We start from the raw sequence: 270,602 nt of genomic DNA, 5'->3' as shown, positions 1-270,602 counted from the left end.
GTCGCACCTTGAACAATGGATCATATCCAGGCTCACCCTTTTGCTTCACATTGGTATTTTTGTTCATATGGATGTACTGTATGTTCGCAGATTATCAAATCGCTTACGTCCCATGACAGTTGCAACTGGGTTGTAGCGTGTTGTTGTCTAGCAGTACATGCGGTATGATGGCATACGTACTACTGTCATCAATATGTGTAAACCAATGAATTGCTCCATTTCAGAAAGGGTCGTTTTTAGTTCTGGGCCATTCTTCATAACTGCATACAGGTTTGATTGGTCAGAAATAAGTTCAAACACGGATTCATCCATAAACTGATCAAAATACCACTTTGGACTTGATATTTCATCTGGTGGAGATGAGAGTGCAGGTCCTTGGAATGAAGGGTCTATGTCAGCTGCTGGGGGTTTCCTCTGCCTCCAAGAAAAAACTTTACTGGAGCTGAGCCGGGCTGAGGTTCATCATTATCTGGGACCCCAGTGTCATTGTCTGCACGTAGGTTATGAATTTCAACATCAAGTGTGTTTGGATTAGTTATTGCTATTGCTCCTAGTGTCTCATCATCATCAAGGCTGAAGTCAGACTCGTATGCTTCAGCAGGTTCGACAAAATCTGGATCGCCAATTTCATCGTCTGAAATTCTGTCTCAGATAAAGCACCATCAGGAAGGCAAACCATTTCAATGGCTTCCTTGAGTGAATAAGATCTTTGTCGGCCTGCCATAACGCACCACAAACCTGCAACCAGAGTATGTTGTAAGCTAGTTTTCTAAAAAAGCTTCAAGTCCAACAAAGATATATACTGATATAATATGTGCAATGGAATTTAGGCTACATCAGTTTTGCTCACTGAACAGTCAAATGAACATCACATTATGCCATTGCGTTTGATCAAATCTGCCTCTGATAGTGTGTAACTTCACTCCAAATTATTTCATTTTCCATAGGATGCACCTTCAATGACAACTCAAATAAATAAGTAAACACTGGTGATAGGAAAATAACCCTAGTATAGACTGTTGCTCAAAATATAGGTAAACTAGAAGACATAGCATTTGGCATCCATTGGTACTAGTCCGGCCAAACGTTGCAAAGTTGTAACAATGAAATAGAGCTGCCCCTAGGGGAAAACCCAGAGGAGATAAAATCTACCAATTGGCAGATACTGTATCTCTATACTGTCATGATTCATCTTATACAGTATTGGTTTCAAAATAAAGGTGATTGGTAGTAATACTTTCATGAAATGGATGCCTAGAAAATCCTTTCATGTAAACCCAAGATGAAAGACATGTTCAAAGTGAGAAAACCCGCCATCTAGTGAGCTATTGGGGAAACTGTTTGTTGCTCATGTACAACGAAGGTCTGCAGTGGTACTTTAAGTAAAAAAGGGCTCATAAAATATGAATGTGGATTAATTAGGGGATTAGAATTTAGTTGTTGCAAATTTGCAACACCTGCCCCGAGAGGGTTAGACAGTGGTGGCTTTCTCCGTGGAGTCCTCCCATGAACACCATTCTTGGCCATAGTTTTACATATACTGGTAGTTGATATGTGAACAGAGATATTGGACTGTGCCAGTGTTTTCTGTAAGTCTTTAGCAGACACTCTAGGGTTCTTTTTTACCTCTCTGAGTATTCTGCGCTGAACTCATGGTGGTCATCTTTGGTGGACGGCCACTTCTTGAGAGAGAATCAACAGTGGCAAACTCTCTCCATTTGTAGACGACTTCTTTGGCTGTCGATTGATGAACATCCAGACTTTTAGGGTTGGTTTATATCCTTTCCCAGCTTTATGCAAATCAACAATCCTTGATCGCAGGTCTTTAGACAGCTCTGTTGACCGAGCCATGATACACGTGCGTGTTTTACAGTGGGCAGGGCAGCTTTAAACTACTCATCAGTGATTGGGCACACACCTGACTTACCGTAATTTCCCGAATATAACGCGCACTTTTTTCCCCCAAAATCAACTTGTAAAATCATGGTGCGCATTATAAACGGGTACATGGATGGAGACAGAAATATATATATATATATATATATATATATATATATATATATATATATATACCGATTTAAAAAAAAAAAAATTTATTGACACGGCCACGTTGTGTTGAAGAAACATATGCGCCGATCTGTTGCCGACCATTACAGTACTTGACGTCACCATTTTGTTTCGGTTATACTTCACTCTGATCGGCCGGATGATTTTGTCTATGTTAAATTCTGCTTTTTTCACTCTTCATAAAGCACAGAATTTAGTTTCTTGAACTAATTTGAGTCAACGTTTATTGCAACCCCGCAACTCAGACCATAACAAACCTAACAACACAGACTTCCTGTGTCCGTCAACTATATCTGTCTCTTGGGAAACTCAAACCCAAATAACAACAGTTCTTATTGTTACTGTCGTGTCGACAGCGACGAGCTCTCTCGGATTTCCGACTTACGTTCTCACTTTCATTTTACCTTATCAATCCTTGGAGGAAACATTTATTCATCATGATGAAATGAGCAAGTTATACAGAAGCCTTTAAAAGAACAGTCACATCTGTTTTGTTTTCTCCTAGATTCTGGTAAGTTGGAGAAGTTGTCAAATCATATTATTACCGTAAATATTGTCAGTTTATGGTAATGTTTTGAGCTACCAATATGCTATGCTTGTGCTGTGTTTCACCAGTCAGTAAAATGACATTTCTGTATCTGTACACGAGCTGTTTTCTTGTATTCTTCTATTTATGGGTTCTAAAATTAGGGTGCGCGCTATAAATGGGTACAATAATTTTCCCTAGATCTTACAAGTAAATTTGGGGTGCGCATTATACACGGGTGCGCCTTATATTCGGGAAATTACGGTAAATTGTTTGGTAAAAATTGGTTTCAATTGCTCTTTAAATCTCATTAGGCAGACTGTTCCCTTACTTATTTCCCCCCTTTCTGTCAGTGTTTGCATGCTATCCTCATTAAAATAAAAAATAAAAAAACTATAAATGTTTCGGTGGTTTTAGTTAAAGCAGACACTGTATTTTCATCTGTGTGATTTTGACAAAAATCAGATCACAATTAATGGTGATTATATGCAGAAATGTGAGAAATTCCAAAAGATTCCGATACTTTTTATACCACTGTGTTAGCTATATTAGCCTATTATCAAAATGACTAAGTTGGCTACTATACAAAATGAGCCTTTGTGATTAAATGTTTATTTTCCCTGAAGTGCATCATATACACTGCAAATCTATAACGTCTTAATCAGATTATTTTTCGTAAATTTAGTCAAATAATTTTCTCCATTTTGTTTTGAGTGTTAGAAGAGTTATCAGATGAATGTGTCAAATAACTCCACCTACTTTAAGTAAATATTACTATTCTTTTTAAGCCCATACGTCTAAAAGTTTCTCCGAAATCAAGAAAAATTTGCTTTCAAATAATTTTTTAAACAATTTTTGATTCTTGAATTAAGACCTTTTCTGACATTTCAAAGGTTTTTTTTAACATTAAATATACTAATTCATTGTTTAAAATAAGTCTATTAACATTATTTCCAGTTAGCTAAGAAATCTACCGTATTTTTCGGACTATAAGTCCGTAAAAAACATATATGTCGCACTGGAGTATAAGTCGCATTTTTGGGGGAAATTTACTTGATAAAATCCAACGCAAAGAACAGATATCTCATCTTGATAGGCAATTTAAAATAAAAATACAATAGGGAACAAAATGCTGAATAAGTGTATAGTATGATAATGTTACATGATGCATGAACAACGAAAAGGGAACGTGGCCGGTATGTTAATGTAACATAGCTATTAAGAGTTATTCAGATAACTTGTCAGGGATTGTTGGAACACGAGGGCTAGGATAGACATCGACTCTGGCACTGACATAGACAATGACGCAACAAGGAGTGACAAGAAACTGGGTCATTATATACGCAGACAAGGGGTAACGAGACGAGGAACAGCTGGGTAACACAGGTGGATGCAGATTGCAGGATACACTGGGAAAACACACACAGGTGAGAGCAATGGGTAATCACAGGGACAAGTCACACAAGGAGAAACCAAACACAAAACCTAACAGTACCCCCCCCTCAAGGGACGGATCCCAGACGTCCCGAGGAAACAAAAAGTCAGAAGGTTGCTCGGAGGAGGGAGCAACACCAGCCCGTCACGGCCAGTCAGGCGGGCGTCCAGGACGCCAGACGTGGGCCGATCGCACGGGTCGATCGGGAGGGCGCCCGGGGCGCCAGACATTGGGTGACCGCATGTGCAGATCAGGCGGGCGTCCCAGACGAGGTAGTGCTCGGTCGTCCATACCGCCACGTTGTGGCAGGAAACGGGGAGCAGCATCGTCGGGGCGAGGGTCAGGAACAGAGTCTGAGTCGTCGTGCGAACCAGGAACAGAGTCGGAATCGTCGTGCGGACCAGGAACAGAGTCGGGGTCGTCGTGCGGACCAGGAACAGAGTCGGGGTCGTCGTGCGGACCAGGAACAGAGTCGGGGTCGTCGTGCGGACCAGGAACAGAGTCGGGGTCGTCGTGCGGACCAGGAACAGAGTCGGGGTCGTCGTGCGGACCAGGAACAGAGTCTGGGTCGTCGTGCGGACCAGGAACAGAGTCGGGGTCGTCGTGCGGACCAGGAACAGAGTCGGGGTCGTCGTGCGGACCAGGAACAGAGTCGGGGTCGTCGTGCGGACCAGGAACAGAGTCGGGGTCGTCGTGCGGACCAGGAACAGAGTCTGGGTCGTCGTGCGGACCAGGAACAGAGTCGGGGTCGTCGTGCGGACCAGGAACAGAGTCTGGGTCGTCGTGCGGACCAGGAACAGAGTCTGGGTCGTCGTGCGGACCAGGAACAGAGTCAAAGTCGTCGTGCGGACCAGGAACAGAGTCGGGGTCGTCGTGCGGACCAGGAACAGAGTCGGGGTCGTCTGCTGGCGGAACAGCTTTTGGGTCGTCTGCTGGCGGAGCAGCTTTTGGGTCGTCTGCTGGCGTGACAGCGTCTGGGTCGTCGACGTCTGCTGGCGTGACAGCAGCGGAGTCGTCGTCGTCTGCTGGCGTGACAGCAGCGGAGTCGTCGTCGTCTGCTGGCGGGACAGCAGCGGAGTCTTCGTCGTCTGCTGGCGTGACAGCAGCGGAGTCGTCGTCGTCTGCTGGCGTGACAGCAGCGGAGTCGTCGTCGTCTGCTGGCGTGACAGCAGCGGAGTCGTCGTCGTCTGCTGGCGTGACAGCAGCGGAGTCGTCGTCGTCTGCTGGCGTGACAGCATCGGAGTCGTCGTCGTCTGCTGGCGTGACAGCAGCGGAGTCGTCGTCGTCTGCTGGCGTGACAGCATCGGAGTCGCAGGGGTCTGCTGGCGTGACAGCAGCGGAGTCGCAGGGGTCTGCTGGCGTGACAGCAGCGGAGTCGCCGGAGTCTGCTGGCGTGACAGCAGCGGAGTCGCAGGAGTCTGCTGGCGTGACAGCAGCGGAGTCGCAGGAGACTGCTGGCGGGACAGCAGCGGAGTCGCAGGAGACTGCTGGCGGGACAGCAGCGGAGTCGCAGGAGACTGCTGGCGGGACAGCAGCGGAGTCGCAGGAGACTGCGCTGGAGGAACTTGACTGCGGGGAGCCGGCGCTGGAGGAACTTGACTGCGGGGAGCCGGCGCTGGAGGAACTTGGCTGCGGGGAGCCGGCGCGGGAGGAACATGACTGCGGGGAGCCGGCGCGGGAGCCACTTGACTGCGGGGAGCCGGCGCGGGAGCCACTTGACTGCGGGGAGCCGGCGCGGGAGCCACTTGACTGCGAGGAGCCGGCGCGGGAGCCACTTGACTGCGGGGAGCCGGCGCGGGAGCCACTTGACTGCGGGGAGTCGGCGCGGGAGCCACTTGACTGCGGGGAGCCGGCGCGGGAAGAACTTGACTGCGGGGAGCCGGCGCGGGAGGCACTTGACTGCGGGGAGTCGGCGCGGGAGGCACTTGACTGCGGGGAGTCGGCGCGGGAGGCACTTGACTGCGGGGAGTCGGCGCGGGAGGCACTTGACTGCGGGGAGTCAGCGCTGGAGGCACTTGACTGCGGGGAGCCTTCGCGGGCACTTGGATGCGGGGAGCCGTCGCGGGCCCATGCCGTCGGCGTGGACGATCACGCCGAGGCCGGATCTTTTCCACTGGGTCCACTTTTGGTTGCGTCATTCTGTCAGGGATTGTTGGAACACAAGGGCTAGGATAGACATCGACTCTGGCACTGACATAGACAATGACGCAACAAGGAGTGACAAGAAACTGGGTCATTATATACGCAGACAACGGGTAACGAGACGAGGAACAGCTGGGTAACACAGGTGGATGCAGATTGCAGGATACACTGGGAAAACACACACAGGTGAGAGCAATGGGTAATCACAGGGACAAGTCACACAAGGAGAAACCAAACACAAAACCTAACATAACTATAGCATATAGAACATGCTATCAAGTTTACCAAACCATCAGTGTCACTCCAAAACACCAAAATAACATGTGAAATGATATAATAAAGTATTAGTAATTTCACACATAAGTCACTCCAGAGTATAAGTCGCACCCCCAGCCAAACTATGAAAAAAAACTGTGACTTACAGTCGGAAAAAAACGGTAAGTGAGTTAACATTTACTTGAAGCACTGGCAAATAATTTCACTTATTTCTAGCAGATTTACACTGAAAACAAGGGAATTTAACAAGTTTTGAGGAGGTGTGTTTTTGCAGTGTAGAGAATGACGCACCATGTGACGACTCTGATGTACGATGGCGCCTCAAGTTTATCTTCAAGACAATATTAATGAGTTAGAATAATGTTTGTGTCATGTTTGTCCTCCCACAGAAACCATATTAACAGCAAAATATAGATTTCCCTCCCCCATCTTTTCTATTTTCAAACATTTTTGAAAAAGCTCCAGGGACAGCCGAGGGCAGCATTAAAGAACTGCAAAAGAACTAATCATATGGCTCTCAGTACATTGAGCTGAAATTACCATTACTCATAAAAGCGTACAAATATAACGTACAATTTTATTAATTGTATGGTAATTTGGTGGGAGTGTAGCTGGCCGCTAGTCCATCATTACCTTCGGTTGCCATGAGAACAAAGAAACTGGTAGTCTTTGTTTAAATTTATTATCTTCTGAAATGCATGTGTAAATATTTCTACTTTTATTCCTGTGTTTTTATTTATTTATTTGTATTTTTTATTATTATTTTTGGAATTCGTTATTGAAATCAACTTTGTAAACAGTTACTCCCGTTAACATGACATAGGGAGATAGCGCCCGGGAGATCTAGTCAGTTAAGGTACTTTGTCAGAGAAAGCAAGACAGGATCTCATGACACCGATGTTTTGAGCCAACGGGTTTATCTACTTCTGGTGTAACATGGCGCACACGGTATGCTATTTTTGTTTAATAACATTTTCATTTGACGATTGTAAATATTGTAACTTTGTATGTATATTTGTTTATAGTTTTCACAGTGCTTCACATCTGCCATTAAACGAGTGTGATCATCAGTACGAAGCGTGTTTCCTCACTGGGGTAGATACAGTGCGGCTCTAGAGCTGCGGGTTGCTGAACCCCGGCTTAAAGGGCAACTGAAGAGCTTTTCAGATTTCGCTCTTAAGTGTTTTACTCAGTTGAATTGTATTAAATGCGTCATTCGCTCTCTCAAAAAGTCACATAAAAAAAAAATAAATAAAATAATCGACGGCGTAGTTTTTGAGTTATGGCCATAGCAACACCATAGCAACGAGGGACGCGCCGTCCTGCCGACCCCTACCTGAACACGGAAATATAGCACCACGCTATCCTCGCCATATATTGCAAACATTTTCTGGGTTTTACTCGCGGGATTCGTCATGCCATCTTGATGTGTAGTGATGAATTACTCACAGGAAGACTTGAGACTCGAGAAGTGGCCAAAAAAAAACTTCTCCTGCAAAGGTTTGGACCGTTTTTGTTAGCATGCATACAGGTCCCCAATCGGCTCATTGTTTTCATCATTTCAGCCACGACAGCTTTGAAAACCTACAACAATGCAACCTTGGTTTTACAAAGACGTAAGTAGAACATTAATGGCTTTTTTTGATAAACGAGGGGGACTCCTACTGCCTGTTTGTTGAAGTGCGACATTTTTTTTTTTTTTGCTGTTGGCCTATGACTGGGGCATTATTATTTGATCACCAAGAAATTATTATTAAATTAAAATTAGGATTCATCCAATATTTTCATGCTGCTGTGATTTTTTTTCTCTCCAGGAAGCCAAACATAAAAAAATAAGTGGCGGAAACCCTCAACACGATGAAAAAAGTGTTGCAAGTCAGTTGCCACCCAGTTTCCCAAAATCAAGAGAGAGTGGGTCGAGTCATATGATGACCCAAGTGATGCGGTGTCCAGCGATGACGACGGAAGAGATCCTATGAGGCCTGCCAGATGCTGAATTTCTTCCGTCTGCGACATCAGATGACGATGACTTAGGAGAAATAAATGTAGCAAATTTTGATGACATGAAATCATAAACTAGTCATATATACAGTACACATTTTTTAAAGGAAAAATCTAGTTACCTTCATATTTTAATGATAATGCATTATCTTTGCATAGAGAACACTTCATGCTACAGAAAAGAGTAAATACATATATCCCACTGCCATTATCGTTTTTCAATGTTGCGCTAGTCCATTGCTATCCTAACTTTGTGTTGCTTACTAAAATTATGCTCTTTGATGTGTGCCATTGTGTGCTTATGTTGTGTCACAATCTGACAACGAAAGCTAATGCTGATTCAACATAAATCTGGTATCATTATTGTGGCCTATTGAATATTTTTTTCAGAATGTAATATAATTACAGTATATTATATACCAATAGAATACATTAAACAGTCAACAAAATGTGTCAATGTTGTTAACAATTTATGGTTTTATTTTTTTAATGTAATTCATGCCCCTGTCAGTGCTTCAGCCTCCTCAAGTTTGGCTCTCACGTCTGGGATCTCCTGATGACACAGGCATACTCTTGGAAGGGTAATTACTTGACAGTTTACAGCAACACCTGGAAAAGAAAATGGTTTTGTCATTTATTTTGAAATATCAATAACATCATTCATTTAGCCACATTTGGGCTAGCTTTATCATATTTAGATTGGTAGGAGCTGTCCCATTACCTAATATCCAGTTTTAGCTATGTGTAGAGCATGGAAAAATATACAACCATGTAATCGCATTCTCTCTAATAAAAAAATCACGATTCTGGACTTACCACTCACTCTCCCGTTCGTGAAGTGTCGAGCTGTCATTTGGCGTCATGACGCCATCTGCTGTGTCAAGTAAATCGCCGTCATCTGACGCCTCAGGTTCAAACATGTAGGGATTAATTGTAGTTCATCTTTCCTGGGAGCCTTTGCCATCGGTAGCGTCACGAAAGAGCGATCCTGAATGGTTACCTTTGGTGGAAATATCACTGACATCGTTGTTGCTGCTATGCTAGCTGTGGGTAGTCTTCTGTTGCCTACGTCACACTTCCGGGTTTGCGAAGGGACCATTAACGGAGTGCAAAAAAACTAAAACAAACGCAAATTATCCTTACAATTACGTGTTGATAATGTCATGGTTGTTTTGACGAACTCGTCCAAAGTTTATATTCATAAAATTACACCAAAATCCGGAAAGGTCTTCAGTTGCCCTTTAAGTGTATCACCAAATAACATGTTGCATCATAGCTCGACAGAAACTCAGATTAGCCAGGTATTGTTATTGAAAGTATTCTATTTTCATACATAGACTTCATAACATATTGACGGGTCGCTGACACTGCGCCACACCTTCGGGTAAGGGGCCTGCCCACACCTCATCAAGAGGAGTTATTCTCAAACACATGCATGCAGCGATGTAATGCCAACTTTAGGTTGAATAAGTACAAAAGATGTACCACATACAAACAGATAGCATTGTCTCAGGAGTGATTAGTTCGAGGATTCAAGGTAATTATTATATTTTTCGTACCATGCATGCATTGGCGTCCTACTTCGCAATATTTACGTGAAATAAATGCCAACTGGCTGTTTATTTTGCTTTTAAACAAAAATCGAGACAGTTTTATGTCCATATCTATACATAGTACATAATACATACATAATACAGGGACTTCGCCCTGATGAACTCGTGTAAGTATCCTTGAGCAAGATACTGAACCCCACTTTGCTCCTGGTGCTGCGTCACCAGTAGGTGAATGGCAGGATAGTGTACAGCGCTTTGAGCGCCTTGAAAGGTGGAAAAGCGCTATATTAGTATAACACCATCTACCATTTAAGCATTTACTCACAAGAATTTTCAACGTAAAAAGCTTTGTTGTGATAGGGCTGCACCACATAGGCTAAAAGACTAGCATTACATTTAACACAAAGTGGGGCAAATAAGTATTTAGTCAACCACCAATTGTGCAAGTTCTCCTACTTGAAAAGATTAGAGAGGCCTGTAATTGTCAACATGGGTAAACCTCAACCATGAGAGACAGAATGTGGAAAAAAAAAAAAAAAAAAACACAAAACACAAAAAAAAGCACAACCACAACCTCAGTCAGTCACACTCCAAACTCCACTATGGCCAAGACCAAAGACTGTCGAAGGACACCAGAGACAAAATTGTAGACCTGCACCAGGCTGGGAAGGCTGAATCTGCAATAGGTAAAACGCTTGGTGTAAAGAAATCAACTGTGGGAGCAATTATTAGAAAATGGAAGACATACAAGACCACTGATAATCTCCCTCGATCTGGGGCTCCATGCAAGATCTCACCCCGTGGCGTCAAAATGATAACAAGAACGGTGAGCAAAAATCCCAGAACCACACGGGGGGACATAGTGAATGACCTACAGAGAGCTGGGACCACAGTAACAAAGGCTACTATCAGTAACACAATGCGCCGCCAGGGACTCAAATCCTGCACTGCCAGACGTGTCCCCCTGCTGAAGAAAGTACACGTCCAGGCTCGTCTGCGGTCGCTAGAGAGCATTTGGATGATCTAGAAGAGGACTGGGAGAATGTGTTATGGTCAGATGAAACCAAAATAGAACTTTTTGGTAGAAACACAGGTTCTCGTGTTTGGAGGAGAAAGAATACTGAATTGCATCCGAAGAACACCATACCCACTGTGAAGCATGGGGGTGGAAACATCATGCTTTGGGGCTGTTTTTCTGCAAAGGGACCAGGACAACTGATCTGTGTAAAGGAAAGAATGAAAGGGGCCATGTATCGAGAGATTTTGAGTGAAAATCTCCTTCCATCAGCAAGGGCATTGAAGATGAGACGTGGCTGGGTCTTTCAGCATGACAATGATCCCACACACACAGCCAGGGCAACAAAGGAGTTGCTTCGTAAGGAGCATTTCAAGGTCCTGGAGTGGCCTAGCCAGTCTCCAGCTCTCATCCCCATAGAAAATCTGTGGAGGGAGTTGAAAGTCCGTGTTGCCAAACGACAGCCCCAAAACATCACTGCTCTAGAGGAGATCTGCATGGATGAATGGGCTAAAATACCAGCAACAGTGTGAAAAGCTTGTGAAGAGTTACAGAAAACGTTTGGCCTCCATTATTGCCAACAAAGGGTACATAACAAAATATTGAGATGAACTTTTGGTATTGACTAAATGCTTATTTTCCACCATGATTTGCAAATAAATTCTTTTAAAATCAAACAATGTGATTTTCTGTTTTTGTTTTTTTCCACATTCTGTCTCTCATGGTTGAGGTTTACCCATGTTGACAATTACAGGCCTCTCTAATATTTTCAAGTAGGAGAACTTGCACAATTAGTGGTTGACTAAATACTTATTTGCCCCACTGTATTTACGTAAAATAACTGCCCGTTTTTTTGCTTTTAACCAAGAATCGAGACTGTTCTACGTTCATATCTATAAAGAAGTCAGGGATTTAAGCATTTATTCACAGGAATTTTCATCGTAAAAAGCTCTTTGTGGTGATAAGGCGGCGCCACATTGGCAAAAAAGACGAGCATCATATCGGTCATATTTACGTAAAATAAATGCTAACTGCCCGTTTTTTGCTTTTAACCAAAAATCAAGACTGTTGATGTCTATAAAAAAATCAGGGATTCAAGCTATTATTCACAAGAATTTTCAACGTAAAAAGCTGTCTGTGTTTCCACTCGGTCAGCTTTGACAGAAATAGGCGGCCTATGGATCGACCCGTGTCCCGTCAATATATTGTGAAGTCTGTTTCATATAAATAAAAGAGGTTAATTTCACTGTCCATATTCAACTTTATCTTGTGTGAGAAGCTCATCATAGGCAAGAGATTTCAGTTTCATAATGCATTAAGGCAGCTTGTACCTGTATTAATAGCTATTTTGAGTAATAATTTAACACATCCACTTAGTTACTTTTCAATTGAAGAAGCCTCCTTTGTGTGTTTTAGCAAGGTCATTAGTGTGACGTGAGGACTGCCTGAGCTGGAAAACACACTGGCTGCACAATACAACATTTGTCTTTGCTTGCTCAAAAGCACATCCTGTTCTTAGAGGGAGGACCGAGGGAATGAATAGGGCTGATATAAGTATACAGAATAATATCTATATAAATTAAATATACGACTGGTTTTCCATTTCCAGTGGCGTCTGTCAGGGCTGTGTGGCTGCTCCTGATATTTTCAACTGCAGCATCGACCATTTGATGTCCAGGGTGCAGGGCAATGACTTTGTTGAACTGCTCAAGATCTTCATGTATCTACGGTTCACAGTAACCAACAACGGCAACCTAAAACCAAAGATTACCCACAGAAGAGCCCTGGATACCACTCTGGCGGCACCAGACCGTCTCCCGTAAGACGAAGCTCCGGATTTGCAACTCTGCCGTATTTTCTATTCAGCTATATGGCTCGGAAACGTGGCCCTTAAAAAAGACTCTGGCTTCTAGACCTGATGGTGTTAATGGCAGGGCCCTCAGGACCATCGAAAACATCAGGTGGCCCCAGTGGATTTCCAACGAAGCACTCAAAGTCCGTACCTGGCAGCCGAGAGCATCATGCCTGACTGCACAGTGCCACATTCGCTGGTTTGGTCATGTCCTCCGCATTTCTCCCGACTATCCCACAAAGGCCATTCTGCAGTTCGACCCAAAGGTCGCAGGCTGGAAAGAACCACGAGGCAAGCCTTGCATTCGATGGCTCAGTGTCAGAGCTGATGACCTCTAACATCATGGAGTTACTCTGGAGGATGTAGAACTCCTTGCTCAAGCTCACCAGCAGTCACAAAAAACTGGTTCATCTGGTCGGCTTACACACAGGGACGGGACACCTCCCCAACAGCAAAAGTTTATTGATTGATTTATTGATATATTTTAATGTACAGGGTGTCCCACAAAAATGTGTATGGCGGAAAACACATACAAGGCTGAAAAAGCAGTTTCTGCTCTTGCACCCCGCTTTAAAATAAACTGCTGTATTTTAAGCCAAAAGAACTGTTGTGTTTGATAGAACAATATGTCTATATGCTGCCATAGCAGATTCCTGGCGCAATAAGCCCTCGAACTATTTTTTAATTTGTCCGTTTTACCCTGGTAACCCCCGTTTACAGACGTCGCGCAACCGCTTTTGTTTCAACCTTCCCATAAAAAGAAGGTAAGTAATCGTATTCATTATTCGAAATGTCTGTCATTTTTAGCTTTGAATCATTAATTGATGCCTAATATTTAGTTAAAGAAAAAAAAAAAACGTATTCACTCGCATATTTTAAACTTTTAAACAAATTACGTCACAATGAACAAATTGGTGTCTGTAAAAAAAGCCACGGATATCTACCTCATAACTATCGCTTAATTGTATTTTTTTTTGTTACTGTCGCACATTCCCCAATATTTTAGATGATAAATTATGGATCCAAACATTGAAAAAAAAAAAAAAAAAAAAAAAAAAACGTTTAAAAGGATAAATACAGTGGGGCAAATAAGTCATCCACTAATTGTGCAAATTCTCCCACTTGAAAATATTCGAGAGGCCTGTAATTGTCAACATGGGTAAACCTCAACCATGAGAGACGAATGTGGAAAAAAAAAAAAAAAAACAGAAAATCACATTGTTTGATTTTTAAAGAATTTACTTGCAAATCATGGTGGAAAATAAGTATTTGGTCAATGCCAAAAGTTCCTCTCAGTACTTTGTTATGTACCCTTTGTTGGCAATAGCGGAGGCCAAATGTTTTCTGTAACTCTTCACAAGCTTTTCACACACTGTTGCTGGTATTTTGGCGCATTCCTCCATGCAGATCTCCTCTAGAGCGGTGATGTTTTGGGGCTGTCGTTTGGCAACACGGACATTCAACTCCCTCCACAGATTTTCTATGGGGTTGAGATCTGGAGACTGGGTAGGCCACTCCAGGACCTTGAAATGCTTCTTACGCAGCCACTCCTTTGTTGCCCTGGCTGTGTGTTTGGGATCATTGTCATGCTGAAAGACCCAGCCACGTCTCATCTTCAATGCCCTTGCTGATGGAAGGAGATTTCCACTCAAAATCTCTCGATACATGGCCCCTTTCATTCTTTCCTTTACACAGATCAGTCGTCCTGGTTCCTTTGCAGAAAAACAGCCCCAAAGCATAATGTTTCCACCCCCATGCTTCACAGTGGGTATGGTGTTCTTTGGATGGAATTCAGTATTCTTTCTCCTCCAAACAGGAGAACCTGTGTTTATCCAAAAAAGTTCTATTTTGGTTTCATCTGACGATAACACATTCTCCCAGTCCTCTTCTGGACCATCCAAATGCTCTCTAGCGACCGCAGACAGGCCTGGACATGTACTGGCTTCAGCAGGGGGACACGTCTGGCATTGCAGGATTTGAGTCCCTGGCGGTGCATTGTGTTACTGATAGTAGCCTTTGTTACTGTGGTCCCAGCTCTCTGTAGGTCATTCACTAGGTCCCCCCGTGTGGTTCTGGGATTTTTGCTCACCGTTCTTGTTATCATTTTGACGCCACGGGGTGAGAACTTGCATGGAGCCCCAGATCGAGGGAGATTATCAGTGGTCTTGTATGTCTTCCATTTTCAAAAAATTGCTCCCACATTTGATTTCTATACACCAAGCATTTTACCTGTTGCAGATTCTTCCCAGCCTGGTGCAGGTCTACAATTTTGTCTCTGGTGTCCTTCGACAACTCTTTGGTCTTGGCCTTAGTGGAGTTTGGAGTGTGACTGACTGAGGTTGTGGTTGTGCTTTTTAATGTGGTTTTCTGTCTTTTTTTTTCTTGAATTTTCTTTTTCTGAACTTTCTTCAAAGTTTAGTCTGGCTGCAATCATTTATTCAATGGTTTTGATCTACAAAAAAATCCATGGACAATTTGGTTACCAACTGCTAAAAAGTGCATACATTTTTTTGGGACACCCTATGTAAGTATACAGGAAGTCCTCTGGTTACGATATCCTCGACTTAAGACGTTTCAAATTCACGACACCTGTGCCTCGTCCACCATTTAGTCCCCAACACCGTAGTTTCTGCGTAGCTAGTGGATAGTGCTTGTCTGTGTTTGTACGCCGGGGGTAACTTTGCCTTTTTCGCCCTCATTTTTTCACATTATGGCCCCAAAGATGAAAGCTGGGCCTCCTAGGTCCAGCCAAAATAAAAAGTAATTATTTTGGAAACAATGCTTTACATCCGAAAAAGAATGGAGAAAGGAGAGACACTGACGAACATCGGTAAAGACTTACAGTGGGGCAAATAGGTATTTAGTCAACCACCAATTGTGCAAGTTCTTCTACTTGAAAAGATTATAGAGAGGCATGTAATTGTCAACGTGGGTAAACCTCAACCATGAGAGAAATAACAGAAAATCACATTGTTTGATTTTTAAAGAATTTATTTCCAAATTAGAGTGGAAAATTAGTGGTTAGCACAATTAGCAAAAATTAGCACAATTAGAGGTTGACTAAATACTTATTTGCCCCACTGTATATTGCGTTCAGACCTAAGTTGAACCAACATGAGAAAACACCTGGTTCGTCGCTATGAAACCAAACAACTTCAGATTCATGTAACAGAAAAATAAGGACCGTAATGTAACGAATTGAGTTGCAATGTTAATGATGTGTTGCGTTTTCTGGCCTCTCCCTAAACACAACGCATGTCTGACTGGAGTAAGAGAGAAAGGGATGGACAAGCTGGCCGGAGCGAGAAGGCTTCTTTGGTTTCGTTTTGTTTCCTTTGCAGTCACAGAAGTCGTGTTCCATGCTTTTGGCTGCAGATAAACCATTGAAAGCCCTAACTCTCCATCCACCTCTCAGCAGTAATCGTAAGCACAACATTTATTTAATTTAAATTAGGGCTGTCAAAATGATCGCGTTAACGTGCGGTAATTATTTTTTAAAAATTAATCACGTTAAAATATTTGACGCAATTAACGCACATGTCCCGCTCAGAAAGTATTCTGCCTTTTGGTCAGTTTTACAGCAAGGCTTTTTGTGCTGTCCAAGAGCGAACTCTTGTGGTCGCTTTGTGACATGGTTTATTGTTTTCTTGCCAGTTCATTATGGCTGCACGACGTCTCGGGCTGATAATGTTGTGCTTATATGATCCTTGGACAAGATTTGTCCGTAAGTATGGTTGTTGTAAAGAATGTACATATTATGTTAGTAAGCGAAATGTTATATTTTTTGTATGAGATGCTTTTTGTTTATGTTTAGTGAACCTGTATAGCATGCTAAGCTAACGTTGTTGCTAATGCAATGCTTGTGTACTTTTTTTTTTTGTAGTTTCACTACAGTCTAAAGAGGACAGTGATTTGAGGCCATTTTATTAATAAATCAGATGACAAAGGAAGAAGTCTAATTATTAAGGCGTCGTTCACTAGCTGTCTAGCTTTGGAAAAAGTAGACGCTTCGGAGTGAGGACAGCATAGACAGATTTAAATGACAGTAGAGTGAAATGCCCACTACAGTCCTTATGTACCGTATGTTGAATGTATATATATCCATCTTGTGTCTTATCTTTCCATTCCAACAATTTATTTAACCGAATATATATGTAATTTACAGAAAAATATGGCATATTTTATAGATGGTTTGAATTGCGATTAATTGCGATTAATTACGATTAATTAATTTTTAAGCTGTAATTCACTCGATTAAAAATTTTAATCGTTTGACAGCCCTAATTTAAATGTATTTCAGTTTTTTTATATGAAGTATTTTAACGTACATTTTTACTTTAATGGTGAAATCTGACTTACACAGAAATTTGGGTTACGTCACCACTGTAGGAACGGAACTCATTCGTAACTGGATGTTCCCCTGTATAATGTCATGTCAAATGAACAAATTGTCTTCCCCTGTCGTGACGCAAGCCACGGGCTGCGGGTTACAGTGTTAAAGGGGAACTGAAGAGGTTTTCAGATTTCGCTCTTAAGTGTTTTACTCAGTTGAATTGTATTAAATGCGTCATTCGCTCTCTCAAAAAGTCACATAAAAAAATAATAATAATAATTGACCGCGTAGTTTTTGAGTTATGGCCATAGCAACACCATAGCAACGAGGGACGCGCCGTCCTGCCGACCCCTACCTCGTGACGTAACTTCCAGGAAGCCTCGCCACCACTCTGAACACGGAAATATAGCACCACGCTATCCTCGCCATATATTGCAAACATTTTCTGGGTTTTACTCGCGGATTCGTCATGCCATCTCGATGTGTAGCGATATGAATTACTCACAGGAAGACTCGAGACTCTAGGAGTGGTCCAAAAAAAAACTTCTCCTGCATAGGTTTGGACCGTTTTTGTTAGCATGCATACAGGTCCCCAATCGGCTCATTGTTTTCATCATTTCAGCCACGACAGCTTTGACAACCTGTAACAATGCAACCTTGGTTTTCCAAAGACGTAAGTAGAACATTAATGGCTTTTTTTTTTTTTTTTTTTTTTTTTAATAAACGAAGGAGACTCCTACTGCCAGTTTGTTGAAGTGCGACATTTTTTTTTTTTGCTGTTGGCCTGTCATAAGTAGATAGGTTGGCTGACATGTCGTCTACTCATGTGATTTTATTACTATATCAATAGGTGTTATGTAAATTCAAATGTCCCCAGCACCAAATAGGTCCTTGGCTCGTTTTTTATATTTCAACATCAAGGTCTGCCTATTTGAAGAGGGAACAATAGCATCAAATAGATGCTGCTATGACTGGGGCATTGTTATTTGATCACCAAGATATTATTATTAAATTAAAATTAGGATTCATCCAATATTTTCATGCTGCGGTGATTTTTTTTTCCCTCCAGGAAGCCAAACATTTGGGCTAGCTTTATCATATTTAGATCGGTAGGAGCTGTCCCATTACCTAATATCCAGTTTTAGCTATGTGTAGAGCATTCATTTAGCCACATTTGGGCTAGCTTGATCATATTTAGATCGGTAGGAGCTGTCCCATTACCTAATGTCCAGTTTTAGCTATGTGTAGAGCATTCATTTAGCCACATTTGGGCTAGCTTGATCATATTTAGATCGGTAGGAGCTGTCCCATTACCTAATATCCAGTTTTAGCTATGTGTAGAGCATGGAAAAATATACAACCATGTAATCGCATTCTAATAAAAAAATCACGATGCTGGACTTACCACTCACTCTCCCGTTCGTGAAGTGTCGAGCTGTCAATTGGCGTCATGACGCCATCTGCTGTGTCAAGTAAATCGCCGTCATCTGACGCCTCAGGTTCAAACATGTAGGGATTAATTGTAGTTCATCTTTCCTGGGAGCTTTTGCCATCGGTAGCGTCACGAACGAGCGATCCTGAATGGTTACCTTTGGTGGAAATATCACTGACGTCGTTGTTGCTGCTATGTTAGCTGTGGGTAGTCTTCTGTTGCCTACGTCACACTTCCGGGTTTGCGAAGGGACCACTAACGGAGTGCAAAAAAACTAAAAAAACGCAAATTATCCTTACAATTACGTGTTGATAATGTCATGGTTGTTTTGATGAACTTGTCCCAAGTTTATATTCATAAAATTACACCAAAATCCGGAAAGGTCTTCAGTTCCTCTTTAAGTGTGTGCTGCATTATTAAAAGCAGCAGGTCAAATGTGTACTACATGTGCATGAGGGCCTTTAGTATGTACCGTCTTGGGGGAAATCAGACAGGAAAGGTGTTGTGTAAAGCTCGATCAATACATCCTTTGAGTCCTAAAACCTTGAAATCATGAAGACCACAAAGGCCTCGCGTGAATTGTTGTTGATGTTTGCATACATACATGCATGGCTTGTTTATGGTCTCGGTTTATGAGGCTGCTGTCACCACACCAATGTTTTTTATTCTACTGATCATATCGCCTACTGACTTTATTGTTGCAAAAATGCCATCAATATCAGCACGAAAGTACAAAATAAAAGATTAGATTATGCACACATAAATGCACGTGTTTCATGCGTCATATCACCCTGTAATAAGAGTCTCCAAATCCCATTTCCTTGATAGCGTCAAAACTTGAATGTACAGAAGAAGGTCAACACTGCCTGAAAGCAGGGGTTCCTAACCTTTTTTGCACCACGGTCCGGTATGATGTGGGCCATTTTTCCACGAACTGGGAATGTGTTGCAGAAAAATACAGAGAAATATAAATCAAGACGATTGCCGCTGCAGTTCCTGACAGCATCAGGTCTCACTTCCTTGTTCTCATGCTGTTACTGCGGCTGCTACTGCTCGTCTTGCGAGTTCCAATCCGTCTTTTTGAGTTTGGATGGCGGGCTCGCAATAATAGAGGGGAAGCTGGCAACCTGAGCGGCCGCGATATCCCCCTTCTCTCACCTCCCTACTCTTTTCACAGCGCCCTTTTCACTCAGCAAGGCGACTCACATGAGAGTAAAGCCCGTATAGTTTTTTTTTTTTTTTTTTTTTAAAGCCCGAATAGTCATGGAATATAACGGCATTTAACACAATGCACCTCACAGTATCTTAATTTTTACTTCATCTTATTAATATGACATATCATACATGTTTTGGACAGTTATTTTGAGGTTCAGAGGGTATCTTGGGTACTTAAAGGGTTAATTCCGACTTATGCGGAAATTCTGGTTACATCGCCAGCCAAGGAATGGAGCTCGTTCGTAACCTGGAGACTACCTGTATTATTTATTTTTATTAATTAATTCAAATATGTGAATGAATTCAAAATTGTGAAAAAAATTGCTAGCACATTTTAGAACAGAAGACGTGCTCTCCTACATTCCCCAAAACAAATGAAATTGTAATAAACCCAGTCCAGGGTGTATTCTTCATAAAATAGATCGTTGCATTCAATATCGAAAGTTTATGATGTAGGTACCAGATACCAGGATATGCTATAGTAAGTTTACGTTTTGTTTCTATAATGTCAACCCATAAATAGAGGCATGCCCTGCATTTCTCTTTCGTCCACATGCGGAGAGGACGCTTTGTGCGTGGCTCCGCATCTGTCCCGAGAGCTCTTGTTCATAAAGCCTTCGAAGCAAAGCAATCCATGGTTGGGGTCTGATTCATTTCTCATCGAGCTATCGAGTTGACACTTGTCTTGGAGTTCAAAATTGAATTTCCCTGACATGTAGGATTTGGGCTGTGGAACGAATTAATCCAATTATATTGTACTCTTATGGAAAAATCCCGCTTGACATACGACCATTTCGATTTTCAACCTACGTCCAGGAACGAATTAAATTCTATGTAGAGGTACCACTGTAAATGCTGCTGACATTTAACACCAGAGCTTTATCTTTTTAACCTACTGTAGTTGAGTAGTGAGAACATATCATGTACAAGCATAAAAGAATATTTTCCAACCGAGGTTGCAAATACATTCAGGCTAGACGCGTCTACATTATTACTATTTTTTGCTTTGCATTTGCTGAAGAATGTATCAGAGCAAAAAGACGCTCCCTTTCACTAGCTCGCTATTCAGTTATCCCAAAGAGGCCAAAGTAAGAATGGACGCACCTTTTTTCTTTTCACCCCGAGGGGAAAGTCCCTCACATCGAAGCTCGCGCTGAAAGGTCATGGCACTCCAATCTTAAGGAAACTCCACACCGCAGTTGCACTTTAGCAACAACACCCGCTCTGTCTGGTTATCTTCTCGGTTTAAATCGCATTTCCAAAACAGGCGAGGGGCTACGTAGCCCAGATGTTTGCAGAATGTCAGGAAAATGTTTCGACCTTTTTGATGGGCGTGAATATAAATGGATATCTGATAGTGTTGATGTCGCAAAGGTAACCTTTTCCTTTTGTAGTGGCCTTTTGCCATCTCACAACTCGGTGTGTGTGTGTTTCATGCATCCTCTTTCAACATTTAACCAATTCACAGGCATTAAACACTGTGAAATTGACAGCACAGACACGCACAGCATTAACCTCTGCAGTGTTGTTTTTGGCAGCCCTTTCAATTTTCATCCTAGTCTTTTGGACGATAATACTTATTAGTCGTAGTCATATTTCAGTCATTTCAAAATGTGTTTGTCCATAGACAAACATATATTACTTATATTGATGGGCACGGGGCACTGGGCCGATTAATAGGGGCCTATCTCGGTCAAAGCTGACCGAGTGGAAACACAGATAAAGAGCTTTTTACGTTGAAATTTCTTGTGAATAAATACTTAAATCCTTAAATTCCTTATAGATATGGACGTAAAACAGTCTTGATTCTTGGTTAAAAGAAAAAAAAAAGGGCAGTTAGCATTTATTTTACGTAAATATGTTGAATGTGCTGCTAGACTTTAAGCCACCACAAAGAGCTTTTTACGTATAAAATTCTTGTGAATAAATGCTTAAATCTCTAAATTCGTTATAGATATGGACTCAAAACAGTCTCGATTTTCCATTAAAAGCAAAAAAAAAAAAAAAAACCCCAAAAAACCGGGCAGTTGGCATTTATTTTACATAAATATGTCGAATGTGCTGCTTGTCTTTTAGCCACTGTGGCGCCAACTTATCACCACAAAGAGCTTTTTACGATGAAAAATTTTTGAAAAAAAGCTTAAATCCCTGAATTCTTTATAGATATGGTCGTAAAACTGTCTTGATTATTGGTTAAAAGCAACAAAAAAAAAACGGGCAGTTAGCATTTTTTTTTTAACGTAAATATGTCGAATGTGCTGCTAGTCCTTAAACCACTGTGGCCCGCCTTATCACCACAAAGAACTTTTTATGTTGAAAATTCTATTGAATAAATGCTTAAATCCCTGAATTCTTTATAGATATGGACGTAGAACAGTCTCGAGTCCTGGTTAAAAGCAAAATAAATAAATAAATAAAAACTGGGCAGTTAGCATTTATTTTACGTAAATATGTCGAATGTGCTTCTAGTCTTTAAGCCCCTATGGCACCGCCTTATGACCACAAAGAGCTTTTTACGTTGAAAATTCTTGTGAATGAATGCTTAAATCCCTGAATTCTTTATAGATAAACAGTCTCGATTCTTGGCTAAAGCAAAAAAACTGGGCAGTTAGCATTTAATTTACGTACATATTGCGAATTATGACGCCAATGCCGTAGCAGTTAATTTCTCCCATTGATTTTTTTTCACGTTTCAGAATAGAATAGAATAGAATAGAATAGAATAGAATAGAATAGAACAGAATAGAATAGAATAGAATAGAATAGAATAGAATAGAATAGAATAGAATAGAATAGAATAGAACACCTTTATTGTCATTACACAAAGTGTCCTGATATTCAAAGCTGCCCCATGGAGTGCACACACACACAAAGAATGGATTAAAAAGTATGTACACAATAAAAACACAATATAAAAAAGACTTGTAAGAGTGATACTGTTGCAGTCAGTGTTGTTAATCTTACTGTAAAAAAAGTAATTAATTACAGTTACAAATTACTTCTCCTAAAAAGTAACTGCGTTAGTAACTCAGTTACCTCAATGTAAGAGTAATTAGTAACTGGTGATAATTTTCATGGTTTTTTTTCTCAAAAATAGTTTAAAGGGTTTTTTGGGACAAAACTTACAAAACTTAACTAGACACAGGGGTATTGCGGATATTGCGATAACTAGATAATAACCTTTGCTATGTGTGGAACTCATTTAATGTTGTGAATCAACCGTTAAAGTTATTGAAATTGCTCCCGTTATTGCATTAGTACCCTTCTGTCTACTTTTTACATGTGTAAGTTTTAAAACGGTTTCATCATTTAAAGATTAATTTAAATCAAGATTTTGCCGATTTAGGCACATTTTAGATTAAAAAGTTACTAAGGTTCGCTAGGAAGGTTCTCTACAACAGGGCCTTCCTGTGAAGTCTACTGCTTTACGATGGCGGCTGTTTACTAACGCATCTAGTTCTTTATTATACATGTTGCTAATGCAGCCGTGTCTGTCATTTGTATCTAGTTCTGTATAAATGTGATATCTACCGAAGCATCGTGTGGGCGTAGTTTGTAGGCTAGCGGCTACAGTCAGGTATTATCGGAACCACCTAGCATAGTAGCATCGCGTTTGCAACGGCGTCACCCTCCCTTGCCTCGTCCCCACTCTTGCTCTGCTCTCTCGTCTCCGTGAGTCCGTCTTTCTCAGACTGTTCTCGCGTCAGTCAACCAACATAATAACGCACGCCTTTCCCGCCTCAGTAACGGTAACGGCGTTGCCAAGATGAGAAAAGTAATTAATTAGAGTACTCACTAATGAAGAAAATAATGCCATTATAATCTAACGCCGTTATTAACAACACTGCTTGCAGTAAAGGTAAGGTGACCTGTGATAGCACCATTCAGTAATAAATATTGGTTATTAACAGTGCAAAAAACAACAACAACAACAACAACAACAACAAAAACAGTATGCGTCCTTGAATCCTTGAACAAATCACTCCAGAGACAATCCTTCCTTCATCCCTTTTTGTATGCGATACAGCTTTCGTACTTTTTCAACCTAAATCCGGCGTTGGATCGCTACATGTGTTTGAGAATAACTGCGACCGACTTTGACCGACTCAAGCAGAGTGTGGGAAGGCCCCCTACTTGAAGGCGTGGCACAGTGTCTGGGGAATGTGCCCCGTCAATATCACTATAAAGTCTTTGGTTTGTTCTAGTCTAGTTTTATTCACTCCAAAAATGAATTAAAAAAGCAAGAATGAAAAAAATTGTTCTTCGACAAAATATTTTCACTATAGTCTTTGTTGATGAAAACATTTATTTTACGTAAATGTTGCAAACTATGATGCATATGCTGCAGCGGCCAATTTCCTCATTGATTTTTTCACAACGTTTCAAAATGCATGCCTTGTACGAAAAATATAATAATTACCTTGAATCCTCGAACAAATCACTCCTGAGACAATCCTTCCTGTTTGTATGCGGTACAGCTTTCGTACTTTTTCAACAGAAATCCGGCGTTAGATCGCTGCGTGCGTGTTTGTGAATAGCTCCTCTTGATGTAGGCGGCCCCCTACTTGAATGCGAGGCGCAGTGCATGACCGATCTGACCCGTCAATACTATTATGAAGTCTATGATGATAATTAACTATGTATATTATTTTTTTGTTGTTGTTATTTTGATGCCCTGAGCTACTCACACTAGCGATATGATCGACTGGTCGATCGTGATTGACGTAGTGAATTATGCTAAGGATTTAGCATATCAATAAATTTGTATTTGTGGGAAATCAAGGCCTCATCCCCGTTCACCCAATTTGTTTGGTCTTATTAATGTCCCATCCTGAGCAAAAAGTATACATGCAGGTTATGCTGTCATATCGTGCCTACCAATACTACGCCCTTGCCTATAAGGCACTAAAATTCATATGATTAATATTCAGTTCTGAATGCTTACCATAGCAACAGGTGGCCACACCAGAAAAACAATCCGGGCAATTTTTATCTTGCCGCTAAATGTTATTGCTTCCCAGTTGGGTTCCATAATTATCTGCCATTCATTTCATTTTATTCCTTTATTTTTATGCTACATAAATAAAATAAATTAATGAATAACTACAAGCAAAAATAGCTGGTTTATGGTATATTAAATATAATTGCTAATATATATGTTAAAATCATCACATACCTTCCACAGCATCAGACTGTTCTCATTGTGCGAACGTGTCAGTCAGGAGATGGGTGCAAAAGAATTTCCAAGGACACAAGCACAGCGAAGGCAATCATATAGTGGAGGGACTATGGCACAACCGTGACATAACCAAGAACTACATGTCCCTCCGTAAATGATGAAAAGGTGAGAAGAAAAGTGGTGGGGCTGCCAAAAGTGCCAACCTCAACAGTGAAGGAACTGCTGTAATTTATCGTAAATGCGAGCTTTGTAATACATTTGACAATAGCTTCATCTCGTCTTCATGTTTCCGAGGAGGCATGGAGCAGCACCATGTTTCTAACGGTGTTTTTCTCACGTCAAAAGTGGAGGGAATTATGAGCAATTCCAGATACAACTCAAAACCTCCGCTTCAATTTCAAAGCAGAAAAAGGAAACATCAGAGCCTCCTAAAAGTACAATAATTTAACATTTTTGGCTAAATCAGTAGCATTTAAAAAGGTTACAGTTGGGTGCAGACATTCCTGTAAAGGGACTATAGACAAGTTTCCGAGGTACTTCCGCATTTCTGCTCGCGACTTCCGTTTTACACTTTCTCTAATCAAAACAACAGTGGAGCTGCAGTGCGATTACTCATCAAAATCTCTCAAAAAAGACAATTTAGAAAATGGCGCATCCATCTGCCATCATCACGACAGTGGAGGAAAACATGAAGAAATGGCTAAGAGTCGCCACAACCAAAATAGTTTTGTATTTTATTGATTTAACGGCAGTGGATGGAAACGCAATCAGGGCATCCAGTACCTACGCATCAACAAAGTTAAATGTGTCCTCCTAATACATGAATATGGGAATGAGCGCAGCCCATCCCTCCTCCCGCTTCCCAGTAAAGGAGCCCTCGCCCCCCCCCGGAATCCAGGGTGGTCCCCTGGGCCATCCGCGCGCCCATCTACCGGCATTCAGGGATGGCAAGAGGAGACGCACCACCTACCCCACGCCTGTCCCCAACCCCGTCCGCCCACCCGGGCCACGAGCCGCCGCCGCAGCCCCCCAGCCGGCACGGCACGCCACGGGGCCTCCAGCGTCCCACCAAGCCCAGGGCAGGGCAGGGTCCCCCGCCGTAGCAGGTAACATCCAGCCAATACTTACTGCTTTTTTTACTGCCAGTAATCTTTCAAAAAAGAACATGCCGAGGAAACACTGCTGCTATGAAACGACTCTCGACATTACGACATATGAAGTATGTTTTCTTCATATGTTTCCCAAAGCCAAAAACTTTGAACAATGTGAACAATGAATTAACTTGTGCGGACGTCCAAAAGACCAGTTTAACGCCAGAAAGGGAAGCCATTCACCTTCATATGCAGTAAACATTTTGTTGGGGGCCATGGTCCTACAGAGAACGAAGAAGTAAGCCATTTTGATATTTTTATTTATTTTTAGTGTGGCGTTTTGCTGTGCTAATTCTGTCTGACAATGAATGACGTGAAATAAATAAAAATGGTATCTGACTGCCACTGTTTTTACCTTTTCTGTTGTAAAAAAACAAGTTTAGTAAGGGGGTAGTGTTAATAGATTATAGAATTAAGATGTGTATTTAACTCATTCACTCCCAGCCATTTTCACCGGTGCAACCGCCTTCGCTCCTGGCCGTTTTACTGGATTTTGACTGATTTTGCAAGGCCCACAGAAAATTCTGTTCTATTGCTATATAAACATGGCACCCACCATAAGAAAGATTAGACTATTTTCTTTCAGAAGGAAAAAAATGTAAGTTCATATCTTTTTCCATTCTTTAGATATCAGCATTAGAAAATAGCTTAGTTTGAGCAATTTTCCAATTTCTGATGAAAAAACAGAGAAATTGAGCTTTTTGCGAAAGCATACATTTTAAACATAACTTTGACTTTAACACAGACATTTTTTGCTTTAGTTACATCCCAAACATAGATCAATTTACAATAAAGTATAACTTTATTAACGTTGTTTTGTTTGTATCATAAAAGACTTTAGGTGCATCAATTTGCCTGAATTAAAAAAAAAAAAAAAAAGTCACATCCGAACTGTAAAAATACACTCAAGGTACATCTTTTACCATTTGATAATGAAAAATAAAATTTAATAAAATCAATAAATAATTATTAATACAAATTGATTGGCAACATTAACTCTGGAGGACAATATGTCAAACAATTTGACCGAAAAAACAAAAACGACTAGATAAAAATCAACAATGTCATTGGACAGCGGGACATTTTTTATTTTTGCTGCTCGCAGTATCAACTCCTTTGGAATATCGTGGGGTTATTCAGCACTGAACATGCCAAACAGTGATAGCTGGTTTACTGATATAACACTGACAAAACAGGACGATTGTTGGCAATATTTGGCACGTTTTTGCTGAAAAACAATCAAACGGCTTTTCAATGAAATTGGGGTCTAATGTCTTTAAGTGACGTTATAATTGATTTGGCTTCCCGCTGTCTGCTCCAAACATTTTTAGACACAGAAAACAGAGTGGTCTTTCCCCGTCTCCCACTGTATTAAAAGTCAAAGCCAAACGGCCCGAAAACAGCACATTCTCGGCGGCTGGGTGAGAACCGGAGGTTAGGGCGGTCATCGTGACGCTTCCAAGCCGAACATGGCGCTTCTCCTGCGGACACATGAGAACCGGGAAAGATAGTGGTTCGCTGCGTGAGCCTTGCCTGAAAACGGCGCACAGCTCTTCATAACTCTTTGGTGCGTGCTCTTGTTTGGTTCACAAACACTGCACACACTCTGAAAATGAGCGTGCCACTGCCACCCACTGAGTGGATGTTCAAGCACACTTTATACTAGTACGGCAAAAACAGTATGTTCCCCCAAGGTCACATGCACCACCCCTGGCATCGCTCTGCCCCCCCCCACTATTTGAGGAGTACTGCCTTAAGATATGAAATTATTTGTTCTGGAGAAGCTTTCGTATTATGATTTTTTTTTTTCCTATAATGAATTGCGTTGTACATATATCACCTAATTCGTTCCAGGCTCTGCTAATACATGACATTAAACTAATAATAATAATAATAATAATAATACATTTAATCATTCAATATACCTATTTCCTTAATAGCAATAACACTCAACTGCATCCTCACACTTCTTTATTATCTCCAGCTTTGTTTCCACAGGAATCAACAACATTCTTGGGACACATGGCTGTAATCTGAACTATAGCGAATGCCAAAACAAAACACTGTCCCTATACTGTACTGTTGGGATACCCACAATCAAACATGAGGAGAGCAGGATCATGGTACTGAGCATGATGGGAAAGACCAAAGAGTGGTGCATCTTTTAAAATGTTCCGTGAGCGGGAATGATCTATTGCATTATGTACAGTGGTACCTCTACATACGAATTTAATTCGTTACAGGACCTGGTTTTTAAGTCGAAATGGTCGAGCGGGATTTACCCATAGTGTTACGGGCGGGGCACACACGGCTGGACTCAAATGCAAGAGACAACGAAAGATGCAGTTCTCAATGACTTTTATTTTACTGGCATTTAACAGGCCAGCTTCATGGTCCAAATGAAATCAAAGTAACAACATAAAATCTTCGGCAATGTAGACTTGAAACAAAACATGACAAGAATAAAACTTACTGGAGATGGAGTCTTAGCTTCTTACAGCTTCACTTAACAAGTAAAACGCACTGGCACAAGACAAGGCAAAAGAGGGGAATTTAAGGCCTAGGGCTAATGATACACAGGTGTGGGCACTCGGGTGATTAAGGGGAAGGCAAGACAAGACTGACAAAGGTAACACTGAGCAACAAAAGGGAACCTACCAAAATAAAACAGGATATGAACTGACATGAATCAACGCCGCCTATGGCGGCGTGTAACAGTACCCCCCCCCCACTAGGTCCGGCTCCTGACGGACCAGGCTGTGATGAGGTGGCACGATCGAAGTCGTCGATGAGAGTCTTGTCCACGATGAAACTTGCCGGCACCCATGATCTTTCCTCAGGGCCATACCCCTCCCAGTCCACCAAGAACTGCCGCCCTCTGCCGCGGTTCCGGGCAGCCAGGAGTTTTTTCACAGTGTAGACTGGACCGCCATCTACCATCCTTGGCGGTGGCGGAGGTTCGACCGGCGGCACCAGGGGGCTCTCACACACCGGCTTTAGTCGGCTAACGTGGAAAGTGGGATGTACCCGAAGAGACCTGGGCAGGCGAAGTCGGACAGAGACCGGGTTAATGACCTTGGAGATGGGAAATGGGCCCACAAACCTCGGTGCAAGCTTCTTGGAGTCTACTCGCAGTGGAAGATCCCTGGTGGAGAGCCACACACGCTGCCCTGGTCTGTAATTAGGTGCCAGACGCCGCCGGCGATCCGCTGCGGCCTTCATACGGGTGACACCCCGCAGCAAGACCTTGGACGCAGCGGCCCACACCCGTTGGCACCTCCTGATCATTGCGTGCGCCGACGGCACCCGCACCTCCCTCTCGCAGCTGGGGAAAACTGGAGGCTGGAACCCTAGGACACAGTGGAACGGCGACAGACCAGTGGCAGCTGTCGGGAGAGAGTTATGGGCGTACTCGACCCACAACAAGTGTTCACTCCAGGATGACGGGTTCTGCGATACCAGGCAGCGGAGACAGGTTTCCAGTTCCTGGTTGATTCGCTCAGTCTGACCATTTGACTCCGGGTGGTAGCCTGATGTTAGGCTGACTGAGGCACCCAGGAGGGAACAGAACTCCTTCCAGAACTTGGAAGTGAATTGAGGACCCCTGTCAGACACAATGTCCCTTGGGATGCCGTGAATACGCACCACCTGACAGAGAATCGCATGGGCTGTCTCCTTGGCCGTTGGCAACTTTGGCAAGGGCACAAAATGCACCATTTTGGAGAACCGGTCTACAACAGTCATTACTACCGTGTTCCCTTTAGATGGTGGCAAACCAGAAACAAAGTCGATGGAGATGTGCGACCATGGCCTGCTAGGCACCGGAAGAGGTTGAAGTAGTCCGCAGGGGCGCTTGTTGGATGTTTTGTTGCGTGCGCACACGGTGCAAGCCGCGACATATTCCTTAACGTCACGCTGCAGGCCAGGCCACCAAAAACGCTGCTTAATGACATAAGCAGTTCTGTGGGATCCGGGGTGACAAGTAAGCAGCGAGGTGTGAGCCCAATGAATGACCTGCGACCTCATACCATCGGGTACATACAGTCGTCCAGGGGGGCAGCCCCTGGGTACCGGGCTCACACCAAGTTCGCGTTTTACCTGGTCTTCTATAGGCCAAGACACCGCCCCAACCACACGGGAAGGTGGAAGGATAGGTTCAGGGTCTTTGGCCCGGGGTGTTGGGTCATGGAGGCGGGAGAGGGCATCCGCCTTCCCGTTCTTTGAGCCGGGTCTGTAAGACAAAACAAAGTTGAAACGACTGAAGAATAATGACCACCTGGCCTGCCTGGGATTGAGTCTCTTGGCTTTCCGTATGTACTCCAGGTTTTTGTGATCAGTCCAAACGACGAAGGGAAGCGAAGCCCCCTCCAACCAATGCCTCCATTCCTCCAGTGCCACTTTGACCGCTAGTAGCTCCTTGTCACCGATGTCGTAGTTTCTTTCAGCTGGCGTCAATTTTCGAGACAGGAAGGCACACGGGTGGAGGCGGTTGTCCCGCTCAGACCTTTGAGAAAGGATTGCCCCAATGCCCACATCTGAGGCATCGACCTCCACCATAAATTGACGCCGTGGATCCGGGATTGTAAGCACCGGGGCTGAGACAAAAGCCTCTTTCAAACGGCGGAAGGCCTCGGCGGCCTTAGGGACCCATTTGAAGGGCGCAGATGGAGATGTAAGGACGTGTAAGGGAGCTGCTATGGTGCTGAAGTTGCGGACAAACTTCCTATAGAAATTCGCAAATCCTAGGAACTGCTGTACCTTTTTTCTGTTGATGGGCACGGGCCAATCCCGTACGGCGCTCACCTTGGAAGGGTCCATTTCAATCTTGTCAGGTGAGATTATGTGACCGAGGAAACCAACTGTTTGAACATGGAATTCGCTTTTTTCAGCCTTGACATACAACTTGTTCTCCAACAGGGTTCGGAGAACCTGAGTAACATGGTTCACATGAGTTTCGAGAGTGGGGGAATAAATCAATATATCATCCAAATATACAAAAACCAAACGGTTTAGATATGCATGTAGAACTGTGTTTATCATATTTTGAAAAACTGCTGGAGCATTTGCAAGTCCAAATGGCATTACCAAGTATTCAAAATGACCAGAAGGGGTGTTGAACCCAGTCTTCCACTCATCACCCTCCCAAATTCTGACCAGATGGTAGGCATTACGCAGGTCGAGTTTGGTAAAAAACCGTGCCCCTTGGAGGTGTTCAAAGGCAGTTGACAAAAGTGGGAGAGGATGGCGGTTCTTTATTGTTATGGCATTTAGCGGACTATAGTCAATGCATGGACGCAGAGAACCATCCTTCTTACCAACAAAGAAGAACCCTGCGCCCGCTGGCGATGACGATGGCCGAATTATTCCAGATTTCAATGAGTCTTTGATATAAGTGTTCATAGCTTCTGTCTCTTTTTGTGAAATCGAGTACAAGCGGCCTTTAGGGATAGGTGAACCTGGAACAAGGTCTATAGGGCAGTCAAAGTCCCGGTGAGGCGGTAGCGACATAGCCTTTGTTTTACTAAACACGTCGCGCAGGTGATGGTAACATGACGGGACATTGTGCAAACACTCACCATCGCCTAGCCTGTTCAGCATTTCAGGTCTTGGTTCAGGACTAACCAGGCACCCCTTCTCGCATTCTTTTCCCCACGCCGTAACCTTCCCCGTGGACCAGTTCAAACTTGGACAGTGTTTCTTGAGCCATGGGAAACCGAGAACCAACGGATGCATTGGGGAACTGATTACATGGAATACCACCCTTTCTACATGATTGTCAATAGTCATGGTTATTGGCTCGGTTCTATGAGTGATTCGTACCAGATCACGTCCGGTCAGAGCGCGTGTCATGACAGGGATAGTTAGTGGGACCAAAGGTTATGTGCAAGGTGTTGACAAGCGAGCGATCTAACAAGTTTTCATCCGCTCCTGAATCTATAAGTGCGTTCAATTTGTGTGTTTGTCCTCGCAACTTTAATGTTACCGCTGTAGGGGTTCGTAGAGGATTGGTGGTTATGTTGTGGGTTTGTGCTAGCACAGGGGGTGGCTTAGCTGAAAGTGACTTCCCTACCGGGCATGATACACGCTGATGTCCCTCCTGTCCACAGTAGAAGCAACGCCTTTCTCGCAGACGCCGTTGTCTCTCCTCCAGGGTCAGTCGGGTGCGGCCGATATTCACTGGCTCCTCGGGTGCGGTGGGTTGTGGTTTGGTCTCAAGTGGTGATTGACCAGAAGCCTGGCGGGTGAATGTGGTGTGATGCCTCTCCTTCTCTCGTTCGCGAAGCCGAAAATCCAACCGGCAGGCCATTTCCACCATCGAATCCAGGTCTGTGGGGTTCTCATATGGTGCCAGATGGTCCTTGATGGTCTCAGAGAGGCCTCGACGGAATGAGTCCCGTAGGGCTGCGTCATTCCATCCACTTCCTGCTGCAGCAGTCCGAAACTGGATGGCGTAATCAGCCACACTGAGCCTTCCCTGCCGCAGATTCTCCAGAATCCACACTGCCTCTCTTCTCGGGGCCATTGGGTCGAACACTCTCCGGAGAGCCGCAATGAAACTCTCTGTCGAGCGGCATGCTGGGGAGTCTCTGTCCCATTCCAGTGCTGCCCATTCAGCTGCACGGCCTGACAGATGAGAGACCACAAAAGCCAATTTGGCAGCATCACTGTCATATACTTGGGGCATGAGTTTAAAATGGAGGTCACACTGGAAAAGGAAGGTGCGGCAGCTGCCAGTCTCCCCAGAGAACTTGTCAGGAGGTGCCAGGTGGGGGAGAGAGGTATGGTGTTCCCTGAGAGCCAGCGGAGGGGGTGCTGGAGGTGGAGCAGCCGCAGGTGTGGTGGTGATTGTCGGTGCAGACTCCAGGCGGCTCAGCGTTAGCTGCAGGGTGTGAACCAGTTGTTGGATCTGATCGGTCACGCACCCCTGTCCATAGTGCTGGTCCCTGGATAGCTGCTCGACTGCCTGACTTAATGCGTTGAGTTGCTCTTCCTGCTGCTTCACCTTTATTCCCTGGGCACTCAGGGCGACCTTTAGCCTTTCAGTCTCTGCTGAGTCCATTGTGGCCAGTGCGTTCTGTTACGGGCGGGGCACACACGGCTGGACTCAAATGCAAGAGACAACGAAAGATGCAGTTCTCAATGACTTTTATTTTACTGGCATTTAACAGGCCAGCTTCATGGTCCAAATGAAATCAAAGTAACAACATAAAATCTTCGGCAATGTAGACTTGAAACAAAACATGACAAGAATAAAACTTACTGGAGATGGAGTCTTAGCTTCTTACAGCTTCACTTAACAAGTAAAACGCACTGGCACAAGACAAGGCAAAAGAGGGGAATTTAAGGCCTAGGGCTAATGATACACAGGTGTGGGCACTCGGGTGATTAAGGGGAAGGCAAGACAAGACTGACAAAGGTAACACTGAGCAACAAAAGGGAACCTACCAAAATAAAACAGGATATGAACTGACATGAATCAACGCCGCCTATGGCGGCGTGTAACACATAGGAATAGATTGTAATTCGATTAATTCTTTCCACAGGCCAAAACCTATGCTAAATCTTTTAATATTGCAGGTAAAATTACACATAGCAATTACACATTGCAAAACAAATACACAGTGGGGCAAATAAGTATTTAGTCAACCACCAATTGTGCAAGTTCTCCTACTTGAAAAGATTAGCGAGGCCTGTAATTGTTAACATGGGTAAACCTCAACCATGAAAGACAGAATGTGGAAAAAAAACCTGAAAATCACATTGTTTGATTTATAAAGAATCTATTTCCAAATTAGAGTGGAAAATTAGTATTTGGTCAGAAACCCTAACCCTACAAACAAGCAAGATTTCTGGCTGTCAAAGAGGTCTAACTTCTTCTAACGAGGTCTAACGAGGTCTAACAAGGCTCCACTCGTGACCTGCATTAATGGCACCTGTTTTCACTCATTTTCGGTATAAAAGACACCTGTCCACAATCTCAGTCAGTCACACTCCAAACTCCACTACGGCCAAGACCAAAGAGCAGTCGAAGGACACCAGAGACAAAATTGAAGACCTGCACCAGGCTGGGAAGACTGAATCTGCAATAGGTAAAACGCTTGGTGTATAGGAATCAACCGTGGGAGCAATTATGAGAAAATGGAAGACATACAAGACCACTGATAATCTCCCTTGATCTGGGGCTCCATGCAAGATCTCACCCCGTGGTGTCAAACTGATAACAAGAACGGTGAGCAAAAATCCCAGAACCGCACGGGGGGACCTAATGAATGACCTACACAGAGCTGGGACCACAGTAACAAAGGCTACTATAAGTAACACAATGCGCCGCCAGGGACTCAAATCCTGCACTGCCAGACGTGTCCCCCTGCTGAAGAAAGTACACGTCCAGGCTCGTCTGCGGTCGCTAGAGAGCATTTGGATGTTCCAGAAGAGGACTGGGAGAATGTGCTATTGTCAGATGAAACCAAAATAGAACTTTTTGGTAGAAACATAGGTTCTCATGTTTGGAGGATAAAGAATACTGAAATGCATCCGAAGAACACCATACCCACTGTGAAGCATGGGGGTGGAAACATCATGCTTTGGGGCTGTTTTTCTGCAACGGGACCAGGACGACTGATCTGTGTAAAGGAAAGTATAATTGGGGCCATGTATCGAGAGATTTTGAGTGAAAATCTCCTTCCATCAGCAAGGGCATTGAAGATGAGACGTAGCTGGGTCTTTCAGCATGACATTGATCCCAAACACACAACCAGGGCAATAGAGGAGTGGCTTCGTGAGAAGCATTTCAAGGTCCTGGAATGGCCTAGCCAGCCTCCAGATCTCAACCCCATAGAAAATCTGTGGAGGGAGTTGAAAGTCCGTGTTGCCCAACGACAGCCTCAAAACATCACTGCTCTAGAGGAGATCTGCATGGAGGAATGGGCCAAAATACCAGCAACAGTGTGTGAAAAGCTTGTGAAGAGTTACAGAAAACGTTTGGCCTCCGTTATTGCCAACAGATGAGATGCACTTTTGGTAATGACCAAATACTTATTTTCCACAATGATTTGCAAATAAATTCTTTAAAAATCAAACAATGTGATTTTCACTTTTTTTTTTCCACATTCTGTCTCTAATGGTTGAGGTTTACCCATGTTGACAATTACAGGCCTCTCTAATATTTTCAAGTGGGAGAACTTGCACGATTAGTGGTTGACTAAAAACTTATCTGCCCCACTGTATCAATACAAATCGGAAAAATAATAATAATGATAACATAATAATAATGTAACGAATTGGGTTTTAATGTGGCGGTTGTGTTTTGCATGCTGTTCCTGAACGCACCGTGTGACTGACGAGAGAAAGAGAGAGGTGCGGAGGAGTGGGAAGCTTTTACTTTCTCTTGTAATGTTCTGTTATTGTTTGTTGGTGTCGGCTACAGCGGACAGTGGCAGTTCTGAAAAAAATGATTAAAAACCTGACGAAGGTGGCGGCTTCATTGCCGATGCTATAATTAGAGATAAACCGATTATCGGCTGGGACGATTATCAGTGCCGATATTCGGAAATTTCATGTATATCGTAATCGGCCTTTTTTAAAAATCCGACCGGGCGATATGAAAAAAAAAATCAATTTAATACTGGGTTATTTCGACTCAGATGCAGCCGCGCCTTTCTCTCCTGCCTGGTGTTTCATGCACAAGTAATGTTAAATTGAGTTACTCTTGTACTGCGCCTTTCCACCTTTTTAAGGCCCTCAAAGCGCTTCACACTATATCCTCATCTACCTACTGGTGACGCAGCACCAGGAGCAATGTGGGGTTTAGTATCTTGCTCAAGGATACTTAGACGAGGTCATCAGGGCTTTCTTTTGAGTGGAAAAATTTCAGAGAGCTATTCATTTAACCTTTTATTCAACTTTATAAGAGATGTTTCTGAGTCTAGGAAATCCAGGCACTTCTGGAGCTATTATTTTCTATTTATGTGATTCAATAAGCATGCTTTAGGCATTTCAATGAACTTCAGTGTTTGCATTATCCACTTTTTTTCTTTGCGCCAATTTTTACACTTTTACTGCTGATGATAATCGGCTAAAAAAAACCCTAACTACTAATAATCGTTCACATATCAGTCCTGAAAAAGCCATATCGATCTCTAGTTACAACAATAATATTAATAATAATAAATCAGAAATAGAAAAACATTTTTATCGTCACCTTAACTTCTAGACTGGCGTATGGAAGCCGGAGGAGATTGCGGGTGGAGTATAGGATGATACATCTGCTTGAGGACTGTCGAGATCAGCGACATATTCCGGTCATATTGTCGATCAGTTCAATCACACGCACACCACGCTCATATTTTTCTATCATTTCCTTCTTAATTTCAATGGTAAGCTTTTTCCTATTTTCACCGCTTTCACTAACCTTGGGACCCATGTTGATTTCTCTCACAAGAAAATCGGCCTTGCGGGAAAACCATTAAATTGTGACGCTGTCATAAATCGTCCTATTTCGATCATGTCGTCATTAGAGGTGGTAATCATGGGGCAACTAACAATTCAATTACGACTACGATTCAGAGGCCACAATTTGATTAAAAATCGATTTTTGATGCCCCCACCCCCCAGCTATTACCGTATTTTTCGGACTATAAGTCGCAGTTTTTTTCATAGTTTGGCTGGGGGTGTGACTTATGCTCTGGAGTTACTTACGTGTGAAATTATTAACACATTATTATATCATTTTACATGGTATTTTGATGTTTTGGAGTGACACTGATGGTTTGGTAAACTTGTTATCATCACGGCATCCCGATCGATCGGGTCCGATCACGTCATTTTCAAAGTATCGGAATCGGCAAAAAATATCGGCCATGCCTTTTTTTAATATATACAGGGTGACCCCAAAAAAAGTTTACACTGCCATAATACAACTTAAATGCCATGTTTATTCAGCTTAGAATTAGAATTTAATCACAAATTATACATTATTGTAAAGAACATGTACAGTTCACTCTTTTTCAATGTGTCCTCCCTTAAGTGTCACAACAGACTCCAGGCGCCTGCGGAACGCTTGACCGGTCTTCTTTATGTAGGGTGCTGTCATCTTTTCCCAAGATCTAACAATGGACCTCTCCAAGGCTGCCACAGAAGTTTGTGGCTTCTTACAGGCACTGTCCTCCACAGTTGCCCATATGCTATAATCCAGGGGATTGAGATCTGGACTCTGGGGTGGCCACATATCACCTTGTCAATCAACTTTTTGGTCCGCACAGATCGGGTTTTCCAGACCCAGGTTTTCGTGAGGCTGTTACAGTATCTTTCAGCTTCTTTTTAACTTTGTAGACTGCACATCTGGATATTCTCAGATTTGCTGCAATCTCAGTTGGTGTCAGACCGGCACGCAGCAATTCAGGTACAGTTTTCTTCATTTTCAGCAGAAGCACAGGAATTGTAGAGACGAGAGATTACCAGCTGCATTGCACCTTAATGAATCACTTAAGCATGACAACCTATTTAGATATGTTTCAATGGCTTTTAAACAAGCAGTCAACTGAGTGTAAACTTTTTTTGGGTCACCCTGTATACGTATATATTTTAATTAAATCGTTTTCTAAATGTATTTAACGTTACAGACATAATATGTTACACTCAGTCAGAGTCTTTAGTTTAGGCTTAAGGTACCAATAACGGCGGTAATTAAGTTTTCTAAAAATGTATCACGTTAAATATTTAACGCAATTAATGCATGCGTTGCACGACCCACTCACGCATTGTCGCGCTCAATCTGTAATGGCACCGTGTTACCCATTTAGAGAGATACAAGGCACCGTAAAACGAGTAGAGTGAATTTTGGCAGCCTTTGGATCCTTTATAATAGGCTAAAGCCTTACAATCCCTCTCCATACTATTAGAAATATCATGGGAAGCAATGTGGGGAAGCAAGGTAGCAATTGATCTTTTTCTTAACCCCTTATGTTATTTCCCAATGCAGAGAAGATGTACGAATTGGTAGCACTACGCACAGTCATGGGTCCACTTCCCATCATCCATTTGGGTTGAATGGCTGCAGTATCATTTACTGAAAGCTCAACAAATACACTAGATGGCAATATTTAGTCACAATATACAAAGTCGCAAGTCTTTCTATCCGTGGATCCCTCTAACAGAAAGAATGTTAATAATGTAAATACTAGTGTTGCACCGATACCATTTTTTGGCCCCGATACTGATACCTGGCTGTGCAGTATCGGCCGATACCGACACCATACCGATACCACCCCGATTATATATATATATATATATATTTATTTTTTTTTTCTTTATTTTTTTTTTTTTTTCCAAAGAGCTACATAATTGGATGTGAAATCATTGCTATCAAGGCTTTGTCAGGCTGTTGCTTACCTTTGCAAAATAGGAAAAAGTACACTAAACCCTAGTAGACAATAGTTGAATAAACCTTCCGCTCTCAAAGGCCAAAATAGTGCTAAATTTGTGAAATTAATAAAACATATAATACTAGCCCAACAGTAAGAAAGTAAAAATAAATTCATAATAATAAACTCTGAATGAACTGAATAAACTTTTTTAAACCTCTCAAAGTCCAAACAGTGCAACTTTCATGAAATTATTGTCACATTCTGCTGCTGGTTAGATTGTGTTTTGTTGCTGGGCGTGGGGGCGTGGCACTTGAATCCAATGCAGGTTCATCAACGCAGCATTTAAGCACGGGTGATCTCAGAGAAGGCTTTGCCTTGCTGATCGCTATTTGACATCTGGCACAATAATCTCGCTACATTTGCTTGTTATGCCCCTGCATTGGGTTTTTCTGTTAGTGTGCTGCTCTCGTTTGTAACCGCTGCCTATCGTCTTAGTTTGTCCGTCGACCTGCTGTCACAGACTCCTTTTGTTATTTCTACTGTCCCGCGATCGCGTGTTATTTTTTGTTTGCAATCATTAAACCCTTTTATGTATCCCCCGCTTGTTGTCTGCTTCGAGGTTCAACCTTGTTTCCGCATTTGCGGACGCTAACATTTATAAGTAATAATAATTGACCACAGCATCCCGTCTCTCCTTTTTTTCGGGAGGTGGGAGTCCCTTATTTCTATTTCTGAAAGGTGGCAACAATACTTTAGAAACACTTCCCAAATTACTGCGGCATTTCTTTCAGTAATAGACAATAAAAGTAAAGTAGACGAAGTGAACTGACCAGAGATTGTTGCTCCGGTCCAGCGGCCTTTTTCCTCTGGATAGCAGTCCTGCTCTTGCAGGCTCAAACTCGTTGTGTTCGTTCACGTTTCGTCTTCAAATGTTTTATCAAGTTCGAGGTATTGAAACTGGCCGATTTAACTCCACATCTCCAAACTTTCAGGCCGCAAATCTTGCATGCAGCCATTGATTTTAATCGACGGGATTTCTATTTGGAAATATTTCCCGACCGCCACGGCGCCGCCATATTTCCTGGTTTGTTTTTCGTCCATATCAAAAAGCCCCCTTTTGATTGGTCAGGAGTAGAGCTGTCCCGACTAGTCGACGTAGTCGAAGTCATCGATGACGTAAATCCGTCGACGAGCACAACATGCCGTCGACGGTTAATGAAGGGTTAAAAAAATATATGCGTGGAAAGTTAGAATGTCGGATGCTCTGTTTGCAAGCAGGGAAAGCGGCACAAAGCCAAAAAAAGCGCACCAGAGTGTCCAAAACATTGACTTATTTCAAAGAAACAAAGGAGAGTACACTCTTCTGTCCTGTCTCTTCAGTGCCAAGCTTGGCTGCACGTCGGCCGTGAATAAACACCCCAAGCGCCTTCACGCAGTTTGTAAGGTTTTGTTTTTTTGTTTTTTTTCCATTTTTTGTACACCAGTGGGTGCTGTCGCCTTACTAAATAATAATGTTTCATTGACAATGGGCCTATAAGTGCTATCAGTGTTGTTCTTAATGCTAATTGAAAGGTTTATTTCATGTTATGGTTTATTTTATGGTATAGAAAATTATATAAGGTTAAAAGGTCATAAATATATACAGTATATACAGTGATTGCACTCAAGGGAGAGATTGTCAATGATAAGGTAATAAGGTAAAGGCAATTCATATAGGCAATTCATTGATATATAAATAAGGTTTAAAAGGAAAAAGGTGAAAAGTTTTTGTTAATTTCTAATTATGTTGCTTTATTTGTGTGCACCGTAGCTCTTACAGTGTGTTTACATCAAGGATGGAATAAAAGTTGTAAACCATCAGTTTAAGAGACCATCTTTTCGGGATGCTACACTAGTTAATTCTATCAGCATTTGAACTCATTGTTTATTTGTGATTTTTTATTGTTATTTACGTGTTTATTTGTACTTTAATAAATGATTTGAGTGTTCCAATATGTTTTTTTTTAATTGATAAGCGTCAACAAAAATTTAATTGCTAAATTAGTTTAAAAAAATAATAAAAATAAATAAATAAAAAATTAATTATTAGATTAGTCGACTAATCGTAAAAATAGTCGGCTGACTAATCGGGAGAAAATTAGTCGTTTGGGACAGCCCTAGTCAGGAGTGGCTATTGGCCCGCTCTCATTGGTCTGGAGCAGGCCAATAGCGATAGCTGCTTGGTGTTCACGTGTCATCACACAACACAGAGACAGAGTGTAGTGAGCGCCAGGAGGAGAAAAAGGCTGTGGTCAAATGTTATAATAATGGACCGGTAAATGGTATCGGCGCCGTCTTTGTTGGTACTCGCCGATACCGATATCACCATTTCGGGCCAGATCGGCGCCCCCTGCCGATACTAGTATCGGTATCGGTGCATCTTTAGTAAATACCATCTTGAGGACTTATTGTCATAATAAACAAATACAGTACTTATGTACTGTATGCTGAATGTATATATTCGTCCGAGTTTTATTCATTTTTTTCTTAATGGATTGCCAAAATGTATATGATCGGGAAAAAATATCGGGAATGATTGGAACTGAATCGGGAGCAAAAAAACATGATTGGAACAACCTCACTTAATAGCTATATTACGTTAACATACCAGCCACGTTCGCATTTCGTTGTTCATGCATCATGTAAAATTATCATACTGTGCACTTAATCAGAATGTTTTTCTCTGTTGTATTTTTATTTTAAATGGCCTTTAAAGATGACATATCTGTTCTATGTGTTGGATTTTATCAAGTAAATTTCCCCCAAAAATGCGACTTATACCCCGGTGCGACTTATATATGTTTTTTTCCTCTTCGTTGGCCATTTTATGGCTGGTACGACTTATACTCAGGTGCGACTTATAGTCCGAAAAATACGGTAGCTGCTTTTAATGTTTCGTACATTAGTCACAAAAATTGGACAAAAATCCTCTCCGGCTTAAATAAACTACTATTTCACTATCAAGTTAACAGTTCAAAACAGTAAATAAAATACTCAAGTCTCCATCCTGTATCAGCGGCTTTACACTACAATTAATTTAATGTCGTGAATCAACCGTTAAAATTGTTAAAATTGCTCCCATTTTTCCATAATTTCCCCTTCTGTCTACTTTCAAAATGTGAATGTTTTAAAAATGCTTCATCATTTAAAGAAAAATTCAATTCGATTTAGGAGTATTTTAGATAAAAAGTTACATATGTTCGCTGCAACAGCCTTTTAGAGAAGTCTACTGTTATAAGATGGCGGCTGTTTACTAACACCGGGAAGTCTGTCATTTCGCATGTATTTCTCTTTACATGTGCTAACGCTACCAAGTCCGTCATTTCGCATCTAGTTCTACATACATTAGATATCTACTGTAGCATTATGCAGACATAGTTTGTAGAAACGTGGTCGTTGTTTGAAGCGGCTGTCTGCCGCAGTCAGATATTAGTGTTATTTCAATATAACGGCATAAATGGTCGGTCTATTCTTCATTAAGTCCCGAAGACCGCGCAGACTGTGTTTTATTTCCGCTTTATTTGGCATATTTCAATATTCGGAATTTGGATGTTTGTTAATCGTTCTTGAATCTGCTCCACAACCGAAACGCGAATAATCTAAGAATCGGAAATTTCGCACGCCATTTTACACCGGTTGCCAAAAGGATCGTATGTCGAGGTACGACTAAATTTACGTTTTTTTAAATGACCAAAATTAGTCACTTGCCTTCTACAGGGTCTTAAGTTTTGAATAGCTGGACACTGTAGAGACCAATGTCCCAGAAAAGGTTAATATAGGTTTGAATGTTATAGTTAATGTCGAACACAGCCAAATTCTCCATTATAAGTGGGACTTGTGCCACCCTACTATCTCATTCTTTAATGTTTACTAAATTCTTTATGACACTATCTTCAGTTGATGTATTCAAGTTGAAGTCATAATGTGGAAAATTAAAATTTGGCCTCGTTTTGCAAAAACCTGGTATTTGAACAGGGGTGCGTCGACTATTTCGAACCTCAAAGTGTGAATGACTTGGTGTAAAGCTGCCATCTTACCGAACACTGTTGCGCCACTTCTACCCACCACAGGTTCACACGGTACATCTCCTACAGACATAAATAGGACTTTGTTAACACATAGTAGCAGCAAAGAGTAGAGACAGGGGAGGTGAAGCGAGGCAGTGGGGATGAAACGATAGAGAAGCGTCAAGGCTGCAAGCTGCCTTTATCACCTTCATGCACATTGGGGTGCCAGGTTATTGTGTCATTAACGCAGAGCAGCTGAACCTTGATAATGCTTAAATTATGTACGACGCGCTTGAAAAAGCGTTTCGCCAGTCGTTGCAATGATCTGATTATAGTCTTTGTTAATGCAACATGTAAAGAGAGAATATCTACAGTTTTTCCAATTTGGCATCCAGACAAGTAATTGGATTACACTGAATTTGACCCTTAAGCATTGATAATAGATTACCGGTCTTTCAGCAATTGTTTCTAACCCTGTGCAAGAACACTACGGAATTTATTTTCTCCAACTCTACATGAGACAATATACAGAAGGCCTACATTTTTTTTTAGAGTTAAAAGTACCTAAAAAATAGATACGACGAGAAACCTGAGAGAACGATGCAACAAAAGCAGCATGATTCTCTTTTGTACTTACCTAATTTAGAGTATATAAATTAATCTCCACTGACTTCACTAAACATGGACTGTGCGCCATCTGACTTCCATTGTTTTCTCTTATCTTGAAAAGATGGCCTTGTCTGACTTTATTATCCTTAGATCTTATCAAACATAAATAATCTCCCCATCCACAAACATACTCAGCAGTACAATCACTGAGTAATAAGTGACTTACAGTCATGCAAGAATGCATACTGAAGAAGAAAAAAGTTGATTTTCTCTTTCAACAAGTTCTTTTTATTCCCTTCAGTGAATAGGGGAGGATGACACACAACTCAGAAACACACACAAAAAAGCAATAATCACCGACATAAAATACATTTATTAAGAAAAGAACAATTAAAGTGGTATGAAAAAGTATCTGAACTTTTTGGAACTTCTCACATTTCTGCATGAAATCACCATCAAATGTGATCTGATCTTTGTTAAAATCACACAGATGAAAAAACAGTGTCTGCTTAAACTAAAACCACCCAAACATTTATGGGCTTTTATATTTTAATGAGGATAGCATGCAACCAATGACAGAAGGGGGGGGGATAAGTAATTGAACCCTCTGCCTAAAGAGCAATTGAAACCAATTTTTACCAAATAATTTAAGTCAGGTGTGCGCCCTGCTGACTATAAAACACACACCTGGAAAGAAGTGTCTTGATGAGAAGCATTGTCTGATGTGCATCATGGCTCGGTCAAAAGAGCTGTCCGAAGACCTGCATTCAAAAGATTGTTGATTTGATTTGGATGTTCGTCAATCGACAGTCAGAGAAGTTGTCCACAAATTGAGAAAGTTCGGCACTGGTGCTTTTCCCCCAAGTAGGGGCCGTCCACCAAAGATGAGCAAAGAGTTCAGCGCAGAATACTCAGAGAGGTAAAAAGAACCCTAGCGTGTCTGCTAAAGACTTACAGAAATCCAATAGTGCAACAGTCCAATATCTATGTGCACAGATCAACTACTAGTGTATGTAAAACTATGGCCAAGAATGGTGTTCATTGGAGGACTCCACGGAGGAACCCACTGCTGTCTAAAAAAACACTGTTGCTCGTTTACTCGTTTAATGTTCGCAAAAGGTACTTGGACACTCCACAGAAGTTTTGGCAAAATACTGTATTTTGATGATGAAACCAAAGTTGAATTGTTTGTGAGTAACACACAACATCATGTGTGGAGGAAAAATTGCACAGCTCACCAACATCAACACCTCATCCCCACTGTGAAGTATAGTGGCGGGAGCATCATGATTTGGAGCTGTTTTGCTACTTTAGGGTCTGGACAACTTGCAATTATTAATGGAAGAATGAATTTAAAAGATTATCAGGATGTTTTGCTGGAAAACCTGAGGCCGTCTGTCAGACAGTTGGAGCTAAAAAGAGGATGGATGCTGCAAGAAGACAATGATCCAAAACGCAGAAGTAAATCAACTTCAGAATGGTTTCAGAAGAACAAAATACACGTTCTGGAGTGGCCAAGTCAAAGTCCAGACTTCAACCCCATTGAAATGCTCTGGCATGACCTAAAGACAGTGATTCATGCCAGACATCCCAGGAATCTGACTGAACTACAGCAGTGCTGTAGAGAAGAATGGGCCAAGATAAAGCCTGAGTTATACTTCCGCGTTGCGGTGACGGCGCAGCGACTACGGCGTCATTCGACATTTGATTGTTCTGCGGTGAGGGAACGCGTTGCTCTGTAATTCACCGCCAAGCCACTAGAGGGATGTGGCGTTATGTTTGTACGGTTTTGGGGCATGCTTGTTGACTTCCGCTAGTCGAAGAAAAAATAAACAATGCAAGATGGAACTCTTTAAAGTAAATATTCTGCTCATCAACACTGAATAAATATTGAACATACAAATGTTGAGGGGCAGGCGACGCAGAAGACGGTTTCGAGGCGGTCTGGCCGACTTTTGATGCCCCACAGAGAGTTTTAGACTTGGGTGGAGAGAGCTAGCTGTGGCGGCTAGCTTCAAACTGGCGTCGAGCACTGCGTTCAAGGTCTGCAAAGCCCTCCAGCCCGATTTGTTTGCCGTGTCCTACAACCAGCTAGTGGGAACCCATAGCAGATTTCTGGCGTCTATGGAACTTCCCAAACTGCGTTGGGAGCCTTGATTTTAACATTATCATAAAAAGCACCGAGTCACTCTCAATTGGTGATGATGTATCATGTGTGAACTGTCTGTTATTGAAAATTAAAGGTCATAACAACTCTTTTGTCACCAAATCTGTGCTTTATTCTGCATATACTTGAAGTGTGACACGTAAATAAGTCACAGACTCACAGCAAACATATGTACACAATAAATGATGAAGTGCACCAACCAAAACTACGACATAAAGTGACGCGTCAGGCTACAGCGCAGGGTCGTAACTTGGGTCTTCCTTGACGGCGCAGGTCTGACGCGGAAGTATAACTCGGCCTTTAGTCCTAATCGATGCGCTAGACTGACCTGCAGCTACAGGAAGCGTCTGGTTGGAGTTATTGCTGCCAAAGGGGGGGGGGCACAAAATATTAAATGTGATGGTTCACTTATTTTTCCCCCCTTCTTTCATTGTTTGCATACTATCCTCATTAAAATATAAAAAACCTATAAATGTTTGGTTGGTTTTAGTTAAAGGAGACAGTTTTTTCATCTGTGTGATTTTGACAAAGATCTGATCACATTTCATAGTGATTTTATGCAGAAATGTGAGAAATTCCAAAAGGTTCAGATACTTTTTCATACCACTGTAAAAGCAAGGTGGCCTGGACCTCTTTCCCGAGTGCACCATGATGCCCTCGTAAAGATTCGGTCTCGACCTTCCGACGCCCCGCGGTGGCTTCTTGGCGCTATCCTGCTTTTGCCTTCCCCTCTCTTTTCTGCCCAGGTATCCTCCTTGTGCTCCGGCCTGGTTCACTGGCTGAGTGCCGGTGGGTCGGCGGGGTGTCGCCCACTCCGGGTCGGTATCCTGTCCTGCCCCGGGCCTAATGGGCCGTGGGGGTACCATGGTGTGCCGTGTCCGTTGGAGGTTTGCGGCGGTGGCTGGTGGCGCGTCCCCTCATCCCTTCCCAGAATGGGCCGTGGATGGTCTGGCTGCGGCCCGGTTGGGAAGGGCCGTGGCCCTTAGGCAGGCCATGTGCAGGATTAGCACTTGTCTGCAGTACTATGACACATCTGATGGGATTCATGCATGACTGGGTGCAAGTAGACACACTCACTATCGGTACCATGATTAGCCATCAGGCAGCACAGAATAGGATGTCAACATAACTACACTTAAAAGCGATTCACATAATACTGGGTTGTACACCTTACATTGCTGAGTTGTGTACGCTCCACCCTACCTAATCACCCCTCTATCTGACTCATCCCTCCCCTCCTTTTTCTCCTCAGTAATCAGGCCCCCCACAAGGTGTCAACCAAAAATACTATTAGCTAACAATAGCACTTTCTATATTCATAGTTAGTGTAGGCGTTGAATGTATTTCTTGTTATTGTTCTTCTCTTCTGTCTCTCTCTCCTTTTCTATTTTCCCTTCTGTCCCCCCATAACCCCTTCCTATTCGTTGCATTCTCCTAGTAAACAAAACACAATGAATAATCATCACAATGGGAGTATATCATACACTAATGTAATACTTTAAAACTGTTCAGACCAATAGGACACTTAGATTCCCATTCTCCGTGTCAAGCAGCTGAACAGGACAGGTTAAGAAAAAAAACAAACAAACTGAAAAACACTGAAGGACTGACTGTTGAAGCGTGTGTCGTTTCCTGAAACGGTGACATCACTAATTTGTGTCCATCGAGTAGTACAGCATTTTTCAGGTCTATGCGAACTTGGATTTTTTCCCCAGAAATAGGGTTTCGAGTTTTGAGATGTTGCGTTTTTTTTTTTCAACTGTGGCCTCGTGTGACATTAAAGGGCTTTCCAATTATACTTTACTTGAACACAGACTTCATAATATATTGACGGGACACGGGGCACGGGCTGATTAATAGGGTGCCTACCTCCTTCAAAGCTGACCGAGTGGACACACAGTCAAAGAGCTTTTTACATTGGAAAACTTTTGTGAATAAATCCTTAAATGTAAAAAATACAAAAATAAAATAGTTAAAATCATTATTTTATTAAAAAATATAATAAAATAAAACGAAAAAAAAAAAATAATTGAATCCTCGAACAAATCACTCCTGAGACAATCCTTCCTGTTTGAAGGCGGTACAGCTTTGGTACTTTTTCAACCTAAATCCGGCATTGGATTGCTGTATGTGTTTGAGAATAGCTGCGACCGACTTCCACTGACTGAAGCGGAGTGTGGGACGGACCCCTACTTGAAGTCGTGGCCCAGTGTCTGGGAAATGTGTCCCATCAATATCATTATGAAGTCTATGACTTGACATATGGATGTCCTTATCTTAAGGATTTTTTAAAGTCAGTCATCTATAACTATACTTTTATATAAATGGAACTTTGTGTGTGTCTGGGTCTTTGTTCCCTATGGACTCCGAAACCGCTAGGCGGATTTTGCTGAAATTTTACAAATTTGTTCTTTATGTTTCTGGGAGTGTTCTTTGAGGCATTTGATCTCTGTTGGGCTCCAATTAGTGCGGAAATCTAATCTGAAACTTCAAAAATTAGCATAGAAAATCCCTGATTGTGGAAGCAACAGTGCCATCTTTTGGGCAAAAGACACATATCGCAGCTGGCTTTATAAGTTTATGGTTTCATATACAAATTTAAATGTGCTGTGATTATGTGTTGTGGCCTTGAGTACTCCAAAACAAGACCCTGGATTTAAAAAAAAAAAAACATACAGTTATCTGGATTATTCATAGGGGATTCATTTAAACAGGATATTCATTCTGTAGGGACTGTTATTCATTCTGTGTTACGCCCGCAATGGTTCGTGGGTAGTTGTGGCAAACGTGTGAGAGTGGTACTTGGTTATTTTCTGGTGTTTTCTATTCAATTAAGGCGCTGACTCATGGAGTCGTGCGGCTAATGGGCCACAATAGCAGCAAGTGTCAAACATAAAAACTGTCTCATTTTTCTCCACGTCTCTCACCACAATACTGTACACAGTGATGGAAAAGCGATTTAGCACTAACCCCTTTATGATGTCCTTTTACGGTTACTACGTTAGAACTGCATCTCTAAGGAAATCTGCCATTCGATTGTATTATGTTCACGTTACACAAATCCGAGCAACACCAGGCCATACTGCTAGTCATTTATATTTTCAGCACAAATGTATTGAGGTTTGTCTACTCTACAATTCTGAAGTGTTCAATCCATGTTAAATGTAATGAAGAATATAAAGGAAAATACTTCTTAAATGTGTGCTTTAACTGGCTGGAGACCAGTGCAGTCTTTCACCCATAAACAGCTGTGTCAGACTGTGGTTCTACCTTATCCATAATGAGAAGAAGTACTATAAAAGTGGATGATTCTTGATGTAAATCTTAAAAATGCCCAACCAAATTTGTGTGAACAATGACCTAGGCAACAAAGAATGTATCAGGAAGAAATAAGACAAGTTGGGGCACATACCGTACAGTATACCAAATAGAAGGATGAATTAGTTGCAAAGTCAGTGGTGATAAGGTAGCTGTGTGTGTGTGCGTGCATGTGTACACTGTAAATTATCCACAATGAGTAAAGATCCCCCATGGAATAGCTTCATCTATCATCTCCTAATAGTGTGTTGGCCCCAAGTCAAATGTTTGGAGATATCTCTCTTTCTCTATCATTATGACTTAATGACTCCTGGATGTGTCTCCTTTTAGCTCTGCATGCTGTCTCGACTGTAAGATTTAATGCTCCACTCCCACTGCATTTGGCAATGCAGCCGTGATTCTGCAGGGCATTTTGCTCCAACAACTCAAGGCTTTTGCTAATAAAATCCTTATCATATACTCTCATATAAAGCATGAAAAAGGAAGAAAGTGTCGAAACGTAAGGGGCTATTTCATATAAATCAAATGGCAATAATTGTAACTACCAGTATTTGAAGGGAGGGGACGAGGGGAATTTAGAGAAATTCAAAACCTGCGTATTCCTGTTTTGGCTTTTGCAGAATCACCTATTCTCAGTTGTGGCACCTTCATTCTATGAATCAATAGTGAATTGGAGCAACCATAAATATTTTTGGAAGGCATCAGTTATTACTTTATTTTTTGCTGTTCTTCGTAGGGGTGTGACAATACAGTGGGGCAAATAAGTATTTAGTCAACCACAAATTGTGCAAGTTCTCCCACTTGAAAATATTAGAGAGGCCTGTAATTGTCAACATGGGTAAACCTCAACCATGAGAGACAGAATGTGGAAAAATAAACAAACAGAAAATCACATTGTTTGATTTTTAAAGAATTATTTGCAAATCATGGTGGAAAATAAGTATTTGGTCAACCAATACCAAAAGTTCATCTCAATACTTTGTTATGTACCCTTTGTTGGCAATAACGGAGGCCAAACGTTTCCTGTAACTCTTCACAAGCTTTTCACGCACTGTTGCTGGTATTTTGGCCCTTTCCTCCATGCAGATCTCCTCTACAGCAGTGATGTTTTGGGGCTTTCAACTCCCTCCACAGATTTTCTATGGGGTTGAGATCTGGAGACTGACTAGGCCACTCCAGGACCTTGAAATGCTTCTTACGAAGCCACTCCTTTGTTGCCCTGGCTGTGTGTTTGGGATCATTGTCATGCTGAAAGACCCAGCCACGTCTCATCTTCAATGCCCTTGCTGATGGAAGAAGATTTTCACGCAAAATCTCTCGACACATGGCCCCATTCATTCTTTCCTTTACACAGATCTGTCATCCTGGTCCCTTTGCAGAAAAACAGCCCCAAAGCATGATGTTTCCACTCCCATGCTTCACAGTGGGTATGGTGTTCTTCGGATGCAATTCAGTATTCTTTCTCCTCCAAACACGAGAACCTGTTTTTCTACTAAAAAGTTCTATTTTGGTTTTATCTGACCATAACACATTCTCCCAGTCCTCTTCTGGATCATCCAAATGCTCTCTAGTGAACCGCAGACGGGCCTGGACGTGTCCTGGCTTCAGCTGGGGGACATGTCTGGCAGTGCAGGATTTGAGTCCCTGGCGGCGCATTGTGTTACTGTGGTCCCAGCTCTCTGTAGGTCATTCACTAGGTCCCCCCGTGTGGTTCTGGGATTTTTGCTCACCATTCTTGTTATCATTTTGACGCCACGAGGTGAGATCTTGCATGGAACCTCAGATCGAGGGAGATTATCAGTGGTCTTGTATGTCTTCCATTTTCTAATAATTGCTCCCACAGTTGATTTCTTTACACCAAGCGTTTTACCTATTGCATATTTAGTCTTCCCAGCCTGGTGCAGGTCTATAACTTTGTCTCTGGTGTCCTTTGACAGCTCTTTGGTCTTGGCCATAGTGGAGTTTGGCGTGTGACTGACTGACTGATTTTGTGGACAGGTGTCTTTTATACCAATAATGAGTTAAAACAGCTGCCATTAATACAGGTAACGAGTGGAGCCTCGTTAGACCTAGTTAGAAGAAGTTAGACCTCTCTGACAGCCAGAAATCTTGCCTGTTTGTAGGTGACCAAATACTTATTTTCCACTCTAATTTGGAAATAAATTCTTTAAAAATCAAACAATTTGATTTTCTGCTTTTTTTTCTCTCTCATGGTTGAGGTCTACCCAAGTTGACAATTACAGGCCTCTCTAATCTTTTCAAGTAGGAGAACTTGCACAATTGGTGGTTGACTAAATACTTATTTGCCCCACTGTACAACCTGCATCAGCGTAAGCATAACATTAAAATGTGTGAACTTGCTAATCTGCAAAACTACTGCGATCAGGCCGGCCTCCACAAGGAACAACGGAGTCAATTTAGCCGTCCCTCATTTGGATCATTGTTTGCATTATGTACATTACGGTAATGCAATGCGGTGGCATCAGAATGCAAGTCACTTTATTAAAAAAAAAAAGAACAACAACAAAAACGGGGAGCTATCCAACAATGGGTCCACTTCAGGGGTACACTGACATTAACATGAACTGACATGAAAAAAAAATCTGTGAAATGAAATCACACATCAGAATTTCATGAGAGTACTTTGGTTTTAGTCTTGGTGTAGTATGCCTCAGATGTAGCTCGGTCCTTGGTTTTTATGTTTTTTTTCTCCCCAAAACACTTTAATATTGCAATTCTTTAGTTCGAGTCTAGGGGTGCTCCAGTGTCCCCCTGAAGTGGACCCATTCTTGGATAGCACCACTTTTTTATTTCAGTAAAGGGATTTGAACTTCAAAATGTTTCTATAGTAGTTTTTGACAACAAAGGTTTGAATCGAACGTTGTATTACCTGAACCAATACACATGAAAGCTAGTATAGGTCATTACAGATTTATTTAGCATTGATCATTTAGCCTATCAATAAATTAGATTCATATTTGTGAGAAATGTAGTACTGACCCTCGTTCAATAATCTGTTTGGTCTTATTAATGTCCCGTCCCCAGCAAAAAGTATACATGCAGGCTATGCTGTTATTTCGTACCTACCAATGTTGAGACCAAACGTACTCCCTTGCTCAAAATTAACTCACTCCCAGGCATTCGCTGCCACTGACGGTCATAGACGTTCAATCTGTTTGAAGTGGGAAGGATGGCATCAAATGAACGCATGTTCATTCGCTGCCACCCTCCCACTTCAAATAGATTGGACGTTTACTAGTGATAAACTCATTCCAATTCACAGCAAAAGGATGAAGTTGCATTGATATTTATTCATTACATTCATACAGTATAAAATTGTTGGCAAAAAGAGTCAAAGCTAACTAACTTTATTATAACTGTAAGTGCTGCATGTTAATAAGGAGAGATGAGGGGTCACTTCTGTATCTGGACCTGAACTTGGATAACAGTAATAGGGCAGCCTGGTGCTCAAAAGAACTGTATGCTAAGATAAACTCCAACAAGAACCACCCAAATATGAATATTCATCAATATGACCAACTTTCATCAATGTGGCCTGCCTCATGCTTTAATTACAGGATTAAATTGCAGCCACCAGGGCAAGCACAGTAAGGTCGCTTGGGTGCAACTCTTGAAACACACGCACACATCCACCCCCACACAAGAGCTCCAAAAACACCCTCTAGGCAGGCCGCTGCATGCTATTGCAAGTATTGGAGCTAAGTCGCAGCAAATAAGAGAGACATCAGTTGGGTAGTGCTGTCTTGAACAAAGGTCTCACAAACACTCCACAAAGCCCACTATTACGGTATCATTCCAAGAGTCTGATAGGAGATGAGTGGATGTGGGGGTACAATGTTTTAAGGGAATTGTTTTCTTTTTTGCGTACAAGGATTGCATTCATTCACTCTTTCAACTTAGCAAAAATGATTACTCTGCCAATATTTGTGATCCTGACTAGTAAGTTATTCTATTCATGTATCATAATGATGGTAAGCCATAAGCGGATTTTAAGGAGGGGTGGCCGAAAAGTGTCATTGCATGTAATTGACTTTCCTATATATATAAAAGTTGTAAAGCAATAAAACTACAACAAAAATGAATGAAACGAACAAAAAATATATTTTTTATAATGGGTCAAAATTATTTTTCGAACAGATCATGTGACTAGCAACAGACGGAAAAAATATATATTATTTTTCCAAATGATTTTTTTCCTTTGATTGCAAATATATTTTTTCTTTTTTTGAAGCAACTTTTTTGGGGATCAAATGATTTAGACACAAATGTCCTACCCCTAATATGGCCCAAACACAAAAAGGATTGCTTCAATCAAAGCAAACTTTGTCGATTAAAAATTAAGTATTCAAATGCAAATTTTTCAATCTTGAATATTTTTTCACATTAAATTTTTTTACCGTCATTGAATTTTTTCTTTTTTTGCCTGAAGGGGTTTTTGTTTTTGAAAATATATATATTTTTTGAAGCAACTTATTTTTTGATTGAATAATGACAAAATGTACTAGCAAAAATGTGGCCCAAACACAAATCAACATTACTTCAATTAAAAAAGTTGCTTCAATCAAAAAAAAAAAAAATTGACTTCAATCAAAAAAAAAAAAAAAAAAAAAAAATCAAAGAAAAATAGCTTTGGCATGCATTTTTTTTAGTTTCAAATTTATTTTTGCATTCACTTTTTTTTTTTGATTGAAGCGACTTTTTTGGGGGTTGAAAATATATAAATTTTGATTGAAGCAACTTTTTTTGGATTGAATAATAAAGACACAAATCTATTTCCATATGGCTCCGCCCAGGGGATACAATTTTTGACTGGGGTAACTACATTGGCACGACACCGGTGGGCGTACCATATTCAATGGATAACGATCTTAATGAAAAGTATTGCCTAAGCAGTCTGATTTAGAATTCCCCTCAAGCATTAGAGAGATAAATATCGAGAATAAATAGTCTAACGACTTACTGTAAAGGCATTAGAGACAGAGGCCTTACCCGGGGGGGGGGGGGGGGGGGGGTGACCAATGCCCACCTATGGACACGTTCTGCCCACCCAAAGAAAACTGGATGTAGTACTAACGGCGGTCTGGGCACCGTGTATGGTATCCCATTCATATAGTACTGATGTGTTCTGTGTGTTTTAACCTTTGCGTTGTTACCTCCTCTTTCACCTTAAAGAAAAAAAAAGAACCCTTTATTGTCAAATGTATCACATTGGATGCACTTAGAATTTCATGATTTTGAGACAAATTCAGAATTTTGAAATAGCTTTCCTCCAAAGAAAAAAAAAAAAAAAAAAAAATGGATGCAAGTAAACTAATGCATCTGTCAGTTCCATGAGAGAAAAAAAAAACTGGATTTAGCAAGGGTTATAGATATTGGAACGCTTATTACACATATTAATTTTGTCTTTTTTACAAATTTGAAAAAAAAAAGGCTTCATTAGGACCTTATTTTTCAATGTTTGGGATTCTGTGACAATTGCTTCATATAGCAGGCCTTTAAGGGTTAAATGAAATGTTGGTTTTGTTCCTAGGGGCGCTACACACATTTATGAATATTTTGATTTTTTTTGTTGTTGTTTTTTTAATATTTTATCAAAGTTTTCACCAGTGTTCACCTGGCTGTTGGGTTTGGTCAGTTTTGAAGCATTTTGAGGGGGTTAAAGAAGAGGATCAAAGCATCGGCGGGACAAAGAATGACTGCTATGGGGCGCTACATTGTGTATTTGGAATTTGTCTTTACACGGTAACAAAGATTGCACCTGTCTTGACCTGCCTGCCAATTTTGGTGCATTTTGAAGCATTCTAGGGGGGTAAAATGGAGCTCAAAGGGGCTGCGGAACAAAGAACAACTATTATAATAATAGCAAAACTGAGGAACCACAATAGGTTACCTAAAAAAAAACATTGTCACCTGCATGTCCATATTGTTCAGTTATGGATGTGTTCTCAGTCAAAATCAAATCAACTTTTATTTGTTTAGATCAAATCACAACAACAGTTATCTCAAAGAGGAAACAAAACTTGCTTTAAGGTGCAGTAGCCCTACGCTGGATTTCGATGTACTTGAGCATTGTAGGTTTTTTTTTTTTTGAGCTGGGACCACTGTTTCCAAGGTTACTGTTGGTAATACACGTGTATACAAGATGTCATTGTTCAAAATCATGCATGGCACGGTTCCCCTGCTTAAACCAGCACATGTCCAGGCCTATTTTAATTTTGCTAATGACCATTTGGATGATCCAGAGGAGTCATGAGAGAAAGGCATGTGGTCAAATAAGATCTAAAGGGAACTTTTCGGAATTTCTCACATTTCTGCGTAAAATCACCATCAAATGTGATATGATCTTTGTCAAAATCACACAGATGAAAATACAGTGTCTGCTTTAACTAAAACCATCAAAACATTTATAGGTTTTCATATTTTATTGAGGATAGCATGTAAACAATGACAGAAGAGAGGAAAATAAGTAAGTGAACCCTCTGCCTAAGGAGACTTAAAAGCAAATGAAACCAATTTTTACCAAACATTTGAAGTCAGGTGTGCGCCCAATAGCTGATGAATGGTTTAAAGCTGCCCTGCCCACAATAAAACACACACCGGGTAAGACTTGTCTTGATGAGAAGCATTGTCTGATGTGCATCATGGCTTGGTCAAAAGAGCTGTCTGAAGATCTGCGATGAAAGATTGTTGATATGTATAAAGTTGGGAAAGGATACAAATCCATCTCTAAAAGTCTGGATGTTTATCAATCGACAGTCAGGGAGTTATCTACAAATGGAGAGAGTTTGGCACTGTTGCTTCTCTCCAAAAGAGTGACCATCCACCAAAGATGACGCTAAGAGTTCAGCGCAGAATACTCAGAGAGGTAAAAAAAACCCTAAAGTGTCTGCTAAAGACTTACAGAAATCACTCGCACAGTCCTATATCTCTGTGCACACATCAACTATATGTAAAACAATGGCCAAAAATAGTGTTCATTGGAGGACTCCACCCAGGAAGCCAATGCTGTCTAAAAAAAAAACATTGTTGCTCGTTTAATGTTTGCAAAAAGGCAGTTGGACACTCCACAGAAGTTTTCGCAATTTTTTTTGTGGACTGATGAAACCAAAGTTGAATTGTTTGGGAGTAACATGCAATGTCATGTGTGGAAGAAAAACAGAACAGCTCACCAACATCATATGGGAGGGACTCGGCATCGAGGCGCTACTCCTCGGCGTTGAGAGGAGCCAGCTGAGATGGCACGGGCATCTGGTTCGGATGCCTAATGGACGCCTCCCCGGAGAGGTGTTCCGGGCAAGTCCCACCAGCAGGAGGCTCTGGGGATGACCCAGGACACGCTGGAGGGACTATGTCTCTCGGCTGTCCTGGGAACACATTGGGATCGCGCCATACGAGCTGGTTAAAGTGGCCAAGAAGAGGAAAGGCTGGGCTTCTCTGTTAAAGCTGCAACCCCCGCGACTAAACCCCGGAGCAAGCGGAAGATAATGGATGGTTGGATGGACGGACGGACGGATGGATGGTTAACTTACTTATTTTCCCCCCTCCTGTCATTGTTTGCATCCTATCCTCAATAAAATATGAAAACCTATAACTGTTTGGGTGGTTTTAGTTAAATCAGACACTTGTTTTTTCATCTGTGTGATTATGACAAAGATCAGATCACATTTGATGGTGACTGTATGCAGAAATGTGAGTAATTCCAAAAGGTTCAGATACGTTTTCATACCACTGTAAGTCCACTCATAGTGTTGGGAGGAAGAAAAATGAAGAGTACCATCCCAAGAACACCATTCCTACTGTGAAGCACGGGGGTTCTAGCATCATGCTTTGGGGGTGTTTTCCTGCACATGGTACTGGATGACTGCACTGTATTAGGGAGAGGATAACCAGGGCCATGTATTATGGGAATTTGGGGAATAACCTCCTTACCTCAGTTAGAGCATTGAAAATGGGTAATGACTGGGTCTTCCAACATGACAACAGCCTGAAGCAGACAGCCAGAAAAACCAAGGAGTGGCTTCATAAATAGCATATCAAGGTTCTGGAAGGGCATAGCCAGTCTACAGACCTAAACCCAATAGAAAATCTTAGGAGGAAGTTCAAACTCTGTGTTTTTCAGTGACAGCCCAGAAACCTGATTGATCTAGAGAAGATTTGTGTGGAGGAGTGGTGCAAAATCCCTGCTGCAGTCTGTGCAAACCTGGTGAAAAGTTACAGGAAACGTTTGACCTCAGTAATTGTAATTAATGGCTACTGTATCAAATATTAACATTGATTTCTCAGGGGTTCAAATCCTTATTTGCAGAAGTATAATACAAATAAATTGTTTAAAAAAATCATACACTGCGATTTCGTGTTTTTTTTTTTTTTTTTTTTTTCTTAATCGTCTCTCACAGTGGACAAGCACCTGCCATGAAAATATCAAACCCACCCATCATTTCTAAGTGGAAGAACTTGCAAAATCGCAGGGTGTTCAAATGCTTATTTTCTTCGCGGTATTTGGCACCTAGTTACCACAAAATGGTGCCAAAACACTACTTTTATAGTAGACAAGGTTTTGGTCTGACTCAAAGTATAAAGACTGGGTAAGTTTTTCAGCAAATATAGGCATCTAAAGTATAAACGAAATTGACAAATATGCAGTAAAATGTGCAAATGTTTATCTTCTTTTAAGTTACCTGTTTTACTTGTCTGAATGTGGACCCAACCTCCAACATTATATACAGTCTTGTTAATCTTACTTTTAAAAAGTATTTAATTAGTTACAAATTACTTCTCCCAAAAAGTAATTGCGTTAGTAACTCAGTTACCTGAATGCAAGAGTAATTAATTACTTGGCAAAGTAACTGGTGATAATTTTCATGTTTTTTTTTCTCAAAAAAAAAAAAAAAAAAAAAAAAAAAACAGGTCACACAATGTGAAGTTTAAAGTGTTTTTGGGACAATTGGCCCTAGCCCAATTCTTTACCCTGAACTTAACTAGACACAGGGGTATTGCGGATATTGTGATAATTAGATAATAACCTTTGCTATGTGTGGAAGTCATTTAATGTTGTGAATCAACCTTTAAAGTTGTTAAAATTGCTCCCGTTATTGCATTAGTTCCCTGTCTATTTTCGACATGTGTAAGTTTTAAAACTGTTTCATCATTTAAAGATAGATTTAAGTTAAGTTTTGCTGATTTAAGAGTATTTTAGATAAAAAGTTACTTCACTAGGAAAGTTCACTAGGAAGGTTCTCTACAAAAGAGCCTTCTTGAGAAGTCTACTGCTTTAAGATGGCGGCTGTTTACTAACGCATCTAGTTCTTTATTATACTTGTTGATAATGCCGCTGTGTCTGTCATTTGCATCTAGATCTGTATATGTAATATCTACTGAAGCATCATGTGGGCGTAGTTTGTAGGCTATCGGCTACAATCAGGTATTATTGGAGCCACCTAGCAAAGTAGCATTGCGTTTGCAACGGCGTCACACTCCCTTGCCTCCTCCCCACTCCTGCTCTGCTCTCTCGTTTCCGCGAGTTCGTCTTTTTCAGACTGTTCTCGCGTCAGTCAACCAACATCGCAACGCATAGTAACGCACCCCTTTCCCGCCTCAGTAACGGTAACGGCGTTGCCAAGATGAGAAAAGTAATTAATTAGATTACTCACTACTGAAGAAAATAACGCCGTTAGTAACGCCATTATATTCCAACGCCGTTATTAACAACACTGATTGTATAGAGCTTGGTGTGAGGTGTGACTTGGCCAAAAAACAGTAATTCCCACTTGAAATTTGGCATGTAATTTTGCTTAAAGTGTTTTTTTGGGGGAAATTCCTGACAGCATATAATGTCGAATTTGGACATTGAATGCAGGCAATTAGGATGCTAATTCTAAACAGGACAGAAGCAATCAAACAGTTGGCCGAGCTGTGCAAAATACTTCTGTATAATTGCCGGCATATCCTACCAAAGCATTCTGAAGAAAACTACTCGGATTATTTTGAATTCCTTTGGGATCATCTTAAAGAGCACTAATTTGTCTTTGAATTTTGCAATTACTGCACAAGTGATGATTGACTACTGAGTAAACAAAAACAGACTTTCATTCATTCAAACTCTTTTAAGGAAATAGATGACAAAGAATTAAGAGAAGAGCCTCTGGTGATGGCTCAGTGCAATTTAGAGAAAAGCCTCCAGAGATGGAAGTGTTTTAGGAAGTGATTAGTATGACAGTTTAAATGTGCATGCTCACTGTCTGCTTTGTGAAGAAGCAGCTGAGGAGAGAAAGGGATGAGGAGAGCGGGAGCCAAGGGCAGCGTGAGGCTTATTGAGGCCAACAGAGGCCATTGTTATCTGTAATATCAATTCAAGCGTTCTGTATCTGATGCAGCTGCGCAACGATGGAAATTCGACTTGTTCCTCAATAAACCCTGGTCACGCCAAGGGCACATTCGCACAAATGACTAGGCCCAGGCAATACGGTGGCGCTTGTGATGCTTAGGGAGGCGTGGATGGCAAACACAGAGGAGCCGCGCCAAAGATGACGCCTCATTTCGCTTTCCACCAGCCCTCCTCTGCTTTCTCCCCCACTTACACTAATAAACACGTGGCTAACATTTTATTTCCATGCATTTCATTTCATGTTTTCATTTGTACGTCAACACGAGGCTTGTGTGATAAATCAGTTGAGCTGTGGTTTGCTATTCCACTCTGGAAAAATGTATTTAGCTTACAAGTTTTTTTATATTAATTCAATTCTGCATGCATAGAGACCATTTGATATGCTACCCTAGTAATATTACTGTATTTTATGTGCCAGCCATGAGGTCAGTTTAAACATACTCAAAAGCAGTACATAGCAGTCTTCTACCAAGGCTAAATCTCATGCATTACATGCAAAGCTACCGCCTATAATATTTTTTATTTATTTATTTTTAAAAATTGTGTTTCTTTGGCGTGCCGCCAACCATAAGCAGATTTTACCCCCCCCCCCCGGTGGCCGAAAAGTGTCGTTGCATGAAACTGACTTTCCTATATATGGCGGAAAACACAGACAAGACTGAAAAAGCAGTTTCTGCTCTTGCACTCGTCTATAAAAGAAATTGCAGTATTTTAAGCCAAAACAACTGTTGTGTTTGATAGAACAATATGTCTATATGCTGCCATAGCAGATTCATATCCCCTTGAACTATTTTCAATGTGTCCATTTTACCCTGGAAACCTCCGTTTACAGATGTCGCGCAATCGCTTTTGTTTCAACCCAGCCATAAAACGAAGGTAATTAATTATATTTCTTATTCAAAATGTCATTTTTAGTTTAGAATCATTAATTGATGTCTAATATTTCATTAAAAAAAAAAAAAAAAACACTTAAAAAAATTATCCACTCGCATATTTTAAACTTTTAAACAAATGACGTCACAATGGAAAAAAATGGTGTCAGTAAAAAAGTCACGGATATCTACCTCATAACTATCGCTTAATTTTTTTTTTTTTGTCACTGTCGCGTTTTCTCCGATATGTTAGATGATAAATAATCGATCCAAACAAAGAAAAATTGGGGAAAAAAAAAAACGTTTAAAAGGGTAAATATATGAAAAAGAACATCTCGACCACTGCTTGATGTCTGTGATTTCTGCATCGCGACCCTTGTTATGTTACCATGTTTCACCCATAAAGTCCCCCAAAAATCCAGTTGTGGCCATTCACAGTGTCTTTAGACTCAGTGATACATGCTACATGGAGTTTTTGGATCGAAGCAAGGTAAGCATGCGATAATATCTCGTTAAAGTCATGGCATCTGTAATTCTGCTCTCGCGTGCTCTCACCTCCAGATAGGGTTTTGCTGTTTAAAAAAAATTTTAAAAAATTTTAAATGCCCTCCCGTTCAAAAATTTTCTTCCCCCAGAAAATTGAAATTTTAAGCTTTCCAATGATGTATCACACATGCATATCGAACAATTTTGAAACTTGGCCAAACTGGGGGTCTCAGAGCGGAACTTCAAGTCACCTGAGTGTTTTCCGCCATATATAAAAGTTGTAAAGCAATAAAACTGCAACAAAAATTAATGAAATGAAAAAAAAAAAAAAAAAAAAAAAAAATTATAATGGCGTCAAAATTATTTTTTTAACAGATCATGTGAATAGCACCTTAGACGGTCATTTGCTTTGGGTTAGGGTTAGGGTCAAATTATTTTTTTCTTTGATTGTAAATATTTGTTTTGATTGAAGCAACTTTTTTGGGGATTGAATGATTTAGATACAAATGCCCTATGTACCCATAATATGGCCCAAACACAAAATGGATTGCTTCAATAAATAAAACTTTTTCAATGAAAAATTAAGTGTTCAAATGCAAAATTTTCAATGTCAAATATTTTTTCGCATTCAGAAATGTTTTCTATGATTGGATTTTTTTTTCTTTTTTTTCTTTTTTTGATTGAAGTGATTTTTCTTTTTAAATATATATATTTTTTGAAGCAACTTATTTTTTGATTGAATAAGACAAAAAACGTCCTAGCCAAAATGTGGCCCAAACAGAAATCAGCGTTACTTCAATCAAAAAAATTGCTTCAATCCACCAAAAAATAAAATCAAACAAAAATAGCTTTCACATGCATTCTTTTGAGTTTCGAATTTATTTTTGCATTCACTTTTTTTTGATTGAAGCGACTTTTTTTTTTGAATATATATTTTAATTGAAGCAACTTTTTTGTGATTGAATAATAAAGACACAAATCCACCTCCATATGGCTCCGCCCAGGGGATACAATTTTTGACTGGGGTAACTGCATTGATCCTTGAAAATGGCTCCTAAATATCCTCCACCCTCTAAATCCTCTAGTGAACCCAAGAAAAAGAGAAAAATGAAGACAATGGATGAGAAAGTTAAATTATATATAAAGAGACACTGTATGAGACAGTGTTTTTTTTGGCAGCCCTTACAATTTTTGTCTTTTGGACGAAAATACTGAATAGTCTTAGTCGTATTTTAATCATTTCAAAATGTGTTCGTCTAGTTTTAGTTGACTATTCCAATACAAATATAATTCAAATTTAGTCTAGTTTTAGGTCAACAGTTACTCAAAATGTTTTTGTCCGTGGACATATGACAGAAAAGATTTTCGTCAGTCGAACGATGACGATGAAGCCATGATGACGCGCTGAAAACGTGTCTTGGGAGACTGAAACATAACGAGATGGATGCCCGTCGTCGTCTGACGACACGAGAACGAGATGAAAATTCGCTTTAGTTTCCTTCATAAATTCATATTATGTGATATTTTCTTATTGTATGAGTAGTTAGCACGCATTTAGCAGTGTTTGGTCGTGTCACTCATGTGCCGTGCTGCGCCCCCCCCCCCCCCCCTCACACACACATGCGTGCATACTCAGTGAGTGAGTGAAAACTGTGCCCATTCCAGCATACTTTTGTGAAACATATGTGTCAGGTGCTGCTTGGTTTTGCTTTCTTATCTTGGCTAGATATGCCATGTTACTTTAGCCTTTAAAGGTCTGTGCTGATTGATCATCACACACTAAACTAACTTGTAGCGTTAGCATAGCGTTCGCGTTAGCATTAGCATTTAGCGCGGTGACTCAGTGTCTTCTTAAATTCTTGGAAAACATTTTACTTACAAATCATGGCGTGTTGATGCCCTTGTAGACTCTACGGTTATGTGCTCATCTGTCAGGTTCATTCGAAATTGTTGGAAACCTTTTATTTATTTATTTATTCATGGACTAAAACTTTTGAAGTTTATAGACGAAAACATTTTGAGAATTGTCAACTAAAACTAGACCAAGATGAACACATTTTAAAATGACTAAAATATGACTAAGACTAATAAGTATTTTCGTCCAAAAGACTAAGACAAAGACGAAAATTAAAATGGCTGCCAAAAATAACACTGCTCCAAAGCCACGTTTTTAGCTTGTCATTGTCACGTCATTGTCATTAAAAAACGTGTTAATTGCTGAAATATTTTTCTTTTCATCATTGATGACGAAAACAAAACTGGTATGAGCACATTTCTCTTCTTGACAAATAACACATTAAAAAAAGAACACATCTTTACCAGAACACAAATTCACGTAACATTGAACCAAACTGTCAACATTTTAATATAATAGAATAGAAAACATATCTTACCAGTTGGAGTTCAATTCCAAAGTTATGACATGTTAATCAGCGTTTACCCAACCTGAAAAGCGTCATGTTTACTGGAACCATCTTATTTCCTTGTCAGTCTTGATCCAGCAACACACCAGCAAGAATTCCATGTGACCATGAAGCTGTGAATCTTGCTCTCCTTTGTGCTATCTCACTAGCATCCGCTATGGAACACCAGGATATAAATCTTGTGAATTTACAACCTGTGCTGCAGTCAGCTATCTGTTCCGATGCCCTCCACCTCCTCCTGATCTTGTCAGTGTAAAGCCTGGTCGCCTTTAATACTGTTGTCACACCACATATCAGCAGATACTGTTTGCTCTGTCACTCTGTTACTGTATAGTACCCCCTGTGATAAAGACCTGTGAAGAAAAAATATCAAGCACAGCAAATTTACATTTGGATGCTTTTTTTAAGACCCCTGGAGGGGCACCAACCAGTTACTGTGGTGAGTACACTACTGGCAATTTGGTTAGTATTTTATGACATATCTTTTATGTACAACAGTTGAGAAACTACACTTTGCTAAAGTGCTTAATATTCCATTACCATTGCTTCTAGTGCTTCGAAAATCACTGATTTTCTCAACTGGTGCCAAAGAAAGTACATCTGTTGAAAATGTCCAGAACTAGGCACAAATACTTAAAGTGCCTGTGAAAGGATAAAAAAAAAAAAAAAATCTTCAATAGCATTTTTATCTGAATTACAATCATATTTTGAGACGATTCAACTATATTCAACAATTTGGCAAAGCGCAGATGATGAGAAATTTGTCTTTTAATCTGTCGTTTAGTTATTGTCATTATAGCGCTCTAGTGTCCCCAGCTGGATGATGACGTCGGCAGGGTCACAATTTCATCTTATTTAGAATTCAGCCCATTGAGGGGTAAGATTCAGAATGAGGAGATAAGACAGAGAGCAGCAAAAAGTCATGATTGTTTCAATTTCTCGACTCCAATTTTTTTACAGGTTTTTCTTTACCAGCAATCAGCACCGCAGTCTAGAGTTAGTTACGGTGTGCCGCAAGGATCGGTCCTCGGGCCCATCTTGTTTACGCTGTATATGCTTCCTCTAGGTAATATCATCAGAAAACATAGCATTAACGTTCATTGTTACGCTGACGACACACAACTGTATTTATCAATTAAACCTGAGCAGATCAGGCAAGTGCATAAATTAAGCACCTGCGTCCAAGATATAAATACCTGGATGAGCACTAACTATCTTCTACTTAACCCTGAAAAGACAGAAGTCCTTATAAATGGCCCGAAAAGTGTGAGAGACTCTATAACTGCCCAAATAGTCACTCTGTAAGTGTAGCCTCCAGCACCACAGTTAAAAACCTAGGAGTTCTATTTCACCCAGACTTATCGTTTAAAGCTCATATTAAACAAAACTGCAGAACGGCCTTTTTTCACCTGTGCAACATAGCCAAAATTAGAAATATTTTATCTAAAAACGATGCAAAAAAATTAATTCACGCGTTTACATCTAGATTGGATTACTGTAACTCCCTACTTGCAGCTTGTCCTATAAGTTCTCTAAAAGGTCTTGAGCTAGTCCAAAACGCAGCAGCAAGACTTTTAACAGGAACTAATAGAAGACAGCACATCACCCCTGTGCTCCAGGCCCTTCACTGGCTTCCAGTCGGGTTTAGAATTCAATTTAAAATCTTCCTTCTTACATTTAAGACCATTAATGGGTTGGGGCCATCTTATTTCACGGATGCTCTGGTTTCATACCACCCCAACAGAACACTCCGCTCTCAGAATGCAGGTCTACTGGTAGTTCCCAGGGTTTCTAAAAGTACTGTCGGAGCTAGAGCCTTTAGCCACCAAGCCCCTGTTTTATGGAGTCAGCTTCCAGCTAATATTAAAGAAGCCGAGACAGTCTGCACATTTAAGATTAGATTAAAAACGTTCCTATTCGACAAATCTTATGGTCAGGCTAGTTGAAGTTGGATTAGACTCACAGTTCAGTCTAGTAAGTACAGCCACTGAGTTCTATCTCCTTTTTCTCACTCTACCTACCACTTGTCTTACTTTATTTCTGTTTTCCAATGTTAATATCTAGTTAACTACCGTAATTTCCCGAATATAAGGCGCACCCGTGTATAATGCGCACCCCAAATTTACTTGTAAAATCTAGGGGAAATTATTGTACCCGTTTATAACGCGCACCCTAATTTTAGAAGAAAACAGAGCTTGTGTACAGACACAGAGATGTCATTTTACTGACTGGTGAAACACAGCACAAGCATAGCACATTGGTAGTTCAAAACATTACCGTAAACTGACAATATTTACGGTAATAATATGATTTGACAACTTCTCCAACTTACCAGAATCTAGGAGAAAACAAAACAGATGTGACTTTTCTTTTAAAGGCTGATGTATAACTTGCTCGTTTCCTCATGATGAATAAATGTTTCTTCCATGGATTGATACGGTAAAATGAAAGTGAGAACGTGAGTCGGAAACCCGTGAGAGCTCATAGCTGTCAACTCGACAGTAACAAAAGGAACTATTGTTATTTGGGTTTGAGTTTCCCGAGGGACTAGTGACGGGATCTGTCGTTCACTTGAGTAAACGAATCCATTCCGGATCGTTCAGTAAAAAGATTCGTTCAAACGAATCGTTCAACGAATCGTTCGCCCCCCTCATCTCCCTCCCCGCCCAAATGAATCGTTCGGTTAGTGAACGGGAAGTGACGTTGCCGAACGAATCACCAAAGACCGCTTCGCAGTATAACTGAACGGGAAGTGACATTCTTGGTCCCTCCCTCTCTCTTGCACACAGGCTCCTCATTGACCGCTCGTCGTAGTTTCAGTAATGAGTGACAGGCAATATCATTCTGCTTTCACAGACAGCCTCGTCTCCCTCCCGCTGCTGCAAAAGCGAGGGAGAACTTCCGCGTCGTCTGTCCTAGTTCTATGGGCTCAAAGTCATGGCTCGTGCTTGCATTTCGATTGAGGACACGGTTAAACATTTTCCTTTTGTGGGGGGAGCGGGGGGTTGGGGTCGGGGGCGCACGGACTTTCTTTAGCATGTTCTTGATCACATTTACAATGCTTGCAGTCACGAAAATAAAAATAAATCGAAAGTTTAATTTCAAAATATGGAACGACCAACACATCATATTTACCTCTCGCTCTGTTGTATTTTTGTTTTTATGCTCATCACTATTATTTTTAGTTACTATTGTTAAAACTATAAGTGTAAATAGCTAGTTGTCGAATGTGCTGCTCTGAAATAAAGACAATACTACATTTTGATATTTGACAGTTTAATTGCAAATCAGTATTAAGATGATCGTATTGAATTTTTGCACTGGTATTAATAAATAAAATAATCCGGTCAACTCCCCTGTCGTCCCCGCATCTCAGATCGTCAAATGCTGACGAGAAATGATTGCTTGCCCTTTACGATGTCGCCTTTCTACCCTCATTAGTCTGTTAAGAAAAATGTAGACATATTGCGACATCTCCCGTGTCTGCGTGCGTTGTTTTGGGGCGCTTGAGTAGCGCATGATGGACGGATTGACATAATTTGTCAAACCAACCGACACGCTCTGACACGAAAAAAAAAAAAAAACACTTGGAAAAAATTGACATGTACGGTATATACAGTTTCATTGCAAATCAGTATTATGGTGATCGTATTGAATTTTTGCACTGGTATTAATAAATAAAATAATCCGGTCAGCTCCCCTGTCGTCCCCGCATCTCAGATCGTCAAATGCTGACAAGAAATAATTGTTTGCTCTTTACGATATCGCCTTTCTACTCTCATTAGTCTGTTAAGAAAAATGTAGACATATTGCGACATCTCCCGTGTCCATGTGCGTTGTTTTGGGGCGCTTGAGTAGCACATGAGGGACGGATTGACATAATTTGTCAAACCAACCAACACCTGACACGAAAAAAATAAAATAAAACACTTGGGAAAAATGGACATGTATATACCGTTTCATTGCAAATCAGTATTATAGTGATCATACTAAATATTTTTTTCTGTGCACATATGAGGTAAATATCGCTGCCATGAAGCCTCCTTATAGTGACAGTTCTTTGCCCCCTTCATTGCCGTCACGCGACCGCAGCTCAGCTTTTGCTTGCCTCGTAGCTACCCGTGTTTTAAATTACTGTAAATTTGATAGTATGTGGTAATAGGTAGTCGCGAGTCTGTTGAGAAAAGTAGTACACTAAACCATGCTCGCTAGATTTGTGTGGTGTTTTTGTCTTTTTGAGCTGCATTTGATAGGCTCCACGTTAACAAATATGTGACAAAGTCCTTTCCTTTCATTTTTTGATTCGTTCACCGCATATTCATTACTGGAAAGTCAAGTTAGCAGCAAGCTAGGTCAGGAACCGGAGGACCGAGTCACTGAACGGGAAGTGACAAAACTCAGTCTTGCCCCCCTGCCTGCACGCTGGCTGCTCATTGGCCACACGTGGAAGTGAGTGACATACGCCCTGATTCTGTTTCCGGTCCCTCCCCTGCCCGCGATGAGGCTGGCGTCTGATTGGTCGTGTGCGATGTCAGAAGACGCTGCCGCTTGCTCAACGCCCTCCCACGCAGTGAACAAGCACCAACTTCATAGAACGAATCAGTGCAGATGGTGATTAGTTCGGTCTCGTTCACCCAAACAATTCATTCAAAAAGAACGAATCGTTCGCGACCGATACAACACTACGAGGGACCGATATAGTTGACGGACATAGGAAGTGTGTGTCCTTACATCTGTTATAGTCCGAATTGCGGAGCTGCAATAAACGTCGACTCAAATGAGTTTAAGAAACTAAATTCTGTGCTTTATGAAGAGTGAAAAAAGCAGAATTTAACACAGACGAAATCATTCGGCCGATTAGAGTGAAGTATTACCGAAACAAAACGGTGACGTCACGTACCGTAATGGTCGGCAACGGGTTGCCGCATACGTTTCTTCAACACAACGTGGCCGTGTCAATGAAAAAAAAATCGGTTTATATATATATGTAATACATATATATTTCCGTCTCCATCCATGTACCCGTTTATAATGCGCACCATGAGTTTACAAGTTGATTTGGGGGGAAAAAAGTGCGCGTTATATTCGGGAAATTACGGTAGTCTCTTCATCACTAGTGACCCGGTGTCCCCTTTCACCTCTGGGGAGGGGCTATTTTTCAGCTGCAGCCTCTTGACTATCCAGACCCCTGGCTGGATGGACGTCCTCGTTGCCACCCCCGTCTCATCTGGCTAGATGGACCTCTTCTTGTTCCTTTATTCTACTACATATTTACAGACTGTAACCCCGTCTGCTAATTCCCATTAGCAGTCCTGGTGCATCCTGTCTATCCGTCCTGGAAGTGTATCTCTCCTTACTGTGGTACTCCCCGAGGTTTCTCATTTTCTCCCAAAGAGCTTGGAGTTTTTCCCTGCCGACATGGAGGGTCCAAGGATGGGGGACGACCAGGACTTAAACTTTATTTATTCATCTTTGTTTACTTCATTTGCTGTTTCTGACTGTGTATCATATTGCCTCTGCGAAGCCCTTTTAGGCAACCTTGTTGTGATTTAGGGCTATTCAAATAAAATTGAATTGAAATTGAATTGAATTGAATTTTTATCTAAGTATTTTTCCCCAATTGCTAAATAAATGATATGGTCATGACAAATAACATTCTTGTGCTAAATAGAATATGAAATATTAAAATTCATTTATTCATTATGACAGAGCAAAATTACTGCATAATGGTCCAAACTGCCGACTTCTTCCTCTACTAAACGGTATTTTATACTACCGGAGTTAGTCCGGCTTTTGTTATTTCCCTGCCTCGGCATCAGAGATGGAGGAAAGAGGTAAACAAAACAGTAGGTGTGACAGCTAGCCGGCATGCTAACCCAAACCTAGGGCTGTTCCAAGTCTTATTCTCGGCTTTCGAAAACGAAAAATCAAACAAAACCACCCCAACTCATGTCACACACGGTGGCGGAGTTGATTGTCCTCACTGCCAGCCCCCTTTTGGGGCGCAAGTTAGGGCTCGTCGTTCTGCTGCGGCCACTGTGGGCTGGCAGTGCTAGTCGCCGGGAATGAACACCGAAAATAGCCCATTCTCGGTGGACAAACCAGCCGACGTCAGAGCGCAGGGCTGCTCGTGGCCAAGCCGAGGAAAGTGCATTCTCAGCGGGCACGCAAATAGGACTGAGGTGGTGGAAGTGACCATGGTGTGTGACAAGCTGCCGGTCATCGGCCGAGTGGCCTTCTCAGTGGACAAGGAGCATTGTCACCCTCAAAATGCAAGCCACCTCCATATTAAAACGTGTGAAATGATCCTAATATTTGATATAATATAAAACACTTAGCTTACTCATCTCACAATGGCCCCACAGTAGTCGGACTTGTTTTGGCCATTATCCGTGGTGAACGGGAACTTTTTGAAACCCAAAAAAGGCTCACACACCTCTCCCTGGTGCAGCAACAAAAGCCTGCAGCACACTGGGCTGGCGTGATGCAAAAAATAAACGAAATAATCCGCAAAATCAGCTGAATCCGCAGTCGTTCTGCATACTGTAGTATTGGCTGCATGCTGAAGATGATTATCCTACTGACGTCACAATCGCATTCTTCGTCAATCCAGGAAGTCACTCATTTTCATGGCACGGGATTTAAAAAAATTCAATAAATTTATCGATCGCTTCCACACACATCCAAGCGGTTCATTTCATTTAGGAGCATAAAATACCACGTGAAAGAGGAAATAAACATGCTTTTTCCTGTCATAGGGACTTTAAGCTTTTCGACCATCAGTGTCAATCGTAGCAATTGTTAGAGTCTTGAGTTTGAATGGAGAGCACTGTTTCACATTCCATTATCAATAGTATGAATCAAGGGCGTAGGTTTGGATAGGGATGGTAGGGACATAACACTACCAACTTTTCAGGATGCTCAAATTGTCCCCACCAACTTCTAAGCAACCTTATTTTCATTTTATAATTTGTTCAGTTAAATAGGTAATTTAGATTGCCTTCACATATATTGTAAGGATACAATTGACCCTACCATTATTAAGTGAATTATTTTCATTATGTTCAGACTTATATTTACCCCTTTTCCACTTGCTGAATGTGCTAGTCCATTTTTCCCCCTCAAACTCACGTTTGATTGGCTGATGACTTGACCCCACCCCACACACACACGCACTGACCCGACGAAAATACAACATGTCGCCAACATGCTGCCTCATTCGCCCCCTTCAAAGAGGAGGAATATTAGAAGTTTTTTTTTCAGCCAGCAGAAGCCACTGTAAGTAATGTAAAAAGACGTCAATGTTATGGAGTTGGGAAACATACCAATAATTTTGCTACTGAAATTTTGCTAGAACCTGCATCAGAGTTTGCATAACATTAAACTGTGTGAATCTGCTAACCTGCAAAACTCGAGCAGGAAGATGGTTAGAGAGAAGTGTTCCACTTTTGTATGTATTTTCTGCTGTTAACGTTAATTAAACTGTGAGAAATGTAGTGAACTGAGGTTTACCTCCTTCTACTCAATTTTCATTTTTGTTTTGTTCATGTGGTTTTAAAGCAACACTTGGTAAATTTTCAATTTTGGTCGATTCTAGCGACGCTGGTGGACAAAAGCGGTAATTTTTTGAAGACTGCGTTTCCCATGAGGACCAGCGCATAAGTGCACAGTGTCGTCCTATGAGGGGTGTAAAAGAAAATAATTGAGAAGTACTGGTATAACAATACAGATTTATGTTGCAATGATCAGTTAGCTTATCAATTAATTAGGTTCATATTCGTGAGAAATATAGCCCTGACCCCCATTTACCCAATCTGTTTGGTCCTATTAATGTCCCGTCCCCAGCAATCAATCAATCAATCAAATTTATTCATATGCCCTTTACAAAACCCGAAAAGTCCCCAAAGTGCTTTACAACAAAGACAAACATGGCTCATAGTAAATAAAAGGCAGGAAAGTATTATACATTGACATTAAGATGAAAAAAAAAAAAGAAAAAAGAAACAAAACAACACATCACAATAAAAGTCAGACAGCAAATAAAACAATACAACAGATAAAATCCGAAAACATTAAAAACCCTTAAGAAATAAAACCGGGCTAAACTAATCTGGGGGAAAGGCGAGTCTAAAAAGGTATGTCTTTAAACGAGATTTAAAAAGGCCCAAATTCGTAGTGGTGCGGATTTCAGGGGGAAGACTATTCCATAACCTGGGGGCAGCAACCGCAAAAGATCGGTCTCCCCACTGTTTGAGTTTGGACCAAACAGTGCAAGTGAAGTTGGCCGGTAGAGCAAAGAGTCCTGCCAGAATTACGGATGGTTAAAATTTCCGATAAGTAAGAAGGAGCCTGGCCAAAAATAGAATTAAAAACAAACAGTAAAAGTTTAAAATCAATTCTAAAATGGACTAGAAGCCAGTGGAGCGATGATAGCACAGGGGTAATATGTTCACATCTAGGTGTATCTGTTAAAAATCGAGCAGCAGCATTTTGAACAAGTTGGAGACGACAAATTGAGGACTTGGAAAGACCAACATAAAGTGCGTTGCAGTAATCCAGCCTTGAGTTTATAAAAGCGTGAATTGCTTTTTCAAGGTCGTGGCGAGTAAGAAGAGGCTTCACTTTGGCCAAGAGACGGAGCTGGAAAAACCTGCTCTTACAACAGAACTAATCTGTTTTTCAAAGTTGAGCCTGCTATCGAATATCACTCTGAGATTTTTAACGTGTTTTAAAAAAGGGAGCCAGAGTGCCAGAGTTGGGCATTTAACATAGAAGGTGTGCTAAAAGTAATATATTCAGTTTTGCTTTCGTTAAGATGTAAAAAGTTTTGTGCTAGCCACTGCTTCACATCATATATGCACGCCATTAATTTAGTGAGAGCAGTTTGTTCGTTGGGTCTCAGGGGTAGATACAGCTGCAGCTCATTAGCATAAAAATGAAAAGAGATATATATTTTTTTTTTATAATTGATCTTAAAGGCTGGGGTGAAAGTGGGCCAGAACGGTCAGGAACGCAGTTCTGGTAAAAGATTCAGGGCCAGAACGCAGTTCCGGTATAAGATTCAGGGCCGGATTGCTGTTCCGGTATAAGATCCAGGGCTGGAATGCTGTTCCGGTACGCGGTGCTTTGATTCCGAAAAGATGACAGCAACTGTCAAAACGCTATATTAAAAAAAATGCTAAGGTGCCACACATGCATTTCAGCTCCAAGAAGAAAACACTCTACCAACATCAGATTTACATACACGAGTGTTAACAACAAGCATAATAAAGTGCTTGTGTTGCGAAATCCCTTCCCACCAATATTTATTATTGATTTTATTCCACGGACGGCATGGAGGTTTTCCCAGCTGCTGCAGTTTTTATCCGAGTCTGACGATGATGAGTCATGTCAGCGTGCGAATGCACGCAGCAAAGCAAAACGCCTAGACTCATTTATCCGTTCAATAGGCTGACATACTGACATGTGATCAGCAGAGATGGTTAACTCTGATTGGTTCAAATTTGCATGTTTTCTGGAACAGCAAAAAAAAAAAGCTTGTTGAATTGATGCGACACAAAAAGGGCAATGCAACATAAAATGATCAAATCTTTAAGAGCAACGAAAGAGTTGAGGAGGCTTATTTATCATATTTAGTTTTATTTTCTCTGATGGGGAGGTTCAGAACATCTTAGCTGTCAATGTGAACTTTGGACTTATATTTGTTAATTTATGTTGGGCTACTTATTCATTTCCTTATGATTTAAAAAAGTCAAAGTTTGCGCGATCTTCAAAATATATGCCATTTCACTCTGCATAATATAAGTCATTTGCATTCGCACTTATTTTTCTGAATATATGTTACATACAGTATATCTTTATTATTAAAAAAAGAGGAAATGTTTACATTAACTTCAATTTTAATGTATATCCTATGTTAACACTTAAGTAGTTAAAATTGAGATTTGGCATTTAGTATGTGAGGAAATGAGGGACAATAAAAATTAGGAGATGAGGTTGGGGTTATTGCTGTTTTTGTTAACTTTTATTTTCCAAATCATTGAAAAAATACAATTTTGAATGAAAATCAGTTTTTGTTTTGTGTTATAGAAAGAATTGTGCTAAAAAAATTTTCTTTGCATTCAGTAGTTTAAGAGGTATGACCCCCCCCCCCCCCAAAAAAAAAAAATAAATAAATAATTAAAATAAATTTCTGACTCCGTGGCGACCTTCACGTCGGGGAGTTCCGGCAAGAAATTCTAGCCACTTTCACCCCTGCCTAAAGGTAGGAGATAAAGTGCAAAGAGAACAGGCCCTAAAATAGAGCCGTGTGGCACCCCACAAGACAGAAGTTTGTGAGGAGGAAAATTCCCCAATCATTACCGAGAAGGTCCTATGTTCCAGGTACGATTTAAACCACTGTAGAGCGTTACCACGGATACCTATAAAGTGTTCTAAACGAGATACAAGCTGTGTGGTCGACTGTATCAAATGCTGCAGTGAGGTCTAGTAAAACAAGGATTGCTGGGTTTCCATTATCTACAGAAAGGGCAATGTAGTTGTGCACTTTTAACAGTGCTGACTCAGTGCTATGTCTGGACCTGAAGCAAAAAGTGTACATGCATGTTATGCTGTTATATCGTCCCTACCAATGTTGAACCCAAACCTACACCCTTGGTATGAATAGACAAACAACAAATAATGTAAGATAATTTATTGTGCAATATGTTATGTCAACGAGAAACATTCTGTGAGTCTTTGTAGAATTTTGAAAACTGAATTATGCTTTTGATATTTTTATACTGTGGAAGACAATCCAACAATTTATCAAGTGTTATACTTCTCCAAATAACAGAGTAAGATTTATTAATTTAGAGGGCTTGACAACATGTATCCCACTGGAATCCACTCCTATTACCACATCTAAAGCGCTAACATTATTTGACAGCAGATGAAATGAGATCCCCCCCCCCCCCCCCCTCCTTAAAACCGTAACGTCACCACCGCGCGTCTAGGCGGTGGAGGATTCGGAAGTAAGCATCTCATCTCAATTCCTGCCCAAAAGCTGGATAACAATCACATCAGACAGCGCCTTGTGAGGAACCACTGACCCATCGACTGCTGTGATCCATGGCTGACTGACATCAATACGCATTCATCAGAGATCGTTTCACCTCCGGCCAGTAGGCCAGCTACAGGCTCAAGGCTGTCATGACGTGTGGAGAAGCAACAAGCATCACTTTGTTCCCTACGTTGACACTAAACACCATGACAGTGGAATCAGTATTACTGGAATTTGTTAGAAATTAGAAATTGGCTACTACTTTTACAGTGACAATTTCACTTACTGAAGACACAACCGAAGGGAAAATGCTCCTTGAGGAAGCAGGAGCCAAACACTGTTGCTGTAAATAAATACCAGTTAAAGCTTATCTTGTTGGTTCGAATTAAAATCCACTGTGGTGTTGTGCAAATGCAACATAAAACATAAAATGGATTATACAATTTATTAATGCTTATAGTCAGTGGCGTTCCTAGCCTGCATGGTGCCCTGGGCGACAAGACGCTTAAACGCCCCCCCCCCCCCAATAAATAAATAAATAAATAAATAAATAACAATTACAAAAAAAACAACAACAACAGTTGATCCACAAAATACAACATATGAAGTATTCTTAGCACAACCCAATAACCAAAACACAGTGTTTGCAAAGAATTAGAGATGTGTCCGATCACGTCATTTTCAAAGTATCAGAATCGGCAAAAAAATATCGGGCATGCCTTTTTTCAATATATATATATATATTTTTTAATTAAATCGTTTTCTAATTGTATTTAACGTTACAGACATAATGTGTTGCACTCTTCCGGAGTCTTTAGTTTAAGCTTAAGATAGGGTTATCAAATTTATCGTGTTAATGACGAGAATTAAAATTTTTTACATTTATCACGTTACAATATTTAACGCAATTAACGCATGCGCTGCACGACCTACTCACGCATTGTCTCGTTCAATCTATAATGGCGCAGTTTTACCCATACAGGGGAAACGATATCGTCATCGCACACACCATATAACTGTTTGCATTAGTCTAACACATATATAGTCTAACACATACATATGGTACAGGTTTTCGTAGGCACCGTCTAACTGTTTGCATTAGGCTAACACACGTAATATAATTAATCAGGAAATAGTATCATTTTCATATTTACGGTAGGACTACACTACTAATATAAAATAAATAGCACACCATAGTTTAATGAGAAGAAATAGAGATACACAATGCCGTCTTATCACAAGAGTGACGCACATACTCGGGTAATCTGCTCTCCCAGCAAACTCCAAGGACAAAGCGCTTTGTCCTAAAACAAGTACAACCAGCCTGGACAGCAAAGTTGATAGCGGGCGTCCCAATCCGCGCACGAACCTAAGCCGCCCAAAACCGGCCACAGCGGGGGGTGGACCACAAGCAACGCCCAGAAACGCCTTCGACAAGACCCGCCTCAGCAAAGACTTCAAAAAGACTGAACACTGAGATAAGACAGATTTCTTCTGCTCGGAAACATGTAGCCTTGTTTTGGATCCAGAATTGTCCCTCCGTCGTCTGTTTTTGCCTTGTTTTTTACCATTGTCGACGAATAAATTGTCAACCTGTTTTCGGCGAGTGTTCTTCAAGCTTTTGAAACATGGAGTCAGTGTGCAAAGGGTTAACACAGGAACGCGCGGAGTTTAGCTTCCTCCTTAGCCTGGCTCCTCGGGGGAGTCAGCGACGGAGCACATTTCCGTTCTGTTGCCGGCCTCCCCGTGCAGTTTGGGCTGGGAGGACTAAATTCCTTCAGTATATAGAGCTAAAAGGCAGTGTAAAATGAGTAGAGTGAATTTTGGCAGACTTTGGAGCATTTTTTTAAATGGCTAAAGCCTTACAATCCCCCTCCCAACAGTCAGAATAATCGTGGGAAGCAATGTGGGGAAGAAAGGTAATAGTTGATCTTTTTCTTAACACCATATGTTATTTTCCAACGCAGAGAATATATATCAATTGGTACCACGACGCAGAGTCATGGTTGCACTTCCCATCATGCATTTGGGCAGAAGTTAAGTGGCTACAGCAGAGGTTGCGCTAGACATTTTCGTTGTCTGTCATTTTGACTGACAGGGTCATAAAAATCCGGTCATAATCTATTTTTACCCCAGAGGTTGCGCTAGACATTTTTGTTGTCTGTCATTTTGACTGACAGGGTCATAAAAATCCGGTCATAATCTATTTTTACCCGTCACTTAAATTTTTAAAATGATAATGATGACATATTCAATAGTATTTACAGTGCCTTGCAAAAGTATTCGGCCCCCTTGAACCTTGCAACCTTTCGCCACATTTCAGGCTTCAATCATAAAGATATAAAATTTTAATTTTTTTGTCAAGAATCAACAACAAGTGGGACACAATCGTGAAGTGGAACAAAATTTATTGGATAATTTAAACTTTTTTAACAAATAAAAAACTGAAAAGTGGCGCGTGCAATATTATTCGGCCCCCTTGCGTTAATACTTTGTAGCGCCACCTTTTGCTCCAATTACAGCTGCAAGTCGCTTGGGGTATGTTTCTATCAGTTTTGCACATCGAGAGACTGACATTCTTGCCCATTCTTCCTTGCAAAACAGCTCGAGCTCAGTGAGGTTGGATGGAGAGTGTTTGTGAACAGCAGTCTTCAGCTCTTTCCACAGATTCTCGATTGGATTCAGGTCTGGACTTTGACTTGGCCATTGTAACACCTGGATACGTTTATTTTTGAACCATTCCATTGTAAATTTGGCTTTATGTTTTGGATCATTATCCTGTTGGAAGATAAATCTCCGTCCCAGTCTCAGGTCTTGTGCAGATACCAACAGGTTTTCTTCCAGAATGTTCCTGTATTTGGCTGCAGCCATCTTCCCGTCAATTTTAACCATCTTCCCTGTCCCTGCTGAAGAAAAGCAGGCCCAAACCATGATGCTGCCACCACCATGTTTGACAGTGGGGATGGTGTGTTCAGGGTGATGAGCTGTGTTGCTTTTACGCCAAACATATCGTTTTGCATTGTGGCCAAAAAGTTCAATTTTGGTTTCATCTGACCAGAGCACCTTCTTCCACATGTTTGGTGTGTCTCCCAGGTGGCTTGTGGCAAACTTTAAACGAGACTTTTGATGGATATCTTTGAGAAATGGCTTTCTTCTTGCCACTCTTCCATAAAGGCCAGACTTGTGCAGTGTACAACTGATTGTTGTCCTATGGACAGACTCTCCCACCTCAGCTGTAGATCTCTGCAGTTCATCCAGAGTGATCATGGGCCTCTTGGCTGCATCTCTGATCAGTTTTCTCCTTGTTTGAGTAGAAAGTTTGGAAGGACGGCCGGGTCTTGGTAGATTTGCAGTGGTCTGATGCTCCTTCCGTTTCAATATGATGGCTTGCACAGTGCTCCTTGAGATGTTCAAAGCTTGGAAAATCTTTTTGTATCCAAATCCGGCTTTAAACCTCTCCACAACAGTATCTCGGACCTGCCTGGTGTGTTCCTTGGTTTTCATAATGCTCTCTGCACTTTAAACAGAACCCTGAGACTATCACAGAGCAGGTGCATTTATACGGAGACTTGATTACACACAGGTGGATTCTATTTATCATCATCGGTCATTTAGGACAACATTGGATCATTCCGAGATCCTCACTGAACTTCTGGAGTGAGTTTGCTGCACTGAAAGTAAAGGGGCCGAATAATATTGCACGCCCCACTTTTCAGTTTTTTATTTGTTAAAAAAGTTTAAATTATCCAATAAATGTTGTTCCACTTCACGATTGTGTCCCACTTGTTGTTGATTCTTGACAAAAAAATTAAATTTCATATCTTTATGTTTGAAGCCTGAAATGTGGCGAAAGGTTGCAAGATTCAAGGGGGCCGAATACTTTTGCGAGGCACTGTAGTTTTCATTCATTTTTAATTAATATTGTAACGCTTGCTTGGCGGCGAAAAATTAGACACGGAAGTCGTGGTATTTTTCTCCCTCTTTTTACTCTGCTTACCGCCAACAACACCAACAAAACAACAACTCCGCCCCCAAAGAAAAAGAGGCAACTATATAGACCCCAATCACCAACGTCACACAATGATCTTAATTGTGGTTGTCAGCCCAAAATCTTCTAAATATATATTAAATGCATCTTACCAGATAAAAAATGACTACTACATACAGTAGTCTGTGGTGATCGTTTGGTGCCCAGATTTCTTGTCGAATTACAGCAGTCCATCTTGCTCTCCTCTTCGGGTCTCTCAGAATACGGTAAAACTTCAAGTCTCTCCGTCTGTCTTCTCTGTTACTGCAACCAACCGCCACACACGCCTTCACCATTTTGATTATTAATGTTGACGAGCAGAAAAACACGCCGTAATAGGAGGCATGTACGTAGCGGTAATGTGTAAACATGATGAGCTGACACACAATATGGCGGTTCCAGTCAGGGGGGCGGAGTTGTGACGTCATGTGATTGGGGTCTATACACAGGCGGCAATCTAGTCCACCAATTGGATGACGCGCGGGCACACCGGGTGCACCAATAAGAACCTCGCGTTGATGTGTCAATCACGGTGCCGCCGCCAGACCCCGGTGACGCTACAATATTCTGACAGAATAGCCAACGACGTCATGCATTAAGAGAGACAATAGCTAATTAATATGCTCGCCACCCTGTGGTCTGGGGTGTGAATTGCAACCTGTCAAATTGACGGACGGACTTCAGTTTTTTCCGTCACCGTTTTAAAAAAACGGTCAACGACGGAAAATATTCGGTTAACGCGACCCCTGGGCTACAGTATCATTTACTGAAAGCTCAACAAATACACTAGATGGCAATATTTAGTCACAATATACAAAGTCACATTCATCCTTTACGCATTACAAGTCTTTCTATCTGTGGATCCCTCTCACAGAAAGAATGTTAATAATGTAAATGCCATCTTGAGGATTTATTGTCATAATAAACAAATACAGTACTTATGTACTGTATGTTGAATGTATATATTCGTCCGAGTTTTATTCATTTTTTTCTTAATGCATTGCCAAAATGTATATGATCGGGAAAAATTATCGGGAATAATTGGAATTGAATCGGGAGCAAAAAAAAAGCAATCGGATCGGGAAATATCGGGATCGGCAGATACTCAAACTAAAACGATCGGGATCGGATCGGGAGCAAAAAAACATGATCGGAGCAACCCTACGAAGAATGTTACATTTATTAATGCTATCAAACCAGTTGAAAGGGTACAACAATATGTGCCAGGGAATATTAATTTAACATCATTGATAAAATATTATAGAAATAATAAAGAAAGTGTGGAAGATGCTACTTGTGACTAGTTGGCTCAGATGTGCTGACCACTACAGGGGCTCTGGATAAAGAGCACAGGAGATGAAATCAAATACTTTTTGGGGCTCATGTCCAGGTCTGCATACATGTACACTCATTTAGTATCTGGTGAATAACTCACAGACATATAGTCAACAGTCAAAGAACTCTTAATGTGTTTAGCCATAGACTTCACAATTAAATTGACGGGACACGGGGCTGATTAATAGGGGGCCTATCTCCGTCAAAGCTGACCAAGTGGAAACACGGATAAAAAATTTTACAGTGAAAATTCTTGTGAATAAATGCTTAAATCCCTGAGTTCTTTATAGATATGGATGTAAAACAGTCTCGATTCTTGGTTGAAAGCAAAAAAAAAAAAGAGCAATTAGCATTTATTTTATGTAAATATGTCGAATGTGCTGCTATTCTTTAAGCCACTGTGGCGCCACCTTATCACCACAAAGAGCTTTTTATGTTGAAAATTCTTGTGAATAAATGCTTAAATCTCTAAATTCTTTATAGATATGGACGTAAAACAGTCTTGATGCTTGGTTAAAAGCAAAAAAAAAACAAAAAAAAACGGGCAGTTAGCATTTATTTTACATAAAGATGTCAAATGTGCTGCTAGTTTTTAAGCCACTGTGGCACCGCCTTATCACCACAAAGAGCTTTTTATGTTGAAAATTCTTGTGAATAAATAAGTAAATCCCAGAATTCTTTATAGATATGGACGTAAAATAGTTTCGATTCTTTGTTAAAAGATCAAAGAATCGGGCAGTTAGCATTTATATTACATAAATATGTCAAATTTGCTGTTAGTCTTTAAGCCACTGTAGCGCCGCCTTATCACCACAAAGAGCTTTTTACGTTGAAAATTCTTGTGAATAAATGCTTAAATCCCTGAATTCTTTATAGATACAAACGCAAAACAGTCTCGATTCTTGGTTCAAAGGAAAAAAAGGGGCAATTAGCATTTATTTTACTTAAATATTGGGAATTATGAGGCCAATGCCATTGGGGTTAATTTTTTAATTTTCTTAATTTTCAAATCGTTCCTGTTTGTATGCGGTACAGCTTTCATACTTTTTCAACGTAAATCCAGCATTGGATCGTTGCATATGTTTGAGAATACTATAGCTGCAACCGACTTCGACCGACTGAAGCAGAGTGTGGGACGGCCCCCTACCTGAAGGCGTGGCGCAGTGTCTGGGGATTCTGTCCCATTAATATCATTATAAAGTCAATGGTTTGGCTTATTAAACACTAAACCACATAATTTTAAATATAAACCAACTATAGTGAACATTTGCATACTATCTCCCTTCAAACCACTACATTCACTGCTCACAATAACTATTTTGATATGACGCTAAGAGTTGTAGCCGGTAAAAATCAAGCTAACAGCTACGAAATAACAAGTGTGAATGATTAAAAAAAAAAAAAAAAAAAAAAAAACGGACAAACAAACGCATTTAAAGAGAACCTCGGACTTAAAGACATAATAAGCTCTAATAAGCCACAATTTTTCTCTTTTACTAAAATATGTTATTAGAAACACATAAAATACTGCCATTGATTTAAAAACCTATAATATTTAATACATGTTTTGACCTGCGGAGGGCGCCATGTTTTAAGCAAGCAATGGACGCTAGTGGTGATGACGTAGATTGTCACTGTCACTTGATGAATACTAGCAGGTTACTGCAATTCCTTCTACTCGGCGAGACGTCCAACACATGTGCTCATCGGTTAAAAGCGGCGAGTACTTATTATTTGTGTTTTTATAGTCTTTTATTCCTTTTTCATTGCCTCAAAATACTTTTTTGCATTTGTTTCCCTCTCATACTTTTAAGCATTGTGTTTTCATGTGGCATCTTTAAAACAGATTGTTGATCTGTTGACCACATTAGTCACGTAGCATATTTAAACCACCCTTATTTGATATTACTACTTTTAAGTATTTTCTTGAATCATCTTTAGTATGTTCTGTCTGTATGCATCTAAACAAAACAAACTGAAAGCGCATGGTAGTACTTTGGTTGTCAAATTCGCCTCTTGTAGACATTTCGCCGGTGTAGCACATTTTGGCAGAACAGTTTTTTTTTCCTACTCTTGTCTCGCCTCATCTCGTCTTTCCTGTTCATTTTGCTTTTGCCACTCATTTTGTGAAACACCGACAGTGCTGTCATGCTCATTAATGTTCCTCTCGGGTTCGAATTGAATGGGTTGAACAGATTACGTGTTTATGTCACTAGAGTCATATTCTGGAAGCCCGGCAGCGCAACAATGTGATGTCAACAAGAATGGCGACCTACTAGTAAAACTAATTTTACAAATTGTATAAAAACGAAAAAATCAACAGGGGTTTCATTATCGAATCATTTTAACTCGTAATAACGTTTATCTTTTAAGAACTACAAATCTTTCTATCCGTGGATCCCTTCAACACAACTATTCCTCCGTCTAGCATTGTGAGGAAGGTTCACGATCTATGCACAGTGTCACTTTTAGAAGGCATTCTCACGTCATCATTGAAGGAGCAGACGCATGAACTGGGAAATGCAGAACTAGAAATAAAAGCACGAGCACTTTCCAAAATAAAAATGCCGCTTTAATTAGAAAGCAAATTAATTCAATTAAACCCTAAACTACTAAAAGACTTGAAGAGTTATTAACAGAAATAATACATATGGCGGAAAACACAGACAAGACTGAAAAAGCATTTTCTGCTCTTGCACTCCTCTTTGAAAGAAACTGCTGTATTTTAAGCCAAAACAACTGTTGTGTTTGATAGAACAATATGTTTACATGCTGCCATAGCAGATTCATGGCTCATTAAGCCCCCAAACTATTTTTAATTTGGCCGTTTTACCCTGGAAACCCCCGTTTACAGACGTCGCGCAACCGCTTTTCTTTCAACCCAGCCATAAAATGGAGGTAATTAATTATATTTATTATTCAAAATGTCTGTCATTTTTAGCTTAGAATCATTAATTGATGTCTAATATTTCGCCCCCCCCCCAAAAAAAAACGACTTTAAAAAATTATTCACTCGCATATTTTAAACTTTTTAAACAAATTACGTCACAATAAAAAAAATGGTGTCTGTAAAAAAATCACAGATATCTACCTCATAACTATCGCTTAATTGTATTTTTTATTTTTTTTTTACTGTCACATTTTCTCCGATATGTTAGATGATAAATAATAGATTCAAACAAAGAAAAATTGAAAAAAAAGTTTAAAAGGGTAAATATTTGAAAAAGAAAATCTCGATCACTCCTCGATGACTGCGATTTCTGCATCGCGATCCTTGTTATATTACCATGTTTCACCCATAAAATCCCCCCAAAATCCAGCTGCGGCCATTCACAGCTGTGTCTTGACACTCAGTGATGCATGCTACATGGAGTTTTTGATCGAAACAAGGTAAGTACGAGATCATATCTTGTTAAAGTCACGGCGTCTTTAATTCTGCTCTCGTATGCTCTCACCTCCAGATAGGGTTTCGATGTATAAAATTTATTTATTTATTTATTTTTAAATGCCCTCCTGTCCCAAATTTTTCTTCCCTCAGAAAATTGAGATTTTAAGCTTTCCAATGATGTATCACACAGGCATATCGGACAATTTTGAAATTTGGCCGAATTGGGTGTCTCAGAGCGGAACTTCAAGTCACCTGAGTGTTTTCCGCCATATACAGTACATTATACCAGGGGTCCCCAACCTTTTTTGCACCACGGATCGGTGTTATTTGGGTCTTTTTTCACAGACCGGTGTTCTGACAAACTTTGGAACCCATCAAAAATTGCAACGATGCGGTTCTGCGCATGCGCGTAACGTTAAACATAGCTATAAAATGCGCAAATGCAGCGATTCCAAAGTAAACGCTACAAACTTTCTTGAAAGAAAGGAATATTAACTTACATTTGATCAAGGAAGGACTTGTAGAAAAATCTCTCCTCAGATACATCCTGCCATGTTAGCTGCACACAACAACTGCACACCACTCTCAGCATTAATGACTTCGCCTTGTCGTTAAGCATTAATTAAGAAGCCCGCTTCACAAAGATACGATGTTGGAAATTGTAGCAAGGTTTTCAATGTTCTCGTAGCGATGTCAGGATATTCCAGAATGACTTTAATCCAGAACCTCGGTAGAGTTGTTGTCTCAAATGTACGTTTAAAAAGGTCGCCGTCATTTGCGATCTCTACAAGTTGATCCTCCTGTTGCACAGACATGCTCGAATCACTCGGTTTATTCACAAACGGGTCACGAATCCACTCGTTCACAGTTCGTGGGTCTTCGAGGTTGTGGGCTCGTCAGGTGCCCTTTTCGCCGTAAAAATATCTCCAAAGACGTCTGTTTTCCAGTCATCTTCGCTCGTGTGGGGGCTAGTTATTTCCGGGAACAAATGTGCTGCGCCCGCGGCCTAGTAAAACATTATTATCGAGGACAAGCGCACATAGATATATTATATACACAAACAAGATGTACTGCTAGCAGTCCAATCAATGGATTTCTATGACGGCATTTTAATCTATCCTGTATGATTATATCTCGAGTTGACAGGGATATTGGTGTGTTAAGCAGGGCCAGGGGCACAGGGTTAATTCGGTCAGAATGCGGTCGTTATTAAATTATTATTTCTGTGCGGCAAACGCGCCACGGACTGGTACCGGTCCGCGGCCCGGCAGATGGGGACCCCTGCATTATACAACTCAGTGAAATATATCCTATAACCTATTATCCTAGCTGAGTGACACTGTTAACTCATCCACCTCCTTCTCCTTTTGGGGTTGCGTGCAGATAGTAACTGCGGTCTGCAGGGGGCGTCATTGCAATGCTACGGGCGCCAGTTAGCATAATAATAGATAATAACTCGCGTGTACTTTCCGTGCATGTGCCTCTTGCAATTTGCCGCCCCGAGCGACCGCCCAATTGACTGTGCCAGGAACCGCCATTGCTCATAGTCACATTTCTAATATAATGTACAGAGTTGTTTGACTGTCTGGCAACCAGAACAGAATGTCAGCCTGCCTTTTGCCCAAAATCAGTTGGCTAAGTTTGTCTACATTTAGAATTCAGTCCCCTCAAAGGAAGTCTAACAGTCTTGCCTTTGTGTCCAAAACAATGAACTATCTTGTGACACTCTGTGCTTCCCTGTGCACTGTAAAGCAGTCTAGCTGGATTCGGCTCTGTTCAGCTCGTACTTGTTTCATTTAGCGTCTCCATCAGCCTCATTAGCATTCCCAACCGGTATTCCTCGTAAGTCATCTCTACTTTTCTCCCTAAAGAATCTTTCCCTTCACCTACTGCTTTTTTCAGTATACAACCTCCACTCTCTCAGGGCTCCTTCAATTACAAGATAATCTAAGACGTAATCACAAACAGCATAATGGCTCACTCGCGCATGTACGCCACGTTACATGCAAGACCTTTATTGCATGTCCCTGCTGTCTAGTTAAAACAGTCAGGAAGCATTAGTGGAGCCTTAACATGGTGCCAATTAGCCACAAAAACATTATTGCACTTGACTAGTGGTCAATGTTATTACCTCGAAACATTTGTTAGTTTGGGTAGATTGATGCCACATCAGTCATGAACGCAGGCTGGCTGTCATTTCTGTTTATGGTATATGCCACAGTGCATCTCTGTACATCTCCTAATATCCCTGCCTCTTGGTTCAGAGGTCATTGGTGTCTAACTGGGTCCATTTTAGGAAAAAAAAAAAACTTTTTCTTCACATATTACCAAAACATGCATGTTTTGATAACTGAAGACTGAGGTTGTCCTCCCCCTTTCTGTCCCACGTGCCGATCTTGTCACCTACGGTTCCAGAGCGTTTAGCCACTCTGTCCCCCAACTTCGGAAGTCTCTATTTCTTGATCAAAGTAACTCAACTTCTCTCCCACTTTTCAAATTCAGACTGTTCGAATTATCATACCCATTTTGACCACTGTTCTGCTGTGCTGTCTTCTTAATTTCCTGTTACTTGATTTAGCTTTTGATAACTTTTATTTGTTTTTCTTGTTCGGCAGCCTTGAGTGTTCATAAAGGCGCTTTAGAATAAAATGCATAATTATTATTATTCAGTGTAAATTTGGGCATGAATGTTTATACCTTTGATTGCCTGCGTTTTCTCTGTAATTGGCTGGTGTTCAGTCTAGGAGATTCCATTGAGATAACTGGAAGCAATCCAAAATTACTTGTGTAGTAGTCACAACAATCAATTACAGGTTTATATTATAATAGTAATTATAATAATGATAATGAAGAAGACATGTAAACAATTCACTAATGTTATAAACTTAATACCTGTCTTGACAAAAGACCATATTATGAAGGTCTCCCTGTTCTCTCAGACTCTGCTCCCAAAAGTCTTTGTTGTGATCTCGGTCTGGGTCTTGATTCCTGAACGCCTTAATCTTGATTTCTGATGAGTCTTGATCCAGGCAGCGTATTTTTTTGTTTTTTCCAGCCCTTTTAATTTTTGTCTTATGTATTTCCGTCCAAAAGACTTAGTCATGTTTTAGTCATTTCAAAATGCGTTCGTCTTTGTCTAGTTTTACTTGACGAGATTGCATACAAATTTCATCTAGTTTTAGTTGACTGTTACTCAAAAGGTTTTCGTCTACGGTTGTTCCGATCATGTTTTTTTGCTCCCGATCCGATCCCGATCGTTTTAGTCTGAGTATCTGCCGATCCCGATATTTCCCGATCCAATTGCTTTTTTTTGCTCACGATTCAATTCCAATCATTCCCGATAATTTTTCCCGATCATATACATTTTGGCAATGCATTAAGAAAAAAATGAATAAAACTCGGACGAATATACTGTATACATTCAACATACAGTACATAAGTACTGTATTTGTTTATTATGACAATAAATCCTCAGGATGGCATTTACATTATTAACATTCTTTCTGTGAGAGGGATCCACGGATAGAAAGACATGTGACTTTGTATATTGTGACTAAATATTGCCATCTAGTGTATTTGTTGAGCTTTCAGTAAATGATACTGTAGCCATGCCCAAATGCATGATGGGAAGTGCAACCATGACTGTGCGTAGTGCTACCAATTGAAATAAAACAAGGTGTTAAGAAACAGATCAATTGGTACCTTGCTTCCCCACATTGCTTCCCATGATATTTCTAATCGTAGGGAGAGGGATTGTAAGGCTTTAGCCAATTAAAAAAATGCCCCAAAGGCTGCCAAAAGTCACTCTACTCATTTTACGCTGCCTTTTATCTCTCTATATAGGTAAAACGGCGCCATTACAGATTGAGCGCGGCAATGCGTGAGTGGGTCGTGCAGCGCATGCATTAATTGCGTTAAATATTTTAAAGTGATACATTTTTAAAATAATTAATTACCGCCGTTATCGGGATAAATTTGATAACCCTACCTTAAGCCTAAAGACTCTGGATGAGTGTAACATATTATGTCTGTAACGTTAAATACAATTACAAAACGATTTAATTAAAAAATATAAATATATTAAAAAAAGGCATGGCCGATATTTTTTTGCCGATTCCGATACTTTGAAAATGACGTGATCGGACCCGATCGATCGGGATGCTGATCGATCCCGATCGATCTCTATTTCATCTGTAAAATGCAAAAGTTTAGTCCAAAAGTAAATACAGGTTTCCAACAATTTCGAATGAACATAGACTGACAAGCACATATTGTAGCATCTACAAGGACAACGCCAACTTGGTGATAATACACACTCAGCAGGTAAAGCAGTACATTATTTTCAATCAAGCCCAACTAGAAGTCACAAACTGTCTGTAAAGAAAAGTTGTCCGAGCATTTAAAAGGATGCTCGCTGAAGGGGAAACGATATCGTCATCGCACACACCATATAACTGTTTGCATTAGTCTAACACATATATAGTCTAACACATACATATGGTACAGGTTTTCGTAGGCACCGTCTAACTGTTTGCATTAGGCTAACACACGTAATATAATTAATCAGGAAATGTGTATCATTTTCATATTTACGGTAGGACTACACTACTAATATAAAATAAATAGCACACCATAGTTTAATGAGAAGAAATAGAGATACACAATGCCGTCTTATCACAAGAGTGACGCACATACTCGGGGAATCTGCTCTCAGCAAACTCCAAGGACAAAGCGCTTTGTCCTAAAACAAGCACCACCAGCCCGGACAGCAAAGTTGATAGCGGGCGTCCCAATCCGCGCACGAACCTAAACCGCCCAAAACCGGCCACAGCGGGGGCGGTCCCAAAGCAACGCCCAGAAACGCCTTCGACGAGACCCGCGTCAGCAAAGACTTCAAAAAGACTGGACACTGAGATAAGACAGATTTTCTTCTGCTCGGAAACATGTAGCCTTGTTTTGGATCCAGAATTGTCCCTCCGTCGTCTGTTTTTGCCTTGTCTTTGACCATTGTCGACGAATAAATTGTCAACCTGTTTTCGGCGAGTGTTCTTCAAGCTTTTGAAACATGGAGTCAGTGTGCAAAGGGTTAACACAGGAACGCGCGGAGTTTAGCTTCCTCCTTAGCCTGGCTCCTCCAGGGAGTCAGCGACGGAGCACATTTCCGTTCTGTTGCCGGCCTCCCCGTGCAGTTTGGGCTGGGAGGACTAAATTCCTTCATCGCCCCGCTAAAGTTGATGCTAATGCTAACGCGAATGCTTTGCTAATGCGACGAGTTACATTTAGTGTGTGATGATCACACAGCACAGACCTTTAAAGGCTAAAGCAACATTGCATATTCTCTGTTCCCAATATAAGAAAACAAATCTTACCATTTGTTTCCAAACAAGCAAGATGGAGCAAAGTCAACTTTAAACACATCCTAAACTCCCGCGAGGAGAGTGAGGGAGAGACGCAGCACATCTCACTTGAGTGACACGACCCAAACACTGCTACGATTCAAGCTGACGTACTACACGTACAATATGAAAATGTCACGCATTGTGAACATATGACAGAAACTGTCGCATTTTCGTCTCATTATTGTCTCATCAGACAAAAACTGGCATTCATCTCATTATCTCCCAAATTGAGTTTGAGAACTGCGATCTCCAGGTGACCACAAAAATTCTGGTCGATAAAGCAGTGGTGCTCCCCACTCTCTTATATGGATCAGAGGCCTGGACCACGTACAGCAGGCACTTAAAGGCACCTGAGGCACACCATCAAAGATGCCTCCGGAAAATCCTTAGGATCAGTCGAGGAAGCAAATATTCCCACCATCGCTGCCACTATGTCCCAAAACCAGCTGAAATGGACTGGCCATGTTGTCCTGACTCTTGCCTCCCGAAACAAGTCTTCTACTTGCAGCTTGCTGAAAGAAATCATGCTCCTGGAGGCCAGAAGAGGTTCAAGGACAACATGAAAATAAAACCTAAAGAAGCCACACTGACATAAAAGCCAAAATTATAACAACCTGTCAGCCTGTTTTGACGTTAGGTGCAGATTGATACGCCGGCCACTTGAGTGACCAAAATGAGGTGACATTTCAAATAATATTACATTTGCCGAATGCAAAAGGGCTGGCACGGATTTTGTTGTTACAAGGTACATATAAACAAAAATGGTATGTCATTATTTTTTATTGCTGATATTGATTGCAATAAAACATTTGGACAACATAATTCCATTTCTTGTTTTATTTAAAACGATTGGTGCATGTGCAAAACAGGTCAATAAATCACCATTTATGAAATTATTAGAAAAATAGCATATGAGAATTTGATATCAGACAGCAGAGCTCTGGAGCCTCGCCAAACTTTCACCCGACATTACGGCCTCCAGACGGGCTTTCTCCCGCTGTCCTTGGTAATTTCAGCTCCAATAGCGTATCTTAAAGTTGCTGCATTTAAAAAGCTTGTAGTTGGAGCTCGTGATCGAGCTGACGGTCCGCTGCAAGGCAACCACCGTCTCCTAGCCGCTCCCGGGTAGAATGCACGTAGTATCGATATATGTCCATCAACATACAGTAAGTGTTGTTGTGAGGCACATCAACTTGTCTTGCCTTGCAGCTGACGGTCCGCTGCAAGGCAACCACCGTCTCCTAGCCGCTCCCGGGTAGAATGCACGTAGTATCGATATATGTCCATCAACATACAGTAAGTGTTGTTGTGAGGCACATCAACTTGTCTTGCCTTGCCTAATATCGTTTTCCATTTGTAAACAAACAAAAACAAAAAAACTTGTAATAGTTGCATTTATGCGTTGACATAATTGTCCCATCTACGCGTACTAATTACCAACAAGCTAGCAGCAGATACATGTAGTAAATAATATTAAAGATCTTCATAATTACAATCGTCATCATAATAACAATATCAAGGGCAACAAGTCGTTTCATGCGCAACATTTTAGTTTTTGTATTTTCTGAGCACCGGAGACATGAAAATGCAGGGATAGGAAGAACATACCTTCCATAACACAGCGGCAACATGGCTACAAAAACACCCTGTCTTTGCGGTGGCACGAGCTTGGTTTCACATCAGCCTTCATGAACATGTCCTCTATAGAGGCAGATTTCTGTCTATATTATTCAATCTAAAAAAAGTTGCTTCGATCAAAAAAAAAAAAAAAAGTCGCTTCAATCTAAATATATATTCTCAATCAAAAAAAGTCACTTAAATTTAAAAAAAAAATTGTGACGACATGCAAAAATAATTTTGAAACTCAAAAAAATGCATTGGAAAACTATTTTTCTTTGATTGATTTTTGTTCTATGACTGAAGTCGTTTTTTTTTTTTGATTGAATTTAGTAGTTTTGCATTGCAAAAAAAAATTACAAAAGAAAAATCACTTCAATCAAAAATTTAAAAATTTCAATCATAGAAAAAAGGTTTTTGAATGCGAAAAAATATTTGAGACTGCCTCGCATCAAAATCATTCACCTTAGGTGCGCTATTTTCGGCTTGGACTCGAGCCGAGTCCGATTGCTGGCTGGAGCCCTGGTGGCCATTATTCCTGCTTTATCATGCTTTTATGCCATTGGCATAGTCACCTGTCAGTCAAACATGTCGGAAGTAGCGGCGAAGTTGGATCTTTGTGTCAAAATGATTCAATCAAAACTTTTTCTACTTAAAAAAAAAAGTATGTTCAAAACTTTTAGTGATTTCTGATGATTTCTTTTTTTGATTGAAAATAGTTTTTTTTTTTTTTTTTTGATTGAAGCAAGTTTTTCTGGGATTGAATGATTTAGATACAAATGTCCTACTCAGGATTGCTTCAATCAAAGAAAACAGTTTCATGAAAAATTAAGTGTTCAAATGCAAATTTCTGAGTCTCAAATATTTTTTCGCATTCAAAAACTTTTTTTCTATTTTTTATTTTATTTTTTTATATTTTTGATTGAAGTGATTTTTCTTTTAAAAATTTTTTTTATTTTTTTGTTTTGAAGCAATTTATATTTTGATTGAATAATAAAGACACAAATGTCCTAGCCAAAATGTGGCCCATTCCTTCAATCAATAAAGTTGTTTAAATCAAAAAAAAAAAAAAAAAAAAAAAGAAATTCAAAGAAAAATAGTTTTCTAATGCATTTTTATTTAGTTTAAAATCTATTTTTGCATTCAAATACATTTTTTTGATTGAATTTATTTTTATAGAAAATATATATTTTGATTGAAGCGACTTTTTTTTTTGGAATGAAGCAACTTTTTTTTTATGAATGAATAATAAAGACACATATCTACCTCCCTAGTCCTCCCCTGTCGTGACGACGGCAGATGGATGCGGTATTTCAAAATTGTCTTTTTTAAGGGATTTTGATGCGTAATGCTACTCCAGCTCCACTGTTGTTTTGGATGGAGAAAACGGAAGTTGCTTGCAGACATAAGAAAGTAACATGGAAGTACCTCTGAAACTTGTCTATACTGTAAGTGAATATTTATATGTAAGAAAGCCCACAAACAGTTTGCTGAAAACATGTCAACAAAGCACACGGATTACTGGAACCATGTCCTATGGTCTGATGAGACAGGCGGGCTTTCTTATGTACCGTCTTCAGAAGAGGCTTCCTCCTGGGGTGACAGCCATGCACACCAATTTGATGTAGACTGCGGCGTTTGGTCTGAGCACTAACAGGCTGACCCCCCACCTCTTCAATCTCTGCAGCAATGCTGACCGCACTCCTGTAACAGGTCACATGACATTTTGGAGGGAAAATGACAAGCAGTACTCAATTTGGACATTTAGGGTTGTATGTTTTTTTCAAAGGCATGTACTCACTTTTGTTGCCAGGGGTTTAGATATTAATGGCTACATTTTAAGTTATTTTGAAGGGAAAATAAATTAACTCTATTATATAAGCTGCACACAGACTACTTTTTATTGTTTCAAAGTGTTATTTTGTCAGTGTTATCCCATGAAAAGACATACTTAAATATCTGCAGAAATGCGAGATGTATACTCACTTTTGTGATACACTGTATCTGTTCTATGTGTTGGATTTTATCAAGTAAATTTCCCCCAAAAATACAACTTATACTCCGGTGCTCTGACTCAGACACCAAAGACAGTGCAGCGTTCCTTCTTCACAAATTTTGCAAAGAAGGCACCAACTACAAAGCAAATTAGGACTTGGCAACAAAAATTTCAAGAAATTTCAGCGAGTTTGGCACGAGCTCGAATGCCGACTCGACGTGTGCAGAGTCACAGGTGGCGATCATATTGAACATTTATGAAAAATCTGTCATAGAACCAACAAATATACACTCACCGGCCACTTTATTAGGTACACCATGCTAGTAATGGGTTGGACCCCCTTTTGCCTTCAGAACTGCCTCAATTCTTCGTGGCATAGATTCAAAGACAACGTGCTGGAAGCATTCCTCAGAGAGTTTGGTCCATATTGACGTGATGGCATCACACAGTTAGTGCAGATTTGTCGGCTGCACATCCATGATGCGAATCTCCCGTTCCACCACATCCCAAATATGCTCTATTGGATTGAGATCTGGTGACTGTGGAGGCCATTTGAGTATAGTGAACTCATTTCCATGTTCAAGAAACCAGTCTGAGATGATGTCAGCTTTATGACATGGCGCATTATCCTGCTGAAAGTAGCCATCTGAAGTTGGGTACATTGTGGTCATAAAGGGATGGACATGGTCAGCAACAATACTCAGGTAGGCTGTGGCGTTCCAACGATGCTCAGTTGGTACCAAGGGTCCCAAAGAGTGCCAAGAAAATATTCCCCACACCATTGCACCACCACCACCAGCCTGAACCGTTGATACAAGGCAGGATGGAGCCATGCTTTCATGTTGTTGATGCCAAATTCTGACCCTACCATCCAAATGTCGCAGCAGTAATTGAGACTCATCAGACCAGGCAACGTTTTTTGTATCTTCTATTGTCCAATTTCGATGAGCTTGTGCAAATTGTAGCCTCAGTTTCCTGTTCTTAGCTGAAAGGAGTGGCACCCGGCGTGGTCTTCTGCTGCTTGGGCCATCTGCCTCAAAGTTCGACGTACTGTGCGTTCAGAGATGCTCTTCTGCCTACCTTGGTTGTAACGGATGGTTATTTGAGTCACTGTTGCCTTTCTATCAGCTTGAACCAATCTGGTCATTCTCCTCTGACCTCTGGCATTAACAAGGCATTTCCGCCCACAGAACTGCCGCTCACTAGATATTATTTTCTTTTTCGGACCATTCTCTTTAAACTCTAGAGATGGTTGTGTGTGAAAATCCCACTAGATCAGCAGTTTCTGAAATACTCAGACCAGCCCTTCTGGCACCAACAACCATGCCACGTTCAAAGTCACTCAAATCACCTTTCTTTCCCATACTGATGCTCGGTTTGAACTGCAGGAGATTGTCTTAAACCATGTACACTGTATATATACAGTATATATATATATATATATATATATATATATATATATATATATATATATATATATATATATATATATATATATATATGTATATATATGTATATATATATATATTAGGGCTGTCAAACGATTAAAATTTTTCATCGAGTTAATTACAGCTTAAAAATTAATTAATCATAATTAATCGCAATTAATCGCAATTCAAACCATCTATAAAATATGCCATATTTTTCTGTAAATTATTGTTGGAATGGAAAGATAAGACACAAGATGGATATATACGTTCAACATACGGTACATAAGGACTGTATTTGTTTATTATAACAATAAATCAACAAGATGTCATTAACATTATTAACATTCTGTTAAAGCGATCCATGGATAGAAAGACTTGTAGTTCTTAAAAGAAAAATATTAGTACAAGTTATAGAAATTTTATATTAAAACCCCTCTCAATGTTTTCGTTTTAATAAAATTTGTAAAATTTTCAATCAAAAAATAAACTAGTAGCCCGCCATTGTTGATGTCAGTAATTACTTACACATTGCTCATGGGTGCTGAAGCCTATAAAATCAGTCGCACCCAAGCGCCAGCAGAGGGCAGCAAAACTCCATAAAACAAAATTAACAAGTGGGCACTTCACTGTACTGTCATTTAAATCTGTCTGAGCGTGGCATGTGCGTTAATTGCGTCAAATATTTTAACGTGATTAATTAAAAAAATTAATTACCGCCCATTAACGCGATAATTTTGACAGCCCTAATATATATATATATATATATATATATGCATGTACTATATATAAGTATAGGAAAAGTTTTACTAAATATATATAAACGATTTTACATTTTGATCATGTCAGTACTTTGATATCTCTTTTATTGCAAAGTGTGTTGTGAACAAAATGCACAATTATAATGATTTTTCCTCCAGGCTTTTTAAGCTATAAATGCTGAAATTCATCTTTGAAACATGACTAGAAGCAGAGTGGCACCAGAGCAAGATGGGAGTGGCTGCGGTGACTGATGAGCGTTCTAATAGGCCTGCCTAATGTTTCATTGATGGACTCTCTTGGCGTCTCTGAGGAGGCATTTCAGAAGGATTCCAGCAGATGAATTTCATGCGGGGAGGAAAAATGCTGCTCTGTAAATGAGCCAGGCTAAATATTGGCCAGTAAAAAGACGCCCTCTTCTTGCGCAGCCGGGATGTGCAGGTTACTCGAAAAGGAACACAGAGAAGCATTTATCTGTCTCTCTCTCTTGCCCTCTTTGTATCTGAGCTCAGCCAATCTGCGCGCAGTGACGCAGAGAGAAAGGCTGGATCTCGTCTTGACTTCACCATCGTATTTAACACACCCATCCAGATGCTCACTTGCTATAAAGCGTGCGTCTTTCTCCGCTTTATCCGTCTAAGGTGTTTTGCGCCTTGTTACCTGCACAAACTGCGACTGAGAGTTTGGATTGGATTTCTGCTTTTTTGGATGAGTGCGCGTCTACCACTTGCGGAGACTTCCTTGTAAAGACATAAAAAAGCTTGATATTGACAAGCCGAGCTTGTGGTGTTCTTATACGGGATACGCGCGGACGTTTGACCGATGGTCGACTCCGTGCAGCGGAACCTTACTAAACTCGCTTGGAGAGGGGCCGTGTGTCGACAATGTGGTTTGAGCAAGTCGACCGTTGGTCTGAACCCGCTCGACCCTGTCCACCTGGACGCTCGCTGATGTCCCTTTGAAAAGAAAAATCTACACAAAGCTTGGGGGGAAAAAAACCAAAAAACAGGACTCTGATGCTGAAACCATAACGCTTGAACACTGAATCCTCTACTCAAGACAGTAAGTGAAGATGGGTCCTTGGTGTTTAATGTATATTTCATTAGACTGGCGTCCAGTCTAATTAACATAATCAGTGATGTAGTCAGCCTGTGCATCTGCGTGATCATCATCTGCAGTAAATACTCACATCTGCTCAAAAGAGAGACCATGAAGATGATCCTCCTGCGTAAATTCCGGGTTTTGATTCTCATGGTGTTCCTGGTGGCGTGCTCCATGCACATCATGATAGACTTGCTGCCCAAGCTGGAGAGGCAAGGCGTAGGCGGCTGCTCCTGCTCGCACACGCCCAGTGAGGAGCCTCGCAACTGGGCCAAACAAGGCTGGCCCAACAAGCACACGCTGCGCATCCTGCAAGACTTCAGCAACGAGCCCAGCGCCTCCAACATCTCGTCACATTCCTTGGAGAAAGCCCCAGCGGGTGGTGACAAGTCTCAGGGGTTCCGGATCCCGCAACACTATGACCACCCTTCGGACAGGAAGAGGCCATTCATCCAGGATGCTGCAGTCAGCAAGAACCTGCCGGCCAAGGGTTCAAGACTGGCCGCCCTCTACGAGCACCCCTTGTATAAAAGGTCCTTGCCGACGCTCACAGATGAGGATACGCTGTTCAACGTTAACACAGACATCCGATTTGACCCCAAGGCAGCAGAACAAGAGTGGTTAAGTATTTTTATATATAATCATGAATCCCAATCAAGATAAGGAATGCTTTTATAATTGATTTCAGAGCAGCACATACAGTGGCTTACCTCACAGTTGTTAAGTATCAACTTGTGTGAAGTTTTTATAGTATCTATGGTTACTGTGGCCTACTGCAAATTCCAGTTTAGTTCAAGACTTAAGTCTTAAGTGACAGCAGTGTATTCTCAGGCTACGTCATTACTTACACTGTAAAGTGATAAGTTTACTTTAAAAAAAAACAACAAAAAAGTGAATTTGCTGCCTTACAAAATGTAATTAATGTTACTTACATTAATTAGATGTAATTTACCTAATTTTTTCGAGTTTTAAGGACTCAGATTAACCTTAATAATTGGATTATAGTAAATTGTTTAGTTTGAGTTTGCAGTACTCAAATTAGCTTGAATGAATTAGATTACAGCAGTTCTTCTCAATTATTTTCTGTTACGCCCCACCAGGAACACGTAAACATTTCGCGCCCCCTCAACTCTCTGCTGCCGCTGTAAATAATATCATTTGCCTGTGAATTATAAGTACACCTCTGCATAACATTGTGTCCTTTTTAATATGAAAGAAAACAAATATAGCTCAATTTACAATAAAGTATAGAAACGACTTAAAGTGCATCACTTTGCCTAAATTGAAAAAATAACAAAGTCACATCCAATCTGTAAAAATACACCCAAGGTACATTTTTTCACTATTTAATAGTGCAAAATAAAATTTAATAAAGTCAATAAATAATAATAAATTCAAATAACCGTTTGACCGAAAAAACAAAAATTACAGTTACATTAAATAACAACATTGTCATTAGACAGAGGGACTGTTTTTATTTGTGCTATTTTGCACTGAGCAACTTGGTATGCCACCTTATATAATGCTAACAGTGCTTGCTGGTTTACTGATGTTTCACTGCGAAACTAAGCAGGACGATTGTTGGCAATATTCGGCACGTCTTGGCTGGAATAAAAAAATCAAGCGGCTTATCAAATTGAGTGGGGTCTAATGTTTTTAAGTGACATCTTATTTTATTTGGATTCCTGCTGTCCGTTGCAAACATTTTTAGACACAGACTGGTCTTTTCTCATCTCTCACTGGATTAAAAGTCAAAACTGAAAGCCAAACGCTGCATATGCTTAGTCATATTTGTTAATCTTAGCCAGTGCTCCTTGCTGTGTGCTCTTGTTTTGTTAAAAAAATACTGCGCACACTCTGAAAATGAGAGCCCCACTTCCACCCACTGAGTGGATGTGCAATTACACTTTATTCTAGTATGGCAAAAAAGTATATTCCCCAAGGTAACATGCGCCACCCCCGGCATCACTCTGCGCTCCCCTGGGGGGGCCCGCACCACTATTTGAGAAGTACTGGATTCATTCATCATATGCAGGTGAACTTCATTTTATTTACCTAAAATAATTCTACAATATACACAGCACATGCTAATTTAATTAATAACACATTTTCAGTCAGTAATGACCCTACCCCCAAGTAAATGAAGAGAGAACACTCACTGGATTAACTCAGTCGAATTAAACTTGATTTTAAAAAGCTCAACAATGCATTTAGGACAAGAGACGTCAGCTCTTGACACACTGCTAAATGTTTTGTTGATGCTTGGTGTGAAATGAATAGGGTTGGGCATCGAGCATCCATGGGATCCAGGACTAACACTCTGGTTCTCCTGGTTCTCTCGGAACCGTTCGAATTTTTAAAATTTCGATTCCATTTTTCCATGCCCTGTCCATTGACCAGAAAATATAGCTGCTGAACACCACAAAGAAGAAGCCACATGACGACTAGCTCCGTTATGAGCAAATCAAATGAAGTGGCTAATTTAGCTTAGCACAAAAATGGGTTGCTTCGCTTCACATAAATGACAACAAAGTAACAGACTAAACACACCAAAATGATATTAAACCCTCTGTTAAAACGTGCAAACATACAGATTTCTTTTTAAATCAAGGTTTCCCAACAATGTGTAGCTTCTGTACACCTCAAGGATTGTTTTCCAATTAAAGTAATGTTGTTTTTTCCTGCTGCTTCCATTAAGTCACCACTAGGGGATGGCAGGCGCACATAGCAAAACCAAAGAAAAACTGTAGACTCCGGAGTTACAATAGTGACATCTTGTGGACGGATGAACAATATATCAGTTTAGAAAGAAAGAAACTTAAAAAGTAGCCAATTTAAGATCAAGGGACAGAACACTCCCAGATGTCAGCCCTTAACCAGCCCTTAACTAACTTGTAGAAATACCAACTAAAACAAACAATGCCGATACATTAAATGCCTGCAGCATAAGACACTCTAAAACATAGGCAAAAGAATATTGAGCTTTTGAAAAATAAAGATCTTTGTGAAAGTGCACTCCTGTGGAAAGAAACTTCATCATATTTAAGTTCAATGACATTTATATACGAGTTAAAAATAGCCGTGTGACAAATTCATTGCAAAGTTCATTGAAAATTCATATGATTTAAAAATAATAGAGAAGTTAAGAAATTAATTTTTTTAACCCTGCCTATTAAAACAATCGTAATAGAGAATCGTTTGGAACCAGAATCGAAACGTGGAATCGGAATCGTTCCTATTCAAATGATGCCCCACCCTGGAAATGAACAATCAGTAGTGTAACCAGAGTGCTCTTCAACCTCTTCGTTGACTTCACATCGATTTGGTAAGTAAATATTTTGGCGAGCAACGTGGAGAAGAATAACAGAGACTGGCTTGTTTTTAACACTTGCTGTTCTTGTGCCCCAGACACCGCACGACCCCAAGAAACAACACAAGCTATTTAACAGAACAGACATGATATAACAACAGCAATCACTACTCTTAGTCGGGGGTGCCACAACAAGCCATCATCCATTGCGGCGGAACCGATAAATAACAGTCGCTACAATATTTTACTATTTTACAAACTGTCGGTTTATAAAAGAGTATATTTACTTACCAAATCGTTGTTGTTAAGTAAGTGAAGGTGTCGAAGAGAGCTCTGGTAGACGACGCGGTTCACGGTTGGACCTGTGCGGAATGTTTTGGTGTCAGAAAAGCGTGAAATAGATGAGGCAGATCTGCGTATATCTGAAAGAACGCCCAATGAACACTGGGTACATAAAATTATTCTAATTTGACTGAACTGAGATGCATCAAGCTAGGCATGTTTTCTTATTACTTGTTACTTATTAAGAATTAGTGTTAATAACAGGATTAGGGCTGCAGCTATCGATTATTTTAGTAGTCGATTAATCGATAAAGAAGTTAGTTCGAATAATCGAGTAATCGAATAAGGAACATAAAAAAATTAAAATATCTGAGCTGAGCCTCGAACGGTATAAAAATGAATAAATGAGGATCTACAAAAACAACAACAAAACAACAAAAGAACAACTGGCTAACTTACATTGCAAAAGTACACTAGCTTAAATGCTATAAAATGCTAATTTTTTTTGTTGTTGTTGTTGTTGTTTTTTTTTTTTTTTTTACAATGTTCTTAACAAATTATTCAGACACATATTCCCACAAAAACCGGCTAAATATACCTATAAACTAAATTATGAATGCATTAAAAAAACATTAGCTCAAACAAAAACTTAGCTTATGTTGGTCTTAACAGCAAGCAGCGGGATTAATCCATGTGAAATGAGGCAGACTGGAGGGTGGTGTATCCACCCAAATCAATAAAACTAAATGCAGACACTTTCAAAACAAACTATTACAACGCCACTTTAATGAAACGAATACTCGAAGCAGCAAAATTTAATTCAAATCTTTTTTTCAAATCGAGTTCTCGAGTTAATCGATTAATCGTTGCAGCACTAAGCAGGATGATAGAAATTGAGTTTTGCTCACTTATCACATTTAATTAAGTTGTATATTAGCCAAGAGTGTAGATTTCGTCTCAACATTGGTAGGGATGATATAACAGCATAACGTATGTGCACTTTTTGCTGGGGACGGGACATTAATAAGACCAAACAGATTGGGTGAACGGTGTTCAGGGCAACATTTCTCACGAATATGAACCTAATTAATTGATAGGCTAACTGATCATTGCAAAATAAATCTGTATTGAGTTATACCAGTGCTTCTCAATTATTTTCTGTTACGCCCCTCATAGGAAAACACGATGCGCTCATGCGCTGGTCCTCATGGGAAACGCTGTCTTCAAAAAACTACCGCTTTTGTCCACCAGCGTCGCTAAAATCGACCAAAACTGAAAAGTTACCAAGTGTTACTTTAAAAGACTACATAAACAAAATAAAAATGAAAATTGGGTAGAAGGGGGTGCACCTCGGTTGACTACATTTCTCACAGTTTAATTAATGTTAACAGCAGAAAACACATACAGAAGTGTAGGACACTTCTCTCTAAGCAGCTTCCTACTCGAGTTTTGCAGGTTAGCAAATTCGCACAGTTTAATTTTATGCAAACTCTGATGCAGGTTGTAGCAAAATTACTGTAGCACAATTAGTGGTGTGCTCTCCACCTCCATAACATTGACGTCTTTTTACATTACTTACAGTGGCTTCTGCAGTCTTTAAAAAACCTTTTAATATCCCTCCTCTTTGAAGGGGGCGGATGAGGCGGTATGTTGGCGACATGTTGTATTTTCGTCGGGGCAGTGCATGTGTGTGTGTGTGTGTGTGGGGGGGGGGTGTCAAGTCATCAGTCAATCAAACGTGGGTTTGAGGGGGGAAAATGGACTAGCACATTCAGCAAGTGAAAAAGGAGTAAATATAAGTCTGAACATAAAGAAAATAATTCACTTAAAATGGTATGGTCAATTGTATCCTCACAACATATGAGAAGGCAATCTAAATTACCTATATAACGTAATTATTATAAAATGCAAATAAGGTTGCTTAAAAGTTGGTGGGGACAATTTGAGCATCCTAAAAAGTTGGTACTGTTATGGCCCTATCGTCCCTATGCAAACCTACGTCCTTGATATTAGCATTTACAGTGAGGGCCATGGGAAAATCACAAGTATGTAGATAATCGCCTCATCATGTTATCACATGTACACAACTGCCACAACATTTAATTGTTGGCCAATGTATATCTTTACAACACATTTAATTTGTAATAAAAAATCCATGAAGAAAACAGCTAGACTGAAAATTCACCTGTCTTGAAAATAACTTTCCCTCTCCTCTCATGCAGGAATGGTGAAGGCAATCCAGAGGAGTTCAGCCCAACTGGAGAGCTGACAGCTGACTCATATCCTAACTGGCTGCGCTTCCACATTGGAATTAATCGTTACGAACTCTACTCCAGACACAATCCCGTCATCGATGCTCTGCTGAAGGATCTTGTCAACCAAAGGATCACCAGCGTGGGTGAGTTGTGATGCCTTGTATTTTTTAATTTTTATTTTTGCACCCTCTAGCTAGGTTACAAACATTCATTTTGAAAATTGATTTGCGTTTTACAAGTCTGGTAATTGCTTAATAGAATAGTAAATTTTGTGGCGACAATATAGATCTAACAAAAGGAACTAAAGTTAATGACCTGCATGTTTTATTCTAAGCCACATGCCAAGAAAGACCTCATTCTTTCCATTGTTGTCCTTTGTTTATTTTCATTTCCTGGTTGAGTTAATTGGTAGGTATCACACAGCAATGATGTCATCGGCAGATGAGGCACACTATTCTAAATTTAAATGTTCTTCTTGTTTCCCAGAAACAAAAGCGCACATGTCAATGTTTCTAGAAAAATAAAATAAATTAATTGAAGAAAAAAATGATTAAAATTAAATGTGTAGAGTACATTACCTGGGAAATCACTATTTACTTATTATCAGTGATAACGCTGATACGGTAATACACACATCACAGTATAGAATTAGGGATCTCCCGATCGCATATTTTTGCACAGTCTGACTCACCTGATTTTGAGAATCTGCTGATACTGTGTCTGATCTGATACCGAAAAAAAAGTTTTGTTAAATGAACAAAAGTTCCAAACATGTTACGGTACTGTACTTTTTACACTACTTCATCTTCCATTTTTTCCAGGAGTGTTCGGGAGTATAAAACATATATGTATTTGTATCTTTTTGCAATCCCATTGCATTTCTGGATCATTTTTAAAAATTGATTAAAAAAAAAAAAAAAAAAAAGGCCTGAATGATATTGGAAAAAAATAACATTGACAAGGCTCCACACTTACTTTTTGCATTGGTTGCAATGGTGCTCCTACCGTTTTTCTTAAGGTGCACCAGCACACAATGTAGGCGCACCCACATTTTTCATTGCATCATCTTTAACGCCAAACTTTCAAGCATATGCGTGATCCATCCATCCGTCCGTCCGTCCGTCCGTCCGTCCGTCCGTCCGTCCGTCCGTCCGTCCGTCCGTCCGTCCGTCCGTCCATCCATCCATCCATCAATCCATAGCGCCATATTTTTTTTCATATTCGTGAACCATTCATCCATCCATCCATCCATCCATCCATCCATCCATCCATCCATCCATCCATCCATCCATCCATCCATCCATCCATCCATCCATCCATCCATCCATCCATCCATCCATCCATCCATCCATCCATCCATCCATCCATCCATCCATCTACCGCTTAGTCCGGTGTCGGGTCGCAGAGGCAGCAGCTTTAGTAGGGAAGCCCAGACTTCCCTCTCCCCAGCAACTTCAACCAGCAACTTCAACCAGCTCCTCCGGTGGGATCCCAAGGTGCTCCTAGGCCAGCCGAGAGACATAGTCTCTCCAGCGTGTCCTGGGTCGTCCCTGGGTTCTCCCGCCGGTAGGACATGCCCGGAACACCTCTCCAGGGAGGCGTCCACGAGGCATCCAAACCAGATGTCCGAGCCACCTCAACTGGCTCCTCTCAACGTGGAGGCATAGCGGCTCAACACCGAGTCCCTCCTGGATGACTGAGTTTCTCACCCGATCTCTAAGGGAGAGAGGGCGGACACCCTGGGGAGGAAACCCATTTCAGCCGCCTGTATACAGAATCTTGTTCTTTTGGTCACGACCCACAGCTCTTGACCATAAGTGAGGGTAGGAAAGTAGATCGACCTTCACAACTACGGACCAGTGCGGAGTCCGCATCATTGCAGACGCTGCGCCAATCCATCTGTTAATCTCGCCTCCCTCCTACCCTCACTCGTGAACAAGACCACTTGGGGCAGGATCTCATCAATGACCAGGAGAGGGCAAGCCACCCTTTTCTGGCTGAGGACCATGGTCTCGGATTTGGTGGTGCTGATCTTCGTCCCGACTGGTTCACACATGGCTGCGAACCGCTCCAGTGGAAGTTGGAGGTCACGGCTTGATAAAGCCAACAGCAACACATCATCTGCAAAAAGCAGAGATGCAATGCTGAGGCAACCAAACCGGACCTCCTCAACGCTTCGGCTGCGCAAAGTGCAGCCTTAGCGGAGTCCAACCCTCACTGGGAAGGAATTCGACTTACGTCCGGCAATGCGGACCAATCTCTGACACCAGTCGTACAGGGACCGAACAGCCCTTACCAAGGGGCTCGGTACCCCGTAGTTCCGGAGCACACCCCACAGGACTCCCCGAGGCACACGGTCAAATGCCTTCTCCAAATCCCCAAAACACATGTAGACCGGTTGCGCGAACTCCCATGCACCTTCGAGGACTCTGCCGAGGGTGTATAGCTGGTCCACTGTTCCCAGTCCGGGACAAAAACCTCCTGAATCCGAGATTCGACTTCCCGACGAACCCCCCTGAATAGACTTTTCTAAAGTCTAAAGTCTATTCAGATGCGTGAGTCCACTCAAATTCACTCATGCTTTGATGCTCACGCTGCCGAGAACAGTCTCTTGAAAAACAAAGCTTGACTAAACGATGATTAACCCATTTGTACTTTGATCATAGAGCTACAGAGCCTTCACTCGCCAGATCCAAGCTACAAACCTGTCAATCATTGTTAAGTACCAAACTCCAGCTGCACTGGTGACCAAGAAAAGCAGCAGGAGGGAGAGTGAGAGGCACTGAGCATGAAGCAGAAAAACATAAATACAGTGGCACTTCGACATCGACGATCGCTTCGACACACGATCTTTTTTACATCCGACATAAAATTTGACTCGCCATTTTTTTCCACATCCGACGACATGCTCGAAATACGACAATTTATGACAGCGCTGCAGTTTCTTTGTTTTGCCGCAAGACGGACGCACGGCGGATTTTCATGTGAGAGAAATCAACACGGCTTCCAGGAAGGTTAGTGCAGGTGGTGAAAAAAGGGAAAAGGTGACGCTTACCATTGAAATGAAGATGGAAATGATAGAAAAATATGAGCGGGGTTTGCGCATCCGTGAACTGGCTCGACAATACGGCCGTAGAATGTCTATGATCTTGACGGTCCTCCTCCGATCTCCGTTCCCCAGACTTTATAAGTTATGGTGACAATTATTTTTAAGTAACATCGCAAAAGAAATTGACAGCTTCGTCAGGTTTTTAATCATTTACTTCAGAAATTGTGGAACACAACACGCCTATTGTCCGCCGCAGTTGACGGCAACAACAAAACATAAAAAGAGGAAAATCTCTACTGCACCTTTCCTTCTTTGTCACATTAGTCACGCCGTGTGTTCAGGTACAGCATGCAATACACGTCACCCACATTAGAACCCGATTAATTACATTATTACAGAAATTATCATTATTATTATATTACTATTCTGATTTTTATTTATCATTTATTTGTTTTGCTATGTGTACCGTAATTTTCGGACTATAAGGCCCGCCTGACTATAAGCTGCCACCCACCAAATTTGACACGAAAACGGTATTTGTTCATAGATAAGCCTCACTGGAATATAAGCCGCAGCTGTCCTCACTGTATCATGGGGATATAAACAGGTGACACTTTAGCGGCATCATAAGACTGTCATAAGACCAAATGAACCCCAGGAAGCTTTGAACCAATTGGCTGCAAAGCTTCATTGCTGCAAGACGCTTCATTTGATCATCACTGCTCCGTTGAGGGAGACAGTCAACCTCTGCTGCCACCTGCTGTCAGCACTGTTGTCGTCCAACATGCCTCCTAGCACGCATTGCAGCGCTAAATATTTAAATAACAATCAAATTCATGTTCTGTGCTAATTATTTCTTCAGTTACTGTTCTAGTTGGTATTCTTTTGGTTCTTTTGGTATTTGGTAACACTTTATTTAACCGTGGCTCCATAAGACTGTTATAAGACTATCATAACTATGACATGACACTGCCATGAGCATTAATGAATGCTTATGACAAATGTCATTTTGTGTCATCCGGCAAATAATTTCACTTTTTAATGGATGTAAAAGAACCGAGCTCGACATAAATGGAGTTACTGACATAATTTGCTGGATGACACTAAATGACAATCATCATAAGCATTCATGAATGCAAATAATAGTGCCATGTCATAATTATGATGGTCTTGTAGCAGTCTTATTACGCCGCTGTTAAATAAAGCGTTCCCTGTTAACTCAAATAAAACAACAAATAAGCCACACTGGACTAGAAGCCGCAGGAATCAAAATGAGGGAAAAAAGTAGTGGCTTATAGTCTGTAAATTACAGTAATTGCTATTTGTAATAGTACCAGCAGCATTTATTAAGGATTTAGTGTAGGTTTTTTGGCTGTGGAAGTAATTAATGGAATTATAATGCATTCTTACGGGAAAGTCCTGCTCGACATACGACCATTTTGACTTACAAACAAGTAGTGCTGCAACAATTAATCAATTAACTCGATTATTCGATTCGATTAGAAAAAAAAAAAATCAAATAAAATTTTGCTGTTTCGAGTATTCATTTAATTTAAGTGGCGTTTTAATGGTTTATATTGAAACTGTTTGTATTTAGTTTTCTTGATTTGGGTGGATACATTACCTTCTAGTCTGCCTCATTTCACACGGCTGAATCCAGGTGCTCCCTGTTAAGACAAATACAAGTTAAGATTTTGTATGCGCTTTTTTTTTTTTAATGCATTAGTTTAGGTATATTTAGCCTATTTTTGTGGGAATATGTGTCTAAACCATTTGTTAAGAGCATTGTAAAAAAGTTAGCATTTTATAGCATTTAAACTAGCGGACCTTTGCTATACAAGTTAGCCAATTGTTCTTTTGTTGTACATAGATCCTCATTTATTTATTTTTCACACTGTTTGAGGCTCAGCTCAGGTAATTTTTAATGTTCCTTATCCGATTACTCGATTATTCGAACTAATGGTTCATCGATTAATCGACTACTAAAATAATCGATAGCTGCAGCCCTACAAACAAGGTCCTGGAACGAATGAACTTCGTATGTAGAGGTACCACTTTATATATTTTAAATTTAAAATAGTTTGACTACTATATCGTGTAAATGCCTTGATTTCACTGTAGATACCTGAAGTGAATTTTAAAACTTGTGAGCAAACCTAAAAGTTTTCCCTTCCAATAACTTTTTTTGGGTACATTGACCTCAGTTAAATGGATAGAAATCCTGTACACTAATTTCTGACAATGCTGCTGATGCCATGAAATTGTAGGAGCAGCAAAAAGCTGCCAAATGACAGACAAATATGATCAACACCTTCACAAGCACTGACATTATGAACACACTCAAACACACGTACAAAGATACATAAAGACGGAAGCCCCCTGCAGGCTTGTCATACTACGCAGCTCAGTCTGATCAGCCAAAGGCCAAATCGACTCACGGGCTCTCTCAAAGCAGCAGAGCAGAATGCATCAAGCCTGGAAAAACACCTGAAAATCCATCCACAGCACGACTTCAGTTTGATTTCAAATCAAACGCTTCTTGATCGACAAGTGTGAAGCCCTCCAGAGAACAGAAAAGCCTCCGACTATGTGTGAAAGTAGACACCTGACAAAGCTGGTGTTTTTTTTTTTTTTTTTCAAATTAAGGCGGGATTGTCTTCCTGTTTGGCTCAGTCCGGTTCCCAAATTCCAGGAGTGCTTCTTGCCTCAGGGTCGCTTATGTTGCAGTAACTCTTAAGTAGGATTGTAGAATTTGGCTTTGAGAAAGCTCCAAGTGGCCTTTAGCAAAAAATGAAGAATTTACCTGGGAGTTTGCATGTCATGTCCACAAAGGAAGCATTCCTGGATTTCTTGAAGCATTTTCCTCTCTGCTCCAATTTCTGATTCAGTGTTGCGTGATTTCCTCTCCCTCTTACTTTCTAACTCTCCGGCTGGGTGGATTGAGGAAAGGCACACTCCAGCCAGTTAAATACATGGTGACTCAGTAATTACAGAGCCATGACACATGCCCGGGGCACAACACCAACACAAGCCAAGAGCACTGTGTTATTATCTGAACTTAAGGATAGCATTGCTAGCGTGTATTATACACAAACAAGTTCTTTTTCATTAGTGACGACTGTAAAGGTTTGCAAATATTTTTGTATTGTCATTATTGAGGTTCTTTGTTTTAAATAAGGGGTGATAAACATAGTTGCTGAAAATATTTTGACCAAAGCCCACATGAAAACTCATTGCCGTGAATGAGATTGACAATTATTTTCTAATTCTTTTTTTTTTTTTTTTTGCTATTAAACAACAAAATCGCCATCATTATTACTTTTAAAACTACGGGGTAAATTACATTTTAGAATTTATAGGTGTGGGGAAAAAAAACAGTATGTCAACTACATGTCAACCTTATCTTTAACGACATTAATATAATTTAAAGGTAATTTGAAAAAGAGAAAGAGGTCTTGCAGGTGCCTTTGAGTGAAATGAATTACAGTGGTATGAAAAAGTATCTGAACCTTTTGGAATTCCTCACATTTTTGCATAAAATCACCATCAAATGTGATCTGAACTTGCTCAAAACCACACAGATGAAAAAACTGTCTGCTTTAACTAAAACCCCAAACATTTATAGGTTTTCATATTTTAATGAGGATAGTATGCAAAGAATGACAGAACGGGGAAAAATAAGTAAGTGAACCATCACATTTAATATTTTGTGGTTCCCCCTTTGGCAGCAATAACTTCAACTAGACGCTTCCTGTAGCTGCAGATCAGTCTGGCACATCGATCAGGACTAATCTTAGCCCATTCTTCTCTACAAAACTGCTGTAGTTCAGTAAGCTTCCTGGGATGTCTGCATGAATCGCAATCTTTAGGTCATGCCACAGCATCTCAATGGGGTTCAAGTCTGGACTTTGACTTATCCACTCCAGAACGTGTATTTTGTTCTTCTGAAGCCATTCTGAAGTTGATTTACTTCTATGTTTTGGAACATTGCCTTGTTGCAGCATCCATCCTATTTTTAGCTTCAACAGTCTGACAGACAGCCTCAGGTTTTCCTGCAAAACATCCTAATAAAAATTTTGAATTCATTCTTCAGTTAATGATTGCAAGTTTTCCAGGCCCTGAGGCAGCAAATCAGCCCCAAATCATGATGCTCCCTCTACCATGCTTCACGGTGAGGATGAGGTGTTAATGTTGATGAGCTGTCCCATTTTTCCTCCACACCTGACGTTGTGTGTTACTCCCAAACAGTTCAACTTTGGTTTCATCAGTCCACAAAATATTTTGCCAAAACTGCTGTGGTGTGTCCAAGTGCCTTTTTGTAAACATTAAACGAGCAACAATATATTTTTTTGACAGCGTTGAGTCTTCCCATGAACGCCATTCTTGGCCATAGTTTTACATATAGTTTGAGTGTGCACAGATATTGGACTGTGCCAGTGATTTCTGTAAGTCTTTACAGACACTCTAGGGTTCTTTTTCTCTTACCTCTCTGAGTATTCTGCGCTGAACTCTTTCCTTCATCTTTGGTGGATGTCCACTCCTAGAGAGAGAAGCAACTGTGCCAAACTCTCTCCATTTGTAGACAACTTCTCTGACTGTCGACTGATGAACAGCCAGACTTTTAGAGATGGTTTTGTATCCTTTCTCAAGCTTTATACAAATCAACAATCCTTGATAGCAGGTCTTCAGACAGCTCTATTGACCGAGCCATGATGCACATCAGACAATGCTTCTCATCAAGACCATTCTTACCAGGTGTTTGTTTTATAGTGGGCAGGGCAGCTTTAAACCACTCATCAGTGATTGGGCAAGCACCTGACTTAAATTGTTTGGTAAAAATTGGTTTCAGTTGATCTTTAAGTCCCCTTAGTTAGAGGGCTCACTTACTATTTTTCCCCCTTCTGTCATTGTTTGCATTCTATCCTCATTAAAATATGCAAACCTATAAATGTTTGAGTGATTTTTAGTTAAAGCAGACACTATTTTTACATTTGTGTGATTTTGACAAAAACAAATGCAGAAATGTGAGAAATTCCAAAAGGTTCAGATACTTTTTTATACCATTGTATTAATATGGTACAACTTTAATATACAATATAGCCCATACATGGAGTTTTTTCCAACATCGGCCATCAGCTGATTAACAAAAAACCCAATTAGCCAATAAAAAGGATTTTGATCAGGCATCTGTGTGGGCAACTGTGGCCGCTGTTGACTGACGGTAGGACGAGCATGAAGGCAGCTGATACAGAAAGCTTCAAGCCTGCTTGTTCTATAAATATTATAAGATTTTTCTTTTATCTTGCATGAGAGAATATGCAATGTTGCTTTAGCCTTTAAGGTGTTTACTGAGTGAGCTTTACACTCTAAATGTAACTCATAGCGTTAGCCTAGCATTCACGTTAGCATTACCTTTAGCATGTCGAACATCCCCCTAAACTCACTCTCACTTGTTTATATCTCGCTGTGACGTCCTGGTGGCTTTAATTATTTGAAAATAATGTACTGTTCTTGCTGACTGTGCATAATCATAAAAATAAATGCTGCATTTGTTGGTTTGGTAGCACTTGACCAAATTAATCCTGTAAGTCTCAGGTCATTATTGTAAATTTGAAGCGGTTGAAGCAATTTAAAAAAAAAATTGCCTTTCATAATATACGTGCGTTTAAAAAAACAGTATGTCGGCCACAAATATCGGCTTACATAATCGGCTTTGGATACCAGCAATCAGCTGAAAACCTTTTTTAGAAATCGGCATCGGCATTTGAAAATCATATATTGGTCAACCTCTGATACAATATATTACTGCAGTATAAAGTAGGCCTATATAGTCTACAGTTTCTGCAATTGCAAAAATGATCTCTTCTATAACTATATTAAAGATTGTTGATGTAACTCTTCCTCTCTGTCCCTCATAAAAAAACATTCTTTACATGTTTAACTTGATAATACTTGAGCATTTTGTCTCCACATCATTACCCATCCATAATTTCACTCCGCATACTGAAATACAGAATGATTTTAATGTTGTCCCGACCGTTTTGGTTTTTAAATTTCACTCCCGTTAAAGTTATAACTCCTGTCCGTTTCTGAAAACACCTGAATATTTCCAGGGAGTTGATTATTCCTTGCTTTTCACATTATGAGGGCAGTTTTATAATGCATGTTCAAAGGGAGCAACTTGAGGGAGAGGAGGAGGATTAGCAAGACAGAGGATAAAGAGGAATGTAGCTATATGGTCAGAGCGAACATCAGAGGAACAGAGACCCTCCTACCCCTCGAACACACGCAGAACAATCATGGTTTCCCAGTTAATAGATCCAAATGTTTATATTTTACATTTATCTTCCATATTTCTGTATATTTCCCTCCAAAATAATTATTTTACTAATCAACATTTTTTTTAAAGCGTTGGAACATTATTTGTACATTCACACATGAACAGCATTGTCTGGTGATTCTTCTTTGGGGCTATTATTGATGTAAACAGGCTGCTTTGTGAATGCGTCAAACATCAGAAAAGCCCAGCAGGCCAAATGCAGAGTTATTCTTATCATACTTAATAGGTTTATTATGCGTTGTTTAATTTCTGCTGCTTTATGAGGGAGAAAAGCTTTTTAGAAAAAACAGCTGAAACAGAGGCTTTGGATGATATGGAGCTTAACTCAGTTAAGTCAGTCTAATTTGATTCACCTGTTTTTGTCAAATAAATAAATAAATGAAAAGATGAAATTGAATATGTTCATTGAAGCATAATTAAAGCATGATGAGAAATGTTTAGCTACTGCAATTTCTAAATTGACAATGTTCTAACAAGCTGAACGACAACAAAAAAACCCTAATCCTACATTGTATTAAGAGGCTAATTATTGTTTTTGATTTTTTTTCATTTTATTGCAACAGCGATGAAATCTGGAGGCACCCAGCTCAAGCTCATTATGACCTTTCAGAACTACGGACAGGCTCTCTTCAAGCCCATGAAGTAAGAGAATTATTTATTTTACAATTTATTTTAGTGATATTGTGCTTCAAAAATGGTTGTGTATCTAAATGCAGTTTTCCGCCTGAGGATCATGGTCAATATGTGTTTCTCAACTATTATCAGCAATGTTTCCATCTCTTTTGTGTTGCTTTAAATAGACTGAATTATGAAATGACATGAATTAGATTTTTTTTTTCTTCCTTTCTTTTTCTTTTTTCTTTTTTACCGAAAACACAGTGAATGTCGCTTTTTTTGTCGGCAATAATTATTCTTCGCGGTGGTAAGGCTGATTTACTGTATTTTTTGGACTATTAGCCACTACTTTTTTCCCGCTGTTTATACCCATCCTTCTTTTATAAGCAAGTGCCTGATTTGTCTTTTTTTTTTTTTTTTTTTTTTTGTCAAACGAGCTTCATATTATCTTGTTAAAAAAAAAAAAAAAAAAAAAAATCGACATATTTTAAAACGACTTTTTTAAACTGTGGTGGTGGGCTGCATCTGAGTAGGACAGCCTCACAATGTCGTGCCACGGGGAAAATTGCCTCATAGCATGACAAATGAGATTTTTTTTCCCACAATTTTTTTCCAAAAAGAACCATAACAAAGATCTATTTGAAATATGTCATTAACCAGGCTAATGTTGTAGCTCTCAGCTAGGGTACATGTACATAAAATGCGTAGCTGATAACAGCTACATTACCCTACGTAATAATCCGACGTTTTTTCTCGTAGCAATAGTGCAACTTACATCTTGTAGTCCTTCTTTTTCCTTTTATTTGGCCCTAGTACGTACTACATTACCACAACAGTAATAGCCCCCTATTAAGAGACCAATGGCGTAGATTTGCATAGGGACGTTAGGGACATAACACTAGCAACTTTTCAGGATGCTCAAATTGTCCCCACCAACTTTTAAGTAACCTTATTTGCATTATATAATGATTTCAGTTGTAGAGGTAATTTAGATTGTCCTCTGATATTTTGTAAGGATAGTTCTGACCCTACCATTATTAAGCAAATTACTTTCATTATGTTCAGATTTACACTGACACCAATTTTTCCTCAAACGCACGTTTGATTAGGTGATGACTAGTTAAATTCCCTTGTTTTAAGTGTAAATCTACTAGAAATAAGTGAAATTATCTGCCAGTGCTTCAAGTAAATTTTACTCAGATTTCTTGAAATAAGATTATTTTCAGATGGCTATTTTTTCTAACACGGTTATTTTAAGTAAAAAGTGAGTATATGTAATCTTCAAAAAAACAACTTTTTTTGGCTGAAATGTTCTTAATTCAAGAATTGATATTGTTCAAAACATTATTTGAAAGCATTTTTTTCCTTGATTTTGGTGAAAAATGACCAACCTTTGGATGTTTGGTCTTATTAATGTCCCGTCGCCAACAAAAAGTATACATGCAGGTTATGCTGTTATATCGTCCCTACCAATATTGAGACCAAACCTACGCACCTGTAATGGACCCATTTCAAGGAGTAGGGGGGAATTATAATTGCCGTGTAAAGAGTTTTACTAGTTTCGGTGAGAAGGAGAATAGTTTTTGTTGTTGTTGCTCGTGAACTACATTTCCACACAGATGCACATCAAGGTACCATTTAGCTTAGCAAGGAGAGGTATGAGAGCGATTTTTTGAGTGTGCCAGAGTTCGTGAAACTTGAAAAAAAGCGCACTTATCAAGGTTTCGTCCGCCGTGATTGCATATATCCGTTCGTTCCGTCCAAGACGGCCGTCCACCGCTCACTTTTGCCGAAAAGTCCGATCCAAAATACTGTAATGACCCGGATGGGGGTAAGAAGGAGAGGAGTCGGTATTGCCATACCCACTTTATTGTGGCAACAATAATAAAGAAAAACAATAGCAAAATAACAGCGGGCTGGCCCGACGTGTGACTGCTGTCTCTCGCTAGCTCGTCCGTTCTCCTTCTTGCTTACTTCTATGTCAACAGCTCATCTCTTAAGGGGCCCGTGCATAATTACGGACATTGTAATACACAATGAATAGGTTTCAGATGAACCCTTCATACTAGGCTGCTGCTAGTGTGAAAAATGACTCCAAAAAAAAAATCTCTTTTTCCATGCGTGGCGGCTTTTATTATGGTGTGGCTGTATGCCACAATGTTTTGAATGTAGGGGAAACTCTGGACTGGCTTTCCAAATTTTGCCATGACACAGCTCTCAGCCGCTACGCTAGCACTGATAAAGCTTGCCAGAAGCTCGTCAAACTTACTCAAAAACTTTAAATAAAAAATTTATAGATGGATATGCCTCTATCTGACAATATACATTGTTACAAAAGAACAAATTTAAATGGATCGGCATTCACTATTTGCTATGACAAGAGAATGCGATGCTAGCGTTGATTAGCAGGTTTCAACTGGTACTTGGAGGACTTTATTGCCACAGTATGTTACAGCAAAGCTGCTATATAAGCACTAGTGCTAGCTGTCAACTGTTTTTCAGAGGATTTTATCCACTTCAAGTTTAGAAGGCAAGGTAAAGTGGATTACATATCTTTGCAAGTGTAGTGACGTTTTTTAAAATTAGTTTGTTCTTAAGCATTCAGACAACATGAGTTGGTGATGTTTATGCGCGTTTATCTGGTGAATAAATATATTTTTTGATCAATCAAATATTTCTGTGTAACATCTGTGTAAATATCCAATGTTAAGATATGGACATTTGTGGCTTATAGTCAGGTACGGCATATATGTGGATTTATTTCTACAATTTAGTGAAATTTGGCCGGTGCAGTTTATAATCAAGTGTGCTTTATAGTCCAGAAATTACGGTATGCTTCTGTGTGCGTTCCGTTGACAGCTGAGCGACGGTGTAGACTTGTGTTTTTCAACCGGTTTGGTGCGGGGGAGGTGTGCCACAAGAAATTATTCAATATCGCATTTTTTTTTTTTTTTTCTTTTTTTACGTCGTCAGGCGGAGTTGCAGTAGGAAGGAAGGAGTAGGTAGAAGCTTTCGGTTGTGTGCAGAATGCAGATGAGAAAAAAATATTTATATATACAGTATATGAATTAAATTTGTTTTCTATTATAATTTTGTGTCTATTATTTGTTGACATCACTTTTCAATCTATACACATCTCTAAAATATAGTATATCTTCAACATTTTGATGTAAATATAAAAGGTTGTCATGCATTAACTTGATACTCTATGATGAGGGTGGTACTTTCAAGGCTTGAAGAATAAAGAAAGCAGCACATGAAGGCCGGTCGTCTACCAATACCCAATACAGATAAGTGTTTGCGTCACAAAGGGCCTCTGAAAGAGTTGACGATTTAAAAGAGATAGTGACTTAATCAATTTATCCCTGACGATACCTTCCCAGTTAGCAGAGTCAGCTTAAAAAGTAAGAGAAAATTGCTCGTCAACTATGATAAAATATATATGTGAAATTATGCCATGCACATACTAAAAAAGCTCAACATAGACATCATTAAGCACTTCTGATAATATACAGACAGTTTAAAATTCAAAAGAGGTCGTTTTTTAATCAACTTACCTCTGAATATACTTGACAGCCAGTCATTCAAATGAATTAGGTCCGCATTCGTCGAAGGGATATTTGGAACTATTCGGGGCTTCATTACCCGGAAGGAGCCGCAAGTAAAATCGTATAATGGATAAAGGGCTGTCCCAAACGACTAATTTTCTCCCGATTAGTCAGCCGACTATTTTTACGATTAGTCGACTAATATAATTTAATATTTTTTTAATTACTAATGTAGCAATGAAATTTTTGTTGATGCTTATTAATTCATAAAAACACTTTGGAACACTTAAATTCTTTATTAAAGTACAAATAAACACGTAAATAAGAATAATAAATCACAAAAAAACAATAAGGTCAAATGCTGATAGCATTAACTAGTGCAAAAGATTGGAATGTAAACAGATTCAGAACACTGACTTCACCTTTCCAACATGATTCAAAACGATGCTTAGAAAAAAATATCTAGCGTTAATATTATGGTATACTTTTATATAAAATATTAATAATAATTATTATAATTATTCATTGCCAATCAGATTTTTCAAAAAGGGTGTCATTTTAAAGATATTCTTAGTGTAGAATCTGAATTCTCAAGTTTGTAGGAATAACTCCAGAAGTCTTTATTTATATGACGAACATGACGTGCTTTTAAGTTGAAATGTTCACCGAAAGTACGTTCGCTAAACTGCGAACCGTAAGCTTTACACTCCGCAAAAAAGCACTTTTCGTCATTGCATGAAGTGTCAGTAATAGATTTTTTTTTTTTTCATTTTTATTGTTTGCAAATACTGTTAACCAGCAATTTTTTCATGTTTCAAGTGTAACCTTTTAACCACAATTTTGGGCTAAAGTAGGTTGTCTTTTTTCCTCATTAGCCTCAATGTAGCAAAGCTAACGTTTACAGTGTTTAATATAGATGTGTTTCCTTATTTTGTATGTCTGAACTTTAATTCTACGGCGTGTTGATGACCAATAAACATCATATACCATCAACACGCATGCACAAATGTATGCACTTGGCGATAAAACGCAGCTGTTAAAATTACCAAACATTTTTATTTACCGTGCGATAAATGGAGTCATTGCATATCGCGACAGGCTTAGCAACTTCAACAAAACATGTCTTTAGCTAGTTAGATGGACTTACGATCTGCCTGCTTGTTGTCTCCTGTCATCTTCCAAAATTACAACTGGGTGACGGCGCTTTAGGTGTTCATTCACTGTCCACGCCTGGTATGCAAGCTTGGCATTGAAGAGACAGTACACAACAGTGTACCCTCTTTTGTTTTGTTGAAATAAGTCAATGTTTCGGCCACTCTGGTGTACTGTACTTTTTTGGCTTTGTGCCACTCTCCCCGCTTTCATACCAAGCGTCCGAGATTCTCAATTTTTCACGCATATATGTTTTTTAACCCTCCATAACCGTCAACGAAATGTTGGGCTCGTCGACGCATTTATGTCATCGATGATGACGACTAGTTGGGACAGCTCTAAATGGATTGCTATGGGAGTGTCGCAACTCTCTTTATGGCTCTGATCATATCCAGTGGACTCCCTGTAGATATCATAGTTAATAGAAACCGAGCCCTCCGCAGGGCTAATGTTATGTTAGCAAGGTACAATTACGTTAATCGTATTTATTAGCGCTACGTTAACTTAATTTTACCTTGTCCCGAGTATCGCTCCTACACTCTCGGAGTAAACGTGGTGCCTTCGGTGGAGCGAGGGCTAGGCGGGCGGGTCGCGCGGTGGTGCTCGGCCTGGGTTTCGTGAGCGGTCATCGGTCGTTGGGTCCAGCAGGGGGTGCGGAAGCGTCGGTGGCTGCGCGGCCGGGCGGGGGTAGTGTTATGCAAGCGCTGTCTTACAGTGAATACATGAAACAATGTTCGCCTTGGTCTCCAGCTTGAAATGCTCCCACACTTTTGAGATTTTCTACTTTTTCTTGGTGCCTCTCTTTTCGCTTTCATCAACTGCTTCTTCGTTGTTACCTTTATATTCATGAGTGGTTGAAATCAAATACTAGTATATTCGCTGCCTCTCCCTTCCTCCTCTAGGCACGGGACGTCAGGGCGTTGTGCTGAATTAAAAGTAGTCAAAACGTCACGGGCAAAACGTCATGGTTAGAGCTGGCAAAATTCCTCGAGTTGGGGAAAATGCCTCGATCAATTTTAAAAATTAAGTTACTCGAATGATTTGAGTAGCACATTTTTTGGACTATAAGTCGCAGTTTTTTTTCATAGTTTGGTTGGGGGTGCGACTTATACTCAGGAGTGACTTATATGTGAAATTATTAACACATTATGATATCATTTCACATGTTATTTTGGTGTTTTGGAGTGACACTGATGGTTTGGTAAACTTGTTAGCATGTTCTTTATGCTATAGTTATCTGAATAACTCTTAATAGCTATGGCCACGTTCGCGTTCTGCCTTCGGCAATGTGTGTTCAATTGTATTATTGACTTTTTTATATTGAAATGCATGCTTTTAGTTTGTGGCGCTTTCACGCCCACGTGTGGGTGCACTCACACTTGTTTACGTGAAGAAGACCACTCACATGCCAGAAGAAGACGGACAGCTACACAGCTTGAGTGAGTGGGCGAGTTAGCAAGAGAGAAACACGGCTGCGAACCAACGTTCATTGTTTATGCTTGTAAAATATCTCTACAGAGGCAACGCCTGTGTGTATCATCTTTTCTGTTGTTATTGTGTGTTTTCCACCCGCGATTGGACACCTAAAGCCAGTTTTGTGGTTGTTTGAACAATGTGCTAATGCTAGCGAACGCATGCCTACCGTTTGTGTCATTGCCGTAACAGCACCTTATTATCATTTATTTACATTGATGCGAACCTGTTTGGTATCGAGAACGAAATTGATTCCGCAAATTATAAGGACGTCAAGCATCGTCATTTAGGAGTTTAGCTCACTGTATAGCCAGGACTGATCCGTAGCGTCCTGGTAAGCACAGTATATTCGCATTTCGTTGTTCATGCACTGTACACTTACACAGCATGTTGTTCTCTCTTGTATTGATATATTAAATTGCCTTTCAAGATGACAGATCTGTTCTATGTGTTAGATTTTATCAAGTAAATGTCCCCCAAAATGCGACTTATACTCCGGTGCGACCTATTTCTGTTTTTTTTCTCTTCATTGGGCTTTTTATGGCTGGTGCGACTTATACTCAGGTGCGACTTGTAGTTCGAAAAATACGGTAATCGTTTCAGCTCTAGTTCTTATTATCCATGACCCTAATGAGGACAGGCGCTTAAGAAATTAATGTATCTTTCCATTATAGCAGTATTTAAATAGAGTACATATTAAACTTGGTTGTAATCTATCAATACAGACATGTTGGATATATAGTGGGTATTCCATGCACTTAAAACTACTATCCAGGCATTTTTGTGATATCTAGCTATTATGGAAATGCATTAAAAAGTTAATGCTGACAACTCCTTACTTAGTTTAAGCACGCTGTTAGAAAAACTCCAGACGAAGCCGAATTAAGATGATGAACATGTTGGCTATGAGGTAGTCATGCCCTCTCGATACAGCTCCACGATGCCTTTAAAGAGCTTCTTGCACAGAGATTGGCTTGGATTGACTCATAAAGCGAATGAAAAGGCTGTTGAAAGAAATGATCTCGCAATCCGCCCGTGATGGACAATTTAACAGCTGCTTTTTAGCAGTAATACCATATAATAAGTGTACTTATTGGCTTAGCGCCCAGTTGGAGTTGAAAGCCTAGCCTTATACGTCACTCTCATACTGTATCTGCTGTGGTTTCATATTTTATTCATCATCTATTCTTAATCAGTACTCTGAATTAGTGCCAGACTCAGTGCTTTACTTTTGAGGCTTATTCCACTCCCATTATAAAGAAGTTCAACAGGTGAACCATCCATCATAAAGGTGCGCAGGGATGAAATTAATACTTTTATTTTCGCTTTCTACCAAATGGTGCCCCTGCATAGATGGTTGGCTTAACTTGTTGAGATAAGTAAAGCACCCACGCTGTTAGATCCAGTGGAAAGTTTGATTAATTCACATTGCCTTTCTCCATGGTGTCACATTTAGATGATAACACATCCCGAGAGAAGTACCCTTTGTTCCTAATCCCTGCTCAATTTGTGGATTTAAATGTCACCCATCTTTTGTTATGATGATTGTAATTTAATTGTGGGTTAATGGCATCCTAAAAGGCCTAATGTTTGGCCCCGGCTTGTCAGCACAAGGAGGGAGGTTAAGCTTGCGCTTGATAGGTAGCGGGGCTATTTTGAGATGATTGTAATTACTGCTTCAGTTGTATGACACTAATTCAGGCGTGGTGCAAAAAGCCTGAAATCATACTGACAGGCCTGGAAGATAGGAGATGAGAAGCAGAGGGTAGAAGGGGAAAAGGTGTGAGGTGAGAGGACTCGCATTGAGCGTGGTGTAGAGTCCAAATCCTGGGATTATTGCTTTGCAAGTTTGCAGTGCAAGGAATTTGAACCCCGGAGAAGTGGCAAACGTACCCAAAAGCTGTTCTCAAGTAGAAGTAGAGATACTTGTTTAAAAAACAGAAATGTGAAAAGTACTGAGTCAGCTGCATTAGTCGATTAACGTTTCTGCAGGGTGTAAATGAATATCTCGGCACACCACGTAACTTTCCAAAATTGAATAAAGGGATAAAATGTGGTTTCAAATCATGAATAACCATTCATTTCCCAAAATTAATACTTGTTAATCTGGAAGCATTCCACAAATTGTGGATAAAGGATTTGACAGACTGAAAAGTATATTTTAGGGCTGTCAAACGGTTAAAATTTTTAATCGAGGTAATCACAGCTTAAAAATTAATTAATCGTAATTAATCGCAATTCAAACCATCTCTAAAATATGCCATATTTTTCTGTAAATTATTGTTGGAATGGAAAGATAAGACACAAGATGGACATAAACATTCAACATACTGTACATAAGTATTGTATTTGTTTATTTTAACAATAAATTCACAACATGGCATTGACATTATCAACATTCTTTCTCTTAAAGGGATCCACGGATTAAAGGGATCCACGGATAGAAAGACTTGTAGTTCTTAAAAGATAAATTTGAGTACAAATTATAGTAATTTTATATTAAAACCCCTCTTAATGTCTCATGGGCTCCCTGCCGTTCTTCCACAGAGTCTTTAACTACGTAAGGTAGTGATTGAAATACACCACAAGGTGTCAATGGCGAGTTTTAAATTAATTAGAGATCTAGCCAAGGCAAAGTCTGAGTAAGTTTTATGTGTATTTTGCATAGCTATTTTGATTGGGAATACCAGTTCTCTTTGCATTGAGCGCTTTTCTTTTTGTCAACATTATTTTTTTGAGAGATAGGAATATTATTTTGATTGTGCTTTCACAAAATGATACTGTAGCGACTTAACTGTTCCGCCCATATGCATGATGGGAAGTTGGGCAACCATGACTATCAGTAGTGCCTGCAAATGGTGTACAGTATGTTCTGCATTGAGTTCAATTAAGCGTGTTAAGAAAAAGATCATTCCCTGCTGCGCCCAAATGCACGATGGGAAGTTGGGCAACCATGACACAGTAGTGCCTGCAAATGGTATTCAATATGTTCTGCGTTGAGCTTAATTAAGCGTGTTAAGAAAAAGATCATTCCCTGCTCGCCCAAATGCACGACGGGAAGTTGGGCACCCATGACTGTTAGTAGTGGCTGCAAATGGCATACAGTATGTTCAGCGTTGTGTTCAATTAAGCGTGTCAAGAAAAAGGTCGTCTCCTTTCATTCTTCCCCAGGTCGTTCGCCACAATACTTATATTTGTTGTGAAAGATTTGCCAAAGCTTAAGTCAATAAAAGGCACGGTCCAACGAACGCCTGTGTCCACTCGCATTTCTCTGCCTTTTCGCTCTCAATGTGCAAAAACGGCGTCATTGTAAACTGTTTGAGGCAACGCATGATCAGGTCATTCCGTGCATACGTTAATTGTGACAAATATTTTAACGTGTTTAATTTAAAAAATTCATTTCCACCCGTTAACGCGGTAAATTTGACAGCCCTAGTTTATTTTATCAATAACTCAAGGCAATAACCTTCCTAGTCAAATTTACAACACTCGAGCAGCCGAGTTGTAACAAAAATTGAAGCACTTCAGAATAAGTGCGCAGGTGGATTACTGGTTGGCTGTTATGATCGTGGGCAGTAGTGTTGTTTTCGTCAACAATGGCGATAACGAAAATATTTCTTCAACGAACAATTTTTTGATGACGTAGCGATTAGGGATGGGAACCTCTTGGTACCTCACGATACAATACGATTTGCAATAGAAAGCTCACGATAACAATGATCTCACGATATGGCGATACAATGATTATCGATATACGTATTGGCCAGGAAATCATTCTAGGATATTTCACAAACAACTAATAAACTGGAAAAACAAGCTTCTGCTGTGAATTGGAATGAGTTTATCACTAATAGACGTCCATTCCATTTGAAGTGGGAGGGTGGCAGCGAATGAATGTTCATTCGCTGCCACCCTCCCACTTCAAACTGATTGAACGTCTACGGCCGTCAGTGGCAGCCAATGCCATCCATAGCAAAAATTTGGAGCTCATCTGTTGCTTAATCTCGCCTCGTGAGACGAATTTGATCATCTCAAATTTATCTCATTCTCTACTTATTTGTTTCTGAGTTTGTGCTCTACCCTTAGGAACAAGGGATGAGTCAAAATGAGCAAAGACATCATTGAGACAAATGAGATTTATTTGAGAAAACCAGCTACAAGCAATTCAGTTATGAGGTCAATGGTTTGATCCCAGCTCCTTTCTGTGTTGAATTTGCATGCTCTCTTTGTGCCGGGTGGATTTTCTTCGGGTGGTCTGTACTATTTTATCAACAATTTAAAAACATTTGGACATAAAGAATATATGAATAAGCTCTCACTTCAGAAACTTTCACTTAAGTTGTGTTGCCATGTTCTTTGTCAACAGACTCATCATTGGCATTGAGGAAAAAAACACCTCAAAGTATCTGTTCGAGCATCTTTCACCATGTTAAAAATAGCAATGCAAAATCCTGGGTGGCAAAGTGGTGGCACCAATTTTCAATAATCTAAATGAGGGTCATCCATTTGAATAAATACTTGGTTTCTTAGGAAAACATGAGTTTCTATCTTATGTACAGTGGTACCTCTACATACGATCACTTCGACACACGATCTTTTCGACATCCGACGTAAAATTTGAGCCGCCATTTGTTTCTACATCCGACGAGTTGCTCGAAATACGACGACATGACAGCACTGCAAACGAACGCACGGTGGATTTTCTTGTGTGAGAAATCAACACAGTTTTCAAAAAAAGTTGATACAGTTGGAGAAACAAGGAAAAAAGTGATGCTTACCTTTGAAATGAAGATGCAAGTTATAGAAAAATATGAGCTTGGGGTGCGTGTCCCTGAACTGGCTCAACAATACAGCTCCGTGGTCCTCTTCCGACCACCGTTCGCCACTATTTATAAGTTAAGGTGAAAATTATCATTGTGGTAACATTGCCAAGGAAATCGCCAGCTTCGTCACGTTTTTATCATTTATTTAAGAACTTATCCAACACAAAACGCCCATTAAGCAGTTGACTGCTCTCAAGAAAACGAAAGTATTATCTCTACCGCACCGACCTATCTCACTTCGCGGTGCGTTCAGGGACAGTAAAAAGCCTGAACTGGCTCAACAATACAGCTCCGTGGTCCTCTTCCGACCACCGTTCGCCACTATTTATAAGTTAAGGTGAAAATTATCATTGTGGTAACATTGCCAAGGAAATCGCCAGCCTCGGCACGTTTTTATCATTAATTTAAGAACTTATCCAACACAAAACGCCCATTGTCTTAAGCAGTTGACTGCTCTCAAGAAAACGAAAGTATTATCTCTACCGCACCGACCTATCTCACTTCGCGGTGCGTTCAGGGACAGTAAAAAGTGTCCGCCATATTAGAATCCGATTCGTTACATTATTTACAGGAATAATTATTAATTATTCTTCTTATTATTATATTATTCTGAATTATTTATTTATAACTTATTTGTTTTTCTATGTTTAATTGCCATTTGTAACAGTGCCAGCAGTATTTATTAAGAATTTAGTATATGTTTTTAGGCTTTGGAACGAATTAATGGAATTATAATGTATTCCTATGGGAAAATCCTGCTCGACATACGACCATTTCGACTTACAAACAAGGTCCTGGAACGAATTAAATTCGTATGTAGAGGTACCACTGTATTCTGTATCTTTAGAATTTTTATCAGATTGACACTCTTAATTTCCTCAAATGTGAACATGAAAACGTGATTGTTTCGCCAATTCCGATCAGATTTTAGAAATCTTTGGGGTTTTGGGATGCTCCCCCAAAGCACAGTAAGGACAGATGAAAATCTCATTAAAAATTTTTTTTTAACTGTTTTGTTTCGGTGGAGTGGCTCACATTTATTCACGTCATCCGTCATATTTATTGCACACCGTTTTCGTAAATGGTAAATGGTGTTAGACTTATATAGCACTTTTCCACCTTTTAAGGTGCTCAAAGCGCTTTACACTACAAGTAGTTAAAGCTGTACTATTCTTCATTAAATGCATTTCATGTTAATATTTTTGGTTGTCTGGAAAGGATTACTGCTAATTGGATTTACATGATTTCATATGGGAAATGCATTCAGACTTTCTGGAACAAAAAACTGATAACTCTCTAAAGCGCTCACGCCAGCGTGGAGCTTCTGTCCACCAGTTTGACTTTTTTTTTTTTTTTTTACATCGTCAATCTTCCACCTTTTTTCAGTGACATGCGTGAAACGTGGGATCATTGGCTCGGACACAAATCCGTTGTTTAACAATTGTGCTTGTCAGAGCTGTGTGATGTTTGGCTATCTCAAAGACCAAAGGCAGGAGGCAGGAAGGAAGCAGGGTGAGTGTGATTGCCGTTCAACCCCCACTGCCAATCCTGCCTGGATGCACTTGACTTGAATGAATTAGGGCAACCCATGCTGACATGTGAGTGTTTGTGCACTCATTTGGACCGGGATCAGGGTCTTGCCAGATTTGCGCACTCATTCCCGCTATTTGCACCAGAAACGTCACATATACACGCCTCCCATTCTCTGTGGTCGACATCTTCTTTGATTGTGTGTGTCACAGAAACAGAGGCATCATACACGCCCATCAGCCAGGAAGTCGACGAGGCGTGCAAGTGGTGTTTGGATGATCATATTGATTTGAGCATTCATATCTGTGGAAAACAGCCCACTCTACCACTGCTATCTTCCAACTGCCGTTTTTTGGTCTTTGAACATTTTACCTTTGGAACACTCATATAGGAATCACTATGTATATTGACACTGGCTGTATTTTTTTTTCTTGTTTGCTCTGCGTTTTCAAACAGGTGCAGGAACTGCTTTCCCCCGGAAAGATTCCTTTGTGTGTCTGAGTAGGTTGTTTGTTTGTAACAGTAGGAGAACAAAAAAACCTACTCAACAGATTTTCTGGAAGGTGAAATAGAATTAATTTATTATTCATTCTTTGATATTGTAAAAAAAACATTTATATTTTTTTCATGGGGTGATTCATTTTCAGTGGTTTATGTCAGGGGTCCCCAACCGCCGGGCCGCGGACCGGTACTTTGGCGCATTTGGTACTCGGCCGCAAAAGAAATAAGAATTTATTAACAACTGCATAATGGCCAAATTACCTTTGGCCTGTCCCCTTAACACACCAGTATCCCTGTCTACTTTAGATATAATACTAAAGGATGGAATGTCGTCATAGAAATCCATTGATTGGATTGCTAGCAGTACATTTTGTTTTGTATATCTACAGTGGGGCAAATAAGTATTTAGTCAACCACTAATTGTGTAAGTTCTCCCACTTGAAAATATTAGACAGACCTGTAATTGTCAACATGGGTAAACCTCAACCATGAGAGACAGAATGTGAAAAAAAAACCCAGAAAATCGCATCGTTTGATTTTTAAAGAATTTATTTGCAAATCATGGTGGAAAATAAGTATTTGGTCAATACCAAAAGTCCATCTTAATACTTTGTTATGTACCCTGTGTTGGCAATAACGGAGACCAAACGTTTTCTGTAACTCTTCACAAGCTTCTCACACACTGTTGCTGGTATTTTGGCCCATTCCTCCATGCAGATCTCCTCTAGAGCAGTGATGTTTTGGGGCTGTCGTTGGGCAACGCGGACTTTCAACTCCCTCCACAGATTTTCTATGGGGTTGAGATCTGGAGACTGGCTAGGCCACTCCAGGACCTTGAAAGGCTTCTTACGAAGCCACTCCTTTGTTGCCCTGGCTGTGTGTTTGGGATAATTGTCATGGTGAAAGACCAGGCCACGTCTGATCTTCAATGCCCTTGCTGATGGAAGGAGATTTTCACTCAAAATCTCTAGGTACATGGCCCCATTCATTCTTTCCTTTACACAGATCAGGCGTCCTGATCCCTTTGCAGAAAAACACCCCCAAAGCATGATGTTTCCAGTTCCATGCTTCACAGTGGGTATGGTGTTCTTCGGATGCAATTCAGTATTCTTTTATCCTCCAAACATGAGAACCTGTGTTTCTACCAAAAAGTTCTATTTTGATTTAATCTGACCATAACACAATCTCCCAGTCCTCTTGTGGATCATCCAAATGCTCTCTAGCGAACCACAGACGGGCCTGGATGTGTACTTTCTTCAGCAGGGGGACACGTCTGGCAGTGTAGGATTTGAGTCCCTGGCGGCGCATTGTGTTACTGATATAATCTGACCATAACACAATCTCCCAGTCCTCTTGTGGATCATCCAAATGCTCTCTGGAGAACCGCAGATGGGCCTGGACGTGTACTTTCTTCAGCAGGGGGACACGTCTGGCAGTGCAGGATTTGAGTCCCTGGGAGCGAATTGTGTTACTGATAGTAGCCTTTGTTACTGTGGTCCCAGCTTTCTGTAGGTCATTCACTAGGTACCCCTGTGTGGTTCTGGGATTTTTGCTCACTGTTCTTGTTTTCATTTTGACGCCACGGGGTGAGATCTTGCATGGAGCACCAGATCGAGGGAGATTATCAGTGGTCTTGTATGTCTTACATTTTCTAACAATTGCTCCCACAATTGATTTCTTTACACCAAGCGTTTTACCTATAGCAGATTCAGTCCTCCCAGCCTGGTGCAGGTCTACAATTTTGTCTCTGGTGTCCTTCGACAGCTCTTTGGTCTTGGCCATAGTTGAGTTTGGAGTGTGACTGACTGAGATTGTGGACAGGTGTCTTTTATACCGATAATGAGTTAAAACAGGTGCCATTAATACAGATAACGAGTGGAGCCTTGTTAGACCTCGTTAGACCTCGTTGGAAGAAGTTAGACTTCTTTGACAGCCAGAAATATTGCTTGTTTGTAGGTGACCAAATACTTATTTTCCACTCTAATTTTCAAATAAGTTCTTTAATAATCAAACAATGTGATTTTCTGGTTGTTTTTTTTCCACATTCTGTCTCTCATGGTTGAGGTTTACCCATGTTGACAATTACAGGCCTCTCTAATCTTTTCAAGTAGGAGAACTTGCACAAATGGTGGTTGACTAAATACTTATTTGCCACACTGTATGTGCGCTTGTCCTCGATAATATTGTCTGACGTAGGGCGGGTGCATCACATTTGTTCCCGGAAATAATTAGTCCCCACACTAGAATGGCTGAAAAACAGACGTCTTTTGTTAAATTTGTTACGGGGAAAAGGGCACCTAACGAGCCAGAAGATGAGCCTACAACCTCGAAGAAAACTATATCTACGCTACCTCCCAATCACCAAAGACCCATGAACTAAGAAGGAGTGGATTCGTGACCAGTTTGTGAATAAACCGAGTGATTCGAACATGTCTGTGCAACAGGAGGATCAAAGTGTAGAGATCACAAATGACGGCGACCTTAAACGTACATTTGAGACAACAATTTTACCGGGTTCTGGATTAAAGTCATTCCGGAATATCTTGACATCGCTAAGAGAGCATTGAAAACCGTGCTACAATGTCCAGCATCGTATCTTTGTGAAGTGTGCTTCTCTCACTCTCCCATCACACTTTGATGCGACCATCTCGTTTCAACAAAACAAGCTCAAGCCTCCCACTGATTCAGCGGGTGAGTTATTTTTTCACAGCACTTATATTTGCTGTATTTTTCTGCCTCACATTGCCGGTGTTCTAACAAATTTAAAAATGGCCGCGGATGCAACGATTCCAAAGTAAACACTACAAACTTTCTTTAAAGAAAGGAATATAAACTTACGTTTGCCATGTTAGCTGCACACAACAACTGCACGCAGCTTTCTCACTTAACGACTTCGCCGTCTCGTTAAGCATTAATTTAAGCCATTTTCGTGTTGCACATGTATGTTTATGATGTAAATAGTTTTTTTTTAACACCGTTGGATAACATTGAGAGTCCAGCTGATATAGATTTCGTTATATCTGTATCACACTCAGTGTTGGTCATATGCGGATGAACAGTCGATATGAATGTGATGTTTGCTAATTTGACAGCCTCATACTGTACATAAACAGACAGCTGTCATTGAGAGCATTGAACGCATCCTTCAGTTGTGTTTGTTTGAGAAAAGAGAGAGCTGTGCCTCCCTAACTGATACTCAACCATGTCCTTGGCGTTGCCGAGGTTTTTTCCAGAGTGTACGACTCTTCTGAGGGCCTGGGAGAGGAAGCCAATCTCTCCATCACTCTCCCTTTGCCGTGGAACCATAGCAGCAATGTTGAGCCTTGTGGGGCAGCATTGTCAAGGCATGAAATGTTTATTTATTCTGATGAATGGAAGCAATAGAAACGATGAATAACAACATCAAAAAGACCCTCCTTAATACACTTATGAAGTCTGATAAACAAAACCTACCTTGTACTCCACATAGTCCATAGTTCCTTGACAGGCTCTGTGTTGTAAACTCGTTGACCGTCTTGTGGTCGTGCTTGATGTCATCTGTCATAACGATGTGGGCCTCCCTGACCACACTGTCCTCCCCACATCTATAATAGCATCCCTCAGCATTTCATATTTATCCGGGTGTTTCTACCTCATTTCTGCACTCCACTATGTGGCATGATGACATCTGAAAAGCAATGCAGGCTGTAAAGTGAAGGTAAATGGAAAATTCACAATAAAAAGATCTATCTAGCTATCCATCTATCTATCAATTGTGTTTAATCTTAAAGTCACGGACCTATGCTTTATAATTTAAGCATCTAATGCAGGGGTGCCCAATCCCGGTCCTCGAGAGCCCCTATCCAGCTTGTTTTCCGTGTCTCCCTCCTTTAACACACCTGAATCAAATGATTCATCAGCAAGCTCTGCAGCAGCCTGATAATGATCCTGATTAGTTGATTCAGGTGTGTTAGAGGAGGGAGACATGGAAAACAATCTAGATAGGGGCTCTCGATCTAATGTATCTAATGTATCTCGATCTCCCCTGATCTAATGTATCTAATACCTCGATATCATCCCATAATAAGCAATCGAAACGGCAACACAGGTAGGAAAGATAATGATTAGCACGTTAGTTAGCCTGCTGTGTCCGTATATCTTCTCGCGCTAGCCTTCGACTTCAGTGTATGTTTTTTTTTTCTGGCCTGCGCTACATTTCCGGTAACTCGATGTGCGATCAAATGTGAGCAGAATTAAAGACACAATGATTTTGACCAGATATTATCGCATACTTACCTTGTTTCGATCCAAGAATTTCGTGTAGCATGTATCTCTGAGTGTAAAAACACAGCTGTGAATGGGAACCACCAGGATTTGTTTGGATTTTACAGTTTAAACACGGTCATTTCGCATGGAGCGCGAGACAAAAGTCATGGACAAAACGAATGGTCGAGATTCTTTTTCAAATATTTTCCCTTTTAAATGTTATTTTTTTCCAATTGTTCTTGTTTGGATCGATGATTTATAATGTAAAATATGAAATGGGACATTCACAAAAAAAAAAAAAAAATCCAATGAAGCGATAGTTATGAGGTCTGTCTATTTACAGACGCAATTTTTTTCATTGTGACGTGATTTGTTTATAAGTGAAAAACACGCGATTGAATAACTTCATAAAGTCGTTTTTTCTTTTCTAAGCTAAATAATAGACATCAATAAAGGATTCTAAGCTAAAAATAATAGAACATTCGAATAATAAATTAATTACTTGCAGTAAAACTGCTTTTTCAGCCTTGTGCGGTTTTTCCGCCATATCCTCACTCACCGTTCGAGCACACAGAATTTTCGGTACATCTCTAACATAAGTTGTGTTTTAGACCTGTGTGTGGGTTTTCAGTTGTTAGCTAAATTGATTGTCTCTATTGTAAAACACACTTATAGGACTGTTTTTGGTGGAGGTCTGCTCTCTGGCGGATGATGTCACAAATGACTCCACCCCATGACACTGTGTCTGCAGTGTGGTTTTCCCAGACATGTTTCAACATTTAGTAACAAGTCCAATGACATACCAAATTATGTTTTGCAATTTTTCCCAAGACCAGCAACATTATGTAACTAATTAGACAGCATTTTGATTGACACCACCTTAGACTACACACGTACATATTGTGTCGCGACAAAGCTTAATTATGAGCACTTCTCTGCACTATAAACTGTCTGAAAAAAACAAAGCAAAACCAGACAGTCTCTCACGCAATACATTATCTTTACCATAGGTATAACCTTTGAACGCTCCAAAGAATGTTCAAAATTCCAACTCTTTTGAACCTTGTAAATATTCTTACATAATAGCCATTTATTTACCGTACTGGTTCCCAGAAGCAGACGGGTGATCTAGGTGGAGGAGTTGACGTCACTGACAGTTGAAGTGAAGTTTAAGAAGAAAACCTAACAAAAGCATTGCTTATATTGAAGCAAAGATCTTGTTTGTGTTTTTAAATCTCTTTAGGTTTCTCATGTCACAAAATGGTTGAATCCAATTAGAAACAATATATGAGATCTTATGTTTTCCTTCTATAAATGTTTAGTTTGGGCTCCATGCTGGCCATTCTTGTTCACCTCACCTTTAACTACGGTGCAGTACTCCCACAATAATAACAAATTATAAAACAATATTTTATTGTAATCTTCAAGGCATGTAGAAGAATACTACACAGCCTGCTTGATGAGATTTTACGTCACAGTTTTAATGCTCAACACGAATATCTTGAAGGATTTTTTTCCCCCAGGTCTTCCTCTCCACATCATTATGGCTTTGTGCCGATGTTATTTCAGGAGAGATGATTGATATATTTACCGAGAAATTAGTGTGGGAGCACACAAAGCCCATTAGACTATGAGTTAAGATGATTGACGAAAGGAGGCAGGGGAAGGATCGATGATTGATGTAATGATGGTCTTTTGCTTTTTCCTGCCCCACTTAATTGTATAGCTTGCCAATCAGACAGTCGGTTCGATCTCATCCAAATCAATGGTAGTATTCTTACGAGGCTCACTGGTTGGAACTCCCAATGGGCAGATCCATAATTGTGCCGAATCGGGGACCGTGAGTCATTGTTGATTGACACTTTGGGGAGATGGGAGAAAGGAGCTACATAATGTCTGCTCGTTGGTGTCAATAATCTATTGACTAACGTGTAAATAATAGCTTGGAGGAAATGTCTTTGTTAAAAATTGTACATGGCACATGTAAGAGCTGTATTTTATATCTTTACTCTCTGAAAAAATGGAAAAAAATACTCAATCAGTGTATAAGACTACAAAGCGGACCCATCAAGTTACAAAAAACAAAATGGACTATAATCTGTAGATGTCCACATTCCACAAAACATTCAGTTTGCAGCTCATCAATATGAAAAAAACAAATACAAACTAGGCCTGTAAGCAGGACTGAACGGACCCTTGCAGTTTGGTGCAACTCGGACAGCACGCAGCTCAGGGTGGTGGCAGATCGCCCCTTTCTCATCATCTCATGAGAAACTAACATGTGCTCGAAACCTGCCTGTTTTTTTGATTGGAACCTCTTTTGTGTTGTGGGCATGACTAACAGAGATGGTTTTGTATAGATGATATGAGAAATACATTCACATACCTAGGTGAAACAAACCGTATTGAAGAGGGTCCTAAGAAAAAGGAGGCACTACTGAGCTGTGCAGTCACTCCCTTATTCAAAGGCAAAATGAATCTTCCACTTGGGCTAATTCGACAAACATTGCCAAGTTTTGTGGCTTTAAAAGATGCTTAAGTCCCTCAAGCAATCTACTTCCTTTTATTGGCGAAGAAAGGTCATTATGGGAACAGACAGAGACATGTGGGCATGGGCCCTTAAAATGTAGTATTATAAAAGGTCTTGTAACTACACTGACCAACCTGTACGGAACTGAACATGTATAAGTAAAACGAGTTACTTTCTGTTGCCACTAGTTAATGATGTAGGGTTGATGCAAATGACCCCTACAAAACCTTTCAGGGTACGACTCTCATCAAGCACGGGAAGTTTGGCACAGATATGTTGTATATCTGCTAAGTTATAACTGTTCAAAATTTGGGGTGAGACAAAATGGTGAGGGTCATTTTCATTTTCCTATTTGGACCATTTTGCTTCAATTAAACTTTAATATTTTTCATCAGGCGCCTGAACATGTCTTAAGGTTCCCCTGATGCAGGTTTGAGGTCAATTTCTGAGTTGATTTTTTTATCCTTGGACGAGGAGCCTGTCTAGTAAAAAAAAAAAAAAAAAAAAAAAAAAATCTGGTTCCCAGCAGGTGGCTCCAGGCTTAATGGAAAATATTTCAATGCAGTTGTGTTCAGGCTGGGATACCTCTCATATATGGTAGATATAAAAAAAAAAACACTTGGATCAGAAAGCAATTAGTCATTTACTAATATGGCGTGTTGCCAAAAAAGTCCGCTAGTTTAAATGCTATAAAACGCTAACTTAAAAAAAAATGCTCTTAACAAATCATTCAAACACATTCCCACAAAAACTGCTAAATATACCCCTAAACTAAATTACGAATGCATAAACAAACATATTAGCTCAAACAAAAACTTTCATTATGTTGGTCTTAACGGGGGCAGCTGGACTCAGCCATGTTAGACGAGTTATGTCATATTCACTGTTGCCACTAGAGAACAGTTTACCCACCCAAATCAATAAAACTAAATAGAAATGCTTTCAAAACAAACCATTACAACGCCACTCAAACGAAACGAAGCAGCAACATGATTGTTTTTATTTCCTCATCGAATTACTCGAGTTGATCGATTAATCGTTGCAGCACAAATTAGATGCATTTCAGTGTTTAATTATTATGCCCAAAAGTCCATAAAAAGAGACTCAGACCTCAGTAGCTCACTGAATTACTGTTTTTGTTGTTTTTTTACCAGCACTCCGTCCTCTTTTTGAGCCCCAGTATGAAGTATTTTTCTGATTCTGTTTGCTATGTCTTCACAAGGTCCTTTGTGCCTACGCTTTACCTTTGAGTTCGGAAATAAAAAAGATGAGCTGTCTGCCGGGAGAAAAGTCATTCAGAGAGTAGATGATGGCCACTCAGAACTTCACAGAATGGCAGTGGAGTGCCGTTGGGGCAAGTGTACAGCATGCTGGATATGTGCACATAACTAAATGGTGCAACACATAAAGGAACATACAGTCGCATTGAACCGTGGCAAAAAAGCATTTAAATACTAGGACAAGAATAATAGGATGCGCACGTAGTTGCTCACAGCGCATAAGAGGTAGCACGTAAATGCAGTCCACTGTGAATGCATTAACATACATTACATGCTTTTTAATTTAGAATTGATGTGCACTTCAAACAACATCTCAGGGAATGCTTTTCTCAAATAAAAACAATACCATTATAAATAGATGCATAAATGCTATCTTTAAGGACATACTGGTACAGTATGCAGGATCTTCAACAACGCATTCAGCTTGCATGAATAATAGTAGAGTCAGAATTCCTTTGAACATACTGTAACAGCTAACATATTCAATCTGTTCACTGACAGCTGAATTTAAAAGTGTAATTATTGTCCAATGTGTTTCTGCTGCACTTAAGCAGGTGCTCTCAGGTTAATATTTTGACTCTTTTTCTTAGTGTTAAGTGTTCAGTTTAGTTTTTTTTCTACAAAAGTCTTTTAAGTAGTATTCTTATTAAAAGTGGTAGAAGCTGCAGAGTGAGCAGCAGAGTGATTATTAGGAATCCAATTGTGACTGTGTTCATTAGACGGCCTCTGCTAAACTTGATTAAGAATGTATACAGACACATGTATAGAAAATGTCATGCTTGTATATATTAATTCTTTGTACGAAGTATTTCAAACAACAACAACATAACGTTTACTAAAGAGAAATACTCTTTAATTAGGAAAACATTTTAGAAAGAAAAACATTGCCACTTTGATGGATCAAATTGATTTTCCCTAAATATTGTACAAATATTGAATCCATTTTTTTTTTTGAACCTTTTAGAAAGAAAAACATTGCCACTTTGATGGATGAAATTGATTTTGTACAAATATCGAATCAAATTTTTTTTTTAACTCATTTTACTTTATAACAACTGGTAATTTAATAAACATATGGAAAAACAATACAAGAAATCAATACTGGATTATGTGCAAATTACATATTCATATCAATGAGTTAGAATGCCCATCATCGTATAGCTCTAATTAGGGTTGGGCATCGTTTGAATTTGAACAGTTACGGTTCCAAACCATTCTCGATTCAGATTCTTTTAGTAGGCAGGGTCCAAAATAATTGCTTACTTTATATTAATTACTTTATGTTAATTTCTTAACTTCTCCATTATTTTTTTAAAATTATTTTTATTATTATTATTATTATTATTATTCAGTCTCTTAGAACTTGAATGATTTCTTTTTACAGGAGTGCATTTCCACAAGGATTATTTATTTTTCAAAAGCTCATGGAGAAAACACTTGGACATATTCTTTTGCCTATGTTCAAGAGTGTCTTATGCTGCAGGCAATTTTACATGTTATTTAGCTCCCACTAATGGGCTAACATGGTGCAGAATATCAAACAAACAAACAAACAAACAAACAAACAAACAAACAAACAAACAAACAAACAAACAAACAAAAACAACTTGTAAAACCCAGTCCAGATTAGCAGCATGTTGAGTATAAAATCAGAAACCGTTTCTGTTTAGGAAAATGATCATATCTGTCTTCTCAGGCAGTAAGTCTGAGCGTTCTGGACAGATAGTGTCTCCAGCAGTGGAGAACACAAGTTCACTGGGTGTAGATGAAGCTTGAATGCAAAAAATATGAGAAGGCGAGAAAAAGTCGCAAATATTACGTAGGGGTAAAGTAGCTGTGAGCCGCTACTTACTTTACATTCCTTAGCTGGGAGCTACGAAGAAGCATTAGTGTAAATTCTTATATTGATTATATATTGATAATTTGATGATCTTTTAATACTGTTGATTTTTACCTAGCCGGCAACACGCTACGTAAAGTACATAGCTGGTTATATAGGCCAGATACACTGAGAAGTTACTGCTTTAAGATGGCGGCTGTTTACTAACGCCAGCAAGTCTATCATTTCACATGTTGTTCTCTATACATGTGCTAACACCGCCGAGCCTGTCATTTCACATCTAGTTCTATATACGTACATGTGATATCTAACGTAGCCCGACGTAATATTGTAATACGACTTCTATTCTCGTACTATTCCATCCATCCATCCATCCATCCATCCATCCATCCATCCATCCATCCATCCATCCATCCATCCATCCATCCATCCATCCATCCATCCATCCATCCATCCATCCATCCATCCATCCATCCATCCATCCATCCATCCATCCATCCATCCATCCATCCATCCATCCAGCAGAAGACAGTCATAATTGAATTGTTTTACTTACCTAGTTCCGACTGGTTAGAGGACCGGCGCAGCGTGTCAAATACGCGGCACTCAGCTATGCACTACTCGGAACTTGTATTGCATGAAGCCGGAGGTATTAAATCATATTGGTCATGCAGCCACCTTTGCATGATATAGCTGTGTTGCAAATGTTGCCCTGAGCTGACTGGTCATATTTCTTTGTGAAGTTGCTGAGCCAAACTTCTGAGTGCCGCTGCACCGTGTCCATGGTTGAAATGAAGTTGCAATGCACAAAAACACACTTCATGTGGCTTCTTCTTAGTGGTTTTCTGCAGCTATTTTTTTTTCTGATCAGCGGTCTGGGCACCAAAACATGGAATCAGAATTTAAAAATTCGAATGGTTCCCGGAGCATCGGAGTGTTGGTCCCGGATCCCATCGATGCTCGATGCCCAACCCTAGCTTTAACACCAGTACAGTGTATCTTATCGTTTTCAATACATGCTGTGGTATTTTTTTTACTGATGATGACCATAGCATACAGATGATAAGAATCATAAAACCCCAAAACAACACTCACTGTAGATAGGAATTTGTCTTAATTAATTATTATTATTATTATTTTTAAATACGACCATCCCTTTTTCAATTGGTGACTGAAATTAACTTTCCGCACGAATTAGAATTTTTTTCTGTTGTACCAGTACATGTAAAATAACAGCTGCACTACTTTCGGAAACATTTGTGAAGAGTAACACTTTTTTTACCGGAATTCTGAAAAAATTCTCATGAATTCATCATTGTAGATCAGTGAATATGATTCAAACACACAAAAGCCAACAGTGGCCGACCGCACTATATAAATTCACTCAAGAAGCTTATACAGTTCAACTAATCTACAGTCTAGTGGGGCTGGGACAGCTTGTGCATAAACAAGTCTGTGGTAATAATCTGTTAATGTTCTGATGGCATGATGCCATCTACAGTATTCAGCAGCCATAATGATTTATGTAGATAGCAGTAAGTCGGAGATGTTTTGCCCACTAATGCATTCTAACACACAATGTCAGCTCCAATTAGTGCTGTTTATAAGCTCAATTGTTAACAGCGGAACAGGTCTACTTTATGACTTGGTTTCACACTCTCTATCTTTCTATATTACATTCAATTGTTTTATGCCCACAGTGTCTCGACCAGTTTCACCAATGAGTTGTCACAACAATAATCACATGACTCCATTATACCAATTAGATGTAACAATACAGTCACATGAGCACACACAAGCTAGCAGTCGGAAGTCCGATGATCACGCCGGCCTGTTAAATCATCTTTAAAGCACCTTAAAAATAAATAAACTATCTGACATAGAGAACATTACTCGTAAGCTCACATTTCAACCTCTGTCTGTTTTTATTTGGCACCGATAGACCACAGAAAAAACGTGGATATGATCGTTTAATTTCATGGTAGGAAATACAGTGGCACCTCGACATACGAACGCATCGACATACGATGCCTTTCAACATTCGACGTAAAATTGAACTTGTCACTTGTCTCAACATATGACAACATGCTCGAAATACGACGATTTATGACAGCGTTGCAACTTCATTGTTTTCTCGCAAAACGGACACGGCTACTCTGAAGCCAAGCGCACAGAAATATTAGTGGATGCAAAGGCTACTCTGAAATTCTTCACATATTTCTCAAAAAGTATGAGCTAATTTTATGCCGCTCAGGCCTACCAGGAGCAGGAATGCCTTGACGATGTTATCACCCAGATGCCCCCTTCAGGTAATTGTTGTCGTGGCGTTAATTCTTCTGTTAAAGGAGATCCGATAAGACTGTGTTACAGCCAGCAAAAATGACAAACCAACACCCTATCTGCATATCAAAGCCTCAGCAAGATTCTTTTGCCATCTGTGTGCAAGCATACTCGCATGCATTCTAAGGGGACGCTCATACGAAAATGACCCAGTAAAAACGGGAACACATTTATCGAGTAGTTTAAAACCGTCTCTGCTCGGAAAACCTGTTTGTTGTGGTATTATTTGAAATCATCTTTTGATCACCTTCGGCTGATGTTTTTTTGACTTGAGGGATGTAACTAGGGCGGCCTATCGATTATTTAAAGGGGATCTCGGACTTAAAGACTTGTACGCTCTAATAAGCCAAATTTGTTCTCTTTTACTAAAGTGTGTTATAAGAAACACATAAAATATTGCCATTGATTTAAAAATCTAAAATATTTAGTACGTTTTGACCTACGAAGGGCGCCATGTTTCATGGACGCTCGGGGTGATGATGTAGATTGTCACTGTCACTTGACGAATACTACGGGGTTACTGCAATTCCTTCTACACAGCGAGATGACCAACACGTGCGCTCATTGGTTAAAAGTGGCGAGTACTTTGTGTTTTTATTGAGTCTTTTATTACCTTTTTATTGCCCTAAAATGGTTTTTGCATATGTTTCCCTCTCATACTTTTAACTCATTTGCTCCCACAACCGTATGAATACGTTCTATTTGTAGTTGTTTCAGTGTCCCAAAGACATATTTGTACGTCTTTTACGTTTTTTTTTTTTAACAAAAACAGACATCTCTGAGTTCTGATTCAATTTAGCTCCAAAGCACAAAGCTGAACATCCATTTTATATCAATAAACTGGCCACTGGAGGGCAGTAGCGCATATGGTAAAACCCGCAACCCAACTCAACGGCAACGAACGGCGGAAGATGACTGAATGGAGAATGACCTAGAGGACACCCAGGGGTGCCAGGCGCTGGACGACCGAGCAGAACGACCGGAACCACCAGTGCAGCGGACAATGCCATTGAGTCCGTGCTGCTTGCCGAGCAGACCCCACATAGACTAAAAAAAATCCATCTTTATGAGGCAGGCAGCGATGAGGGAAAAGTTTACCCGGCTGTCGCGGCCACAACAGCGTCATATCTCAGTTTTGTGTAAATAAATTGTTACTTTGCTGTCAAAAGCTCTATTTGTTTATGTTATTTTGTAAAAGGAAAACATTATATTGATGTTTGAAATGTAACTAAAGAAAAAAATAGCTGTGTTAAAGTCAAATTTATGTTTGAAATGTGTGCTTTAACAAAAAGCTCAATTTCTCTTTTTTTCATCAGACATTTGAAAATTGCTTAAACTAAGCTATTTTCTAATGCTGATTTCTAATGAATGGAAAAAGATATGAACTTACTTTTTTCCTGCTGAAAGAAGAGAGTGTAATCTTTCTTTTGGTGGGTTCCATGTTTATATAGCAATAGAACAGAATTTTCTGTGGGCTTTGCAAAATCTGTCAAAATCCAGTGAAACGGCCGGGAGCGAAGGGGGTTGCACCGGTGGAAATGGCTGGGAGTGAATGAGTTAAGCATTGTGTTGTCTTGTGGTAGCTTTACTAAAGCAGATTGTTGACCACATTAGTCACATAGCGTATTTAAACCATCCTTATTTGATATTACTACGTTTAAGTATTTTCTAAAGACGTTTTTAGTATGTTCTGTCTGGATGCATCTAAACATGTTTCATCAGTGTTGCACATTTTGGCAGAACACAGTTTTTTTTTTTGCTACTCTCGTCCTGTTTCATCCCGTCTTTCCTGTTCATTCTGCTTTTGCTGCTCGCTTTGTGAAATAGCGACAGTTCTGTCATACTCATTAATATTCCTCTCGCGTTCAAAATGAAAGGGTTAAACAGATGACATGTTTATGTCTATCGAGTCATATGTGCATAACCATGTGACATCATTGCCCTGACCTGCGACGTCCACAACAATGGCGACCTACTAGTTAAATTAATTTTACAAATTGAAGAAAGACGAAAAAAGACGTTTAAATATCAAATTACTTAAACTCATAATAAAGTTTATCTTTTAAGAGCTAAAAGTCTTTCTATCCATGGATCCCTTTAAGTAGTCTATTAATCCAATAACTAGTTAGTTCGAATAATTGAGTAATCGGATTAGGAACATTTAATGCCTTGCGCAATAAATTTTAGGAGATGAAAAACAAAGACTTGCTAAAATTGCACTTTCAGAGGAGTATGAAATGACAATAAAAAATAAAAATACCAAAATTGCACAGTATTTCTTCAAACCATGCAGAATTGCTCTTTAATTTCACAAGAGAAATAAATGCATTTAAAACAAAATTAAAATACCTGAGCTTAGCCTCAAACGGTATAAAAAATAAATAAATAAATGAGAATCTAAGTATAACAAAACAACAATTGGCTAACTTGCATAGCAAAAGTCCGCTAGCTTAAATGCAATAAAATGCTCATGTTTTTTTTTTTTTTTTTTTACAAAGCTCTGAACGAATGCACAAACAAACATATTAGCTCAAACAAAAACATAGCTTATGTTGGTCTGAACAGGGAGCAGCTAGATTCAGCCATGTTAGTTGAGTTATGGCATATTTACCGTTTCCACTAAAGGGCAGTGTATCCACCCAAATCAATAAAAATAAAAATAAATGCAACGATTTCAAAACAAACCACTACAACGTCACCCCAATTAAACGAATCTTCGAAGCAGCAAAATTTGATTCGAAGCTTTTTTCTAAATGAATTATACAAGTTAATCGAGTAATCATTGCAGCACTAGATGTAACAAACAATTTTTAAATCGGAGATTTTGGATTTTTCTATTGAATTTTGGGTTTTCAATTACCAATGTAAAATAGAAAGGATAAATGTTACATGAATTGTTTTGGCAATAAGCAGTAAGTGTTTTTTTTTTTTTTCCGTTCTGTGACTCATTTCCAAATGTTGCTCATTACAGCAAGCGTTGTCGTCATGTAAACAAGCGGTCTAAATGACACCATGAATTGTGTGCTTTGCGGCTATTTCTCGTAAGGGAATATAGTATTTCCATCTTAATTACATGCATGCTCGAAAAATTTAGTTCAGCTTGTGTGTTTGTGTAGGAAGAGTTAGCTTTTCTAATGTCTGTCAACTTGTCTCTTGGCTTTGGGCGAGCTGTCATTCAAGGCTGCTTTTACCGGCTGTGTGAATGCAGCACACTTAAGCAGTGGATGCGCTATTGCTACAAAGTGATTTATTTGGCCGAGCTTGACTCAGTGCTACAAGCTGAGGCACTCTCAGTGTATACTGACTGAATAGGTGATCTCTTTTTGTCCTCTTGGATTCAATCATCAAATGGCTGTACCATGCCGTTGTGTAGTCAGTGAATTGTATATCTTCTGTACAGATGGCAAAAAGGAAATTCATCTAGTTACCCCCCCCCCCCCCCCCCCCCAAAAAAAAAAACGATTGTGTCATTTATGTGGATTTGTTTTGTGAGGAGAAATACAGTGTTTTGCAAAAACCTTTAGTATGCTGAAAGCAATTCATTTAGTGCTGCAACGATTGCTTTGAGGATTTGTTTAATTAGAGTGGCGTTGTTATGGTTTGTTTTAAAAGTGTTTGCATTTAGTTTTATTGATTTGGGTGGATACACTGCCCTTTATTGGCAAAGTGAATATGATATATCTCATCTAAGATGGCTGAATCCAGCTGCTGCCTGTTAGACCAAGTAACTATATGCAAGCAATAGACATATGCTGATTACCAGTTGTACGAAAACGTCAAGGTTTCAAAACCACAAACATTTTCTATCATACCGTACCTAAGGTATTAGCTATTTTTATGTCCCAAAAATGCATGGAGAAATCCCTCACTTGCAGCTGCAAGACTCAACCCTCCCTCACCGGTTGTTGCTCACTGTCAGTGAGACAGCTGTGCTACACGATGGCTGGAGGAGGTGAAACTCCTGAACGTTTTCCCCCATCGAACAAAACTAAATCGCTGGTATGGGAATACTTCGGCTACAGAAAAGTTACAGGCGGCCGTGGCTTAGAGGAGGAGGGCCAACAGACATGTAAAACATCTTTGCGGAGGGTGGCTGCCGAGGAGGCAATACCTCCAATATGATTTTGCATATATTAGTATAGTAAAGAGTAGAGCTGGGAATCTTTGGGCACCTAACGATTCGATTACGATTACGATTCAGAGGCTCCGATTCGATTATAGAACGATTATTGATGCACCCCCCCTCTTTTTTTTTCTTTCTTTTTTTCCCCTTTTTTTTATTAATGTTTTGTACATTAGTTCCAAAATTGTTCAAAAATACTCTCAGGCCAAACGACACTACTATTTCAGTATCAAGTTAACATATAGCAGTAAACAAATATACAAAAATAACATTAAATAAAAAACTCCTGTCCCCATTCTGTATCAGCAGCTTTAAACTACATTCAATTAATTTAATGTTGTGAATCAACCGTTAAAGTTGTTAAAATTGCTCCCGTTATTCCATAATTTCCCTTTTGTCTACTTTCGACATGTGAAAGTTTTAAAACTATTTTAAAGATAGATTCAAGTCAATATTTTTACCGATTTAGGAGTATTTTAGATAAAAAGTTAATTAGGTTTGCTTGGAAGGTTCGCTACAACAGTCTTGCAGGGAAGTGTACTGCTTTAAGATGGCGGCCGTTTACTAACGCCCGCATCTAGCTTTATGTAGATGTGCTGCTACCACTACCAAATCTATATTGCATCTAGTCCTATATAAATGATATCCACCGTAACATTATATGGATGTACTTTGTAGCAGCTTTTCGGCAGCAGTCAGGTATGTTGTTGTGTTTTTTTTATCTCGTTGCATGAGTTGAGCTAGAGCCGTGAGTTGAGCATTGGCATTACCCGAGGGGCCGGGTAATGAGAAGCATGATGTTTAGCTACTCTCGCTCCGTTCCGTCCCGAAGACCGCGCGGCGCGCTGAGTGTTGGGTACTTCCGCTTTACTTCGCATATTTCAATAATCGGAATTTGGATGTTTGTGAATCGTTCTCGAATCTTCCACGGCCGAATCGCGAATAATCTAAGAATCGGAAATTTTGCACACCTCTAGTAAAGAGTGTCATGAACGTTACCACCAGCTGCAAGAGTTAACTCCATCATGTTTAGTTTGTCTAGCGGTGGTAAAACTTGTGTTTGGTTTTTTCTCTCTGGCAACTGTCTGTGTTGAGAAAGAGAGTTTGTGTATAATTTAAACATGATGCGAGTCATCCACATGTGCTTTTATGGACAATAATTCAATTATTTTTGTTCTGATGATAATAATGTTGAGCTGTGGCTGTTGTTTTAGGCTCACCTAAAGGACTGCGTATATTTTAATTTTACTGTATTTAGAATATTTTGTTATTTTCTTTTTAAATTTATTGGAACTAAACATTATACTTAAGTTCCAATTTGCTAATATGTTTTGAAAAATAAAAATCCTATTCAATGGAAAAGTTTTTTAAAAGTTTTTTTCAAACCCAGATATCTCAAAGTAACACATTTTAGAGCTGTAATTGCAATACCATGATACCGTGAACCCGTAAAATTTTGGCTTAAAGTGCCTGTGTCAGCAGAAAAAAATCTTAAATAGCATTATTAAGTGAATTACAATCATATTTTGAAGCGATTCGACTCTATACAACAATTTGGCAAAGCGCAGATGATGAGAAATTTGTCTTTTAATCTGACATTTACATCCGCCTGTCTTTGTAGCGCTCTAGTATCCTCAGGTGGAGGATGATGTCAGCAGGGTCACGATTTCATCTGATTTAGAATTCAGCCCATTGAGGGGGAAGATTCAGAACGAAGAAAATACAAAAGAGAGGAGCAAAATGCATGCATGTTTCAATCTCTCTACTCCAATATTTTTACAGGATATTCTTTTATCTAAGTATATTTCCCCAATTGCTAAATAAGTCGTATGGTCATGGCAAATAACAGTCTTGTGCTAAATGGAATATGAAATATTAAAAATGCGTTTATTCAGTACGACAAGGCAAAATTACTGCATAATAGTCAAAACTGGCAACTTCTTCCTCTTCCGTACGGTATTTGATGCCACCGGAGTTAGTCCGACTTTTGTCACTTCCCGGCCCCGTCTTTAGAGACGGAGGAAAGAGTATCGTTCTGCTGCAGCCACGGCTGTGCTCGACGCCGGGAAACAACGCCGAAAATAGCCCACTATCGGAGGAAGAACCGGCCGACGTCGGAACGGGGTACTGCTTGAGGCCAAGCTGAGGAAAGCTCATTCTCGGTGGGCAGGCGGGGCTGGTTCGGCCAGCCAAACCGGCCCACGTCGGCGCGGTGTGCTGCTCGTGGCCAAGCCGAGAAATGTCCACTCTCGGCGAGCACGCCTTTATTGGCCGGCGACCATGGTGTGGGACCAGCCGCCAGTCGTCGGCTGAGTGGCCTTCTCGGTGGACAGGGGGTATTTTCAGTTCACCCAGAAAATGCAAGCCACCTCCTTATTAAAACGTGTGCCATTATCTCAGTATTAGACATAAAATAAAACACGTAGCTTGCTCACCTCACAGTGGTCCCACAGATGTCGGATTTGTTTTGGCCATTATCCAAGGTGAACGGGAACTTTTTGAAACCAAAAAGGCTCGCACGCCTCTCCCTGGTGCAGCATCAAAAGCCTGCAGTACACTGGGCTTGTGTGATGCGAAAAATAAATGAAATAATCCGCAAAATCAGCTGAGTCGTTCTGCACACTGTAGTATTGGCTGTATACTGGAGATGATTATCCCACTGACGTCACATTCGCATTCTTCGTAAATCCAGGAAGTCACTCATTTTCATGGTGCAGGATTTAAAAATTTGAATAAATATATCAATCGCTTCCACACACATCCAAGCGTTCCATTTCATTCAGGAACATTAAATACTGCGTGGAATATGAAATAAACATGCTTTTTGCTGTCATAGGCACTTTAAGGTTATCATACCAGCACATGCCTTCAAGCAATAGGGCAAATTCTCTTTAAAAGCCTTGTTTCAACCTCTTCTGTTTTAGCAACGTTAAGTTCAAATGAATCACAAAAGTCCAGTTTGTACAATTCGTGAAATGAACGAACAAGAAAGATTTGACGGTCAAATAAGTGTTTTTATTTTGTTATTTTCTTTGGGAGGAGGCATCTCAGAGCAGATGGAGGAACAGCCACAGCTCATAAAAACAGACAGTATCTTTTATCCTGTACCACAGGGCCAGACTGTCTTAGTTTTACAGAAGTATGCAGCGTTTTATAGTGTGGTGCAGTCTGGTGAGCAGAGCTCCAAGGTTTATCCTATGATCTTCATTCTTTGTCTCTTCACGCACTTGTCAAGCCGCACTGAGAAACTGGTCCCTTTTATAAGTTGCTGTAAGTGACAAGGAAAGTACCTTTTCTGAAGGGGGGAATCATTAACAAGGAATGAAGCTGGGGGTAAAATATCATGTTCGGTCTTTGCTGCGAAGAGTCGTGATTGTCAGCTTTAATTGGCGTTTTTTCTTCAACACATCTATCTCACTCCTTAGCCTCACCTCTTAGCATCTGGACACTCGGCCTAATTAGAATCTCCCTGAAGTGTCAACAGCATCTGTTCCATGCCGTTGCATTTTGCCTCGACTTGATTGAAGTAGAGCACTTTATATGTGTCTGCTTATTCCCACGTGCTTCTCTCTGGCTGTCCTGCTAAGGCAGAAAGAATAAAAGATTGCACAGACAAAACATGTGATGCAACAAACCTCAGATGAGGAGATTTTAAAAAAGCCACCCACAACACAAGTCTCAACACGAATGGTTGGCTTGCATCACAAATCACTTGGGAGCGCAGCAACTTTAGTTTCAGTCTCTATTCTTATTCTTTGGTTGAGAACTACATTGCATCAAACTTAGAGGTGTCTCTTATATTTCCCGTTCTCATGTAGCTAAATTTGCTGTCTGTACAATTTAACTTTAAAATACCTTTTTTGTATTTTACATGCACACAGAGCATATTCCAAGTTAAATTAGACCTGGACCAAACATCCCTCATCATAATTGTCAATAGCAAATTAATGTAATATACTGTACAGTGGTACATCAACATAGAATTGCATAGACATATGATCCTTTCGACGTCCGACGTAAAATTTGACTGGTCCTTTTTCTCGACATATGATGACGTGCTTGAAATATGACGATTTATGGCAGCGTTGTGATTTCATTGTTTTCCCGCAAGACGTAGGCACGGCGGATTTTCTTGTGAAAGACATCAACATGGGTCCCGAGAAGGTTAGTGCAGGTGGTGAAAAAAGGCGAAAGGTGAGACTTAAAATTCAAAGTAAGATGGAAATGATAGAAAAATATGAAAGTGGTATGTAATTTGGTGAATTGGCTCGACGATGCGGCCGGAATATGTCTAGGATCTCGACAGTCCTCCTCCGACCTCCGTTCGCCAGTCTTTATAAGTTAAGGTTACAATTATTATTGTTGTAACATCGGCAAGGAAGTCGCCAGCTTCGTCAGGTTTTTAATCATGTATTTTAGAACTTGTGCAACACAACATGCCTACTGTCCACCGCAGCTGAACAAAGTGAAAGTAAAAAGTCCCTCTATTACTCTGTCAAGTCAGCCACGCGCTGCGTTCAGGTAGAACCCGATTCGTTACATTATTACAGGTATTATTATCATTATTATTAATATTACTATTATTATATTATTATTATTCCAATTTTTATTCATAATTTATTTGTTTTGCTCTGTGTAATTGCTATTTGCAATAGTACCAGCAGTATTTATTAAGGATTTAGTATAGATTTTCGAAAACCCTGCTCGACATACGACCATTTCGACATACAAACAAGGTCCTGGAACATATTCTTTTCGTATGTAGAGGTACCACTGTATACGTAAATACCATCTAACATAAAAAGGGTTTGGAATAGTGCTGCAACGATTAATCGATTACCTCGAGTATTCGATTAGAAAAAAAGATTCAAATTAAATTTTGCTGCTTCGAGTATTCGTTAAAGTGGTGTTGTAGTGGTTTATTTTTAAAGTGTTTGCATTCAGTGTTATTGATTTGGGTGGATACACTGCCTTCTAGTCTGCCTCATTTCACATGGCTGAATCCAGGTGCTCCCTGTGAAGACCAACATAAGCTACGTTTTTGTTTGAGCTAATGTTTTTTTTTTATGCATTTCTAGTTTAGTTTATAGGTATATTTAGCCTATTTTTGTGAGAATATGTTTCTGAACCATTCGTTAAGAGCATTGTTAAAAAGTTAGCATTTTATAGCATTTGAACTAGCGGACTTTTGCTATCTAAGTTATCTAAGCCAATTGTTCTTTAGTTGTACGTAGATCCTCCTTTATTTATTTTTTATACCGTTTGAGGCTCAGCTCAGGTAATTTAATTTTTCATGTTCCTTATCCGATTACTCAATTATTCGAAGTAATGGTTCATCGATTAATCGACTACTAAAATAATCGATAGCTGCAGCCCTAGTTTGTAATATCTCTTTGTGAGGTTAGGTATTTCACCCATCACCTTATCAAAACTATATACATACAATCAAGCTTCTTTAACACACATTTATATACTACACAAATTGATTGTAAGTAAAAAAAAAAAAAAAAAAAAAATCAAATATAACATTGAAAAAAATAGTTGTTTCAAAAAATTTTCCTGAACCAGTTCAGTTCAGTTTTCTCCAGGTATGCCACTCCAAAAAGCTGTTAATAAGACAGCCCACATTTCCAGAACGTGTTGGTCCTCCTTTTGCGCTCTGTGCCCCTTGGCTGGAAAATAGTTCAAATGCTCACCAACAGAAAATCTTGCCTTTTTAACTGTTTGGCAGACTGTTCAAGTAATTTCCTCATGAATGATAGCAACAGTTTTGCATTTTTACTAGTAACGCCATAAAATGCCATCTAAATGTGCACATAAAAAAGGCAGCGCTTATGTCTTGGGCGTCTTGGGCCTATAGCATCCCTATACGATCCCTGCAGTCTGTGTGATTATTAATGTCATTGGGTGTGGATAAAGAAAGGATAAAGAAAAGACCATATGTTCAGGCTCACCAAAGGATTATGGTTTGTTGTTCGCAAAAAGAGGAAGAGGGAGGGAGATGGGGACCAAGAGAGAGTCAGGGGGGGAAAGTGACTTTAGCATTGTTAGGCATGCAGAGGAGAAAGCCGCTTGGCAAAGTGGCGCGGATTAGCACGCAGCAAGTTAGAGCATTCCCTGTTCCCAATGTGATGCTGCACCGCGTGTCCAGTTAACTCAGCGTGGGGGATAATATTTGTCCTGTCTCCAGTGCTTATTCAAATATGAGCTTTGGAGTCTAAACACAAGCTAACTTAAAAAAAAAAAAAAAAGAGGGCATTCACCTTATAGTCTAGATACCTTTTTCTTCTGTCTTGAGGATGTTATCTGGACAGTTAGATAGTTAACCCATGATCATTGGCCGCTTTGTATAGATTTGTACGCTTTGCTCATTCCATTCTCAAGACTAAGACTACCATTGGTCATTAGGTCACAGTACATACAGGATAAATATACATGTATTTATTGTATTTTTGTATGTATTTCTACTAAGGCCAGAAGTAAACATGAATGTGAAACATGAGTTGCATGTTCCCATTTTATGTTTGAGTTCTTCTTTTGATTAACTGAAGTGAAAAAATTCAGAGGATGTCTGCTGATAAAACCATTTTAGTTGATGTAAGGTAGCTATTTTGTTCATGCTACTCTGTTTGAACATTTTGGACGGCAAATATATTTTTTTCAATTTAGTGAGGAATGTAACCCTGGTTTAGTACTCTGCTACATACTTTATAAAGTGTGTACTTGTTATGATATATTGCAATTAGACATGTGCCGATTACCAGTTTCATGGTATACTGTAGTACACAGGTGTCAAACCGATTCCAGAAAGGGCCAAGTGGGTGCTAGATTTTGGTCCAACCGATTCTGTGAAGAGAGTTTAACCAATGAACCTCCTGCTGAAACAAGCAGCACCTGACAAAGTTTAACTGATTACACATGTAAAAGATCTGATTGGTGAAAAGGTGTCCTCTTCATTGGTTGGAAAGCAAACCTGCACCTACTTGGCCCTTTCTGGAATCGGTTTGACACCTGTGGTGTAGTATGAAAACGTCCCGGTTTCAAACCGCCAACATTTCCCGTCATAGATTTTTTTTTTTGTGCCAAAAATGCAGAGAGAAATCCCTCGCTTGAAGCTACAAAGCTCAGCCCTCCCCTACCTGTTGTTGCTCAGTGTCAGTGTGTTAGCTGTGCTACACGTTGGCTGGAGGAGGTGAAACTCCTGAACTTTTTTTCCCCCATCGAAGGAAACGAAATCGCTGGTATGGGAATACTTCGGCTACAGAAAAGTTACAGACGGCCACGGCTTAGAGAAGCCAACTGACATGTAAAACATGTTTGCTGAGGGTGGCTGCCGAGGAGGCAATACCTCCAACATGATCTCGCATTTATACAAAATTAAAGGTTAGTAAGCACTGTCGTGAATGTTTCCCACCAGCTACAAGAGTTAACTCCAGTGTGTTTAGTGTGTCTAGTGGTGGTAAAACGTGTTTTTTTTCTCTCTGGCAACTGTCTGTGTTGAGAAAGAGAGTGTGTATATAATGTAGACATGATACGAATCATATAGGGGTGTGCCATCTTAGGCAGGGTTTCTATAACACAAAAGTTAACAAAAACAGCAATAACCCCAACCTCCATCTCCTAATTTTTATTTTTCCTCATTTCCTCACATACTAAATGCCAAATCTCAATTTTACTACTTAAGAACATAGGATGTATATTTAAACTGAAGTTAATGTAAACATTTACTTTTTTTTTTCAATAATAAAGACATAAGTAACATACATTCAGAAAAATAAGTACAAATGACTTATATTATGCAGAGTGAAATGGAATATATTTTGAAGATCGCGCAAACATTGACTTTTTTAAATCATAAGGAAATGAATAAGTAGCCTAACATAAATGAAAAAATATAAGTCCAAAGTCCACATTGACAGCTAAGATGTTCTGAACCTCCCCATCAGAGCAAGTAAAACTAAATATGATAGATAAGCCTCCTCAACTCTTTCGTTGCTCTTAAAAATTTGATCCATTTTATGTTGCATTACCCTTTTATTGTCGCATCAATTAAACTTTTTTTTTTTTTTTTTTTTTTTTTGTTGTTCCAGAAAAAATGCACATTTGAACCAATCGGACCTAACTATCTCTGCTGGTCACATGTCAGCATGTCAGCTAATTGAACGTATAAATGGGTCCAGGCGTTTTGCTTTGCTGCGTGCTTTCGCACATTGACAAGACTCATCATCGTCAGACTCGGATAACTGCACCAGCTAGGGAAACTTTCCTGCCGTCCGTGGAATAAAATAAATAATAAATACTGGTGGAAATGGATTAGGCTACACAAGCACTTTATTATTTTTGTTGTTAACACTTTTGTATGTATATCTGATGTTGGTAAATTGTTTTCTCCTTGGAGATGAAATGCATGTGTGGCAGCTCAGCATTTTTTTTTTACATAGTGTTTTGACAGTTGCCATCATATTTTCGGAGTCAAAGCACCGTGTACCGGAACAGCATTCCGGCCCTGAATCTTATACCGGAACTGCGTTCTGGCCCTGAATCTTATACCGGAACTGCGTTCCTGACCGTTCTGGCTCACTTTCACCCCTGCTTATGATTCAACAGGAACGATGGAAACATGCCCATACAACAAAAACCTGCCCTTAAGCTGCTTTATTTATTTATTTATTTATTTTTTTTTTACAAAAAGTGCAAAAACATTAACCATTTTAAAGGGAATACTTATTTCTCACAACAATACAATACAATTTACACTGGTGGAATGAATTCCACATTTTCTGGACACAAACAAAGTGTCTTTAGAAATAAGACTTATTTTAACCAATGTACTTTTCACAGTGTTACCTCCCTTGTGTAACTCTTGGAGTGACAGGTGGAAATCACAACTGCTCTTGATCACTTTTAACTTGCGGCGTTTATTGCCGAGCACATAAAAAAAGCAAAACCGCCACACACACACACATTACAGCGCGTGCACTTTCTTCTCTCCCTGCTCGCCCACGCGCACACACGCCTGTCGGCTCCCAGGCAGCACTTGAAACAACAGATTTCTTTACTATTTCGCATGTTTGTAGTGTTACCGCTGTACTTAATCATGCTTTTACACGTTCTGCATATGAAATAGACGTTAGCGAATTAGCTAATTAGCTTAGCGCTCGGCGCTTTCTATTAACATCTCAAAAACAACAACAAAAAAGGCTTAACAGTACTAGAGTGTTTGTGTACTCACCTCTTATAGACACACACGTCTTAGCAACACACTCAGGACATTTTTCAATTGAAATGCCTTAAAACTACTGCTGAACATCTGAAACACAAGGAGAAACTAACTAAATCTCTTCCCATCTCGCTCTAAAAAATAACTTGCGCACAAAAGCGCAACTGCCGGGTTGCGCTTCTGTATCTGCCTGTCTCATACACAAATTTATTTTCCAGTCTTTTAAAAAGGAGCAACTGTCTCCAAGAAACTGGGAGCATCCATCATAACGTTGTGCGTGCGTCCATTAACGGTGTCCGGGCGGCAGACGTGTCTTGAATTTCGTTCCGCTACATGCGGCTGTCATAAAGTTATGAGTGAAAATCATCAGTTTTGAACCTTTATGAATCATAATCAAATGTCACGTGTCGAATCGCGATGCATGTAATAATTGATTTTTTGGAACTCCTCTAGAGTCACACAAACATGCTTTTTATGGAAAACATTACAATTATTTTTGTTCTGATGGTAGTGATCTTCAGCTGTGGCTTTGGGTTTAGGCTCATATTCAATGGAAAAAAAACATTTTTTAAAAAACGTTTTTTGACCCTGATATCTCAAAGTAACACATTTTTGAGCTGTAATTGCAATAACTTAAATCGTGATATTTTGGCTTAAGGTTTTCATACCGTCTGAATCTCATACCGGCACATGCCTAACTGCAATGTACTTATTTCTAGAGTTGTCCAATATTATCAGGTAGCAGATAATATCGGCCAATAAAAGCATTTTAAAATGACCTTTTTTCTTTATTCTTTATGGGCATGTATCACCAACCTTTTACACTGTCAACCTACTAGGGGTGGGAACCTATGGGCAGGCTCATGATAACGATGATCTCACAATATGGTGATATAACAATTATTGAAATATGGGTCAGGAAATAAATGTACTGTATTTTACTAAATGATTAATAAATAGAATAGAAATTGTTTTCATCCTTTTGCTGTGAATTGAATTAAAGTGTTTTACTAGTAGACGTCCAATTCATTTGAACTGGAAGGGTGGCAGCAAATGAAAAAATGTTCCCGCCCACTTGAAACGATTGGATGTCTATGGCGGTCAATGGAAAACAATACGTTTAATTTTGCGGCATTTCAGGTAATTTCCCCCTTAATTTTCAGTCACTTCTAGCGGATTTTGGGGCATTTAGGGGTCACTTCCTGTTGATGTTGAGTCACAAAACAGGAAGTGACCCAGGAATCTCCCCAAATGTAGGCAGTGAGTTACAGAAAGTGACTTAAATGAAAAAAATCCAAAAATCCGAAAGAATGGCTGTGAATCCTCTTGTTCATTCATTCGCCCCTCCCGGTCTATATATTGATTGGGCGTCTAGTGCCGTTAATGGCAGCCATTGAGTTAACAGACATAATGTTCTAGTGGATTTTGGTAGCAACTTGTTGGTTCTTTTTTTTTTTTTTTTTTTTCTTAAACAGTGACACCATTTTAAAACCAGATATTGATTCTTGGCCGGAGCATATCAATAACCTTTGGGGATACAAAGTATCACGATAAATCACCATTTTGATATCTTGTCACACCCCAACTACCTACTGCACAAAATATGCATCTTGTTATTTATTAGCATTGTAATGAAAATGAATAACTTACATACCCTTTAGTAGTTTGATGACTTCTTCAGCAAATCGGGCAAGTTAGCCTTACAATATGAAACACTCACATAAAAAGAAAAAAAATATGTTAACTATTATTTTATTAAAGGGTCTGGAAATGGGTTGTCATATCTGTCAAGCCAGCATACATTTAAACAGTTTAAGTGCTCTCAGACCTCCTGTGAATGCAGTGGATAAAGTGAAACGAGAAGAAAAGGCTCTTATATTAAACTTCACACTGTGATTTGTCGATGAGCGTATAGACTCCATTTCAAGACATCTTGTTCCAAGCCGTAAAACACTAGCATGTTAGATGAGGATTCCTGGTTTCTTTCTGTGAGAAAATGCGTGACTGCATGCCACTTGCTGTTGCCTGTTGTCTGCTTGGTTAGTTGGCAGTCACACATGCACCCAACTTTCTTTGCTGTGTGTTGAATGTGCTTGTTTTTTTCCGAATCTTGTTCATAATATTTGTGGCATTTCTCATTCATATGTTAGTACACAAAGCCTCTTCGCACAAGAATCAAGGATTTTTTACATAAAGTATCCAATAATATCCTGCGATTAGGAGAAATCACACACATTTTGAAACAACATTAAAATTAATGCTTCATAGCTCGCAATGCACTGTTCATTTGTATGTCTAGGTGCTGTAAATTATTTTATATATATATATATTCTTTTTTTTATTATTATTATTATCAAAAATTGACTACACCTAGATATACGTATGAGCAGTGCATTTCGAGCTATGAAGCATTGTATGTGTATATACAGTGGGGAAAATAAGTATTTAGTCAACCACCAATTGTGCAAGTTCCCCTACTTGAAAAGATTAGAGAGGCTTGTAATTGTCAACATGGGTAACTCGTTACCTGTATTAATGGCCCCTGTTTTAAACTTATCGGTATGAAAGACACCTGTTGACAACCTCAGTCAGTCACATTCCAAACTCCGCTGTGGCCAAGACCAAAGAGCTGTCGAAGGACACCAGGGACAAAATTGTAGACCTGCACCAGGCTGGGAAGACCGAATCTGCAATAGGTAACACGCTTGGTGTAAAGAAATCAACTGTAGGAGCAATTATTAGAAAATGGAAGACATACAAGACCACTGATAATCTCCCTCGATCTGGGGCTCCATGCAAGATTTCACCCCATGGCATCAAAATGATAACAAAAACGGTGAGCAAAAATCCCAGAACCACACGGGGGAGCTAGTGAGTGACCTACAGAGAGCTGGGACCATAGTAACAAAGGCTACTATCAGTAACACAATGCGCCGCCAGGGACTCAAATCCTGCACTGCCAGACGTGTCCCCCTGCTGAAGCCAGTACATGTCGAGGCCCGTCTGCGGTTCGCTGGAGAGCATTTGGATGATCCAGAAGCGGACTGGGAGAATGTGTTATGGTCAGATGCAACCAAAAAAGAACTTTTTGGTAGAAACACAGGTTCTCGTGTTTGGAGGAGAAAGAATACTGAATTGCATCCGAAGAACACCATACCCACTGTGAAGCATGGTGGTGGAAACATCGTGCTTTGGAGCTGCTTTTCTGCAAAGGCACCAGGACAACTGATCTGTGTAAAGGAAAGAATGAATGGGGCCATGTATCGAGAGATTTTGAGTGAAAATCTCCTTTCATCAGCAAGGCCATTGAAGATGAGACGTGGCTGAGTCTTTCAGCATGACAATGATCCCAAACACACAGCCAGGGCAACAAAGGAGTGGCTTCGTAAGAAGCATTTCAAGGTCCTGGAGTGGCCTAGCCAGTCTCCAGATCTCAACCCCATAGAAAATCTGTGGAGGGAGTTGAAAGTCCGTGTTGCCCAACGACAGCCCCAAAACATCACTGCTCTAGAGGAGATCTGAAGAAAGGTGCCAAAATACCAGCAACAGTGTGTGAAAAGCTTGTGAAGAGTTACAGATAATGTTTTGCCTTCGTTATTGCCAATTTAATGACAATTAGAGGCCTGTTATATTTTCAAGTGGGAGAACTAGCACAATTAGTGGTTAACTAAATACTTATTTGCCCCACTGTGTGTGTGTGTGTATATATATACAGTATATATATATACACATACACACACACACACACACATATATATATATATATATATATATATATATATATATATATATATATATATATATACATACACATATAGATATATCTATATACACACATACATATATATATATATATATATACACACACATACATATGTATATATATATATATATATTTATATATACAGTGCCTTGCAAAAGTATTCGGCCCCCTTGAATCTTGCAACCTTTCGCCACATTTCAGGCTTCAAACATAAAGATATGAAATTTAATTTTTTTGTCAAGAATCAACAACAAGTGGGACACAATCGTGAAGTGGAACAACATTTATTGAATAATTTAAACTTTTTTAACAAATAAAAAACTGAAAAGTGGGGCGTGCAATATTATTCGGCCCCTTTACTTTCAGTGCAGCAAACTCACTCCAGAAGTTCAGTGAGGATCTCTGAATGATCCAATGTTGTCCTAAATGACCGATGATGATAAATAGAATCCACCGGTGTGTAATCAAATCTCCGTATAAATGCACCTGCTCTGTGATAGTCTCAGGGTTCTGTTTAAAGTGCAGAGAGCATTATGAAAACCAAGGAACACACCAGGCAGGTCCGAGATACTGTTGTGGAGAAGTTTAAAGCCGGATTTGGATACAAAATGATTTCCCAAGCTTTAAACATCTCAAGAAGCACTGTGCAAGCCATCATATTGAAATGGAAGGAGCATCAGACCACTGCAAATCTACCAAGACCCGGCCGTCCTTCCAAACTTTCTTCTCAAACAAGGAGAAAACTGATCAGAGATGCAGCCAAGAGGCCCATGATCACTCTGGATGAACTGCAGAGATCTACAGCTGAGGTGGGAGAGTCTGTCCATAGGACAACAATCAGTCGTACACTGCACAAATCTGGCCTTTATGGAAGAGTGGCAAGAAGAAAGCCATTTCTCAAAGATATCCATAAAAAGTCTTGTTTAAAGTTTGCCACAAGCCACCTGGGAGACACACCAAACATGTGGAAGAAGGTGCTCTGGTCAGATGAAACCGAAATTGAACTTTTTGGTCACAATGCAAAACGATATGTTTGGCGTAAAAGCAACACAGCTCATCACCCTGAACACACCATCCCCACTGTCAAACATGGTGGTGGCAGCATCATGGTTTGGGCCTGCTTTTCTTCAGCAGGGACAGGGAAGATGGTTAAAATTGACGGGAAGATGGATGCAGCCAAATACAGGAACATTCTGGAAGAAAACCTGTTGGTATCTGCACAAGACCTGAGACTGGGACGGAGATTTATCTTCCAACAGGACAATGATCCAAAACATAAAGCCAAATCTACAATGGAATGGTTCAAAAAATAAACGTATCCAGGTGTTAGAATGGCCAAGTCAAAGTCCAGACCTGAATCCAATCGAGAATCTATGGAAAGACCTGAAGACTGCTGTTCACAAACTGTCTCCATCCAACCTCACTGAGCTCGAGCTGTTTTGCAAGGAAGAATGGGCAAGAATGTCAGTCTCTCGATGTGCAAAACTGATAGAAACATACCCCAAGCGACTTGCAGCTATAATTGGAGCAAAAGGTGGCTCTACAAAGTATTAACGCAAGGGGGCCGAATAATATGGCACGCCCCACTTTTCAGTTTTTTATTAGTTAAAAAAGTTTAAATTATCCAATAAATTTACTTTTGCAAGGCACTGTATGTATATATATATATATATATATATATATATATATATATATATATATATACACACACACACACACACACACACACACACACACACACACGTATTTTTTTTCAATTATACTATGGGAGAAAAAGTAAAAAAAAAAAAACATATCTTATATGTCTTATATGTTATTATTGAACACACACACACACACAAAAGAAAGAAAGACAAAAATATATATATATATATATATATATATATATATGTATCTATGTATATATGTATGTATGTATGTATATATATATATATATATATATATATATATATATATATATATATATATATATATATATATATATATATATATATATATACAGTACACAGTATGTATTTAAATGACCAAATGTATAGCCACTTGCCCCATTAAGGGTTAATGGTGTTAACAGTGTTCTTATTACAGTCATAGGTTCATTCCTCTAATTTTGTCCCCTTTTATGTTATCCTTGTAAAAAAATGCAAATCCTCACTCTCCCACAATAGCTCTGTCATTTTTAGGGCTAAGGCCACGATCTCCTTTCCACATCAGCATTTTCACAACTTTTACATCCATAACAAAATCTTCAGATCTGTCGTAAATCGTTGCTCCTCTCCCAAAATGTGTTTTCTGTGCTTGTAAAAAGTCTTCCAGACAGTCCTTATAAATGTTTAACAAGGTCAGGTTTGCATTGTGCTTTCCAGCCCAGCCCAACCATCCATGTGGTTTTCTCTTGCATTTATAACATTCAAAATGCAATTTAAAAGAGTGAGCTGTTTTACGCAACAAAACAACTAATTATATTTTAATACGGAATGGAATTGATGCCCTCCCGATGTGATTTGTTTTTTGCGGCTTCTGCAGGGTTTATTTCTGTCTCTCACCATCTCGGTCACTTTAATGCCCGACTTTTTTGTGCTCATTGCATCCAGTTTGCCTTCCAGCCCTCCCCCTGTGCCCTCACCGCGCTCGCCTCATGGCTCCATGGTTTTCCAATGAGTATTTTTATATGTGCCGAGCCCTGTTTCCTGTCTGCTTATCAAGTACCATAGTTTTTGCACCCCGCCTAACAATTTTCCAAACCCGGCCTGACCACAGGCGCTGGCTGAAGTTACTTACAGTTTACCACACCTTTATGGGTCCTCCCCACTCTTATTCCATCCCTTTATCAAAATGTCAAAAATTCCCTTTTGTGCACGTGTGCTTTTCATTCACGGTGCCACTTTTGCTCTTCAAATATATGGCCCTTTCAGTTTCGGTCAGAGTGTTTTGGCATCAGCGCACTACAAAGACTATGGAACCTCATGGTTCCTCAAATAGACCGACTGCGGTGTGATTTGGACCCAAATTTCAAATTAAGAAATGCGAGAGTACCCATGAAATACATTGGAGATGCCCAACATCTGACTTGTAATTGTGATATGTCCAAATTAGGGATGTCCCGATCGGATATTTTTGCCTCCGAGGCCTGGTCACCAGATTTTGAGAATCTGCCAATAACCAAAACAAAACAAACAAACAAAAAAAAACGGTTTTGTTTTGTTTTGTTTTCATTTGAACAAAAGTTCCAAACACTGTTGTTTTTGGAAGCCCTTTTAAATTTCATCATAGTCTTTTTCTTTTGGACGAAAATACTTATTAGTCTTACTCTTCGTCTACTTATAGTCAACAAAAACTCAGACAAATCTCGTCTAGTTTTAGTTGACAATCCTCAAAATATTTTTGTCTATAAACTTCAAAAGTTTTAGTCCATTTTGATTAAATAAAAAAACAATAAATAAAAGGTTTACAACAATTTTGAATGAACATTGACGGATGAGTACATCATTGTAGAGTCTACAAGGATATCAACATCTTCACGATGATAATACACACGCAGAAGAAAAGCAGCACATTATTTGCAATTAATTAAACTTACCTGGACACCATGAACTGTATGTAAAAAGTTTTCCACTCACTCACAGTGTCAACGCGCTAAATGCTAACGTGAACTCTATGCTAACACTACAAGTTGCTTTAGTGTATGATGATCACTCAGCACAAACCTTTAAAGGCTAAAGCAACATGGCATTGCCAAGATATGAAAACAAAACTTCCCAGGCAGCACCTGAAACATGTGAAACGAAAGCGGTTGCGCGATGTCTGTAAATGGGAGTTTCCAGGGTAAAACGGAAAAATTAAATTCAGCCTCGTCTGAGCAAACAGTTTGCTGAAGACATGTCAACAAAGCACATGGATTACTTGAACCGTGTCCTATGGTCTGATGAGACGGGCGTGTTTTCTTGTGTACCATCTTCAGAAGAAGCTTCCTCCTGGGGTGACAGCCATGCACACCAATTTGATGTAGAGTGTGGCTTATGTTCTGAGCACTAACAGGCTGAACCCCCACCTCTTCAATCTCTGCAGCAAAGTTGACAGTACTCCTGTAACGAGTCACATGACATTTTGGAGGGAAAATGACAAGCAGTACTCAATTTGGACATTGAGGGATGTACGTAGTTTCTAAGGGGTGTACTCACTTTTGTTGCCAGGTGTTTAGATATTAATGGCTAGATTCTCAGTTATTTTGAGGGGAACATAAATGAACTCTATTATATAAGCTGCACACAGACTACTTTTTATTGTGTCAAAGTGTCATTTTGTCAGTGTTGTTCCATGAAAAGATATACTTAAATATCTGCAGAAATGCGAGGGGTGTACTCACTTTTGTGATACACTGTAGCATGACTTCACCATTTTAGTGACTTAAGCTCAAAAGTTTAGGCGTGAAAAGCAGTTGCGATGCTAATCACATTGAGATGTTGCTTTAGATTGCATGCCTTATGATTGATTTGAGTACAAAAACAGAAGCTGAGACAAATAGTGTCACGTACGCAAAAGTCAAAAGTTCAAAAACAAGGCACTTTGATATTGTGTGTCATCGTGAAAGATTTAGAAAAGGGGGCGCAGTGTGAGGGCAAAAACTGGATTTATTGGAACATATGTAAATAATGCGTGAATGTTTTTCTTTCACTGTCATTGGTTGGCATTCGTTTCAGGGTGTGCCCTGCCCATGCTCATATTCTTATGGGATAGGCACACTTCAGAGGATAAGCAGTATGGAAATGTATGAATAATAGGTTTTCTGTCAGGCCTTCTAACTCCAGTCTCTCATCTAAATATTGCATTGACATCAACTTTTTCTTCCTGTTGTCTGTTTTGTTTTGTTTTGTTTTATTTTATTTTATTTTATTTTATTTTATTTTATTTTATTTTATTTTATTTTATTTTATTTTATTTTATTTTATCTTATTTTATTTTATTTTATTTTATTTTATTTTATTTTGTTTTGTTTTGTTTTGTTTTGTTTTGTTTTGTTTTGTTTTGTTTTGTTTTGTTTTGTTTTGTTTTGTGGCCATTCGCAAACAGTTTTGAGCGCATTACGGCCACCTCCAAATACTGCGATAAACTCAGGAGTATGCATAGCAGACTTTTACGAAATGAATCGTGACAGCTGACATAAATATGTATACTGTAACATAAAGGTGTGTGAAATTTCCGATTCTTAGATTATTCGCGAAATGGTCGCTGAAGATTCGAGAATGATTCACAAACATCCATTTTCCGATTATTTAAATATTCTACGTAAAGCAGAACTAAAACATAGTGCGGTCTTCGGGACGCAATGAGGAACAGACCAAGAGTAAACATCCACAACTCACGCCACTAGATAAAAAACCGCCGACAGCCGCTACAAACAATGCCCAGTTGCTACAAACTTTGCCCACGTTGCTGCAAACTACGCGCACATAATGCTACGGTAGATATCACATTTATATATAACTAGATTCGAAATGACAGACTCGGTGGCGTTAGCACATGTATAGAGAACTAGATGGGAAATGACAGACTTGCCAGCGTTAGTAAACAGCCACCATCTTAAAGCAGTAGACTTTTCAGGAAGGCTTTGTTGTAGCGACCCTTCTGAGCGAACTTAATTAAATTTCTATCTAATATACTCCTAAATCGGCAAAATCTTGACTTGAATCTATCTTTAAATGATGAAACTGTTTTGAAACTTTCAGGTGTCGAAAGTGGACAGAAGGCAAATTATGGAATAACGGGAGCAATTTTAACAACTATCGGTTGATTCACAACATTAAATTAGTTGAATGTGGTTTAAAGCTGCTGATACAGAATGGAGACCTGAGTATTTTATTTACTGTTATTAAACCGTTAACTTGATACTAAAATTGTAGTTTATTTAAGCCTGAGATGATTTTTGTACTATTTTTGTAACTAATGTACAAAACAAAAAAAAAAGTAGCTAATAGCTGTGGGGAGGGAGGGGGGTCGTGCATCAATAATCAATTTATAATCGAATCGTAGCTTCTAAATCGTAATCGAATCGTGAGATGCCCCAATATTCCCACCTCTATTTTTGTTACACTCATACAATATATGATCAGAGGTGGGTAGTAATGCGTTACATTCACTCTGTTACATTTCTTTCAATAACATTTTTGATTAAACTGTACTTATAAATGCAGTTTTACTATGTCATACTTTTTACTTTTACTTGAGTAGATTTATGAGGAAACAACGCTACTTTGGGCTTCACTAGTTGTTACATTTTTCCTCTTTATTCTAGACTACATTCTACAATTGATTTTACTTGATTTTTCTGTAGATGACCACAGTGGCTCTACCTGTACTCACATGACTCCATAATACCAGTCAGACTTAAGAATACAGTCACATGACCATACACAAGCTTGCAGTTGAAAGTCCTATGATCACGAGGGCCTGTTCAATCATGTGGTGTCTTTAAAGCTCTGTAAAAAATAAACTATTTCACATCTCTACAGTATGTTTGTATTTGGCATAGATAGACCACGAAAAATCGGAGAAATTATCGTTTTAATTTCATGATAGGAAATGTTTTCTCCACAAAAGGGCACTCATGCTTTTGGGACGGGTGATGCTTTATTTCTGTAGGTTTTGTAGTCGGAATTCAATGGTTTTTGTGTATTTCTTCGGCCTAATATGGTCACGTATTATTACGTATTATTTTGAAGAAACACTACTCTTACTTGAGTAAAATTTGGCCACTCCATCCACTTCTGTGTATGATATTTGTGATATATACTGGACTGTCTCAGGAAATTAGAATACACAATATTCTAATTTTTTGAGACAGTCCTGTGTATATATACAGGACTGTCTCAGGAAATTAGAATACACAATATTCTAATTTCCTGAGACAGTCAGGAAATTAGAATATTGTGTATGAATTTTCTGAGACAGTCCAGTATATACACAGTACATACAAATACACACATTTTATTTGAAAAAAAAAACCAAAAAAACAAGACATTGGTTAATGCCAGGACGGATCCTGCAAAGTTGCTGCGGTGATGTCAATGCATTGAGCAATCCAATCAAATTACCACAATTTTTTTTTTTTTTTTTTTTTTTTAATCTTACATGTGATTCCCAGAGGGCATATTTGTCTGCTATCTAAGTATTGCTATGATAGGCTGTGATGTGTTAACCCGTGTCATTGCCGCAATGCATTTTTTTGCCATATCGACCTTGACAACACTTCTCTGCATTTGCGTCATTTCTCATAGGTGTTTGATAGCATTTGTCAGAAAATAAAAAAAAAGTCGAAACGTGAAAGTAACAGTAGGCTGCAAGTCAGCAAGCTGGAACAAAAATCTCAAGTCAAACAGAGTATTTTTTTTCTCCATTTGTTTTCTTTTTTTTCACCATTTGCAGCCGTAGAGTAATCAACTATTTATGCAAGAACAGAAGGCTTGAATATGGAACAGCCACAAAAATCAGCACACATCTTCCTTTATCTGAGAATTTGGGCTTTCCCTATTAGGAAGCAGCCCGCCGGCGTGGACTAGTTTGCAGAAATAAACATATCAGACTCTCTGGTTATTAGCAGAAAGCCCCTTTTGACGCTAATGATGCACTATTAACAAATCCCCAAATCCATTTACCGTCATCGTCATCTTGATGATTTCTTTGCCTCCTTTCAAGTCCAAAGCCACAGGAAATTAGGAAAATCCATTAGCTATGATCCCCACTCTGTACTCTTCGTGGAAGTGTTGTCCTGCCCCGTGGGCCTTCATGGCAAGGGCAGAGGAAATGGTCAGGCATTAATGGCAGCTTTGATTACTCTCCTGTCACTAATGTAGCCTACATGAAAGACAAAAAAGGGAGGAAGAACTCTTTAGCCCGTATCAAAAGAATTCTGAAGGCATCTACTAGGGATATCTCAGATCCGATTGCGTGGTCGGAAAGCGGGCCTTTTCACATCATTTTATGAGGGGGAAAAACAATGTTTTTCAATTAATTCATTTATTTTTGTTTAATTATTTAATTATCAATTAATTGGCTGCCAATGACGGCCATAGACGTCCATTCCATTTTGTCTAGGAGGGTCGGAAGCGAAAATTGTTCATCTTGTTATGTGTAAAAATATGTAAAAAAAAATGTAATAATATATTTTACATATAGAAAACGAATTTGGCTCTCAAATCTGGCTTTTTTTTTTTTTTTTTTTACCATCTCATAGTTCATTCATTCATTTTCCGGGTCGTGCATAAGGGAACGCCCACTTATTTTTTTGCAATCCTGGTTGTGATGTCAGAACAGAACTGATGATCTTTTCTAGCTTTTCTGTGCTGCACTAGCTAGCGACATGGCAGCAAGAGAATAGAAAGTCCTATGGATAGCATGCTAGCATACTGAAGAAACCTGTAGCTCATTCTGGGTTTGACATCATCTTCTGTTTGGAGATTTTTTAGTGGGCGGGCCAAGGCAGCTGATTAAAAAATACTAATTTGCATCTAATTTCATTATTAAGCCTTTCCTGTTTTTTGGATGGACAGTGGCGCCCCCAGGGGGTGGCCAGGGGTGGCCAAGGCCCTTTCATCCCAAATGAATGCATGTATTTTGTTTTGTTAAATGTAGGGCTGTCAAATTTATCGCATTAATTTTTTTTTTTTTTTTAATTATTCACGTGAAAAAATTTATCGTAATTAATGCATTGGCAGTACGACTCATTCACGCATTGCCGCAAACAGCCTACAATGGCCTCGTTTTACTTCTATACCGAGATAAGAGGCAGTGTCAAATGAGTGGCGTAGATACAAGCATCATTGTGGGCGTGCTTTTAATTGGTAAAAGCTTTGTCATCTCTCCCACAGCAATATAAATATTGTGGGATGCGGCGTGGGGAAGAATGACAGGAGTTGATCTTTTTCTTAACACCCTGTAGTGTACCCAACACAGAGAAGATATAGCATTTGCTGCCACCACACACAGTCATGGTTGCACCACTTCCCATCATGCATTTGGGCAGAACAGTTAAGTCGCTACAGTATCATTTACTGAAAGCTCAACAAATACACTAGATGGCAATATTTAGTCACAATATACAAACTCACATTTATCCTTTAAGAATTACAAGTCTTTCTATCCGTGGATCCCTTTCACAGAAAAAACGTTAATGTTAATGCCATCTTGTGGATTTATTGTTATAATAAACAAATACCTGCGTACAAAAAAAAAAAAACCTTCGGTTAGTGACGTACGGTATGAGACTGCTCCTTCCGCTGGACCCAAAGGTTCATATATTTCTATGTATACAGCATTGGATTCTGATTTTTGGGGAGCACTGTGTGGGACTAATTGCTGCTGCTGAACTGAGGAGACAGGATGCTAATATACAGTATATCTTAGGACCAACGAGGTACTGTTTGTGTGTTTAAGTATGATTTTTTGTGTTTGCATGTATGGTTTGATTTGTATTTTCTGTTTTGGGGGGGTATTGTTCTTTATACATTGTCACATAGTTTGCTAGTTTGATTCCACTGCTTAGAAATGAATGCTCAATTAACATGTGACTGAAAAACAATAAAAAAACAAATTAAATAAATAAATAAATAAATAAACAAATACAGTACTTATGTACAGTATGTTGAATGTACTGTATATATCCGTCTTATCTTTCCATTCCAACAATAATTTACAGGAAAAGATGGCACATTTTAGAGATGGTTTGAATTGCGATTAATTACGATTAATGAATTTTTAAGCTGTGTTTAACTCGATTAAAAAATTTAATCGTTTGACAGCCCTAGTTTAATGTACACCTTAGCCCTAATATATACATAACACAATAAAACAGAATTGTTGTGGAACTCAAAATTTTGACTGGACAGTTACGGACTATGCACATTAAATCATTAGTAACATAAAAAATTACACAATACACCAAAGTATATCAGTAGCCGTGTCCTTAAGTGCTTCTGATAGTTTTCCCCTGACCTTTTTACTGCAATAATATAATGAAAACCTGAAATTATGGCTTTTAGTTTTGGCCACCCCAAGATTTTAAGTGGCCCCATCTGGCCACCCCTATGAAAAATTTCTGGAGGCGCCACTGTGGATGGATTGGTGTCAAAATATGGTCTGCTATCATTTTAAAGTCAATTGCTGTAGTAATCCATAGCACATGTAAAGTAGGTAGGGAGTTCAGAACCTTATTTCCCCTAAGAAAATTATGCAATCCAATAGAAACAGAAAAAAACAAACAAAAAACAAACGTATCATATTAAACAACCGTTCTGTACGGTTGTGTCTTGAGGAATGGTTAGAAAACACAATATTTTAAGAAGTCTTAAGTGTGATTCATGTACCAGAGAAGATTCTAGACTTGCCAAATTTAAATACCATATTTTCAGCACTATTAGACGCACCTAAAAGCCTTTCATTTTCTCAAAAGCCGACAGTGCGCCTTATAATCAGATGCGCCTTATAGATGAATCAATACTGGTTAATTATGACGACATTCCATTTAGCGTAGCTCCGTTTGGTGGATGCATAAAGCTACTATAACTACAGGGTGACCCCAAAACAAGTTTTTAAAAATCCAATGAAAGAGTAATGGAAGAAAATATTTTATTCTTAGATATTGGAATTTTGAAGCATGCCATTTAAGAAATACTTATGGAATTTTCATTTAAGAAAACGTATGTCCTTTAAATCAGTGATCCCCAACCACCAGGCCGCGGACCAGTAACGGTCTGTGGCGCATTTGCTACCGGGCTGCAGAGAAACAAAAATCATTCATGAATGACCGCAATCTGGCCTTTGACTGTGGCCTTGACGCATCAATATCCCAGTCTGCTCATTAGACCAGGGGTAGCCAACTCCGGTCCTCGAGGGCCCCTATCCAGCTTGTTTTCCATGTCTCCCTCCTTTATAAAACACCTGAATCAAATGATCAGCTCATCAGTAAGCTCTGCAGGAGCCTGATAACGATCCTGATTATTTGAGTCAGGTGCGTTGCTTGAAGGAGACATGGAAAACAAGCTGGATCGGGGCCCTCGAGGACCGACGTTCGCTACCCCTGCATTAGACTAATCCGAGTAAAGCTTTGTTTAGGTCGCCATCTAGTGGTTGGCCACAATTACTGTTGTGTTTGCACACCTATAGCAGCCCTGAGCCTGTCAATGTAAACAGTAACTTTAGCTGCTGATGGCTGTGTAATGCAGGCATCGCGACACACGGTCTTTGGACAGCTTTTTATGGGGAAAAGGCCACCTGCTGAGCCAAAGGAGGAGCCTACAGCCAAGTCCATTCTGCATAATAGCTGTTCTGCTATTATTCAGAATACTAAGGCTAAAAGCTAGAAGACAAGGCAGAGCTAAAGCCAAAAAACCTCATTATGTTGCGACCACAGATATTTGCCGTCAAGTTTTAGGAGAGGTCACTGTTAAAAAAAGGTTGATTCAACGCATGGTGAGTGACATTTTCCCTGCACTTAATTTACATTTTTAGCCCTGTCGTGTTATTTTATATTTATATTGTGTCATTTTTTGCCACACATTGCCGGTCCGCGAAAAAAAAGCCCAAATTACACCGGTCTGTGGTGCAAAAAAGGTTGGGGACCACTGCTTTAAATAGCGTCCTCCTGCCTGAATGTATTCTTGAAATCTGCTGTGGACCACTTCAAAAAAAAAAAAAAAAAAAAGTAAATTTTCACGTATTGGCAGACATGAGCAAGTGGCAGCACTGTGAAACAGTGACCTTGAGCAAGTAAACAATGTGCCATTTTTTTTAACCATGGTGTATTCACAATGAAATTCAAGGTATGTCAGCTCAGATGAGGACTCAATGAGGAATCTCAGCAGCGGATTTCAAGAATGCTTTCGCACAGGAGGACGCCATTTGAAGAACTTCATTTTTAAAAAGTGAAAATTCCATCATTATTCCTTAATTGGCATGCTTTAAGGTTTCAATTCCGATAAAGAAATATTTTTTCTTCCATCACTCTTGGTTTTATTGCATTGTTAAAAAGTTGGGGGTAGGGTCACCTTGTATTTGGATCAATATTAGTTAATCATGGCGTGACATTCCCTTTTGCGCAGATCCATCTAGTGAATACATAATGCAACCACAACCACTACTAATAGTGCACGTTATAATGCAGTGGGCATTACATATGAAAAATTTTAAAAATAGGCCATTCATTGAAAGTGCATCTAATACTCCAATGCGCGTTATAGTGCGGAAAAAATGGCAATATTATTTATTATTATAATTATTTATTATTAGGGCTGTCAAAATTATCACGTTAACTGGCGGTAATTATTTTTTTTTAGTTAATCACATTAAAATATTTGACGCAATTAACGCACATGCCCCGCTCAAACAGATTAAAATGACAGCACAGTGCAATGTCCACTTGTTTCTTGTGTTTTTTGGAGTTTTGTCGCCCTCCGCTGGCGCTTGGGTGCGACTGATTTTATGGGCTTCAGCACCCATGAGCATTGTGAGATTATTGACATCAAAAATGGTGGGCTACTAGTTTATTTTGTGATTGAAAACTTTACAAATTTTATTAAAATGAAAACTTTAAGAGGGTTTTTAATTAGGGCTGTCAAACGATTAAAATTTTTAATCGAGTTAATTACAGCTTAAAAATTAATTAATCGTAAATTAATCGCAATTAATCGCAATTCAAACCATTTATAAAATATGCTATATTTTTCTGTAAATTATATATATATTCTGTAAAATAAATTGTTGGAATGGAAAGATAAGACACAAGATGGATATATACATTCAACATACGGTACATAAAGACTGTAGTGGGCATTTCACTCTACTGTCATTTAAATCTGTCTATGCTGTCCTCACTCCGAAGCGTCTACTTTTCCCAAAGCTAGACAGCTAGTGAACGACGCCTTAATAATTAGACTTCTTCCTTTTTCATCTGATTTATTAATAAAATGGCCTCAAACCATTGTCCTCTTTAGACCGTCGTAAAACTACAAAAACTACACAAGCATTGCATTAGCAACAACGTTAGCTTAGCACGCTATACAGGTTCACTAAACATAAACAAAAAGCGTCTCATACAAAAAATATAACATTTCGCTTACTAACATAATATGTACATTCTTTACAACAACCATACTTACGGACAAATCTTGTCCAAGGATCATATAAGCATAACATTATCAGCCCGAGACGTCGTGCAGCCATAATGAACTGGCAAGAAAACAATAAACCATGTCGCAAAGCGACCACAAGAGTTCGCTGTTGGACAGCACAAAAACCCTTGCTGTAAAATTTACCAAAAGGCAGAATACTTTCTGAGCGGGACATGTGCGTTAATTGCGTCAAATATTTTAACGTGATTAATTAAAAAAAATAATTACCGCGCGTTAACGCGATAATTTTGACAGCCCTAGTTTTAATATAAAATGTCTATAACTTGTAGTAACATTTATCTTTTAAGAACTACAAGTCTTTCTATCCATGGATCACTTTAAGAGAATGTTAATCATGTTAATGCCATCTTCTTGATTTATTGTTATAATAAACTAATACAGTACTTATGTACCGTATGATGAATGTATATATCCATCTTGTGTCTTATCTTTCCATTCCAACAATAATTTACAGAAAAATGGGTAATGGGCACATTTTATAGATGGTTTGAATTGTGATTAATTACGATAAATTAATTCTTAAGCTGTAATTAACTCGATTAAAATTTTTTAACGTTTGACAGCCCTATTTATTATTATTATTTTATAGTTGACACAGTGTGATTTATTCCAAATAAACTTGAAGACTCCACAATGATTATATTTGACCAGTTGTTTTGTTTAAGTGTGCTTTGTTAATTTGCTTATTAAAATGAATTTAGCATCACTTATGTGCTTGACCAGAAGACTTTAGTGTGCCAATGTAATACTGTACTTAGTCATCTAACAGTTTAATTGGCTTTGACTCAAAATAAGTAATTTAGGGTGTAAACATGAGCGATATGGGAGCAGCGTGCCAGCTAATAATTGACTTCGACCACCCTCCTACTTAAAAAAAGACCACATTTAAGGGAAATTAAATTATCTTAATTATTTGATGTGGCACATTTTGTAAAATCCAGAGTAGGAGTGTACTTTGAACAAAAATGCCAGGCTTAATTCATCATGAGAGAGTTAAATAATGGTTCTAATGGAGGACAGGGTGCTACCTATAATTGCGGCACTGTAATTTGGCCAATGCGAGTTATGCAAGGTCACAGCACACTGAAGGAGTGGGAAATGCAAACCATTTTTCTCAATAGCAGCAAGCCAGCACTGAACTTGGCAACTCCTTATTCTAATTACCACCCGAATGGTGAGCAAACATTTAGTGATCACCAGTTTTCATAGTCTCATCTTTCACTGTAAATTACATCATGCTAGTATTAAGTCACATAATTGCCACTCACGCTGCATGATTATTTGATTACATTCTTGTAATGTAATTTTATCATGCACATTTTCCACCATGAAGCATTCTTTCAATTAGATAAGGTTTGCAAATATGTTTTTAAATGACTGTGATCACTTTATGGTAGTTACTAACCTGAGGCGAGCTTGCTTGTGCGTGATGAGAGTTTAAAAGCACGTCGTGTGACGTGACCCGAGCTGACCGACCCCAGTGGGAGCCTCTTTGCACGGCTGTCGTCTTGGCAGGCCACACGCAGTGCTCCATCCATCCCCTATTCTCCTCCTAGTCGAAGAAATTACCTGACTTTCTCTTCCGCCTGCCTGCTTTGCGATCCCAAAAGTGCATCTGAGTTCCTTTGGGTGCTCTTAGTGTGACTCAGTTCATTTGATGTAAAGCATAGCCTTTCTGACTGAGTCTACACAATGGCTGCGACGTGCCCTGAAGACTGCCACTTTCGTCTGGGAATTAGTCTTGGCTGCCATTTTCTTTTCCTTTTCATGCAATCCATCTAATTCTATTAGCGCAGACTGTTCAAGAGTGGTCTGATAAGTCACAATGAGGGCCACACTGGAGTGCTTCTTCTGGGGTTTGGATGGCACCAGTCTGCTTTGCCAACTCAAATATTATTATTCTCACATCTTGGCTTTTGTACTGTTTCCACTGAAGGCCTTCACTTAAGAGTGTCGCTTATTTACTAGTTTTTCAGTTTATACAAAATTTGAGCCACAGCTGCTGATGCACTTTCACACGTCTATCACATGAATTATACATACAGTGGGGTAAATAAGTATTTAGTCAACCACTAATTGTGCAAGTTCTCCCACTTGAAAATATTAGAGAGGCCTGTTATTGTCAACATGGGTAAACCTCAAACATGAGAGACAGAATGTGGAAAAAAAAAACAAAAAATCACATTGTTTGATTTTTAAAGAATTTATTTGCAAATCATGGTGGAAAAATAAGTATTTGGTCAATACCAAAAGTTAATCTCAATACTTTGTTATGTACCCTTTTTTGGCAATAACGGAGGCCAAACATTTTCTGTAACTCTTTACAAGCTTTTCACACACTGTTGATGGTATTTTGGCCCATTCCTCCGTGCAGCTCTCCTCTAGAACAGTGATGTTTTGGGGCTGTCGTTGGGTAACACTGACTTTCAACTCCCTCCACAGATTTTCTATGGGGTTGAGATCTGGAGACAGGCTAGGCCACTCCAGGACCTTGAAATGCTTCTTACGAAGCCACTACTTTGTTGCCCTGGCTGTGTGTTTGGGATCATTGTCATGCTGATCTTCAATGCCCTTGCTGATGGAAGGAGATTTTCACTTAAAATCTCTTGATACATGGCCCCATTCATTCTTTCCTTTACACAGATCAGTCGTCCTAGTCCCTTTGCAGAAAAACAGCCCCAATGCATGATGTTTCCACCCCCATGCTTCAGAGTGGGTATGGTGTTCTTTGGATGCAATTCAGTATTCTTTCTCCTCCAAACACGAGAACCTGTGTTTCTACCAATAAGTTCTATTTTGGTTTCATCTGACCATAACACATTCTCCAAGTCCTCTTCTGGATCATCCAAATGCTCTCTAGTGAACCGCAGACGGGCCTGGACGTGTACTGGCTTCAGCAGGGGAACACGTCTGGCAGTGCAGGATTTGAGTCCCCGGCGGCGCATTGTGTTACTGATAGTAGCCTTTGTTACTGTGGTCACAGCTCTCTCTAGTTCATTCACTAGGTCCCACCGTGTGGTTTCTGGATTTTTGCCCACCGTTCTTGTTATCATTTTGATGCCACGGGCTGAGATCTTGCATGGAGCCCCAGATCGAGGGAAATTATCAGTGGTCTTGTATGTTTTCCATTTTCTAATAATTGCTCCCACAGTTGATTTCTTTACACCAAGCGTTTTACCTATTGCAGATTCAGTCTTCCCAGCCTGGTGCAGGTCTACAATTTTGTCTCTGGTGTCCTTCGACAGCTCTTTGGTCTTGGCCATAGTGGAGTTTGGAGTGTGACTGACTGAGCTTGTGGACAGGTGTCTTTTATACCGATAATGAATTAAAACAGGTGCCATTGATACAGGTACCGAGTGGAGCCTCGTTAGACCTCGTTAGAAGAAGTTAGACCTCTTTGACAGCCAGAAATCTTGCTTCTTTGTAGGTGACCAAATACTTATTTTCCACTCTAATTTGGAAATAAATTATTTAAAAATCAAACAATGTGATTTTCTGTTGTTTTTTTCCACATTCTGTCTCTCATGGTTGAGGTTTACCCATGTTGACAATTACAGGCCTCTCTAATCTTTTCAAGAAGGAGAACTTACACAATTTGTGGTTGACTAAATACTTATTTGCCCCACTGTATATAGTGTAATTGTATATATATTTATATACTGTATATTATATGTAAAAAACAGTGTTGTTTTCGTCAACGATGACAAGGAAAATATGGTGTCGATGAAGAATCTTTTCGTGACGATGACGAGATGATAACGAGCTAAAAAAATGTCTTTGGAGTCTGAAACATAATGAGAGGAATGCGAGACAAAAATGTGCGATAGTTTCTGTCACATGTTCACAATATGAAATTTTTTATATGTAGTTAGCCTTCATCGTAGCAGTGTCTGGTTGTGTCACTTATGTGATGTGCTGCGCCCCCTCCCCCCTCCACTCACCAGTGTGCTCTCCAGTCTGCAGGCTTACTTGTTTTGAAACACACATGGTAAGATTTGTTATCCTATCTTGGCAAGAGAGAATATGCACTGTTGCTTTAGCTTTTAAAGGTCTGTGCTGAGTGATCATCACACACTAGATGTAACTCGTAGCATTAGCATAGCATTCACGTTAGCATTAAGATAATACTAACAGCGGGGGTCCACTTAAATTCTCGGACAACTTTTTTTACATACAGTTGGTAGCGTCCAGGTGGGTATAATTAATTGAAAATAATGTTGTTGTTGTTGTTGTTTTTCCTGCTGAGTGTGTATTACCACCAAGTTGGTGTTGTTGTAGACGCTACAAATATGCTCATCTGTGAGTGTTCATTTGAAATAGTAGGAAACCTTTATTTTGTTTTTCATTTCCTGAGTAAAACTTGAATTTTCCAGACGAAAACATATTGAGTAAATGCCGACTAAAACTAGATGAAAACAAACACATTTTGAAATCACTAAAATATGACTGAGACTAATGAGTATTATCGTGTCATAGCCTGAGACTAAGACAAAAATTAAAAGGACTGCCAAAAACAACATTGATGTATACATATTAGTGCTGCAAAGACTAATTGATTAACTCGAGTAATTTGATTAGATAAAACTTCGAAGCAAATTTTGCTGCTTCAAGGATTTGTTTGATTAGAGTGGCGTTCTAATGGTTTGTGTCGAAAGTGTTTTTATTTATTGTTATTGATTTGGGTGGATATACTGCCCTCGAGTGGCAACAGTGAATATGCCGTAACTCGTCTAACATGGCTGAATCCAGTTGCTCCCTATTAAGACAAACAAAAGTAAGTTTTGTTCGAGCTAATTTGTTTGTCTATGCATTTGTTGTATGTTGTATGTACAGTGATTTTCATTATGATCTCCAAAACTACCTGTTCCTAGGTTTTCATATTTTGCAATGCTTTTCTTTTACTTGAAAATGTCACAAAAAAATCCGGTATTTGGGCCTGACTGGTACAATTTATAGGCATTATAATTTATATTAGAGATGTTCGGCAAAAAAATATCGGCAATGCCTCTTTTTAATGTATAGATATTTTTTAATTAAATCGTTTGCTAATTGAATTTAATGTTACAAACATAATATGTTACACTCATCCAGAGTCTTTAGTTTATGCTTAAGGTAGGGTTATCAAATTTATCCCGATTACGGCGGTAATTATTTTTTAAAAAAATGTATCACGTTAAAATATTTGACGCAATTAATGCATTCGCTGCATGACCCACCCATTGCCGCGCTCAATCTGTAATGGCGCCGTTTTAACTATATAGAGAGATAACAGGCAGCGTAACATGAGTAGAGTGAATTTTGGCAGCCTTTGGAGCCTTTTTTTAAACGGCTAAAGCCTTACAATCTCTCCCCCTACGATTAGAAATACCATGGGAAGCAATGTGGGGAAGCAATGTAGCAATTGATCTTTTTCTTAACACCTTGTATTGTTTCCCAACGCAGAGAAGATATATCAATTGGTAGCACTACGCACAGTCATGGTTCCACTTCCCATCATGCATTTGGGCATTCAGTATCATTTACTGAAAGCTCGACAAATACACTAGAAGGCAATATTTAGACACAATACACAAAGTCACAAGTCTTTCTATCCGTTGATCCCTCTCACAGAAAGAATGTTAATAATGTAAATGCCATCTTGATGATTTATTGTCATGATAAACAAATACAGTACTTATGTACTGTATGTTGAATGTATACATTCGTCTGAGTTGTATTCATTTTTTTCTTAATGCATTGCCAAAATGTATATGATCGGGAAAAATTATCGGGAATGATTGGAATTGAATCGGGAGCAAAAAAAAAGCAATCGGATCGGGAAATATCGGGATCGGCAGATACTCAAACTAAAACGATCGGGATCGGATCGGGAGCAAAAAAACATGATCGGAACAACCCTAATTTATATTAATGTTGATCTGCAAAATGAGTAAATTGAGTTTAAACTTCTTCACACAACAAATTCAACTTGTCAGTCAACGGAGGACTACACAGTGTATCAGTCTGCGTGTGCGAGTGCAGGTTCACTTGTTCGTGTAACTCAAATGCACATAGAGTGTAATTAATGAAACAAAAGTGATACATTTACCTGAATCTTCTTATATACATTATCTCTCAGTCTCTCTCAGTGATGTTGTGCTCTCAAAGTGAGGATAAAATTGGCCACGGCCAACGTGCTCCGTGTGTTTTTGTGCAATTAAGATGTCAAACTGTCTGAAATAATCTGCAATGAAAAGTTGTTTTCATCGCAATTATATGAATTTCTGTAAGTACATTCAGCTTCCATTTGAAGTTGCGCAAAAGGATACAAAGTGGTATGCACGACGGGGGGTCCTTGTTTTACAACGCAGTTCCTAAGGCAGCAATGTGCCCAAATTTGTAAAACATTATGTACCGCTGCACCACTTCACTAAACTGTTCTTGCACAGTAGTGAGCCATATTTGGAGTAAAAATTGTCATGAAAAATACATCGAAGAGATGAATACACAATAAGCAAATGAAAAATATACAGTAAGTATGGCTGTGTTGCATGTCACATATCCGTACACATTGCGTTTTGTTTGTAAATTTGCTTAAACAAGGATCAGTAGAAGAAATAGTATGAATTCAGAAGTCCAGGTAGTAGTAGAAGTATATATTAGAGATGTCCCGATCGATCGGGATGGGTCCGATCACGTCATTTTCAAAGTATCGGAATCGGCAAAATAATATCGGCCATGCCTTTTTTTAATATATATACGGTATATATTTTAATTAAATCGTTTTCTAATTGTATTTAACCTTACAGACATAATATGTTACACTCATCCAGAGTCTTTAGTTTAGATTTAAGGAAGGGTTATCATAAATATCCCGATAACGGCGGCAGTTAATTTAATAAAAAATGTGTCACGTTAAAATACTTAACGCAAACAATGTATGCGCTGCACGACCCTATCACTCATTGTCGCGCTCAATCTGCATTGATGCCGATTTACCTATATGGAGAGATAAAAGGCAGCGCAAAATGAGTAGAGTGAATTTTGGCAGCCTTTGGAGCCTTTCTTTAATTGACTAAAGCCTTGCAATCCCTCTCCCTATGATTAGAAATATCATGGGAAGCAATGTGGGGAAGCAAGGTGGCAATTGATCTTTGTCTTAACACCTTGTTATTTCCCAAAGCAGAGAAGATATATCCATTGGTAGCACGACGCACAGTTATGGTTCCACTTCCCATCATGGTTCCACTTCCCATCATGCATTGGGGCATAGCTGCAGTATCATCTACGGAAAGCTCAACAAAAACACTAGATGGCAATATCTAGTCACAATATACAAAGTCACAAAAGTCACAAGTCTTTCTATCCGTGGATCCCTCTCACAGAAAGAATGTTAATTATGTAAATGCCATCTTGAGGATTTATTGTCATAATACACAAATACAGTACTTATGTATTGTATGTTGAATGTATATATTGGTCTGAGTTTTATTCATTTTTTTCTTAATGCATTGCCAAAATGTATATGATCGGGAAAAATTATCGGGAATGATTGGAATTGAATCGGGAGCAAAAAAAAGCAATCGGATCGGGAAATATCGGGATCGGCAGATACTCAAACTAAAACGATCGGAATCGGATCGGGAGCAAAAAAAAAATGATCGGAACAACTCTAGAATATATATAATAAAATAGTAATTATAATTGAAATTATTATTATTCCCAAAACACTTTACCACTTTTACTGCTTTACCACAATCATCGTTCACATCCTCTCCTCTCCGTCCTGCACTGCGGCCATCAGGATATGAGCACACATGTGCAGGACCATCTCAATAATATCAAACCTGCTAATAAATCCATCGCTCTCCAAGGGAGCAAAAGCGGGAATGAGAGGGATTTGGGGGAAGGAAGATGGAAACTGGCGCCGAGTCGCATGGACATGAATAATGGAACGGGCCGGAACTTTCCCATCAGGCTGGGCGACAGCCCCGGCATCCTCCTGCGCCATTCTGGTTACAAGCAGATGAAGGCCACTTGCACAGCAGGAGAGGGAGATAGAACTGCAGAGAAATGGTCCAACGAGTAAGCCAATAGAGGAGAAGAACGTGCTTAGAGAGCTAAGTGAGGGAGCCGACGAGTGAGGTTGATAATTAGCAGTAATTGTTGTTCAGAGAGGGAGTGGGGGAAAGCCAATTAGTTTCTGTTTTTGTTGTTTTCATTCCGGAAACTTCTCTGTTTGTATTTGCTTCTGAAGCTGCTTCAAAGCCATTTTTGTTCCGTATCATCCTGCACGATAGATTATTCAGCATGTTTTATTTTATTAAATGCAGTGCTTCTCCTCTGCACAAGAGGTTAGCCTGTTTGCCTGAAAGTTCCGAGTTCCTTATGATGTGAGTGTTCAATTCACAACAACTGGTTTTACCCAAAAGCATCAGTGATATGATGCAGTACATCCCAAAATGATGCTGATTTTTTAAGAGGTGTGGTGGGTTCTAAACTGCCACAACTGGTTGCTTTGGCCTTGCTTTAGGATTGCTTGTGTTTTAAAGAGTTTTAATTTAGCCATATTATTGGTCGTCTATCATAGTCAATAACATTTAATTTTGCTTTGATTATTAATGTATTATCGACAATGTTATGGAGTATTTTTTTTTGTATTGCTATCAAGGTGAAAAATTTAGAATCAAGACAACAGTGGAACTATATGATGTAAAATCTATAGTCCGGTGCTATGTTTTCTTGTAAAAAAAAACAATCTATGTACAACAAAAGAACAATTGTCTAACTAGCATGGCTGAAGTTCGCTAGCTTTAATGCAATAAAATATTTTTTTACAAAGCTCTTCACAAATTGTCAGACATTAAGGGTGTAACGGTACATGTATTTGTATTGAACCATTTCGGTACGTGGTGCTCGGTTCGGAAAGGAGGCGTACCGAACGAGTTTCTGACGTAATGTAACCCTTACTATTCGAGGCTGTGAGCCGATCGGGTTACAGTTTCTTTGTGTAGATTATATTAACTCCGTCTTCTCTACTATAATGAGGACCAACACGGTAGGACAGTATATAACCCAGAAACGTCAACGGCGCGACAACGTGGCCGCCGCGACAACGCAGTGAAACGCGGGCATTAAAGTCGATCAGCCAATGCACACCAGTCGCAGTGCGGCCGCGTGTTAGACGCGTCCCAGAAGCGGCTCAACGCGACGCACGCAAAAAGAACGGCAGAGTTTATTATTTGACGCGAGACGTGACCCTCCTGCGTCAATACTACTATCGGTAGCTAGGATCTGGCAGACCGGAAGTCACTCGTGTAAAAATTTCGATTTTCAAACTAATATGCAATCATAACTGACTTTTTGACTCCATCAGATCTCTTGAGTGGTAGATCGGGGCACAGTTGACTTGTCTTTGCTGATTTACTGCTGTCTTTTCTGCTATAATTATAACCAACACGGCCCATGTTCAATACAAAACCCTCCTACCACAACAAAACAAGTAGGAACTAATATTCACATAGGAACTAAAGTTATACAACAAAATATACAATATAAATGAATATTACATTACATTTGTAAAATATAAACACATAATAAAAGAAATAATAGCCCATTGAAATAAAATAAATTGAAATGAGCTAAAACACCTGTAATTAAAGCGGTGGCGCTTTAATAATGGCTGTTTGGCGCTGTGTGGAGAAAATCCACCAATAAAGCTTTGGAAAACCGTTCATAAGAGAAAAAGCTGATTCATTGAGGCATTTCATTTGTAAAATACATGTTTAAATCTTTGTCATTGGGATTGCTTTTCTTTAGCACAGGACTTCTTTTTTCTTCTTTCTTTCAGAAAAAAAGCTGACCAAACCCGGGGTCTGAAAGGCAAATTGTTGTTGGATTATCTTTAAATACCCGCTACTTTTTGAGCAGAATTCTAGCTTTGTATAGGCTAATGTTCCTATTGTTGTAAGCACAAAGGTGTGTAATAAACAACTAGCACATTTATATTTTGCATTTTGTTTTCTTACTGTACCGAAAATGAACCGAACTGTAACCTCAAAACCGAGGTACGTACCAAACCGATATTTTTGTGTACCGTTACACCCCTATTAAACATATATTCCCACAAAAACTGCTAAATATACTTCTAAACTCATTAATGAATGCATAAACAAACATATTAGCTTAAAGAAAAACATACCTCATGTTGGTCTTAGCAGGGAGCAGTAAGATTCAGCCATGTTAGACGAGTTATGGTATATTCACTGTTGCCAAAAGAGGGCAGTGTAGCCCCACAAATCAATAAAACTAAATGCAACAGTTCCAAAACAAACCATTACAACTTCACGCTTATCAAACGAATCCTCGAAGCAGCAGAATCAAATTGCTCGAGTTAATCGATTAATCTTTGCAGCACTCATGTAGTGTGGTGGGCCTTAAAGTCCAAAAACTACAGAACTATTTTTCTTTGTTAGATGACTGAATCAGATGGTATCTAAAGCGTCATATTTTGATATCCTGCAGGTGCACAAAATTTAGTGTGTATATACGTACATCATATTCGAGTTGAAAATGTTAGTATCAAGGCAACAGTAGTCATATAGTGTGAAAATGTGTCGTCCATTGCGGCTTGTCTATCAAAATATGCTGTTTTCTTGTAAAATGTAATGGTTGTAACTTGGATAGTATAGTATGGTATGGTATGGTATGGTATGGTATGGTATGGTATGGTATGGTATGGTATGGTATGGTATGGTATGGTATGGTATGGTATGGTATTTCATCGTAGGGTTGCAGCTATAGATTATTATAATTAGTATTTGGTATAGTAGGGTTGCAGCTAAATATTATTATAATAAGTATTCAATCAATCTATCAATTATTTAGTTCGAAAAGTCGAATAATTTGATTAGGAACATTTAATGTGTTGCAAAATACATTTTAGGAGATGTAAGACAGGCTTGCTAAGATCGCACTTTCAAAAGTGTATTAAATGCGAATACAATATAAAATTCCTGAGTGTTTCTTCTAACGATGACAAATTGCACTTTCTTTTCACAAAAGCAAGAAATGCTTTTAAAAATAAATTAAGATACACACAAACGGTATATAAAAAAAAAAATCAATAAATGAGGATCTAAGTACAACAAAAGAACAATTAGCTAACTTGCATAGTAAAGGTCTGCTAGCTTAATTGCTATAAAATGCTAACATTTTTTATTACAATGCTCTAAATATACCTATAAACTAAATTATGAATGCATAATAAAACATATGCTCAAACAAATCTTACCTTGTGTTGGTCTTAACAGGGAGCAGCTAGATTCAGCCATGTTGAATGTGTTATGTCATATTCACTGTAACCACTAGAGCACAATTTGATTCGAAGCTTTGTTTCCAACTGAATTACTCAAGTTAATCGATTAATCGTTGCAGCACTACAGTATAGTGTAGTGTAGTGTAGTGTATTGTAGTGTAGTGTAGTGTAGTGTAGTATGGTGTGGTGGAGTATAGTATAGTATAGTATAGTACAGTACAGTACAGTACAGTACAGTATAGTATAGTATAGTATAGTATAGTATAGTATAGTATAGTATAGTATTAGGGGTGTGAACCTCTTGGTACCTCACAATACGATATGATTTTACGATACAAAGCTCACGATAACAATCTCACGATATGGCGATACAACAGTTGTCGATACATTGGTAAGGAAATAATTCTACAAAACAACTGATAAACAGAAAAATAACCTATCTTCATCCTTGTACTGTAAGTTTATCTCTCGTAGACGTCCAATCCATTTGAATTAGGAGGTTGGCAGCAAATGAACCCTTCCCACTTCTATGGCCGTCACTGGCATCCAATGCCAGGCATTGAGGTCATTACCTGTTGATTTTCAGCCACTTCCTGCTGATTTTGGGGCATTTTATGGGTCACCTACTTATGATTTTGAGGCATTTTGTGGGTCACTTCCTGTTCTGTCACCCAAAATCAACAAAATAAAACCAAGTGACTGAAAATCAACAGAAAGTCACCTCAAAATGCCCCCAAATTAGAGGAAGGAACCGAAACTCAACAGGAAGTCATCTGAAAATGCCCCAAAAATCGGAAAGATTGACTTTGAATGCTCTGGTTTCAGAACAATGAAAGTTTTCTGAACATTGACACCTTTTTAAAACGATATTTCGATTCTTGGCATGAGCGTATCGATAACCTTTTAGCATGCAAAGTATCACGATATATCACCATTTCTATATTTTGTCACACCCCTATATAGTATAGTATAGTATAGTATAGTATAGTATAGTATAGTATAGTATAGTATAGTATCGTATAGTACGGTATAGTATGGTATAGTACAGTGGGGAGAACAAGTATTTGATACACCGCCAATGGGAAAATCCATTGACAGTGTATCAAATACTTGTTCTCCCCACTGTATATTATAGTATTGTACAGTATAGCATAGCATAGCATAGCATAGCATAGCATATTATAGCATAGCATAGCACGGTACGGTACGGTATGGTACAGTACAGTACAGTACAGTATAGTATGGTGTATGTAATAGTCCAAAAATTACAGTACTTGTATTTTTCTTTGTTTTATGACTAGAATCAGATGGTATCCAAAGCAGCATGTTTAGATATCCGGCAGGTGCACCTAATGTAGTGTGTATATACATCATACAGCCAATGCATCCAGTGAGGAAATAATGTTAACTGACCCGCAAAAGGTCCAGCGAGAAGCAGTGGACATGATGCATGTGCACTGTCAATTGAGAATCGCACTGGCAGCCTTCCCACTGCACTCCAGCGCCGCGGGCTGCAGGCATCAAGTAAAAGAAAGATGGGCCATGACAGAGCTGTAAAGCAGCAGCTCTGTATTTAGTTACACACTGGCCGCGCTCATAAGCTTCTGTTGCTACACGGTGCAGAAACAGAAGCTGCTCGGAGGTGAACAAGCTCATAGACGATGTGAGAAGTTCCAGGCGCCTTTTTGATGGACTCAAGAGGCTGATTCTTGTGTTCCTAATCAATTCTGCTTTAATTATTCATTTACGACTGGTAAAGCATCGTCACGTACACGGAAAATCGTAGGCATTTCAATTTCTTACTGTTTTACACAGATGAAGGATATTAGTCATGGATAAAGATCTTGTAAACTGACATCTAAATATGATATATTTTCCCTCCATCTCAGTTCATCATGTGCATCTGTGCAATATTGCAAACTTGTTATTGTGTGTTTTTATGCCGTGCAGGCACGTCAGTTTAGAGTTGCGCGCTACTCGCTCTAATTTATCACACTTTCAATGATGACAATGGTAGAAGATGTAGCCAACGTTCCCCATCACAGTCTGCGCTCATTCCGAGCCACCAACTGTAAATAAATAAATAGTCTTTATACATCAAAAAAGTTAAACACCTGCTTTATGTCTATCTCCCTCAATGTGTTTTTCAAAGGTCTTAGAGTGAGGAAATGATGAAAAGTGAGGGAAGGGGTTTTACAACCATTTTCAGAGGATTAACAGATTACAAGCATTAACAGATATTTTCAATATTTCAAATTGATAAATGCTCCATGAAAACCAGAAGAATGGGGCTGATAACACCATGATACAGAAAAAAACAACATTTTGTTCCTGGCTTGTATAGTTATAGGGTTAGGATCTATGTGTTGCTTTGGTCCAAACTACGGTGATCCCTCGTTTTTTAGGTTAATGGGGACCAGAATCAGCTGCGATAAGTGAAAAACCACAAAGTAGTGCCCCCCACAAAAAAAAAAAAAAAAAATTTGGGTGTGTTCAATGTATTCATTCAGATTTAACATTGGAAAGAGATATATATAGGACGTTTTTTTTTTTTTTCACTTTTTTAGCCAAAGTAATTTTTAAGCTTCAAGGTTTTTAAGCACTTCAAATGTAATAATTATGATAAGTTTAAAACATGTTACTGTCCCACCGAATTATCTTTAAACAAGAATAAAGTACAAAAACGCTTGGCTTTATTAACTCATTCACTCCCGGCCATTTTCACTGGTGCAACCCCCTTCGCTCCCGGCCGTTTTACTGGATTTTGACTGATTTTGCAAGGCCCACAGAAAATTCTGTTCTATTGCTATATAAACATGGAACCCACCAAAAGAAAGATTAGACTCTCTTCATTCAGCAGATATTCTATATAAGCAGATAAGCAAAGTGACAAACAAAACGCAATGTGTACGGATATGTGACATGCAACACAGATATTCGATATCTACCGTTGCATTATGTGGCCATATGTTTGTAGCAACTAGCATTGTTTGTAGCGGCTCTCGGCCACAGTCAGTTATTATTATTATTTTTTTTATCTAGCGGCATGAGTTGAACATGATATTTACTCTCGGTCGGTTCCTCATTGCGTCCCGAAGACCGTGCTGAATGTGTTTTAGTTCCGCTTTACCTGGTATAATTCAATAATCAGAATTTGGATGTTTGTGAATCGTTCTCGAATCTTCCACGGCCGAATCGTGAATAATCTAAGAATCGGAAATTTTGCACGCCTCTAATATCATAATGTTAAAACTAGGGCTGTCAAAATTATTGCGTTAACAGGCGGTAATTAATTTTTTTTATTAATCACGTTAAAATATTTGACACAATTAACGCACATGCCCCGCTCAAACAGATTAAAATGACAGCTCAGTGTCATGTCCACTTGTTACTTGTTTTTTTTTTTTTTTTTTGGTGTTTTGTCGTCCTGTACTGGCGCTTGGGTGCGACTGGTTTTATGGGTTTCAGCACCTGAGCATTGTGTAATTATTGACATCAACAATGGCGAGCTACTAGTTTATTTTTTGATTGAAAATTTTACACATTTTATTAAAACAAAACCATTAAGAGGGGGTTTTAATATAAAATTTCTATAACTTGTACTAACATTTATCTTTTAAGAAATACAAGTCTTTCTATCCATGGATAGCTTTAACAGAATGTTAATGCCATCTTGTTGATGTATTGTTATAATAAACAAATACAGTATTTATGTACAGTATGTTGAATGTATATCTCCGTCTTGTGTCTTATCTTTCCATTCCAACAATAATTTACAGAAAAATATGGCATATTTTATAGATGGTTTGAATTGCGATTAATTATGATTAATTAATTTTTAAGCTGTGATTAAATCGATTAAAAATTTAAATCGTTTGACAGCTCTAGTTAAAACATTATGCAACTGTTACTTACCATATCTGGACATCGACAATAAATAGTTTCAATTTCATACAACAGTGGTAAATCTACTTACGACCGTCTCAACATACTGAATTTTAAGGTTAATACACGCCTCAACGCGAAAATATTGCCTCTTCTTACGAAAGAAATTTCAGGATGGGAAAAGCAAAAATACAGTATGGCTGGTACTTGCCGCTCCCAGGGTTTACTTAACTTGACATACTTATAGCTGCTCTGCCATTGGCTATTGCCTAGCATTCCTGGCATCTAATTGGCTAAGAGGGACCTCTACTGTATGTGTATGTGTGTATCGCAGCATCCTCTTCATTCGCCCCTCGTGTTCCGACAGCTTTACATGAGTGTATTAATTTTTATTCTTTACTCTATTCTTGTTTTTTTACGTTATGCAGAACTTTGATTTTATGTTTATTGTGTAATAATCTAATTGTAACATGTACTTGTTATATATCTTGATGCATTTTTATGCATTATAAAAGATTTATGTCTCAATTTTGGGGGTCTAATAACAGATTAGGGCATTTATATGGGAAATACATCTCTACTTACGGAATTTTCATTTTAAGAAACTACTTCCAGAACCAATTAATTTTGTAAGAAGAGGTACCACTGTACAAGTTGTTTTTCATTCATGCGTTTTTGCTATAATCAGCGTTATTATTATTATTATTATTATCATTATCATTATTTTGTTTTTTTTTTCCCCTTTGTTTATTTCAGGACATGACTGTCTTTGCTAAGACAGCAAATATATACAGCTCATATAACAAAAAATTAAACAAAATTGCAACATCAACTACATGCTTGAAAAGTAGCGGTGTTACTTTTATAGAGCAAGTGCAGGGAAATATATATGTAATCACTCCATTCTGAGGGAAAAAAATATGAAATCATGAGAAACAAACAAAGAAATAACAATCAAAACACATCTCTTGTATTTAGTAGCACCACCTCTGGCTTGCAGTCTCTGAAGCATGGACTTGATGAGTAATCTTCATCAATTTGGTGCCAACTCTCTTTGATTGCAGTTGCCAAATCATCCTTGCAGGTCGGAGCCTTGTTGTGGACAATTTGTTTTTTTAAATTTCCACCACAGGTTTTCAGTAATGTTGAGATCTGTGCTATTTGTAGGCCGTTACATTGACCGGATGAGTCTTTTTCCAAGGAATGCTTTAACAGTTTGAGCTCTGTGGAATAATGCATTATCACGTTGGAAAATTACAAACATATTTTCAATTGAAGGGATTGGAAAGCTGTCTAAAATGTCAATGTAAACTTGTGCATTTATTGAAGATTATAACCACAGCCATCTCCCCAGTGCCTTTGCCTGACATGCAGCCCCACATTATCAAGGACTGAGGGAATTTTTGTTTTCTTCAGGCAGTCAACTTTATAAATCTCACTGGAACAGCACCAAACCAAAGTTCCAGCATCATCACCTTTTCCAATGCAGATTCTTGACTCTTGACACCTTGTCCAATGGAGATTTTTGACTCTTGACAATGTGACAAGGCAAAAAAAACCATTGAAGTCATATAACATATCTAAAATTCCATACAAATATATATCTTTTTTAACCAGGCAAAATTTAGACGTGATTAATGACTTGCTTATCCCAAGTGATGACGAGACGTTAAAAAAATTCTTACCCCTCCCACCTGCTTAGCTACACACAGATGGTATGTGCACATCCTGTGGTATAATGTAGTCAAATAGCAGCCTCAAAACACTGTTTGATGGCGCAGCCGAGGTGTAGAATTGACGTGGCTTCATCAATCTTGTCATCAAAAATCAACTTGCTTGCAACTTACTGTGACCGCATAAGCAATCACTTCCGTGAGACTTGGCACACTGAAAGGAGATTCACCTTTTGGTCCAAGCGAGGTTCTAGTGGACTGTGGTCGATAGATCGATGTGGAGTGGAAGACACACAGTCAGCAGAGCCAGAATAGCTCTGGAAAGGCCACAACAATCAGTCTTAGCCAAGCATGTCCCATAATCATCCCGTAAAGATTGCAACTCTGAACAGAGGCTATTTTAACAAACTGGCACTAGAGACACTTTCAATACACAGCAATTAGAGGCTGGGATAAATGAGCGTAATGATGATTATTGTCTGTTTTTTTTTTTTTTTTTTTATTGTTTGCTTCAAACCCAGCTGCAGGTCTGACTTAAAATAACATATGTATCATGCACAGGTCTGCATTTTGTCTCATAGCCAGACTTAAACCACAAATTGCCAAGTTAGAGTTTGAATGGAAAATAAAAAGCCTTGATCAAGAATGGCTGGCGTTTGTCACCGTGATGGGCCTTGGTAACAACACTGCAGCGCCGTCACTACCATCAAGGTTTATCTGAACAAATCACTTTGTGTCGCTGAGAAGAGTGGCCAAAGTAACCAATAAATTGCTTAGCACATCTTTTTCAACTGGAGAATCAAATGTTTAGCTGTTGTAATGCTATTTGACACAAAGATGATAGCTTTGGTTTTTAAGGGTTTAGACAGTCTGGGCCATGGATGGGCATCTTTGATCATCTCCAAGCCTTCATGTTTTATCCATATTCCCGCAGGGTCCGTAAGTGAACCTGTGCCAAATCCCCCTTTTGCAATAGTTAATGTTATTAAAAATTCAAGCATTATGCCTGCATTCATGTATTACACGCAGTTAATTCAAAGGCGTGTAATGATTTTTTAAAAATGATTCTTTACTTGAACCCAAGTTTACATATTAATTAGTGCTATGCTTCCTTTCAGAATTACAATGATCTCTCGCTAACTCGCGCTTCAGACTTAGCGCCCTCAATCCATTGCGGATTTTTTTTTCAATTTAAAAAACAAAACAAAACAATTTTATTTAAAAATGTAAGATATATGCATGTATGCATGTACAAATCATTGTTTTCTTTCCAATGTTGTTAAATCTGAATACATACATTGAACACCCCCCCCCCCCCCAAAAAAAAAAGAAAAAGATAATTTTTTAACGTAAATAAGCTCCGCCTCTACTATGGGACGTCCCATTACCTGCCAAAAACGAGGGATCAGTTTTTTTTTTTTTTTTTTTTTTTTTTTTTTTTTTACTATTGCTAGTCTAATGCAAATTGACTTCAATACCAGAGATGCAAATAGATGGTACTCGCTTACTCATATTTACCTAAAACATTGGTTCTTAACCTGGGTTCGATCGAACCCCAGGGGTTCGGTGAGTCAGTCTAAGGGGTTCGGTGAAGGCAGAGAAACGCAGAGCCATATTTTCTAGGCAAAGGGGCTTTTTAGAGCAGGTTTTGTACTGGTTTGCTCCCAATTTACAGGCTTAATCCATTTCTTTTAACTGCTCGTCCTTGGATCTGATCGGAGGAGGTACTGGTTTGTACAGTGGAAGGTTGACTCTCACTTTTTTTCACACGATTACTGGGTTCTAGATCACGGAGCGGATTTGTGTAAACTATACCCCTTTCAATCACCTAGCCTATAGACTCCACCACCCCCGTCCCCCTCTTTCCCTGGTCAACAGGCCCCCCACATGGTGTCAACCGGAAATACATCGAGTTGACGATAGCACCAACATATTAGTAGTTAGTGTAGAGTTCAATGTATTTCTTGTTGTAGTTTGTGTTTCTTCTCTTTCTTCTCCTGGGTTTCTTTTCTTCTGTTCCCCCATAACTCGACATCGGTTTTTCATTATCGCTTTTCGGCCAATATGCATGTTGCCTTCAAAGTGGATGTACAAGCCATCTGCCTATGTAAGAGGGCTGGTCACAGCCTAAGGCAGCAGTTATGCTTATTGACCATTAGATGTCTTCAAACTAAGATGCTTGGGATTTGTTATGTGAGCAGACCATTTGCATTCATGGTGCAAATATTAAATGAAGAATAAAATGATTAAAAATTTATTATAAACTTCATACATACCTCATTCACTGTACTGAAGTTGTGTTCCTTTGTTGTTATATTGAGCTAGAAGCACTGTGGGAGTCATATGTCATATGGCAGGGCCTTATTGGCACTTTGCACTTGCACTTGATCCAAAAAACTGACGTTTCCACTATTTGGATTTCAACAACTAATATAGTGGTGCAACACTGTATAGGCAGTTTTTCCATAACTTTAGTTGAAGTTGTTCTCTTATTTTTCACAGAATGTTTATTGGAAAACCCCAGAGTTGTTACATTTATCATTTTTAAAATATCCAGTGGGGCATCACAATACAATTACCATAAAATGTTACTAAGTCCACGACTTCATATATCGGTTTGATATCGGTACCAGATATTTTGGAGTTGGACAGTATCAGGATTTCGATTATCGGTTAAAAAGTCATTATCGGACAACTCTACTTACAATTTGTGTGTGTGAAATTATCTGCAGTTGGGCAGTGGCATTAAAAATGATATTAAAAAGCATTAACTGAGATTTGCTGATACCTGTAGAAACCCTGCATGATGATGACGAAAAGTTACTGTGAGACAGTTAAGAAATCTAAGATAGGTAAGAAACAAAAACTAGAAACTTAATATACAGTGTATCACAAAAGTGAGTACACCCCCCTCGCATTTCTGCAGATTTACACCGCATGGGAACTTCGTACATCCCTAAATGTCCAAATTGCGTACTGCTTGTCATTTTCCCTCCAAAATGTCATGTGACTCATTACAGGAGTGCTGTCAGCATTACTGCAGAGATTAAAGAGGTGGTGGTGGGGGGGGTGGGGGGGTCATTCCCACCACCAAGCTTAACTGTAGGCATGACACACTTATCTTTCTACTCCTCACCTGGTTGCCGCCACACATGCTTGAGACCATCGGACCAAAACAATTTAATTTTCGTCTTATCAGACCATAGGACATGTTTCCAGTAATCCATGTGCTTTGTTGACATGTCTTCAGCAAACTGTTTGCGGGCTTTCTTGTGTACCGTCTTCAGAAGAGGCTTCCTCCTAAGGTGACAGCCATGCACACCAATTTGATGTGGAGTACGGCGTATGGTCTGAGCACTAAAGGCCGAGTTATACTTCCGCGTCAGACCTGCGCCGTCAAGGAAGACCCGATTTACAACCCTGCGCCGTAGCCTGACGCGCTCCTATTGATTTTTCAAACCCTAGCGTCAGCCTAGCGTCACGTCAATGCATATGACGTAGCGGAAATGGACTGTGATTGGTTCGCTCAGACTGTTGTTTCCGGTTCAGCGTAAAATCACCGCCATTGTAAAACATAATTTTTCTACACGCAAAAATGGACCAAGCCGACGGGAGTATCATCGAAGAGCAAGTCTCGTCAAGAAATGATTATGATTGCCAAATGGCAAGGTTGGCGATTGAAAAAAAAAATGGAAGAACCACCGAGACGTGTGTGTTCGGAATCGAGTGGCCACACTAAGCGGTGACCCAGTTGGCCAAAAACTGCCAACTTTGTATCACTTTATGTCGTATTTTTGGTTGGTGCACGTCATCTTTTATTGTGTACATATGTTTGCTGTGAGTCTGTGACTTACAGTATTTACGTGTCACGTCAAGTATATGAAGAAAAAAGCACAGGTTTGGTGTCAAAAGAGTTGTTTTGATCTTTAATTTTCAATAATGGACAGTTCACACATGATACATCATCACTGATTGAGAGTGCCTGGGTGCTTTTAATGATAACGTTAAAATCAAGGCTCCCAACGCAGTTTGGGAAGTTCTATAGACGCCAGAAATCTGCTATGGCTGGTTGTAGGACACGGCAAACAAATCGGGCTGGAGGGCTTTGCAGACCTTCGACGCAGTGCTCGACGCCAGTTTGAAGCTAGCCGCCACAGCTAGCTGTCTCCATTCGAGTCTAGAACTCTCTGTGCGGCTTCAAAAGTCGGCCAGACCGCCTCGAAACCCTCTTCTGCGTCGCCTGCCCCTCAACATTTATATTATCAACATTTATTCAGTGTTGATGAGCGGATGAGATTTACATTCTAGCGTTCCATTTTGCATTGTTTATTTTTTCTCAGTTGAACTAGACTAGCGGAAGTCAACAAGTATGCCCCAAAACCGTACAAACATAACGCCACACCCCTCTAGTGGCTTGGCGGCGAATTACAGAGCAACGCGTTACCTCACCGCAGAACTATCGAATGCTCATTGACGCCGTCACCGCAACGCAGGAGTATAACTCAGGCTTAACAGGCTGACCCTCCACCTCTTGAGTCTCTGCAGCAATACTGACAGCACTCCTGTAATGAGTCACATGACATTTTAGAGGGAAAATGACAAGCAGTACTCAATTTGGACATTTAGGGATGTACGTACTTCCCATGAGGTGTACTCACTATTGTTGCGAGGGGTTTGGATATAAATGGCTATATTTTGAGGTATTTTGAGGGGGAAAATAAATTAACTCTATTATATAAGCTGCACACAGACCACTTTTCATTGTCTCAAAGTATCATTCTGTTAGTGTTGTTCCATGAAAAATATACTGCAGAAATGCGAGGGGTGTACTCACTTTTGTGATACACTGTAACTAGCTTTTTTGTTTTGTTTGTGTTGTGTACATAGCTGTTACTATGTAGGTTGTTACTAAATAAAAAAAAAAAAAAACAGTCAATAAATGATAAAATGTACCAAATTAGATTTGTTTCAGTATATTGTTGTTGAAAATTGGTCCCAAAATTTGCCCAAAAATCTTGCATATTGTGGTGCGACCTTACGAGGGTCAACCTAAAATACATTTATTTTAAACGACAAAGTAAGGGTGCGATTTATCAGCAGCAGCGACCTATAAGCAAATCTACACAGTATATATTTAATTCTATTCAATTGAAAAAATACATGAACACGCTCTCCATGAAGAGCATTGCAAGCCCAGAAAATGAGATAAATATACAGACACTTGCACATCGTATTTCAAAAGCACCCCTGAATGCTCATTTCATTCCCAGAGCAGTAAATACAGTTGTGCAACATAACGTAATTAATTGGGCAGGATGCAGGCCTTGTGTTGCTCCTTGTGAGCCGACTGGTGGCGGCGGCGGCACATCATTGATGGGATTCGTTTTGAAAGCTGGATGAACGGCAAAGATTAGGGTTCATCTTTTATGCCACACAGTGAAATTCATCATCTCGCCACCCACTCCAAGAGGCACATACACGTGTAATCCACCTCTGCTTTTGAATTGGAGATTAGAAAGCAGTGCAGCCTCTTTTATGGCTCATTCGGGGAATTCAGTGATTCATGTTTACATTTCTGTTAGGGGATTCATTTCCAATCGATTTTCCGTGTTTGTCATATCTTGACTCTGCTTGTTTGTGCGCGTTTCAGCCATCCTTTTAAATCAAGGTGCCTCGATCCTCCTCCACATGTCTTATGAGCAGCATACCATACCTAGCTTGGATGGATTCCAAACCTCAATTTTGATCAAATAGGCTGTCTAATTATCACAGAACACTTCCTGATTTCCTTCTGGATTCGACCCATTTGAAGCCAAATAAAAACAATTGGATGCTTGCTGCATACAAAGCTGCCCTGTGTTCTTGATGTGCTATCAAAGCAAAAGCACATAAAAATTGAGTCATCTGATAAATTTAGACCAAGGCATGTGTTTAAGGTCTTTTGTGCACCTGCAACTCAATTTTGGACCATTCGGTGAGAAGACTCACTGAAAATTTAAATCAGTATTTACATCAAGCCATTTTTTAGGACTTTTTGCCATCTCAAGGAGAGTGTACATCTAGCCCTGACAATAGCTTACCGCACGTAACACGTAACCTTTGCTCATTAATATTCATGACGTTAGCAACTGTTGCTAGGGGGGTCAAACTCGCGTTTGTCCCACATGCTAGATGCATGTAAATAGTGTACGGACGAGATGTTTACTGAGCTAAACTTACCAAATCTTTCCAGAAATTATGTTGCTGGTGCCAAATTCACTGGTAAAGATGTGGAAGAATTTACAAATCTTCTGTTAAGGAGATGGCTTGAGTGTCGAGGGCTGAAAAAGACATGAAAAGGAGCCAACCTGATCCAGAGATAGCTTTTTTATGGGCACCTTTTTCTTGTGTGCATTGCTTTTATATGCATTGAAATAAGACTGAAAAAATGGGGGTTGTCTTATATTCGCGGTCTAGACAGTATACCCATTCACGGCGCCAGATATCATTGAAGCGATGGTCTTTCATGACAGATCTCAGGTACTCTCAAGTTTAACCAGTATGCATTGTTTTGTTGCAATGTTTTTCCTTATTCAAATATGTTTCAAGACTACAGTTACAGTTGGACTCCACTTTGATAGTTAATGCTGTTATTTCAATTTTGTTGTGTTATCACAATAGATTGGTAATTTACAATTTCACAATTTTCACAATTTCAAAAAACAGAAGCCATTCATTTACGAATGTGATTGCACTTTAGTTTACATATTAAAATTTCAGATATTAAGATTTGAATGAGGCCCACTGTCTCTACCTGTAATCACATGATTCCATTATACCAATGGACGTAACAGTACAGTCACATGACCTCACCCAAAGGTGCATTTGGAAGTTCCGCGGGCCTGTTCAAACACATGGCGTCTTTAAAGCATCGTTAAAAAAGCTGTTGTCACTAAATAAGCGCAGATTTCAATATCTATCTCTTAGTTTTTATTTGGCACTGATAGACCACAGAAAACCGGAGATATGATCTTTTTAAATTACCGTTAGCAAATATGTTTTTTTCCAGTAGAAGGCACTCATGCTCTTTCGATAACCTCTGTAAAGTTGCCCCCACAATCAGACGTAAATTTATATAAAAATGATGTCAATCGTTTGTGCTACATTTGTGCTTGTTTGTGCTGTAAAATTTCTCATTTATCCTGCTATTGTTTTTGCGATAGAGATATTAATATCGAGTGATAACTTCATGCAGCCCCCCATTTATTGCAAAATGGACCGAAATGGTGCCATTCTTTTGTGCTGTAAAAAAATATTGTTTGTGCTGCTATCGTTTTATAGATATTGAGATATTTATTTCGAGTGATGATGGCACTCGCAGTCTTTCCGTAGCCTCGCTCCCACGGCTGACGGAGCATTCCAACTGTCTCAATAACATAGGGGTGTCCCCACAACTATAACAAATAAGGCACGAATGAATGCCACCCCTTCGGGTCCGTTTTGCAGTAAATGGGAGGCTGCGAGTCACTGCAAAATGGACCCGAAGGGGTGCCATTTGTCTGTGCTTTGTTTGCGCTAGTTGTTCGCACGCTCCGTTAGCCGCAATGGAGGGGCTGTGATTGACATCATCCCTCGAAATTAATATCCAAATAGCTTTAAAACGATAGCAGGACAAACGAAAATTTTTACTGCAGAAACAAACATAAACGTAGCACAAACGAAGGCAAGGCAAGGCAAATTTATTTATATAGCACAATTTAACACAAAGCTATTCGAAGTTCTTTACATCACATGAAGATCATAAAAATCACATTAAAATCAATAGAACGTAAAAACGAAGACAATCGAAATAGGAAATAAAATTATACATAAAAAACGCATTTTAATCACGAATAGAAAAAAAATCAATAAAAAATAAAACAAATACTACTAATAATAATTGAAATCAGCAATGGAGATAATAATAGAAAGCAAATAGATTGAAATATATAGACAGTTATGGATATGCAGTGCTAAACAAAAGCGTTTTAGCCCTGATTTAAAGGAGCGAACAGTTTGAGCATACTTCAAACCTTCAGTTAACTTGTTCCAGAGGTGAGGAGCATAATAACTAAATGCTGCCTCACCCTGCTTGGTTATTGTTCTTGGAACATACAGGAGACCGGTTCCAGACGACCTTAGGGGTCTAAATGTTTCTTAGGAATCTAACAAATCAAACATGTATTTTGGTCCAAGGCCATTAAGTGTTTTGTAGACGAGCAGTAGTATTTTATAGTCTATCGTTTGACTCACTGAAAGCCAGTGTAACGATTTCAAAACCAGCAACATTGCGGTTCCGTTCCGACGTAGATAGGGGGGGGGGGGGGGGGCGTGACGTCACCAATACAAATTAAAAGCTTAATATCTACAAAACCGTTGCAGCACAAACAAAAAAATTTACAGCACAAAGGAAACACAAATGATTGACACAATTTTTTTTGCCATTTTTAGTCAAAATGGGGGGGGCTGGTTGACCTCAGATTGACTATAAAATAATTGCAACTATTTTAAAGCGATAGCACAAACAAAAATTTTTACAGCACAAAAGAACATAAACCTAGCGCAAGATGGGAGGCTATGTGACATCATCACTTCAAATTAAAAGCTTAATATCTACCAAAATGTTGCAGCACAAACAAAAAATTGTACAGCATGAAGGAAGCGCAAAAGAATGACACAATTTTTCACCATTTTAAATTAAAATGGGGGGCAGGTTGACCTCAGATTGACGTATAAAATATAAAATAATTGTAAATATTTCAAAACGATAGCAGCGCAAGCAAAACTTTTTACAGCAACGTAGCACAAATGATTGACATAATTTTTATATAAACTTTCATCTGATGGGGGGCCAACTTCAGAGAGGTCTTTGAATGATGTTTCATTTCTGTAGATTTTTCTAGTCGGATTTTTGTGTTTTGTTTTTTGACTTAATATGGTCATGTAATAGGGTATAGTAAAGGAACATGATAACAGTTCATTTAGATGACGTGCTAAGTAAAATAACATCGCCTAAAAAAATCAGACATTGTGAGGAGTGCTACATTTTACTTGAGTATTATTTTCAATGAATACTTTTTCACTTGCACTTGTATTTTTTACATTACTTTTACTTGAGTAATATTATTTTGAAGTAACATGACTCTTACCTGAGTAAACGTTTTGGCTTCTCTACCTACTTCTGGCAATTGACTGCCGACTTCTGGTAAAGCACCACCCCAAAAACCAGTTGTTGAGCCTTTTTTGTATATCTTCTCGATTAAGGACTTTTTGTTTTGGCATGCATTTAACATTCTACAATTGAATTTAGAAATATGTATGTGCATATGTAGAAATCGATGAAGCGAGAAAAACATGGCTCAAGATGTGAAGTGGCGTGAAAGTGTGTGTGCTGTAATGCGCAGATAAGGAGACGCGGGCTGTCATTGTATCTTTATCAGATTATGTTGAGATGATGGCTTCATCTTTAAGGCCTGTTATCTGCGCTGGGTATTTACAGGATAGCATGACCAACAGCTCCTGATGCGTTTGCGTGTGGGTTTATACGCGCACGCCTCTCCATCAGGGATTAATGCACAGAATGACAATACAAATCCATTTAGACGTAGATTAATGGTGTACGCCTTGCTGTCCCCCATTTCCCCCGTCATCTAAAAAGCCTCTCAATAACAATCAACTTGAGCATCCTTCTCGCAGCATCCTCCTCCTCCTCCACTCACATCCCTTCATGGAGTCTTGACACTTGCTAAAGCTCTAACAGAACTGCTTTGCTCAGTAATTTTCATTCAGGGCTATTCTTTTTGAGGCACTTTGTCCTCTTTGAAGTGGTGGAATAATAAAGGCACATTTTTTTTGTTGTGTTCTGCGGGTGTTTAGGCAGGATGTCTGCATTTATGCATGTAGTTGGACCCTCAGGAGACACAGGCTAAACTTAAACAGGATGTAGTCCCTTTTGAAAGACTCTACTGCATAATTCATTATATTGATACTGTGTTCATTCCTACTTAGTGTGACGTTTGTGAAGCAGGCTTTTGTTTTGCCGATCGGTAACAGCAGTTGTGCCCAACCTTTTTGCACTACGGACTGGTGTGAAGTGGGCCTTTTATTCACGGACCGGCAATGTGTAGCAGAAAATTACAGTAAATACAAAATAACATGACTGGGCTAAGTGCAGGGAAAATTTAGCTCACCATGCCGTCGCAGGCATAATGAGTACTTCTCCGATCGTGATAGATTTCTTGGCTTTAGGCATACCTTGCGCCACAAGTATGATGTGTATTCGATTTTATTGCCTCGTTTGCTAGCTTTTAGCCACATATAATGCAGAATGGACTTGATTGTGGGCTCCCCTACTGTCTCAGCAAGTGGCCTTTTTCCCGTAAAAAAGCTTTTTTTCAGTCATCTTCGCTCACTTGTGGTTAGGGATGGGAATTTATACGATTTTTACGATTTCCTTATCGATATTGCTTACCGATTCGATTCTTTATAAAAAGAAGAACAAACGTTTTGATTGGCATCGAGTTTGTGTAATCAGAAGTCACATCCTTACAAACTCACAACGAGGTCAAAAGAGGCCCAAAGTCTCAATGTTAACTGTGGAAATAGCTATAATAATATTATAAATTAATAGGTAGAAGCTCGTTACAATGGATTTTAATGATGATCCTATCCAGTATTATTATTTTATTACTAAGGATGGCCCGATCACATATTTTTGCACCCGACTCCGAGTCACCTGATTTTGATAATCGAGTCCTGATCCGATACCGAAAAAAAGTGTTGTTAAAAGTTGTAAAGATACTATTGTCCCACTGTGCCGCGTTCATAATCTGAATTGTTTTCAAACAAGAATAACACAGAAAATGCTAGTCTTGTCTATTAAATGCTTAATTGAGTGAGTCCACTCAAATCCACTCATGCTTTGACGCTCACACTGCAGAGAACATTCTCTCACTTACACAATGAGTTAAACACTAACAAGCTAAATGATGATTGACAGATCTGTGCCTTTGATCGTAGAGATGCCAAGCTTCTCTGGCAATATTAAAGTTTCAAACCTGTCAATCATCATTCACTTTAACAAGCAAACTCCAGTGCATTGCTGACCAAGAAATATTATAAATAATTTGGCCTTGAGAGGCTGTACGGGAATGAAGCAGAAAAATATAAATACTGGTTTTTAATTAAAAACACAGTCCTTTTCCCCTAATTCCGATCCTCTGAAAAATGGCGCAATCGACCCAATTTCCAACCATGTGATCGGATCGGGACATCCTTACTTATTACTACCGCATTTTTCGGACTACAAGTCGGACCTGAGTATATGTCGCACCAGCCATAAAATGCCCAACGAAGAGGAAAAAACATATATAAGTCGCACCGGAGAATAGGTCGCATTTTGGGGGGAAATTTACTTGATAAAATCCAACACATAGAACAGATATGCCATCTTGAAAGGCAGTTTAATGTAAAATACAATAGAGAACAACATGCTGAATAGATGTACAGTATGATAATGTTACATGAAGCATGAACAACGAAATGCGAATATACTGTCCTCACCAGGACGCTACGGCTCAGTCCTGGCTATACAGCAAGCTAAACTCCCAAATGACGATGCTGGACGTCCGTATAATATGCTGACTTTATTTTGGCCGTCATTATGACACCATCATTTGAATAGTGAAACTAAAAATAGAAATAAAACAAATCAATTTCGTCCTCGAAACCAAACAGGTTCGCATCAACGTATATAAATGATAATTAGCTGCTATTACAGCAATGACACAAACGGTTAGCATGCGTTCGCTAGCATTAGCACAACTGGCTCTAAGTGTCCGATCGCTGGGGGAAAACACACAACAATAACAGAAAAGATGATATACACAGGCTTTTCCTCTGTAGATATATTTTACAAGCATAAACAATGAATGTAGGTTCGCAGCCATGTTTCTCTCTCTCTCTCGCTCTCGCCCACTCGCTCAGACGCTGCGTAGCTGTCCGTCTTCTTCTGGTGTGTGAGCGCTCTTCTTCAAGTGCAAGTGCGCCCCCATGTGGGCGTGAAATTGCCACAAACTAAAAGCATGCATTTCAAAATAAAAAGTCAATAATACAATTAAACACACATTGCCAAAGGCAGAACGCGAACGTGGCCGGTATGTTAGCGTAACATAGCTATTAAGAGTTATTCGGATAACTATAGCATAAAGAACATGCTAACAAGTCTACCAAACCACCAGTGTCACTCCAAAACACCAAAATACCATGTGAAATGATATCATAATGTGTTAATAATTTCACATCTAAGTTGCTCCTGATTATAAGCTGCACCCCCTGCCAAACTATGAAAAAAACTGTCCACCCTGCCCACAAGTACCCTGTCCACCATTTGTGAGGTATGCTGCCCGCAGCACACAGCTAACAGCAGCCAACATCACTGGTTACATTGACTGACGTTGGGCAGCTATAGGTGTGCAAACACCCCAGTAATGGCGGCCAACAATTAGAGGGCAAAATACCTAAATCGCTACTGGGAATAGGCAATAGATCAGACAGGCATATTGATGTGTAAAGAGGCACAGGCAAGATTGTCGTTAACAAATGATCTATTATATCTCTGCGGCCCGGTAGCAAATGCGCCACGGACCGTTACTGGTTCCCGACCCTGGTGGTTGGGAATCACTGAGTTACAGCAGGGGTCCCCAACCTTTTTTGCACCACGGACCGGTGTTATATGGGTCTTTTTTTCACGGACCGGTGTTCTGACAAATTTTGCAACCCATCAAAAATTGCAACGATACGGTTCTGCGCATGCGAGTAACGTTAAACATAGCCGCAAAATGCGCAAATGCAGCGATTCCAAAGTAAACACTACAAACTTTCTTGAAAGAAAGGAATATTAACTTACGTTTGATCATGGAAGGACTTGTAGACAAGTTCTCCACAGATACATCGTGCCATGTTAGCTGCACAAAAGAACTGCACACCGCTCTCACCATTAACGACTTCGCCTTGTCGTTAAGAATTAATTAAGAAGTCCGCTTCACAAAGATACGATGTTGGAAATTGTAGCAAAGTTTTCAATGCTCTTGTAGCGATGTCAGGATATTCCGGAATGACTTTAATCCAGAACCTCGGTAGAGTTGTTGTCTCAAATGTACCTTTAATCGTGGCTGGATGTATGGGGGGGCCGGGGTGAGGTAAGTCGTGCCCACCCAATCAAAATGTCGGGAATATCTATTGTAAAGTCGCACTGGATATAGAGAACACACGGAGAGTTGGTCTCTCCTACTTTTTTATTGCAGGATTAACGGTTACTGTTGGCCGCAACCACGCCGAACAAGCAATCACCAAAACAAGCTGTTTTTCCAACCTCGTTTGTTATCCGAGCGCTTCCTCTTTCTCCTCGCAATCGGACATCCGGGCATTAATGACGTCACCTGCCACAACAATGCATCGCCATATTGAAATGGGGGCAAAACACGAGTCACAAGCAGTTGCTCTGTCGTGCATTGTAGTACAAACACGTTGAACTTTTGTCTTATTTGCGGTCTTTTTTTCCAGTCTGAATGACTAAAAGTTGCTGTGTTGCGGGTTGTAACACATGGAAAAGTTTGGAGCCGCATTTTAAGTTCTTCATTCTTCCTCGTGAGAAGAAAAGGACAAGCAAATGGCTGAAAGCAATCAATCGAGGAGCAATAAAAGAAGATGGTTCTCGCCAGTGGGAACGTAAATCCAGGCACATATACGTTTGCAGCGGACATTTTATTACTGGTGAGTAAACTTTAATCGATTTTTTTTGCCCCCATTAGCTGATAGGATTCAATAGACCAGGCTGTGGTTATTATTACCATAACCGACAACTCGCAAAGCGTTATTTTTCTTTTGCCGTGAACTGCTCTGATCGGTCAATCGGTATATTATTGGCCTGGTGGAAATTGGTTATTTTGCTGTGACGTATTCACGGCTAAATAACGCTTGGAGGCGAATTACCGGTTACGGCAGAAATAATCACTCCATATATACTACCAGTTTTCTTAGTTCCACACAGTACACATTCCACGTAATTGATAAAGGTCAACTTACTGGGACTTATGAGGTAGTTGTAGATGTTTCCGAACACCACTGCAGGCAATTCCTTTGGATTGTTTATCCAGCTAACAGCTGCGACTTTGTATGGGCAGATTTGCAGGCCGATACACACTAATTTTAAGTTGTTTCGCCTCTTCGCGTTTGTTGGCAGTGACTCGTGATAATAATGTCATGTTTAAGACGTTTTTATGAAAAAAAGACGCAAAACACAGCTCAAATATATGAATTTCAGACAACGTTTGTCTACGGATGTTTACCTGTGCGTGCCACCATCTCAAAATGGTGACACGTTGCTATACGAGATGACATCATCGTGACATCACGCCGACTGTGAGAATAAGTAGATGAATGAAAAAAAAAAACAAATTAAAAAAATAAATAAATAAAAATAATTAATGCAGCCTCAACGGGACACAAGCCAGTGTCCTACTTGGGCCGGTCCCAAGCCTGGAGAAATGCTGAGGGTAAAAAAAAGCCTGCATTGGGGGTGCCCCCTCAAGATTTCTTAGTGCCCACTCTGGTGGGTAAACCTAGATCCGGGCCTGCCTTTAATAAGGTCGCCGTCATTTGCGATCTCTACAAGCGGATCCTCCTGTTGCACAGACATACTCGAATCACTCGGTTTATTCACAAACGGGTCACAAATCCACTCCTTTGCAGTTCGTGGGTCTTTGAGGTTGTAGGCTCGTCAGGTGCCCTTTTCGCCGTAAAAATATCTCCAAAGACGTCTGTTTTCCAGTCATCTTCGCTCGTGTGGGGGCTAATTATTTGCGGGAACAAATGTGCTACGCTTGCGGCCTAGTAATACGTTATTATCGAGGACAAGCGCACATAGATATATTATATACACAAACAAGATGTACTGCTAGCAGTCCAATCAATGGATTTCTATGACGACATTCTAATCTATCCCGTAGTATTAAATCTAGAGTAGACAGGGATATTGGTGTGTTAAGCAGGGGCACAGGGTTAATTCGGCCAGAATGTGGTCGTTATTAAATTATTATTTCTGTGCGGCCCGGTAGCAAATGCGCCACGGTACCGGTCCGCGGGCCGGCAGATGGGGACCCCTGGGTTACAGGACTTACAGTTTGTTAGAAAAATACCAAGATACACCTGTTCCTATTCTTCACTTTATTCCATACAAGTTCTGGTGAATTCAAACCATCTTCAAATTAAATGAAAGCTTACTTTTATTCCTTCTCAAAACCAATCGCAAAAACTGTCCGTATCATTTGGACTGTGATATTAGGCTGACTTTTGAATCTTTCCTGTGTGTGAGTGAGTGGTTTGCTTCCTGCTTGGAAACAGCTGTCTCTCTGCATAGCAGACTCTGGTTCTGAAGGGCTAATAGAGTAAAGAGTGGGAGGAGGAGCAGGAGGAGGAAGAGCACTGTAGCGCCTGGGGAGCTATGACAGCCTGACACTGAAAATCTATGACAAACATACACACCTGGATCACACTGTGAAGGTTATTTCAACAGCCCCAAGCTTTTGTATTGTGCTTGTGAAAAATTCCTTGAAATATTTGTGTTGATCTTCCGTATTAGTACACGATTGCCAAAGAGTAATTATAATGAAACGTGCATGTTTTTGTATTGTTAAGAAAGTGTTACTGTTCTCTTTTCCTTTCAATTCTCTCACGTAATTCTTGATATACATTATTAGTACTTTCCTTTTTCTTGTCTCTTATTGCAGGCATGATACAGTACCTTTCTCCCACTGTCAAGCATCCTTTCCATCATTCTGCCTTCTCTTTTCCTTGTTTCCTTTCCTCCCCTCCTCATTACTTCTACCCCCACTCACATAAAACCAAATGTCATCTCGACCATGTGCAGAGCACTTACTCAAAACACAATAGCCTGTCACGCCTTCCCATTTGGGCACCAAATCCACAACGCAGACATAAAATTACAGTGTAGCGCCACAGCAGCGACCAGTAAACAGCTGCACGTACGGTCGGACGCGAAGGCACATCCTGTCTTCAGCGCTCGGCGAGAGGCGTTTAGTCACTTTATCAAATGTCATTGCTTAAAAGGTCAGCCTTCACACAGGCACAGCTCGAGATAAAACAATGCTCCACCTCCTCCCATCACCGCTTTCCCCGCGGTGATGATGCTGTGCTATCTTTGCCTCCCATGCATTAAAAGCTCACCTTTGTCCTCGTAGCACTTCAAGCGTGCGCGCCATGTTCTGTTTTAGCTGCTTTTTTACTTTTTGATTACGACCTCATTGATTAACAATTTGACTTGGAAAGTTCTCACCTTGAAGTTTATCTTCACAAGCCAGTGAGACCAATTAGATATGAAACAACCATATGCTTTGACAGAGAAAAAAACTGTAGAACTGACAGACAACAATATTTATTGATGCAGTTCTATTATTTGCAGTAGGGTTGTGACAAGACATGTGCCGATTACCGGTTTCAAGGTATACCGTGGTATGAAAACTGAAAATTTTCCGTCATACCGTCTCTTAGGTATTAGCTATTTTTTATGTCCTGAAAATGCAGGGAAAAATCACTTGCTTGCAGCTGTAAGGCTCAACACTCCCCCACCGGTTGTTGCTCAGTGTCAGTGAGTCAGCTGTGCTACACGATGGCTGGATGACGTGAAACTCCTGAATTTTTTCCCCCCATTGAAGAAAACGAAATCACTGGTATGGGAATACTTCGGTTACAGAAAAGTTACAGATGGCCGAGGCTTAGAGGAGGAGGGCCAACCGACATGTAAAACATGTTTGCGGAGGGTGGTTGCCGAGGAGGCAATACCTCCAATATGATTTCGCATTTATACAAAATTAAAGATTAGTAAACATTGTCATGAACATTTCCCATCAGCTACTTACCAGAGTTAACTCCAGCGTGTTTAGTGTGTCTAGCGGTGGTGAAACATGCATTGTTTTTTTTCCCTCTGGCAACTGAGTTGAGAAAGAGAGTGTGTGTATAATGTAAACATGATACGAGTCATACACACGTGCTTTTTATGGAAAATAATTCAATTAATTTTGTTCTGATGGCAATAATGTTGAACTCTGGTTTTGGGTTTTGGCTCACTAGACATTGATTTGTTCACAAGAATGTTGCAATATTATTCTGTTTCTATATTTAGTTACAGAAATATTGCACTGGAATCTCATAGTCTGCGAGGAAGTCAAAACGTTTTGAAAGATTGTCCGTAACAGTGAAAAAAAACAAACATTGTTTATTTTTCTGTTTTGAAATAGCTTGTCTTTCTCTTTAATAGTTGTATCGTCGATTGATTTCTTGAAACGTGTATTGATAATTGTATCACAATATTGTGAGATGATCATTATTTTGAGCCTTTTATCACATGTCCCCTTAGTTTTTGGTGGCCTACCCAGGCTGGGTTAATCAAATGTAAGTGACCCTAATGAGCACGTGCAATATAAAGAGAATGAATACAATTCTTGGGTTCTATCCTATGTAACTGTAACGGTGTACATAATACTAGTACATACATAAAAATGTGACTTTGATATTTCATTCTTGTGCAAACATATTATTGGACATAGAACTAAAAATAATTGCCTCATTTTCCCTCCTTCCTGCTGTTTACAGATCGGTAACATACAGTATGTACTGAACTCTATATGCAGGTATATTTCTCCACATGCTGTGCTTTCATTCACCTTTAGATTTTCACACTGTGGTGTGTTTGCTGTTGGACCACCCCATCCCCCTGCTATGGGGCCCCTTGAACCTTGGAAGCACAGCCAAGAAAGTGTCTGCCCAACCAGTGTAAACTATGTGTTTACAGTAGGTCCCCAGGGGTCAACCAGGGCATGCTAGGCCCAGTACATCTCACCTGCTGTCATTGATCACAGCTCTGATGTTGAGGCAGTGGCAGCTGTATAGCGGCGCCACATTGTGAATGAAAATATTGGATTTTTGCGATGAACACTGTTGGCCGTGCGAGCGTGCCTGCCAAAAGAGCTTCTGATGGAAGCATGGTGATAAATAGCTAATCACAAAGCATAAATCTATTCTAGTTTAAACAGTTGCACTTCAACTAAAGAAAATCACAGTTTATGAGCTTTTTGCTTGGTCAATTTGGATTACAGTGGTACCTCAAGATGGGAAATTATTTTATTCTAAAGTAGCTTTCATATCATGATTTTTTTCGTATAATTAATCACATTTTACATGTAAATCACCCAATTTGTTCCAAGCTCTACAAAAACACCACATAAATGTTCATAATACCAGTAAAACCACAATGAAACAAATGCCAAATACATTGCAATCCTTTAATATACTTAAAGTGCCATCATAAAAAAAATCTAAAAATAAAATCAGAATCATATTTTGAAACAGTTCGACTATACACAACAATTTGGCAAAACGCAGATGACAAGAAATTAGTCTTTTAACCTGCTGTTTAGCCCCCTCTTGTCAGTATAGCGCTCTAGCGTCCGCAGCTGGAGGATGACGTCGGCGAGGTCACGATTTCATCTGCTTTAGAATTCAGCCCATTGCAGGGGAAGAATCAGAACAAGGAAAATGTGGCATCAAAATGTCATGATTGTTTCAATCTTTCTACTCCCATATTTTTACAGGATATTCTTTTTATCTAAGTATTTTTCCCCAAATGCTAAATAAATGGTATGGTCGTGACAAATAACAGTCTTGTGCTAAAAAGCTGTCGACTTTTTGCACCTCCCGAACGGTATTTTATTCCACCGGAGTTAGTCCGGCTTTTGTCATTTCCCTGCCCCAGCTTCAGAGAGCGTAAACAGAACAGGAGGCATGACAGCTAGCCGACATGCAAACCCGAATCGAGTGGCATTTCCAAGTCTTATTTTCGCCTTTCGAAAACGAAAAATAGAACAATACTACCCAGGATCATATCACACGGCGGCGGGGTTGTCAATTGTCTTCACCAATTGGCCAACCCCCCGGCAGCTAGCAAGTTACAGCTCGTCGTTCCCCTGCTGCGGGAGCATTGTTAGGCACAAAATGCAAGCCACATCCTTATTAAAAGGTGTGCCATGATCCCAGTATTTGACATAATACAAAACACGTTTTTACTTTACATCTTTACTCACTTCCTCGTAAGTTCAATGGTCCCACAATTGTCGGACTTGTTTTGGCCAACCTTCGCGGTGAAGGGGAACTTTTTGAAACCCAAAAAGGCTCACACGCCTCTCCCTGGTGTAGCAACACAAACCTGCAGCACATTGGGTTGGTGTGATGCGAAAAATAATGCAAAAATGCATGCTATAAAGCAGTGCTATATTGTGAGATGCTAACCCGGGTGACGTCACATTCGCTTTCTTCCTCAATCCAGGAAGTCACTCATTTTCATGGCGCGGGATTCAAAAAATGGAATATATAAATGATCGCTTCCACACACATCCAAGCAGTCCATTTCATTCAGGAGTATAAAATACCACCTGAAATATGAAGTAAACATGCTTTTGCTGTCATAGGCACTTTAACCTAACAATTAATACCCACGATGAAGTAGATAATAGAGAATAATGCAAACAAAATAATTGAATAAATAAATAATAAAATTACACATAAAATGTCACACATTGTGAACACGTAACGGAAACTATGGTGCATTTTTTTCTCGATCTCGTCGTCAGATGAAAACTGTAATGCGTCTCCTTATATTTTAGTCTCCCAAAACACATTTTTAGCTCATTATAATCTCGTCATCCTGAAATGAAAAAAGTGTTTGTTGACGAAATATTTTGATTGTTGCCATTGCTGACGAAAACAACACTGATCGAAACAAATTGTTTTTTGGTGGTGTTGGAATTTATTAAAGAGATTTCACTAGGGATGGGAATTGATAAGATTTTTACGATTCCGATTCCATTATCGATATTGCTTAATGATTCAATTATTTATCGATTCTCTTATCAATTCTAATTTGGACTAATGGACTGTATGAGGTTCTGGGTTCAACATGTTTTATGGTTCATTCGCCTCGGGGTATTGGTTAGAACACAAGGAGCGGAGAGTGGAGTTAGTCTGTGGCCCTTTTAATCCAACTTGGCAACAGGCACAACTATATACAGGCAATGGCACTTGATATGAGAATCAATCAATGAGCAGATGAGAGTATGCGTGGAAAGATGTTGATGTATTTGTATGTGTGTGGAAAAAGACTGGAATGTGTGGGTATATGTGTGGTTCTGTTAGGAAAGAAAATTACATCATATTCGTGCTGATGCAATAAACAATGCAAATTGACTGTAAAGCAGTCAATAACACACATACATGACTCGCACAGTATAATGAACACAAAGGGGGGGGGCGTGAGTGCGCGTGCACAACACTGCATTTGGGGTCATTTTGGCCATAAAAGTGGCAAAAACTAAGCACTTTTGCATTTTTTGCACTTTACACTCATATGGATGTACAACATCATCTTAAGATGCTAAACTAACACATTCCCTCTTAACACAAATGTGCCACGTGAATATAATGTAAACAACGCTCTCCTCGACGCAGCAAGGATGAGCGGGAGCAACCAGCCAACGTAACAGTAAAAACACGAAACGGTCGCGCTGATAACGGCTCTAACTTATCGTAAGAACTTAATGACATGAAGAGGAAATACTTACATCCGTTCATGGATGCACATAGATTAACACTTCCTTACACACATTTTAACAGGTGGCACACTCTGCTCGAAATGCGCACCTTACGCCTATTTTCGGTCCCAGAATACGCAGCGCGTGGGCTGTAGGACAATAACGGGAAGTTGCTATGGGAACGAACGCATACCCAAGGAACCTTTCTAACAGGAGTATTAAAATTGCTAAAAAAAAAAATATTTTACGATTATTTTAGATGCATATTATGTTCTATTTTTCTTATAGAGTATGCGACGAGGAATACGATAAACCCATTAATGACATTTTTGGAAAAATCACCATTTCTTCTTTAAGTAGTCTCATGAATAATGACCTGGCCTGTGAAATTCAATGCAAAATTACTCGGTGACGTCTCTTCAGATTATACTCGGTGAGTGGTCCCTCTTTGAGTAATAATGTAGTCTTACTTGCTGAATCGAATGTGTGTAACATGAATAAGCTACGTTACGTAAGTCTTGCTAGTTGGATTCTATAAGAGAATGGTTAGATAAACTTCCATACGATTCCATGAAATTGAAACAAACGGAACCGGTTCTCGATTCCCATCCCTACATTTCACACCTTTTCAATAGGGGAAGTGGATTTAATATGGAAGTAAATTTCATGTTGACCTTTGTTACAGAAAAAAAAATCCCACATTCAAGTTACGTTACCACTGTATTAAAGCAAAGTCGGTCAAATATAAGTGAAGGAGTAACATTCCTATTCGTTTTCCCTCTACTTGTCGCATACTCAAACATTTATGGAGCCAAGACTTTACTGTGTGGTCATGAATTTATGTATGTTTCCCTTCGACCAGATCATAACATGGGACAAGAACATAGACATTGCTGTTCTAGAATTTGTACTTTTTCTCAATTGCCGACACTGTTCTTGTTCACGGAACAACATTTTCTCCTATTTTTAGCATCAGCTCTTACCATACAACCTAAATTACTTTATCGATCAATATTGAACATAGCTCACCATCCAGTTTATCCTGCTTCAAATTGACAAAATGTCTCAAGCTGCTCTTACCATTTATCTCACGGACACATCATTGAAATGCTTTTCTGTCATGAATAAAGCATCTATTCTTGTTAGATTTGACTCCTTTGGAGAGCGGCAGGACCCAAAGTGCAAACTATTGTGTGTAAAATAGTGGCAAAAATCCTAGTAAAGGAAGAAATTGTTGACTTTTCATGGGCTGCCTCTGCTTCTGGGCATCATGTTGGGATAGTTAATGACTGGTGCATATGTCAGTTACACAGCTGTGGAGGGAGCGAGCCAGCCAGCTGAGGAGAAGAAAGGAGTGGAGAGGAAAGGGGAAAAATGATGCAGAGAAAGATAGATGCAACAGAGGAGGAAAGGGAGAAGCTGACAGATCTGAGGTATTAAGCCGGGCACACACATAAGTGGAGTCAGCAGAGAGAAGGAGAACGAAGAGAGATAGAGAAGTTGCCAAGATTTTTCCTAGTTCTCTCATCCTCCTCCAGCAAACAGAAGAAGAAATGGTAGAGGCTGTCAGCCAAATCTTTGCAATTGTTGCTTCCGTAAAAGACTTTGGTCAATAAAAAAAAAAAAAAAAAACACCAAGTGGTTCTCATAAAGGGAAAATAACTCAAATACCACACTGTCATGTTAGAATCTTACACATTTTGCTCTAGTCTTGCTCCTGTTCCATCAGTGCTGGCTTTATAAGTCTTAAAGAGGCTCTTTCGCCTCTTTAAAGAGCTTTTAAAGCTGAATGTGCGCAGAAAGCATTTTTTTTCAGGATCAAAGTCGGATTGAAATAACTACACAGCAGGGAAAGAAACGGACGCTTTCCGAGAAAGGCTTTGACCTTGAAATGTCCTTGCGCTTTTAACACTCATTTATTCAAGGTTGTTGACTGAACTGCTATGATTCTGGCTCATTTATTTCATGAATTAATGTTGTTATCCTGTCTTCTATGTCCATTCAGACAGACTCGTGAACAGGAGACGCCCCCGGATTTCTTCTATTTCTCAGACTTTGAGAGACACAATGCTGAGATTGCTGCTTTCCATCTTGACAGGTAAGATGATGCATTCATTTGAAATTCCTAGCTTCTCATACAACACACAAATGGATATTTCTTTCCGAAATAAATCAACAGGAGTACTGGTAAACTGGTAGAATTCAGATTGGATGATCTCAGACTTCAAATCAAAAAAAGCTATTGAATGGAAACAGGCGAATCCAATACGGCAGTTGAAACCAGTGTTATTTTTGGTTGCCCTAATGGTTTTTGTTTTAGTCTTATTCTTTTGGACAATAATACGTATCAGTCTTAAGCCGCTTTCACATACACCTGAACACCGTTTGGGCAGCCCTTACAGTGCTGGCCAAAAGTATTGGCACCCCTGCAATTCTGTCAGATAATGCTGAATTTCTCCCAGAAAATGATTGCAATGACAAATGCTTTGGTAGTAATATCTTCACTTATTTTGCTTGCAATGAAAAAACACAAAAGAGAATGGGAAAAAAGATAAATCATTATCATTTTACACAAAACTCCAAAAATGGGTCAGACAAAAGTACTGACACCCTTTGAAAAATCATGTGATGCTTCCCTAATTTGTGTAATTAACAGCACCTGTTACTTACCTGTGGCACATAACAGGTGGTGGCAATAAATAAATCACACTTGCAACCAGTTAAAATGGATTAAAGTTGACTCAACCTCTGTCCTGTGTCCTTGTGTGTACCACATTGAGCATGGAGAAAAGAAAGAACACCAAAGAACTGTCTGAGGACTTCAGAAGCAAAATTGTGAGGAAGCATGGGCAATCTCAAGGCTAGAAGTCCATCTCCAAAGATCTGAATATTCGTGTGTCTACCGTGTGCAGTAGGGGTGTGACAAAATATCGAAATGGTGATATATCATGATACTTTGTATCCTAAAAGGTTATCGATATGTCTCCTGCAAGAATCGAGATATCGTTTTAAAAAGGTGTTAATGTCTATTTTAAAAAAAAAAAAAAAAAAAAAAAAGGAACCAACAAGTTTCTACCGAAATCAGTTAACTCTAAGGCTGCCTTGACGGTGCTCGACACCCAATCAATTTAGACTGGGAACGTTCTTTCATTTGAAACCAGGGCGTTCACAGTCATTCTGTCAGATTTTTAGGGCATTTACAGGTCACTTGCTGTTCATTTTAGGGCATTTCCAGGTCATTTCCTGTTGAGTTTGAGTCACTGCCTATTCATTTGGGTGACTCCCAGGTCACTTCCTGTTTTGTAACACAAAATAAACAGGAAGTGACCCATAAAATACCCCCAAATCAACAGGAAGTAACTGAAAATCAACAGGTAAATGACCTTAAATGGCCAAAATTACCTCTTTGCCTGACATTGGCTGCCACTGATGGCCATAGACGTTCAATCCATTTGAAGTGGGAGGGATGGCAGCGAATGTTCATTCGCTGCCACCCCCTCAGTTCAAATGGATTGGACATCTACTAGTGATAAACTCATCCCAATTCACAGCAGAAGCTTGTTTTTCTGTTTATTAGTTATTTTTAGGATATCCTAGAATCATTTCCTGACCAATGTATCGATAATCGTTGTATCACCATATCGTCGCATCATCGTTACCGTGAGCTTTGTATCGCAAACCGTATTGTATCGTGAGGTATCAACAGGTTCCCACTCCTAGTGCGCAGTGTCATCAATAAGTGTAAAGCCCATGGCACTGTGGCTAACCTCCCTAGATGTGGACGGAAAAGAAAAATTGACGAGAGATTTCAAAAATTGTACGAATGGTGGATAAAGAACCTCGACTAACATCCAAACAAGTTCAAGCTGTCCTGCAGTCCGAGGGTATAACAGTGTCAACCAGTACTATCCGTCGGCGTCTGAATAAAAAGGGACTCTAGGGTAGAATGTTCTTTGGTCAGATGAGACAAAAGTAGAGCTTTTGGGAAAATTCATCAAGATAGAGTTTGCAGGAAAAAAAGAGGCCTTCAACATACAGAACACGGTCCCCACAGTCAAACATGGCGGAGGTTCCCTGATGTTTTGGGGTTACTTTGCTACCTCTGTCACTGGACTGCTTGACCGTGTGCGTGGCATTATGAAGTCTGAAGAGTACCAACAAATTTTGCAGCATAATGTAGGGCCCAGTGTGAGAAAGCTGGGTCTCCCTCAGAGGTCATGGGTCTTCCAGCAGGACAATGACCCAAAACACACTTCAAAAAGTACTAGAAAATGGTTTTGAGTGAAAGCACTGGATACTTCCAAAGTGGCCAGCAATGAGTCCAGACCTGAATCCCTTAGAACACCTGCGGAGAGATCTGAAAATGGCAGTTTTGAGAAGGCACCCTTAAAATCTCAGAGAAATGGAGCAGTTGGCCAAAGAAGAATGGTCTAAAATTCCAGCAGAGCATTGTAATAAACTCATTGATGGATACTGCAAGCGGTTGTTTGCAGTTATTTTGTCTAAAGGTTATGCTACCAAGTATTAGGCTGAGGGTGCCAATACTTTTGTCCGGCCCATTTTTGGAGTTTTGTGTAAAATGATTATGATTTCATTTTTTTTTCATTCTCTTTTGTGTTTTAGATATTACTACCAAAGATTTTACTACCAAAGGATTTGTAATTGCAATCATTTGCTGGGAGAAATTGAGCATTATCTGACAGAACTGCAGGGGTGCCAATGCTTTTGGCCAGCACTGTAAGGGCTGCCCAAACGGTGTTCAGGTGTAATTGATAGCGGCTTAAGACTGATGTGAAAGCAATTTCCCGGATCAACTGACGAGGAGATGACGCGGACATCGCGTCGTAGTATATATCTGGGACTTTCCTGGGAAGTGGTGTGTATGAAAGCAGACGTTAAATTCACGGGTGACAGCACGATGGCTGATGACGCAGATATCACGGCGGTCCGATCGTCACTTCCTCTTTTGTCGCAGTAAGATGAAAAGCGGTAAACAAACAACGCAATTATCAACATAGCAAGCTGGAAATAGCTAAATTAAACCGAAAACAACGAAATTAAATTGCTACTGAATCGTAGAGCCGAGAAAGAGAGTCCATCGTCCATCTTTGGAAATGTGTGGCATAGACTTCGTAATGATATTGACATCTTCAAGTAGGGGGCCATCCTACACTCCGCTTCAGTCGGTCGAAGTTATTCAACACATGCAGCGATCCAACGCCGGATTTAGGTTGAAAAAGAATGAAAGCTGTACCGCATACAAACAGGAAAGATCGTCTCAGAGTGACTTGTATAAGGATTCAAGGTAATTATTATATTTTTCGTATCATGCGTGCATTTTGAAAAAAATCTATTTGAGAAATTAACACCTATGGCACTGGCGTCGTAATATTAACGTAAAATAAATGCTAACTACCCGTTTTTTGCTTTTAACCAAGAATCGAGACCGTTTTACGTTTATATCTACAAAGTATTCAGGAATTTAGGCATTTATTCTCAAGAATTTCAACGACAAAAGCTCTTTGTCAGTGATTCCACTCAGTCAGCTATGATGATCACTCTAACAATGCAGGCCCACTATTAACTCATTTGCTCCCAAAAACGTATAAATACGATCTATTTTTAATTGTTTCAGTGTCCCAAAAATCTATTCATACGTCTTTTACGTTTAATATCACAAGAGACATCTCTAGGTTCTGATGCAACTGGGCTCCAAAGCACAACGCTCAAAATCCATTTTAAAGCAACAAAACTGGCCACTGGAGGGCAGTAGCTAATTTGGTAAGAACTCATATCGGACCATGAAAGGAATTGGATGAAAAGAAATAGTCAGGAAACGGAAGTTGGAAGAGGTAAGAAGCGTGAGAAAAATGTGGAGAACGATGAAAAACACAAGGCACATTCCCCACACAAGTTCCCTAGGTGAATTCTATTATGTGGTAGTGGTCACTACAAAAGAAAGATTAAAAAAAATCTATGTTGATGAGTGAGACAGGCGGTGATGAGGGAAAAAATTTACCCCAAATTACCCCATCTGTTGATACAGCCGCGGCTACAACAGCCTCATCTCTCAGTTCTGTAGTTTAGTTATGTGTAAATTAGGGCTGTCAAACGATAAAAATTTTAAATCGAGTTAATTACAGCTTAAAAATGAATTAATCGTAATTAATCGCAATTTAAACCATCTATAAAATATGCCATATTTTTCTGTAAATTATTGTTGGAATGAAAGATAAGACACAAGACGGATATATACATTCAACATACGGTACATAAGTACTGTATTTGTTTATCATAAGAATAAATCAACAAGATGGCATTAACATGATTAACATTCTCTTAAAGTGATCCATGGATAGAAAGACTTGTAGTTCTTAAAAGATAAATGTTAGTACAAGTTATAGAAATGTTATATTAAAACCCCTCTTAATGTTTTCATTTTATTAAAATTTGTAAAAATTTCAATCAAAAACTAAACTAGTAGCTCGCCATTGTTGATGTCAATAATTACACTATGCTCTAGGCCTGAACGATATTGGAAAAAACTATTGCTGCGATTTTTTTGGGGTTTGAGATATTATATTGCGATACTAAAAAAAAAAAAAAAAAAAAAAAAAAAAATTAAAGACATTTTCACTAGATGACTTGAATAGCTGTTCGGAAAGACTTTGGATGACTCACAATGACCAGTGTACAGTAATCCCTCGTTTGTCGCGGTTAATGGGGACCAGAACCCGCCGCGATAAGTGAAAAACCGCGAAGTTGTGCCCCCCGCCCCCCAAATTTTTATTTTTTTGTGTGTGTGCTCAATGTATTTATTCAGATTTAGCATTGGAAAGAGATACATATTAGGCATGTTTTTTCTCACTTTTTCCCCAAAGTATGATTTTTAAAAAATGTGTGTGTGTGTATGTATTGTGTGTGTGTATGTGTATATATATATATATATATATATATATATATATATATATATATATATATATATTAATAAATGGTTTTAAGCACTTCAAATGTAATAATTATGATCAGTTTTAAACATAACTGTCCAACCAAATTATTTTTGAACAAGAATAAAGTACTGTAGTAGAAAAATGCTTGGCTTTATTAAATACTTCTGTTTATCTACTTCAGCTGTGACTATTGGTGGACATGTAGAAATTACAAACTCCTCATGATCACTTCTGACATTTAATTTATATGTCTCAAACGTCTCCACACACACAAACATTCATTCCAAAGCGGCTTCCTTGCAGAAACTGTTTAAGAAGTGAAACGATGATTGACAGCTGGTGCGCTGTGATGTCCGCTTCTTTGGCAAGATCAAAGATACCAGCATCGTTAACTTTAATAAGCAAGTGCTGCAGTGACGTGAGGTTCAAAGAGCGTGTGAGGCTCTGCGCAGAGCAGAAAGCATGGGGTAGGTGGATTAAAAAAAAAAAAAGAAAAACTATCGCGCGTCCTTGCGATGGGACCATTGCGCACGCACACATCGCGATGGCGATGTTTAAACGATATATCGTTCAGGCTTACTATGCTCACTCCTGAAACCCATAAAATCATATGGACCCAAGCGCCAGCAGAGGGTGCCAAACACCAAATAACAAGTAACAAGCGGACATTACACTTCTGTCATTTTAATCTGTTTGAGCGGGGCATGTGCGTTAATTGCGATTAACTAAAAAAATGTATTACTGCCCCTTAATGCGATAATTTTGACAGCCCTAGAGTAAATAAATTGTTACTTTGCTATCAAAAGCTCTATTTGTCCTGTTGTTTATGTTATTTTGTAGGAGGAAAACATTATTCAGATGTCTAAGATGTCACAAAAGCAAAGAAATAGCTGTGTTAAAGTCAAGAGTTATGTTTGAAATGTATGCTTTTACAAAAAGTTCAATTTCTCGGTTTTTTCATCAGAAATTGGAAGATTGCTCAAACTAAGCTATTTTATAATGCTGATTTCTAAAGAATGAAAAAAGATATGAACTAACTTTTTTTTCCTGCTGAAAGAAGAGAGTAATCTTTATTTTGGTGGGTTCCATGTTTATATAGCAATAGAACAGAATTTTCTGTGGGCCTTGCAAAATCAGTCAAAATCCAGTAAAACAGCCGGGAGCCAAGGGGGTTGCTCCGGTGAAAATGGCTAGAAGTGAATGAGTTAATCAGCCTCGCGCCCCATGTCCCGTCAATATCATTATGAATTCTATGTCACTTCCTATTCATTTGGGGACATTCTCGAGTCATTTCCTGTTCAGTAACCCAAAATCAAAAGGATTTGACCTGTAAATGCCCCAAAATCAACAGGAAGTTTCCCGTAAATGCCTCAAAAGAAAATGGAACAGGAAGTGACGTGAAATGCCCTGAAATTAACTCACGCCCTTGCATTGGATACCACTGTTGGCCATAGATGTCCAATCCGTTTGAAGTGGGAGGGATGGGAGCGAATGAACACTCCCAGTTCAAATGGATTGGACGTCTACTAGTGACAAACTCATTACTATTCACAGCAGAAGGATAAACATACCTTGTTTTTCTGTTAGATGCTTTGTAGAATATCCTCGAAGCATTTCCAGATAATTGTTGTTTCGCCATACCGTGGGATCATTGCTATCGTGAACCTTGTAACGCAAATCCTATCATGAGGTACCCAGAGGTTCCCACCCCTACTCTAGCAGCAGATGGTTCAAAAGGAGTTGCAGTCTTCTACAAAAAAATGTCCGTCTGATGTTGGTGCCATGAAGGTCAAGTCAAATTTCATCGCTTTGTGAACATGAAAGGACAGTGTCCCTCCTTATGTCCTGCTGATTTTACTCGGGCCCTGATTGCTAATCTGTGCCTCCTCATGTCAGCTCATTAACCACCTGGCATGGAAGGCAACAAAACTGCAGAACACTTGACGTGAAGGGCACCTTTGCCTTTGGCTTATGACCCATTATTTTCCATAAAGACGAGAATACTAATGCAAGAATTATGTTTTTCAGCTCTTTCACACCAATGCTTGAATAGCATGACGTAATCACGACAATGTTTGGAGAATATCAGAACCAGTGTTGGTTTTGGCAACCCATTTAATTTTCGTCTTTCTTTTGGACAAAACTATTTACTAGTCTTACTCATACTTTAGTCATTTCACAAAACGTCTAGTTTTTTTTTGGCAAATACTCCAAAGGTTTCCGTAACTGGTGGAAGGTATCGGGGCCAAAAAATTGTATCGGTGCAACACTAGTCAGCTCTTTAGCGATGCCCTAGTGGCTCCCTGGAGCTTTTTCAAAAATATTTGAAAATGGAAAAAGTTGAAAATTTGCCACAGTTCTGTCATAAGTTAACAATATGTGACATTTTCTTGTCGTATTTGTCGTTAGCACACATCGTAGCAGTGTTTGGTCGTGTAACTAATGTGACGTGACGCGTCCCAACACACGTACGCTTACTCACTGGTGTCCTCCAGGCTCCAGACTTGCCTTTTGTGAAACACATGTCAGGTGCTGCTTGGTATGTTTTGTTTTCTTATTTTGGTGAGATATGCCATGTTGCTTTAGCCTTTAAAGGTCTGTGCTGAGTGATCATCACACACTAAATGTAACTTGTAGCATTAGCATAGCATTCGCGTTAGCGATTGTCCTCTTAAACTCTCAAATAACTTTTTTTTTTTACATACAGTTTGTGGAGAGAAGAATGTTCACGATATACAGTATGTGCAGCGCCTTTCATTCACTTTGCAAGCAAAACTCAGATCATCATTGAAGGAGCAGACGCATCAACCGGGAAACGCAGAACTGGAAATAAAAGCACAAGCTGTTTCCAAAATAGTTTCTCCTTTTGGGGTTGCGTGCAGGCAGTACCTGCGGACTTGAGGGGGCGTCATTTCAACGCTAGGGGCATCAATTATGATAACAGAGAGTCATTCGCGTGGACCTCGCGTGCGTGCGCCCCTAGCAATTTGCCGCCCGTGGCAACTGCCTAACCCGACCCTGCAAGGTACCGCCATTGGATGTCCTTGTAGTTTCTACAATTATGTGCTCATGTGTCAATATTCATTTGAAATTGTTGCAAACCTTTTGTTTATTTATTTATTTATGGACTAAAGCTTTTGAAGTTCACAGACGAAAACATTTTGAGTAATTGTCAACTAAGACAAGTTTTCTTTGACTAAAACTAGACGAAGGGAAACACATTTTGAAATGACTAAAATATGACTGAGACTAATAAGTATTTTCGTCCAAAAGACTAGACAAAAATTAAAAAGGCTGCAAAAACAATACTGCTTTATCTACAAGTAAAGGTTATTGCTTTGTCATGGGCACAAAATCAATGAATAAAACCCACAAATAGGTAGTGAGGACTCATGTTCCACTGCATACTGAAGCCACGGGAAAACATTTTTTAAAATCATCTTGATAAATAAACTCGGCCAACCACAAGGTCATATTTGCAGATCAGGGTTTACCACTGTAAATCATAACATGGCCTGCAGTAGCAGTGGTAGAAAACATTCCTGATGTAATGCAGATTCTCAAAAGGAGATCGCCCGAGCAGAAGGTCAAGGTCCTCTTGTCTTTTAGTGGGCGTCTGAAGGCATTGAATTCGTTCATGTTTTCCATTTTTACTGCTTTTATCCTTCTTCCCTTTCACTGCCTCCATCAATTTTGTTTTTCAAAAAACAAGTAGCTGTACGGTGAAGCCCCGGAGCTCAAGGAGGCCATTTGTCACCGCGAATGAATGCAGCCCTCCCACAGCATGCATCCGACCGAACAATGAGTGCATCCTCCTTATTTAGCTAAGCTGCACGCTCCTTGACTCTTCCTGCTCGAGGGAAGCTTCATGAAAAGACAGCGAGCATCAGGAGGCTACAAAGCATTGCGCTGTAACAGGAATGCTGGTGTGCTGGGGTTTTTTTCTCCCCCATTTCCATCCTGGCACAAGACAAGAGTGAGGTCACAACACTTGTCCGTTCACATGTGCGCCATCATGGCGGAGGCCACAGAGGAAGCGATGTTGAATTCTCTCGTTTCCTTCCTTCGGGCGCAATGACACACTTATGAATAAATTGCATTAGCGGCAGCTTTTGTCAACAGTCTGCTACACATCTGGTGCTCTTCTCTACGCTCATACTGGTAACATATGTGTGTGTGGGTTAAGGGAAAGGGAAGGGGAGGAAACCAAAGGCATGAAAGGCCCTGTGCCCGTTCTAAATATAAGACAGGCATGGTTTGCCAAAAGCAGCACTTTATTTTTTTCCCCTTATTTTGTCTGTTCTAAATTAGACCATGGCTGCAGAGCGGCGGCTGCTGGTGTTGCAGTGAGGCTGCACTGCCTCCCAAGGGGGCCGTAGCCGCACAGAGCCTCCTTTTAAAGCAGCTCGAACAGCTAACGCTGCTTCTGTTGTAGTCAACACTGCTAATAGCGCATTCATTATGTGACTGGATTTGCTCGAGGTTACACTAGTATACTTTAAAAAAAAAAAAAAAGGAAGAAAAAAAGAAAGGAGCCTTCGTACTCAAACTTTTGGAATGCTAGATTTGGAATAATGATGAATTTATCTGGCAGGTGAAAAATATTTGGTAATGCTAAACTTCAGGGCTGCAACTAACGATTATTTTTATAATCGATTAATCGGACGATTAATTCAACTCTTCCGTGAGTCATCACCTTATCATGGTGGAAAGGTTTGCGTGTCCCAATGATCCTAGGAGCTACAGTGTATCTCAAAAGTGAGTACACCCATCGCATTTCTGCAGATATTTAAAGAGCAAAAAGTCTTAAATAGCATTATTATGTGAATTAAAATCATATTTTGAGACAATTCGACTATATACAACAATTTAGCAAAGCGCAGATGACGAGAAATTAGTCTTTTAATCTGCCGGTTAGCCACGCCTACCATTATAGGGCTCTAGCGTCCCCAACAGCTGGATGACGTCAGCGGGAGACTGCGCTCATCGGTTTTACTATTCAGCCCATTGAGGGGGAATTATTCAAAACGAGGAAAACGCGACGAAGAGAGCCGCAAAATGTCATTGTTTCAGTCTCTCTACCCCAATATTTTTACAGGATATTCTTTTTATCCAAGTATTTTTCCCCAATAGCTAAATACATGGCTTGAGAAGGACCAGTCAGCCCGTCAAGGGGGAACTATTCACAACGAGGAAAACGTGACGAAGAGAGCTGCAACATGTCATTGTTTCTGTCTCTTTACTTCAATATTTTTACAGGATATTCTTTTTATCCAAGTATTTTCCCCAATTGCTAAATAAATGACAAATAAGTCTTGTGCTAAATGGAATATGAAATAATAAAAATGCACTTATTCAGGACGACATGGCAAAATTACTCCATAATGGTCAAAACTGTCGACTTCACCTTTACTGTCGCACCTCCCGAACGATATTTTATGACACCTAAACCGGACATATGTCATTTCCCTTCCCCGGCTTCGGAGAATGTAAACAAACCAAGAGGCGTGACAGCTAGCCGACATGCTAACCCAAACTGAGTTATGTTTCAAAGTCTTCGAAGCGGAAAATCACACATAACTAGCCCGGATCATTTGACATGACGACTGGGTTGTCGATTGTCTTCGCGGATCGGTAAACCGCCCAGCGGAGAGCAATTTACAGTTCGTTCCCCGGAGGAGGGCGGCTGCAGTTGTTGTGCAGCTAACGTGCAGCTAATGTGCATGAGGAGAGCTTTTTACATGCCTATCAATGATCAAACGTAAGTAGTCCTTTATTTAAAGAAAGTTTGTAGTGTTTACTTTGTAATCGCTGTATTAATATTTGACATAATACAAAACAAGATGTTTACTCACTTCGTCGTAAGTCCAATAGTCCCACAGTAGTATGGCTTGGCCAATATCCACGGTGAATGGGAACCTTTTGAAACTCCAAAAAGGCGCACACGCCTCTCCCTCATAAAGCAAGATTTTTCTGCAGCCGTTTGGCTGGCGTGATGCGAAAAATAAACGTATTAATCTGCAAAATCAGCTGAATCCTTAGTCCTCATACACAACAGTACGGCTGTTTAGTGAAGAGGACGCCTTCACCCGTACACGTCACAGCGCCCTCCTTCTCAATGCAAGGCCAAAGCCTGAAGTCACTTATTTTCATGGCGCGGGATTTAAAAAACTAAATAAATATAGCGATAGCTTCCACACACATCCAAGCGGTCCATATCATTCAGGAGCATAAAATACCTCGTGTATTATGAAATAAACATGCTTTTTCGTGTCACATGCACTTTAAGTATATCTTTTCATGGGACAACACTGATAAAATGACGCTTTGACACAATGAAAATGAGTCTTTGTGCTGCTTATATTATGCAGTTAATTTATTTTCCCCTCAAAATATACTCATGAATATCTAAACCCCTGGCAACAAAAGTGAGTACACCCCTTAGAAACTACGTATATCCCTAAATGTCCAAATTGAGTACTGCTTGTCATTCTCCCTCCAAAATGTCATGTGACTCGTTACAGGAGTGCTGTCAGCATTGGTGCAGAGATTGAAGAGGTGGGGGGTCAGCCTGTTAATGCTCAGACCATACGCCGCACATCAAATTGGTGTACATAGCTGTCACCCCAGGAAGATGCCTCTTCTGAAGACGGTACACAAGAAAGCCCACCCGTCTCATCAGACCATAGGACATGGTTCCAGTAATCCATGTGCTTTGTTGACATGTCTTCAGCGAACTGTTTGGGGGCAGCAAACTGTTTGTGGGCTTTCTTGTGTATGTTCTTCAGAAGGAATATGTTTTCCCATATTTTGTAAGGAGAGAATTGACACTACCATTATTAAGTGAATTACTTTTATAATGTTCAGACTTACATTGACCGCTTTTCACCCCTTTTCTGAATATGCCAGTCCATTATTTTCCTCAAACGCACATTTGATTGGCTGATGACACGACCCTCCCCTCGCGCGCAATCACAGCCCCGTCACAAATACAACATGCCGCCTCCTGCTCCACCTTCATAGACGAAGGATATTAGAAGTCTTTTTTTCCGTCAGCAGTAGCCACTGTAAGTAATGTGAAGAGACGTCAGTGTTGTGGAGGTGGGGAACGCACTACTAATTTTGCAACTGAAAGTTCGACCTGCATCAGAGTTAGCATAACATTAATCTTAGTTACATTTATTTTTGTCACAGACAAACGTTTTTGTCTAATGAAGGCGGAAGTACACGCCGAAACATGTCGGGTAAACAAAACAAACCAAAACATTTGTCTATGACGAAAGAAAAATGTAACTAATCTATAAGTGTAGACAAAATGAATTTAGTGCAACTATAACATTAATCTCTCGTATGTGTTTTGTTCTGTTAATGTTAAATATTTTATTTCTGTGGTCATATGGCAGCCCACAGGAGCTTTCATTTTTTTAACCTAAAATGTATCACCGGGGACGATGCTGACTGCATTCTGTCTAGCAACAGATTTATGCCTGACAAGGAGAAAGAATCTGAGAGAGTGTTGATTAGTCTTTTAAACCTATACTTTTTGTCAGTGCTTGGATAGGTGTTCCTGTGTGTGACTGTCTTTTTTTTTAAATTGCTATTTGAAGACTAATCAGCAAGTTCAAAAAAGTGTGCGTTCTTCTACTGTGATTTCACCTCTAACAGTTGACCTTTATTAGATGGGGCTTTGCAGAGCAAAGGCCCATATAGTAAAATTACTTTCTTCGGCCCGCTGCACAGCCCGAAGTTTGACCAATCGGCACCGTTCGAATATCGAAATGAAATGAATTTTCGTGCGACGCAGGGAATTTTTCGAATGACCCCCCCAAAATTTTCCATTCGCCCGTAAATGCAGGTTTTTTTGAAAAGACAAAAAAAAATCAAAACGCTACTTGTCCTCCAATTTATGACCAAATCACAAAATTTACACATCAAAAATTCAAGGATGGTAAGAGGTAGAGCAGGGCGGTAAACTGAAAATTTACCGTCACCGAAATTCTTAACGATGACCGACGTAATTTTGACCATGTCGGTAAATTCGGTAAATTAATAAAACAAGAAAATATAGTCTTTTCATCCCGCTTTGATTCTGTGTTGTTCGTCTATGTTCATTCCCCTTTAAGAAAGCAGTGAATGTGCTTACGTAGTGAGTCACGTGATCATCAGGAAGCCAATCAAACAAAATCCCGGTAAGCTAACGCTAGCAGCTAACGCTACAAGCAAAACGTGATGGAGTGTGGCTTAAGGGAGGTTCACCAAACTTTCAACCGACATTTAGTAGACTCTTGGTGGCATCCAGACGGGCTTTCACCCGCTGTCCTCCTTTGTTCTCACGATTTCCGGAGATGGTGCTTTCAGTGCTTTCTACTGGTAGCCAGGCTAACGCTAGCTAGCGGCTAACGCTACAAATGAACGTTATGGAGTCGGATAGCGGCTCTAACCTTGTCGAAACGGCTGAACTTAATGAGTGGATTGGGCACGGACTGCATCTAGCAATTACTATGTGGCGTTATTTTGTATCTGTCTGTGTGTGATTCCTCTGATAGCTTTTGTGATGGTAAAGCATTCAGCATAAAGTACAATCCAACGGCAAAACTTATAATGACCGAGAAATGGCCCCAGCTATTTTTATTGTGCGTGCATTTATTAAAAAATGCACTGGGGGGAAAAAACCCTTAAACCATAAAGTAAACACTTGTATTTAATAATTATGTCACAGCAGCCATTAACAATAAGTTGTCTTTTTGAAGTGTACTGTTCAAGCTGCAAGTCATTTGTGTTACAATTACATGTTTGCACAGGCATATTGATTTTGACAATGTACATTGTTCAAGTCATACACACTGTTATAAATGTTCATACTTGAATTCTTATTGCTTACAATACATTTTTATAAACTTAATGTTTAGACTGCATGGACAATTGTTAAATACAGTATATCAAATTGAATGCTGGTAAATAAATCAACAAGAAATAGTAAATCTGTATTTCATGCATTGATTCAGATTTTCAAATTATATAACAGTCCGCTTGGGTGAATTTATCGTCATTTATCGTTATCGAGATAAATCTGCTCAATTTATCGTGATACATGTTTAAGGCCATATCGCCCAGCCCTAGTAAGAGGTATAAAAGTTGTATACAGAATTTGGCAAAAACCTACAGTTACCCCAAAATTTGCCCATTCATTTCTAATAGAATGCCATTGAAAGCAATGTACAGTGGGGCAAATAAGTATTTAGTCAACCACCAATTGTGCAAATTCTCCTACTTGAAAAGATTAGAGAGGCCTGTAATTGTCAACATGGGTAAACCTCACCATGAGAGACAGAATGTGGAAAAAAAACCAGAAAATCACATTGTTTGATTTTTAAAGAATTTATTTCCAAATTAGAGTTGAAAATAAGAATTTGGTCACCAACAAACAAGCAAGATTTCTGGCTGTCAAAGAGGTCCAACTTCTTCTAACGAGGTCTAACGAGGCTCCACTCGTTACCTGTATTAATGGCATCTGTTTTAACTCATTAGCGGTATTAAAGACACCTGTCCACAATCAGTCAGTCACACTCCAAACCCCACTATGGCCAAGACAAAAGAGCTGTCGAAGGACACCAGAGACAAAATTGTAGACCTGCACCAGGCTGGGAAGACTGAATCTGTAATAGGTAAAACGCTTGGTGTAAAGAAATCAACTGTGGGAGCAATTATTAGAAAATGGAAGAAATACAAGACCACTGATAATCTCCCCCGATCTGGGGCTCCATGCAAGATCTCACCCTGTGGCGTCAAAATGATAACAAGAACGGTGAGCAAAAATCCCAGAACCACAAGGGGGGACCTAGTAAATGACCGACAGACAGCTGGGAACACAGTAACAAAGGCTACTATCAGTAACACAATACGCCACCAGGGACTCAAATCATGCACTGCCAGACGTGTCCCCCTGCTGAAGAAAGAACACGTCCAGGCCCGTCTGCGGTTCGCTAGAGAGCATTTGGATTATCCAGTAGAGGACTAGGAGAATGTGTTATGGTCAGATGAAACCAAAATAGAACTTTTTGGTGGAAACACAGGTTCTCGTGTTTGGAGGAGAAAGAATTGAATTGCATCCGAAGAACACCATACCCACTGTGAAGCATGGGGGTGGAAACATCATGCTTTGAGGCTGTTTTTCTGCAAAGGGACCAGGACAACTGATCTGTGTAAAGGTAAGAATGAATGGGGCCATGTATCGAGAGATTTTGAGTGAAAATCTCCTTCCCTCAGCAAGGGCATTGAAGATGAGATGTGGCTGGGTCTTTCAGCATGACAATGATCCCAAACACACAGCCAGGGCAACAAAGTAGTGGCTGCGTAAGAAGCATTTCAAGGTCCTGGAGTGGCCTAGCTAGTCTCCAGATCTCAACTCCATAGAAAATCTCTGGAGGGAGTTGAAGGTCCGTGTTGTCCAACGACAGCCCCAAAACATTACTGCTCTAGAGGAGATCTGCATGGAGGAATGGGCCAAAATACCACCAACAGTGTGTGAAAAGCTTGTGAAGAGTTACAGAAAACGTTTGGCCTCCGTTATTGCCAACAAAGGGTACATAACAAAGTATTGAGATGAAATTTTGGCATTGACCAAATACTTATTTTCCACCATGATTTGCAAATAAATTCTTTAAAAATCAAACAATGTGATTTTCTGTTTTTTTTCCACATTCTGTCTCTCATGGTTGAGGTTTACCCATGTCGACAATTGCAGGCCTCTCTAATATTTTCAAGTGGGAGAATTTGCACAATTGACTAAATACTTATTTGCCCTACTGTACCTCCAAATTTCCGATTCATTTTCAACGGCAGGAAAACATATGTCTTTGAGATTTTTGACCATTTACCATGACAGCCCATTGACATTTAACTGGCACTCAAGTAAGTCGATGCCATTGACAGCCATGCATGTCCCTGCCATTGACGGCCATGTATGTCCAAATTTCCCGTTCATTTTCGGCAGGAAAACCTGTGCCGTTGTGATTTTTTACTAAAAACGTACTATTACAGCCCATTGACATTCAACTAGCGCCCATTGACAGCCATGCAACCGAACGTGTCCCCAAAATGTCCCCAAATGGACAGCAAGTGACATGATAGATCTTTATCTACCACAGCAAAGCCCCATTGTAATTTCTCCAGTAATTGAGGTTTCTAGTTTCATTTAATGTAGCTTGTTTTTATGTCATACAACACAACTCTCCTCCATTTTTCCATTTTTATTCTAGGCTGCCCTGTTCCTTCGGCCCTCGGGCTGTCCATTAGCACTTGTCATGGGGTATCAATAGTTAAAAACGCTATGTTGATGTCGTACCGATTGCCACAAGTGCGCAAAATTGACATTTGGCACACACGCACCGACACAGTCAGCCAGAGAAGACCTCTTTTTGCTTTCCACTGTAACAATACCACAACCTGAGTTTCCACTTAAACTGTGCAAGCTTAAGGCGTATGAACCACAAAAAGCCGTAAAAGCGGGTGCATAAATATAATTTCCCTAAACGGATGGTGAAGTTAGACCTTGCTGGAGCTTTTACATCATGATGCTGTGTGCGTGGGGGATAAAAGGCGTCCAATGTGGAATAGTGGGCACACAATAACCGCGGGGTGGTTTACCTCGGAGTAGTGATGGAAAGAGTATGGTTGTGGTGCCCCCTAGTGGAGATATTAATGACAACGTGGAAAAGCGTTTTAATTATGGGTTCAAGTCCCATCTGTGGTGAAAACTTTAATGATACAGATGTATTGTAGCTTACTTCATAGTGGTTATTTTAATATATAGATAAAAAATAAAATTAAAAAAAACTTTCCTCACCCTCCCCCCATCTCCCCTGGTAGGGTGGGTGGCTGTTCATCTCAAGCTCGAATCCTCTACCAGAGGCCTGGGAGCTTGAGTGTCCTGCATATTATCTTTGCTGTTCCCAGAACTGCGCTCTTCTGGACTATATATATATAATATATAATAATATAATATAATGATAATGATAAGATAGATAGATAGATAGATAGATAGATAGATAGATAGATAGATAGATAGATAGATAGATAGATAGATAGATAGATAGATAGATAGATAGATAGATAGATAGATAGATAGATAGATAGATAGATAATATATAATGTAATATATAATATACTGTATGTATATTATATATAATTAGCTTGTGTCTGTTTATTTGCATCACAATCATAGATAGCATGTCTGCAGTGACTTTTAGGCAGGGATTTAATTTTTTTTGTCTTATTTCTGTATTACATTTGACTCTTTCCTGACATAAAGTGGATGGATGGATTCATTTTTCATTCAACTAAGCACCTCATATTATTGCAATAGCAATATACACACATTGGCAGTCTTGTAGATTAAGACTTAGCAACCTAGAAACAAATTACAAAAAAATATTGAGGAAGTCTACGAATTTGATGGACCGTATTGTAATCTGAAACAGAAAACAACACGTTGTTCATACGCAGAATTTGAGGGGGGGCAAGCAAGGCAGTGCCCCCCTCCCCCAGTGGTCATAAAATTGCTATTGCATGTAATTGACATAACTATATATTGATTTAAAAAAACATACTTAGCAGGTAAAATGTTGTCTATAAAAGTTGTAAAGCAATAAAACGTCAAAATTAAATAAATGAACAAGAATCCTTCCAAGCATTTCATAATGGGTCAAAATTATTTTTCCAACAGATCATTTGACTATATACAGTATATATTAGGTCCAAACGATATTGATAAAAAGTGACATTACGACTTATTGGGGGTTTGCCATGTATATTGCGACATTAAAACTAGAAGAAATATACCGTTTGCCATCCTAATGTGAGCATGCGCAATAGTCTCATTGCAGGACGTTTGTTTTATTTTGTTTTTTGAATATGTAATTTTTGTTTTGCTTCATAAAAGCAGCAATTGTGCAGAGACATTGCTTCTTTGATCCCTATTATATACACCAATCTTCATCGTTCACAGATGAACCTCTTTAGCCTGGATTTAACGGTATCCTATCAATACAATGTGGTCATAGTAAGTCTTCCTATACAGAGATATTCAGGTCATCTGGTGAAAATTCTATATTATGCAGGCCTAATATATGTAGTATATAAATATATGCATATGGCGAAAAACACTCATGTGACTTGAAGTTTCGCTCTGAGACCCCCAATTTGGCCAACTTTTAAAAGTGTCTGATATGCATGTGTGATACATCATTGGAAAGCTTAAAATCTCAATTTTCTGGGGGAAGAAAACATTTGAACAGGAGGGCATTTTTTTCTAAATTATGTTTTTTAAACAGCAAAACCCTATCTGGAGGTGAGATCACGCGAGAGCAGAATTACAGACGCCATGACTTTAACGAGATATTATCGCGTACTTACCTTGTTTCCATCCAAAAACTCCATGTAGCATGTATCACTGAGTGTCAAGACACAGCTGTGAATGGCCACAGCTGGATTTTGGGGGGATTTTATGGGTGAAACATGGTAATATAGGGTCGCGATGCAGAAATCGCAGACATTAAGGAGTGGTTGAGATTTTCTTTTTCATATATTTAGCCTTTTGAATGTTTTTTTTTTTTTTTTTTTTCAAATTTTCTTTGTTTGGATCGATTATTTATCACCTAAAATATAGGGGAAAATGCAACAGTAACAAAACAATACAATCAATAGTTATGAGGTAAATATCCGTGACTTGTTTACAGACGCCATTGTTTTTATTGTGACATCATTTGTTTAAAAGTTTAAATAATGTGATTAAAAAAAAAATTTAAAGTTGTTTTTTTTTTTTTTTTTTTAAACGAAATATGAGACATCAGATTCTAAGCTCAAATCGACAGAAATTTTGATAATAAATATAATTAATTACCTTCGTTTTATGGCTGGGTTCAAACAAAAGCAGTTGCGCGACATCTGTAAACGGGTGTTTTCAGGGTAAAACGGACAAATTAAAAATAGTTTGGGGACTTAATGCAGCATGAATCTGCGATGGCAGCATATAGACATATTGTTCTATTAAACATAACAGTTGTTTTGGCTTAAAATACCGCAGTTTCTTTTAAAGAGGAGTGCAAGAGCAGAAACTGCTTTTTCAGTCTTGTCTGTGTTTTCCACCATATATATATATATATGTATATATATATATATATATATATATATATATATATATATATATATATATATATATATATATATATATATATGTGTGTGTGTGTGTGTATGTAAATATTAGGGCTGTCAAAATTATCGCGTGAACAGGTGTTAATTAATTTTTCTAATTAATCACTTTAAAATATTTGACGCAATTAACGCACATGCCCCGCTCAAACAGATTAAAATGACAGCACAGTGTAATGTGCACTTGTTACTTGTGTTTTTGGGCGTTTTGTCGCCCTCTGCTGGCGCTTCGGTGTGACTATGAACGAGCTTTGTGTAATTATTGACATCAACAATGGCGAGCAACCAGTTTATTTTTGATTGAAAATTTTACAAATTTTATTAAAACGAAAACATTAAGAGGGGTTTTAATATAAAATTTCTATAACTTGTACTAACATTTATCTTTTAAGAACTACAAGTCTTTCTACCCTTGGATCGCTTTAACTGAACGTTAATAATGTTAATGCCATCTTGTTGATTTATTGTTATAATAAACAAATACAGTACTTATGTACCGTATGTTGAATGTATATATCCATCTTGTGTCTTATCTTTCCATTCCAACAATAATATACAGAAAAATATGGCATATTTTATAGATGGTTTGAATTGCGATTAATTATGATTAATTAATTTTTAAGCCGTAATTAACTCGATTAAAAATGTTAATCGTTTGACAGCCCTAGTGAATATATATGTATTAGAGATGAAAAAAATACTCGAGTAACTCGAGTTTAAAAACTGACACGAGTAATTTTATTCGCCTCGAGAAATCGGTTAATTTTGCCAGCTGTAAGCATCCGTTTATCCCGGATCACTTTTAATGCGGTACAACGCGGTACAACGCGCAAACGTCCCGTGCGTAGACGAAGAAGCAGTAACACACGACTGCAGACGAAAGCCGCTACAAACTATGCCAACATTGCTAAAAACTACGCCCGCATGATGCTACGGTGGAAGCAGGTAGCGTCTGATGGGGGGGGGCATCAATAATTGATTTATAATTAAAACGGAGCCTCTGAATCGTAATCGAATCGTTAGGTGCCCCAAGATTCCAACCACTAGTAAATATACTGTATGTCCAGAATTGTAAAGGTTTAGACTACATATAGCAATAGTGCAAATTCAGGGCCGGTCCTGGGTGACTAGGTGCCCTAGGGAAAAGTGTCGCAAGTAGCCCGCCACAACACAAAGGGTTGACAGTTTACAGCCAAAACACTGTGGGAAAGTTATTATTTCTAAATAAAAAATAGCAAATTATCCTTACACCACAGGGTTCACCAATTCTGGACCTAGAGGCCACCTACCCTTTCGTGTTTTCCATGTCTCCCCCCTCCACCACACCTGAATCAAATAATCAGGATCTTTATCAGGCTTCTGGAGAGCTTGCTGATAACATAATCATTAGATTCAGGTGTGTTAGAGGAGAGAGACATGAAAAACACGACAGGATAGGTGGCCTCGAGGTCCCGATTTGGTGAACCCTGCACTTTTTGCATGTTGTTCATATAGTAACACAAGCACATTCATGTCATTTTCTTAGACAAATAGCCATCACATTTTTAACACTGTTCACCTCCTGGGTTTCAAGGCCACTTGATAGCAGCATAGAGCAAATGAACCATCCTGAAGCTTTGAATCAATTAGCTACAAACTTCATTAATCAGGAAGCTTCATTAGGCCATCACTGCTCAATGTAAACGCTCACTTCACTTGGGAGAAAGAGACAAGCTCTGCTGCCACTTGCTTTCAAAACTGTTGCCGTTCAACATATTGCAACTATTGCCTCCCAGCATGCGATGAAGCGCTGTGAATATCGTTCAAAGTTCATGATCTGTGCAAATTATTTGTTCAGTTACTGTTTAAGTTGCTTCATTAATTGCTAATTATGCTATTTTGTTTGTTATTATGTGATAATTTTAGTTTCGTTCTGAAACCTTGAGTTTGATTTTATCACCTGCCATTATTTGGCATTGTATGTGAAGTGGATCTGCTTACATACTATAACTGTTCCTCCTTGCTTCGTGTGTGCCACAAAATAGCAAGTGGCTATTCCAATCCAGGTTGCAAACAGCAAATGTTTTTATTATGTAGCCCATTGAACTGGACTTCATATGTTACTAAATGTTTAGGAGCATAGCATGACAATTTTTTTCTGGGTATTTTTTCCCCTCAAAGCAATTTGGCGCCCCCTCCACTAGATGGCAACCAAGGCAACCGCCTAGCTCGCCTATGCCCGGGGATGGCCCTGAGTGCAATAGTTTGGAGAACAATAGTTTTATTTTTCTGTGGATTTGTGAATGTTAATCATATGTACGTCTTCCCGTCCTGTAGGATTCTGGACTTTCGTCGTGTCCCTCCCGTGGCCGGCAGACTTGTCAACATGACCAAGGAGATTCGAGATGTCACACGTGATAAAAAGCTGTGGAGGACATTCTTCATATCACCAGGTAGGGTCTGCCTTGGCTGGCCCAATCAAGTTAAAAAAGGCAAACCAAAAATGTAAATTCTTGATATAAAGCTAATGCAGTTAAATGCAATAATGCTGTGGACATTTATGAAATGGAAAGTAGGTGGAAGCTTGCTTGCATCAAAGCACAGCAGTTAATGAGCTATGCAGTTTTTGGGTCACGTGCATGTCTCGTGGGATAGAATTTACTCACAGTCTCAGCAATTAATACAAGTCATTGAATCCCTCCAGGGGCCATTAATCTTGTCTGGACACCCTTCCAAAATAGATGTGCTCGGAATCCATAAAGAGCGAGTGAAGTTATTAAGAATTGAATTTGAATGTAACCATATTTTATTGCATTTTTCCCCCTCATTATCATCACTCACCAAGAAATGAGCAACACTATATGTAATTTTATAACAATACCTGTATGCACTCAATGGGTACTCCTTTAAATTAGTTATAACTGTGCAATGGTATGCTTTTATACAATACTAAGAAAAAATCTTTTGTCAAAGTTCAGTTTTTCCAATGATGTTTTCCTCATACATTTATTATTATTCTTTCCTCAGCAAACAATGTGTGCTTCTACGGTGAATGTTCTTACTACTGCTCGACGGAGCACGCTCTATGCGGCAAGCCTGACCAGATCGAAGGATCCCTGGCCGCCTTCCTTCCAGATCTCGCCCTTGCGAAGCGTAAAACCTGGAGGAACCCTTGGAGACGCTCCTACCACAAACGCAAGAAGGCAGAGTAAGGAGATCAACCCTCTATTTTGCTTGTCTTAGCCAAGCATTTTTGTGTTAACTTTGTGGTTAACTTTGTCCATCTTCATGAGAGCAATAAAATAAAGTAAATGCAAGGGTTAAAGTCCTCCGTCATCCATCAGCAGGAGGCACAATAGGTCAATCACAAGATTGATGCAGACCAACAGGGGAAACAGAGAAATGTGTAGAAGTGTATGACTGCAGCCCATAGCCAAGCGACTGCCGCTGCAAACTACGCCTCATACAAACCACGCCCCCTTCAAACCAGATCTGCTGTTGGTACGGTGGAGCGAAGAATTTGTTTACTATGTGAAGTTCAAAGGGTTTTTGGGACAATAGGCCCTAGCGCAACTCCTTACCCTAAACTTTACTAGACACAGTGGTATTGCAGACACAGCGACATGCCTAAACATAACTAGTTTGTAACCTTTGCTATCTTGAAAGTCATTTAATGTTGTGAATCAACCATCAAAGTTGCTAAAAATGCTCCCATTATTGCATTATTGCTTTATTTCCCTTCTACTTTCGACATGTAAGAGTGTTAAAATTGTTTCAGCATTTTTAGATAGATTCAAGTCAATATTTTGTTAATTTAGGAGTATTTTAGATAAAAAGTTACTCACCTTAGGTTCACTACAACAGAGCCCGCCTGAGAAGTCTACTGCTTTAAGATGACGGCTGTTTACTAGCGCCGCCAAGTCTGTCATTTCGCATTTAGTTCTACATATACTGTATGTGATATCTATGAGACGCACCAGACGCTACCACCGTAGCATCATGTGGGCATAGTTTGTAGGGGCGTGCTTTGTCCGAGGCGTGGTTGTCGCTTGGCTCTGGACTGCACTCAGGTATTTTTGGAAATATGGAGTCAGGGTGCTACTTTTCTCCATAGAAAATAGTAGAGTCCTGTGATTAATTTCACAAGCATTGGTGATTGTTACGGTTGTTGTTGAATCCTCTCATCATATTTTTTGTATATTACAAAAAGCCATCGGTAACACTTTATAATAACTATCCGTTTTATTAGTTAATAAATCATTAGTAAACTGTTGATAAATGATTTATTGTTGATTTGTGAAGTATTTGTTAACAGTTTGTTAAGCATTTACAGGGTGTTCTTAACCTGAAACACAGTTTGTGTAGAAACGTTTCAAGTTTTTGTGTGTAACGTTTGGCATTTCTATCTTTTCAGGTTAAGAAATGCCGTTCACTTCAAAAGAAAAGGCATTTTGATAAGGCATTTTGCAGGCAGCGTTCATGTTGCACATTTATGATAATCTGCCATAGAACCAACAAATATTTGTACTTTTCTTTGTATATTTAAACAATAACACTTATGACCTTCAACATAAAGTGTCTATAGTTTTATAAGATCCATCAACTAGCATGGGCATTTAGAATGGGGTCAACCCTATTGGAACACCCTGTAAATGCTTAACAAACTGTTAACAAATACTTCACGAATCAACAATAAATCATTTATCAACAGTTTACTACTGATCTATTAACTAGTAAAACGGATAGTTATTATAAAGTGTTACCAACCCATCAACACCACCATCAAAACCTCGATAGCCCGAAAACCATATAAAATGTAAAAAAAATATTAATAAAAAAAAATACGTGGAAAACACGAAAAACTGCACCAAAAGGGGAAAAAAAACACTTAAAAAAAACTGTGGGGAAAATATTGACAAAACCGCAACAAACTGCAAAAAATGCAATAAAAAACAGGAAACCGCTAAAAAGAACACAAAATTGGCAAAACTGAGAAAAAACAAAAAGTAACTTAAAGCAGAAAAAAGTAACCAAACAAACCAGACAAAGGTTGATCATTTATTTGATATTATATTTACTTTTAGTCGTTATAGGACATGTTCATTCCATTCTCCCAGTCCACACGGATTGGACATCTAGCATCGTCAATGGCAGCCAATGAGTTAACAAAGAAGTGACCCAAAAAAGGCTGCAATGGGAACCATGGGAGAGCAAAGCATCCCCACACAATTTCTCCAATTTTCTAGTTACTGAAAAAGGATATCCGCGGGGCCTTAAAAAGTCTTTAAAAATTTTTCAAATCCAATAATTTGAATTTAAAGCCTTAAAATGTCAAAAAATCACCTAAAAGGTCCTAAATACAATTTTGAAATGGTAAACTTGGTATTGAAGTTACTTTTATTTAGAACATGTATAAATTTCAGTCTTGCTTTTAAATATTTCGATTTATGAGGATGTTAAAACTTAACTACAACCTGTGCTGCCTGGTCAGAGTTTATTGAACACAAGCAAGTTTTGCTGTCTGCGCGCAGCTGCATGTTGACAGCCTAGTTAGCATACTCATAGCGCCAGTAGAACAGGCCAGTAGAAAACTGTCAGAACAAATTCAGGACCTGCCTCCTGATATGCTTTGGTTTGTTGTATTATATTTCATGTTACTCATTATTTAGTGTGCATAGTCTTTAGCAGCCCCTTCAAAATTTTGAGTGCCACAGCTACTACAATTTGACATTATACTGGCCTGTGGGGGCCAACAAATTTATGGCGGGGGGGGGCATGGCCACCCCTGACCACCCCTTGGTGGCGCCATTGCTTTACAGAACCGATCTACAGTAGTTACATTACATGGGTAAGTGCAAATTTAATGATTTGTGGCTGGAGAACTTACAGTTCAGCGAGCACATGGTTGGAGGGAAACTTGTATAAAGCACACTGCATGGAAATTTTTAAACGTGGAAAATTGGGTATCAAGGCATTGAAATCCCATTTCAAATCTGAAAAGCACTAGGCGGTCATAAATTGCTAGCTAGTTTGTGGTTCACATGTTGGTTCAGAAAAGAGAAAGTTTTGTATCACTGTGGGAAAGAGCTGGGAACAAATGTACTGTACTGTATATACTTTGCAATTAATTCCAGGCCTCCAATTTTCCTCCAAATCTTTTGTACTTTTTTTGTCGGTATTGATGTGAAATGAGTCATTCATTATGGTCTTTTTTCTTCATGACATGACACTGCCATGAGCATTAATGAATGCTTATGACAGATGTCATTTGGCAAATTATCTCACTTTTGAATGGATGTAAAAAATCCAAGGAGGACATAAATGGAGTTGACACCCGATGACACTTTAATAAAATCTGTCATATGCATTCATTAATGCACATGATAGTGTCATGTCATAATTATGACGGTCGTATGGCAGTTTTATGTTGCCGCTGTCAAATAAAGTGTTACCTATTAAACTAAATAAATCATCAAATAAGCTGCAAAGGGCTATAAGCCGCAGGATTCAAAATGAGGGAAAAAGTAGTGGCTTATAGTTAAAAAATTCTGGTACTGAAAATAAGTCAATTTATCTTCACTGGAATAAGCACCTCGAATGTCACCCCAGCATTTTTTAAAAAATAAATAAAAGTTTCAGTCAAATGATTTTTTTTTTTTTCATTTTAACTTTAGTTTTCTTTCTTTGATACTCAGATGGGAAGTTGATCCCGACTACTGCGAGGAGGTCAAACAGACGCCGCCGTATGATAGCGGAACAAGACTTCTGGACATCATGGACATGACCATCTTTGACTTCCTCATGGGTCAGTTGGAATTCATATATTATTAAGGGAATGCATTATCAGAGAACGTGCAGGGAAAATTATTAATTGTTTTGTTAAATTCTCATATCAACAATGCAAAATTAACCAGAACACACTATTTGTATTAATGGTGGCTTAATGAATCGACTCGTTAGAAGAAGTTAGACCTCTTTGACAGCCAGAAATCTTGCTTGTTTGTAGGTGACCAAATACTTATTTTCCACTCTAATTTGGAAATAAATTATTTAAAAATCAAACAATGTGATTTTTTGATTTTTTTTCCACATTCTGTCTCTCATGGCTGAGGTTTACCCATGTTGACAATTACAGGCCTCTCTAATCTTTTCAAGTAGGAGAACCTGCACAATTGGTGGTTGACTAAATACTTATTTGCCCCACTGTATGGGTTTGTTTTATTGCTAATTTAACGATTGAAATTTTGAAGTTTTCCTTCATATTTTATAGATGCGTATTGCTCTGTAAATGCACATTTGTTTCTAAAATCCTCTCCCATTTGCTGACAGGAAACATGGATAGGCATCATTACGAGACATTTGAAAAGTTTGGAAACGAGACATTCATCATCCACCTGGACAATGGCAGGGGGTGAGAAGTTACATTGTCACTCATCATGTTAATGTTGCTTCAGCAGGAGAGGTAGTCAAAATTGTATGAATCTAATACTTTTTTTGTCTTTGTGTAGTTTTGGAAAACACTCCCATGATGAAAAGTCCATCCTCGTGCCACTGACTCAGTGCTGCAGGTGAAATTTGAGAATTTCTGGAGGAAGTCTGTGTGCGTGCACGTGTGTGTGTATTAGTGTGCACTTGAGGTAATTGCCTTGATTTTGTGCAGGATACGCAAGTCGACCCACTTGCGACTGCAGCTGCTGGCTAAGGAGGAATACAAGCTGTCCACGCTAGTGGCAGAATCCCTGGTGAGGGACCGGCTCAGTCCCATCCTCATCCAGCCACACCTGGACGCTATGGACCGGCGGCTCCGCCAGGTCAGCACTTTATGCGTACTCTTTTGAATTAATCACTGCATTGTCACTTTTCATCCGCTCCGTATATAGTCATATACAATAGTTATACTGTGTACTGTGGTATGAAAAATTATCTGAACCTTTCGACATTTCTCACATTTCTGCATAAAGTCACCATAAAATGTGATCTGATCTTTGTCAAAATCACACAGATAAAGAAAACAGTGTCTGCTTTAACTAAAACCACCTAAACAGGTTTTCATATTTTAATGAGGATAGTGTGCAAACAATGACAGAAGGGGGAAAATAATTAAGTGAACCCCCTGCCTAAAGAGACTGAAGGAATCTGACCTTCTAGCCAGATTGCCGGAATCCCGCCTGCCGAACCCACACTGCCGCAGATCCAACGGTCAAGGTCGGGGGGGGGGCCCGGCAATCCGGCCAGAAGAGCAAACTCACGTTTGCCTTAGTCTTAGCCTTTTGTACTGGCTTCATTTTGAAAGGTTTAAAGAAGGCTCGCTGAAAACAATTTATTCAGGTCGACAGAGATCAAAACGGCAAGGCGAAACAGAAAACACTCAGGCGGGGAGGCAAGGTCACCCTATTATAAAGTTTCCGAGAAAAATGACAACACTTAGTTAAACATTGAGTCTTTTGAAGGCTCTCGCGGGGCGGGCCGTGAGCAGGAAGAAGGGTGAGTTTGCGATTATTGTCTGTTTGTGGATTGGACAGGAGGATTCAGGGGTTATTGTTGTCCGGGCAACGAGGATGTGGATTTTGCCACCTCAGCGTCAACGGGGCTCTTCGAGTCTGTCAGTCGTGTTATCAGTTGGATATCGGGCGTTCTCCTGTGTTCCTTGCGTAAGGACAGACTGTCCCACCATTTGTCTTGGTCTGTCCGGGAGATCTGATTGCGAGACTTGGTGGTACAGATGTGGGCTTGTCAGTGTCCATCTTGCTCAGTTAGTTGTATGACGCACGCGCTGGGCTTCTGTGATAAAAAGGCATCGTTTATCTCTTATGCCCTATATTCTGCTTGTTTTCCTTTAATTATGGTATAAGTGCTATTTATTCTATATTGGGTATGTTAGAGTAATGCAAACAGTTAGACGGTGCCTACGAGAAAAGGTACTCCTTCAAGACTTAAAGAGCAATTGAAACCAATTTTTATCAAACAATTTAAGTCAGGTGTGTGCCCACTGCCCAATAACAGATGAGTGGTTTAAAGCTGCCCTGCCCACTATAAAACACACACCTGGTAAGACTTGTCTTGAAAAGGAGCCTTGCCTGATGTGCATCATGGCTCGGTCAAAAGAGCTGTCTGAAGATTTGCGATCAAGGATTGTTGATTTGCATAAAGCTCGTAAAGGATACAAAACCATCTCTAAAAGTCTGGATGTTCATCAATCAGCAGTCAGAGAAGTTGTCTACAAATAGAGAGAGTTTGGCACTGTTGCTTCTCTCCCAAGGAGTGGCCGTCCACCAGAGATGACGCCAAGAGTTCAGCACAGAATACTCAGAGGGGTAAAAAAGAACCCCTTGAGTTTCTGCTAAAGACTTACAGAAATCACTGGCACAGTCCAATATCTATGTGCACACATCAACTATATGTAAAACTATGGCCAAGAACGGTGATCATGGGAGGATTCCACGGAGGAAGCCACTGCTGTTTAAAAAAAAAAAAAAACATTTTTGCTCGTTTAATTTCCGCAAAAAGGCACTTGAACACTCCATAGAAGTTTTGGCAAAATATTTTGTGGACTGATGAAACCAAAGTTGAATTGTTTGGGAGTAACACGCAACGTCATGTGTGGAGGAAAAATGGAACAGCTCACCGATATCAACACCTCATCTCCACCATGAAGCATGGTGGAGAGAGCATCATGACTAGGGGCAGTTTCACTGCCTCAGGGCCTGGATAACATGCAATCATTAATGGAAGCATGAATTCAAAATTCATCAGGACGTTTTTCAGGAAAACCTAAGGCCGTCTGTCAGACAGTTGCAGCTAAAAAGAGGATGGATGCTGATCCAAAACACAGAAGTAAATCAACTTCAGAATGGTTTCAGAAGAACAAAATGCATGTTCTGGAGCGGCTAAGTCAAAGTCCAGAATTGAACCCCATTGAGATGCTGACCTGAGATGCTGGCATGACCTAAAGACAGCGATTTATCCCAGACATCTCAGGAATCTGACTGAACTACAGCAGTTTTGTAAAGAAGAATGGGCCAAGATTAGTCCTGATCGATGTGCCAGTCTGATCTGCAGCTACAGGAAGCGTCTGGTTGAAGTTATTGCTGCCAAAGGGTGGCAAAAAATAAATAATATAACAAAATATTAAATGTGATGGTTCACTTTCTTATTGTTACCCCTTCTGTCATTGTTTGCATACTATCCTCATTAAAATATGAAAACCTATAAACGTTTGGGTGGTTTTAGTTAAAGAATACACTGTTTTTTCATCTGTGTGATTTCGACAAAGATCAGATCACATTTGGTGGTGATTTTATGCAGAAATGTGAGAAATTCCAAAAGGCTCAGATACTGGGGGAAAAAAAAAAAAAACACTACTACAGCAATACTACAATTAACTACAATTAAGACAAGAATGATCTGCTGTATTCACATTAAACATTTGGCATCCCTGTGTGTCTGGTGCAGGTTTTGCAGGTGGTGAGTGAATGCATCGAAAAGGAGGGCTACAGTTACGTGGTGGAAGACGACCTCCAAGGGAGTCAATGGACAGAGCACAGTGGGCCGAGAAGGAGGTAGCTGGTCTGGGAACTTCAACGAAGGATAGGACTGGGGCTCGGAGGATTTAAATTGCCTCCAGTACTAAGTGAAGGCTTTCACTCCTGAAAGTTAGAAGCTACTGGTGGCAACAAAACTTGACGCAGGTGACAAAATGCGCATCCTAGGTTGGCCGGCCTATGAAATGTGACCTGACTCTCACCTGAGCGTTGGATAGTATCACGGCAGCTTGACTGACCCACTGCAGTGCTAGCAGACTGTGAAAGTCTTGTAAGAGACGCCTTGTCTTTGTCTGCTTCTGGACCTTTTCTTGAATTCAGTGAATTCTAAGGAACTCGTTGAAACTCTCCAAGCTGACAAATGTGTTTCTACATATACCGATGACATCACAAGCGTTTGGTTTAGTTGCCCTGAACAAGGACCTGATTTTCTTGTTGTCATTTTAAAGATTGAAAAAATCAGTTGTGTTTACAGTAAAAGATTTATCTATTGTTTTATATTCTACCAAAGGGGTTTAAAATAATTGAAATTGGAGTGCAGGTTAACTCCTGAATTCATCCATTAACATTGACAGTAAATATCCTTAAGAGAGTATTTATTGAAAAATCATATTTATTGTTTAAAATCAAAGAGTTCATAAATCAGGCTCAAAAATAACATAACAGTGGTGTATGTTCTTATTTACGCCACAAGAGGGCGAAATTGTTGTTTGCAAAACAAGCAGTTTGAAGGTCAGGAAAGAAAATGTTTACACTTGAGGTGGTGTCACTCCTAACTGCTGTCTTGTTTTCATCACTTGTAAACACCAGCCACAATATTAGGAACATTTGCTCATTGTGATAAGTCCCAGTCAAAGGGTTGTGTCAGATATCTGCTTTTATATAAGAGAGGGGTCAGCAACCCTTAAAACACAAAGAGCCATTTCCACCCAGTTTCCACAGAAAAGACAACAGTGGGATCCGCACGCAGACTTTGACAAAGGAAATGTTTGCATCATTTTAACTGTTAATATGTATATTGACAGGGTATCCGCGGGGTCTTAAATGTCTAGACAAGTCTTACAGTGTATCACAAAAGTGAGTACAACCCTCGAAGTTCTGCAGATATTTAAGTAGATCTTTTCATAGGACAACACTGACAAAATGTCACTTTGACGCAATGAAAAGTAGTTTGTGTGCAGCATATATTATAGAGTTAATTTATTTTCCCCTCAAAATAACTCAAAATATTGCCATTATAGGGCTGGCAAACGATTGAAATTTTAAATCAAGTTAATCACAGCTTAAAAATTAATTAATCGCAATTCAAACCATCTCTAAAATATGCCATAGTTTTCCGTAAATTATTGTTGGAATGGAAATATAAGACACAAGACGGACATAAACATTCAACATACTGTACAAAAGTAATGTACTTGTTTATTATCACAATAAATCCACAAGAGGGCATTAACATTGTTAACATTCTTTCTGTTTAAGGGATCCACACATAGAAAGACTTGTAGTTCTTAAAAAATTTGAGCACAAGTTTTATAACAAGTTTTAATATTTTGTATTAAAACCCCTCCTAATGTGTGACAGCTGCGTCATTAGACTGTCATAAGACAGTCGTAATTATGACATGACACTATCACGGGCATTACTGAATGCTTGAGACGGGTGTCATTAGGTGTCATCCGGTAATTTATGTCACTGTTTCCATTTGTGTCCAGCTTGGATCTTTTACATCCATTAAAAAGTGAGATAATTTCCCAGATAACACTAAATGACATCTGTTATAAGCAGTCATTAATGCTCATGACAGTGTCATGTCATAATTATGATTGTCTAATGACAGTATTACGGCCCACTGTCAAATAAAGTGTTTCTAAATAGCATAACTAGCAATTGATGAAACAACTGGAACAGTAACTGAGGAAATAATTAGCACATAACATGAATTTTGATTGTTATTTACATCTGTAGCGCTGCAATGCATGCTAGGAGGCATGCTGGAAAACAACAGTGTTGACAGAAGGTGGAAGTAGAGCTTGACTGTCTCCCCCAAGGGAGCAGTGATGGCCAAATGAAGCTTCTTGAAGCAATGAAGCTTTGCAGCCTATTGGTTCAAAGCTTCATGTTGGTTCATTTGGTTTTATGACAGTCTTATGATGCCACTGTTAAATAAAGTGTTACCAGTTAATATATTTTGGTGTAAATATCCCATAATACAGTGAGGACATTGGACGATAGTCCAATGAGGCTTATCTATGATCAAATGCCGTTTTCATGCCAAATTTGGCTGGTGACGGCTTATAGTCAGGTGCACCTTATAGTACGGTAAGTACAAGTACAGATATAGGTGCAAAAAACTACTTTAGTAAAAGTAAAAGTATCTCAGAAAATATTTACCCAAATAAAAGTACTTGCTATTTTCTCCCGATGCAAAAATGTACCGTATTAGCCCGAATATAAGACAGTGTTTTTTGCATTGAAATAAGACTGAAAAAGAGGGGGTCGTCTTATATTCGCGGTCTGGACATTATACCCATTCACGAGACTAGATGGCGCCAGATATCATTGAAGCGATGTTCTGTCATGACAGATCTCAGCTACTCTCTCCATTCACAACGCTAGATGGCGCCAGATATCATTGAAGTGATGTTCTGTCATGACAGATCTCAGCTTCTCTCAAGTTTAACCAGTTTGCATTATTTTATGGCAATGTTTTTTTTTCCTTATTCAGATTTGTTTCAAGACTACAGTTACAGTTAGACTTCACTTTGATGGTTAATGCAGTTATTGCAGTTTTGTTGTTTTATCACAAATGATTGGTTTATTTACATTTCAAAAACCAGAAGCCATCCATTTACGAATGTGATTGCACTTTAGTTTACATATTTAAATTTTCAGATATAAAGATTTGAATGAGGCAAAATAACATGCTTTTTCTCTCAACTATATTGTTATAATCATTTGTTTCGGATGCACTGTAATTATTTTCTGTATAAAAATTAATTTGGTGTTCAAAAAGTCTTTTCTCAAACTTAAGTCTTGAAAAAGAGGGGGTCGTCTTCTAGTCAGGGCCGTCTTATATTCAGGCCAATACGGTAATATACGTATCTATCTATTCATACATACATACATACATACATACAGAGATAAGTCAATATTGAAAGAAAGAACATGAAAATGCATTGACTTGAGAATTGAAAAAACAAGCAAAAAAATTGACTGCACCCTAAACAGAAGCTCAAAAACTCAAAATTTAGCTTAAAGGCAGATTGCAAGCAACTATCAGGTGCATACCGCCACCGTACCATACCAGTAATAGAATGAGGTGTTTTTTATCGGTCAATGGTATTGTTCACCTGCCTAATCTTGCTTGTTCTCGTGTTGTTGCCTCTCGTGCTTCGTTACGGTATAGTTGCACGGGGCTTATCGATTGCGCCTCAGGCATGAAAATTATTGAAATTATCAATTCACAATGAGAAAAAAAGAAAACAAACAAAATTAATGTGGAACGAAGGTGACAATTTGAAAAGTATGGAATAAGAAGTACAGATACCTGCTGTAAAATGTAGTGTGGTAAAAAGTTAAAAGTGCCTCTTCATATTTGTACTCAAGTATATTTTTGTGAATCTGTACTTTACTTAAAGAGCATACGACATGAGAAAAAAAGTCTTAAATAGCATTATTATGTGAATTAGAATCATATTTTGAGACGATTCGACTGTATACAACAATTTAGCAAAGCGCAGATGACGAGAAATTAGTCTTTTAATCTGCCGGTTAGCCACGCCTACCATTATAGGGCTTTAGCGTCCCCAACAGGTGGATGACGTCAGCGGTAGACTGGGCTCATCGGTTTTACTATTCAGCCCATTGAGGGGGAATTATTCAGAACGAGGAAAACGCGACGAAGAGAGCCGCAAAATGTCATTGTTTCAGTCTCTCTACCCCAATATTTTTACAGGATATTCTTTTTATCCAAGTATTTTTCCCCAATAGCTATATAATTGGCTTGAGAAGGACCAGTCAGCCCATCGAGGGGGAACTATTCACAACGAGGAAAACGCGACGAAGAGAGCTGCAAAATGTCATTGTTTCTGTCTCTTTACGTCAATATTTTTACAGGATATTCTTTTTATCTAAGTATTTTCCCCAATTGCTAAATAAATGGCATGGTCATGACAGATAACAGTCTTGTGCTAAATGGAATATGAAATAATAAAAATACATTTATTCAGGCATTCAGACATGGCAAAATTACTCCATAATGGTCAAAACTGTCGACTTCACCTCTACTGTCGCACCTCCCGAACGATATTTTATGACACCTAAATCGGACATATGTCATTTCCCTTCCCCGGCTTCGGAGAATGTACACAAACCAAAAGACGTGACAGCTAGCCGACATGCTAACCCGAACCGAGTGATGTTTCAAAGTCTTCGAAGCGGAAAATCACACATAATTAGCCTCAATTATTTGACATGACGACTGGGCTGTCAATTGTCTTCGTGGATCGGCAAACCGCCCGGCGGAGAGCAATTTACAATTCGTTCCCCAGAGGAGGGTGGCTGCAGTTGTTGTGCAGCTAACATGCTGCTAATGTGCATGAGGAGGGCTTTTTACATGCCTATCAATGATCAAATGTAAGTAGTCCTTTATTTAAAGAAAGTTTGTAGTGTTTACTTTGTAATCGCTGTATTCGTATTTGACATAATACAAAACAAAATGTTTACTCACTTCCTCGTAAGTCCAATGGTCCCACAGTAGTAGGGCTTGGTCAATATCCACGGTGAATGGGAACCTTTTGAAACTCCAAAAAGGGCGCATACGCCTCTCCCTCATACAGAATGATTTTTCTGCAGCCGTTTGGCTGGCGTGATGCGAAAATAAACGCATTAATCCGCAAAATCAGCTGAATCCTTCATCCCCATACACAACAGTACGCTGTATAGTGAAGAGGACGTCTTCTACCGTACACGTCACAGCGCCCTCCTCCTCAATGCAAGACCGAAGCCGGAAGTCACTCATTTTCATGGCGCGGGATTCAAAAAACTAAATAAATATAACAATCGCTTCCACACACATCCAAGCGGTCCATATCATTCAGGAGCATAAAATACATTATGAAATAAACATGCTTTTTCGTGTCACATGCACTTTAAGTTCTTTTTCTTCGTTAAATTCCACCTCTGCTACTTGGAAGATGGACTCACAAGTCCGAGCGCCTACGTATAGCGCAAAGACTTCCGAGTCACAACCATGACTTTACGTAGTTGGTGAATTCATGCCTCGCGTGAGTGTTCTGTTAACAAACACACAAAGCATTGAGAAAAGAATTGACTTGATTTGCCTTTTATAGGGAAGTTAAACTTTATTGTTGAATCTCGCAAATGCCAGAATAAATTTCAAACAAATATTCATTCATTTAATTCAAAACTGACTGGCATCAGAAGGTTCAAATAACAGCAAGTGGCTCCAGGGTCATGGGTTGCTGACCCCTGATATAAGATGATAATGCCTGTTTGTATCATGGCACTTGTACTGTCAGAGAGGTATTTATTTCACAATTTGCAAATTTTGGCTCACAACAGCACTGTATCATATTGAGGAGTTTTCAAATATTCTGGATCCCCTGCATTAAACTAAAAATGATTAAACGTGCAATACCTTCCTGTGTGTTACAGTGCCGTTAGCTGTTGTATTACAACAACAAAAAAAACAGATTATCTTTGTAAAAGCAGAATTTTTGATCTTATATTGCACATAAGTGGACTTAATATTGTGGCCGGTGAATGTTAATGATTAGTTATGGTACCAAAAATCCAAATGTTACACAAATCAATTTGTGTTAATGTTTCTTTGTAATATAATTAACGTCCTAATGTTGCTGTCATCAAGAGATTATTTTTGCGGGTTGTACATGTAATTCTTGAACAGCAGCTTTGACGGCTGAGCTGTTGGACGAGCTGATTGTTCTGTCATTGGCTCAAATTTAATATATACCATAGGAAAATCTAGTGCCTGTGCAATGATAGAAACTTGAATGTCTGGTTTCATACAGCTGATAGTTTTCAACTTCTCCTAGTACAGATAAGATGGAGAGGTCTTTGTGTGTGTGTGTTCTCATTCGATTTGTTGTATAAAAGATTTTATAAAGTCCTGTGTCGATACAGTGTGCGTGCGTGTGAGGTGCGTGTGCGTGACTGAATCCACGGAGAACATACAATATGTTCAAACAGTTATTCATCATCAGAATTTTTTTTCTGTGGAAATTTTTTTGTTCCATTCTTTTGCATCATGGTTGAAGTGCAATAAAAAGAAAATCGCAGAATCCGAAGTCTTGCATTCTTTGCAGCATTTATTATATTGCTATCACAAAAAATGGGGAAAACTTTCAAGTGATTTCAAGTGGTTTTAAAGTATCCTCCTATATCAGACAGTGAGGGTGCCTTATGGGTAATAAAGTATTTGGGATGTTTTTAACAGCTTGGGCGCTGTTGCCTCAATGTTGGCCTTAATCTTGTTTTCGTTAATCATTGCAGGGAAGCGAGTCAGTTCAAGGTGAGATCTGATAACTATCGCCATGACTCGTTCCCATGACGATGCTTCCTCTGTCTGCGGCTAGCTGCAACGATTAGTTGTCCTCTGGTCGCTCTCTGATGGTTGTCACCTGTTTGGCCTCCTCCATTCATGGCTCAAGGGACCACTGCACGACCTTCACATTCTAGTGGGTGAAACGTGATACAAACAAGTCTAGATCACTTTGGTTGAGCTTGTTTTGGTAAAGTAGTATTTTAATGTAAATATATTTTTGGTAAAAATGTTTCCCGTTGGATTCCTGATGAACTATCATTGCATAGGGGTTGAAAAACACTGCTTTATGATCATGTCCCAATGTAACTAAGGATGTTATGCATAGATTGAAATGCAAATGTACCATATACAGTAGTATGAAAAGTATCTGAACCTTGAATCCTGGAATTTCTCACATTTCTGCATAAAATCACCATCAAATGTGAACTTATCTTTGTCAAAATCACACGGATGAAAATACAGTGTCTGCTTTAACTAAAACCACCCAAACATTTGTAGGTTTTCATATATTAATGAGGATAATATGTAAACAATGACAGAAGGGGGAAAAATAAGTAAGTGAACCCTCTGCCTAAGCAGACTTAAAGAGCAATTGAAACCAATTTTTACCAAACATTTTAAGTCGTGTGTGCCCAATCACTGATGAGTGGTGTAAAGCTGCCCTGCCCACTATAAAACACAAACCTGATCAGAATTGTCTTGACGAGAAGCATTGTCTGATGTGCACCATGGCTCGGTCACAAGAGCTGTCTGAAGACCTGCGATCAAGGATTGTTGATTTGTATAAAGCTGGGAAAGGATACAAAACCATCTCCAAAAGTCTGGATGTTCATCAATAGACAGTTAAAGAAGTTGTCTACAAATGGATAGAGTTGGCACTGTTGCTTCTCCCCCAAAGATGACGTTGAGTTAAGCGCAGAATACTCAGAGAGGTAAAAAAAAGAACCCTAGAGTGTATGCTAAAGACTTACAGAAATCGCTGGCACAGTCCAATATCTATGTGCGCACAACTACATGTAAAACTATGGCCAAGAATGTTGTAAAGGGGAAGACTCCACGGAGGAAGCCAATGCTGTCTATAAAAAAACATTGTTGCTCATTTACTGTTCGCAAAAAGGCACTTGGACACTCCACAGAAGTTTGGCATAATATTTTGTGGACTGATGAAACCAACGTTTAATTGTTTGGGAGTAACACACAATGTCATGTGTGGAGCAAAAACGGAATAGCTCACCAACATCAACACCTTATCCCCACCGTGAAGCATGGTGGAAGGAGCATCATTATTTGGGGCTGTTTTGATGCCTCAGGGCCTGGACAACATGCAATCATTTTTGGAAGAATGGATTTAAAGGTTTATCAGGATGTTTTGCAGGAAAACCTGAGGCCGCCTGTCAGACAGTTGAAGCTAAAAAAAAGGATGGATGCCACAACAAGACAATGATCCAAAACACAGAAGTAAATCAACTTCAGAATAGTTTCAGAAGAACAAAACACACGACTTGAACCCCATTGAGATGCTGTGGCATGACCTAAAGTCAGCGATTCATGCCAGACATCCCAGGAATCTGACTGAACGACAACAGTTTTGTAGAGAAGAATTGGCCAAGATTAGTCCTGATCAGGGGTCGCGTTAACCGGATATTTTCCGTCGTTGACCGGTTTTTTAAAATGATGACGGAAAAAGCTGAAGTCCGTCTGTCATTTTGACAGGTTGCAATTCACACCCCAGACCACAGGGTGGCGAGTTAGCATATTAATTAGCTATTGTCTCTCTTAATGCATGACGTCGTTGGCTCTTCTGTCAGAATATTGTAGCGTCACCGGGGTCTGGCGGCGGCACCGTGATTGACACATCAACGCGAGGTTCTTATTGGTGCACCCGGTGTGCCAATGTGTCATCCAATTGATGGACAAGATTGCCACCTGTGTATAGACCCCAATCACATGACGTCACAACTCCGCCCCCCTGACTGGAGCCGCCATATCATCATCTTTACACATTACCGCTACGTACATGCCTCCTATTACGGCGTGTTTTTCTGCTCGTTAATATTAATAATCAAAATGGCGAAGGCGTGTGTGGCGGTTGGTTGCTGTAACAGAGAAGATAGACGGAGAGACTTAAGTTCTACTGTATTCTGAGAGACCCGAAGATGAGAGCGAGATGGACTGCTGTAATTCGACAAGAAATCTGGGCACCAAACGATCACCACAGACTATGTAGTAGTCATTTTATATCTGGTAAGATGCATTTAATATATATTTAGAAGATTTTGGGCTGACAACCACAACTAAGATCATTGTGTGACGTGTGTGATTGGGGTCTATATCGTTGCCTCTTTTTCTTTGGGGGCGGAGTTGTTGGCGGTAAGCAGAGTAAAAAGGGAGAAAAATACCACGACTTCCGTGTCTAATTTTTCGCCGCCAAGCAAGCGTTACAATATTAATTAAAAATGAATAAAAACTAAACTATTGAATATGTCATCATTATCATTTTAAAAATTTAAGTGACGGGTAAAAATAGACTATGACCGGATTTTTATGACCCTGTCAGTCAAAATGACAGACAACAAAAATGTCTAGCGCAACCTCTGGTCCTGATCGATGTGCCAGACTGATCTGCAGCTACAGGAAACGTCTGGTTGAAGTTATTGCTGCCAAGGGGGGGGGGCAAAAACTGTTAAATGTGATGGTTCACTTACTTATTGGGCACACACTTGACTTAAAATGTTTGGTAAAAATTGGTTTCTATTGCTCTTTAAGTCTCCTTAGGCAGAGGGTTCACTTAATTATTTTTCCCCCTTCTGTCATTGTTTGCATAGTATCCTCATTAAAATATGAAAACCTATAAATGTTTGTGTGATTTTAGTTAAAGCAGACACTTTTTCATCCGTGTGATTTTGACAAAGATCAGATCACATTTGATGGTGATTTTATGCAGAAATGGGATCAATTCCAAAAGGTTCAGATACTTTTTCATACCACTGTAATCACACATATGCAGCAAAGATTGCCTTAGTTCTGCGCTACAATAACTCGGTAAAAGTGTTGTTTTCGTCAACGATGATGACATCAAAAATATTTTGTCAGCAAATACTTTGTCATGATGATGACAAGACGATAACGGGCTAAAAACATGTTTTGGGAGACTAAAACATAACGAGATGAATGCCAGTTTTCGTCTGACGAGACAAGACGAAAATGTGCAATAATTTCCGTCACATGTTCACAACGTGTGACATTTTAAGAGTAGTTAGCCTGCATCGTAGCAGTGTCTGGTTGTGTAACTCATAACGTGCTGTGCCCCCCCCCCCTACTGACCATCGAAGCATTCCTTCAGTGGGGGCCAAAATCCCTGTTTCCATATGGACCAACCTGGGTAAGAACTACAGAACGCGTCTGACCTCTGCAATTGCAAACATCTTCTGCACTAAATATTAGCACTGATTTTCTGAGGGGTACAGATACTTATGAACATAGCACATTACAGTGTGAGTTCCGGAGTTTTTTTTTTTTTTTAGATTATGTCCCTATAGGTGGAAATGCATCTACAAACCGGATTTGGTTGAAGTTGGGAAATTGTGTAAAATGGGCATAAAAACAAAATACAACGATTTGAAAATCCTTTTCAACCTATATTCAACTGAATACACTATAAAGACAACATATTTAATGCTCAAACTCATATAAACTTAATTTTATTTTTCAAATAATAATTAATTTAGAATTTCATGGCTGCAACATGTGCAGTAGAAGTTGGGAAAGGGCATGTTTACCACTTCGTTACATCACCTTTCCTTTTAATAACACTCAATAAACGTTTTGAAAGAGAGCAGACCAATTCTCTTAGCTTCTCACGTGGGATTCTTGCTTGATGAACCGCTTCAGTTGTTCTACAGTCCGGGGTCTTCTTTGTCGTATTTTACGCTTTATAATGCGCCACACATTTTCAATGGGAAACAGGTCTGGACTGCAAGCGGGCCAGCAGAGAACCTGGACTCTTACTTCGAAGTCATGCTGTTGTAACACGTGCAGAATGTGGCTTGGCATTATCTTGCTGAAATAAGGAGCGGCGTCCATGAAAAAGACGTCGCTTGGATGGCAACATATGTTGCTCCAAAATCTGTATGTACTTTTCAGCATTTATGTTGCCTTCACAGAAATGTAAGTCACCCATGCCATGGGAACTAATGGCTTCCAGTCGAGTTTAGAATTAAATTTAAAATCCTCCTTATTACAGTTAAGACCATTAATGGGTTGGGGCCATCTTATCTCACCGATGCTCTGGTTCCATACTGCCCCAACAGAATACTCCGCTCTCAGAATGCAGGTCTACTGGTAGTTCCCAGGGTTTCTAAAAGTACTGTCGGAGCTAGAGCCTTTAGCCACCAAGCCCGTTTTATGGAATCTGCTTCCAGCTAATATTAAAAAAGCCGAAACAGTCTGCACATTTAAGATTAGATTAAAAACGTTCCTATTCGACAAAGCTTATGGTCAGGCTAGTTGAAGTCGGAGTAGACTCACAGTTTAGTCTAAACTGCACTAGAAGCTATAATGCTGGGAGAAGTACAGCCACTGAGTTCTATCTCCTTTTTCTCACTCTACCTACCACTTGTCTTACTTTATTTCTATTTTCCAATGTTAATATCTAGTTGTCTGGTCTCTTCATCACTAGTCACCCGGTGTCCCCCCCCCCCCCCCCCCGCTCTCTGGGGAGGGGCTATTTTTCAGCTGCAGTCTCCTGACTGTCCGGACCTCTGGCTGGATGAACGTCCTCGTTGCTACCCCTGTCTCATCTCGCTAAATGGACCTCTTCTTGTTCCTTTACTCCACTGCATCTTTACGGACTGTAACTTCGCCTGCTAATTCCCATTAGCAGTCCTGGTGCTACCTGTCTATCTGTCCTGGGAGTGGATTTCTCCTGACTGTGGTACTCCCCAAGGTTTCTCATTTTCTCCCAAAGACTCTGGAGTTTTTGGAGTTTTTCCTTGTCGACATGAAGGGTCTAAGGATAGGGGATGCCCAGGACTTGAACTTTATTTATTCATCTTTGTTGCTTCATTTGCTGTTTCTGATTGTGTATCATATTGCCTCCGCAAAGCCCTTTGAGACCACTTTGTTGTGATTTAGGGCTATACAAATAAAATTGAATTGAATTGAATTGAATAAATGCTGGCTTTTGAACTTTGCGTTGATAACAGTCCGGATGGTCCGCTTCCTCTTTTATCCGGAGGACACCACGTCCAGTGTTTCCAAAAACAATTTCAAACAAACTCATCAAACCACAAAACACTTTTCCATTGTGCATCAGACCATTTTACATGAGCTCGGGCCCAGAGAACCCGGCAGCATTTCTGGATGTTGTTCATAACGGTTTTTGCTTTGCATGGTAGTTTTAACCCGCACATACTGATGTAGTGACGAACTGTATTTACTGACAGTGGTTTTCTGAAGCTTTCCTTAGCCCATTTGGTGATATCCTTTACACACTTATGTCGGTTTTTAAGGCAGTGCCGTTTGAGGGATCCAAGGTCACGGTCATTTAGTCTTGGTTTCTGGCCGTGGCGCTTACGTGCATTGATTTCACCAGATTCTCTGAACCTATTGATGATATTATGGACCGTAGATGTTGAAATCCCTAAATTCCTTGCAATTTTGCTTTGAGAAATGATGTTCTTAAACTGTTCAACTATTTTCTCACACAGTTGTGGACAAAGTGGTGAACCTCGCACCATCCTTGCTTGTGAATGACTGGGCATGTTTGGGGAGGCTCCTTTTATGGTACCCACCTCTTCCCAATTAGCCTGATCTCATGTGGGATGTTCCAAATAGGTGTTTGATAAGCTTTTCTCAGCTTTCTCAGTATTTTTTATTTTTTATCTTTCCCAACTTCTACTGGACGTGTTGCAGCCATGAAATTCTAAGTTAATTATTATTTGGCAAAAAACAATTAAGTTTATCAGTTTAAACATTAACTATGCTGTCTTTGTAGTGTATTCAATTGAATATGGGTTGAGAAGGATTTTCAAATCGTTGTATTTTGTTTTTTATTTACATTTTACACAATTTCCCAAATTCAACCGAATCCGGTTTGTATGATTGAAATTTCACACATTCTACCAATTTTCTAAGTGGGTGAACTTCCGCTCCTCACTGTATGTGCTCTGCGACTGGCTGGCAACCAACTTGATAGGCTATAAGTATCCCCCGCGACCCTCATGAGGATAACCGGTTCAGAAGCTGAATGAATGAATGAATTATATGAACTTTATGGAGAGTGATTAAAAGTATGGTGTTAAAGGTGATGCAATGAAAAATTTGGGTGCGCCAACATTTTGTGCTATTGCACCTTAAGAAAAAAAGTTAGGCACACCAGTGCAACCAATGCAAAAAGTATGTGTGGAGTCTTGGTAATAGTATATCGCAATACTAATGTTAGTAATGTAAGTTAACTGGTGAAAATTCTAGTTTTAATATCGCAATATACAGTAATATCGCAATGTATCGCAAACCACCCCAAAAAAAAAAAAACGCAATGATAGTTTTTTTTCCAATATCGTTCAGCCCTATTCTAGAGTATGTTAAATATTAATGCTGCTTTTCGTGTTTAAAATGGCTTTTCAAAAAACTGATAAAATTATTGTACTATGTATTGTGTCCTTACTTGCACGTCTTATGATTAAATATGAATTGTTGCAAACTTGACTTGTTCATCTATGCTTGACAGTGTTAAGCAAAGATGTTTTTACCGCCACATACAGGATAATCTGCGCATTGCCTTGTTGAGCAAAACAAACACTGAACAAAGATGGCAGCAACACTTGGCCCCTTCATGGCCCCTGTTTCAGAAAAATCCAAGAACCGCCACTGTGTAGCGTATCTAAAAGCCCAACAATTGCCAATTAGAGTTTGGAATAGCTACTACAGCTATGGTTCTTAACCCTTTAACACCTAAGCCTATTTTGGCCGAATTTGCATGCATTTGATGTTGCCTTTATATTTCAAAGAAAAAATTGTTCACAATGGCCAACTTGGGTCCCTTTTTTAAGGACACCTTGAACTTCATGTCCAAACTGTTGTTTTCTTAACTGACCAATTATAATCCACATTTTGGACCCAAAAAGACAAAAAAATCCCAAAATATGTTTTCAAAATTTGTAATGTTGATGCCCCATTGACAACCAAACATGCTCGACCATCCGTTTTGAAGCTTGATAATATTTATTCAACTTGTTAGGATAAACATTCAATAGAAAAAACAAGATTGAATAGTTTTAGGTTTGACAATTCAACACAAACAGCAAGTATAGTCATAGGCGTTTTTGGCCTTTACACATACTATGGTCAAAACAGCTCATATATAGTGCAAAATAGTGAGAAAAAAAATAATGTATATCATCTAACACAAAAATGGTTTGGAGGATATCTCTTTGTGGAGTTAGGTATTATACCCATCACCTATCTAAAGTATATACAGTGGGAAGAACAAGTATTTGATACACTGCCAATGGGAAAACCCATTGGCAGTGTATCAAATACTTGTCCTCCCCACTGTACGTACATGCAATGAAGCTTCTCGAACACTCATCTTTTTAAAAATTGAAAAGATTATAGTGAAGAAAAAATATATATATTGAAACATTGATAACATTGATAAAAAGTATTTTCAAAAATATTGACAAGTAGTTCAGTTCAATTCAAATTTTTCTGGCATACGACCCAATAAAGTTTTTGTTTTGTTTTGTTTTGTTTTTGCACACTCAATAAAGCTTCTGCATGAACAGGTCACGGAGCTGCGTCACACACAATGTCACACAGCCTACTCTTTCGCCGTTTGCGCGCTGCTGTCACTTCTACTCGCCGAGGCGCCGACTCATCCCAGGAAAACAACGACAAATACTTCTTAAATCTTCTTCCTTTAGTTAATGAAATAATGCATTAGCTTGCGCTAAATTTAGTTTAAGATTCATTCTGCACATTTCAAAGTCGCTCGCTCAATCCAACCGGCCGTTGCTTGCTTCGAATGCCTCCTTTTCCTTAGTTGGCGCCTCGCTCGGAAATGTATTAAAAATGTCCACATTCGGTTCGCCCTTCTTGAAATCACAACGGCTCTTGGGATATGTAGTCTTTTATGCTGCTTTCGGTTTTGAAAAAGTACAAGAAATGATGGAAATATGGAGATAGATACATGGTCCATGCAGCGTTTTAATGCGTATTTATGAGTGCAATAAAACTATAAAACTCAAATGACATTATCTCCCGTTTTTCTTGGTCGATTGACTTCAAATAAAAACTGGTGTGGACATCAACTTCCGCACTTTCAAATGAGACCATCTAGCGGCACGTGGGTGACGTAATTACAGTGTGACGAAGCTTCAAAGACGACATGCGTAAACGCGTCGCTGCCGACACGTTCAGTGTTAAAGGGTTAACCTGGGTTCGATCAAACCCCAGGGGTTCGGTGAGTAAGTCTTAGGGGTTCGGCGAAGGTAAATAAACGCAGAGCCCTACTTTTGTACGCTGATTAAATCTATGTAAAGCGGCTTTTTTAAAACCAAATTTTGGACTGGTTTGCTCCCAATTTACAGGCTTAATCCATTTCATTTAACTGCTAGTCCTTGATCTGATGGGAGGAGGAACTGATTTGCTCAGTGGAAGGTTGACTCGCACTTGGTATGAGGGAATACAACAGACCAATGGGTAGCGTGGTCTCAAATTTTGACCTGTTTATAAAATATGCTGTCAAATGAGAAGAATTTTGATTGGGAATTTGCTAAATTATTCGCTTGCTAGCTTAGATATATTGGTTTTATATGTGGTTGAAAAAAATGCTCTATTTTGTCATTCTGAAGGGTTTGGTGAATCCACATGTGAAACTTGTGGGGTTAGGCATCTTTAGCAAGGTTAAGATCCACTCTACTACAGCCAAACGATCGTGATTCAAATAGTTATAAAAATGAGGAATTTTCTGTGTAAACTCATAAATCATTGAGCAAACATATGACATTAAGGATACTGTTTGGGTTTACACACACATCTGTAGCAAGGTGTCACCCAAAGCAGCTTTTGGAATGAATTTGCTACATTAAATGGTGTAGGGAAACCAAAAGTTCTGCCCAGGCAAGGATCATCAAGCTCTTATTCTGTGCAGAAATTTGTTATACACTCACAATATTACTGTTCAAAATTATCCAAGCATAGTGGGTTCCGGCAGTAACGGGCCCACACACAAAGGCCCTTGCAGACCTCAGGGTGTTTTCCCCGCTTAGACGGCCCCACGGGACAGTTCCAATTGCTCCGTTAAGAGTCCCTCAAAAATACACATCCCCTCTATTTTTTGGACACGGAAACAATTTACAGTCATTACAGATCATTACCGATAGCATCTTCAAAACGTCCTGCTGTTGACTAAATGTCTGCCAGAGTGGACACAGAAACACACACTTACAAAAGCATACACGCACAAACTGTACCTTCCAAAGAGTTAAGAAAAAGAAATACAAAGATGCAAAGGATTTGTTTGTTGTTTGTATCTTAGCAGTTTTAACCACAGAAGCAGCAGAGATTACGCTATAAAAAGAAGCAAAATAAAACATAAAAGCTCCATGCAAGAGTGGCGGACCACCCAGAATTTTCTTGGATGTGGCTCATAGGAGTGTTTTCCTTTCCTCTCAGATAAGCAGCTACTGTGAGACGGTTCGGACTGTGTACCACAGAGAACCATGTACTCCACAAGAAAAGCCACAAAATGATGATGGATGACGCCTGGTGTTTGGCTCACTTGATATACTTAATGAGGTTGAGGTCAGGGCTCGGTCAAGTTCTTCCACACCAAAACTATCAACATCTCAACATTGGAAAACTTCCCCAAATTGTTCCCAATATGGATGGAAATTTATAAATGCCCAAAACGCCATACGGTATTTATAAATAAGTAGGAGTCCAGTAATACTTTGTATTTACTTGCATTTAATTAGGCTGTTTGTTTCCACCAAAAAATTAATCATGACTTATTATTATGATTGTTATTATTAGTCTATTCATTTCTTATTATTTGTATTCATCACTTATTTCTTAAATAATTTGACATCTTGGAAATATTTTTAAAATGTTTGCATTATATCATTACTACAGAAACATTTTTAATGTCCTGTACATTTACTAGTATATATACACTGCTGGCCAAAAGTATCGGCGCCCCTGCAATTCTGTCAGATAACGTTCAATTTCTCCCAGAAAATTATTGCATTTGTAATTGCAATGATTTTTTTTGTAGTAATACCTTCATTTATTTCCTGCAATGAAAAAACACAAAAGAGAATGAAAAAAAAACATTAAATCATTACCATTTTACACAAAAATAACTGCGAACAACTGCTTACGGTATCCATCACTGAGTTTGTGACTAAAGACCACTGCTGGAATTTTAGACCATTCTTCTTTGGCCAACTGCTCCAGGTCTCTGAGATTGGAAGAGTGCCTTCTTCAAACTGCCATTTCCAGATCTCTCCACAGGTGTTCTATGTGATTCAGGTCTGGACTCATTGCTGCCCACTTTAGAAGTCTCCAGTGCTTTCTCTCAAACCAATTTCAACTGCTTTTGAAGTGTGTTTTGGGTCATTGTCTTGCTGGAAGACCCATGACCTTTGAGGGAGACCCAGCTTTCTCACACTGCTGCAAAATTTTCTGGTAGTCTTCAGATTTCATAATGCCATGCACACGGTCAAGCAGTCCAGTGCCAGAGGTAGCAAAGCAACCCCAAAACATCAGGGAGCCCCCACCATGTTTGACTGTGGGGACAGTGTTCTTTTCTTTGAAGGCCTTGTTTTTTTTTTTTCCTGTAAACTCTATGTTGATGCCTTTTGCCAAAAAGCTGTACTTATGTCTCATCTGACCAGAGAACATTCTACTATAGAGTCCCTTTTCTTTCAGACACTGACGAATAGACACTGTTGTACCCTCGGACTGCAGCACATCTTGAACTTGTTTTGATGTTAGTTGAGGTTCTTTATCCACTATCCGCACAATCTTTTGTTGAAATCTCTAGTCATTTTTTCTTTTCCGTCCACTTCGAGGGAGGTTAGCTACAGTGCCACTTATTGATGACACTGCGCACTGTAGACACAGGATCATTCAGGTCTTTGGAGATGGACTTGTAGCCTTGAGATTGTGCATGCTTCCTCATAATTTTGCTTCTCAAGTCCTCCGACAGTACTTTGGTCTTCTTTCTTATCTCCATGCTCAATGTGGTACACAAAAGGACACAGGACAGAGTTTGGGTCAACTTGAATGCATTATAACTGGCTGCAAGTGTGATTTAGTTATTGCCACCACCTGTTATGTGCCACAGGTAAGTAACAGGTGCAGTTAATTACATAAATTAGAGAAGCATCACATGATTTATCAAAGGGTGCCAATACTTTTGTCCGGCCCATTTTTGGAGTTTTGTGTAAAATGATAATGATTGAATGTTTTTCTTCCATTCTCTTTTGTGTTTTTTCATTGCAAGCAAAATAAATGAAGATATTACCTTCAAAGCATTTGTAATTGCAATCATTTTCTTGGAGAAATTGAGCATTATCTGACAAAACTCCAGGGGTGCCAATACTTTTGGCCAGCAGTGTATATGGCAGAAAACACAGACAAGGCTGAAAAAGCAAAATAAACGGCTGTATTCTAAGCCAAAAGAACTGTTGTGTTTGATGGAACAATATGTCTATATGTTGCATTAGTAGATGCATGGCGCATTAAGCCCCCGAACTATTTTTAATTTGTCCGTTTTACCCTGGAGACCCCCGTTTACAGACACCGTGCAACCGCTTTTGTTTCAACCCAGCCATAAAACGAAGGTAAGTAATTATATTTATTATTCAAAATGTCTGTCATTTTTACCTTAGAATCCTCAATTGATGTCAAGTATTTAGTTTAAAAATAACTTTAAAAAAATTATTCACTCGCATATTTTAAACTTTTAAACAAACTACGTCACAATGAAAAAATTAGCGTCTGTAAAAACGTCACAGATATCAACCTTATAACTATCGCTTAATTTTATTTTTTTCGTTACTGTCGCATTTTCCCCAATATTTTAGATGATAAATAATCGATCTAAACAAAGACAAATTGAAAAAAACACGTTTAAAAGGGTGAATATATGAAAATGAAAATCTCGACCACTCCTTGATGTCTGCGATTTCTGCATCGCCACCCTTGTTATATTATCATGTTTCACCCATAAAATCCCCCCAAAATCCGGCTGTAGCCATCCAGATTTGTGTCTTGACACTAGGTGAGAGATGCTCCGTGGAGTTTTTGGATCGAAACAAGGTAAGTACGCGATGATATCTCATAAAAATTATGGCGTCTTTAATTCTGCTGTCGTGTGCTCTCACCTAGTTATGGTTTTGCCGTTTAAAAAAAATATTTATTTATTTTTTAAAATATATATATATATTTTAAATGCCCTCGTGTTCACTCGCATATTTTAAACTTTTAAACAAATTATGTCACAATGAAAAAAGTAGTGTCTGTAAATAAATCACGGATATTTACACAGATATTTACACTATGCATAACTCTGATTTTATGTTTATTGTGCAATAATCTAAAAGTAACATGTATTTGTTACATGTTTTGATGCAGTTTTATGCATTATAAAAGATTTATGTCTGAATTTTGAGGGGCTTAAAACGGATTAGGGCATTTACATGACAAACGTGTCTCTACTTACAGAATTTTCAATTCATGAAACCACTTCCAGAATCGATTGTTTTCGTAAGCAGAGGTACCAATGTATAGGAAATGTTTGGTTGAGTTTATTGTAACCAAAAGGACATTCTACCAGTTAATAAATCCAAGGGTTCACCTACGTTTTCCTCCATGTCCTGTTCATGATTTTCAATGAAAAAAATGAAAACATATTTTTTCGTTGCTCTCTTTGTTTAAACAGACTTTATTTGTTTATTCTTGTGATTTAGACTAAGAGCTGATGAATTTTCGTGGGAAATTTAAGAAATTCCAAAGCGTTCTTAGAATATCCTTTCACTGTATACAAACATTTTTGTACTCGTGCGGTTTGCATGTTCCATCCAGTCTAGGGCGTAGTTTTGGTCACAACATTGGTGGTGATGATATAACAGCATTACCTGCACGTACGGGACATTAATAAGACCAAACACATTGTGTGAACGGGTGTCAGGGTTACATTTCTCACAAATATGAACCTAATTAATTGATAGGCTAAATGAACAATGCAAAATATGTAAATCTGTATTAAATTACATTCTACATACCAACTAAACTAACTTTCATATGTATTGGTTCAGGTAATACACCGTTTGATTCAAACATTTTTTTTTCAAAAACTACTAAATAAACATTTAGAAATTTTTCAGAATAAATGTCTGGATTTTATTACCGAATTTAAATGTCCAATATTTGAACATAATGTAAATTACATTACAATACACAATAAAAACACACTTGTTAATAACGTCTAAGAATAAAATCAATAAAAATAAACTATCTAGGAATGAAAAAAATTAACATTTTTCTTAAGACCACTCAACATTGTCTGTCTAAATAAAGAGATTAAATATAACTGAGCAAACTTCTTAGGAAATAACCAGGAAAAAAAAAGAAAAAAGAAAAAGGAGCCTTCCTTCAGGTAAAACACTACTGCTTTTGTCCACAAGCACAGCTAAACTCAACAAAAAAATGAAAGCTCCTTCAGGCTGCTTTAAGATCACATAAATAAAATAAAATACAAATTGGGGAGATTAACATCGAATCACTACATTTCACATAGTTTAATTAACGTTAACGTAGAAAACACATACAGGAGGACACTTCTCTCTAAGCAGCTTCCTACTCGATTTTTGCAGGTTAGCAAATTCACACAGTTTAATGTTATGCTAACTCTTATGCAGGTCAGACTTTCAATAGCAAAATTAGTGGTGTGTTCCCCACCTCTACAACATTGACGTCTTTTTACATTATTGTGTTTGTTGTATTTATTGTAGGGTTGTTCCGATCATGTTTTTTTGCTCCCGATCCGATCCCGATCGTTTTAGTTTGAGTATCTGCCGATCCCGATATTTCCCGATCTGATTGCTTTTTTTTTTTGCTCCCGATTCAATTCCAATCATTCCCGATAATTTTTCCCGATCATATACATTTTGGCAATGCATTAAGAAAAAAATGAATAAAACTCGGGCGAATATATACATTTAACATACAGTACATAAGTACTGTATTTGTTTATTATGACAATAAATCCTCAAGATGGCATTTACATTATTAACATTCTTTCTGTGAGAGGGGTCCACGGACAGAAAGACTTGTAATTCTTAAAGGATAAATGTGACTTTGTATATTGTGACTAAATATTGCCATCTAGTGTATTTGTTGAGCTTTCAGTAAATGATACTGCAACCATTTAACTGTTCTGCCCAAATGCATGATGGGAAGTGCAACCATGACTGTGCGTAGGGGCACCAATTGATATATCTTCTCTGCGTTGGGAAAGAACATAGGGTGTTAAGAAAATGATCAACCACTACCTTTCTTTCCCACATTGCCTTCCACGATATTTTCAATTGCTGAGAGAGGGATTGTAAGGCTTTAGCCAAATAAAGAAAGGCTCCAAAAGCTGTCAAAATTCTCTCTACTCATTATAGGCTACCTTTTAGCTCTATACATAGGTAAAACGGCGCCTTTATAGATTGAGTGCGACAATGCGTGTGTGGGTCGTGCAGCGCATGCGTTAATTATTTAACATGATAACATGATTAATTTTTTAAAATTAATTACCGCTGTTAACGCAATAAATTTGATAGCCCTACTTTAAGTCAAAACTACTCTGGATGAGTGTAAGACATTTTGTCTGTAACGTTAAATACAATTAGAAAACGATTTAAATAAAAAATATATATATATATGTTAAAAAAAGGCATGTCCGATATTTTTTTGCCGATTCCGATACTTTGAAAATGACGTGATCGGACCCGATCGATCGGGACATCTTTAATTTATTGTATTGCAATGTATTTCTGTCAGGACTGCAAGTGCGTGCGTGCGTGCGGGGTAGGGGGGGTTAAGTCATCAGCTAATCAAACGTGCGTTTGAGGAACAAAAATGGACTTGCACATTCAGCAAGTGAAAAGGGGTAAATGTAAGTCTGAACCAGAGGTTGCGCTAGACTTTTTCGTTGTCTGTCATTTTGACTGACAGGGTCATAAAAATCCGGTCATAATCTATTTTTACCCGTCACTTAAATTTTTAAAATTATAATAATGACATATTCAATAGCAGTGTTGGTCAAAAGCGGTGCGTTACTTACTCAACTCTGAATAAATTGAAGAAACTACCAGCCATGTTGTGTCTACTCTCTGCTCTATTGATTTGTCATCCAAGACTCGGGGTGCGTTCAGGTTTGAGAATAGCGCACGTACTTCTGACTCCAATCTGTTTGTCCCTGCTCATTCAATTAGGCTACGTTCATAATACAGGTCTTAATGCACAAATCCGTTTTTTTTGTCATATCCGTTTTTTTGGCGTGCCCGTTCCGACTGCTTTTGTCCATTGAGACCATTCAAGTATTACGCATGCGCTCTAATTCGCAGTCCGACACGCGCCGGTGCGCAGAAGCATCAAAACAAATGACAAGTCATCCGTCATTCCAGCGATATCATATTTTGCTTTTCAAAAGGAGGAGATAAATAACAGACATAAATAATCCCCGTTTAGGCTTATATTCACAGTTTATGTGGATCGATAGCATGCACGCACTGTCCGTGCATGTCACACACACATACGGGCAGTTCGCCCCGACTCTCCAAGACGGGCTGCAGCCAGACCCCTCTCCCGACTCTCGGCCGTGTAGGAAATGTTGAAATATAGCTCACATAGAGCAGAGAGAAAACCGATCATTCTCATGCTTATCGTCAACCCATTTTTATTTTTTATGACTGTTGTCAAGCCCCGGCCCTTCCCCAAAAGCCGTGTTCACTGCAAGCTAGGCGCTAATAACGCACAGCTGAAATCGGATTTGGGACACTGGACGGTACAGACCGCTGCGACAGACTGGAAAAATGTGGCCCAGATTGGATTTGAACCACATACAAAAATGACCCAGATCGGATTTGAAATGGTCCACTTCTATGCGTCTTGTCCCGTTCAGACCGTCAAGTTAATGCCTGACTCGAGTCGGAAAAACACGAAAAAATTGGATTCGTGCATTAAGACCTGTAGAATGAACGTAGCCTTAGACAATGCTCTCCAAAGCTTCCTAATGTTTCCGTGTTTGCTACACCTGAATGCTAGTTCTGACATTTTTCGGAGTAAGGCCAAGGACGTCATGCATCAAGAGAGACAATAGCTAATTAATATGCTCACTCGCCATCCTGTGGTCAGGGGTGTGAATTGCAACCTGTCAAAATGATGGATGGACTTCAGTTAGTTCCGTCACCGTTTTAAAAAAACGGTCAACGACGGAAAATATTCGGTTAACGCGACCCCTGGTCTGAACATAATGAAAATAATTCACTTACTAATGGTAGGTTCAATTCTATCTGTACAACATATGGCAAGACAATATAAATGTCCCGTATAACTGAACACATTATATAATGCAAATAAGGTTGCTTAAAAGTTGGTGGGGACAATTTGAGCATCCTGAAAAGTTGGTAGTGTTATGTCCCTACCGTCCCTATGCAAACTTACGCCCTTGCATCTATGCTTTTGTGGCATTTTCTCTTGGCAATCCAGCCCATTAAGAAAGCGCGGATGGCTGGCGACCAATCCAGGTAGTAAACCTGCAGGTCAGCAGAGCTGGGATCCAGTTCACTTACAAGCCAAGTGAGGATAAGCGGTACAGAAAATAAATGGACTTAACAAACGTGGTAAAAATATAAACAGTACATATCCTGAACCGAGACAAACTTTTCCTGGGTTTAAGTCAACAAGCGTTTGTGTTATTCTGCTCCCAAACAACCTCTGAATAGATGAGAACCTGAAAAAATTGGAAGATAACAAACACACAAAGAATCCACATCTCCTCCTCCGTCCGGAATATGTCAAATTCCAATAATACTAACTTGAAAGAAGTGACAGAGGTGAGGCTACAGCCATTCCTGGGGAGTATCTGAGGGAGAGGGGGTGTCGAGGATGTTGAGGGTGTGGGGGTTCTGGAGGAGGAGGCCGTCACCGGGGGAGCTCCCAGTGGACGTCAGCCAACTGAGCAAAGCAGCAGGAGAAGAAGGAGAAGGTGTTACTACGGGAGACAGGCACTGTTTTTGGGGGGGATCGCGCAAGAAGTATAAGTGTAGACATGTTTGACACTTCTCATTACCCCTTTAACTGTTTTAACTATGATGGAGACTCATACGCTTCATGTAGCACCGATCAGGAGAAGAAGATGTGTCGACCTGCCTACAGGTAGGAAAGAGCATAACTATTCTATTCTATTCTATTCTATTCTATTCTATGGCGGCAAAAGTTATCTGAAGACTGTTTATTCATGTTTACAATGATGACGCACTTTTGGCCAGTTTTTTTTAAAACCTTGTCAAATTATCAGGCTTCAAATTTTCTCATCAAGCAAGTAAAGCAAAAAAAACCAATATCAATCCATGAATATGTGACACTTAAAAATTAATAATATAGGGAAAACCAAATTTGAGCTACATTTCTAGAACATACATTTTGTGGTTTTCTTATAACACTGCTGATTCCTCTTTAAAATTTTGGTTTTATTTAAAAAGACGTGTAAATACCATAGGAAAAATACAGTCGATAATAAATATATTTTTTCAAGTTTTACTCATCTATAATGGTGATTTTCAGAATTATCATTATTATTAATTTTAATGAAGATGTAATTTTTTCTTCTGGCCTTATTTGTACGATATATATATATATATATATACACAGTGATCCCTCGTTTTTCATGGTTAATGAGGAAACCCCCCCCCACCGCAAAAATCGAAAATCCGCAAGGTAGAGGTGGAGCTTATTTATTTTTTTATTGTTCAATATAATCATTCAGATTTAATAACATTGGAAAGAGATCCATATAAGACATGTTTTTCCCTTTTTTTCCCCAAAGTATACCGTAGTTGGAAAAAAAAACAACTTGTATGTATATATATATTTCAATAAATTGTTTTTAAGCACGGCAAATGTAATAATTATTATATAAATGATAAATATAATAGAAAAAAATATTTGTACATGTATACATGCATATATCTTAACAATTTTAAATAAAATACTGTTTTTTTTTTTTTTAATTAAACAAAAAGGAAAAGTACACACACACACGCATACACACACATAGATAAATATAGTCGGGCAAAAAAGTATTTACTCAGTCACCAATTGTGCCAGTCGTCCACTTAAAAAGTTGAGAGGGGCCGGTAATTATCGTCATAGGTATAGCTACCTGAATGATGAGAGACAAAATGAGAAAAAAAAATCCAGAAAATCACTTTGTCTGTTTTTTAAAGAATTTATTTGCGAATCAAGGTGGAAAATAAGTATTTGGTCACCCACAAACAAGCAAGATTCCTGGCTCTCACAGAGCTGTAACTTCTTTAAGAGGCTCCTCTGTACTCCACTTCTTACCTGTAATGGCAGGTGTTTGAACTCATTTTCTGTATAAAAGACACCTGTACACAACCTCAAACAGTCACACTCCAAACTCCACGATGGGCAAAACTAAAGAGCTGTCAAAGGACACACCAGAAACAAAATTGTAGACCTGAACCTTGCTGGGAAGACTTTAATTGTCAAAAGGTAAGCAGTTTGTTGTGTAGAAATCAACTGTGGGAGCAATTATTAGAAAATGGAAAATATACAAGATCACTGCTAATCTCCCTCAATCTGGGGTTTCACGCAAGACCTCACCCTGTGGGGTCAAAATGACCACAAGAACCGTGAGCAAAAATCCCAGAATCCCAGGGACCTTGTGAATGACCTAGGTAGAGCTGGGACCAAAGTAACAAAGTATACTATACTATCAATAACACACTCTGCCACCCTGCTTAAGCCAGTACACATCCAGGCCTGTCTGAAGATTGCTAAAAAGCATTTGGATGATCCAGAAGAGGACTGGGAGAATGTCATATAGTCAGATGAAACAAAAAAATAGAACTTTTTGGAATAAAAGGAAACTTCTCGTGTTTGAAGGAGAAAGAATACTGAATTGTATCCAAAGAACACCATACCTACTGTGAAGCATGGGGATGGTAACATCATGCGTTATGGCATTTTTTCTGCAAAGGGACCAGGACTCCTGATTTGTGTAAAGGAAAGAGTGTATGAGGCCATGTATTGTGAGATTTTGAGTAAAAACCTCCTTCTATCAGCATGGTTAGTGAAGATGAAATGTGGCTGAGTATTTCAACATGACAATGATCCCAAACACATTGGAAACAAAGAGTGGCTTTGTAAGAAGCATTTCAAGGTCCTGGAGTGGCCGAGCCATTCTCCAAATCTGAACCTCTTACAAAATCTTTGGAGGGAGTTGAAAGTCCGTGTTGCCCAATGACAGCCCCAAAACATCACTGCTTTCGAGGAGATCTGCATGGAGGAATGGGCCAAAATAGCTGCAACATTGTGTGAAAACCTACCAACAGAAAACGTTGTGACCTCTTTTTTTGCCAAGAAAGGGAATATACAGTGGGGAGAACAAGTATTTCATAAACTGCCGATTTTGCTGGTTTTCCCACTTGCAAAGCATGTAGAGGTCTATAATTTGTATCACAAGTTCTCTTAAACTGTGAGGGACGGAATCTAATACAAAAAAACAGAAAATCATGTATGATTTTTAAATAATAAATTTGCATTTAATTGCATGAAATAAGCATTTGATACATCACAAAAATCGAACTTAATATTTGGTACAGAAACCTTTGTTTGCTATTACAGATACCAAACGTTTCCTGTAGTCCTTGACAAGGTTTGCACACACTGCAGCAGGGATTTTGGCCCACTCCTCCATGCAGATCTTCTCCAGAGCCTTCAGGTTTCGGGGCTGCTGCCGGGCAACACAGACTTTCAGCTCCCTCCATAGATTTTCTATCGGGTTCAGATCTGGTGACTGGCTAGGCCACTCCAGGACCTTAAGATGCTTCTTACGGAGCCACTCTTTAGTTGCCTTGGCTGTGTGCTTAGGCTCGTTGTCATGCTGGAAGACCCAGCCACGACCCATCTTCAGGGCTCTCACTGTAGGAAGGAGGTTGTCAGCCAAGATCTGGCGATACATAGCCCCATCCATCCTCCCCTCAATACGGTGCAATCGTCCTGTACCCTTGGCAGAGAAGCAGCCCCAAAAAATGATGTTTCCTCCTCCATGTTGCACGGTTGGGATGGTGTTCTTGGGGTTGTACTCATCCTTCTTTTTCTTCCAAACACGACGAGCCGAGTTTAGACCAAAAAGTTCAATTTTGGTCTCATCCGACCACATGACCTTCTCCCATTGCTCCTCTGGATCATCCAGATGGTCAGTGGCAAACTTCAGCCGTGACTGGACATGCACTGGCTTCAGCAGCGGGACCTTGCGTGCGCTGTAGGATTTTAATCCATGACGGCATAATGTGTTTCCGATGGTTTTCTTCGAGACTGTGGTTCCAGCTCTCTTCAGGACATTGACCAGGTCCTGCCGTTTAGTTCTGGGCTGATCCCTCATCTTCCTCATGATCAGTGACTCCCTACGAGGTGAGATCTTGCATGGAGCCCCAGAACAAGGCAGATTGACCGTCAACTTGAACTTCTTCCATTTTCTAATAATCGCTCCAACAGTTGTTACCTTCTCACCAAGCTGCTTGCTTATTTTCCTGTAGCCCATCGCAGCCTTGTGCAGGTCTATCATTTTATCCTTGATGTCCTTACACAGCTCTTTGGTTTTGGCCATTGTGGAAAGGTTGGAGTTTGTTTGTTTGAGCATGTGAACAGGTGTCTTTTATACAGGTAACAAGTTCAAACAGGTGCAGTTACAGTGGGGAGAACAAGTATTGATACACTGCCAATGAGAAAACCCATTGGCAGTGCATCAAATACTTGTTCTCCCCACTGTACTTCCGGTAATGAGTGGAGAACAGGAGGGGTTCTTAAAAAAGAACTGAGAGCCGATATATTTACTAGTTGGTAATGTATCAAATACTTATTTCATGCAGTTAAATACAAATGTATTATTTAAAAATTATACAATGTCATTTTTTGGATTTTTGTATTAGATTCCATCCCTCACAGTTGAAGAGAATTTATGATACAAATTACAGACCTCTACATGGCTTGCAAGTGGGAAAACCAGCAAAATCGGCAGTGTATCAAATATTTGTTCTCCCCACTGTAACAAAGTATTGAGATGAACGTTTGCACTTGAGCAAAAAATTATTTTCCATCATAATTTGTTAAAAATACATTCTTAAAAAAATCAGACAAAGTGATTTTTGGGATTTTTTTTCTCATTCCGTCTCTCGTGGTTAAGGTATACCTATGATGAAAATTACAGGCCCAATGTGTACACATGTACTAAATGTGTATGTAACATAGATCATGTGGACTTTAATTTAAATCCCTTTATATTTTTGTGTCACTTTAATTAAAGTATGACTGCTTTGCATTACTTAATTCTTAATAATTTAAAGGAATAAATATCAATTAGCGTGCATTGTAATTTTAATTTTTTCAAAAAGGTTCGAGAAGCTGTAGCCTAACTGAAAACTGCATGTGTGTGTCAGCTACATTGCCCTGATCGCCATGGCGATCCAGCAGAGCCCTGAGCAAAGGGTCACCCTGTCAGGAATCTATGAGTTTATCATGAGGAGGTTCCCGTACTACCGCTCCAACCAGAGAGCCTGGCAGAACTCCATCAGACATAACCTTTCGCTCAACAGTTGCTTCATCAAGGTGCTTGCACAATGAACATGTTTTGAATTCCTGTATAGGTCAATGGAGAATCCAATTACCTTACTGTTGTGTCACAGGTTCCCAGGACAGAGGGAAACGAGAAAGGTAAAGGGAACTTTTGGACTTTTGCCACAGGATGCGAATCCATGCTTGACCTCTTTGAAAACGGCAATTTCCGGCGTCGCAGGCGCAGGCGGAACATGAAAATTGGCCTCCGCGATTCGGGAGAGGCTCTGCTCCGGCCTGCGGAGAGCCTGGGCAAACAGCGCGCCCCCGTGGTCCGCCACCCTGAGGCAGACTCTACCCTTTGCCCTTCAAACCCCCAGAGGCCTCGAGCATCCCCCACGGTTAACCCCTTGGCCCCAAAACCGGAGTCGGAGATCAAGTTCAGCATTGACTACATCCTGTCTACGCCGGACCCGGCTATGCCCGGGATCAGATCCTCTCACATCGGCCAAGTGCACATTGGACCACCCATACATGTTCTGGAGCACCAACACCTCAACCTGCACTTCTGGACCCTGTGAGAGAGAGACTGGTAAATTAGTCGAGTGAACTCTGTGGATGTCCAAAGACAATAGTCATTTTATTGACTTGAAACTGAAATTGAATTAGCGGGGAACAAAATAATAAATAAAGGTCCAGGAGGCCTGCAATGTGTGACAGAGAAAGGAATAATTCAGAAACCAAGGTTGTTCAAACATACTGTATGCACAGAGAGTAGTGTGACTATACACACAGTAGCGTTCCAAATATACAGTGGTATGAAAAGGTATCTGAATCTTTTGGAATTTCTCACATTTCTGCATAAAATCACCATCAAATGTGAGCTTATCTTTGTCAAAATCACACAGATGAAAAAACAATGTCTGCTTTAACTAAAACCACCCAAACATTTCCAGATTTTTATATTTTAATAAGGATAGCATGCAAACAATGACAGAAGGGGAAAAATAAGAAAGTAAACCATCACATTTAATCTTTCGTGGCCCCCTCCTTTGGCAGCAATAACTTCAACCAGACGCTTCTTGTAGCTGCAGATCAGTCTGGCACATCGATCAGGACTAATCTGGGCCCATTCTTCTCAACAAAACTGCTGTAGTACAGTCAGATTACTGGGATGTGTGGCATGAATCACTATCTTTAGGGCATGCAATAGCATCTCAATGGGGTTCAAGTCTGGACTTTGACTTGGCCACCCCAGAACGTGTGTTTTGCTCTTCTGAAACCATTCTGAAGTTGATTTAGTTCTGTGTTTTGGATCATTGTCTTGTTGCAGCATCCATCCTCTTTTTAGCTTCAACTGTCTGACAGAGAGCCTCAGGTTTTCCTGCAAAACGCAGTAATAAACTTTTGAATTCATTCTTCCATTAATGAGTGCAAGTTGTCCAGGCCCTGAGGCAGCAAAACAGCCCCAAATCATGATGCTCCCTTCAACATGCTTCACGGTGGGGATGAGGTGTTGATGCTTGTGAGCTGTTCCATTTCTCCTCCACACATGCTGTTCTGTTTTACTCCCAAACAATTTAACTTTGGTTTCATCAGTCCACAAAATATTTTGCCAAAACCTCTGTGGAGTGTCCACGTGCCTTTTTCCGAACATTAAATGAGCAACAATGGGGTTTTTTTAGACAGCAGTCGCTTCCTTCGTGGAGTCGTCCCATGAACACCATTCTTTGCCATAGTTTTACGTATAGTTAACATGTGCAAAGAGATATTGGACTGAACCAGTGATTTCAGTAAGTCTTGACCAGACACAGTAGAGTTCTTTTTTTTACCTCTCTGAGTATTCTGCGCTGAACTCTTGGCGTCATCTCGGGTGGACGGCCACTCCTTGGGAGAGAATCAACAGTGCCAAACTCTCTCCATATGTAGACAACTTCTCTGACTGTCGATTGATTAACATCTAGACTTTTAGAGATGGTTTTGTATCCTTTCCCTGCTTTATACAAATCAACTATCCTTGATCGCAGGTCTTCAGACAGCTGTTTTGACCGAGCCATGACGCACATCAGACAATGCTTCTCATCAAAAAAATTCTTACCAGGTGTGTGTTTTATGGTGGGCAGGGCAGCTTTAAACCACTCATCAGTGATTGGGCACACACCTGACTTAAATTGTTTGTTTGTTTGTTTCAATTGCTCTTTAAGTCTACTTAAGCAGAGGGTAAACTTACTTATTTTTTCTCCTTTTGTCATTGTTTGCATGCTATCGTCATTATATGAATATGAAAACCTATAAATGTTTAGGTGGTTTTAATTAAAGCACGGACTGTTTTAAGATCTGTGTGATTTTGACAAAGATCAGATCACATTTGATGGTGATTTTATGCAGAAATGTGAGAAATTCCAAAAGGTTCAGATTCTTTTTCATACCACTGTATACATGAGCTGAAATTTCATATACAGTGGTACCTCTACTTACAAACGTACATACGGAATTTTCAGGCTACGACACGCCTCAATGGGTAAATATTCCGTTTTGTTATGAAAGAAATTTCAGGGTACGAAAGGCAAAAATAGTGTGGGCTGCTACTTGCAGCTGCCAGAGTTTACTGAACGTAACATAGTTGTAGCTGCTCTGCCATTAGCTATTGCCTAGCATCTTCCTGGCATCAAAATGGCTAAGAGGTACATAACTGTATGTGTATGTGTTTATCCCAGAATCCTCTTCATTCACCATGAGGCGTTGTGACAGCTTTACGTGAGTGTATTAACTTTTATTTTTTTATTCTGTGTTTTTTTTTCTTTTGACATGTTTTGATGCATTTTTATGCTTTTTAAAATATCAATGAATGAATTTGGGGGACTTAACGGCATTTAAATGGAAAACGCGTCTCTTCCTTACAGAATTTTAAGTTTACGAAACTACTTCCAGAACCAATTAATTTTGTTAGTAGAGGTACCACTGTACTACATGATATGAAATTCCATATATGAAATTCCATATTCACACATGCACTAAAATACTGTAGTTTATAAATAATACAGTTTGTTTACTTTATTTTGCATTTACTAGATAATGTTGAATCAAAATTACAGTTGTTCAAGATTATCGGCTAACCCCTAATATCGGCCAACGGAAGCATTTTAAAATCAAATCAACATCGGTTTTCATTACTGGCTTTATGCCAAACTGCATGTTGCCTTCAAAGTGGATGTAGAATCCTTCTGCCTTTGTACAAGGGTAGTTCACAGTTTAGTACAGCAGTTATGCTTCTTGAACAATAGATGTCTCTAAACTTAGCTGCTTTGGAATTATTATGTGAGCAGACCATTTGCATTCATGGTGCAAAAATTAAATGAACAATAAATGATTTAAAAAATTATGAATTATAAACGCTTGAATTAGCCATAATATGTTAAGTCCATTACCGCATATTTCGATATCGGATTTTTAGAGTTGGACAATCTCTGGATGCCGGTTAAAAACTCATTAGCGGACAACTCTGATCAGAATAATTGCCACCTTTATATTTTTAACCAAAACAAACATTCTGCATTGACTTTTTTTTGTCTGAAAATGCTTGCGTTTATCAATCTTACACTGTAGTCAATTCCATTATCACATTATACATTATATTATACATTATATACAATACACTCAGTTCATTCCCTGGCATTACATACATGATGTTTAGCATCAGTCTATAAATAGTATTTTTTTAAAAAAGAAATACTATTTATAGACTTCAATATTCATTCATTTTCCATGCCGCTTATCCTCACCAGGGTCACGGAGGTGCTGGAGCCTATCACAGCTAACTACGGGGAGTAGGCAGGGATCGCCCTGAATTGGTTGCCAGCCAATCAGAGGGAACTTTGAGACAAACAACCAGTCACACACACACTCATACCTATGTTCAATCAGCCTTCCACGCACATTTTTTGGATGTGGGATGAAACCGGAGTCCCCGGAGAAAACCCACACAGGCACATGGAGAACATGCAAAGTCCACAAAGGAAGGCCAGAACCTAGGATTGAACCCTTGATCTCAGAACTGTGAGACGGATGTGCAAACCACTCGGCCACCTAGACTACGTTGAGACCAAGTTAACTTCACCGCACAATGGTCCCCCCCCCCCCCCCCATTTGATCAAGCACTATTTATTAGTCATTTTGAAAACAGGATTAAAATCAGTTCATCCTTGACTCTGGGCAAATATTGTTTGATTGTAAATCCATGATCCAAACCCTCCCTTGTTTGGGGTTTGTTTTCTTTGTGTACTGCAGCTTCAGTCAGATTGCCAAAACATGCATGTATCTAGGTGTCATTGAAGACTAAATGATCCTTTAAAAATGTGAATGGTTGATTCTCCTTATATCCAATGCAGCTAGCCTTAGGGTGTACAACTCCTATCAAAAAGTATGGAAAAGCTTGAAAAAATAATGAATCAGTTCAAAAGTGCAACTCTTTAGCATTGCAACCAAACCAAAGTTCCAGCATCATCACCTTGTCAAGAGTCATGAATCTGCATTGGACAAGGTGTCAAGAGTCAAAAATCTGCAATGGACAAGGTGATGATGCTGGAACTTTGGTTTGGTGCTGTTCCAGTGAGATTTACAAAGATGACTGCCTGAAGAAAACATCAAAATTCCCTCAGTCCTTGATGATATGGGTCTGCATGTCAGGCAAAGGCACTGGGGAGATGGCTGTGGTTAAATCTTTAATAAATGGACAAGTTTACATTGAAAGTTTAGATAGATTTCTTATCTCTTCAATTGAAAATGTGTTTGTCATTTTCAAAGATGACAATGCATCATGCCACATAGCTAAAACTGTTAAAGCAATCCTTGGAGAAAGACTCATCCAGTCAATGTCATGGCCTGCAAATAGCCCAGATCTCAACCTTATTGAAAACCTGTGGTGGAAATTGAAGAAAATAGTCCACAGCAAGGCTCCGACCGGCAAGGATGATCTGGCAACTGCCATCAAAGAGAGTTGGCACCAAATTGATGAATAATAGTCATCAAGTCCATGCATCAGTGACTGCACATCTCTAAATACTAGAGATGTGTTTTGATTGTTATTTCTTTGTTTCTCATGATTCCATATTTTTTCCTCAGAATGGAGTGATTCCATATATATTTCCCTGTACTTGCTCTATAAAAGTAAAATTTACTGACCACCACAATGTTTTATATTCATTTCTTTTATTGTTCTGAATGCTAAAGAGTTGCACTTTTGAACTAATTCATTATTTTTATCAAGCTTTTTATCTGAGTTTGTTCTACATGATAAAATGTCTGAATGAGTGCTCGTCCGAGACTGGTGATTTCATACTTTTTGCTGGGGGTTGTAGTTGGGCAAATCAGCTGGGCTTCTGCTCACTTGTAGCCTTGCCTTAATGAGGATATTGGCTAATGACAATGGATGGAAGGATGTTTCCTTCTGAAAAGTCTACTAGATTATGTATGAAATCTCACTGATTTCTTCATATTTGTACATGTAGTATGGGAAAATCGTATTAAAAAAAAAGGTCACTGATGAGGTAGGTGTATGTTCATCTGACTTTAGGGGAAGCAGCGTGACTTACCAATATTTATAAAACATGGTAATAGAAAAACATTTAATAGTACAGGTAGATCCCAAGGCTACGACGTCCCTGACTTACGTGATTTCGACTCTACAACGCTGGAGTTTCGTTCGCCATTTTGTCTCCAGTTTTTTTTTTTTTTTTTTTGTCGCATAAACAGTACCTCATTATTGTCAGGAAAACCGGGCAGGCAGGTGGTGTGGACCCAAATGCAGGGAAACGAAAAGCAGCAAGGCAGGTGGCGGTGAACTCAAAAAGGCAAAGTTCAAACAAAACTTACTTTATCGGAGGGACTAATACACGAGGGCTTGGACAGGACTTCGACATCGACATTGACAATGACGCAACAAGGAGTGAAAAGAAACTGAGCTTATATACACACAGAGACGAGGTGTAACAAGACAACTAGGAACAGATGGGTGATGACACAGAAGGATTCAGATTGTCGGATACACTAGGCGCAGGTACAACAGGTGAAATCAATGGGTAATCACAGGAACACACTAGGAGGGAACCAACTCAAAACCTAACAATTATAACTCACAGTATTTTATTTTTTACTTTATTTTATTAATATGACTGTTCTGGCCTTTTTTAATATGACTGTTCAGGCATTTGGCAAAATGTGTATTTGATTATAATGTTGACTTTAGTTTTGTGATGCATGCTTTTATTTTATTTACGCAGGAAGCGTAGAGGAGGCAGTGCTTCTGCACGCGAGTAAGAGTGCATGTACACACGAAGAAGAACATATTGCGCACACTATAAAGAGCACACCCGCACACACGAGGAGGAGGCATTTGCTCCCACGAAGAAGTCGTGCAGCTGAGTGAGAGCGGGGAAAGATTACTGTAGTTCGCTGTCTAGCTAGGATTTAGCGCCAACGTCTCGGCAAGGACAGTACAATGACGTATAATACATGTTTTTGGATAGTATTTTGAGATTTAGAGGGTATTTAGGGGTACTTAAAGGGTTAATTCCGACTTAAGCAGAAATTCA

The 270,602-nt window shown here is 39.5% G+C and overlaps 2 protein-coding genes across 4 annotated transcripts in view; both read left to right on the top strand.

The window, feature by feature from the left end:
* Positions 1 to 94,405: 94,405 nt before the first annotated feature.
* On the top strand, positions 94,406 to 241,858 carry fam20cb (FAM20C golgi associated secretory pathway kinase b). Its single transcript, XM_057825731.1, has 11 exons — positions 94,406 to 95,578; positions 100,773 to 100,948; positions 110,758 to 110,836; positions 205,893 to 205,985; positions 227,362 to 227,477; positions 228,052 to 228,232; positions 231,720 to 231,829; positions 232,354 to 232,435; positions 232,533 to 232,592; positions 232,685 to 232,835; positions 235,477 to 241,858. The coding sequence occupies exons 1-11, from the start codon at positions 95,067 to 95,069 to the stop codon at positions 235,585 to 235,587; spliced, it is 1,671 nt and encodes a 556-aa protein (XP_057681714.1). The 5' UTR covers positions 94,406 to 95,066; the 3' UTR covers positions 235,588 to 241,858.
* A 17,530-nt stretch (positions 241,859 to 259,388) lies between these two features.
* Positions 259,389 to 270,602, top strand: part of foxl3 (forkhead box L3) — a 12,029-nt gene continuing 815 nt past the window's right edge. Inside the window, exons 1-5 of one of the 3 annotated variants that reach the window (XR_009061702.1) lie at positions 259,389 to 259,590; positions 263,898 to 264,066; positions 264,144 to 264,604; positions 266,730 to 266,769; positions 267,798 to 270,602. The exon at positions 267,798 to 270,602 is cut by the window's right edge and continues 815 nt beyond it. Coding sequence is in view for 2 of the 3 variants with exons in the window: in XM_057825341.1 (XP_057681324.1) it covers positions 259,484 to 259,590; positions 263,898 to 264,066; positions 264,144 to 264,593 (726 nt within the window). In the remaining variant the exon portion in view is untranslated. Of the gene's footprint in view, positions 259,591 to 263,897; positions 264,067 to 264,143; positions 266,166 to 266,729; positions 266,770 to 267,797 lie in introns of those variants that run through there. The other 2 variants (XM_057825341.1, XM_057825340.1) reach the window with 2 other exon arrangements.

The sequence above is a fragment of the Corythoichthys intestinalis genome, chromosome 21 (genome assembly GCF_030265065.1).
Source record: "Corythoichthys intestinalis isolate RoL2023-P3 chromosome 21, ASM3026506v1, whole genome shotgun sequence".
Classification (NCBI taxonomy): Eukaryota; Metazoa; Chordata; class Actinopteri; order Syngnathiformes; family Syngnathidae; genus Corythoichthys; species Corythoichthys intestinalis.
Note: the sequence above shows the minus strand (reverse complement) of the source record. Positions and strands in the feature narration are given on the sequence as shown.

Excerpts from the sequence above, each read along its gene's own strand:
- fam20cb (XM_057825731.1), top strand. The coding sequence starts at position 95,067 with ATGAAGATGATCCTCCTGCGTAAATTCCGGGTTTTGATTCTCATGGTG. Across the intron at positions 227,478-228,051 it reads GACATTCTTCATATCACCAG|CAAACAATGTGTGCTTCTAC; the intron begins GTAGGGTCTGCC and ends TTCTTTCCTCAG. Across the intron at positions 232,436-232,532 it reads CACCTGGACAATGGCAGGGG|TTTTGGAAAACACTCCCATG; the intron begins GTGAGAAGTTAC and ends GTCTTTGTGTAG.